The following is a 288,358-nucleotide window of genomic DNA, read 5'->3' on the forward strand; positions in this document are numbered from 1 at the left end:
ATTAAACAGTTGTTATCCACAAATTTCAATTATTCTTAAGAACAATAACAAGTGTGTCATCTCGGTAGATACATGGTGAACAAAATTAATACAAAGAAAACATGTGTCACATGTGGTCATCAAATATAAGTCTAAGAACAGCGGAAATTTTAATAAAATAAAAACATAAGGGCAACACGTTACAATAAATATAGAAAATCTATCAAATAAATTGTTTGCAAGGTCAACTTTGAAATTATACTCATGGCATGTAAAAGATAGTGAGAATACATTGTAAATATCCAGACCTAGTGACTGTGACCTGTCAAAATCATCCCCACAGTTCACTTTGCATGTCACTTTCACTTAAACGAAGTGATGAATCGGAGCTGGAGCTGTTGGGCAGAAGCATTGTTCAGGGCTCATGGGCAGTGGCAAGTACCTCCTTGCAGTAGTCTCTTGGGTATGGTACAACTGTGTGCAGTATTGGACATCCTTGCTTCCTGTCAATGGCGGCATGGAGTAGAGCAAAAGGCTCTCGTCGATGAATGGCAGTGTAACATCTAGGAGTTAGAGTTATAACAGTTTTGGCAGACAGGCGGGTTGGCTCCAGATAACAGTTCTTTGACAGTAACCCATCTCAGATGATGCTCTTGAAGCTGAACTTCTTGTATATAATTAGCTCACAAGATTGACAGCAAGGTATTCATAGTTCTATGTTGGGCAAAGTGCATACAGGAAAGTGGATTAGCACAACAGGATGTGTTGTTACTATCCAAGAGCCAATTGATAGTTAGTTAGACCTGATCGGTTTCGTTTTCATGATCAGTAGGAGGTGGAAAAAGAGATGTATATTATAGATTATCTTGTAGCACAGAACTGCATTAAATACAGTCTGATTGGCTAGATGAGTCACAGGAACTCAATCATGAAGAAGAAATTGGTGTGGATTGTAGGATGTCACTACAGTAACTTTCGCTGTAGTGGGTCTTGGTAAGGTCTGCCAAAGAGATGGTAATCCTTTTGGGAATCCTCCAGATATAGTTGAGCCCAACGGGAAACACTCTGGATTCTCGCCACCCCAGGCGATGTGCTGTCTGGTACCTCTGGGACAAATGCCATCATTCATGTTCTCCTTCATTGCAACCGCTCAGGTAGCCAAGACCTCGTACCTCGGAAGTCCTGCAGCTCCAAAGGCAGTCATCAGTTGCCCAGAATGTCGGTCAGCTGTCCACCATCAACTGCATTGCCTTTTGCTCCCACTGCCCAGTTGCCGAAGTGCCTTCCCAGCTACGCCAGGCTGATTCAGTATGTCACATGTCCGTAAAGTAGTGGGCTAGGTCGAAGTCTGCATATACCTCATACGTGCCATCAGTGACTGTGTTATAACAAATTTTTTACACAACATTTTACACAAAGAACAATGAATATGACAATACAGAGTAAACGAAATCCCTAAGATCTAGTAATAAAAATGTACGTCAATACAAGTGCTTATCGACTGCTCATCATCTGTAAGCAATGAGACACAGATATAAAATATGGATTCATGTGGGTAAGGTATGTGTGACTGTTAGTAGGTATTGTGTGACTGTTAGTAATGTAGTATTCATATACAAACCGACCAAACCGCGTTGTTGACCATGCAGCAACATGCACATACAATTAATGTTCTTCACCCACAAAGTTACTATCACCCCTTAAGACTAAGTTTAACAGTTCTCTTCACCACTAATATACACCCTAATTATTGTAACATGCAACTTAACAACAGACTGTAAGATGCAATTATAAAACTACAATATATCTGCACAAATATGTTACTAAACTATTCAAAACCCGTTGTTATCCATACGTCCCCTGTGGTGGTGTACACTATCTGATATCAGCTGCTCAACCTGCGAACATTTTTTCACACAAACAGACAACAAAGCAACTATAGGACAAAATTACAGACTTACGTTAGACCTGCGTAAGCAGATAAAGTATGTTCCTAGCCACACCAAGGTACTGATATATACTAAAACTCATAATTAATAAGAATGTGATCACATTCCTTCGAATAATATATACTCATGACTTCCATAGGGCTGGAATACCTTGGTGAGGATTCCCTTAATTTGTGTATCAGATGTCCTGGCTCAATATGGTTGTGGTAAAATAGCATAAATGTATTTCAGTATTATCCTCCACACATCTCCTGCTTCTTGAGACTCATGGTTTGCATTAATGACACTGTTCAGAGTTTCTCGAATACGAAAATTTTAATATGGTGTGCTCAGGTCTCCACTGTCAGTTGGTACATTAATAAGAAAAATTCCTGTCGTTCACAGTGTATGGTCTGTAAGCTCCCTACTGTTGGTCTACTAATTCGTTTGATGCTACATGGTGAGACGCCATTCAGAATTACTCCCATTGTCTGTGCTATCAATTAATCCTGCTCCAAAAAAGAAATCAACCACCTCGCACACGTACTGGGACAAGAAATATTCAACGAAGTGGTCCCTATGCTACATTAACGTGGACCAGAGTCAACAGCTAAGATCGTGTCAGACACACATTCATGGCATGTGAACAATACAAACACCAGCTAAAATACCACTTGGGCAAACACACAGGTTGGGTGTGGCCAATCACAGCAACGCGAACGAACATTAATAACCCTAACAACAAAAGAAAAGACGATGAAGTCTAGGAAAGACAACCATGTGCTCTCCGAATTTAGAGTAAGGCACAAAATACACTCTAAGACAAAAAAAAAAAACCGTCGTACCACGAAGTAGTTATCTGAATGGGGCGGAAATCGGTAAGTGTGACGCACATGTAAAGATAAACAAATGATTACAATTACGTAAGAAATGGATAATTTATTCTAGAGAAAGAGTTTCACAAATTGAGCAAGTCAATAACGCAGTTATTGACCTCTGGCCCTTGTACAAGCAGTTATTTGATTTGGAATTGATTAACGGAGATGCTGGTGTTCTGAGGGATATCGTGCCAAATTCTGTCCAACTGGTGCTTTATATCGTCAAAATCCCAAGCTGGTTGGAGAGCCCTACCCATAATACTCCAAACGTTCTCAACTAGGGAGAGATCCGGCAACCTTGCTGGCCAAGGTAGCGTTTGGAAAGCACGAAGGCAGGCAGTAGAAACTCTCGCCGTGTACGGGCAGGCATTATCTTGCTGAAATGTAAGCCCAGGATGGCTTGCCATGAAGGTCAACAAAACGGGGCGTGGAATGCAGCCGATTTACCGCTGTGCTGTAAGATTGCTGCGGCTGACAACCAAAGGGGTCCTGCTCTGAAATGAAATGGCACCGCAGACCATCCTTCCCGGTTATCAGGCTGTATGGCTGCCGACAGTCAGGCTGGTAATCCACAGCCACTCGGTACATCTCCCGAAACGTCTTCACTGGTCATCTGGGCTCATTTCGAAGCGAGGCTAATCACTGATGACAATTCTACTCCAGTCATTGAGATTCCAGGCTGAAGACGTGTCTGGTCATGCGATGGACAGTGGTGGAATACCAACCTGACTGAATACTAAATCCAAATGATTCCAGGTCCTGACACATCACATTTTCTTGTTTTATTTTGTATGCAGTCCAAGGCTTAAGTTGCAATGTATTAGCACTGTCTCGATAGTTCTAAGAATTCTGAACTGGGATGAAATGCTTATTGTCAAATCCCATGTCATTACTTGTACCCTGTCTTTCCCTTGCTTCTAATATGCATATTTCTTTCATATGATGGGTCATTATCCAAGTGGCTAATACATCTCCAGCACTAATAAGTGATACACATCTCCTGAGTGGCACACAGCAGAGTGACGGTTCAGAACTCTGGGTCAAGACTTACAACTGGCAGCGCACTCACTTGTGGTAGATACACAGCAGCTGATCGATATACTAGTGATTCTGCCCAATGTACCGGTTATCTTAGATTTTTTCATGTGTCAACTTTCCACAAGCTTTACGCTGTCCCATCTCTCCTTGACATCTTTAATAATTTCGGCTTGGTGTGCACTAATCCATGAGAGATGTTCCCGATATTCTGTCGTCTATCCTCTGCGAATTTTTCTATATTTCTTCCTTATTTTCTGTTACTATTTTCTTGCCCTGTTCCTCTAATGTAGTCAGCACCTTCTCCGTTTGACCTACTGCATTTTTTGTTTGTTTCATGTGTTCTTCGCTACTAGTGCCGCTTCATAATGCTTCAATCCTAGCTACTCTAGCGTCTTTCTTTGTGTCGATTGCTATATGTTTCGACGTAGTTGCCATCGTCAGAATGTCCGTCACTTCGTCTTTGATTCCGTCAATGTTTTTATGTTTTTCTTCTATTCTTTCTCGAATTCATGTCTTTCCTTCTGTCTTATCTACTTGTTTTAAAATTGCTTTACTTTCTTCCTGCCTTTTCCCTTCTGACTGCTTTAAAAATTCTAGGACTACGTTCATATGTGTATTCTTCCTCTTCACTAATTCTGACATAGGCGCACGTGAACTCATTGTGCTACATCGCTCTTATGGCGAAACCGACCTAGCACTACTTCTTGCTGAAGCATTTCTAATCGTGAATACAGCATCTACGTGTTGGGAATGTACTCCTCCATCATCGTCACTGTCGTCTAAAACACCATTCAGTTCCCTACAGTCTTACACTGCTTTATATATACATACTCCGGAAGCCACCTTATGATGCGTGGCAGAGGGTACCCTGTACCACTGCAGCTCAATTTCTTTCCTGTTCCACTCGCAAATAGGCCGAGGGAAAAACGACTTTCTATATGCCCCCGTATGAGCCCTAATTTCTCATATCTTATCTTCGCGGTCTTTACGCGGAAGGTATATTGGCGACAGTAGAATCATTCTGCAGTCAGCTTCAAATGCTGGTTCTCCAATGTTCTCAGTAGCGTTCCTCACGCACGCACGCACTCCGCTGCTCGACTCGCTGCGGCTCGCTTCGTTACCGTCGCTCGCGCACGCCAACGCCACTAGCCCAACGCCATGCCGAGAAGCAGGAATGGAGGAAGAGGCAATATTACTGCTGCTGTTGAGCTCCTGATAAACGCAGTCGGGAGCAACGGTTGCGGCAACAAGAAGAAGAAGCGGAAGCCTGTGGCACAATTACAGTGCTATATGCGCCAAAAGCTGGGACATATAGCCAGGAAATGCGACGGCGTGGTTGCGTGTGTTAAGTGCGGGAAACCGCACGACACACGGAACTGCACCAAACCGAAGGGTACTGCAGCGGCGTGCGTCAATTGCGGTGGCTCGCATGCCGCAAACGCGCGCAGCTGCAGCTATCTGAAGACGTGGAAGCAGCGGAAGTTGGCCACCACACACGAAGAGGTGGCACAAGAAGAAGAAAAGGTGGTCACCCCGCCCTCCTACCTCAGTCGGGGAAGCGGGCTGTGCCACCAAGACGACCTGGACGCCTTCCGCCAAGCACTGCGCGAAGCCAACGGGGACGCAATCACCGCGTTCAAATCCGCCATGGCGGAGGAGAGTGCGGCCCTGAGAGCGGAACTCGAAGAGACGCGTCAGGAGGTGACTCAACTAAGGGTCGCCTTGTACCTCGCGTTACGCACGACGCCGGACGTGGCACCAACCCCCACCAGTACGGGGGTAGACGCAGCAACACAAACGACCGCCTCCCTGGCCGACGCGGCAACGCAGGTTGCTAGGGAGGTGGTCATGCAGCGGGGGAAAACCGCCGACAGCAAGGAGACGGCCCCCTCGGAAGCAGTCGACACTCCTGTCTCTGCGGAAACGCAGACGACACAGGAAATGCCGATGGAAACCGAGGGAGAAGAAGAAGAAGACGAGCCGTTCGAGTGCCTCCCCCTCCCCAATAAGAACTGTGTGAGGGAGGTGCTCACCAAGATCGCAGATTCCCTGCGCGACGGTAGCTACCCCCATCATGGCCATCCTTACCCTTTCACAGTAGACAACATCCCTCCCATACCTCACAAACCTTATCCATTCCACTGGGGGTGCGAACCCTTGAACCAGAAGCTTCACGGGAGGGAACTCGTCAGGTGTGCAGATCTGGAGCTCATAAACAAGCACCCGATCTTCACGGACGAGGACTGGCGGTACATGACTGACCAAGCAGTCATGTACATCTAGCAACAGATGCCGCCAGTGGACTTCTCCCGCCTGAAGAAAATAGAATTCGGGCAGCCAGGAAGCAGTAAGAAACAGAAGAACAAGAAGCCGCCGGAATCATCTGGCAGATAAATTCCTTCATCCACGGAAACCAGAGGCCAATCCATCACGAGAAGAAAAACATTCCCAACAGAGAGGATTTCAGGAGGAACAGCTCAACCAGCTTAAACTCCTTCACGTCGGGCCAAGGCAGGCCCGTCAATATAGTGAGTGAGTGAGTGAGTGAGTAACGTTCCTCGAAAAGAACGTGCCTTCCCAATCCCATTTGAGTTCCGAAAGCATTTCCGTAATATTTGCATGTTCTTCGATGCTTCCAATAACATATCTATGAGCCTGCTTCTGAATCGTTTCGATGTCTTCCTTTAATCCGACCTGGCAGGGACCCCAAACTTTTGAGCACCACTGAAAACTAGGTCGCACTAGCATCCTATGTGAGGTCTCTTTTATGGATGAACCACACTTTCCCGGCGGCCGGAGTGGCCGAGCGGGTCTAGGCGCTAGAGTGTGGAACAGAGCGACCGCTACGGTCGCAGGTTCGAATCCTGCCTCGGGAATGGATTTGTGTGATGTCCTTAGGTTAGTTAGGTTTAAGTAGTTCTAAGTTCTAGGGGACTGATGACCTCATCAGTTAAGTCCCATAGTGCTCAGAGCCATTTTGAACCACACTTCCCCAAAATTCTCCCAATAAACCGAAGCCTTCCCTACCACAATCCTCAAATACTCGTTCCATTTCATGTCGCTTGGCCCATATAATTAGACGACTTGACTGTGTCAAACGAGACACTACTAATGCTGTTTCCAAACATTACAGACTTGTTTTTCCTACTCATCCTCATTAATTTACATTTTTCTACATTTAGCGCAAACTACCACTCATCACATCAACAGGAATTTTAGTCTAACTCATCTTGTATCCTTCTACATTCACTCAAGTTCGACACCTTCCCGTACATCATAGCATCATCAGCAGAAAACAGCAGATTACTGCCCACCTCTTCTGCCAGATCATTTATGTATACAGAAAATAATAGCGCTCCCACCACATTTCCCCGGGTGAATTCCTGACGATACACTTGTCCCTGATGAACACTCGTTGTTGAGGACGACGTGCTGGGTTCTGTTACTTAAGAAGTCTTTGAGCCAATCGTATATCTGGTATCCTGTTCTACATGCTCGTACCTTCGTTAAAATCTGCAGTGGGGCACCATGTCAAATCCATTCCGGAAATCTAGAAACATGGACTCTGCCTGTTGCCCTTAATACACAGTTCGCGATATATCATGTGAGAAAAGTGCGAGCTGAGTTTCGCACGAGCGACACTTATTAAAACCGTGCTGATTTTTAGACATCAAGTACTCTGTCTCAAGAAAATTTATTATATTTGAACTGAGAATATGTTCAAGGTTTCTGCAGCAACCTATGTTAGGGATAGTGGTCTTTAAGTTTGCTAGTCTGTTGTTTTACCCCTCTGTCACCTGTGCCTCTTCCCAGTCTCTTGGGACTTTGCGCTAGCTGAGAGATTCGCGATAAATACAAGCTAAGTAAGGGGCCAATGTCGTGGAGAAATCTTTGTAAAACCGAACTGGGATTTCATCCGGACTTGGCAACTTATTTGTTTTCAAATCTTCCAGTTTTTTTCTATTACTATATCGTCGGTACAGGAGTCTCTCGATGGTCAACTAGTAGAATGTTTGTACGGTTCTCCTGCTTGAACAATTTCTTTTACGCGAAATTTAAATCTTCGGCTTCCGTTTTGCTGTCTTCATCTGCAGTTCCAGACTGATCAACGAATGACTGGATGGAAGTCGTAGACCCACTTAGCGATTTTACTTAGGTCCAGGATTTTCTTGGGTTCTCGGCCAGATCTTTTGTTAAGGTATGGCGGTGATTGTTGTTGTATGCTTCACGCAAAGATCTTTCCACAGACACACGGATCTCTACAAACCTTAGCCTGTCGTCATTTGCGCGTTCTGTTTTGAACCCAGAGTGTAACAGCCTTTGCTTCCTCGGGATTTCCGAATTTCGTTGTTAAACTATGGTTGGTCTTTTGCGTTCTTAATCCACTTACTAGGCACATATTTCTCTAGACCAAGAGCTACAAGCTATTTAAACTTTACCTGGCAGTCCTCTGTGTCCATCTTGGTAGAACTAAGGAACTGGAACATGAGCATAACAATACGAAGATGAGGATAACACAACGCCCAGTCTCCGAGTGCCGGGAATCGATCTTGGGCCCCTTCGGTTAGTAATCTGTCGCGCCACCCTCGCATCTACCTAGGCAGACAGAAACTGAAGTTGACATAATGTAACTGGAAGGTAATTCCCATTATTTTATAAATGAGCAAAGGAATACTGTCTGCTGGAATGACAGATGACATTCAAAATAACGACAGATTTATTACCCAAAATATGAGTGAAATTGGGCATGGATTAACATAAACAACATTAATTACATTCATGCCCCTGCTGAATAAAAATTAAGGATATACAGATGTGTAATTGACAAAGTTATGGAGAGGGTGAAAATTATGGATAACGTGATCTGATTGTAACTATGCTCTTCGTTTAACAGTGATTGTGAATTGCAGAGATGCAGGCTATCACAACATGCCTAAACCGGACAGCTATTGTTTTGAAATAGAACGCTGTAGGAGCTGACAATTCACATTAAATGTGCCTAATGCGCTGGAGTTGGCGAAATGCTCACCATACACCGGTAGGGGCCTGCAGTGCGGCGATCAGTGCACCTCTGCATCGTTCGATTGGTGGAACACGCTCGAATGCTAAAATCCCCAATCAAATGCCGTGCGGGGTAGCCGTGTGGTCTAGGGGCGCTGTGTCACGGTTAGCGCGGTTTCCCCCGTCGGAAGTTCGAGTCCTCCCTCGGGCATGGCTGCGTGTGTTGTATCTAGCGCAAGTTAGTTTAAGTTACATTAAGTAGTGAGTTAGTCTAGGGACTGATGACCTCAGCAGTTTGGTCCCATAGAAGCTTGCCACAAATTTCCAAATTTCCCCAATCAAAAACGGCAGTACTTTCATGTGACGATCGCATAATTCTCTGTGAACAGTACAGCCTCCCTCCAGAAGATGGGCAATAACCTTTCCTCCAATGGTATCACATTTCGTGAATAGAACAGGCACTGACTAGAACGCTTCCTGAAACCACTGCCGGTGTCACTATCAAGTTACTGTTTTTTTCGCGCGTGCGGAAATGGCGCTGCTTGGCTGCCTAAAGGAGTCAAAAAACGCAACAGCTATCCTAGCGACATTGTTTTTGGCGCCCTGCCAAGCCAGTTCATTTCAGGCATCGCGGCGAAATGTTTTCAAGAAATTAACAGATACTTATCTCCCAGTTCGTTCCACAGGAATCGTCAGGTGGAGACCTGTGGGCTCGGAGGAATGCGTTCCCCTCGACAGAGAACAATCATCAGGGCACCGGTCCGTTGCGAATCAGAAAAGTTCTTGGGACGATGTACTGAGGTCCACTACAAGATGTCCTCTGCCTGTGGCTAGGGGACCCGTGTGACTCAGTCACTGGGGTGTTCGTCACTGCACTTCCCTCTGCATGAATGCGACGACCTGAGGCTCTCCACGACCGGCCAATACCTACTTCTGCGTCCCTCGTTGTTCTCCGAACTGGCACTATCAAAGCGCATTTTGCAATCTACATCTGTCTAGTTTCTCTTCGCCCACTTGCAGCCATAACTGTCTGACAGAACATAAGCTCTGTCCCATCACCATAAATTACGATGCAATGAACTACCAATGTATTCAGTACCCAGTCACTGTCAGCATTCTTTAATAAACATAAGACCGGAGCTCGTGGTCGTGCGGTAGCGTTCTCGCTTCCCACGCCCGGGTTCCCGCGTTCGATTCGCGGCGGGTTCAGGGACTTTCTCTGCCTCATGATGACTGGGTGTTGTGTGCTGTCCTTAGGTTAGTTAGGTTTAAGTAGTTCTAAGTTCTACGGGACTGATGACCAAAGATGTTAAGTCCCATAGTGCTCAGAGCCATTTGAACCATTTAATAAACATAATATTGATCACATTGCCTTTATAACTCAATGCGAAAGCCCTAATTGGATGTGTCCACATGACTGAATAAATATAGTGAAAGAAAGGCCGAGCCCAAAAGGCGCCATCTTTCAATGTTAGTTTCTGAAATGAAGTGCAGTTGTTTGACTAAGGCAGGTGGGTTCGATATCCACTTTCATCTCTGCAAAACATGATGTCATGGTACACATGCCATTTCTACTGCATTTAGAACGACTCTGTGACAGTGATTTGAGGAGATATAAAATAATATTACACAACAAATAAACTTTATGGATATGTGCATTAAAAAAACGAGATGGGAATGCTATATCTGAACTTATGAGTAAAGTGTTATAGACCTCACAGTGTTTAAGCACTGTGTAGAAATCCTCATTATGTATAAAGCAGAAAGTAATGGCATACATGGTGTGCCATGTGATCAGTCCGTCATCAGAGAACAATGAGTTTTTTAGCATATAGTACAGCCAAAGTAAAAATGAATACAATACAGAGCTTACTACAGAAAAATATCCCAGCCTGATAGAATGTTAACAGCATCCCATGTCTGGAAATAACTCCAATGTCTAATTATGAGTTACATAAAATTATTAGAGTGCACATATTAAGACTGGTGGCTTGCTGACTCCCTGTGGTCACCTGCATGAAGGACTCTAGAGAGAGGCCTACGGTTCTCGCAGTTATGAGATGAGTGTTGATTGTTTATATAGCCATTTGCCCAAGTAGCACAGTGATGAGTCAGTGGCTGCTATGCAGCCATTCGCCTGTGTCCATTACATAAGAAGCGGTAGCAGGCATCCAGCATACATCATAGTAGAGAATGGTGCAGTGGAATAGTATTTGTAAGAGGGTTCTGGTGCACTGAGCATATTTTTTAAAAATTCTCAGATTTAAAAATAAGATTTTAGTTTTGTTGTTTCCCTCATTTAAGACTTTATCTATATACAACAAACGAAATTTTCTTTTAATTAAAAAATAAATTTATTCAATTAAACTTTAATGTTCAAAAAAATTAAAATTAAAAAATACAAAAATTCAAAAAGTATTCAAATTCATTAACATGAACTGATTTATCTTTATTTTATTTTATACCTTGATTAATTTAATCCAATAATTTTCTGTAATTTATTTTCATCTTCTGAAAAGATTTTTGTAAAACGATCTGGAGGAGTAATTTTAAATTTATCATCTAGAAGTAATAAACCTTTTTGACAATATTTAGTTACCAAAATTTTTTCATTTGAAAATTTCAAAGATTTATTTTTTTCAGCTCTGATATTTTAGTGAATACATTGGCATAACCATTAGTATAACTGTTAAACTCACTTACTAGATTTTCAATGAAACCAATCATGTTCATTTTGTTTTTCATTTACTTGTATAGAAAAAATTAAGATTACTCGAAAATTAAAATGTTTAACAAATGTTTTAATATTTTAAAATCTAAATTTTCAAGGTTTTATTTCCTCTATCTTTCTGAAAATATTTCAAAAGGAGAGGTATATGTGACATTACCACTTCTAAAACTTTTCTAATTTTTAAAATAAATTAATTACAAATTTTCAGTTAAAATTCTATGTTGTGAATCATAAGTTAAATTCTTGTTACCACACATAATTATGCATGAAATTGTATCATTAAGAATATTTTCATTAAAAATACACATAATTTCATTGTTGTTTCCTGAGTAGTTAAACCATTCGATCTTCTAGAAATATTTATTATTTAGACAAGGTCATTTAGAATAAAACTGAATAGATTTACATTTAAAACGGTATCTAATTGTATTATTATTTTAAAATCTCTAAAATCATTGTGAGCTTTAAAAAAATTAATTGGTGGATCAAGATTCCATAGTTCTTGAGGAAAAACTTCATTGCTTCCATTTTTCCAAAAGTATTTTGCAATTTAACATGATCTAATAAAGAAGTATCATTGAACTGACTATTTTTCGATTAGTTTGGAAAACAATGTAAAGAAGTAAGACATATCAAATTCAGTAGAATTATAATAATAAGTAATATCTAGCTCAAAATGTTTTTCCATTTAATCCAGTAATTTCAAATGTTCGTAGTTAAAAAAAGAAATTGGAATGTTTCGAATATATATTTTTCCTTGTTCTAGTTCAAGTGAATATTCTGGTTCATATTCAACAACAGGAACACGAATTTCCATACTTTATATAACAATTTTACCTTCCTTTAGAAGTGTATTATTATCATTATTAGCAGTTTGTCGAAGAAGAGAATCTTGTTGACTTTTCTTGAAGTCCAAATGAAAATTACTATTAACTCTCCTTACCAAATTATTTATTTAAAATCTTGAAAACAACCAAATAATTCTAATGGATAAAGTACTTCATCTTTGTTAAGAATATTGCCTTCCACAGTTAATTCATTTAATAGAGATAAAGTTATTTGAATAGGAATTGACGAAGAAATTAATGGATGCTCTATTTTAGATATAATATTGTTTTCTTTTTTAATTGTAATAGCAACAAACAATTATTAATTAGTTTGATAATCGATTTACCATCATATGCAGAAAAATCTGTTACATCTGTTTGAATAACATCAAATGCCAAATAAAGTTGTGAATTATTAGGATGAATCCTACCATCACCATTAATGTTAATTTCTGTTAACTCGTTAGGAAGATTTAATTTTTTTTGTTTCCTCATTAACAGAAAATGAGCAAAATTGTTAACTCTCGATTTTGTTCATGACTTATATGGAAAAATTTATTTATCCATTTTTAAAATTTCTGATACCATATCCCCACTGAAGACAGTCAAATTGTCCTTTTCATGATAGTAATTATTAAATTTTGAATAGTATCAAAAATTCTAATGTTTATACGATAATTTGGTTAATAAATTATTGATCCTTCAAATTCAAAATTTGGTTTAAATGAAGAAATAATATTAGTTTCACTATGAAAATGATCATTATGTTTTATGAGTGTTCCATAAACTAAATTAAAATTAATATTTATTAACTCAAATGGAATAATTTTGGGGACATTATTAGCAAATGCTTTTCCATTAGCTTCAATAATTTAATTATTAAATGCTAAAATTTACGAAGAAAATCTTCTTTATATGTAAATAATTTAATATCACTTTAAGTAACAACTCAGAATTCAAAATTAAATTTTTTTATTCTTTTATGTGTATATTAGGTTCTTGTGATTAAATATTTTTTTTCAAATTTTTTAAACGATATAGACCAACAGGAATTTCTATCGCTTCTTTGTTAGTGTATAACTTATTATATTTCATTCAAATTTTTGGAGTTAAAAAAGTTGAATAAAAACCAACTAGTAAAACATTTTTTTAAGTTTCTTTTATTGGAGCAGTTAATCTTATGTTCATAACAGCTGAATGAAATTGAAAAATTTACTCATTCACATTAATAAAATTGATGTAACTATATGACAGATCAATAGCCAAAATTGAAAATTGCAGGAAAGAAATAAAAAATAAATATGGCAAACTTTTGCCAAATTCTTCAGTGTTCTGTAATAGGGCCAAGTGGTTGTGGTTAAAACAGCACTAAAGATTGATAATTATATTTTAGAACCTGGATGGTTAAAATAGAAATAAATTAATCTTATATATAGTTGTTCTAAAAGCTTACATCTATCTAAATATCAGAATTTATGAAGAGATGTGAAGAAATAGAAGATAAAATTAATGAAAAAATTTCTACTTTTATTGTAAATAATGATGAAATTATTCTGTTAGATGAATGTCAAAATAATTCAGTTGCAGTTTTTGATGACTTCATTCTTGAAAATCTGGATATAAATATAAAATAATTTACTACATGCAGACATTAAGGTCAGAATGTTTTAGTTAGCTCAAACTTATTCAAAAATACCAAAACAATTACTTGGAGATAATCTAATTTTTTAAATATTTACAAAGAAGATGACACAAATTTAAATCATATTTACCATGAATTTGTTGTTGGTGATTAGTTTAAGATAAGGAAATTTATAGTAAACATTGGAAAAAGATGAATTTGGTTTTATTACAATAGATATGACAAGAAAAATTAATAATAGCAAAAACAGAGAAAAGATTAACAATTTTTGAATAATTGAACATAAATGTTGAGCATAGATGATGAATACAAAGATGCTGAAAGTAAACATTGAACATAAAAATGTGGAACATAAAAATGTTGAATATAAGATAACAATGATTACTGTACTTTAACCATAATAAATGTTTCCAAAAAACGATCCAGAAGTTCTTAAAAAAGCTATACGAAATAGTAAAGTAAAAGAACAATTAAAAGAAGACTTTAAAAATGGAGGAAAAAATTTATAAAATTATGATAGAATTTTGTCGACTCAAATGCTGTATATTCTGACAATAATCCAAATAAAATAAAATCAAGTAAAGGAAATAATATAATAATTTGATAATAGCACTTGTTAAACTAAGTTTTCCTTTTTTTCGGAATGAAATCTTAAGGGTTCATTTCAAGAAGTTGCTGAAGTTTTAGTAAAAAAATATTTAGAAAAACCAGTTGAATATATTTGGATGAACGGTGTTCCTCAGTTAATTGATAGACTGACTGTTATCTATGGTGAAGAATTTGCTGGAAATAATAATTATTATAGTGAACAAGTTGGAAAAAATGTTTACTAATAAATTTACTGATTTTAAAATTTATAATCCAATAGGAATATCATATTTTATTGGAATTTTGAATAATTTACCACATACATTTTGGGAAAGTGAACATGGAAAAGGATTAGTTAATACTTTAATTAATAATTTACCATTTGAAATGGATTTACTTGGCTATAATTGCTGTATCCCTGGGACTAAAGTAAATGAAATATTAGCACATGGAGTTAAAAGAATAAATCGACTAGATAAAGCATATAAAGAACGTGATGACATGAAGATGATAAAAACTACATTTAGCTGCAAAAGAAAGATTATACGCAGAACGAATTTTTCACTCTTCTGTGGAGTGTGCAGTGATATGAAACTTCTTGGCAGATTAAAACTGTGTGCCAGTCCGAGACTCAAACTTGGAAGCTTTGCCTTCCACAGGCATGTGCTCTACCACCTGAGCTACCCAAGCACAACTCACACCCTGTCCTCACAGCTTCAGTTCTGCCAGTATCCCATTTCTTACCTTCCAAAATTCACAGAGCTTCTGCCAGAGGCATTCTGCCCATACCTCTCCTACTTTCCAGAGATTCTGTGAAGTTTGGCAGGTAGAAGACGTGGTACTGGCAGAATTCAAGCTGTGAAGATGGGGCGTGAGGCATGTTTGGGTAGCTCAGATGGTAGGGTACTTGCGCACAAAAGCAAAGATACTGAGATAAGAGTCCTGGTCTGGCACACAGTTATAATCTGAAAGGAACTTTCAAAGAATGCATGCTGCAGATGCTTCAATTGGTGAAAAATTAGCTTCAGGTGCTGTTAGAGGAATAATGTATGGAAAACGAAAATTAGGTCTTGGATTGGATGTTGATCATATTGAATGGGGTTTATAAAAAAATTATTTATTGATTTTTAATCTACACTATATGATCCAAAGTATGTGGACACCTGGTTGAAAATACCCATTCTGCACAGAGTGCTGCACTGAGGAGTGGTATGAATATCAGTTGGTGAGGTATGGGACGAAGTCAGAGTTCCAAAATATCCCAAAGTTGTTCTATATGATCCAGGTCAGGACTCTGTGCAGGCCAGTCCACTACAGGGATGTCATTGTGGTGTAGCCGCTCCACCACATGCTGTTCATTATGAACAGGTGCTCAGTCGTGTTGTAAGACGCAATCGACATCCCTAAATTGCTCAACAACAGTGGGAAGCGAGAAGGTGTTTAAAACATCAATGTATGCCTGTGCTGCGAGAGTGGCACGCAAAACAACAAGAGGTGAAAGCCCCGTCCATGAAAAACTCGACCGCACCCAAACACAACCACCTCCGAAGTTTACTGTTGGCATTACACACGCTGGCAGATGACATCCACTGGGCATTCGCCATACTCTTACCCTGCCATCGGATCGCCACATGGTGTACTGTGAATCCTTATTGCACACAACATTTATGCACTGTACAAAACCGGGAATGAGCATATTGCATGGCTGGTCAGGACGCCCGAATTGTGAAGTTGGGCCACCAAGTGCAAGTCTTGTTTCATTCGACGTCACATTGGGCGACTTGCTCGCCGTTGTTGAGGATGAACTGATGAGTACAACACAACACCCAACCCAGAAGCGCAGAAAATCTCCAACCCAGCCGGGAATGTAACCCAGGCTCACTTGTATGGGAGGTGAGCAAGTTACCACCCAGATAAGCAGGCGGACTGCACTGTACAATCGTCGAAGTGAAGTGTCGTTTGGCATTTACCAGCGTGATGTGTGGCGCATGAGTAAGCTGCTTGAACATGAAATTCAAGTTTTCTCACCTCCCGCTTAACTGTCATAGTACTTGCAATAGATACTGATTCCTGCGTGATTGTCCATATAGATGTCTGCATGTTACATATTACGACCCTCTTCAGCTGTCAGTGGTCTGTAAGTCAACAGATGCTGTTGGCCTGTACGCATTGGCACTGTACGCGTCCCCTTCATGTTTCCACTCCACTATCACATTGGAAACAGTGGACTAGGGATGTTTAGGATTGTGGAAATCTCATGTACAGGTGTATGACACAAGTGACACCTAACCACCTGACCAGGTTCGAGGTCGATGAGTTCTGCGGAGCCCCATTCTCCTCTCTCACGATGTCTAATGACTACTGAGGTCGCTGATATGGAGAACCTGGTAGTAGGTGCCAGCACAGTGCTCCAAGTATGAAAAACGTACCTTTTTGGGGGTGTCCGGCAATTTTACTCATATAGTGTATATAAATGAAAAGCTTCAGTACTGATGATACTAAACTTCCAAATGGTGAAATTAAATCAAAATCTATTAAAGTTACATTAAATAATGAACAATTAAATAGTATTGAATAATTTCAACTCATACACAAAAAGGAAAAAGAGATTAAAAAACGTGTGGAAATTTGCTTATTACATTAATTATTCATTTTGTGAAAAAAATTATTTCACATTTAATGAACAAAAAAAAAGAAAATATGCCTGTCAATTTTTACCATTACTATTATTAGTTTTACTATTTTTATTTGCTGCTACGTCAGTGGCGGCATCAATTGCAAATGCAGTTATAAAGAAGAAAAAAGCTGATAAACAGTTATAAGAACAAAAAACACATAATCAAACAACATAAGATAAAGGAAAAGGTAAAATAAATCAAAGAAACACTCACAAAATTAAATAATCCGTTATCTAATTTTGACATAGAAAAATAAGTTAAACAACTACAAATTAATTAGTACATGGTATTTTTACGGTTGATGAATTATCGGATAAACGAAAACATTTAGAATGTGAAATAGTAAATTTACATACGTCTGATCATGTTTGTACCCATTGGATTTGTTATTATAAGAATACAGATATATCATTATTTGATTTGTATCGAGGAAATAAACAAAAATAACTTGTAAATTATTTAAGAATAAATTTTATATAAAAATATCGAAAAGATAAAAAATTATAATGAATTAATTTGTTGTCAATTGTGTCTATTTTTTAATACAATTATGTATGAACTATATGTTTAATGATATAACTATTTTAATAAGTAGACATTTTTAAATGAGATTATAAACAAAGAAAAGGAGAATTAATAAATTTAATAAAAGAATCAATTAGTGTCACCTGAAACAGTTAATGTAATTATAGATCAAAAAATTGAAAATACACTTAAACTATTTCATAAAAAATTATGCAACATATTTAAGGCAACTAAAGGATATATTGATTTTAAATGTATGTAAAAGAATCTGTAAAACGTTATGCTACTGCTACTATACAATACTTAGAAAAATGATATGTTACAAAACCTGAATATACAAGTACTTTAACACAGCTGAATAGTTATGTTTAAAAACAAATTTTAATGCAAAGATGAATCTATTTAATAAAATTTATCTATCATATAACTTTACAAAAAAGGAAATAGAAAAATCTTTCTCAGATTCTTTCTCAAAAACAGAGGTAATCAATGTTTAAATGTGTTAAGTAATCTTAAAGACAGGGTATATGGTAAACAAATAACTGGATTTACTTTTATTGCTAGAGGCAAAGAAAAACTGTATAATTTCGAGTATAAGTTTATTTTTAAATAGATCGTTATTACCGGTCAAAATATAGATGGAATTGTCATTGAATGATTTTTATATTTCAAATAGTGTTTATGATAATCTTTATTAAATAACTTATACTATTAACACAAAAATAAAAATGACTCAAGTTTTCTACCTGGAAGATTAAAAGATTTTGGTAAATCAGTTCCACTTGATGTAAAATTAATTGTATTTAATGCAAGAATAAGAAGTTTAATTAATTTTTATTCTATATGAAAGGAGAGTCATAATCACATCTACTACTTGAAGTGTAAAAAATTTATTGAAATATATAATTGTCAAACATTAACAACTTTTAACAAATGGAAAAGAATTAATAGAAGATATTTCTTCAATTTTTAAATCCAAATAAATAAAATTTATGAAAAATTGGTAGGTAATGGTTTAAATATTCGTGAAAAACCTGTTAATGGCTTACATAAAACAATGAGAAAAAAATTTTAAAAGAAGAAATTTAATTTACTTGACAATAGATCACTTGTGGCATGTTGATTTAGTTGGAATAACTCTGGGAACATAAAAGGAATATAAAAAATATATAAAAGAAAGTCATTTTTAACTGTAATTCATGTTTTTTCAAAAATATCTTGGGCTATTGCAGTTAAAGATGAAGCAGCTAAAAATATAGATCATTCTTTTGAAAAAAGATACAAGATAGGAGAACAAAGAAATTTACAAACAATTGCTGTACAGAATTTCATAATCAAGAATATTAAGAACTAATGAAAAAATATAATATTAATCTTTATTCAATTTTTAGTCATTTAAAGGATCTGTTGTAGAAAGATTCAATAGCAAATTAAAAGAAAACAATGTGGAAAGAATTTCACTTACAGGGAAATTACCAATTGATTGATTTAGTTTCTAAATTAATTTATGATTAATAACACCAAACAATAAACAATAAAAATGTAACCAAAATATCTAAAAAAAGAAAATGAAAAAAATTTTTTGAAAACTGTTTATATAAGAAATTTGTTAGATACTAAGCCTACATAAAAAAATTGACAATAAAGTAAGAATAAGTAAACTGAAAGGTATTTTCCAAAAAGGTTATAGAGAAAATTGCTCAACATAAAGTTTTCAAACTGACATATTATTCATTCTAAACTAATGACATAAAAATTGAAGGATTTAAATGATGGAGAAATATAAGATAATGTTTTAAAAAATATATTGGAAACAAATTTTTCCGCATGTTTATCTTGTTGAATTAGTTAAAAATAAGAAAGGTGATGAAGTGTATGTTAAATTGTTGGGTAAGAAAAAGGAAAGTCATTCTTCAATTGTTTAAAAAAATTGTATTTAAATGTTGTTATTGAACCATTAACATATCTGATATTGAATAAAATGTTGATTATCCTATTTGTTTTTTAAAGAAGATAGTGTTATTTTGATATTCAAATAATGGTAAACAAAAATGAGTAAGTGTTGGCATTATTTTCATTTTTAATTTTTGAATTAAAAGAATGAATTGGTTTCAATGAATTTTGTTTATTCGATCCAAATATAAAAATAGTTATGTATTTACTAAAAATTTAATTATGAAAAAAGTGATTGGAAATTTATTTCTATATGCTAAGAAATATTTGCTAGATTAGTTATATCATCACATAAATATTATCATCCATAATTATTCAAGGGACTGAAACAATTTCGAGAGCAAATAGATCTTACAATTTCTTTCACTTGCTGATATAAACTTACTGAATTTGGTACATAATTAATTCTTGAAAATCCCTTACAACTTGAACATCTATTTATAATAATATATATTTGTTTTTGAAAACTTTTAAATTATATTAGACTAAAGTCATAATCATAGTTATAATCAATTATCATTAAATCAAAAAAAGATGTCTTAAACTTAAATCACTTGTTTGAGGGCAACACGTGGTAAAAAATTATTTATTCGTTCATTTTTTCACGAAAAATTTATATCGTTATAAAATAGATTCCTTCTGATTTTTTAAAAGTAATTATCGTTGAATTTATTTCGATAATTTATATGTCATATTTGACTTTCATAGAGTTGTTATACATTAATCTTTATTCTACAATCGCCATGTTTTCGAATTTATTGTGAAAGATCATTAGTTGCGAAATTTTTTTTTAAATTTTGTTTCTTCCTTTCTAAATCTAAATAATAAAGCATATAACCCATATTCGTTAATAAATGTTGAAGATCTTTTGTTTCTATTTAAGTGTGTCTCCATACAACTTTTAAATTCTCTAATATAATAGGAATTGTCTTTGTTAATGGTTTCTCTAATATGTTTTTGAGTCTTTATATTCTACCATTTCTGCTATATCTTTGCCTTTAAACCATGGATTATTATTTTCTTCAGATTTGACGCATTTTTATTGTTATATATAAGTTTGTTAATTAACAGATCTAAAAACGACTTCATACGTATAAAAAAGGACTTACTGGATTTTAATTTTTTAAATACTAGTAATTTTTATTATTATAAATGAAATAAAAATAAAATGATTTGTCTATTGTGCAATCGTGAAAAAGAAATAAACAGGAGTAAAAATTAAAAAAGAAAACAAACCCTCCAATAATCACTTGTACAGTTTGTCTAAAAAAGAAACAAAAGGCAGATAGAGAAAATAATTCATAACAAGCTTATTAAGGACTAGAACAAAAATAATTTACTTTTGAAAATTGTAAAAACTGGCAATGAAATTTCTCCAAAATATAATCATACCTGTAACTATAATCACACAAAAAGGTGAAAAACCTTTTGATTTTCAAAATCGAAAAAAAGCTATTATCAAAAAGTTTAATTTTCTGTGGAAAATTTGCTTGTATGACGAATTTGAGTATTAATACAAAATTAACAAAACAAGTAAAATATAAAGAACTGAACAGACATCAAATAAATTTTTATTATCTATTTATATCTTCTGTATTCTTTATTTAAATTTTTACATTTTTTATTTTATTTTTACATTTTATATTTTTTTGAGTGTTTATGTTTAATTCTCATATTTTATTATATCCATATGGTAATGTGTTGATTTCAAATCATAATACAAGATGTTAACACTAGTAAGAACTTGAAACAATTTAATTACATTCAATTGTATACAATTCGTGTTTAAATGATTTAATTCAATTTATTTTTCTATTTTTTTAGATTGTCAACTAAACAACTTTTATAATAATCAAAAGGATTTCATACCCAAATTTTATAATTCCGTCATTTCTTACTTTTTCTATCTTCTACTTTATAATCATCCATTTTCAATCTCAAAGTAATATACATTAAATTATTTTTCACACAATTTTCATGTTTCCTAAAATTTTCTGGTTTTCTTGTTGAATACCATAAATACTATCTTTTGAATAAACGCTTGCATTAAATGCTTTTATCATGTATTTCATAAGATTACAAAAATCTTGAATTCTTAAATAATAAATAAACTGAATCTGTTCAATATAAGAAAGTCAATATTTTCGAAATATTTTCGTTTCATTAGATTATAAAGAAGATCATACATGTTTCTATTCGAAATATCAAAATTATTGTTACTGTGTAAATTGGTTAATTGAATTTTTGTATTATTTTATATAAACTACAACTAGATTTTCTGAAAATACGGTAATAACTTCATAATTTGTTTTCAGTATATCGTTTCGTCCACTTTTAATTTTGTCATCTTTTCATTTCAAAATCAGAATTATTCATTATTTTTCAGAAATATATCTTAAATTAGTTAGCATCATTTTTTCTCATTTCTGTATTAAAATCAATGTATTTGTCGAACCAAGCTGATTGTTTATATGCCACAAAATTCTATGAATTTTCCTTAATTTTAAACCATCTTTTAAGTATTGCTTAAAATTTCTGTAATTTAAAACATAATTATATTTAATGTTGTTAATAATTTATTTCCTTTATGTTGTCCTAATGGCAAATTTTTGTGTAAATCATTAATTTTTTTGGATTTTCTAACTCAACTTCCACAATGTAACTATATTCATTATCGTATGCTCTTCAAGTATTTTTCAGACTTAAAAACTTTTGGTTCTGGCAGTCTGAATTCCTTAATTGGAAAAAAAATTGAGAAATTGCATAACTGTATAAATTATATGCCTCTATGAAATTACATGAAATTTCATTGTTTTTCTGGATCTAAATTTTTCAAGTATTTATTATTTGATTAGAGATATATTTAATACGTTGAGAAATTTCACCTGGAATTCCTTTTTCAATAATATCCTAATTATCTAATAAATATAATTCAATTTTCCTTATTTTTAACCTAGAATCTCATGATAAACCGGGAGCTGTAAAATACAAAGGTGGTTGGAGTTTATATGATTTAATACGTGTATCTATATAATATTAAGAAATTTCTGCTAGCATTAAAGCACAGGATTTATTATATAACTTGGTATATTCATCTACATTTTTAATATTAATTTTTTTCCGAACTTGTTTAGATCGATTATAATATTCGTCAGAAGTGTTTAGTTTATTAATTCTAGATTAAAAATATTGTTTATTAGATAATTTTGTTTCTATTAATTTTTCTTCACATTTCATGTATTAATAAGGATAAACTTCTTATTTTATTATTTAATCTAATTGTCTGCCTTTAAAGTTTTTGCTGTGTCCTTAAATTATCTCTTTTTAGATTTAGAATATAATTTAGCAATACTTGAAGCCATAAAGTTAAACCAACATAAAAACCTTAATGTTAATCCATCTTCAGCTCCATTATCAAAAGAAACATACTTTTGTACATTACTTGGAATTGCAAGAATATCATGACTCTATTGCTAATTCTTAGTTTACAAAAATACATGGCAATTTGTAAATTATGAATAGATACTAGTCTAAAATTGGAATTTTGATTATTAAGATAACACTCATCATTCGTACTTCATCGCCTTTTCCTGTTAAATCATAATGATCTCTTACTTTTTTCTCCTTTAGTAAACTCTTTTTCAGAAGTGAAACAATTTTTTGAGATTTTTAAATTAATATTATATTCAGTTGCCATTATTATTTAAATATTTTGGTCATATATTTCAGGAATTTCTCTATATTTTTGTTTTAACATTTCAATTAAGTTTTTTCTTCATATTTGCTAGTATACATAATGGGATTTTATGAACACCTTAGAATATTATCATAATAAATAACTGTAAATGAAATATATTTCTGATATTTATTAGCATACATTTTTTCACGAGTGGTTGACAAGTTGATAAGTATTAACATATTTTACAAAATATGCAAAATCTATATAAATTACAAAAGGAACACTTGATGAATGTTCATAATTTTCAAATTCAATTTTTTTGCCTTATTCTGGCATATCTATTTCTTCTACTTTATGATATTTACAATCATTTCTGCAACTTTTAAATTTTTTGTCAGTGAAAATCTCTTAAACATCTAACACAAGGATAAATTATGTCATTGCGTTCACTTGCTTGTGAACTAATTAATCTAAAGAAATTTTTTATCCTACAATTATAAAAATCTACACAAAAGTCCAAATCCTTCAGCTTGGAAGAAGAGAGTAAAAGAGGATCACAATGAATGAAGAAATACTGTGCCCTAAGAAAAGAACAATGCACAAAGAAATGATTGAGTTAGCATACCCCAACTATGGTGAAACGAAAGAAGAAGGATGAGAATTTCTTTCTTCTCAAATCAAAAGAAGAGTAATCTGGTTTTCTTGTTTATTTCCAATATGGTAAATTCTATATACATCGAATTTTACATCTTGAGCATAAATATTAATTGAAATATTTGACTTCTTTTCAGATTCTGGTATATCTGTTAATTGAACACGATAATTAATTTTCCTTTTTCAAAAATTCCGTGTAATTTTAATATAATATTCTTATATTCACTAACTCTTTCTCGATTATGAGGTACTTGATATAAACATGATTTTATTGAGTAAAGAAAACATTTTTGATGTGAATCTTTCATATTTATTACAGTTTTTTAATCTTCAATTTCTTTTGGACATTAGATATAAGAAGAACTAGAAATTAATTGGTGTCTGTTAAAAGTAAATTTGTAACTATTTACATAAAATGAAGACCAACTAGATTTTTTCCTTTGCATTTCCTCCATTTCAAGTAACAGATTATCTGTTGAATTTTCATGAAAGTCTTCCAGATTAGTTGCTCTTAATAAAAGTTCATTACTTGTTTTAAAATTAAATTCCTGTATTTTGTCTTGTCTTAAAATTTCAACAAAATTTTATTTTAATTTTAAACGTTCTTCTTTGTATTAAAATGTTCTTAAATTTAGTGGTTACTTCTTTAATTTGTATCAAAAATTCACCATTATTAATTTCAAAACTTATTATTCTCGATTTACAAGCAGAAGAATTTCTATTTCTAAAAGCAGAATTTCTATTACTTTGTTTATTAATTTTAACTTTAAATAATTATCATCTAGAAAATTGTAACCTGAAAACTTTTTAAGATAGTTTTTTGTTAAATTTCTTGGTATTTCTCTACTAGTACCTTTTGAAAACAATTCTCATTATCTATATTAATAATATTAACATCAGACCTATGGATAAGATCGATTAATTATTGTTCATTAAATTTTGGAACATTGTTTAATTTATTGTTTTACGCACTTTACTAAGACCATTTAAAGATTTTTTATTCAAATCATTAACGTTAATATAAATATTGTTCTTTGACTTCTATAAGAGCGATTAGTTGTTTTTATTGAATTATAAATAATTATAAATAATTTTTTAAATTTTTTGTTTTACAGATCTGATAAATATGAAAGATTTTTTATTCAGTTCATTATCATCATTATTATTATTGTCAACAGTATTTAGAATAAGATCGATTAATTTTTAAATTTTTTTTATAAATTGTTTGCAGTTCTATATTTTTATATCTAAGTTCTCCCTTCTTCATTTCTTTTATATGAGAATAATCAATGAATTTGAATAGATATTCTATAGTTATTTTTGAATGACCTTTTTCTTTACAATAATTCCCTAAATCAGCATATCTTAATCCACATTTCTCTTTACAATAATTTTCAGAGTTTTGAAGGCGCTCAGCGTTGAGTACATTTGGTTTTGCTTTTATTTATACAAATATTTATATTTTATGTATTAAAACGGTTACAGCTGAAATGTACATTTGATTTTGTAAATTAAAATTTCAATCGATGGTATAGATAGACGAGGTTTAACAGATTTTGTTTATAAAGAGAGAAATATGTTAGATGTTTATTTGTAAGTAAAATGTGAATTTAGTTTGTGGGTATAAAAAAACACGATTTTGGAGACCTTATTTGTAAAGAAAACAATTTATTACGTTTTTTATTTTCCTGAATAAAATGGAAATATCGTTTATTGGTTGTGAGAAACAATATCTCGGAGAACTTATTTATAAAGAGAATGATTTATTACGTCTTTAATCTTTTAAATATATGAAAATTTTGTTCATGGATATATAAATAAAGAAAATTTCAGAGAACTTGGTTATAAAGAAAAAATTACCTTAATTTTAATTTTTAAATAAATGAAAGTATCATTCCCAGATGCAAATGAATTTTTAAGTAGGGAAACAACAAAACTAGAATCTTGGTTTTAAATCTGAAAATTAAAAAAAATATATACTCTTTGTGCCAGAACTCTCATACATATACTACTCAGTGGCAACTAGTGATGTGGTAGATATCAGCACAGGTGTGCAAGACCTGGAAACAATGATGCAAAGACTCCTCCTATCTTTTTTATTTTGTCTTAGTATCACAGTGGTGGTGGTAGCAGTGTTAGTGTGTAATATTAGTTTAATTTGGCGATGTCTTATGGTACAGGCACATGTCTGTAGAAACGTTTCTACCAGGATTTTTAGTTTTTCCGTCATTGTTTACAAGTCTACTATAATCGTAGAGTGCCTCTAAGCAGCCTAATAAGAATTTCATAGTGTGTAGGTAATTGTTTTTAACACACTAATAATGCATGGTTAAGTTCCTTACAGAGAAACATTTATTGATAAATAGGCTTGGTACATAGTGGTTGTGTATTTCTTTAAATAATCCACTGTGGTTATTTGATAAACATTTAAAGTTTATGATAATCTACATGAGTCTTTGAATGTTGATCTTCGAAAGTGGGTGGTTTGGAATACTGGAAGAAAATCAACAAGTTTTCATGAAACTTGTAGTACATAGCCCCAAAACTGTACAAATTGCTGCTAAACTAAAAACAGAAGTGGAAGGCGGTCATATGTTCGAGTGCTTGCAGAAAATGCAATAGGATAATGCACAACATTTTTCACACATTAACAGTAATGTCACAGCGTCTAACGTCATTTTTAGGTTATAAATCATAGTAATTCAGCTCATACAATTGGGGTAGAGGAGTGGTGGAGGGGAGAGGAGTGACTGAGGGAGGTGGCAACTTGAAAAGGATCAGAGGATATACAGCCAGTGGCCATGTTTGACTTAAATAGGTGTGGAGTTATAGAGGAGGATCATGTCACCTTGAAAGGGGTCAGAAAGAGGAACATCTGTAACTTAAATAAATAACTAACAAGAACATTGGTGCACAGTTTGCTCACATTAGAACCATAAATTAGATTAACTAAACATAACTTAAGAGCCCAAGTCAGCGGTTTGTTTACATTAGAAAGAGTGTAAGTGGGCACTGAGGGTAGGGTATGAGTTGAGGCGAACTTGAAAGTGACATGTGATGTTTGTTTGCATAAGGGTCATAAATCAGTAGGATAGAGCTGGATAAGGTACAGTACTTGTACTGGTTATAAGAATTGGAACATCTTGAGGACTGTATGGTTGCCCCTGCTGTAAAGTTGCTCTTAGTTTGTAGTACAGGTTGCCTATCTACAATGCCCCTGGTCTCATACCCTGCTAGCTATACTACTTACACTGATCAGGCAAAACATTATGACCGCTCCCCACTGTGACATTTTATGATGCCTGGTGGCACTGCCAGCACATGAAGCAGTAAACAAAAAGTATGTACGTGGAGCAGGCATGGATGGGGGATCACCATAGTGAAGATATGGGCCGTAAAAGGGGAAGTACATTGATATGCGTTACTTTCAACGAGGGCAGTATAAGGGGGTTAGTCTGTGATGTTGCCCCAGATGATGATTACACGAATATCTTGTCATTTGTAAGCGGTGGGTCCTTGAGGGACGGCAATACATGAACACGAGAAGTAAGTCTAAACATTTTTATTAACAAAGGCGGATTATAAAATACGCAAGCTACGCGCACCCATCAGCACTGTGTCTGACATCCTACCACTGACAAATTACGGTCGTATAGAAAGGGTCCATGGTGAGCTAAGAAAAAGAGGCATATTCGCGCCCGAGGCCGCGCTAGTTAATACTGCCCGCTGCGGACGGCGGCGAGTCGCGTACTCCCAATGGCAGTGCGGCCGGACGCGCGTCTACTGACCAAGCAAATTGTCATCATTCCAGACAGGTCGGCTGGCGAGCGCGTGTTATCGCACCGCACGGCTGCGCGCAATCCGTAGAGCCTTACAGCAGACTATTATTACGCATAAACTGTGAACGAGCATCTGAAAACGGCGAAGCTGGTCGGATGTTCACGTGCTGCTGTCGTGAAAAAAATGGATCAAATGGCTCTGAGCACTATGGGATTTAACTGCTGTGGTCATCAGTCCCCTAGAACTTAGAACTACTTAAACCTAACTAACCTAAGGACATCACACACATCCATGCCTGAGGCAGGATTCGAACCTGCGACCGTAGCGGTCGCGCGGTTCCAGACTGTAGCGCCTAGAACCGCTCGGCCGCTCCGGCCGGCGCTGTCGTGAACATCTATAGAAAGAGGTAGAAGGACAGTGAAAATACCACTAGGAGCTACATAGTTGGACTTCCACGAGTCTTCACAGAATGTAGGATTCAGAGGCTTGCTCATTGTTGAAGATGGGGCTCTGCAGCAGATCACCCCTATGTGTTCACGTGTTCACATGTTCACACAACGATATCGTCAGTTACGACTGCAATTGGCACGGGATTATTGGCATTCAACCGTCGATCAATGGAAACCTGTCTGCTGTTCGGCTGAATCACATTTTTACTGTAGTAGGTCGTCTCCACAAACTCCGTTATCGAAGTGAACGGCGGCTCGAAACGTGTTGTGTGCCATGGGCGCAGGCTTATGTAGTATTATGCTGAGGAAGACATTCTCCTGCGCTTGCGTGTGGCTTGTGTTAGTAATCAAAGACTCGCTGACAGCTGCTAACCACATGCTTCCCTTCGTGCTTGATGTCTTCCATGACGGTGATATCATCTTTCAGCAGTATACTTGTCCGTGTCTCGGGGCCAGAACCGTGCTAATGTGGTTTGAGAAGCATTATAGTGAACTCACGTTGATACCTCGGCGACCAAATTAGCCTGATGTAAATCCTACGAAACCCATCTGGGTTGCCATCTGGCACTATCACCGCGTATCCAAATCAGTAGCCCGTTATTTATGCGGATCGCATGATCTACACGTAGACATCTAATGCCATATACCGCCACAAAGCTACCAACAAACTGTCGGATCCCTGATATGTATAATCAGTGATGTATTTCGTTCCAAAGACGGACAAACAAGCTATTCAGTGAGAGATCATGATGTTTTGGCTCATCTAACTTCAACTTACCCATCTCAGTTTTTAAATACTCTGATCTACCTACCCAGTTAAGGGATGTAACATTCCATGCTTACACCCATAGAGCGCGAGTATACCAGCTTCTTTGTTCTTGATGTTGCCGTCCTGTTGTGTGGTGTCAGTATCGTCTATAATTATCAGAAATTTTACAATTTTAGAGCAGTTTCCACGAACATGTAAGTTAATAAATGAGTGACGATATTCTGTTTCTTCATAAATCTGAAAATACAGCTATGTAACAATTTGTTTGTATGACATGTATTAAAATGTTACTAAATGTCACAGCAGCAAAGAACCTCCCTACTGTATTTTGCGGATTCAGGAACAATTACAGCAATGTCTTGTTTTCAAACACCGAACTAGTATCTCAGTCATTGATATGAATCATCAGTACCCAGGTTACGAAACATTATCGACAATCTTATCTCTGCAGAAATGTCACAGCGCATAAACACCTCTTCCTAGAGGTATCCTTGTCAAAAAAGGGAAGTAAGGAAGATTAGGGTTTAGCATCCCATTCACATCGAGGGCATTAGAGGTGGAACACATGTTGGGATTGTTGTTTAAAGGATGGGGAAGGAAATCAGCTGTGCCATTTCAAAGAAACCATCCCGCCTTTTGCCTGAAATGATTTAGGGAAATCATGGCAAACCTAAATCTGGATGGTTGGACATGGATTTTGAACTATCGTCTTCCTGACTGCGAGTCCAGTGTGTTAAGCATTGTGCCACCTCACTCTGTGTACATTTGTCAGTTTTTTGAAGCAGAATTCCATGATCAGCAGTGACATTTGAGGTGGTTTTCAAGAAAGCTGAGGAAATGTGTGGTTCACTGCACGTGTTCATCCAGTTTTGACGAATGAACTTTTATTTTCTTACATTTGCACTTTCATACAAGAGAAGAGATATCGTGTAAATGTACCATTATGACACATAGATGATGGAACACTCAATATAAATTGTTTCGTTATGCACTGTTTTACTCTCCTTAGAAGGAACACAACCAATTAGCTACAAGACGCTCTCCCGTCTTCTCAGGCACCTAAGGCGCTCTGTCAGTCTGCATTTCTCTCCTCCCAGTCCAGTGATGCCCCTCCTGTGTCACTACTCGATGGCAAAAATTGCCATTAGCATTATGTGTGAGCATCTCGTAATTTATAACCGTTTGTGGGGCGTCCAACGCCGTAAATATATTGCCTGACAAAAATAGTGAAGCACCCAGAAGGGGAGGAGGAAATGAAATTGAACTTCATGGGCTGAGAGGGCATGTGATGTTAAGGTGATTCAAAAATCCAGTCAAACGTACAAATAACTTGACAGTATGAGCCCACTTATTAGTATGACATTCCATTGCCACTGTCCTTGAGGCAGGCACTAATTGGGTTTGAGAGGATGTCATAAAGTAGGTGTTCCCTCTGCTGAGGCAAGTTGATCCAAACTGTTGTACCTGGACCTCGATATCCTGGACATTGTCATTGGGATGGAGTCAGCATCAGAGCTAATCCCACACACTTTCTATTGGAGACAGAACTGCGGATCTTACTGGCCAAGAGAGTACCTCAAACTCATTCCAACAGCTCACAGAGGCATGTGCCGTGTTTGGATGAACTTTTTCGTGTTGAAAAATGGCACCATGATACTGTACCATGAGAGGCAACACATGAGGACACAGAATGCCTGTGATGTACTGCTATGCCATCAGAGTTCTCTCAATCACTACCAAAACATTTTAATAATGGGATCTCTTTACAGATCGCCGCCACTCGCACTGGTGGTCATTCAGGGTAGTGCAGAACAGTGATTCATCACTAAACACAATCTCGACACCATTCATCAGCAGTCCATACTTGCCTGTCACTGCACCACTCCAATTGCAGTCGTTGGTGTTGTGGTCTTAATAGCAGCCTACGCATGGGATGATAATTTGCTTGTCTGGCTTCTACTAGTTTCTGACCCGTTGTGCGGTATGACACAGAATGTTGCAGGGAGTCCATTACATGTTCTCTGATGGGAGGTGCAAATATGAAGGGGTTACGATGTGCTCGTGTACAATATAGCGACCACCCTTTATGGTGGTCAGGTGTTGTCGACCAGAACCTCGATGACGAGTATGCTGCCCATGCAGTCCAACATCGAGCCACTGTCACATCTGAATGCCTCAAAAATCTGGATATCACACGATTTGGCCAGCTGACCAAGTGCAGACCCAGAATGAGGCACCTTTCAAAGTCTGAAATATTCTGACAATGCTGTCTCACAAGAATTCACGTCATCCCTACGTCCTTCACAGTAATTACTCAACATCTGACATTGTTCCTAACCCATATGTATCCTACTAGGCCTGGTAACAACACTAAACATGAACAACACTAATGCACTCTGGTACCTGTTCTGTTGCAGGGAACTGCAACTCCTGTGATTGACATACCTGGTGACTGTGTGTATATTTACAAAATTACGTTGACATCTGACCATATCTTCTGGGTGCTTCACTTTTTTTATCAGGCAGTGTAAGTGCCAGTTTGCCGATGGAAATGTGTCACTAGTCGTTCTGTAGACTGCTAACTGATCTTGTTTTAACTGCCCCGCCTGCACAACGTTTATGCACGCACAATACAGTCGAATCAGCTTAGTGTCACATGTCCTACCTCAGTATTATGAAATATATTTTTTTAAATTTCATGTAACAAGATCATTTAGTTTCCACTTGAGCCTACCAGTGACCAGTCAAATTCTTCATGCAGTATCATATCTCCCATCTCTTCATCATTTATACCCTCTTCTCTCTGTAATATTGTCTTCCAGTTTGTTTCACTAATATAGACCATCTATATACTCCTTCCACCTTTCAAGCTCGTCTTCTATATTTAGCTTGCCATCTGAGCTACCCAGACAGGTACTTCCCTTTTCTCCAAAGGTCTGTTCAGTTTCCGACAGGCGGCGTGTATCTTTCTCATATTCATGCATGGGTCTGTAGCTTTATTACTCTTGTCTATCCATTACTGCTTTGCCATTTTGCACTTTCTCTCAACTTCGTTTTTAGGCATCTGTATTCTCTTTTTTCTGCTTCATTTGTTGCATTTTCATATTTCCTCCTTCAGTTTCTCGTATGTTACCCAAGGACTCCTACTAGACCGTCTCTTTTTGCCTATTTGACCCTCTGCTGCCTTCACTGTTTCATCTCTCAGTTCTACCCATTCGTCTTCTACTGTATTCCTTTCCTGTGTTTCACTCAACCGTTGCCTGATGTTAACTTTGAAACTATCTATTCTTTCTGTTTGTCCAGGTCCCAACTCCTTAATTTCTACCTTTCTGGAATTTCTTTAGTTTTATTCTGTAGTTCATACCCAATAAATTGTGCTCAGAGCCCACATCTGCCCCTAAGATCATGGCTCTCTGTCCCAAAGGTATAAAGAAGTCTGAGGACTGTCGTCTGCTCCACGTGCCCAAGACATTGGAGGGAAATGCTTATATCTCACTGAGTGTGAACTGCTACATTGTCGTGTTGTAAGCATATCTCATTGCTAATATTTCCACCTTCCCCCATGAACCATGGACCTTGCCGTTGGTGGGGAGGCTTGCGTGCCTCAGCGATACAGATGGCCGTACCGTAGGTGCAACCACAACGGAGGGGTATCTGTTGAGAGGCCAGACAAACATGTGGTTCCTGAAGAGGGGCAGCAGCCTTTTCAGTAGTTGCAGGGGCAACAGTCTGGATGATTGACTGATCTGGCCGTGTAACATTAACCAAAACGGCCTTGCTGTGCTGGTACTGCGAACGGCTGAAAGCAAGGGGAAACTACAGCCGTAATTTTTCCCGAGGACATGCAGCTTTACTGTATGATAAAATGATGATGGCGTCCTCTTGGGTAAAATATTCCGGAGGTAAAATAGTCCCCCATTCGGATCTCCGGGCGGGGACTACTCAAGAGGACGTCATTATCAGGAGAAAGAAAACTGGCATTCTACGGATCGGAGCGTGGAATGTCAGATCCCTTAATCGGGCAGGTAGGTTAGAAAATTTAAAAAGGGAAATGGATAGGTTAAAGTTAGATATAGTGGGAATTAGTGAAGTCCGGTGGCAGGAGGAACAAGACTTATGGTCAGGTGATTACAGGGTTATAAATACAAAATCAAGTAGGGGGAATGCAGGAGTAGGTTTAATAATGAATAAAAAAATAGGAGTGCGGGTTAGCTACTATAAACAGCATAGTGAACGCATTATTGTGGCCAAGATAGACACAAAGCCCATGCCTACTACAGTAGTACAAGTTTATATGCCAACTAGCTCTGCAGATGATGAAGAAATTGATGAAATGTATGACGAGATAAAAGAAATTATTCAGGTAGTGAAGGGAGACGAAAATTTAATAGTCATGGGTGACTGGAATTCGTCAGTAGGAAAAGGGAGAGAAGGAAACATAGTAGATGAATATGGATTGGGGGGAAGAAATGAAAGAGGAAGCCGCCTTGTAGAATTTTGCACAGAGCATAACTTAATCATAGCTAACACTTGGTTCAAGAATCATAAAAGAAGGTTGTATACCTGGAAGAATCCTGGAGATACTAATAGGTATCAGATAGATTACATAATGGTAAGACAGAGATTTAGGAACCAGGTTTTAAATTGTAAGACATTTCCAGGGGCAGATGTGGATTCTGACCACAATCTATTGGTTATGAACTGCAGATTGAAACTGAAGAAACTGCAAAAAGGTGGGAATTTAAGGAGATGGGACCTGGATAAACTGAAAGAACCAGAGGTTGTAGAGAGTTTCAGGGAGAGCATAAGGGAACAATTGACAGGAATGGGGGAAAGAAATACAGTAGAAGAAGAATGGGTAGCTCTGAGGGATGAAGTAGTGAAGGCAGCAGAGGATCAAGTAGGTAAAAAGACGAGGGCTAATAGAAATCCTTGGGTAACAGAAGAAATATTGAATTTAATTGATGAAAGGAGAAAATATAAAAATGCAGTAAATGAAGCAGGCAAAAAGGAATACAAACGTCTCAAAAATGAGATCGACAGGAAGTGCAAAATGGCTAAGCAGGGATGGCTAGAGGACAAATGTAAGGATGTAGAGGCTTGTCTCACTAGGGGTAAGATAGATAGTGCCTACAGGAAAATTAAAGAGACCATTGGAGAGAAGAGAACCACTTGTATGAATTTCAAGGGCTCAGATGGCAACCCAGTTCTAAGCAAAGAAGGGAAGGCAGAAAGGTGGAAGGAGTATATAGAGGGTTTATACAAGGGCGATGTACTTGAGGACAGTATTATGGCAATGGAAGAGGATGTAGATGAAAATGAAATGGGAGATAAGATACTGCGTGAAGAGTTTGACAGAGCACTGAAAGACCTGAGTCGAAACAAGGCCCCGGGAGTAGACAACATTCCATTAGAACTACTGATGGCCTTGGGAGAGCCAGTCATGACAAAACTCTACCATCTGGTGAGCAAGATGTATGAGACAGGCGAAATACCCACAGACTTCAAGAAGAATATAATAATTCCAATACCAAAGAAAGCAGGTGTTGACAGATGTGAAAATTACCGAACTATCAGTTTAATATGTCACAGCTGCAAAATACTAACGCGAATTCTTTACAGACGAATGGAAAAACTGGTAGAAGCGGACCTCGGGGAAGATCAGTTTGGATTCCGTAGAAATGTTGGAACACGTGAGGCAATATTAACCTTACGACTTATCTTAGAAGAAAGATTAAGAAAAGGCAAACCTACGTTTCTAGCATTTGTAGACTTAGAGAAAGCTTTTGACAACGTTAACTGGAATACTCTCTTTCAAATTCTGAAGGTGGCAGGGGTAAAATACAGGGAGCGAAAGGCTATTTACAATTTGTACAGAAACCAGATGGCAGTTATAAGAGTCGAGGGGCATGAAAGGGAAGCAGTGGTTGGGAAAGGAGTGAGACAGGGTTGTAGCCTCTCCCCGATGTTATTCAATCTGTATATTGAACAAGCAGTAAAGGAAACAAAAGAAAAATTCGGAGTAGGTATTAAAATTCATGGAGAAGAAGTAAAAACTTTGAGGTTCGCCGATGACATTGTAATTCTGTCAGAGACAGCAAAGGACTTGGAAGAGCAGTTGAACGGAATGGACAGTGTCTTGAAAGGAGGATATAAGATGAACATCAACAAAAGCAAAACGAGGATAATGGAATGTAGTCAAATTAAATCGGGTGATGCTGAGGGAATTAGATTAGGAAATGAGACACTCAAAGTAGTAAAGGAGTTTTGCTATTTAGGGAGTAAAATAACTAATGATGGTCGAAGTAGAGAGGATATAAAATATAGACTGGCAATGGCAAGGAAAGCGTTTCTGAAGAAGAGAAATTTGTTAACATCGAGTATAGATTTAAGTGTCAGGAAGTCGTTTCTGAAAGTATTTGTATGGAGTGTAGCCATGTATGGAAGTGAAACATGGACGATAACCAGTTTGGACAAGAAGAGAATAGAAGCTTTCGAAATGTGGTGCTACAGAAGAATGCTGAAGATAAGGTGGGTAGATCACGTAACTAATGAGGAGGTATTGAATAGGATTGGGGAGAAGAGAAGTTTGTGGCACAACTTGACTAGAAGAAGGGATCGGTTGGTAGGACATGTTTTGAGGCATCAAGGGATCACAAATTTAGCATTGGAGGTCAGCGTGGAGGGTAAAAATCGTAGAGGGAGACCAAGAGATCAATACACTAAGCAGATTCAGAAGGATGTAGGTTGCAGTAGGTACTGGGAGATGAAGAAGCTTGCACAGGATAGAGTAGCATGGAGAGCTGCATCAAACCAGTCTCAGGACAGAAGACCACAACAACAACAACAACAATATTTCCACTAAGAAAAGTAGTACAAAATATTATTTCCATATTTTAGGTCAGGTGAGCAAAATATATTGTTGTAGAATCCCCCTGTCGGTCTGGATCTGAGACCAATACTCATGGTACCAATTGCACCTGTGTGGCTAGATGAAATAATTATCTACCACACGGTCGCCAGATCACTGTGACTCGCCGATTCTTGTGAATGCGCAACCAGTCACATTCATAGGAACAGAAACACTAGATCAAAGAGTATCGGTTCATGTTGTGTCTGTGGATCGATTCCAGAGCCAAAGACCGAGCGAGGTGGCGCAGTGGTTAGCACACTGGACTCGCATTCGGGATGACGACGATTCAGTCCCGTGACCGGCCATCCTGATTTAGGTTTTCCGTTATTTCCCTAAATCTCTCAAGGCAAATGCCGGGATGGTTCCTTTGAAAGGGCACGGCCGGCTTCCTTCCCCGTCCTTCCCTAATCCGATGAGACCGATGACCTCGCTGTCTGGACTCCTCCCCCAAAACAACCCAACCCAACCCAACCCAGAGCCTAAATATTAGTGGGAGTAGCGTCACAGGATCTATTATTTTGGCTGGTCATGTGAAAGGATTTATAGTCACAAGAAACCTGATAAAAACTGCTTATATTCTTAATGCATTCAGCGCTCAATTTATAATCGTACAGTGGGCAGAAATCTGATAATCATGAGGAAAAACAGAGGAACAATAGTGTAAATGTTTTGCCATGTATGGTGTGTTTGTCTTCATAGTGTAGCGTGGGGTGCTGAAATCAACTGACAGGATAGTCACTGTAGTCACTGAGACTTCAGTGATGTACAAACACAGACGACAAACAAGGAGATCGACTGTTTTTCAATGAATCCTGTGATGGAGCGTACCAGCATGGACGAAATCTCAGAGATCACTGTATTAAATGACACTGCTGCTGAACAGAGGCAACAGCCAGACATGCTGAAAAACATAGAAGCCTTGAAGAATGAGGAACCAACCAAAGGAGAATTCCAGTTATAAGAGTATATAAGAGAAACTATGATCCGATGGACTGGAAATGGTTGTTCATCATCCTCGCTCACCTATGGCCAGTTATGGTGAAGTTATTCCACGATGCTCCTACATCTGATCACCTGTGATTCGTGAATATTCTATGCAGAATCAGAAACAGGTATCATTGACTAAGTCTCTACCAGTTCATTATGCACTATGTGAACCACTGTAAGGAATTCAAGTGATGTAAGCACATGCCCTGATTACCTCCATGGCATCTACCACCAGTAATTGTGTCTGTATCAGCACCATTCAATCAAACTTGAAGTGACCTCTTAGGGAGGTTCCAAAAGTCAATGGAAAATAATAGACGACAGTTTGCACTGACTACCTTACCTGCTGGGCTGTCACCAAAACCGTGCCAACTGCTAAGGCTCCAGAATTTGAAGCTTCTTTGTAGAAGACATTATTCTGAAGCATGGAGCACCCTGTGTAATGATATATGATCTTGGACAAGCTTTCCAGTCAAGATTAGTATTGGAGGCAATTTCATGTTGCGACATCACTCACATGAAGGCAATTGCCAACGACCCACAGATGATGGTCTCACAGAAAGCTTTATTGAGACATTGACAGATATGCTGTCGATGTGTGTCATTGGAGACACTGTTCTCGTTCCATTTGGACAATACTGAGGATGACCATGAGCAACACCTTACCACCAGGGCTGAATAAGCAGGAAACTGGACGCCCAAGATAAAACCGAGAGCGCTATAAAGCCAATCACTGGTCAGCAACATACAGGCCAGGAGACTGGGAATGGATTTTGACACCTATATGGAAAGTGGTACTATCAGAAAAATTGCTAAAGCGCTAATTGAGCGATATTGTATCATTTGTCGCTTGTAGGACGTCGCATAGAAACTCGAGGATGATGGTCCTTCATCCAGAAGTGAAAAGTGCACAGACGTCGTCCATTTTCTCCGTATCAAACCTTAACTACGGTCCTGAGGTGCAGATTGAGGATGGGAGCTTCTCGTTCAGAATAACTGAAGACCTGCTCAACGATCGTAAATCTCCGATGGAAGGGGCTACCTCTGATGAACGTCACAGTGAAGAGCATGTGACAACATGGCCAGAAAACAGGTATCTTCTGGTACTCCCATTCAGAGGACCACTGACAAGATCTAGATCAAGGGTGCTGTAGTCGTTCCAATGAGAACTTCTGAAACGGCAACCAGAGAGGGAACAATGCAGTACACCATGCAAAGTAGCATAATGATTAGTGTTTTTGGTTGGCATGCAGTGGGTCGCCAATTGAAATCCAACACTAGCAATTATTTGTTATTTAGCACTTATCATTTCTGGAATGGTCTCGTAATTTCTTACATTTGTAATGTTTCTAGATTCGATGTTTGTATAAATAACAGCACTATCCATCCAGGAGTTCAGTTCTTCCCGTTCTGGCCATACGTTGATGTTCACAATAACCATGTTTCCAGTGCTAAGTGTTGTACTTCACTGCCAAGTCAGTTTTCGTATTTGGACTTGATTCTGGTTACAATGCGACAATACTGCGCTCTTCAATTATAACTATATACAATTTTACAAAACTTACGCGTGCTTGTTATTTTAGAATCAGTTTGTGTGATATGAACTTGACATAATCCAATCAAACTACCAGTTGACTTGAAGACGATATATAATTTCTTTCGACGGCAATTTTTGCAACAGTATATTTGACAGATAAATCATATTGTCCTGACAACTTATTCTTTCTGAGCCACATCTACACCTACATCTACATGGTTACTCTAAAATTCACACTTAAGTGCCTGGCAGAGGGTTCATCGAACCATTTTCGTACTACTTCTCTACAATTCCACTCTCGAATGGCGCGTGGCCATACGTTGATGTTCACAATAACCATGTTTCCAGTGCTAAGTGTTGTACTTCACTGCCAAGTCAGTTTTCGTATTTGGACTTGATTCTGGTTACAATGCGACAATACTGCGCTCTTCAATTATAACTATATACAATTTTACAAAACTTATGCGTGCTTGTTATTTTAGAATCAGTTTGTGTGATATGAACTTGACATAATCCAATCAAACTACCAGTTGACTTGAAGACGATATATAATTTCTTTCGACGGCATTTTTTGCAACAGTATATTTGACAGATAAATCATATTGTCCTGACAACTTATTCTTTCTGAGCCACATCTACACCTACATCTACATGGTTACTCTAAAATTCACACTTAAGTGCCTGGCAGAGGGTTCATCGAACCATTTTCGTACTACTTCTCTACAATTCCACTCTCGAATGGCGCGTGGGAAAAAAGAACACCTGAATCTTTCCGTTCGAGCTCTGATTTCTCTTATTTTATTATGATGATCATTTCTCCTTACGTAGGTGTATATCAACAAAATATTTACGCATTCGGAACAGAAAGTTGGTGATTGAAATTTCGTAAATGGATCTCGCAGCAAAGAAAACCGCCTTTGATTCAGTGCCTGCCACCCCAACTCGCGTATCATATAAGTGACACTCTCACCCCTATTGCGCGATAACACGGAACGAGCTGCCCTTCTTTGCACTTTTTCGATGTCCTCCGTCAGTCCTACCTGGTAAGGATCCCATACCGTGCAGCAATATTCCAGCAGAGGACGGACAAGTAGGCTGTCTCTTTAGTGGGTTTGTCACATCTTCTAGATGTTCTGCCAACAAAGCGCAGTCTTTGGTTCGCCTTCTCCACAATATTATCTATGTTGTCTTTCCAAGTTAAGTTGCTCTTAATTGTAATTCATAGGTATTTAAACGAATTGACAGCCCTTAGATTTGTGCGATTTATCGTATACCCAAAATTTATCGGATTGCTTTTAGTACCCATGTGGATGACCCCGCACTTTTCTTTGTTTAGTGCTTATTGCCACTTTTCGCTCCATACAGAAATTCTCTCTAGATCATTTTGTAATTGGAATTCATCGTCTGATTATTTTACTAGACGGTAAATTACAGCGTCATCTGCAAACAATCTAAGGGGGCTGCTCAGATTATCACCTAGATCATTTACATAAATTAGGAACAACGCAGGGCCTATGACACTACCTTGCGGAACGCCAGATATCACTTCCGTTCTACTCGATGATTTACCGTCTATCACTACGAACTGTTACCTCCTTGAGAGGAAATCACGAATCCAGTTACACAACTGAGACGATACTCCATATGCACGCAATTTGATTAATAGTCGCTTGTGAGGAACGGTATCCAAAGTCTTCTGGAAATCTAGGAATATGGAATCGATCTGAGATCCCTTGTCGACAGCACTCATTACTTCATGGGAATAAAGAGCTAGCTGTGTTGCACAAGAACGTTTTTTTCTGAATCCGTGTTGGTTATTTATCAAAAAGCAATTTTCTTCAAGGTGATTCATAATGTTCAAGTACAGTAAATGCTCCAAAATCCTACTACAAACTGAGGTCAGAGATATGGGTCTGTAATTCAATGGGTTACTCTTATTTCCTTTCTTGAATATTGGTGTGACCTGTGCTACTTTCCAGTCTTTAGGAACAGACCTTTCGTCCAGTGAGTGGTGTATATGATTGCTAAGAAAGGCGCTATTGTGTCTCTACACTATGAGAGGAACCTGATTGGTATACCATCTGGACCGGAAGACTTGCCTTTCATAAGTGATTTGAGTTGTTTCGCAACACCTAAGATATCTACTTTTGTGTCACTCATGCTAACGGCTGTTCTGGTTTCGAATTCTGGAATATTTTCTTCGTCTTCTTTCGTGAAGGAATTACGGAAAACTGTATTTAGTAACTCTGCTTTAGTGGCACCATCATCAGTAACATTTCCATCGTTATTGCACAGTGACGCTATTGACTGTTTTTTGCAACTAGTGTACTTTACATACGACCAGAATCTTTTTGGGTTTTCTAGCATATTTTGAGACAGTATTTCATTGTGGAAACCATTAAAAGCATCTCGCATCGACGCCCACACTAAATTTCGAGCTTTTGTGAAACTTAGTCAGTCTTGGGGATTTTGAGTTCTTCTGAATTTGGCATGCTTTTTTCGTTGCTTCTGCAACAGTGTTCTGACGTGTCTTGTTTACCATGGTGGATCAGTCCCATCTCTTATTAACTTATGCGATATGAATCTATCTGTTGCTGTCGATACTCTATCTTTGAATTTGGGCCATATCTGGTCTACACTTACATAATTAGGTTGGAAGGAATGGAGACTCTCTCTTAGGAAGGCATCAAGTGAATGTTTATCTGCTGTTTTAAATATATATATTTTGCGATTATTTTTAGTGGCTTTGGTTGATATGGTTTTGAGCCTCATTACAATGACCTTGTGTTCACGAACCCCTGTGTCCGTCATGACGCTCTCTATTAGATCAGGATTATTTGTGGCTAAGAGGTCAAGGGTGTTTTGGCAACCATTTAAAATTGTGTGGGCTCATGAACTAATTGTTCAAAGTGATTCTCAGAGAAAGCATTTAGTACAATTTCAGAAGCTGTTTTCTGTCTACCACCGGCATTGAATATGTATTTTCGCCAACAAATCGAGGGTAGATTGAAGTCTCCACCAATTATAACTATATGAGTGGGGTACTTATTTGTAATGAGATTCAAGTTTTCTTTGAAGTGCTCAGCTATTATATCATCTGAGTCGGGGGGTCGGTAGAAGGAGCCAATTATTATTTTGGTATGGCCGTTGAGTATAACCTCTACACATAGTAATTCGCAGGAACTATCTATTTCAACTTCACTACAAGTTAAACTACTACCAACGGACACAAACACACCACCACCTACTTTATTTAATCTATTCTTTCTGAACACGATTTGCGCCTCTGTAAAAATTTCGACAGAATTTATCTCCGGCTTTAGCCAGCTTTCTGTTCCTTTAACGATTTCAGCTTCAGTGCTTTCTATCAGCGCTTGAAGCTCTGGTACTTTTACAAAACAGCTACGACAATTTACAACTACAATACCGACAGTTGCTTGGTCGATTCTCGTCGTTTCTTTGCCCTGTACCCTCTGAAACTGGAGCCCTTTTTGATCTTTCCCAAGACTGTCTAGCCTAAAAAACCGCCCAGTCCACGCCTCACAGCCCCTGCTACCCGTGTAGCCGCCTCCTGTGTATAGTGGACACCTGACCTATTTAGCAGAACCCCGAAACCCCACCACCCTATTGCGCAAGTCAAGGAATCTGCAGCCTACACGGTCGCAGAACCGTCTGAGCCTCTGATTCAGACCCTCCACTCGGCTCTGTACCAAAGGTCCACAATCGGTCCTGTCGACGATGCTGCAGATGGTGAGCTCTGCCTTCATCTCACTAGCAAGACTGGCAGTCTTCACCAACTCAGATAGTCACCGGAAACCAGAGAGAATCTCTTCCGATCCATAGAGACACACATCATTAGTGCCGCCATGAGTTACCACCTGCAGTTAGCTGCACCCTGTACCCTTCATGGCATCCAGAAGGACCCTTCCCACATCTTGGACGACTCCCCCCAGTATGCACACGGAGTGCACATTGGCTTTCTTCCCGTCCTTGCTCCCATATCCCTAAGGGGCTCCATCATCCGCCTTACACTGGAGCTCCCAATGACAGAATTTATCTCCGGCTTTAGCCAGCTTTCTGTTCCTTTAACGATTTCAGCTTCAGTGCTTTCTATCAGCGCTTGAAGCTCTGCACTTGTCCGAACCTCTCAGGAAGACCGTACACTGCCGCAACAGGCGAGGCCGCCCTTGCTGGCTCAGAAGTACTTTCAGCAGTGGGCAGCACCTTAAACTCGTTACAGAGGCGTAAGGGTACAGCCTTGCGGCCAGCACCAACTTTCGCCCTCTGTCCAGGGTTTCGTGACCCTGCCACGGTTCGCCAATCACCATCAGGCAATTGTCGACCGACAGGGACGTCCGAATCTAGGGGGCGCAGTAGCATTAGAGATCCCAGGAGATGCTACAGGGTCCAGAGGCGCCAAAGCGCTCGCCTCAGGTGTCCCAATGTTACCGCGGTCCAGGGCAACAGCTTGGAGCCTGTCGACCACGACCAACACAGCTTCCAACAGTTTATGGACGGTGACCAATTCCCCATGAATCCGTCCAAAACAGGTGCAGTCTCTATCCATCCCTAACAATTTTTTTCTTCTCTTTTATCTCACAAGCCGTTCAAAACAAACAGATGACTGATGACTACGTGAATTTACACTATACAGGTACTAAAACGCGATCCTACAACTCTCAAATACTGTAATACCCCCGAAATTTATGAATTAAACTATGCAAGTACCCAAAAACACGTAAAGAAATTAAGTATTAAACTATGAAACAAATAAGTGAGCTAAGAGTACGACTTTTGCTGCTGGCTACTGCTTTTCCAACGGCGGCAGGGAGCTCACCTGCTGTTACAATATCTGGGCTGTTAGTTATATGACAGAGCGCAGGAATCTGGTATGTTAATCTGCAGAGTTTGTGGATGTACTGGTAGGAAGAAAGATAAATGTAAAAAAATGGTTCAAATGGCTCTGAGCACTATGGGACTTAACATCTGAGGTCATTAGTCGCCTAGAACTTAGAACTACTTAAACCTAACTAACCTAAGGACATCACACACATCCATGCCTGAGGCAGGATTCGAACCTGCGACCGTAGCAGTCGTGCGGTTCCGGACTGAAGCGCCTAGAACCGCTCGGCCACCGCGGCCGGCGGATAAATGTAATTGTGTATGATATCGCCATGCGACATCACTGATGAAACAATTTCAAATCAATTAATGATCATAGCTATCACTTCATCGTCTCTGAAATCATTTTTTGTACTCTATGCATGTAAAAAAAACTTAAGAAATCATTTAAATGGCCAGCATGTTATCATAGTTTCGTTGGAGAAGATGTTCTATTATTGTAAAACTGAATCATTCCGTATCATAGCGAGAGGTCACTGTTATGATCCACAGAACTTACAGACAAATAACCATCTTCATGTGCACTTTTGACAATATCAGAGCGCAAAGCGGCTTCATATTTAAAACTGTCGAGATCTGCAAATACTGGTATTTATAAGGTGAAAGTTCCGTAGCCTGGTAGTATGCGACTGTTTCTTATAGGTCATAAATGCACATATTTTCTTTTACTCTTTTTGGTATTTACCCTAATTACAATCTGTTGTATTAGTCAGATCTGCAGTCATATACATTTACACCCACACCCTGCTAAATGTAATATGACATGGAGTATCTTGTCTCAGTATCAGTTACCACCTTACACACTGTACTAATTGTTCTTGTATAGATACAATTACTGCATGTGTACTTCCACATGTGCCTGAATTTACCTGTGATCTTTGTGTACTCTTCTGAGAGAAGGTAGATTTTCAGAATAGGCTGTCTTGTAATGCATTATGGGTCACCTGCAAAGATTCTCATTGTAGCTTTTGAACATTTATATAAAACCTTCTTCAGATCAGGTGAATCAGTCACAGGTTGCTTAGACATATTCATCAATAAATTAGAGTATCTACTGAGCATAATGTTTACTGTTTATCTGTGGGGACAACGATAAGAATCACATAAGGATAACAAATACATCAGAAAACCTTACAGACAACATATTTTCAAGTGTGGACACCGCAAAGTTGAATATGATTTATACTGGTTTATGGATATTTTATCACAATGCCCTTATCCTTACAATTCCGGCTATAACTGTGAAAGAAAGGGATGTACATCTTACTTACAGGAGTCATTTCTCTGAATAAAACTGCATAGGTTTTATGAATAGTCTAAGTAATAAATCCTGGTTAGAAGTGCTTCAACAATTAGGTACTAGCAATGCTTTCTCTTTAGTATTCATGACCAGTTTTGAAATGAGATTTCCAAATAGGCCATTATATCTAGTTCCTGGATCACAACAGCATTAGAAATTCCTATAGGATTCTAAAATGTCACAGTTCTCAAATGAAAAGATCCATAGATCCACGATCTATAGAATATTTACAGTTCTAAAGCCTATGAAGAAAATATATCGAAAAGTAATAGTAAAGGCAAAATTTCTGAGAAATAAAGGGTTAATAAGACTTTCAGGCAATAAATTAAAATCTGTATAGGAAACTGTAAAAAGGAACAGGGGAAGACATATGATGACCAGGAACTCGTACTTACAAACACTGATAACGTTAATATTGAGAAAAAAGAACTACTAAATTATACACTCCTGGAAATGGAAAAAAGAACACATTGACACCGGTGTGTCAGACCCACCATACTTGCTCCGGACACTGCAAGAGGACTGTACAAGCAATGATCACACGCACGGCACAGCGGACACACCAGGAACCGCGGTGTTGGCCGTCGAATGGCGCTAGCTGCGCAGCATTTGTGCACCGCCGCCGTCAGTGTCAGCCAGTTTGCCGTGGCATACGGAGCTCCATAGCAGTCTTTAACACTGGTAGCATGCCGCGACAGCGTGGACGTGAACCGTATATGCAGTTGACGGACTTTGAGCGAGGGCGTATAGTGGGCATGCGGGAGGCCGGGTGGACGTACCGCCGAATTGCTCAACACGTGGGGCGTGAGGTCTCCACAGTACATCGATGTTGTCGCCAGTGGTCGGCGGAAGGTGCACTTGCCCGTCGACCTGGGACCGGACCGCAGCGACGCACGGATGCACGCCAAGACCGTAGGATCCTACGCAGTGCCGTAGGGGACCGCACCGCCACTTCCCAGCAAATTAGGGACACTGTTGCTCCTGGGGTATCGGCGAGGACCATTCGCAACCGTCTCCATGAAGCTGGGCTACGGTCCCGCACACCGTTAGGCCGTCTTCCGCTCACGCCCCAACATCGTGCAGCCCGCCTCCAGTGGTGTCGCGACAGGCGTGAATGGAGGGACGAATGGAGACGTGTCGTCTTCAGCGATGAGAGTCGCTTCTGCCTTGGTGCCAATGATGGTCGTATGCGTGTTTGGCGCCGTGCAGGTGAGCGCCACAATCAGGACTGCATACGACCGAGGCACACAGGGCCAACACCCGGCATCATGGTGTGGGGAGCGATCTCCTACACTGGCCGTACACCACTGGTGATCGTCGAGGGGACACTGAATAGTGCACGGTACATCCAAACCGTCATCGAACCCATCGTTCTACCATTCCTAGACCGGCAAGGGAACTTGCTGTTCCAACAGGACAATGCACGTCCGCATGTATCCCGTGCCACCCAACGTGCTCTAGAAGGTGTAAGTCAACTACCCTGGCCAGCAAGATCTCCGGATCTGTCCCCCATTGAGCATGTTTGGGACTGGATGAAGCGTCGTCTCACGCGGTCTGCACGTCCAGCACGAACGCTGGTCCAACTGAGGCGCCAGGTGGAAATGGCATGGCAAGCCGTTCCACAGGACTACATCCAGCATCTGTACGATCGTCTCCTTGGGAGAATAGCAGCCTGCATTGCTGCGAAAGGTGGATATACACTGTACTAGTGCCGACATTGTGCATGCTCTGTTGCCTGTGTCTATGTGCCTGTGGTTCTGTCAGTGTGATCATGTGATGTATCTGACCCCAGGAATGTGTCAATAAAGTTTCCCCTTCCTGGGACAATGAATTCACGGTGTTCTTATTTCAATTTCCAGGAGTGTATAAATGATTGCTTTATAAATGCTTACCAAATAGTAGACCTCAACTTCAGAAATTAGGATGAACTTAAATATTGTATACCTGCATATAACATGAACTTAGTTCCAGTTACTAAGCATGAATTAGTAAAGAGGACTAAGAGCCACAAATACAAAATATTAGAAGGCGTAGATGAAATGTTAGGGCCACTTGTAAAGCAAAGCAAACTGCTTCATCATTTGCAAAGTCCCAGGCACATATTGTTAATTTATCATTAACTGAGTGAGTGCAAATTTTGAAAGTGATACCTTTATTCAAAAGTGGTAACTGGTATAAATTTGAAAACTATCAACCCACATCCTTCCTCAGATTTCTGTAAACTATACCAGAGGTTAATGATACATCAAATCACATAATACTTAAATGACCAAAAACTACTAAACAGTAATTAACATGGCTTTCAAAGAGTCAGAAATACAGAAACAGCAATTATAGATTGCATATTAGAAGTACAGAAAGAGCAGTTATGGATTACACAAATGAAATAGTTAGGAATCTAAAAAGTAATAATAGTGTTATAGCACTTAATTATGTTTTTCTAAAGTTTTTTGATACTGGTAGTCATGAAATTCTTTTAGATGAGGTAGAAGCAATCAGGATTAAAGGGGTGGAAAACAAGTGCTTCAAATCAACTCTGGATAACAAAAAACAAGTTGTGGAAATCACACCACCTCATTCTAATCATAAAGTCAGATAGGTACCCAGTGCAAAAAAAGTTGAGACAGGTCTACCGTAATATAGTCTGTTAGGTCCTCTATTGTTTTTTTATTTATATAAATGACATACAGGTCTTACAGTTGCAGCTGATATCACATTGTTTGCAGATACTACTTGTGTAATAGTGAGTGATGCTAAGGAATTTTTTTTGCAACAACTGATCAAGTTGCATTCATAGTTAGGCTGACCCTTAATATAAAGAAAACAAATTACATTCAATTTGGGAAAACATTAATTGCAACTGAATCTTTAACTTGTACCTGATGGTAATGAATGGGAAAGAATATGATGTACAAAACTAATAGGAAGATATGTTAACCAAGATTTAAATTGTGAAAACAAGGTATTGAAACTCTTCCAGAGATTCAATTTGGGATACTTTGCTCTAACAATCATTTCAAAAGTTTGCTCCTCAGGAGGTACTAGAATTACTTAATTTGGTTATTTCCAGTACCTTGTAGCTCATGGAATAGTATTTTGGGGTGAAAGTAATAGTTGATTAAATGAAATTTTTACATTGCAGAAAAGGGGTACTGGGATTCTGATGGACTGCACAACAAGGGCCACTGCAAGCCCCTATTTTAAAAGTTGCAAATGTGTGTTGATGGTCAAAGCCAAATGTGGAGACCTATAAATCAAAAGTGATTACCAAAGTTACAATACATGCAACTCCAGGTTCCTCAGTGCAGAGTGAACAAGAACAAATTGTACTCAAAGCCATTCCTTTCCCATGGTCCATATTCCCTTATTATTTTTCTATCTCTTCTCTTTCCTACTATCGAATTCCAGTCTTCCACCATTTCAACTCTCCATACATTCTTTCAATCTCTTCATCATCTGTGGAGCTAGTTGGCGTATAAACTTGTACTATTGTGGTGGGTATTGGTTTCATGTCTATTGCTTCTATGATAATGCATTCGCTCTGCTGTTCATAGTAGCTTATCTGCAATCTTGTTTTCTTATTCATTATTAGATCTACTCCTCATTATCCCTATTTGATTTTGTAGTTATAAACCTGTACTCACGTGATCACAAGTCCTGTTCTTTCCACAACTAAACTTCACTAATTCCCACTATATCTAACTTCAATTTATCCATTTTTAATTTCTACAGGACTCCTGCCTGATTTAAGGATACAGCGATTCACGCTATGTTCTGTAAGATGTCAATTTTGTTCTCCCTGATAACAGTATCCTCCCGAGTAGTCTTCACCTGGAGATCTGAATGAGGAACAATTTTATGTACAGAATATTTTATCAAAGACAATGTCATCACCATTTAACTATGCAGAATACTCAATGCAAAAAATATTCAAGCATTCATGGCATACTAGCATTGTGTTACTTACCGTTGTTATTATATTTATTCATACAAGGACCATCTCACAGTGATACAGAAATTCAGGAATTGTTAAGGTAATGGAGTACAAATCAATAATTACCCCTGTAGCTCAAATTATGCAACACACAGAATACATAACATTCTTTATGAGGATAGGACAGATGGCGTCGAAGGATAAGACACATGCTTGGCTGTGATCGTGATTAAGGAACCGTACTAGCATATGTCTTAGTGATTTAGAAAGAAAGCAGAAATCCCAAATAAGGATAGCAGGATAGACCAACCCCATCCTCCAGATTATGAGGTCTGTGTCTTACGAAAACAACGCAGATTAATGAAATGAAGAATAAAAGAACTCAACAGCACAGAATCCACTACCTTAAAAGGAGCGAGCGCAGAGAAAAATTCCTTAACTTTCGATGGTAGTAGACGATGACACAATCACCCACATCAGTGTCCATACAGGCTTCCAGAATAACGTTGACTCTGACATTCCGTTCCGTCCCGTTCCGTTCAGGTGATGGTCTGCGTGAATGCCCAAAGTCGCCATTTGAAATGCATTGTGGAACTTTTTGACATTCCGTTCCGTCAACCTACTGCTAAGGCAAATGCCGGGGTGGTTCCTTAATCAAGCTGACAGGTGGCCACCTTTCCCATCCCCATAGGTTACCTGTTCTATCCTCTTAAAGCATGTTATGTATTCCATACGTTACATTTTGGCCAATTGGTTGGCAGTATATTACCTTGACAGATCCTACATAATTGTGAGATGATCCTTGGGTAAATAAATAAATAAGTGTAAGAATCTTTGTTGTTCTGGTTTACGATTTACACTCACACATGTATTCTCAACGACAAGGATATCCTGGATTCTCGGCAACACATATACTTACAGTCTTTACCGACACCGTGATGTTGGTAAAATGCTGTATGAGTTATATCATTGGTTGTATATCAACTGTTGACCAGTTTGTTGATCTTTGGCGTTGTGTTTTGAGTCATGTTATGGTGTCTGCAGGGTGAAGTTATTGTTGTGTTCTTGTCCAGTCGTACTCGAAAGATTTTTTAAGTGTTATTTACTAACAAATAAGATGAACATCCTGGAATCAATAGCCTATCATTTAGGTGCCCCGGAACCAGCGTTAAGGCTGGTTATATCGTTACTTGCAGGTTTGTTGATTTGGTGCTTAGCGCGCTGATAATGTTTACGTTTTGTTGACGAAGGAAAATGCTCCATGAAGTAAATAATTCTCCTTTTTTTTAGGGTACCCAGTTGCTGCCTTTTATCACCATTATGTTCGCAGTATGTCTGAGACTCTGCGTCACGTATTCTTTGTTGTCGTCGGATTAATTATTGCATATTTCAATTATGGCAAGTATTTGCTTATAATCTGCTTGTTCATTAATAATATGAAGTATTTTAATGGACCTTGTATGCGTTACTGTTGTCGTTAGTGAAGCCTAATTGTGGCGTTTAGCATATTCTAATCCAGATACTTTCATAAGAAGCTGTGAATCTGCCTATGTTTCTTCTCACATACTTTTAAAAACGCAGAAGTGTCGATCATGCGTTGTCAAGCAGGAAAAGAACTAGTGGTCTTGCGACAACGTTAATTTCGATGTTTCTGATCTCCAAATATCAAAGAAGAAAATGGTGCTGCAAACTTACAGAATACTGGTTTGTAACTGCATTCGGGATTACCAAACGCTGTCCTTGAAAAATGTAGACCCCGGAAAATTATTTACGCATTTATTGTTGAAGTCCTAGTTCAGTCCACACCTTTCTCTGTTTGCAGTCACAAAATCGTCGGCGTTATTGTTAGGTTACAGGTAAATAACTGTCAGACTCCAAATCTGAAGGTCTTTTTCATTCCTGGACTGTTTTAGGATATTTTTGCAGTCAGTACGGAGTAAATGAACTGACACTATTGTTTGGTTATCGCACTAAACTGAATAAAATGTGCATAATAATCCTTTACGCCTCCCAAGCCATGTTGAGTGTTGTATTGTTAGCCCGGGAACACTTGCTTTTGTGACAAACTGATATGTAATGCAGTCCACAGTCTAGATTAGTTGGAGGGGACAATTTTATTTTGAGCTGACAAAGCAAACGAATGAGAATACAAAAGAATGGTTATAGTACTAGCTGACTTGCAGCATAGCCTGAGGCCTTCATTCACTCTGTATGTTTATAATAGATAGTGAAAGCAACAAGGTAAATTCAAAAACATCTATTATATTATGTAGGGTCTTGTAGACAAATATATGGCATGTACTTTGATTCGTGTAATTTACATTATGTATAACGTCCATCAACCATGGAGAGGGGCACTTCATTATTATTACTACCCAAACTTTTGGATTTATGAGTGCCCTACTTTACTCAAAGATACTTCTGCAGGCCTTAATTGAAATGATTTCCAGAAATATTTTGTCGTGATTAGTTTTCATAGAACTGCTGAGAAAAGTGTAAGTATGTCAAAAAGAGTACATGCATCATGTATATATATTGCTCTTATGTAAAATGTGAGGGTTGAACGAATCATATGGAGAATGTAGAATTTTGATACCCTGATGACAGTTGTTTGAAATGATATTAGGGAAAGTGTTATTCTTCAATTTTAGTTGTTTTTTGTACTGTTTACATAGTCTGTGTAAGTTGTGTAATTGGATGTTCGAAGTAACAAATTTTGTAAGTACAATAGAATGTTTAGTAAGTTGCTCATTAGACTGGCTGTATCTTTATTTCCCCTCGTCTTCATACAAATTCATCAGTGGCACAGCTGTTCCTTATTGTAGATTCTAAACAGAAAATTGTGGAATATTTTATTCACTCTTCATTATAACTTATTTTCAATTTAATTGCCAAATATTTGTACTAGAATATTGGTATTTTGGTGCTAATGATTTATCTGAACTATACTTTGAATTTTGTGTACTTCTAACATTGGATGTGCTGTCTCTAAATAAACAACATGCTATAACTTTCTTAAAATGTTTCGTTAGTGAGATTTTGGTATCAATTTTCAGGTGAGGATGTCATGCATTCTATGATGGCCGTCTTCGGAACTTATATTTTCCTGCAGATCTTTGGTGCATCCAAGGAATCTGTGTGCAGTATTTTTACATTTACTATGCTGTATCTTCTTGCAGGTAAATTAGGATTTGTGAAGTTCTATGTTTAAGAGTTTTAAGTATATCTATTTGCAATAATGAAAAATAAGTTTCAGGGAAAGAATACATAATGTAGTTGGAGGAAATCTGTTTGTAATGTATTGTCATTGGTTGAGAAGGGGATACAGGGTAGGGTCACAGCAAGATATCTTGTGCCTTTGGCAGAAATACCAAAGCTGCAACCCTACCTGTTTATATGCTAGATTTTTGTTACTTTTTTTTATCATCCCTGTGAACCCTTGCCCTTGTAAAACTAACTAACAGTGCAGTGTTGCCAACTTGGAGCATCCTCATTTTGTCTAGTACACACCAGCAGGATGAAGTGAAGTTACTTATGTTTAGACACAACAAATAACTTCTGTTATATATTTTTTCAGCCACCTGTCATAGGTCAGCAAATCTTACTCCTAAGCTGTAATCAAGGGAAACTAATTAGAGCTACTTCTAGAAGTGGTTGAGAGCATTCTTTCGTGAGACTCCAGACATGGCAACTCTAGGTATGCCACCTGAAAGACAGGAGCAAAACTCAGCATCCTTTGATTTCTTAGCAACAATATTCCATCACATTTCCAAAAACCCATGTCACACAGCCCTGTTTCAAAACCATCAGCTCTGACTCGACATGTACTGCCACATTATTGGCAGACCAATTCGAGATTTTGAGAAATTTTATTCATCTTCTTTTGCTCAACTGCTTGCATAGCTATCGTCCTTGCACAGCTCCTCAGTGAATAGCCTGCCCTTTGATATGCCTTATCCTACATAATGACTCCAAAGAGAGGACAGGTTCCACAACTCCCAAACTTACCAAGAATTGTTTATCTCCATTCTCCATGATTATCCCAGCTCAGAAATTTTCTAAACCTACATAAAGTCAGTGATCAAGTGCATTGTGTGTTCTTGCATGATGGAGGCCATAAACAACAATCCCAGCCAAGTGTTTGCAGTATGTTTACTGCTGAGCAAATAGCAAATATCCAAACTTTGCTATATCGTAAACAGTGTGATGTAATGATCTGCCTACAACTTATTGTACAGTACAGCCCATGGAATATATTGTGATCCAAAATTAAAGACTGGTGCAGATGTCTCTGTATGTCCATCTTTATACAGATGGTTGCAGGACCTCGGCTGATCAGTACAGAATGTCGAATCAAAACATCTTTTAGCCATTTAACTTTCCAATTGTTGTTTTGTTAAGCAACCAGTTTCAGTGATATGTTATGCTATCTTGAGGCTCTCTGACCGACATGTAGGAAGATTCTCGCCTCTGGCCCAGTCAAAATAGCAGCCAGGATTCAATGAGTGCTATCCATAGATTTTTGACACAGTGATCCCTGTTTGCACAAATTCCAATTCAATATTGCCTTTGCGGAGTAAGAAAACCAGTACAGAACCTCCTGTGTATAGGATCATTGGCTAGTTTGAATCACAATATCCAGTTATTTCTGTGAAGTCTGCTTTAGTGAAACAGTTGCAAATCCTTGGTTCCCTGTAGATACCTGAGATCTTGTTTCATACTGAGCCATTGTTGCTTTTGCAGATCATTGCACTATTAACTTAATTTGTTTATAGCATGTGAAATATCTGAGCTTGTCACTTGTGCAAGACACGGTGAATATTCTATTGTATGTCTGTATATTGCATGTTGTCTCTTCTTTCAGTTGGATTTTTACCAAATTTTGCCATTCTCTTCAGTGCGAGTTCAAACAGGCCTACAATTTGACAATACAAAAAGATTAAATATTTCATTGACATACTTCTTTTTATCTAACTTCATCACTCCTGTTTCATAATTCTTACCTCACCTTTCATGCAAAAAAAAAAAATTTTAGTTGTTCTTTGTTATACTGATGGCCACTAAAAGTTAGTATATCATTAGTATATCATGTACGCACACTGTAAGGAAGTACATTATTGATTTCCTATCAGAACAATACATGCAGGAATCCATTCTTAATGTTTCAAGTCCTATTTCAAGCCGTATATTATTCAACTTCAGATTCCACTGCCAGCTAGCTTGCTCCAAACAACACAGAGACTTTATACTTTGGTACCTTCTGAGTATATCGCTGGTTGTGATTCACAAATTTCAGTATGAGTGTCTTCCTACAGAAATGCACTTACTGCACTCTTCTGACCCGTGCCTGTGTTGTATTTAGGAGTCAACACAAGTAGGTAACATACTGAAGTGTACCTTACAACTGGCAAGTAGAGTTCATCATAAGCAGTACTTTTTCCCTCAGTGCATCCATTAACCCTAATCGTACCTTGTACTGAGTTATTTCTCCTGTGTCATTTACCTTTGTTTTAAATATCCACATAAAAGGTAAAACCCTTTTCCTTTGAGGAAGGACTACTTATGACCACATTTTATTTTTATGAGGAAGTCATATTCTCCATCCATTGTTTTCTTTCACTGATCACCGTGAGTAGATGTTAAATTTCTTCAACAATATGGGAATCACTCAGCCATGGAACTTGACCAAATAAACTAAGACCACCCTCTTCTTTCTCTCTTCATCAAATAATCTTTTTATGGATGTAAGCTGTAATTGTGCATAAGAGAATCCACTGATATCCTCCCATAAGGTGTGTTGGCGTCATTGTCGTCATCATCTGATTGACATTCAGCATCATCATTTATACTCACAGTGTAAGTATCATCTGTAGAATTATGAACTGTCTATGCTTTTTCTATGATATATTCTCTTCTGGTTTCTGCAGATGGTACAGCACATCTCTCAGATGAGGAACAACTATATTTTATCACAGTTTACTGCATTTTCTAATAATACCTCATTTCTGCTCTTAATGATATGTCATGATCAACCAGGCGATACCATTTGGTAGCGTTGTGCACCAAGCAAGAGTTACATAACAGATACTGTGAAAGGCCACCAACACACAGGCCCAACCACTTGCCTGGCATCTCTGTTGTGCAAAAGCATCCAGATGGCACTCACAAACCCAGGCCACCTCCTGCTTTTGTGCCACTTCCTTCAGCTCGTTGTATGTGTCTGCCGATAGTGTGGTCAGCCAGTAGGGAACTCTGTCAACTGCGGAGCACATTGCTTCTGTCTTGTACTGGCAGACTTGGAAATCTTTTACTGACAGGTACCAAAACATGCCATGCTGCAGGCACTCAGACAGTTAAAAGCCAGCAATTAGACAGTTCAGTTCAGTGCCTGCAGTCAGCCCAGTATAGTACTCTGAAGACTACCTTCTGACTTAGCAGCCACTGTTTATAGAGAACTAGAACCATTAACAGAGTGTCTGCAAATTACTAACAGTTATAGAACAATATCGTAGATTTCCAAAAGACAGCAAAGTTATTTAGGTATAATTCTATTAAGTAAGGACATTAAGTGCCAAACTGTGCCAAAGTACCATTTTGTAACATACTCATAATAAGCATTATTTGTTATTTCTTTTTGTGTTGCCACATTTCTGTTATAGTGTGTCCACAAAACCACCTGTTGACCACCCTTAAGGAACTACAGTGATCAGTTAAAACAGTATGACCACTGCCCACTGTGACGTTGGATGACGCCTGGTGGCATTGTGGGCATTTAACAGAGTAATAAAAGTATGTAAATGGAGCAGACACAGATGGTGGATCCCCTTAGTGAAGATATGAGCCGTAAATGGGAAAATCCATTGAGATAAACAATTCTATTGGAGGAACATCCGCAACTGAGCATTATACCAGAGGTTGAAAATACCGTTTCAGTTGTAAAGTTCTTTTATCATCACACAACCAGTTTCGGGCTCTTATAAGCCCATCTTCAGGTGTTGTAACTTGGTGCTGTGGACCCTGAGCGCCCCAGTGGACGTGTACTAGGTGTGGTATGCTACTTATGAGCACAGAATAGGGAGTCCCTGTTCTGATAGGTAGCACACCACGCCTCTGCACTCATAGGGAGCACACCACACCTAGTACATGTCCACTGGGGCGCTTGGGGTCCACAGCACCAAGTTACGACACCTGAAGATGGGCTTATAAGAGCCCAAAACTGGTCTTGTGATAATAAAAAACTTTACAACTGAAGCGGTATTTTCAGCCTCTGCCATTGCGATAAGCAACTTTGACAAAGGGCATATTATTATTATTATCCAGAGTCTGTGTACGAGTATCTCGAAAACGGTGACGCTGGTCAAATGTTCACGTGCTACTGTCATGAGAAGCTACAGAAAGAGGTAGGAGGACACTGAAACTACTAAAAGGCACTAAATCGTTGGGATGTCCATGAGTCTTCACAGAACGTGGGGTTCAGAGGCTTGTCAGCTCTTTAAAGTAGGATAGATGGTGATCTATGGATTCTCTGCTGAAAGAGCACAACACTGATGCATGCACAAGTGTTTCAGAGCACACCGTTCATTGTTGAACATGGGGCTCTGCAGCAGATCACCCCTATGTGTTCACATGTTGACCCAGTGATACCATCAGTTACGACTGCAGTTGGCATGGGACTATGGGCATTGAACTGTCGATCAATGGAAACATGTCCGCTCTACAGTTGAATCACATTTTTTTGCTGCACTAGGTTGATTGTCATCTCCACCAACACTGTCATTGAGGTGAACGGTGGCTCGAAACGTGCAGCATGCCATGGGCACAGGCTGGTGGAGCAGTATTAGGCTAAGTGAGATAATCTCCTGCACTTGCATGGGACCTGTTGTAGTAATCAAAGACATATTGACAGTTGCAAACCACCTCGTCCCTTCATGCTGATGTCTTCCCTGACGGTGATATCGCCTTTCAGCAGTGTAATTGCCTGTCTCTCGGAGCCAGAACCATGTTACAGTGGTTTTAGAAGCATTATAGTGAACTCACATTGATACCTCAGCGACCAAATTAGCCCAGTGTAAATCCTGCAGAACCCAACTGGATCGCTATTGGGTGCCATCACCACATACGCAAATCAGCGGCCCCTTATTTACGTGAATTACATGACCTGTGTGTAGACATCCAGTGCCACATACCTTCACAAACATACCAACAAACTGTTAGATCCCTGACACACAGTATCAGTGATGTACTTTGTTCCAAAGACAGACAAACAAGCTATTAAGCAGGTGGTCACAATATTTTGGCTCACCAGTGTATAGCAGGGAAAAATTTTTCTGCTACTGTGGATGTTTGAGCTTAATTAATAGTAGCATTCAGTTACTACATTCACAACAGGTATACTCACAATAGCCGACAAATATGAGCTTTCTGGTCTTGGATTCCCATTTTTTCTGTTCTTCCTTAGGAATTAGTCATAACTTCTGAGCCAAAAATTTGCATATGTGATAAATCAGGTTTCCTGCCTGACCATATCTCCAAAGGTGTTTTTACCCCCATCACTTTGGCAGGTGATCTGTTAATAATACAAGCAGCTGTCACTGTTGTCTTGGTCCAGTATTCTTTAAGTGAATCAACATCAAATAACATTCATTTAGCTCTTTCTGGCAGTGTTTTGTTTGTACACTCTTCAAGCCCATTCTGCTGGGGACAATAAGGAGTAGTCATCTGTTGCTTAGTTCCATATTTATTTAAGAAGTTTTCAAAATCTTTTTTGCGGTACTTTTCACCAGTGACTAAGCAAATGTTTTTCATTTCCTTCTTCAGTTCTTTTTCCATTAGGTTACATTACATTGTAATCCTTGAAAGCTCCGAATACACTGAGTTTGTCCTTTACAAAATACATATGCATAAATATTTCACACGTTGTAGTGATGCAGTTTCCATGGGACCCAGTACATCAACGTGAATCAACTGTAGTGGTTGTGAAGCTCATGAACTAGCATTATTTAATGGTGGTCTAGTTTACTTCACTTAGACATACCATGCATGTGGCAGGCTCTTTACTACCAGCAGAAGGCAAACTTATGTCCTTGGTACCATCTAATATTTATTTACATCTATAAAATTCAAATATGCCAGTGTCACAGGATAATAGAATTTAAATCATGAGAACACATTGGATTTGCAATCACTTCTCTGTTTGTGTTTAGTAAATACAAAATATTTATCAGTGTCGCTCAACCTGCTAATGCTCCCTCTCTTTTGTATACGTCGCAGCCAGTATGTCTAAAATTTATGTGGCATTGGTTTTTTACTATTACATTAATTGAAAAAAGATTAGCAGCAAGTTTTGGTACATGTAATACATCTCTTCCCTGAATTCTTCAGTTTTTGTCACCATTCAGTCTCAATTGGACATTTTCCAGACTTTCTACAGGAAGCGATATCTTATTGCCAACAGTTATGGTAGATATTGATTGGCTTCATACATCATACATCCGGTCACAATTGTGAGAATATGCATTGCAGTGCATGAGTATATATACCATATGTTCAAATTAATTGAATGTGAAGAAACTGTAAAACCTGCGATGAAAGTTTTATGTTCAAATATGCGGCACTGTCTGACAGTGTGCCCGTATTTGTTGCAATTGAAGCACTGTGACTGTTTATTGCCTTTCCTTGTGTTTTGCTTTTGACCTGTTTCCCTTTAACATGCCATTTTCCTCTGAAGAATGCCGAATTCTACACATCTGTTACTTCTCATAAAAGCTTTGTTTTTATAAGGTCCGCACTGATTTTGATTCCTGAGCTTTCAGTTCCCATTACCATAGGTTTGTGTGTTTCAGGCAACCCATCCAACATTAATGTTCCAAGTCACTCATCAGTGACATGAAATTTAATATTTCTGATTTTACAAGTTGTTGACATGATTTTGTTCACATATATTAAACATTTTTAGATGATACCAAAATAGTGGTAATAAGGTCTCTCAATAATACCACTTGCTTGTTTAAACCACTGTCATCAAAAGCTTGTTCCAGTTTTTTCCAGACCCGCTCAGCTGTAGATGCATCTTACATATTCATGTAACTGATTGGATGTAATAATAAAATGAGCTTTGATCTTGTCTTGACTTCTTCTTATTTTTAATTTGTGTTGGTAACACACACACACACACACACACACACACACACACACACACACCATTATATTATCTCGCAGTCTCATGAAGTTACTAAAATCTAACACATCTACACCTATATTTGACAAGCCTCCCTATGGTATGTGATGGAGAGTAAAGTGTGTACAATTGTCATTTACCCCATTGTGTGTTCCAATTGTGTATGGTGCACTAGAAGAACAATTGTAGGTAAGCCTTGATGCGAGCTCAGATAATTTTCCCTTAATGGTCTTTCTGTGAGATATACATACGAGCAAGCAATATTTTGGTTGACTCTTCTGGGAACGTGTTTTCTCAGAATTTTAATAGTAAGTGGCACCATAATGCACACTGCAACTCTTGAGCTTCTGCCACTGGGGTTCTGCCATCTCAGGGAGGCATTCACACGTACAAAACAAATCTGTAACAGAACATGCCACTCTTCCATGGATCTTCTCTGTTTCCTTTACCAGTCACATATGGTGCAGTTTGTTGATGACTAATTAGAACTTTCAAAGAATCAATCAAAAAAGGTTTTTGTAAGCCACCTCCTCTGTGGGTTTACTGCATTTCCTGTGGTTTCTTTCAATGAATCTGGCTGGCATCTGCCTGACCTGCAATTAGTTTTAGGAGGTCATTCCACTTTCAATTGCTTTGTACACACACACACACACACACACACACACACACACTGATATTTAATAGAAGTGACTGATTCCAGTGATTGGTTGGACTAGATGATTCAGATCTTCCATGACACCTTACAACAGATCCAACATCAAGGCACAGAAGTGGTCTTTATGTGGGTACTTGAGCAGCTCATAATACAGAGTAATTGTGCAACAAACACAGAAGCCAAAGAAGCATGTAGGGATGGTGTTCTACTTTGATGTTCTGTTCACTTGCATGCCATCATCTCATCTGACACAGTCCCCTGTCGGTCCGAGGGTTAGAATAGGTCTGAGGTATTCCTGCCTGTCGTAAGAGGTGACTAAAAGGAGTCCCTATGTGATGGTCCCCTGTAAGGTATGACCTCTATTTTTCAAAATTTTCCCAAAGAGCAAGGCAATTGGGCAAGGGCACCTTTCATGGTACATAATGTCCATCGTGCACTGAGACCTCGCATCCTTCGTTGATGTGGACCTGCACTTCCGCTCGTTCTCCAGCTGTTGGGTAAGGTCACCCTCCTGGGTGCATATTCCTCCATCCTCTGTGCAGTATTGCTTCCTGCGCTGTCGATGATGATGGACTTCTTAGCTCATTTGCGCCTGATGTCCAGCATGGTAGCCAGTCCGTTGTGATGGGGCCACCATGTGCCTTGTTGGTTGTAGGGATCATTCTGCTGATGCCTGCACTGTTAACTCCCCATGTATGCCAAGGAGTAGATACTCGTCACCCTGGGGCATCGGGACTCCCCTCAATGGCCATCCTGCCTTTGCTGCGGCTGGGTGGCGCCCATGGGGAGGGCCCCTGGTCAGAGTGGGTGGCATCAGGGCAGATGACGCGCCATGAAGCGTAGTACATCATCTCTTGCTGGTGGTCAAACACCAGCAATCTGTAAGCGGTCAAGGTCTAACTTCAATGCTAAGAAATACGACTCCAAGTTGTCCCCCCTCCCCCCTTCCCCCTGGCCTCATCATGGGAGGAACACCAGGCTAAGGATGGCAACGAAGCTTATTCATCCCGGTACCTCGTATGTATGAGATTTGATGGGGCGTCTTTCTTGTCAATGAAGTCTCAGTTTTTTGTGGAACATTTAGAGAACAATTTTGGGGAGGTGGATGGCTTGTCAAAAATGTGGTCAGGGTCAGTATTCATCAAAACAGCATCCTCTGTCCAGTCATGGGCACTACTCCCCTGTGACAAGTTGGGGGATGTTTCTGTTTCCATCACACCCCATAAGAGCTTAATATGGTCCAGGGTATCATATTACACAGGGACCTTCTTTTGCAGTCTGACAATGGGCTACACGCCAATTTAGAACAGCGAGGTGTCCATTTCATCTGGCGTGTCCACCGGGGCCCGAGAGATAATCAGGTTGCCACCAGTGCCTTCATCTTGGCCTTCGAGGGTGACATATTACCCGAGAAGGTCAAGGTGATGGTCTACTGCTGTGACGTAAAGCCACATATCCCTCCTGCCGATGCGGTGCTTTAAGTGCTGGAAGTTCCTCCATATGTCTTCCTGCCACGGCTTTGCCTGGACCTTTCACACGGCCCAAAGGACTCATTTCATCCTACGGCTCTCCACTGTCACTTCATCTCGATTCTTGACATGTGTCGAGGCCACGAAGTGGTTTACACTGATGGGTCAAGGGCTGATGATCACATTGGCTTCGCGTATCTCCGTGGCTTCGCGTATCTCCATGGAAATTGAACAGCATTCCTTGCCCTATGGCTGCTGTGTTTTCACTGCAGAGCTGGTGGCCATATTTCGTGCTCTTGAACACATCCGTTCATGCCCTGGGAGTCGTTTCTTCTGTGTACTGGCTCCTTGAGTAGCCTACAAGCTATTGACCAGTGCTACCCTCGTCATCCTTTGGTAGTGACCATCCATGAGTCACAGTCCGGTCATTCAGTGGTGTTTGTGTAGATCCCAGGACACGTCAGAATCCCAGGGAACGAACTTGCTGACAGGCTGGCCAAACAGGCTACATGGAAACCGCTTATGGAGATTCCAATAACTGACATGCGTTCATTTTTATGTCACCAGGTTTTGGGAGACAGAATGGCTTAATCTCAGTACACACAACAAACTGTGTGCCATTATGGAGATTATTAATGTGTGGCATTCCTCCATGCGGGCCTCTCGCGAAGACTCTGTGATTCTCTGCTGGCTCCGCATTGGCCACGCTTGGGCGACCCACTGCAACCTTCTGCGCCGTGAAGACTTGCCTCGGTGTCGATGCGGCGCCCAGTTGACAGTGGCCTGTATTCTGGTGCACTGTCCCACTTTGACAGCCCGGCGACGAAATCTTCAGTTACTGGACTCGTTGCTGCTAATTTTATCTGACAATGCCTCATCGGCTGAGTTAGTTTTATGTTTTATTCGTGAGGGTGTGATTTATTGTTTGATCTAAATTTTAGCGCACGTCCTTTGTCCGTCTGTGTCCTCCACCCTGGAGGTTTTAATGTGTTGTAGAGTGGCTGGCTTCTCCCTTTTCTTCTCATGGTCTGCCAGTCATGGTAAACTGCTCTCTTGTTTTGACCTCTTCTCCAAGTTTCTTGCGTCTCTCTGGTTTTCTTGCCGGATTTTGTCCATTTTAGTGTTTGTTGCCATTCTTGTGGTTTTCTCCTTTCTCCCAACTGTGTTTCGTATGTCTCAATTATTTTACTCCCATCCTTATGGAATTATTTTAATCGGAATGAGGGATCAATAACCTATCAGTTTGGTCCCTCCCCCCCCCCTCCCCTCTTTTAAACCAACCAATCAATCAATCATCTGACACAGCACCATGCATCAATTGGAAACCGAATAGTTGGAAGTGGTGAACACCAAACTGTGAGCAATTAAACCAACCACACAGGTATGGCGGACTTTGTGCCAACCACTCAAATGGAAGGAAATGCTGCTCACCAAACTGTGAATAGGACACAGCCCATTAACAAATAGTTTCATCCTCCAGCGGGAATATCCACCACACCGTGAAGTTTGTAATTTAACACTTTCGATCCAGTATGTTTTAACTACTACGTTATTTATACTGACATAGGGGCAACCCTTAGTTTGATGGGAGATCTGCCCACCATCCTTGCTGAAGCCAAGCCAGTGTAGCATGGGTTTTCAAATTCTGTTAAATTTTGGGTCTCATACGTAAATTCCATGGGAGGGGAGTTTAGTATGCTTTGAGTGGGTAGCTCGTCCAGGCAGTTTAGCATTTTTGTTAATGGATTTTCTGTGTCATAGTTCAGTGCATCATGACAGCGGCTTTTACAATTGATAAGTCAATTTTAATGCATTATAAGCAACTTTGCCAGCCATCAACCACTCAATCCTCACCCCAACCTCCCCGATGAGATTGGCATGCTGACGTCTTATAAGGGTGTTGATGACCATGCTGTAGAGTATCCCGTATACAGTGCTGTGTTGTTTCACCTGTTTATGTGGAGTACCTTATATTCGTTTATGTTTAGATCAACTGCCAATCCCTGTACCGAACTTCAATCCCGTGCCAATCTTCTTGCATTTTTCTACAATTGTCTAATGTTGTGACTTCTCTACGTACAATAGCATCATATGCAAACAGCCTCATCAAGTCTCTGATGTTATCCACTTGGTCATTCTTGTATATTGTGAAAATTAATAGTCCTATAACACTCCATTTGGATTCACTAAATTACCATCTGAAGATTTTTCTGCATTGAGGATAGCTTACTGTGTTCTGTTTGGTAGGACCTCTTCAGTCCCATCACAAAGCTGGAATGATGTTCTGTATGCTTGTAAACTGTACTGGGCAGCTTCAGGAAGTCAAGGAACACAATATCAACCCCTGTGCACTCCCTTTTGGGTCTCATTGACAAACAGAGTGAGCTGGGTTTTACATGACATTTGTTTGCAGAATCTATGTTTGTTCCTAAGCTGCTTCATTTGGCTTGCTGTGGCCCAGCCTGTCTACATGCACAGTATGAATGCAACCTTACAGTTAATTTAATAAATAAGTCTCCTTTCTTCGTGTAACTTTTTATTATGATAATAAGAACTGCTGTGGTATGTCATCGACTGTGCCAGATTGGTTAAGCAAGTGGTTGCCTTCTTCCCTCTAATTTAATATGCAGATTTTGCAGTTCATGTGTTAGTAAATGTCTGTATTGTTTGTAATTTGTTTCAGGGTACTATTTGACTGGAACAGAAACGTATGATATTAAATGGACAATGGCTCAGTGTGTCCTAACCTTAAGATTGATTGGCTTGGTCTTCGATATTTATGATGGGGCCAAGCCTGATGTAAGTAATGCTTAAATTAGAATTATCTTTCTATTATGGAAAGTGTTGTATTGTATTAGGGCTATGGATGTCACAACGGAGAAAAATTTTCTTAAAAAATTAATAATCAGCCATATTGACTGCGTTTAGAAATTTTAACTTTCTCTACCTTATTACAGTTCTTGAAGTGAAAGGTAGAAATACTCCTAACAAAAAAAAAAAAAAAAGATGAGCGTGAAATGATACCTTATATAGATAAGAATGTGCTTTAAGTGTCCTCTTTTAGGAGAAGGCTAGATTCTTTGTTATGTTTCCAGGTGCAAATTAGTGTTCCACACCAATTACATTAAAAAGTAGAATTGGGAGTACTGACTGTCCGATTGAGACCAGTGTTCTTTTGCTGTGAGACACTTATATGTGTCTTAAGAAGATATAACTTACAAACAGATCATAGAAAACATAGTGTCATTTGCCAATTAATTTATGTGTTAAAAACTAATATCAAGGAAGTCCATATTAGTGTTTAAACCAGGAACAACAATAGTTGAAAATCTTTCCAGAAATAATTAAGAATTGATAATGCATCAGCATATATATTTTTGAATTGCAAGTCTCCTGAAGGTAAAAGTAAAATAATGATTGATGGATAAACTGATAAATCACTTGGAAGGTGTAATGAAGAGATCAACATTTCTCCTCTGAAAGACACCATATTAAAATAAATGTTGATGAGTCATCATACTTCAGGATGCACTATTTCCGTCCTTACTGTGTCCATGGTTATGATCACATGATCATGTCCATAGTGTCCCATGAGCCTCTTGCCACTGTGTCTCCATGGGTAATATGGTGAACACCATAGGGAGCTGCACCAGAAATCTCCAGGTTCAGGTTTGACAAATCCAGTCATTGCTGAGTTGCTGGCTGGTCGCTGCTACCAATTTTCTGTTAACCATTTAAGCACAAGCCATGGACCTATGAGAGCATACAATAATGAAAAGGCCAATCATATGACAGACCAGTGAAAGTATGTTCTCACTACAATACAAAACAAAATTTTTAAGCAGTTTGATATTATATTTGATACAGTTCCACACAGTCCTTTAATGATTACAGTAAGAGCATATGAACTATCAGACCAATTGTGTGATTGGATTGAAGAGTTCCTAGATAACAGAACGCAGCATGTCATTCTCAGTGGAGAGAAGTCTTCGAAGTAAGAGTGATTTCAGGTGTGCCACAGGGGAGTGTTGGAGGACCGTTGCTATTCACAATATATATAAATGACCACCTTGTGGATAACATTGGAAGTTCACTGAGGCTTTTTGCGGATGATGCTGTAGTATATCCAGAGGTTGTAACATTGGAAGAGTGTACTGAAATGCAGGAGGATCTGCAACGAATTGACACATGGTGCAGGGAGCGGCAATTGAATCTCAATGTAGACAAGTGCAATGTGCTGCGAATACATAGAAAGAAAGATCCTTTATCATTTAGGTACAATAGAGCAGATCAGCAACTGGAAGCAGTTAATTCCATAAATTATCTGGGAGTAGGCATTAGGAGTGATTTAAAATGGAATGACCATATAAAATTAATCGTTAGTAAAGCCGATGCCAGACTGAGATTCATTGGAAGAATCCTTAGGAAATGCAGTGCGAAAACAAAGGAAGTAGGTTACAGTACACTTGTTCACCCACTGCTTGAATACTGCTCACCGGTGTGGGATCTGTACCAGATAGGGTTGATAGAAGAGATAGAGAAGATACAACAGAGAGCAGCACGCTTCGTTACAGGATCATTTAGTAATCGCGGAAGCGTTACGGAAATGATAGATAATCTCCAATGGAAGACGCTGCAAGTGAGACGCTCAGTAGCTCGGTACGGGCATTTGTTGAAGTTTCGAGAACATACCTTCACCAAGGAGTCAGGCAGTATGTCACTCCCTCCTACGTGTATCTCGCAAAGAGACCATGGGGATAAAATCAGAGAGGTTAGAACCCACACAGAGGCATACCGACAGTCTTTCTTTCAACGAACAATACGAGACTGGAATAGAAGGGAGAACCGATAGAGGTACTCAAGATACCCTCCACCACACACCGTCAGGTGGCTTGCAGAGTATGGATGTAGATGTAGAATATAAAGTTATAAAGTGTAATCTAGCCAATCAAAGTTTCAATTTTTTCTTTTATTTCTTCATTTGCTGACAATATGTTTATAATACATGAAAACAGTTCCGGTCATATTACTGTTTATTTTTCTTCTGTGTCTAGACTGTAGATTGATAATGTAATGAAATAATAAAATTATAGTAACAGTAAATCATACAGTAAGAATAATATGTACGAAATAAAACTGAACACCAATAATCGTGCATAAAAAATAGTAACTCACTCACCCATCACACAATATGGGATGCATTTTTTTATTGTTGAGCAGTTATTCAGAATGGAAATGTAGTTACGTGAACTCACCTTCATTACACAAAATTAATTATACATGTAGTATGAAAAATAATAATATGCAGTAATTTATGAGTTAAAACATAACAACCAACAAAATATGTGCTTCTAATGTAGCCCACACCAGTCAAAATTCCCGATCCTAAAGAAGTATGGGAAAAATGTACTTTATCTCATCACACATAGTCTTGTGTCATGCGTCCGTTCGCTGACACATTATTTCTCTGTACAGTGGAGCTCGCTCACACAGACGATTCAATACTACATGAGGCCACACCATACAGCAATGACCAGCATTAAAGGGTTAACATAAATGCTATGGGTTCTTCAGCTATGACTGTTTGATGGGACAGTGCAATATGCATTTAAAAGAGTGTGGTTCTTGGCTCAGATACCTGGATCATAAGGAGTGTAGAAACATGAATAAAATTCCCAATTTTAAGGTGAGCTATGCATCCCTGTTATTAGGTTTTACCTTCTTTGTAGAGAATTCTTGTAGTTCTTGGGACTCTCCAGTTGTGCTGAGCTTTCTCAAGAATGTAAGACTCCATATAATCTTGTTGCTTTAGCCTGTTGTGGGGATTTATCTGGATCTTACTAATATTCATAAAAACTCCCCGTGGTTACAGGTGGGCTTTTGGGTAGTACTAACACCTTATCTGCTAAAAGTAGTCATGATTTTGATCCCCAAAACACTAGCCATCAAAAGACATTGGTGATTTTACTAACACAGCTCAGATGAAAAATCAAAATATGTTTCTAATTGGTCAGGAAGGAGGAGGGGGGCAGGGGGTGGTAATTTCGGAGAAATCTGTCATGTTCCTATGTTCCTAAGACTCTGCATGTTGTTGCAAATTCAGTCATAAGACTGAGAATTAGACTCCTCCTTAGATACTTTTCACCAAGCCACATCAATAATAATAATAATAATAAAAAGCCTCAGATACTATCCAGTTACTGCACTACCCACTCAACTGTAGGAAACATGCTACGACCTACAAAAGTGCCCCCCCAGGGGGGCTCGCCACTTTTTGGCGGGGTCGTGCTTGGCTACCACGGGGCTCCAGCCTTTGCAGCACTTTTTCTCTTCCATTCTGTATGTCTATCCTCTTGCTATTCTTTTTCCTCTCCCTTGGTGAACATGTCTGGGAAATTATTGGGAATGTTCTGCATTCTGTCGCTGACCTGCAAACAGTCTCAACATTCTTTTTGGCTCCCTTTTCCTTTCTTAGTTTCCCTTCTCCTCTCATTCCTCCACTTTGCCGTTTGAGGGTCCTCTTTTTTCTTCTTCCTCCCTGTGTTCTCCTGAAGGCCGGCCCACGCATCTGACGCGTAATAGGTGACTGGGTAATGCGTAATTCCCAGCCCCGGGTCGACAGGTAGGGTTCGCATGTACCTCCTGGTACAAGCCATTCCCAGGGAGGGGTGATTGCCTGAGTGGTAACCTTCCCATATTTCCTATTGGTCGCTCCATCGGGTGTTCGGGAGGTGTGACCTGAGGTGTGAACAATCACATAAGGTAGGTGCACCCCCCTGTGAAGGGGGCCCCCAGTTGGAAGGAGCGTGCCATCAGAGACACTGGCAATCATGGGGGTTTCCTCGCGGTGAGTCAATCATCATATCCATCAACGTCAACGAAACGTAAACGTAATGATGTTACTGATTCGAAGATCCTTCCCACTACCCCACAGTTCCTTGTGGTATCACGTACTGAAGACGGTCAGTCCTTTGCCATGCTCAATCCATTTATTATTCAGAAAGGTGTTGATGCCATTGCTGGTCCTGTGAAATCCTGCTCTCGTTTACAGAATGGCACTGTGCTTTTAGAGACGGCTTCCGATTCTCAAGCACAACTACTACTTGCTGCCTCGCTTCTCCACGGCTACCTTGCTCGTGTCAAGGCACATAGAACTTTGAATTCTTCCTGTGCTGTAATTTACACCAGGCTGCTTGACGGTCTAACCATGGCTGAAATACAATCTTACCTCTCTGATGAGGGTGTCATTGCTATCCATCGTGTAACGAAAAAGGTTGATTCTTCCTTGGTGCCGACCCACACTCTTTTCCTCACCTTTGATAGGGTAGTGTTGGTGTCCAAGATTAAAGCAGGCTATGAAATCATCACAGTCCGGCCATACATTCCGAATTCAATACGCTGCTACCAGTGTCGTCGGTTGAATCACACTAGAATGTCTTGTCGATACCCAGCCACATACATAACCTAGGGCAGGGATGCATACGAGGGTGAATGTCCGCCTCTTTCTCCCCGCTGTATCAACTGCAATGGCGGCCATGCCGCCGCCTCCTGGGCTGTTTGAGAGATTCAGGTAAAGGAAAAAGTGCATTACCCAGTAGCTCGCAGTTCTTGTTACCCCTCGCTCCATGAAGGACATGGCCACGCAGATATTCGACCTCAAATTTGGCTCTGAGGTTGTGAAGTGTCAAGGTAGCATCGCCGTCCCCCTGTCCCCGTGTGAAACAAATGGTCATACTCTCGCCTAAAGGGGCGAAGCTACCCATTACGCAACCGGCAGGCAGGAAAGGACAGAAGGAGTACTCCCGAGAAGACTTCCTCCATCCCTCCAGCCAAGTATTGCCCAAGTCTTCCTCTAACCAGAAGGGCTTGAAGAAGTCCGCTAAAGACAAACGGTCTTCTCCTTCACCACCTCAAAGATCCTGCCCAGTTTTTCTGTGTTGGACTCCACAGACAGACCACACAAGTATGCCGATGCTTCTGTGGACCACATGGAGTAGGATCCTCCTGCTTCTGTGCCCTGTAGTAGCGACTCTCCACCGGCTGTCCCTTGGCGGCCACCGAGTTGACACCCCTACATCTCTTACACCTTATGACTGTCCTCCAATGGAACATTCACGGCCTTCAGTCACACAAAGAGGATTTACAGCTGCTTCTAGCATCACAGCATCCCCTTGTACTCTGCCTTCAGGAAACGAAATTGCAGCCTCAAGACCGCTTTGAGCTTTCACATTATTACCAATTGTTTTTGACCTTCCCCCTGAGATTGGCATCCCTTCTCATGGGGGCATTATGCTGCTCGTACGGGATGACCTTCATAGTCAGCCCATCTCCCTGACTACCTGTCTTCAAGCTGTTGCCATTCAGCCTTTTCCTTCCCCACCTGACTTTCTCCTTCTGTACCATTTATGTCCCTCTGTCTTTTGATGTCACTATGGCAAACTTCCTTCAGCTTATTAGGCAGCTACCTCCACAGGTTTTGCTACTCGGTGACTAATGCGCATAATAAACCTCTTCTGCCTCAACTCTGGAGCACCCACTTTCCTTTCTGACTCCTCCCACACCTATTCCCATTTGGACCTATCCTTTTGCACTGCCCAGCTTGCCCATCGTGTTGAGTGGCTGGCGTGTTCTTACTGATGCCTACTCGAGCGACCATTTCCCGTGTACTCTCCGTCTGCTGACACCTACCCCATCCACATGCATGCCCAAGCGGCAGCTTACTAAGGCTGACTGGCAGCTTTATTCCTCCCTGGCAACCTTCACAGAACAAGATTTCTCTAGCTGTGATGACCAGGCAGACTATCTCACCAATGTTATCCTTCCTGCTGCAGAATGTTCCATTCCTCGCATTTCCTCTTTACCATGTCATGTCCCAGTCCCTTGGTGGACTGAGGCATGCCGCGACGCAATTCGCACACGGAAACATGCTCTCCACATTTTAACCGCCACCCTATGCTGGAAAACTGTATTCACTATAAACAGATGTGTTGAAAGTGTCGTCGAGTTCTTCGGGATAGCAAAAGAGCTAGTTGGATTTCATTCACTAGTCCATTTAACAGTTCCACACCTTCCTCTGTCATGTGGGCCAACCTTCGACGGCTCTCTGGAACCAAGATCCATTCCCCCATTTCTAGTCTGACAGTCTCTGACGATGTCATCGTACATCCTGTTACTATCTCCAACACCTTGGGCCGCCATTTTGCAGAAGTTTTGAGCTCTTCCCACTATCACGCTGCCTTCATCCATCGGAAACGAGTGGAGGAGGCTCGAGCTATACACTTCTCTTATCCAAATCATTAGTGCTACAATGCCGCCTTTACTATCGGGAGCTAGCTTGTGCTCTCAGTTCATCCCAGTCCTCCGCGCCAGGGCCTGATGCTATCCACATTCAGATGTTGCAGCACCTCTCTCTTGCGGGCAAGCACTTTCTGCTTAACACATACAACCGCATCTGGGCTGAGGGCACATTTCCTGGATGCTGGCGTGAAGCCACCGTCATACCCATACCTAAGCCCGGTAAGGACAGAAACTTTCCTTCTAGCTACCGTCCCATCCCTCTTTCCAGCTACGTTTGTAAGGTGATGGAACGTAATGATTCATGCCCAGCTGGTGTGGTGGCTCGAGTCACGCCATTTACTCACGAATGCACAGTGTGGATTTTGAGTGTGGCGTTCTGCAGTTGACCATCTCGTTACCTTGTCCATCCATGTCATGAATGGTTTTCTGTGGAAATCCCAGACTGTGGCCGTGTTTTTTGATTTGGAGAAGGCTTACGACACCTGCTGGAGAAAGGGTATCCGCTGTACTCTTTACATGTGGGTCTTCTGTGGGCGCCTGCCCTGTTTTCTTCGGGCATTTTTACAAGATTGAGTTTTCAGGGTGCGTGTGGGTTTGGCCTTATCGGACACCTTTATTCAGGAAAATGGTGTGTGTCAGGGTTCCCTCCTGAGCGTCATCCTCTTTGCTATCGCCATTAACCTATAATGGCCTGTCTCCCGCTGATCATCTCCGGCTCCCGTTTTGTCGATGATTTTGTCATCTATTGCAGTTCTCTACAGACCTGTTTCACTGAGCGGCATCTTCAGCGCTGTCTTGATCGTCTTCACTCCTGGAGCATTGCCAATTGCTTTCAATTTTCTACTGACAAAACTGTCTGTATGAATTTCTGGCGGCGCAAATGATTTCTCCCACCATCTCTACGCCTTGGGCCTGTTGCCGTTCCATTCGTTGACACTAGAAAATTCTTGGGGCTCGTGCTCGATAGGAAATTCTTCTGGTCTACCCATGTCTCTTACCGGGCAGCCTGCGGAATGCAGTCACTCAGTGTCCTACATGTCCTCAATGGTACTTTTTGGGGTGCTGATCGAACCACCCTCCTCCATTTGTACCAGTCCATTCGAAGCTTGACTATGGGTGCTTTGTTTATGCGTCTGCATGCCCATCCCTTTTATGCCGCCTCAACACTGTCCATCATCATGGCATCGTTTGGCCACGGGCGCCTTTTACACCAGCCCGGTTGAGAGTGTGTATGCTGAACTACCACTGTCCTACTGCCGTGACTTTCTCCTCAGCAGGTATGCATGCCGTTTGTCTGCCATGTGTGGCCACTCCTTCTATGCCTCCTTCTTTGATGATTCCTTAGACCATCAGTATGGGGCTCGTCCCTCTTCTCTGTTACCTCCTGGAGTCTGCTTTTGCCACTTGCTACGGCGGCTTAACTTCACGCTACCTGCAACTTTCCCAGTGGCTGTGAACCCATCACCACCTTGGTTTCATGAAGCGGCTCAAGTTAACCTTGGCCTTCATTTGCTTCCCAAGGACACTGCTCCTGTCTCGGTCTATTGCCTTCAGTTTCACGACCTTTGTGTGGAACTTAGCGATAGTTCCTTTGTATACACTGATGGCTCTCGGACTGACCATGGGGTTGGGTATGCCTTTGTCATTGGCACCCGTATCTTTCGATATCGACTTCCGGCGCACTCCTCAGTATTTACAGCCGAGCTTTTTGCCTTGTATCAGGCCACAGAGTACATCCGGTGACACAGCCTTCCCACTTGTATCCTCTGCTCAGACTCACTCAGCGCCCTGCAAAGTCTATTTGCGCTGTACGCTGCTCATCACTTAGTGCAGCAGCTCCAAGAAAACTGTCACTTGCTCACTCTTGGTGGAGCCAATGTCATGGTTCTGTGGGTCTCTGGTGATGTCAGTCTGCCAGGAAACGAGGCTGCTGATGCTGCTGCCAAGGCTGCAGTCCTCGTACCTCAGCCCACAAGTACCTCTATTCCCTCCAGTGATCTCTGCGCTGCCATCTGCCGGGAGGTGGTGTCTCTTTGGCTTTGCCAGTGGTCCTCCCGTCATGGGAATAAGCTTTGGCTTATAAAGCCTCTCCTGGCACCTTGGTTGACCTTCTCTCAGCCCTCCCGCCGGGAGGAGATTATTTTAACTCGGCTGCATATTGGGCACTGCCTTTTTAGCCATCGCCGCTGAAGGTATATGGTGAAGGCCATTTAATTTTTAGTTTTGGACCTCCATTTTTGAATGGTGTTTTCTTTTTTTCTCTCCCCTCCCCCCCCCTCCCCCCCCCTCCCCCCTTCGTGCCTTATATAGCTGTTTCCTTTTCTGTCCATTGGGACTGACATATAGTCGTTTCCCTCGTCTCTGTGTTTGCATTCTCTAGTTTTGACTTGGGCGCATATGACCCCAGTTGTTTTTGTGCCCTAAAACCAAACAAAACAAAACAATACAAAGGTGCAATAAATTGTGAAGAGGAGAATGGATGTTGTCAGGGGTGAAAAAAATTATGAAGAAAGTTGATGGCAAGCTTTAGAAAACAGCAGTGTTTGTATTGCCTTCTAACAAACTTGCACTTCTGGGGTACATTAGGTAGGCTTTCTGTCTTAATCTAAAGAAGGTCCTACAGTCTAAATCATGTGAAAGATCAAAAGTTCTAACAGCATGATGAAATTTAAGCACCATACAGCATGTGAATATTGTGAAAGTTGTACTAAAGATAAGTGCAATCGAATGTTAATTATTCTCTCATCCATGAATAGTCCAGTGTATGTGGAAAAGTAAAAGAATCAGAAATTTGAAATTACAACATGTGTATTGTTTTGTTCACATTGGCAGAAGAACTTTCAGAAAGACTTGACAAATGATGCAAGCACAAACACCAGCGATTGCCAGTGCACTTCTCAAAATATTCCAATCTGAAAACTTATAAACCCAACCAAACACCAAACACTAAACAGTGGGCATTGGAAGAGATGTTACACAGGACAGAATGCCATCCCATAAGGCCAAAAGACAGATTCAGGAAATAATATAAAAGAACATGAATTTATGCTTTTCTGTACTAAAGGTCAAGCATACAGTTAAAAATAACTATAGATTTAAGCAAATATAAAGTCACCAGATCACTCCATCATAGTCTTATAATATTTCTGATTCTGAATGTCCTACACAGTCTGTGGGCATTGCAGTCTTCGTCAAAGAACCATCAAGCCACTACACAGATATCTCAGCAGTTGCATATTTCCCCCTGGTTAGTAAGAAAAGGAAAAGGGTGAAGTGCAAGTTATCTCAGTGAATATTGACCACCTACCTGAATACTATATTTACACTGCCAGAGGTTTACTCAAGTGAATGTATATTACAGGTGTCTACACATGGAAAGCATACAGTCTATACACATTCTCAAGTCAATGTTGTGCTGGGTTTCACCATTTCCATAAACAGAATTACTTTGTTTTGTATCTGCAAAAGATAGTTCAACTTAGAATGAAATTTAACAAAAATGTGACTTGGGTAATTGCAGTTAGCTTTTCTTCATTCAGGATCAGGATATCGCTGAAATCTGAAGGACTTTCTTATATCTTGGAACTGACACTGACAGTAATTTTTAACAAAACTAAATACACCGTTTTATCATAATCTGTGGCTTTATAATTGACTACAACAAACTGCATCATCTCCAATGTAAATACATTACAAAGTGTGCTGCCAAGGAAGTGTGGCTTTGCCTATACTTGAGTGCTAACTTAAATGGTCCAGCACATCAAATCTTGCTAGGATTTAATTCGCCACCCTCACCTGTGTCTAACTATCTTAGAATGTGTTTAATTTACTCCTTTGTTGTATCATTCTGATACAATAGCTAATAAGAAATTTATCAAAATATAACTCTTTTATCCAGAAGCTTTCCCCCTTGCTTCCCATAAGTGACTGTTTTCATTTTTCATTAACATTTCTCTACAAACATAAAAAGTCCTTGACATCTAATCTTAGATTCATCTTCTTGCTGTATTTAATTTTGCTAGCTATTTCTTGTGTGGAACTTGATTTTTTCTAGGCAGGCTACTGCTCCAATATTGCAGGACCAGCTGTGGCCCTTTCCATTGCTTCGCTCTATTGAACTATGGGGTAGTGGGTAAAACCTGTCTCACACATGCACCCACAACAACACACACACACACAGAGCAACTTGCAAAACCACATACCATATTTACCTGAGTATAAGATCACCCTGAATTTAAAACAACCTCCCTCCCCCCCCCTCCCCCATTTTTTTTAAAGAGGCTCATCGAGAACAATTTATTTTTAACATATTCTGACTAATCAAATTTATAAACTGTTTTATTGACAAAGTATCTGCCAGAAAGTTAACATCATACTTATTATTCTAAGCTAATGCTATTTATTGATTGTCTACATTTTGATAGTACTAGGGGAAATAAAATAAACAAAAAGAAATGGTTTACATGAATTTTTGGACCATGTTCTTTTACTTACTAACCTTGTAGTCTGTGGTATCACTATTTTTAATCGTAATCACCACCATCCTAATAGCACAGATGTGAAATTTATATCTTCAGTGCCACAAACATTTAGCTGTTTTTTTCTGAATATGTTGCTATATCTGAGGTTGTCATTATGGTGGGATCTGAGAACACAGCTGCCTTTTTTCCAAATATATACCAGATTTAACTTCTGTACGAATGTGAGAAAGTTACAATGTCTATTCCTTCCAAACATATTGTGTACCTTCCCCTCTCTCATCAACTGTGTGGAACCAACTGACATGCCCTCTTTCATTCCTGTCATACGTCATGGCAAGCATTGACAACTCTGGAGCAGGAAACACGTAAGTACGCCACTGGTACCTATCTAGACTTTTACCGACTTCTGCAAAAATGAGTATTTGCCAATTTAAAATCAGTTCAATTCCGACTACATATCGATTGAGGCAAACTGTTGTGTAGACATGGTCGATGTTGATAAAAAGCCAAAAGTATGTGGTATAAATTCTCATGGTTGCCAACAAAATGAAATTTGTTGCTCACTCACCGCTTCCCTCCCCGCAATCATCATAGCTCTCAGCCAAACTGATGTCACTGTATCCCTTCCAACCCTTGCGTAGTGCTGAGCTTGAGCAGCTGTGAAAACTGCATTATCTTCTAGTGAGCAGATCAATGTAACGGCACAAACTGCTACATAATTAAAAGCTTGTTATTACAATTCAGTCTCATTATCAAACTTTTGCTTGTCCCACAATCTAGTGTCGTCTGTGAGTACTATCTCCATGACGGGTAATGCCACTGTAATTTATTCTTGCGATAATAATTACAGTCAGTTTAATATGATTTATTTCCTTTGTTAATCATTTCATTGTGGATTAATTTTCCTTTTTGTTTCATCTTATGTCACCATCATGTTTTAAAGCTGATTAAAAGCAGGTAACATTTTTACCCAGTATACTAATACGTGAACAGCGACTCAGTCTTTCATGTGGAATCCACTTAGTAAATCATTACAGCCCCTCATTACCAAATAAAATATTGATCTGGGTTCTGAATCAACTAATGTTTTAGGAGAACAACGTTTCCATGTTTGAATGTTACCTTTACTTGAAAATCAGCATTAATATTTGTATATGCTATCAATACATTTATGAAAATGTTTACTGCAAGCCTGTTCAGATACAATGAAAATTATTAAGATGATAGAATTTAATGATATTTCCTCCTGCGTTTCACAAACTTGTGAAAATTTTAATCTGAGTGGACTGTTGTAGTTGCTAGTTCATAGTTTCTCGTGTATCTCTTGCAAAAACGCCGTGTTGGTCAATGTCACGTGATTGATTGAGCAATGTCAGTACTGTATCAAGTGCTTCGATGTATCAGGAAATCTAGAGCTGTTAGAATGTGAGTATCGTTTGCTGAGCCCTGCTCTCCTGAATTCTTCAAAATAAATCTCCATGTGACCTCAATAGCCAAAGCTTTATCTCCAAATGTAAGACAACCCCTATAAATGTAAGACTACCCCTTTATAATCTAATAAACAATACTCTAATAAACAATGTGAAAATGGTGACCTCAGCAGCAGTAGTTTATTCTGCGATTATAAGATGACCCTGTATTTTTCAAATGACGAATTTGGGAAAAAAACCTTGTCTTATAATCTGGTAAATATGGTATGTTATTTAGCAGCTAACTAGTGTCCAGAGCACAGCGTTTTATATGGGAATGACCACCATTAAATTTACTTAGTGCGTAATTAGACGTAGAGCAACTATTTGTCTTGGGAATGGCCAGTACCCAGTTGCTGAACATCGTTTGCAGCGTGACACGAAAAACCTAATTGCCTGCTACACTGCACAGACCGTTTGGATCCTCTGACCTGATGCTACTAGCTCTGAACTCTAGAGATGGGAACTTTCTTTCCAACACATGCTCCTGGACGTAACCTCCATTAATACATCCCCCCTTTCATTTACATAAATGTTGCTTTTACTTTTTTGTCTTTGTTCTACCCCCATTGTTGTGTTTCCTCCCCTTGATGTTATCCTTTTTCTGCCTCATAATTCCATCCTCTTCCTCATAATCAGTCTTTACTTCTCACTCTGTCCCCATCATCTCTAGAACAAAGCTGTACTATCTTTAACTTTCTACTCTGTCTGATGGCTCCCCCTTCATCTTTTTCTGCCCTCATCTCCACTCCAAGTGGATCTCTCCCATCGTAATGTCCTTTCTTTTGAATCTTTCCCAATCTATACCTCTTTCCTCCACAAAGAAGGAACTAATAGTTCCAAAATGTAGCTTAGTGTCATGTTCTTTTATATGTGTATATGCACAGTACTGAATTATTCACCTCGTTAAGACAGGTACAGGCCAGCAATATTTTTACATTGAATCGTAAGCTGTTGCAGTTTTGGCATTATGTTATTTATGAGCACAATCAATTTGTGCCAGTCCACATTATAAATTAAGTGATACATGATGGTAACTATGGTGTATTACTTCCAACTTTACAGAATCAGAAGAAACAACAAGCAAAACCAACGAGGTAACAGAGATAATTATACCATTTGTAGTCTCTCACATACATACCGAGAGCAGAGTAGTTTTTTCTGTTTTGTTACTGGTTTTGCTTGTTGCTTCTTTTTGTAAAGTTGGACATAATATACCATAATTTCTATCTTGTGTAACTTAAATTTATACTGTACATTAGCACATAATAAACATAGACATTCGTAAGCGCACTTGACTGTTCAGAAATATTGCAAGTCATACCAGAAATTTTCTGGTCTTCTGTAAAATTACTTAGCAGTGTGAAAGCTTCCATCAGATCTCTTATTGATCAGCCCAGCAATGAACAGAAAACAGAGGTAGGAATATTGAAATCTGTATTCCCTAATTTCAAAGTAAATTACACAGAACCTCCATACTGTGCTACCACCAGTTGAATTCTGCAAAAAGTGTCAAGTTGTGTTTTATAGAAATCAAATTCAATGTCACAGAGAAATATTTTGAAATGTGACAAAACTTATTTTTTAATTGAATATCCTGCTTTCTTCATTTATGTCAGTCTGCTGCACACAGTCGTAAGTGGCTGTTAAGTTGTGCGAGTGACTGCTGTTTATATGAAAAACAAAAAGAACAGATGCCCAATATATAGACCAATATTTCTAATATTATTACTTCAGGATTCTATAACACATTCAAAGCCTGAATACGATGATGACCTGAGAAGGAAAAGCACACATTCAAAGCCTGAATACGATGATGACCTGAGAAAAGGGAAAGCACAAATTCAAACCCTGACTATGATGATGACCTGAGAAAAGGAAAAGCATCTTTCCAAAACAGTTTGGGTCAGTCAGTATCTCTCATCTGAAATGTACACACAATATATTACAAAATGTAAGATGAAATGAAAAGGTAAATTCCATCTTAACATATTTCCAAAAGGCATTTTTCATTATACTTCATTGTTGCCCAGTAATAAAGATTTTCTAGTAAATAAGATCTCAAAAATTGTGTGATTGGCATGGAGAAGGAGAATCGCGCTCGCGCGCACACACACACAGATATATATTTACATGTGAGCACATATCTCATTTCATTTAGTTTTTAGCCCCATTTTTATTTGTATTGCAATGAAAACATCTGCACAACAGTGCAAACTGTTGATGATGGTATGTAAAGTGTTCCATTAACTCAAACAACTTTCTGTTAATGACAGTAATGCCAGCATTACTTGTTCCCCTCATCCTTGCATTCGGTACGCTTGGTTATGTCTCATGTTTGGTTTTCTATCAGTGTTAGTTCATTAACAGTGGTACACAGCAGTATGGGTAGCTTTACTGATGAAGAGATTACACACCTTGTTAATGGATTCACTAAGTGCAGTAGAAGAAAAGCACAATAACACTGTGGTGAACTGTTCCTGTGATGACAGCAGCCACATCACTGATGGCAGCAGCCTCATCACAGCACTTCTGTATCTGTTTTGTCTGGAGATGTTGCAATACTCTACATATTGTGTTATATGTTTCAGTGATTGCATATTACAAGTTTTTTTTCTGCTTTGATGGTATCTATGCGGAAACAAAAGTAACTGACATAATTTCATCTATAAATAAAACAAATCCTACTGACTTACCCATCCGTTTGTTTTACTCTAGATGTAAGTTTTGCTATGACATATTTTTAAATGACGCTTTCATATTTGATTAAGAATGGATAGATAAGTTGGTTTTTTATGTAGTGAAGAATGTGTTGTAACATTTAGTGCATTGTCTCAGCTCCTTTCAATATTTATTACAAAGGAGTTTGAATATGTTTCTGATTGCTGTTTCATTTGTTTTATCTGTTTCAGTGAAATTATCTAATTTTCTGTGAGTACCATAATCGTACAGCATTAACACCCTGAGAGTGTGTAACAACAGTGCACAAGTTTTTATTCAACACTTAATGTAACAGTGTGTGAAACACCGAGTAATAAGTTTTCAAATGGCGTATATATATGCTGCATGAAGTATCTTGATTTGCACTCTGTTCTTTCTTGTTTTCTTGTAGAAGTGATAAAGAAATCTCTCTCTCTCTCTCTCTCTCTCTCTGTGTGTGTGTGTGTGTGTGTGTGTGTGTGTGTTTTGAATAAATAATGAGCAGTGTGAATAACTTTCGTGATTGCTAAATACATGCTCAAAAAATTGAACTGTCTGGATCTAAAATGTACAAAAATCTTTAAGAGTTGAAAATATTAATTGCAGTTGTTGAGAGCAATGTAATTACTGTACTGAATGTAGAACATTTGCTGAACTGCCCACACAGCATAGTAGACAGATAACATTTGTATATCTCTAAGGATGTCCGCAGGGGATGATGTGTACAGGAAGGTAATGTCATTAGAATGTTGTTTTGAAATTGACGAAAACTTGCATATGAAAAGCACTTGCTGCAAAGACTGACAGTTGATCCCAAACATAAATAATTGATAAAGTAATTTGCATAAATAAATAAAAAGTCTCAATGCTGTTTGACTAATTGCTCAGTGACTAGTCTCACCCTTCCTGTAATTAGGAATGTGTGCCATAAACATAGTGTAGAAATTCCTGGTAGAATGTGGTACCAGAGCCGGTGAGTTGCATCACACGATGATGATGACATGAAGGTGTGGATTAGGAGGGGGTGATTAGACAGGGGGAGGGGAAACTTAGGTAGAGGGTGTGGAGCAGTGGGTTTGCGGAGATTGAGGCCAGGAGGATTACCAGAGTGAAGAATGTGTTGCAAAGATAACTCCCATGTATGTAGTTCTGAAAAGCTGGTATTGGAGTGAAGGATCTTTGTGGCACATGTTGTGAACCCATCTAGCTGACACAATGTAGTGTGTGTGTGTGTGTGTGTGTGTGTTTGTTTTGTACTGTAGTTCATCAAATGATTTATTCCAAAAGCTAGCAAGTATCATTCTCTTTTGTGTGTGCCTTTTGATGTCTCAAGACTTCTCCTATTAGAGAGTGGTCTCCTTTACTCGTACATTATTTAAAGTTTGCCTTAAGTGATTTAATTTGTAAACACCACGGAAATCTACAAATGACAAAGGGGGAGATGCCAGACTGAGATTTGTGAGAAGAATGCTTTACACACAACAAGATCACTTAAAAACCTTCGTTTGTCCAGTTGGTTAACAGTCTAGGATATTTATAAAATTGTGTTAATAGAGGAGATAGAAAAGATGTAAGGAAGAGCTGCACATTTTGTCATGGATTCATGTAGTCGGCATAAAAGTCACAGGAATCATCAAAAAATTGCAGTGGGAGGCTTTACAAGAAAGGTGGCATATTTTTCTAAGAGTTTTATTCAGAAGCTTATAAGAGCCTACGCTCCAAAACAAGTAAAGCAACATGTGACTCTCTGCAATATATGTCTTGTGTAATGGACATGAGATTGAAATTAGGGAAATTTGAGTGTGTGCAGAAGGGCACTGTTGATCTTCCCACCTGCTTACTAATTGTGGTGGAACAGGTGGAGAGAAAATGAGTCCTATACATTATGTACCTTATACCAAATTCATAATGTTGGCTAATAGAGTATAAATGTGCACAAAGAAGAGCTGCATAATCTCGTTGGTGAATGTGTTTGCAATAATGTAATAATCAAAGTGTATTACCAAAGAACTCAAATACTGCAACTGTATGATACCTCTTCTCACATTACATCATTCACCTTAGTTGTTGTCAATCCCTCTTTCCTCTTTCTTATTTCCAGTATTTGTATTAACAAATGTTATTGGATGATGTCAGCTACATTAGTGAACTGAGCATTGCTTAATGTCATCTAAACGATACTTTCATTTCTAGATGTCCACATTGTTAGGTTTTCTCTTGAACATGTTGGAGTTCATTGTTTCTATGAAGAATGAAGAATAATTGTATTGTGACTATTAATACTGAAGTTATATCAACTACTGAAATACTGATGCAAAATAAATGGAAAAAACTAATACTTCCTTAGAAAAGTATTTCTTAATTACTCGGTAAATTGAAATGAAATTAATATTTTGAAAAAGAACACTACCAAAAACTGAATTGATTTCATCTTCAGTTATGTTGATTCAGAAATCTTCCAGAACACATATGTAGTCAACACATTACTTTTTAAGGTGAGTGCAAGGCAGATGGTACATTTTGGGGGTAATGTTCGCTTTGTCCATTGTGTTTCTGATAAAGCCACATGTGCCCCGGTCATTCTAGATGGCAGCACACTAGAGAGCTCAGCCTTTGTTTGCTGGTCATGGTCATGGCAGAACAGAGTTTCCTGAACAGGGGCTGGTAAGTGCTGCCAGTCCTCTGTAACCATAAGCGCTGGGCTCGCTTCAGCTTCAGCATCCACTGTGCAGCATGGCTGTGGAACGTTTCATGTCACTGTGAATGGGGATCTTGGTTTAACTGCCTGGATTCATTCATTAAAAAAAAAAAAAAAAAAAAAAAAAAAAAAAAAAGTCTCAATGTCAAGATGTGCTGCGTGCTGCATGCCAGTGAGATGCATGGCTGTTGATGTGGAACAGTGATTAGCAGGCAACCACTTAAGCACCTGCTGCACCTCAGTTGTATAAGACTTATCTAGGCAAGCAGGGCTGTTTGGATTGTGGGTGGACTCTTTCTTTCCTCTGTCTCTGATGACCTTAAACACTAATCTCCATTCCTTCCTTCCTTCCTTCCTTCCTTCCTTCCTTCCTTCCATGTTTCTGTAGCTGCTTGTGGTGCTGAGATGGATCCATAGAACTTTTGCAAATCACCTCTCAGTAGAATGAGTGTACTGCTGGTTGGTATCAACAACCAAGCAAACGAGATGGTCCATGTAGCCAGTCCTCCTGATAAGGGAATTGCTCCAAATACTTTAATTTATAGTAATGGAACACAGGTAGCTAGAGAGAATATGTTTCTAATAGTGAAAATAAGAATACGGCAGCTTTGAGGAAGTTTCACCTTGCTACATTCAAAAGGGTTTAGAGGACATTGGCAGTACCTTAAAAATCTATAAAGCTGTTGAGTAATGGTACACTGTTGGTTGAAACATGTAGTTCCCAACAAGCAACAAGCCTCTAGGCAGCTAAATGCCTTGGGGAACACACCATCACAACAGAGCTATATACGTTGAATATAGGGATATTATAGACATTCTCAAAGAAGAGCTGAAAGAGGTCTGTGCTCAAGAAGATGTGATTAATGTGCAAAATAAAATGAAAAGGGCAGATAAGGAACTGGTGAATTTCGATTGCAAAGTCCCAGTAAGCACTGGATATCTTAAAGCGCATTAGCCACAGGTCTTGGAAAGCAGACATGGTGTGTCTGCTCCAGTCTTATAGGGCTTTCAAGATCACAGCAAGACTATGGGTGCACAGTGTATGGATCAGTGAGGCCTTACCTGAAGATTATTGATGTTATCCACTACGATGGGAACAAGCTGACCCAAGTTCTTGCAGGACCAACCCTATATCTAGTTTCTGTACTGAGGCTGGGGAACCATCACTCACCATAAGGTGGCAGTCCTTTCTTAAATCATGCGCTAGCAACAAGACTGTTTTGGAGCTGCATGAAGCATGTACTGGAGTCACTTGGTGTGGGGCAAGTACAAACGCAAATCTAGATTCGGAACTGACTGCCACCTTGGTTACTGCAGAAGCCTAGAGTAATTTTAGATTTAGTGCAGTACTGAAGAGGTTGCACCCATACATCCATTTCCTACTGCAATATTTTACGACATGTTAAATGAGCACTGAAGCTATGTAGTTGTATTCACGGATGGGCCGAAACAGGACACCTCTGTTGGCTGCTCTGTCATTTTCACTGATTGTGTCCTCAAGATCCAGCTACCTCAAGAATTAAGTGTGTTCAATGCTGAATTGTAACACACTCTTGAGGGTACTTGAGCAGATGAGATGTGTTGTGATTGCTAAATTCCTCATCTATTCTGACTCCGTTAATGCCCTTACCTTAAAAACTTGTACCCAGCAGATAAAATAGTGCAGCATATCCAGGACACTTACTCCACCTTTAAAGGCAGGGCACATGGATATGAAGGGAAACAAAATGGCAGATATAGCAGTCAAGGAGGCATGTTGTGATAATCAGATAGGTCATTGTGCCATCCCACTACATAGTATTACCTCACTGCTGAGATACAGAGCCATGCACGGATGGGAAGAAGAATGGCTGGAAGTGATAGACAATAGGTTGTGCCTAGCAAACAGCTTGTTCGTGGCACATACCTCCTCACTCGTCTCCATGTAATACACAACCCTATGACGCATGGCTTCTTGCCTAGTAGATTGCGTTTTATGTTCACAAGAGAGCAACAGCTGATTTACGAACATATTTGTACCAACAGGTTTGCCTTCTATTTTAATTGATAATGAAACAAATGTGGTAGAATTTGTAAGGTTCTGTGCATTGCCGGACTCGTTCCTTAAAATTTTGGGGCGTAGCTTTGAACATGTTACCAGGTTGGCTGGCTCATCAGAGTTTTTTTTTTAAGTTATCAGCTATCCATATATTCCTGAATCATTATTTTAGTTTTCCTCTTCTGTTGTTTGTGTTTTAATTGACAGTTTTAGAACTTCCATCCATATTTGCCTTATCTTGAAGGATCTGAGGTATTGTGATTGTCTGGGTGATTGTGAGGGAGATAGGGAGAGAGTTAATGTAATTATGTAAGACTGACTTGTTTTATAACATTTTTAACTGCATTTGCTTCTGTTCTATTCTTAAGGGCACTGATAAGCTTGCTGTTGACTGCCCATAAACTGTAAAACACACCCACCCACCCACCCACCCACCCACACACACACACACACACACACACACACACACACACACACGTTATTTATACCAATATTAGTGTGTTTTGTCCTATTCCATTCCTACATGGAGCTAAGAAAGAATGACCAGATAACCATCAGTGCCTCAGTGTGTTCTGTAATCTGAATTAATGTGTCTCATGACAAGTATAAGATACCATTATACCAGGTATATGGCCAGAAAAGGACACCACCTCTTGGAGCCAGAGTAGCCAGTGGCAAGGGGATGAAGGGAGTTGAGTATGTACTGAAAAACACTACAATTTAAAGTAGGATATACTGATTTTGTGGCACTGTGCACAATGTTGTATCCACTTATAGATTATTGTGTGAACTACCTTCCTCCCCCCACATCCCTCAATTTTTGTTTTAAAATAATCAGACATTAATGTGTTCTTTTAAAAGTACTGTGTTACACTGTTGACTGAAAACTTTGCACCTTGTGCACCATATCAAACTTGATTCGTGTAAGTAAAATACTAATGACAAGTGCCTTAATCACATGCTGAGGACAGTGCTTGCTGCATCTTTGTAATTCCATAAATACATATTCCACTTGGATAGCACTGAATAGTAAGTAAGTCAGGGAACTCATTCAGAAATTACATGTTGGAAGTTTGACATTGTTGCAGTTCTCAACCTGTGGGCTAGTAACCATTTCCAACCCTGTTACTGAAAAGTGTTGTCACACTTCAGCAAACATTCTGTGTTTGAGCATGAAGATCTCAGCTGCCTGGAATATGAGAGTGACACAAATCTGATAGTACCAAAGTGTTGAAAGCATGTTGATGTGAAACATTGCTTAATGTTCAAGCTTTCCAATGCCTGCCAGGCTTCATTAGTTCAAGGAGTAGTCGGACTGTATCTATTATGACTTTTAGTTCACTTTTTAGTTTTGTGAGATCCAGAAAGGTACTTTGAACTATTTTAAAAATATTAGTCAACGAAGTGTACTACAAGCATTCACTAACCCCCTCCCCCCAAACTAACAAGATAATTTTTAGCATGTGAAATTGTTTTTGGTCATTAGAAAGGGGGGGGGGGGGGGCAGGGGCAAACTGGGTATTGAAAAGTTATGTTCTTTGTACATTCAAAAAGTTCTAGAAATAATTAAAGTATTTTCTTATGTTCTACAGTTAAAAAACTGCTATAAGTTACATGGTATGCAATTCGCCAAGACAAATAGAACAGTTATATACAAATTTATCAATTGTTGCAATGCCTTTTTAAAAAATAAAAAAAAACCACTCTGACCATTCTTTTCTTGATGGAAGCAAATTTATTGACCAAGTCAGATTGATCCTACACCTTATCATATGATTCCGTCAGAACAGTCTCATAATAAAGCTGTGTTTAATATCACCTGTAACATCGCTGCTGACATATCAAGATGAAAATTAAATTGCAGTAGAGACAGTCCTTTGGATTCTTCTGTCTCGTGTTGTGATGCACACTGAAACTTTTCCAGCAGCCTTACCTTCAGTGACCCATCAGACTGTTGACTTTATTATTATTATTATTATTATTATTATTATTATTACTATTTCTTTTCTCAGATGTTATGTCTGGTCAAAAATGGAAAGTGACGCGGACCTTGATCAAGCGTGACTGTACGGTATATGTTACATTGCATTTAGGAACTTTCGGGTAATTGAACATGTATCAATAATTACAGATTTCTGTAGTTGTATATATAAGTTTGGATGTAGCTGTATTGCGTTATCCTGTTCAAGCTTCATATTCTCTTTGTAACTACTGAAACCTACATACACTTGAACCTGCTTACTGTATTTGAACCTTGGTCTCCCTCCCTCTCTTAGTCAAGTTGTGTCATACATTTCTTTTCTTCTCAGTTAGATACTGTACTTCCATCAGTAGTTATTTCTTGGTCAATACGTCTTATCTTCAGCATTCTTGTGTAACACCACATTAAAAAAATCAAGACAGATACCTTCAGAGAAGTTTTCCCCAACACTTAATTTTATATTCAGTGTTAACAACTTTTGCTTTTTCTGGAATACATTTCATGTTGTTGCCAGTCAGTACTTTTTATCCTCTCTACATCTGCTGTCATCAGTCATTTTGCTGCCCAAATAGCAAAACTCATCTACTGCTTTCACTGTCTTGTACCCTAATCTGATTTCCTCAGCATTGACTACATTCAATTACCTTTATTCCACTTTATAACCTCCTTACAAGACACTATCTATTCTGTTCAAATGCTACTTCAAGTCCTGTTACCATCTCTGAAAGAATTACAATATCTTTGGCAAACCATGTAGTTATTAGCTTTTCCCTGAACTTTAATTTCTTTTCCAAATTTCTTCTTTGTTTCCTTCACTGCTTCCTCAGTGTACAGATTGAATGACATTGAGTACGGGCTACATCCCCATCTGACTTCCCTTTCATGTCCTTTTACTCTTACAAATAAAGATTAGTTTCTGTACAAACTCCCTGTATTTTACTCCTGTTACCTTCAGAATTTCAAAGAGTATATTCCACTCAACATTGTCAAAAGCTGTCTCTATATCTACACTTGCTGTAAATGTATATTTTCCTTTTTTCAACCTATCTTCTGAGATAAGTCAAAGGGTCAGTATTGCCTCGCAGATTCCTATATTTCTCCTGAACTCAAACTGATGACTGCTGAGGTTGGCTTCTTTCAGGTTTTCCAGTCTTCTGTAAAAAAATTTTACAACCGTGACTTACTAAACTTGTAGTTTGGTGATAATGCTCACCTGTCAGCACCTGCCTTCTTTGGAATGGAACTACTCATTATATTCACAGTGTCTACGGGGATTTTACTTGCCACATATATCTTGCACACATGGTATAGTAGTTTTACTGTGGCTGGCTCTTCCCACGCTCTCAATAATTCGGAGGGCAAGTCATGTGTTCTGGGGTCCTTGTTTCAACTCAGATTTTTCAGTACTCTTTCAGATTCATCTCAAAGTTCCTCCTCCTTTTCTATAGAATTGCCTTCAAGTTCATTTTCCTTGTATAGCCATTTTCCACCTTTCAGCTTTCCTCTTTCTGCTTAGTACTTACTGGCTTGATACACAAGCTCTTGATATTCATACAACTGCTTCTCTTCTCTCCAAAGGTTGCATTAGTTCTCCTGTATGTGACATTGAACTTTCCCCTAGTCATCCATACTGCTTAGCCATTTTGCACTTTGTCAGTCTCATATTTTAGATTGTCTGTATTCCATTTCTTGCTTCACTAGCTGCATTTTTATATTTCCTTCCTGTGTCAATTAGAGTCTGTATCTCGTGAGTTATCCAAATATAGTCTGTATCTTGTGTGTGTTCCAAACATATGTACCAGGACTTTCTTTTTGCCTATTTGATTCTGTGCTCTTTTCACTATTTCATCTCACAAAGTTACACATTTATCTTCAATTGTATTCTTTTTCCCTTTTTCAGTCAGCTGTTGTCTAATCCTTCATGTCCTCAGCAACCTGTGGTTCTTTCAATTTATCCATGTCCCACTTCCTTAACTTCCCAACTTTTGCAATTTCTTCAGTTTTAATCTGCAGTCTGTAACCAGTAAGTTTTTCCCAGAGGCTACACCTGCCCCTGGAAATGTTTGGAATTTAAAATCTGCTTTCAAAATATTTGTCTTTCCATTGCGTAATCTAACTGAATTAATCATCTTGAGGTTGAAACTCTTCTGTCTGTGTTTGCTTTACCAGTAGATTCTTGTTTGGAGAGGGCCCGCCTTAAGCCTGAAACTTTCCAGTGTCCCCTCTTTACCCAAGTAAGTGCTAGCAATATTAGACAATGTTCTGTACAAAATTCTACAGGTGGCTCCCTCTTCCTCCAGTCCATATTCTCCTACGATTTTTCCTTCTTTTTGTTTTTCTGTTATTTAATCCCAGTCTGCATGACAATTAAATTTTTGTCTCCATTGCCTATAGGAATAATTTCTTTTATATCATCATACATTTTTTTCAATTGTGTCATATGCAGAGCAAGTAGGCATATAAACTTTTACTACTTTGTTGGGTGTTGACTTTATTTTTATCTTGACTGGTGTGTGTTCACCATGTTGTTCATAGTAGGTTACCCACATTTGTACTTTCTTATTCATTATTAGACCTACTTCTGCAGTACCTCTCTTTTATTTTGTATTTATAACCCACTACTCATCTGACCAGAGGTCTTGTTTTTCATGCCAGCACACTTCACTAATTTGCATTGTATCTAAGTCGAGAGGATGCCATTCCCGACCTCCCTACCTCAGAATAAATCTGAGGAGGTGCCAGGAATTGAATTGTTCCTTAAATAAGATCATAGTTGGTACCTTCCTTCACTTTTGGCAAAAATATCATTGATGAGACTGTCTCCCATAAAAAATTGGACATCTGGCTCCAATACTTAGCCTGTGACATCTAAATAGGGGTGAGCATGGTGTTAGGCACTTGTAAATATAAATACTTAAATCATGAATTTACTATCCTATTTGACATTGGTAGCAAAAAATTCAGTATCGCTTGGCACACTGTGACACTATGGTACAAATGACAGTTCAGAATGTTCGATAGCAACTAAGTTCATGTAGTGAATGACTGGCTAAAAGCAGAGTCCAAAACACAACACAGTCATCATAAGAGTACAAAATCAGTCCAGAGTGAATACGGAAACAGCGAAAACTGTAAAACATCATATGAAAGACAGTCTGAAGGCTTCAGGTGATAAGAGACAAGTGGCAGTATGTGACTTTGCTTGCGTAATTAAGTGCAGAACTCCACCAGATGGCACAAGCTGAGAGTACAATAGGCACACCATCTGTGGAGCCATGTGGGACTGCCTCTACTTGTCTCTACTTGCCGGCCACATTATGTAGGCTCCGTATTGATACTGTGGTTTGGTGGGGAATCCGAATCACTGTGAGATACAAGAGTGAGCTCATTGGTGCACATTAGAACAGATACATTAAGTACTTAAAAATATGTTTTCTCAGCAATTCTGCATTATCCACAAATCACCTGACTGCTCTGTAGAATGCACTTCCATTTACACCCCCAGTGTACACACTGAGTGAGGTGGTGCAGTAGTTAGCTCACTGAACTCGCATTCAGGGGCATGATGGTTCAAATCCACATCCGGACTTCCTGATTTAGGTTTCCTGTGATTTCCCTAAATCGCTACAGGCAAATGATGGGATGGTTCCTTTGATAAGGGGATAGCCAATTTCCTTCCCCATATTTTCATACTCCAAGTTTCTGCTCCTTCTCAAATGATATCATTGTCGACAGGATGTTAATCTCTCTAATCTTCCTTCCATCCTTCCTTCGTTACATATCTTGTCTCTTATCAGTGCAGAAGCATTTAGAGTTCATCCACATTTGCTGGTGTATGAAGTCATATTTTAACTGTTTGTGGTACTGTTTGCAGTCCTATTGGAGAGCTAATTGTATGTGCTGAGTGCATATGTTACAGAGATTAGCAGCACTTCACTTTATCCCGATAGTTTTACATGTAAGACATTTAGTTTTTCAGTCATCTCAGTGCAATTTGCAGATAGCTTTCCACTTCTGTCGCAAAGAATTTATTTACTTTTTCCACTTAAATTTGTGGTGTTTTTAATTTTAACTTTCTTACAAGCATCCTTCTTTTCATTAAAATTACTTCAGTTGGTGAATGTCAACTGAGTATAGGTGGAAGTTTTAGGTGTGGTTGGTTAAAAGTGAATCAGAAAGTAGGTTCTTCACTGTAGTGAGAAATAAAGAGGCCCTTTTCCATCCAGATATTGCTGATGACTCAAAAGCTAAGTGAATAATACTGCCAGAATAGTTAAAGTATTGTGTGCAAAATAGAATTGTCAACTTAGCTAGAAAACTTATCTTCAAGTAATATCACTGAAGAAATTGTGGATATTGCAGTATAGATACCGATGCTGGCGTATTTCAGAAAAATAGCTGTTAAAATGTAATATATCATGAGCTAGAATGGTTGCCTTTCTAATTGATCATGACTGTGAAAAGACAAATAAATATTGATTTAATAATACTACATTTCAAAATGTGTTGGTAAACATTGGGCTTGTAGTGAACAAAAGTGTCTTGAAAGAACTTTTTATAAAAATTTGATCCTCCCAGAAGTAGCAATATCACTTTGATAGTTTTTCTCGTTGCATGTTTGTTCAAGATAATTACTAAATGCTCAGGATATAAATGTGTGAACGTACAGATAGGAACATGGGTGATCATAACTAATACTTAAATGTATTTACAAAATTTATAAGAATAAAATTGAAGAGAGTGCAGAATTCACAGCTCAGTGTTATTACAACACTGCAAAGGACACAACATATATGCATTTTGTCTGATGTTAGGAGTGTGGCAGCTCATACCATTCACTACTTCCCTACCTTTGCTAAAGAAAATAATCTGTATTAGTATATGCCTTCCAATGAGTCAGATATTCAGCACACCTACATTAAAAAGTTTATTGTCATCCAAAATAGGTATTGGGTAAAATATTTTCAAACACTGTATGACTCACAGCAGTTGTAAGTTTGGCCACTACGACAAGCACAATGCGCACAGACATTTAAACGACACACCTGCAACTACCCAAGGCAGCTGGCCAGGAGCAGCCCAGTCTCTGACCGCCATCACGAGGTCCGTCGTGCACATGCAGCAATACACCCGTGACATTTGATGTAGATAGCATCTTTATAAGGGCATGTACTGGCCTCCTGGCCCTCAGATGTTAAAGGTGTTAGAGACATGTAAACGACTTTCATTGTATTCATGTTGAGACCACTCTGTGAACAAATAAATTGTATCTCTTTTATGGCTGTGCAGTTCCTTGTGTTCCTAGTTATAATAGAAGTGACAATATCAACAGTCAAAAGGCTTTACTCCAGTCACTTCTGCAACAACAGCAATGGCCATGTTGGAACGGTTGTTGGTTATGTTGGCCCAGGCTCAGCCACCAGTTGTTCACCTGCTGCTGTTCCCCTCCTTTGATGAATCCATGGAAGACTGGGACATTTATGAGAAGCAGCTTTGCCAAAATTTCCTGGTGTTCCTGGTGCTCGACATGGAGGTCTGTCATGCTTCTTATTGTGGATACCCCTCACTCACTGTGCCAATTAGCTCCTCTGCAAGAACCAGCATCACTTTCTTTTGACAATATGTGTAGTTTGCTGTCCCCCCATCGTTGCAAGCATTGCTGCATGTGTTGTATTCTACAAATGTCGCAAACAGGCGCAGCAATCATATATCAATTTTGGGCAGCCAAGTTTCATGACCGCAGTTGTAAGTGTCGATTCATCACAGCTAAGTCTCAGGAGGCTTATGCAGACACAGTGGTCAGAGACGCAGTAATATGTCCTTCAGTTTGAAGACCCCACGTTAGAAGAGGTTTCGAATATTGCACAGTCATTCAAGGTCTCCTGTGCCATGGAGCACCAGTTAGAGGCTTGGAGTGATGTCGTTTTTGACAGCACGCATCTCTGGCGCATGGAGCCTAGCATGCTGGGGAAAGAGGAGGTAGCCACAGTACAAACAAGCCATCCGGACTGCCGCAGACAAACACATCATATGCAGGAACAGCAAATGCCACTTCTTATGTTGTGCCCCTCTTGTTTCATACAGCATGAGTGGGTGGCCACTTGTCATTAAAAAAAAAAAGTTTGGGGAAATGCCTTTGATACTTTTAGTTTTTCTATTGCAGATGTGGTGTTCTACAAAGTGGCTTATCACAAACTAGATTTCTTGTTGTATGAATTTTTGGCTCTGTTTGACCCAGGATTAGGTTGTGCAAACAATTTAACACCACATATCACTCTCAAACTCAAACCCTCTTTCCACTCTCGCTTTTTTCAGGAGAGGCCATTGCCGGTAGCTTTATGCGATCATATTAAGACAGAGCTGGATCACTTAACATCATTGGGATGATTAGGCCTATTTCCTCATGTGAATGGGCTATATCCTTAGTGATTGTAAAGAAACCGCCTGGTCAGCTTCAGATCTGTGAACTTCAAAGTTACTATTAGTGTACAGTCAGTCATAGACACTTATCCCCGTGTAGCCCAGAGGAGTTGCCCATGAAGTTGGCTGGTGATCAGTTCTTTTCAAAAATCCACTTCGCCGAAGCCTGCCTTCAGATTCTGTTGGACAAGGCATCGAAACAGTTGCCTGTGTTTAATACGTCTTTTGGCCTCTATCGGTGTCAACAACTAATGTTTGGGGTCATTTGTGTGCTTGCCACCTTTCAGTGTTTTTTAGAACAGGTTATGATGGTTGTCCGTCATTGCATTAACTATCTTGATGATGTAATTGTGACAGATTCTACCACAGAGGATCACCAATGTAACTTCTGTCCTTTTTTTGCTGTTCTAAAGGCTGTGGGGTTGTCAAATGTAATCTCCCTAAGTCTCACTTTTTCCCGCCTACCATTGTTTATTTGGGTCATGAAATTTCCCAGCAGGGCATACACCACATGGAACAACATTTCGCCGGGATTACAGCTGTGCGCTGTCGGTCTAATCTATGAGAGCGTCAAGCATTCCTCAACAAAGTGGCATGCTATTACAAGTTTATTTCCAGAGTGGCTACTATCACCCATCCCTTGCAGCTGTTGCTTTGGAAAAGTGCTCCATTTGTTTGGTCTGCAGCCTATGATCTTGCTTTTGTGCAGCTTAAAGATAGTCTTCGCTCCACGCCTTGTCTTGCATCATTTCGACCCAGCAAGCATCTGGTCCTGACCATGGTTCTGCCTCAGTACAGAGTGAGAGCAGTCCTATCCCATCACCATGCAAATGATTGCAAACAGCCTATTGCCTTTGCACCGAAAATGCTCAACTCGGTTCAGCAAAATTGTTATCAGGGGAAAAAGAAGCTCTTGTTATTGTCTATGCCTCAAAAAATTTCATGTGCTCTTGCATGGTACAGAATTTTATTTAATTACCGGCTATAAGCCTTTGTTTTCCCTAACCGGCATCCTTACCGGACAAAGCCACACTTTGTTTTCAGTGTTGGGCTCTGTTCTTGTCTCAGTACATTTATGAGATCCATTTTTGTCCTGTGTCACAACATACGAATGCGGATGCTCTTTCCAAGGTCCCCATGGGCCCTGACCCCTCATTTGACCAGGAGAAACTGCTTTATTTTCAACTGAATATGGAGGTAAGGCATGTGTTATAAGGTGTACAACTTTGCTTCTGCCGTTTTTTCCCCAAAATTTGAGGCTATAATGAAACAAAATGGTTACACGTGTATCATTCAAAGTATTTCCATCGCTGGCTACTACTTTCTCCCATCTTTCGGGCAGTGTATGAATCTTGCATCAAAAAAATTGTTCATCTTTTGAAGCAATCCACGAATCGGTCCAATTTGTGACGTCTTCATGAGATCGGAAGTGATGGTCAGCCAGGCCATGTGCCATTGATCTAAACGGGTGATAGAGGGAGCAATGTCAGGTGAGGTAGGACTTCCCATTTTAATGTTTCCAAGTACTTTTTGACCTCTTTTGCAACGTGGGGTCGAGCGTTGTCGTGCTGCAAAATCACTTTATCGTGCCTCTCACTGTATTGTGGCCGTTTGTCTTTTAATGCCATGCCCAAACGCATTAATTGCATTCGATAATGATCACCTGTGATTGTTTCACTTGGTTTTAACACCTCATAGTACACGACGCTGAGCTGGTCTCACCAAATGCAGAGTGTGATCTTGGAGCCATGAATATTCGGTTTGGCCATTGATCTGGAACCATGGCCTGGATATCCCCATGATTTATTGCATTTAGGGTTATCATAATGAACCCATTTTTTGTCCCCGGTCACAATGTGATGCAGAAATCCCTTCCGTTTTTGCCTCTGAAGCAACTGTTCACAAACACACAAACGCTGTTCAACGTCTCTTGCTTTCAGCTCACACGGGACACAAGTTCCTTCTTTCTGAATCATGCCCATAGCCTTGAGACGTTTTAAAATGGCTTGCTGTGTCACTCCCACTAGTCATGCCAGTTCTTCTTGTGTTTGATGCGAGTCTTCTCCCAGAAATGTCTCCAATTCTCCATCTTTGAAAACATTCTCTCTTCCACCACTATGCCCATCTACGATGTTAAAATCACCATCCTTGAAGGGTTGAAACCACTCACGATACATTCTTTCACCAATAGTGACCTTACCATACGTACTTGAGAGCTTTCGATGAGACTCAGCCGCTGTTTTGTTCATATTAAAACAAAACAGTAACACCTCCCGCAAATGATGATAATTAGGCTCGTAAACTGACATTTTCAATCAATAACAACTTAATGATGCAGACACAAACTGAATAATGTTTGAATGAGGGTATGTTGACCGAGGTCCAAGCTAACTGCCTGACGTCTGCGATCTGTTTCTTTTGCCCGCTACTTACTGTTGTCGCCACTTATCGCCAAACGGTGGAGGCAGAGTTGTACATCTTGTAGATGGCTTTCCCACCACCAGTTTCTCTGCTGTGGAGACAGATTCAGTACTCGAGCAGGTCATACGCATGATACGAGGCATGTTGAGGAAATAAGTGTATTAGATTTTTATATCTTTTTTTGGAAAATGTGTGTTTGAAAAAAAATACAGGATACTATTGATACACTTGACTATTTTTCCACATAATTGCCATCCCGTTCAGTTCATATAGTGAGCTGTGGCATAAACTTCTTATGCCCTCCTAGAAGAACTCTCCCTCCATCTCCTTCCCCCACTTCAGAGCAGCTGTGTCAGTTGAAAATTTAATTCCATTCATGTGCCTTAGGGAGGAGAGATGATATGGGGGTGATTCTGAACATCCCAGCCAAATGAGTCCAAGGGCACCTTGGTGGTCAAGGCTGTGAGAGGATGGGTGTTATCATACAACAAGCTCACTGCTCTCATGAACATTCCCCTCCTTTTGTTTTGAATGCCCCTTTTGAGTTTTTTAGGGTCTCACAATATTGTTGGGAATTGATCTCCCCCCCCCTCCCCCCTTTCCCTCCCCAAAAGCAGAAATTCAACCGAAATGATGCCTTTTCTGTTTGAACGTTCTGGCAGATGGGGAATTGGTGTGATGCCACTGTGATGATTGTCTTCTTGTCTCTGGTGAGTAATGAGCCACCTACATTTCATCTCTAGTCACAGTAGAGCTCAGAAAATCCTTACTTTCTAATTCAATTCACTCAAGAAACCACCGGGCATTATTGGCCCAATTTTTCTTGTGCTGCTCTTTCAGCTGTTTTGGGACCATCTTGCGCACAGTTTCCAGTACCCCAACACTTCTGTGAGAGTCTTGTATAAGGGACTCCTAATGAGTTGTGGAAACATTGCAGAAATTTTATCCACTGTCAGTCAGCAGTCCTCACAAACGGTTTCCATGATTTTTTTGTGTTTCAACTCATCAGTCGAAATGGAAGGTATTCAACTCCTCTGTTTGTCATGATTGTTCATTGTGCCTCCACTAAAATTCCTGCAACACTTAAACACACTCATTCTGTTCATAACACGTTCACCATATACTTTTTATTCACAGAAAAATTTGGTAGGATTTCTTACCGACATCTTTCGTGCAACCTTACACTACAGTGTGAATTTACATACTACTATGTTCATGCAATGCTCACTCTTGTCAGGGGATCCCCTTCTACCACTCTGGGTCACCAACCCTCAAAAAAAAAAAACACCAGAGCCCCTCTCAGTATACTTATTTTCTGAACGTGCCTCATACAACATGGATTGTCCGACCTTCTGCCTGACCAGGCATTAGACCCGCTTCAGAATTTGGATGACATTATTCTCTTTTCTATAGAAGGGTTTACTTCCTGCGTTGGGATTCCAGTGGCTCTATGGCTGGAGGTCCTCTGCTTATTACATCAGGGTCACTGGAAGATTTCTTGCACAAAACCACTGGCATTCCACCATGTGTTTTGGCTGAGCATTGTAGAAGAGTGGAACACCTTGTCATGGCCTGCTACAAGTGTTTGGAGAAGCAGGTGATGCGACACACTGCGTTTTTTCTATGGCCAGCCCCTACACAGCCTTGGAAAAGAGTCCACATTGATTTCACTGGTCCATTTTAAACATTTTCTGGTTATTGGCAAATGATGCTTTTTCTCGTTTCTCCTATGTCGTTTGTTGTCTGTCTGTGACTGTCAGCGAACTATTGAAAGTATTCTCTATAGAAGGTTTACTTTACCCCACGGTTTTGGACAATGGTCCTCAGTTTGTGGCAGAATTTTTCAGACTTTTGTACGCACAAGTGGCATTCGCCACATCGTGGTACCTCCTTTCCATACTGTTCCACACACAGTTGAATGGCAAGGCAGAAAATTTTGTCCAAACGATTAAAATATAGGTGTGCAAGTATGTAAAAGGTTTCCCAGCCGAGGAGGCTGTCACTGTTTTTATTTTGGGGAAAAAAAGCTCTTACAGGACTATGGCAATTGAGGCCAAGAGCCCTGCTGAGCTGCTGTGCAGGCACCACTGGTTTTGTTGACATTGCACCTAGCACACCAGTTTGGGCCAGGATGTTTAGACAGTGCCCTAACTGGATTCCGACTGTTTCCACAGCAGGTACGCCCATCACATCTTCACGGTTTGCACCAAAGATCGACTTGTGGTGTGCCACCGGAACCAGTTCCCTCCCAGGATGGGCACAGGGTCCCCTCCTTTGCCCACGGGTCCAACACCTTGTTCTTTGTCGGCCCTGCCCACTCCAGGGTCAAGCATGCCTGGTCGTACCCACGTACCTTGTCAGTGTGGGCTTCGTCAGAACTGACAGCAGGTTTGCCTCCTGTGGTCGGTGGCATTGCCTCCCACTGTGCTGAGCAAGCACTGCCATCAGTGGGGTGGAAGCCACATCTCCAATGCCAGAACCTTCCCTCTCCAGTACACCATCATTGATGCCCATGCCAGCACCCCTTGTTATAGACTCTTGATGTCCAGATAGTCCCCACCCCCTTATCACCAGTCCTGTTCACTGGGCTCGGCAGGCATTGAGGGTGCACTTGTTTCACTCACTTTTGTCCATACGCACCAGTCCAGATGGATTCGGACTTTCTCACACTTTTGGCTGCTGCACCTGGCACCGCACTGGACATCTCTTCAGTCACAGAATCATGGACGGTGACGCTCCCCCCCCCCCCCCCTCCAGCCCCCTCCACAAGGAAGGAGGTTACCATACCTACCACCCAGATCAGTCATAAGTTGGGCCACTATGGCAAGCGTAGTGTGTGCTGACATTCAAACAGTGTGCCCACAACTACCCGAGGCGGCCGCCAGGGACAGCCTGGTCACCCACAATCATCACCAGGTCTGCCGTGTGTGCACAACACTATGACAGCGACACTTGATGCCGATAGCATCTTTATGATGGCATGCACAGGTCTCTGGGTCTTCAGTTTTCAAATTTATTTGAGACACGTAAACTACTTTCATTCTATCCTATTTGGTGTTACTCCATCACCAAATAAGTTGTATCTCTTCTATGACCACATGTTTCTTTATGTTCCTAATTAGAATAACACGTTCGTGTACTCTGTGTTGTTTAATTATCTGTTTGCTATGTAGTGTGTTTCAGATTTATTTTAAAATTTTAAATATTTGGTAAGTTGTTTCAGATCTCTATTTTTCTTCTTCTTCTTCTTCTTCTTCTTTCTTTTAATTAAAAATTATGTCTAGGTCTGTAAGTTTCTTTTCAAATTTAGAACGTTTTATGTAATAATTGCTATTGTTTTTGTTAATGTTGTTATACCAATTGATGGATACTCTTAAAAGGTGCAGCTAGAATCACTACATTTACTAATTTAAAATAAATCTGATTACTGTTTTTATTTATTATTCTTGTAGTGGTTTCTATAGTTTGGAATTTATATCTATAAATCAAGCACATGCTTCTCAGAAAAGAATTTCATTGCTAAGAATTTAGCTCATATATGAATAGCAAGTAACTACAAGGAGCGGACAGTTACACACTTTATAGAGTTCCGTGTTTTGTATGCCTGTCATTCTCCATCTATCAGCTGTAGTTCAGACCATTAGTTTACTTTTTTCAGTGTTACTGTATTGGGTATTGTTCATTTGCAAACATATCATCACCGTCACCACCACCACCACCACCAGACACATTTCTCCTTTAGACTTCAGTCTTTACATTACACTGAAATAAACACTGGTATTAAGTCAACTGTAAAGTTAAGTAATATTGAAGTTTTGTATGTGGTAATATTGTATTAGTTCATAATTTGAGAAAATTTTAGATACATTTACATTGTGTTTTCTTACAAGGGAAACGCCCCATCACAACCCCCACAGATTTAATGGTAATAAGGCCCAGTGTATAGCCCGTCAAAAACTGAACACAGATCAAGCATGAAAACAGGAAGAAGGAGTATTGAACTGTGGGAAAAAAAGCAAAATAGAAACAGTGAATGGTCCAAAAACAAGAAGTGTAATAAAAATCAGCCTGAAATGGCAATGATGTCTTGGATAAGTGGTCATTATATAAATGTAATGAATAGTGAGAGCAGGCAGGGTACCACATAGACATCTCACAGAAGTGAAAACAACAAATAAACAGGTGTGAAGTATGTTACAACAAAAGAATTCAGCTCTCAAAACCTCCAAAAGGAACACAACTTCAAAAATAGTAAAAACTTATATTTTGACAGAGCACAGAGAAACTGTGTGGTGGGTGAAACTGTTGCGTTCGTTTGTTGCAGCTTATGTGACAAACTATTATGTTTTCATCATTTCCTTGGGAGTGATCACATTCACATTCATACAAACACCTATATTGAGCAAGAAGGTATATCTCACACCTTCCTGTTTTCATGCTCGATCTGTATTCAGTTTTTGACGGGCTCTCCCCTGGGCCCTCTTACCACAAAATCTGAGTGGTGTGCGATAGGGAGATCCCTTGTTAGAACAGTTGGAGGTACTTTTCAGACTGACTGGGGGAAAAAAAAAATTAACAAGAGAATCCATTTTTCTCAATGCTGCACAATTTTATTTTGATTACTGTAGCTGTTTTATTTTCATTTCAGTTAAATTGTGGTTATAAGTTAGCTTCTTGAAAATCACTTATTTACATATGCAGGAGTGGACAAAAATATGGGAACACCAAAAATGCAACACATTACCGTGCCTAATACAATGTAGGAAAATCATTGGCATTCAAAACAGCTTCCCATTTCCTTGGAGTGGATAAATACAGCTCATGTATTATTTTCAAAGGAATCTTCTACCAGTCTTCCTGTAAATTAGTGGAAAGTTTGTATGAAACTATAGGCTCCATTATATAATAATACTGAGATCTGGTGACTGCGGTGACGATGGGAGTTGCAACACTTCATCCTCGTGCTCACAAAACCAGACCTGGACGATGTGAGCCGTTTGAACAACTTTTCTTGATACATAGTATCCCTATTGGGGAACAAATGTTGTACCACGGATAGGACCTGATCAGACAAAATTTACACATAATCTTTGACAGTAATGCCACTTTGCAGAGTAACCATGGGACCCTTAGAATATCATGATATGGCTGCTCAAATCATCACCAAACCTCCACCACATTTAACTCGTGGGACATTAACTCGGCCAGAAGTTGGGGACAGTGTGAAACGAGACTCGTCTGACAAAATGACTTTTTTCCATTGCTCTGTTGTCCAGGTAATACCTGGCTTTGGCAACACATTTTCCTGTATTCACATTTGCCCGAGTGATGTGTGGTTTTGGAATTTCAGCTCACTCTGCAATTCCAAGCTTATGGAGTTCCCGTGATGTTTTGGTGCTGACAGAGTTCACAAGTGCAAATTCAGTTCTGCAGTGACTTTTGCAGCTGTCGTCCTCTTATTTTTCATCAAAGTCCTCTTTGACAACCACCTTGTCATGACCATTTAACACACACTTCCATACACATCGTGATTTAGTGGGCAATATTTTTCTGTTGCCCCTGTAGACTGTGTAAATCTTCGATATGGTCCCTCTTGAAACACCAAACACTTTGGTGCCCTTGGTTATGGAAGCACTGAAAATCATGTATTAAGCATTGAGCGTATGCTTTTCAGATGTAGAAATGTTCTTTGTCACTGAACCATCTGCCTGAAGATAGAGCTTGATTCCAAAACTATTTCCAAACCAAAATTGAGCAGAGTGAAACAAGAGCATCACATTACTAGCAATTTCAAAGCAACAATTATGTTATGTTTTCTAGGAGCTCGTGCCAAAGAATCAGAGGGAGACTGCACTACAACATGTGCCATCACTCCTGGAAATTGCAGCACATGCCTACTTCCCAGGGAGTTTCCTTGTTGGACCACAGTTTCCAATGAGGAGATATTTGAATTTTGTGAAAGGGAAGTATGATCAGGTAAAAATAAATATGCTGTTTTGAAAATTTACTTCTCAACTTTGGTGGCAGATTAAGTAGCAAAGTGATATGTCTGTGTGTTGCTAAAAATATACAATTATGCATTTATCATGGTTATAGTTTATTTCTACTTACCACCTCTCCTCCCTCCTTCATGTGAATTGTTGTTAGTCCTTTTATTTATTTAGTATAATGAAAGTCCATAAATGTAGGATAATTTAGCATTTTTTAATCTTCATACTGACCAAGTAGGATTATGTAACAACTTCAGTTCTTCTTCTTTCGTTGTTTCCTATTTTTCCAGTAGTCCTTCATCTTCTCCCCATGTTGTCATTTTCTTTCTCCTGTCCATCTTGTTCCTAATTTTGTATTTCTTCTGCCTTGGAAATTTAGTATTTTATTGTTAGAAAGGTTTCTTTCTGTTATCTTCAATTCTATGAGTTATCTTCAATTCTCTGATATTGTTTCTTTTCAGTTCTTTTTTTACTTCTGTGATTCATGGTATTGTCTCTTTCTTTTCCATAAATACAGTTTTCATAGAGGATTTATCTTCGCTTTGTCATTACTTCCGATATTTTTTTTATTTTTATAGATTTCTTCATTACTTCTCATTTTCCAACAATCTGTAGTTTGCATTGCACCCATTATTTTTCTAATGATCCGTCTTTCAAATACCCCTATTCTGTGCAGCTTATAGTTCATCATTAAGCATTCACACAAACATTCGGGTTACCACTGTGGTATAGTCTTTTAGTTTTGTTTTTCTAGACTTGCAATTCCTGTTATGTATATTTTTTTATCAAACCATACATACTCTTTTCCTTATTATTAGCTCTTACAGCCATCGCAAATTTTTCTAGTCCATTCCGCTTTACAGTTTCTCTAAGATATTTAAATTTACTAACGTGCTCTGTTTTACATATTTGCGTGTCTAGGTGTTTTTTTGCATTTTTTAAATATTTGTCATGAATTTTGTTTTTCATCTGAAATTTTGAGTCCAGTTCTATTCACTATTTTTTTCAAAAGATGTATTTCAATAACTACTTCCATCAGATTTTGTGAAAGTATTGCAAAATCATCTGCAAAAGCCAGACAGTTTACTTTAATTTCATTTGATTGGCTTCCCAGAATTATTGGTTCAGTTTTGAGATTTTGTAGCTCCAAATTCCAGATTCTTACAATTTTTCTCCCAAAACACAGTTAACAGTGAAGGTGACAGGCTGTACTTTCGTCTAAAACCCATTTTTATTTCAGACGGTGTGGGGCCTAGCTCTCAGGGAATGAGAAAAATATAGTGTAGTCAGGTGCTTTTCTTACAATAAAATTGTTTTAAAGTCAGTATTACACAGGTTTTTAACAGGGTCAGAATTGGAACATTGGTATAGCTACCAACAAGTCGTCATTATCTTCCAAAATATTAAAAATACTCCATACCCCGTGTCTAGCCAGCACCCCCCTCCCCAACTATCATACAGGTGCCCTTGACCCAAATTTAACTTTAGATAGAATTCACTAATGATGATATCCAGTGTTTCTTTGTCTCCAGAATCAAATGCTTTCTTGAACCCGATACACGATATTGTTAAAGTTTTCCGGTTAACATTTTTTGATGAATTATTGATTTTAAGTTAAAAATCTGGTCTGTGCAGGATCTTACCTTTCAAAAACCACACTGATATTCTCCCAGTAGTTTGTCTAAAGTTTCTTCAACTCTGTTGAGAAGAATTTTTGATAATATCTTGCGTGCCACTGGCAGAAGTGATAGTCCTCTGTAATTGTCAACATTTTGTTTGCCTTCTTTTTTATATAATGGGAGGATTAATGCCATTTTCCACTCTTCCGGAATCTTTTCAGTTTTCGAAATGTTTTCAAAAAGAGAGTGTAGATCACTTGTAATCTTTGGTTTTGACCATCTCAATAATCCTCCTGTAATGGAGTCTTCACCACTTGGTGGGAAATATTCCTCAGTATTTTATGGTATTGCTGAAAATTCTAAGTTAACTTTACTCAACCATATGAAATGCTACAAAGTACAATAAGACTCTTATTGTTTGGGGGTGGAGGGTGAGAGAGACAGAGAGAGAGAGCCTATACTTCTTCATGCTATTCACATTTGGTGTACCAGTTAGCATGGGAAATGTGTTAATGTCAATATTTCCACTCCACAGCACACAATTGTGTGCTAAATGATTCTAAGTTCTAATTAATTGCTCCTTTTTCTGCTGAGGAGAGACGTTTGATTTTATGTTTTAGGGTGTTGTATTTTAAGTGTGATGTTTAAAAGTACATGACCAATAATGTGATGATAATAATGATTTTTATGCTACATTGCTTTTGTTATTTACAGCAAAAAAACTACTTGTATAAAGGGTATTATCATTGTATGCATTCAGTTTTTAGTATTAAAAGCTGCTGCTCAAGTCTGTGATATTCTTATAAAGGACATTATCATTATCTGCATTCAGTTTTTAGTATTAAAAGCTGCTGCTCAAGTCTATGGTATTCTGACTACTGCAAATAGTAAATAACTAAGTTTTTGAAAACAGCTACAAGTTGAAAAAATACAAATTGCGACTTGTGGCTGTTTTCAAAAACTTGGTTTTATTGGTCGCTTAATAAATAACTTTTTGTACATTTATACACATTAATAGTATAAGGGGCGATCAAAATGTTTTCGTTTGAGGGCCTTGCTGCAGCATATATGCTGTTATGACTTGAGAAAACACAGTCATCTGCTCATAACTGTGGGATCTTTGATTGCTCTGGGAGGTGGTTGATCAGAACTACGATATGTGAAATATTAGTTCACTTTATTAAAAGAATGATAAAAATATTTACTCAACTTTATGCAATCTATAGCCACAAGAATATGCTGAATATTTAAAGCTGTCTTTGAATATTAAAGCATCACTTTATGCACCGAGTTACTAAACTCGTCTCTCGAAGTATAGAGGTACAAAGTTTGAAAATACAGTTCCATCTGTAACATGAATAACACATGTGTTCTAACTAGAGTATGTTATCTCCTTGATCAGAGGTCATTATCTCCTTGCTCAGAGGACACGGACTGGGAAAGCCTTCCTCTGCTCGGATGTATATTGATCTCGGTGCAGTGGCACTGCAGCACTGGGAGACAGGGCATGGCTTCACCAGCGCCTCCCAATGGTCTTTGTGGAATGCAGCAAGACATCGTTAACTTCTGTGGTATTGATGTGAGGTGCTGTCCTTGTTACATCACTGCAATCTCTGTATGATACCACATGTGCAACGTAGATCGACTCCGATGTGGATATATAAGCAAATACATGTAGACAAGGGTTTAATGCGGTGTTGGTGTCTTTCCGACGTGCATGTGGTAAATGCAGAAATGTAAGCTATGGCAAAGTTATTACCAAATGCGTCCAAACAGGACCAGTGTGGTGGTGTTATTTTCTTGACTGCCAAAGGACAAACACCAATAGACATCCATATGGGAATGAAGTATGTGTATGAGGCAGCATGTCTGTCAATAACCGCCATTGTAGAATGGTGCTGCTGCTTCAGGATAATGCATGTCTCCAGATCACAAATGTTGTAATGCAGAAGTTATGACAATTCAAGTGGGAGATACTTGAGCAACCACCCTATAGTACTGATATCTCTCTATGTGATGGTCATGCCTTTGGTTCCTTAGAAAAAGCTTTGAAGTGTCAACAATTCCTGTCTGACAAGGATGTGTAAAGCAGGCAGTTAGAGACTTCTTCATGCAGCAGGACACAGTGTTTTACAAAATGGGTAGCTCCAACCTCGTGCATCTGGGGGATGATTGCTTCACTGCTCAGATTTTGCCTGATGGACATACGGATTCTGGACTATATAGCCTTCAAACGGAAATCTTTTTATCACCCCTTATATTAAACATTGGCTTATGACGAAAGCCTCAGTTACTTCAGAAGATGGACCATGTTTGAATTATACAGGGTGTTCCACTCAAAAGAGGCTCCACAAACGTGTAGCAATTCTGCTCAAAGTGCACCGTGATGTATGACGTGGCAACACTGCACTCTGCAACATTGTTTGACGCATTGCTGTGGCTGGAGCTCAATGTTTAGGGACAATGTATTGCTACTGTGTCGAAGAGTGTGTGTTTCTTGTGAAACAGTATTGGATTACTAGTTCCATTAAGACATGTTAGTGAATGTTTGTTGAGCGGTGTGGTGACAAGCATTTACAGTCTAAGTGCTGCATACAAAAGTTAGTGAATAAGATGGAGAGCAGTGGAACGGCGTTGGATCTTCACAGCGGGGGACGGTTGCCACTATTGGAAGAAAAGTAACTGATGTAAAGTTTGTTCGACATTTATCTCAGAAATATCGAATGTCACAGAGCTACGAAGAAAGCCGTCACGTATCCATACAGGTTTACAGTTGTTTGGGAACTGAATGTCAATGACAAAGACAAACTCATTACATTTTGCTGTTGGTCTCAGCAGTTTATTGGTCAGGGGCCAGGAATATTGCAGTACCCATGGTTCAGTGATGAGGCATGGTTCCACCTCTCTGGCTATGTGAACTCTCAGAATACACATTTGTAGTGTAATGAAAATCCACTTGGACTGGTCGAGCAACCCCTGCATTCACAAAAGATTGGCGTGTTTTGTGCAATATCATAGTTTCGCATTATCAGACCAAATTTTTTCAAGGCTACTGTGACAAGTGCAGTTTACGTTGAAATGTTTTGGGAATTTGTGAACTAGTTGGACAATGTACCTCAGCATGTACCAACAGGATGGTGCCACAAGCCACACATCTCTAGTAACCATGGCTGAGGTCCAATAATTTTTCTGCGGCAGAGTGATTTCGAAAAGACTATGGCCCCCAAGATCACCTGATTTAACACCACCTGACTTTTTCCTCTAGAGTGGCCTAAAAGTCACGGTCTACAGCAACAAACCACACAACTTGGAAGATATACAAGAGAACATCATCTGTGAAATCCAGGCAGCAGAGGTTCTGGCAGCAACCTTTGAGAATCTGCAGCATCATGTTCAACTGTGTTTACAAGTTGAGGACAGTAACTATTAGCACCTTTTGTGATTCACCTTTATTTCCCCCTGAACATGGTATAACATGTTCATTTAATTTCCCAATTTTTATGCAAAGCATTTAAGTGTAATTCAAGCAAATGTTTGTTTGTGGGGCCTATTTTGAGCGGGACATCATGTATTAGATCTATTGGAAACAAGTATGACTATTTTCAGCAAGTTGAAAGACTGGAATTGTTGATTGCGATATAGTTGTTGCAAAAGAATGCTGAAAAATCATAAAAGTATGCATGTTCAGCGAATTAGACAAGCATAGTGTTGCATCATATTTCAAACATTTAATTGTGACAACACACACACAGCAAAATTGTAACTTAAATGAATATTTGATAAAGTTGTTAAAACAAGGTGTTTAGTGGGATAACTAATGATGACAGAGTGTATGTTTGGCATAATATTAAAAAATTAGTAGATAAAAAGCAATAGGCTACTTTCCTATGTTAAAAATATGGTTCAGACTTATTATTCTGAGTGATTATAACATTCAATTAGCATATACTGTCAATATTCTCACAAAAGACTTGTTATTTTTATGTAATTAAAGCTTAAAAATCATTAACTATCAATATTTGGTCACATCATCGAAAATGCTCAGCTATTGGCTGAAGCATTGGTAACATCACAGGCTAGGAGTAAGACAAAGCTAACTTAGTAGTTTTTTACATAGATTTCTGGAAACAGCTTGGCTATTTAGTGATGGGAAAACACAATTACAAGTTTTAAGTAACAATAGAAAGGCATTTTGTGAGTGCTGATATTGGAAACTGTTGTGTTGGCAGAAGAGCCAACACCGTGTTACTAGTGGAGGCCGAAATGCTCGCGTTTTAGCTCATGCAGGCTGGCGTGAGGAGGGAAGGACTATACTGACGTGAGGTCTGGAACATGCCAAGGAATTAGAATTCAGAAAGCGGACGTAATTAGTTTGATACTTAACTTTGATCCATTAATAATGAACGTCGCTCTTGACGGTACATGATTCACAATATTATCTGTTCAGAATACATTCGTAGTAACTGAATATGGCGCCTTGCTAGGTCGTAGCAAATGACGTAGCTGAAGGCTATGCTAAACTGTCATCTCTGCAAATGAGAGCGTATGTAGTCAGTGAACCATCGCTAGCAAAGTTGGCTGTATAACTGGGCGAGTGCTAGAGAGTCTCTCTAGACGAGACGTGCCGTGTGCCGGCGCTCGGTCTGCAATCACTGATAGTAGCGACATGCGGGTCCGACGTATACTAACAGACCGTGGCCGATTTAAAGGCTACCACCTAGCAAGTGTGGTGTCTGGCGGTGACACCACAGAAACATTCCGAAAGATAATGTGTTATGGTCCACCCAATTTGAGCGGCAATATGTGCAACAATGGACATTCTTTTCCCTGCTCCGTGCAACATCAATAAACCTGCTCAAAACTAAGATATTGTAGAAATTTTGCAAATAGATGTGTATCTTATAAGTACTCTGAAGAGCCAAAGAAACTGGTACACCTGCCTAGCATTGCGTAGGGTCCACACGATCATGCAGAAGTGCTGCAACACAATGTGGCATGAACTCTACTAATTTCTGAAGTAGTGCTGGAGGGAAATGACACCATGAATTGTGCAGGACTGTCCATAAATCCGTAAGAGTACGAGAGGGTGGAGAACTCTTCTGAACACCACGTTGCAAGACACCCTAGATATGTTCAATAATGTTCATGTCTGGGGAGTTTGGTGGCCATTGGAAGTGTTTAAACTCAGAAGTGTAGATTGACGACTGTTAGTCATGAACTATGACCCAAAACACAATGAAATTATTTTTGGCAAATCTTGGTGCTGATTTCCTTTATATAAGACACTCAGCAGGGGAAACAACTGTTATCAAAGTATTCTTGGCGCAACGGATAGGGCATGTAATTGAAAGTGAAGAGGATACAGGGTCGAATCTTGGAACAGTAGCTTATTTTAAAAATTTTACATGAAATACATAAATAGCATTAGCATGAACTCATTGTAGGAGTTGTTTAAATGGTGGGATGTATTAAGTATAGTTTCAAATTCATCTTAATCTGAGCAGTGGACAACTGAGGATAAATGTATTTACTTTTTGTATAAACTATTCACTTTTTTGAAAGCATTGCTAGTAGTATGCCCACAGTACAAAGAGGTGTAGGATGATGAGGATTTGTATACAGAGAGATATAAAGTATGTACAACATGCAGGTAACACAAACGTAAGAGCTGTGATGTTTGTGAGTGTAAACTAATATCAGTGTCTGAAGCAGACTTACTTCATCTTTATGTAAGATGATGAAACTTCAAAAGTTCAAACAATAGCAATCCTTGCTGGACATTGTGATGATAAAAAAAGAAACATTGTTTCTAATAAAGTAAAAAGTGTGTGGTTACATTAACTAGGAAATATCTTTTTGAACATGATGTTTGTGAACAGCAATTGCAAGTGTAAGCACTTGTAAACGGCATGAAAACAAAATAATGCTCTTTCTCTGATCAGTGTAGTGAAGTTTTGTAATTGTTATTTGGTTTTCATATGACGGGACTGTCGATTCATTTAACAAATAACTTAAAATATTATTTTGAGCTGGATTCGAACCAGCAATCTTCGAATATTGTCTTATGTTATTCGAAGTAGGGTGAAAGTATAATTTTCGTCAAGAGTTTAATTTCATTGAATCATGCTATCCTTCCTTGTAACAGTGGTAAAATGTATCTCAGAGGTAAATTAATGTTAACTTCAGAGTGCTAGACATTTTTAATTAAGTTGGAGAACTTGTGCATCAACATGGTGTCATTTTGCATCCACATTTTACGCATCTTCTCGTTCTTTGGAACACTCAAAAACAAGTTCTCAGGATGAGATTTTCACTCTGCAGCGGAGTGTGCGCTGATATGAAACTTCCTGGCAGATTAAAATTGTGTGCCGGATCGAGACTCGAACTCGGGACCTTTGCCTTTCGCGGGCAAGTGCTCTACCAACTGAGCTACCCAAGCACGACTCACTCCCCGTTGTCACAGCTTTACTTCTGCCAGTACCTCGTCTCCTACCTTCCAAACTTTGCAGAAGCTCTCCTGCGAACCTTGCAGAACTAGCACTCCTGAAAGAAAGGATATTGCAGAGACATGGCCTAGCCACAGCCTGGGGGATGTTTCCAGAATGAGATTTTCACTCTGCAGCGGAGTGTGCGCTGATGTGAAACTTCCTGGCAGATTAAAACTGTGTACCGGACCGAGACTCGAACTCAGGACCTTTGCCTTTCGCTGGCAAGTGCTCTACCAACTGAGCTACCCAAGCACGACTCATGCCCCGTCCTCACAGCTTTACTTCTGCCAGTACCTCGTCTCCTACCTTCCAAACTTTGCAGAAGCTCTCCTGCGAACCTTGCGGAACTAGTTCTCATTCTGGAAACATCCTCCAGGCTGTGGCTAAGCCATGTCTCTGCAATATCCTTTCTTTCAGGAGTGCTAGTTCTGCAAAGTTTGGAAGGTAGGAGATGAGGTGCTGGCAGAAGTAAAGCTGTGAGGACGGGGCGTAGGTTGTGCTTGGGTAGCTCAGTTGGTAGAGCACTTGCCCGCGAAAGGCAAAGGTCCCGAGTTAGAGTCTTGGTCCGGCACACAGTTTTAATCTGCCAGTAAGTTTCAAGTTCTGAGGAGTTTTTACAGCTGTATGTGTACAGTGAAGTACTACACACCATTTCTAACCCATTTTCTTAAATATAAATTCCAAAACAAGGCATCAATGTGAATGAGCATTATGACAGTAGGAGCAACTAGCTAGCCAGTGACATCACAGGCATCACACGACTCAAATGAAGCGTTTGAGGGGGCTTTCAAATTATTTGAATGTCATTTCCGTTTTTATAAAAGAGTACTGGCATTAGAGAGGAAAAAAGCATGTTGTGAGCATAAAATTACATAATTAACCATTTAAGATGATTTGTATAAAACAGTCACACTATTGCTATATAATAAATCTGTAGAAAGCAGTGGAGCTGCAAGCAAACAGTTTAATTAAAACATACATATTTTGATCATTTGTTAAGACTGACCATGGCACAGGTTTAGTTCCTGAACAGTTACTGACAACACAGGTACTAAAAATGAATGCAGAAAATGAACCACTTCAAATGTTCTCTTTTCAAAGGGGGAAACAGGAGATGATATTGTAATTACGAGGGTGAGTCAAATGAAAACCTTAAATTTGTAATAACAAATCGAAATTTCACGCTGTTATCCTGTAAGTTGGTAAGCATGCTACAAACAGTGTGCAGAATCGCCTGTTGGTGCCAGCATAGTGCAGATGCACACATACTGTCGCAGTATCAGTATAAAGATGGCCGCCCCACTTGCGACTTGCACCAGGGAAGAACAGCGTTCTGTTATTTGGTTTTTGTGTAGTGAAGGTGTGAAACCTATTGAAATTCATCGATGAATGAAGGTTCAGTACGGTGATGCATGTTTGTCACAGCAGCAATTCTATGAATGGAGTAGGAAGTTCGAAAATGGTGTGACTTCAGTGGAAAATGCTCCTTGTCCAGGTCAGGCACAATGAGTTGTGACTCCACAGAACATTGCAGCAGTTGAAGCCATAGTGATGGAAAACTGCTGAGTGACACTGAATGACATTGCAGCATGTTTACAGATTTGTCATGGGTCAGCACAGCACATTGTGCATGACGTGCTCCAGTTTCACAAAGTGTCTGCAAGTTGGGTGCCACGGCAGCTGACTCCTGACATGAGAGAATGATGTGTTGATGCTTGTGAAGAACTTCTTTGGCACTCTGAACGAGAAGGTGATGGCTTCCTTGCAAGAATCATTACTGGGGATGAAACCTGGGTTCACTTCCATCAACCGGAAATGAAGAGAGCGAGCAAGGAATGGCACCATTCCTCATCACGAAAACCAAAGACGTTTCGAACAGAACCATCAGCAGGAAAGGTTATGCTGACTCTCTTTTGGAATGAAAAAGGCGTCATTTTAGAGCATTACATGCCTAGAGGGACCACTGTCACCAGTGCATCATACACAGATCTCCTAAAAAATCATCGGCGGCTTGTAATCAAATCAAAGTGACGTGGGTTGCTCTCAGCAGGTGTCCTTTTGCAACATGACAATGAAAGGCCCCACACTGCCCGTACAACATTTGCAACAATCACAGACCTGCATTTTGAGTGTCTTCCTCATCCACCATACTCACCAGACCTTGCCCCAAGTGATTTCCATATGTTTGGACCACTCAAAGGAAAGAAGTTCCGTTCTGATGGAGAGGTACACCACGCGGTACATGAGTGGTTGGGCGAACTACCAAAAGAATTTTTTTCTATAAGAATTTATGCACTTTGTAAGCGCTGGAGGACTTGCATTGAGTGTGGGGGAGATTATGTTGAAAAGTGATACAGCTTTGTACCACTTCTGCGCAATAAATATTATATTTAAAAAAATATTTCATTTGATTCACCCTCGTAGTTGTACAACTACAGAGATGAGTAACATAGATCTCCTTATCTCCTGGAAGAATTGAAATCACTTAACTTCTTTTTCAGGTTCTGTACAGGATTAGCAACTAAAGTTGGTTTGCTCTTACTCACAGTTTACTCCAGTGTCTAAAACATGGCATGTGTTATATGCATTTGCAATAAGAACAGCAGATTGGGCCCCTCAAAACTATTGCCCTAAATCACTGATGTACTCCATCTATCCAGAAAGTTACAAGATGGATTAAATAAAAAAAATAGACTACACTGTTAAGATGGTGGTTTTAATGCTTTGCATGTTCTACATAGCCTTCCCTATTTGAGTAAAATGCACAGAATGTTCATACAACAACGTGAAACTGTCAGAAAAGTACTTTTTTGGGATGTTGTTGAGCTTGCATGTGACATTGGCTTAAATGTTGGTTACATTGTCAAAGCATTGATCCTCTGGGTGAATTTCTACACTTTGTAATTTTATGGTAGGTTTTGAAGTATCTGTGCTAGCAGAATAGAAATGGACTCACCAAAACGAAACAATAATATGATCTTGAAAAGAGCAACAGACTTAATCCCAACTGCAGATTGACACATATATAAAATAACAAATAATAATAGAAAAGACCTGACTCTTAACAGGGAATGATCACAATAAACAATTCTACGATGTCAAGATGTTTGTTGACTATACCAAGTCCATCTGCAACAGATCGGCCAGCTGGAAGAGATGTCTGGCCTTGGCTTCCAGGGTGGCAGGTCTGTATACTTCCAAGCAGTGCGTTGAACTGCCTTTTGCCGGCAGTGCACCGCCCTATAAAGCCTGTTTGGTGGATGTATCTGCGATCAAATGCCTGTCATATCAGAGTAGTTCCTGGTGAATATCTGCCCTGTGATGCAGACATCCTGTGTTGGTTGGACGTGAAGTGGGATGCCGGTGCAGTAGGCGCTATGGTGTATGAAGTGGGCAGCCACAAAAGGTTTTATTTGGTAATACCAGGTCTTGATACCAAGTTTTGTCATCTGTGATGGCTTTTTCCAGGAAAGAATTGTCCACATTTTGCATTTCAGTCAAGTCACAGCAGGCACCCATGGGCCAGTTTTTTTATCCTAGAGAATGTCTTGAACTTGTGAAATAGAGATGTTGCTCCATTGAAATTTATGATATAGCAACACTGATACACTGTGGTCACTGCCAAGTACTTAACACTGCCTGCTCACACAACTGACTGGTTGAATGCAAATCTGTTGTTTAAAGTTGATAATTCAAGCTGTGACCTTAGTTACTGCTTTGTCATCGTTTATATGCCAGGAATAAAATCTTGGAACTTTTTTGAATGGCAGTGTATATCTGCTGTAGAACTTGAAAAACATATTCTGAGTTCAAATAGTAATCCAGAAACAACAATCAGTCAAGACCCAACCTACATCTTTCATACAGTTTAGATTTCTCTTCTCTTTAAGTCCAAGTTGTCACTCTTTGGTTGGTATTTTATGCAGATCTGACTGGTTATTACCACAATTGTGACTGGTTAACCATTCTTCATATGTAAGCATGCCACCTGTGAAAAGTCAGAGATTGCATATAGTTCTGCCTCCTAAGTCATCAATGTATAACTTCAGTATTAATGTATGAAAAAGCAAAATTTTATTTGCATATTCCTCAGAAGTCATACAGAGACAAAAACGTTAATCAGAATACATGCTGGGCCCGCATCTCGTGGTCGTGCGGTTGCGTTCTCGCTTCCCACGCCCGGGGTCCCGGGTTCGATTCCCGGCGGGGTCAGGGATTTTCTCTGCCTCGTGATGGCTGGGTGTTGTGTGCTGTCCTTAGGTTAGTTAGGTTTAAGTAGTTCTAAGTTCTAGGGGACTTATGACCGCAGCAGTTGAGTCCCATAGTGCTCAGAGCCATTTTTAGAATACATGCTGAGGACTAGCAATTCCCAGTACAGCTGATAAATTAATCTAAAAATAAATAATGTACTGCTAGCTTTCAAAGCAAATTGTACCCTCCCCCAAATTTCAACCTCTTCCCTGAAGAAGGACACTGTGGCCCCAAAAGATAAGAATACTATTATTTATTTTCATGTATGCCTATTATCTGCACTTAAAGCGATGTCTCCAGAAGGTAAATAATGGTTCGCAAAGATCCTGTTGCACTACTGTGGAATCACACTAGATGTTTATTTTTATGGTTCTGTGAATGATGCTTCATCCATAATAGTGTGCTACATTCTTTCTACCAAAAAGTCTTCAGTCAATTCTCAAACCAGGCTAGGTATCCCGCAGAGATGTATTTTCATTGGTAGGCCATTCACTGGTACACCATCAGTGTATTCCTGAGAATATTTAGATTGCAGCTCATTTGCTGACAGTAAATTACAAAGATAGCGTAGTAATGCTAGAGAATATGAAAATAAGGAGGTTGGCAGGAACTCCAATAATGGCCCAGGGTGTCAATGATATCTGAACAATTCTCAACCTGACGAAGAAAGAACTGGCTGCCACTACAGCCTTGGACATTTCCAAAGGGCTGAACTTCGCTGCTGTTCCAAACACAGTAGTGGAACAGAACATTATTAGCAGTGTTGATTAGGTAATTTGTGGTCTGCCAGTGGAAGGGTGGAGGGAATTATGCAGGAAACATGCAGGATCTTCAACAAATCCTAATCTCCAAAACCAGATACGGCAACAGAAGAACGGGGAGTACTAAGATTGCCAAGAGAAGATGAAAACATGGTTGTTCTATGTGACAACAAAGGAAATGTGACAGTTCTATTGCGAGCTACCACCAGAAAATAACACTGTTCGACATGGGTTCTATTTCTGATATTAAAGTTTGTGCTTCTAGACCATTTTACCATGGGAAATTCAAATATGTAAACAAAATATCGTTGTCAGGGATACTTTTTATGTAATATGTATATATATGTATATTCACAATTTAAGGCATACACAGAGACGTTGTAGAGAAATACGGGTATGTTGCCGTATCCAATAGTGATAAAACGTGATAATTTCTTGTGCAACAGCAGGTGGGAAGAATCAGACATCATTACGTTATCCCCCGCCACACCTATGTCATTAAGACAACCTGAAACATCTCATTAACTCGAACGGCGACAGCCGGTCGCTGCCTCGGCAGTAAAGCTTCACGCCTCCTAGGGGCAGGTGCATCGAGTTTACAACAGTGGTGTTAGCCGCAATTTGTGTCAGTCTTAACGCGTGGGTGTTTTGGCTGACAAGTAACTGTGTGTCATATTTCCAAGCACTGTTGAATCTTTTAGTTCCTGTGTGTAAACTGATTGAGCCTGGTGCTGAAGGTAAAACGACTGCTTGTTTTTACACATCAGCGTTCCTCTAGTTCCCTACTATTAATTTAATACAGGTGTATTACCAGAGTGGTATTTTTAAATTTGCACAAATGCCACGTCGTCGTGGATGTTGATATAAACCGGACTACTTCTGCTACATCTGTGGGAAGTTCACTTTTGCCAGAAATAGGAAGAAAATTTCTTCAATCATAAAGAAAGCATACAAACATTACTTTGGAGTAGAGGTAGGAGACCAAGATAAAGAATGGGCACCACATTTCTGTTGTGCTACATGTTACTGCAAACTAATTCAGTGGTGGAAAGGTAAAGAGAATGTGGCATTGTTTGCTGTTCCCAAGGTGTGGAGGGAGCCTAAGGACCATGTTACTGATTGTTATTTCTGTCTAACAAAAATTCAGGGTTTTACAAACAAAAAGTCGAAGAGGCACATTGTTTACCCAGATCTGCCTTCAGCGAGAATGCCAGTGCAGCATTCCGACAACCTTCCAGTAACTTCAAGAGCCCGAGGTCAAATTCCGAGTGACAGTGAAATAAGTAGTACTGAAGAAATCACAGATGATGATTCTTTATATCACTGCACAAGTGAGTCATCGCCACATTTGTTAACACAGGCAGATTTAAATGATTTAGTACGTGATCTAGGACTAAGTAAACAAAAGGCGCAGCTGCTTGGTTCAAGATTACAAGAGTATAATCTACTGCACCAAAGTACCAAAATCAGTGTGTTCAGGCACAGAGAACATGCCTTTATTTCTTATTTTTCAACTGACGAAGCACTGACATTTTGCAAAGACGTTGCTGGCCTGATGAAAGTGCTGAACTTCACTTATATTTCACAGGAGTGGAGACTTTTCATAGATGCACCGAAAACAAGTCTGAAGGGTGTTTTGCTCCACAACGGAAATAAAATACCCTCTGTTCCAGTAGCTTACGCTAGTTTGACAAAAGAGAATTACGAATTCGTACAAAGGAGCTAAATTCATTAAAATACAATGAACACAAATGGAAAATATGTGCAGATTTCAAGGTAATTGCTATGGTACTGGGAATGCAACAAGGCTACACAAAGTATGCCTGTTTTCTTTGCGAGTGAGATAGTCGAGACCGAAATTCTGACTACGTGAAAACGAAATGGCCTAGGCGAAGATGGAAAGTTGGCGAAAAGAATGTACAACGTCAAAGTCTGGTAGCTCCTGAATATATACTACTTCCACCACTTCACATCAAACTTCGCCTGATGAAACAATTCGTGAAGGCCATGGATCCAACAGGCTGTGGGTTTGCATATCTAGCTACCAAATTCCCCCATCTTTCAGCTGCAAAAATAAAGGAAGATGTATGTGTGGGCCCACAAATCAGGGAGCTGCAGAAAGATGCAAATTTTGAAGCATGTTTAACTGATAAAGAAAACACCGTATGGGACTGTTTCAAGATGGTGTGGGAAAACTTCCTTGGAAGAAGAAGAGCTACTAACTACAAAGCAATGGTGAAGGATATGATCAAAGCATATCAGGATTTGGGGTGCAATATGTCTTTGAAGGTACATATGATGGACTCTCATCTGGACTACTTCACAGAGAGTTGTAGTGACGTATCGGATGAACATGGGGAAAAATTCCATAAAGACATTTCTACCGTAGAAAGGCACTATGAAGGGAAGTGGGTACCTTCTATGTTAGCAGATTATTGCTGGAATATCATTCGAGAGAAGAAAGATTCACAATACAAGAGAAAAAAGTGATGTGCATTACAATGCAGTGGCTCATTGTTTGTCAATTTTCTGTAATTTCTCATGTCAAATAAATGCTTTAATGTGTATACACAAAGGTTACTGTGTTATATGTTAGATCCCACCCTCCATTAATGTGATGAACTTATAACATCATAAAGATGTGCATTTGTTTGTCGAATTTCACCTCACATTTGCTGCACTATATCAGGAACTGAAAAGAGAAATAAAATTGCGATTACTCATAAACTATCCCTGACAGAAAAAAACCAAAAACAGTTTTCAATTCAGCACTCAAAATACAACTAGGATCACAATATTTTTTATCAGAAATAGAAAAAAGGTTTTTTTTTTGTAGAACAGTGTAATCACTGTGGGGCAGTATCTGGGCTACATGAAGCTGAAGGAGGAAGCAACACTGAGGATGCCAAGAAAAGTAATAGCTTTGCTTCACCAGTCAGTTCTAATGAAAGAAGACATGAAGTGGCTCTATCAAAAGAGTCAAGCACCATCATGCTTGTATGGACTGTCTAAAACTCATAAAGAAAGTGTCTCACTGTGACGTGTATTCAATACCATTAATGTACTCATATATGGCGTGGCCAGGGATCTAACGTCAACTTCTGAAATGAGCTTCAATGTAACATCACTTTTCACATGAGTACTACTTCAAGATGCATTAATACTCTTAGCAGATCATTTTGGGTTCCAAACAGTAAACCTATTTGAACGTGTACTCTCCTCAACCTACTTCAGTTGTGGACTATGAACAAGTTGGTGGAGTAGCCATGGGCTCGCCACTGGCCCTTGGGACTGCCAGTCTCTGTATGGGGCACTTTGAGGAGAAGGCACTAAAAAGTGCATGGCTCAAACCTAAACATTTCTTCCACCATGGGGATGGCCCTTTCATTGCGTGGGAACATGGCACAGAGTCCCTGAACGAGTTCCCGTACCACCTGAATGGCATCCATCTAAACACAGTTCATGATGGAGCTTGAGAAGAATAGTGTCTTCCATTTTTGGACATTCTAAGAAGAAGAAAATCAGACAGTACTGTAGAACATGCAGTCTATGGAAAGAAGACAACACAGATCTCTACCTTCATGCAACAAGCTGTCATTATCAGGTGAAGCAGTACACTGTTCTAATGACTCTAGTTCACAAGGCATGTGGCACTTGGGATGAAGACAACCTCCCAGCTGAGCTGCAACGCTTTACAGATGTGTTTCGCCATAGTGGATACAGAAAAGAACAGATTAAACGTATATTGAAGAAAATAAGTGATACAGCCACTCACAAAGAAGAGAGAGATGGAGAAAGAAGAAAAGGAGCTCATCTTTATCCCAAATATTGGGACTCCTTCAGCAAAAATTATTGAAATCGTGGGTGGGGTGTCAAGGCCATCTTTGAGCCACCAAAAGAAAAATGAAAGATATGCTTGAATCTGTAAAGGACAAACTACAACTACCATATGTATACATAGCATCCCTTTTGAGTATGGTCTCCAGGCAAATACAGCACTGCATCTCCCAATGCTGCATGTAACATATTATATGCATGTTTCTGCTGCATAAAGACACAGCAGCAGTGGCAGAACACACCCTCAGTGAGTGACATGCTTTGAATTTGAGAAAACAAAGATGTTGTGCCAATCTGATGGGTTTTGAGAGAGCATTATTAAAGAATCAATTGATATAAGGCTCCATAACAACATTGTCAATGGGGGTGTGAGCCAACAGCTTACCAGCTAAGTTCAGCATGTATTCCTGCACTAGCAGCAATATGCCAAGACTGTGCCCAGCAGTTGACACTTCATGAGTCAGATCGGGATTGAATGCACCAAAAGTTGAACAGGAGTCTACGGCTCCCACCACAGGTCACCAGCGCTGCACTAGGGGGTAGGGGGAAGGGGTATGGAGATACCGCCATCACTCGGCAAGGGGGGGGGGGGAGGCAGGTGCAGGTGCCTGCAACATCTTTACATTTCTCCAGAAGAAGATGAGAGTAATACTCATCAAAACTTCACAGAGTTTCAGTACAGTCACCCTTATGGAAGCCCGAAAAGATTTCGCCATTATCGTATTGTCTCTGAAATGGAGTTTAACATAAATAAAATCAAAACATCGAAATTTTTCTTTTAAAATTATTTCATTTTAGATCATCATAATACAGGTCCTCCTTTGAATTGTTACAAAACCCAAAGTAATTGATACTAAAATAAGTGATGATGAGCTACAAAATCTCCCAAACAATTGGAAGAAGGTGCAGGTCTAACTCATTTTCAAGAAAGGGTGTAGGACAGATTCAAACAACTATAGACCTGTTTCGTCAATATCATTCTGTTTCAGAATGATGAAACAAACTTTATGCTTACTTATTATTATGTTTTAGTGAAGCCCAAAAATCTCCATGTAGGTTTCAAACTGAATGTCAACACGAATTCTGCAGTCAAAGATTTTGTGAAACTTGGTTTCCTCATTTTGGTTATGTGATCTAGAAGGCAGTAGGTAGTGAAGCCCAGGTTAATGCTGTGTTTCTTGCATTCTGGTTGACATTCTGTGCAGTTCTGCATTGTCACTTATTTGAATAACATATGATCATAAAGAATATCAAATCCGTTTTGTGATGGGATTGAAATTGTACCTAATACAACTATAAAAGCTGCTACATAAGTAATTCATTGATGTGTTATAGGACTGCTACAGTTCACAATACATGTAAAGAATCAGGTGAATAACGTTGTAGGCTCCATGAGCCTGTTCACAGGTAAGGCTGTTATATGTTGCAAAGTTGCTGTGCCAGGAAATTGTAAGGAAATGGAGAAAGACCTACAGATAATGACTGTTTGCTCTCAGTATCAACAAATGTAACATAAACAGGGGAACACCTGTTGATGTGTCATTACATAATTAATAATTTGTCACTGGAAACAACTGCAATTGTTAAATGTGTAAGACTAAAATTTCTCATATTTCGCGATAAGAAGAAGCAGTTAGTAACTGCTTTGCTTGGCTATTAAATTTTCTTCAAATGTGTAGGAGTGTGTATCTAGAGCAATTTAAAGTAGAACAACTACATTAGGCTAGTTGCCAGACTGGATGTCATTGGAAGAAATTTAAGGAACTGTAACTCACCTGTGAAGGAGTATTCTTTAGTATTTTTTGACAGTTTGTTATCTTTATCAGAGTGAATTAACAGAAGAGAAAGAGAAGATCCAAAGAAGAACACACTGAGTGAAGTGACGCTGTGGTTTGCACACTGGACTCGCATTCAGGATGACGACAGTTCAAACCCGTGTCTGTCCATCCTGATTTAGGTTTTCCATGATTTCCCTAAATCACTTCAAGCAAATGCTGGCATGGTTCCTTGGAAAGTGCATGGCTGGCTTCCTTCCCCATCCTTCCCTAATCCAATGGGATCAATGACCTCACTGTTTGTTCCCCTCCCCCAAATCGACCAACCATCCGAACAAGAACAGTGTGATTCATCGCAGGCTCTTTTAAGCATGAAAGCCTCACAGTGGTATATGCTCCAAGAGGCTTTATGCACCACAGAACAAGGTTACAGGTAAAATCCCGAAAGTGGGCATCTTAAGATGAGTCAAACAACGTATTACTGCCTCCTACAGATATCTTAGGAAAAGTCCACAACTGTAAAATTGGAGAAATTGAAGCTCGTAAAAGGCTTACCATTAACAAAATTGTTTTATTTGGTATAATTTGTTGTCCTGGAAGTGATTGTATGTTTGAGGGAAATTCTTGAACATGATAAATTTGAATGTACATTGACTTTACTGTTTTTAGGCAGAGGCTAAGACTACTGTTTTTAGGCAGAGGCTCTCTAACAAAGTACAGCATCCTTCTCCCCCCACCCCTAAGTTGAGGGGTAGGGGTCTTTCAGGAGCATTGGAAAAGACTGAGGCATTTATGAAATTCGTATTTATAATTCTTCTTCAAGGGTTCATAAAAGCAGTTGCAGTAATATGATTACCTTAAACCTACTAATACCAGATGTCAGTTTTGTTCCGTGACATAATGATGTGGCATGCGATGTAATATGTGCACATATAGAAGGAGAATAGAACACTTACAAGGGAACCTCCCCATCGCACCCCCCTCAGATTTAGTTATAAGTTGGCACAGTGAATAGGCCTTGAAAAACTGAACACAGATCAATCGAGAAAACAGGAAGAAGTTGTGTGGAACTATGAAAAAATAAGCAAAATATACAAACTGAGTAGTCCATGCGCAAGATAGGCAACATCAAGGTGAGTGTGAGTTCAGAAGCCCCATGGTCCTGTGGTTAGCGTGAGCAGCTGCGGAACGAGAGGTCCTTGCTTCAAGTCTTCCCTCCAGTGAAAAGTTTAATTTTTTATTTTCAGACAATTATTTTGCGTAGCTGCACAGGTACACAGAGCAGTATTGTTTACGTGATCGTGTGTCAATTATCAAAGTTCAGGCACTCACACATAATCAACTTCACTCTCCAAAATTCCAGGACATGTTCAGATTTGCTTGGACATATGCAGGAATTGACGGTCTACACACGGAAAAATTTGAAAACGTTAAAAACAAATGTTTTGACAGAGAACAGGGAAAACTGTGCGACTGTGAAACTGTTGCATTCATTTGTTGCTGTTTATGTGACAAACTCTTATGTTTTCATCATTTTTTTTGGGAGGGATTATCACATCCACAAGAAAACCTAAATCGGGCAAGGTAGAAGAATCTTTTTACCCATTCGCCAAGTGTACAAGTTAGGTGGGTCGACAACATATTCCTGTCATGTGACGCACATGCCGTCACCAGTGTCGTATAGAATATATCAGACGTGTTTTCCTGTGGAGGAATCGGTTGACCTATGACCTTGCGATCAAATGTTTTCGTTTACCATTAGAGAGGCACTTCCTTTCGTCGCAAAACACAGACACTAAACTTATTATAGTGAACAGAGACATCAATGAACGAACGGACAGATCATAACTTCGCATAAATAAACTTTTCACTCAAGGGAAGACTTGAACCAAGGACCTCTTGTTCCACAGCTGCTCACACTAACCACGGGACCATAGCACTCATGAGCTCATACTATCCTTGATGTTGCCTAGCTTGTGCATGGACTACTCAGTTTGTATATTTTGCTTATTTTTTTCATAGTTCCACACAACTTCTTCCTGTTTTCTCGATTGATCTGTGTTCAGTTTTTCAAGGCCTATCCACTGTGCCAACTTATAACTAAATCTGAGGGGGGTCCGATGGGGAGGTTCCCTTGTTAGAATAATTGTTTTGTGAGGTGTTTTTTTTGTGTGTGTGTGTGTGTGTGTGTGTGTGTAGGTTTTGATGACAGACTGGTCTGTGATGTAACCCAATGTCTAGATTTGGTGGAAGGGTGACAGATTTGTTGAGAGTTGGCAAAATGATATCAAAGGTTTCAGTTAGTCCTTTATCTTTCTTTTCCCTGTATTTGCTGGCAAATCTGGTGAAGAGTACAGAAGACCTTCCCAAACTACTTCTAGTAAAAGAACCATTTGGAAATTTCCTTGTGGTTCTAACTTTATAAATGCAGACTTCACTCACTTCAAAGAAAAAAAAATAGTTTATACAGCCTCGTTTGAATCATATAATCATGAAGAAAAAAGCCCTTGACACACAGATCTTAATATTCGAATAAGTTGATCAGAAAATACAGGGTGATTCAAAAAGAATATCACAACTTTAAAAATGTGTATTTAATGAAAGAAACATAATATAACCTTCTGTTATACATCATTACAAAGAGTATTTAAAAAGGTTTTTTTTCACTAAAAAACAAGTTCAGAGATGTTCAATATGGCCCCCTCCAGACACACGAGCAATATCAACCCGATACTCCAACCGTTCCACACTCTCTGTAGCATATCAGGCGTAACAGTTTGGATAGCTGCTATTATTTCTCGTTTCAAATCATCAATGGTGGCTGGGAGAGGTGGCCGAAACACCATATCCTTAACATACCCCCATAAGAAATATTGCAGGGGGTAAGATCAGGGCTTCTTGGAGGCCAGTGATGAAGTGCTCTGTCACGGGCTGCCTGGCGGCCGATCCATCGCCTCGGGTAGTTGACGTTCAGGTTTCATAACTAACCTTTTTCGTAGGACTCTCCATACAGTTGACAGTTGATTGTGGAATTTGCAGCTCTCTGCTAGCTCTGCGAGTCGATTTTCCTGGGCTGCGAACAAATGCTTGCTGGATGCGTGCTACATTTTCATCACTCATTCTCGGCCGTCCAGAACTTTTCCCTTTGCACAAACACCCATTCTCTGTAAACTGTTTATACCAACGTTTAATACACCACCTATCAGGAGGTTTAACACCATACTTCGTTCGAAATGCACGCTGAACAACTGTCGTCGATTCACTTCTGCCGTACTCAATAACACAAAAAGCTTTCTGTTGAGCGGTCGCCATCTTAGCATCAACTGACGCTGATGCCTAGTCAACAGCGCTTCAAGCGAACAAATGTACAACTAAATGAAACTTTATAGCTCCCTTAATTCGCCGACAGATAGTGCTTAGCTCTGCCTTTTGTCGTTGCAGAGTTTTAAATTCCTAAAGTTGTGGTACTCTTTTTGAATCACCCTGTATTATGTATCAACGTATCACAAAACAATTTCAACGTTTAAGAGCTTAACAACAGCACAATAAAGTAATGAATGGTCATTCATAAAGTTCAGATTTTCTCAGCCTAAATCAGAACTATGATGAACAGTTGTTATATAGTGCTATTGAAGGTTTATAATTGCCAGGTGCGTGATAACAATAACAATTTTCAAGCCTTGAGATGTAATATTAAATTAAAATCAGTCCATGTCCTGATCTGTATTTGTGATATACAAAAGTTTCATAGCTGATACATCGATGAAAATTTAGAGTCCCAAATGTGCTTATAGCAAATTTTTATTCGAAATTCTTGGTCTGCACAACACTTTATCCGAGGCAGACCTAAGCACTACATGGGTCTCACCTCAAGTTAAACTGAACTGTAATATTCATAATGTAATGTTTCAATGGGATAGTTCATTGCAAAGAAATGAAGCAAATTTTCTTTAAAGTAACACTATGGAGACACTTATAAGAAAATTAGATTTATGGAAAAAATTATACAATGTGACATTTTGGACATGTTCCATCTCTTGTGTCAATATTACTGACACTGACATGAAATGATATCAGTTCACATCATTCAGATATGCTGAACCTGCAGTATGATGAATATGCAGTGACAGTTGAAAATTTGTGCCAGTCTAAGACTTTAAAATGGATTTCCTGATAATCGGAAGCAGTGGCCTTTGCTTATTCTCAAAATCATGAAATTTGTAATTATGCTAACTATTTTTTTTTAAAAAATTGATAAACCAAATGGAGACCAAAAAATGAAAATTTGGGAGTAAACATTAAAATGTGGCCTATGATGATAAAATCATTTATGATTTCAGTTTGTCTCAACACTCTTGTTTTACACAAGACCTAATGCCAAACTGTTTAAAAAAAGAATTTATTTTGAAATGCTAAGGAATTACTGCTCTTTCAGATGTTGCTTTTGAGTAAAATTGTGAAATAGTGTAGCTTGTACAGTTATCTACCATTTTGGAGCTGCCTTCTTAAATTTATGTAAAAGTGTAATGTAATATTGTACAGTTATCAATTTGATCTGTACATACATACATACATACATACATACATACATACATACATACAGAATTGAACCAGATAGCAGGTAGTGAAGGGATTGATTAAAAACTTTGAAATGCAAAGACATATTTGTGGAAATGTAACAGCTAATAAAAATTGGAAAGGGTCTCAATGACTTTCCATGAAGTCAAGGGGAAGCAGGATGAAAGGTTATGTTAAAATTTTTGATTCCTCCCCCCTTTTTTTTATCATGGCGTATGTTATTGTCGAAACCTAATTTTTATGTCCATTCACCTAGTTCAGTATTTGTTGCAGTTGACCCAGTTTAGTACTTTCCCTTTTCTATTGTTGTTTACTAGTGTTTAACATTTGTTTCTTATTTTCTCATGTTAGATGTGTATGATTGTTGGTAACAGTTCATAACAATGACCAAATATCTTTTTAGACTGTCTTTTACTGGTTTTTTGTGTTTTTTATTTGTATTTGTATTTTTCTTTTTGTAAAGTAATGATAATAACTTGGCAATCGTAATAAATAGCACCACCAAAGGCTTGAACAGTGAGCTGCTGAATGTTCTGAATATTGTGGTCACTAGTAACAATAACAAAAACAATTTAGTATCAATTTATGAATTATCTACATAATCACTGTTAGATTCACTATATTTTTGTAATTTGAATGCTTGTATGTCAGTTTCTATCAGGACACTTGCGATTCAGAAATTATAGTTACTTTCAGGTCTGTAGAAACTATTTACCCTCATGTTTCATTGATTGCAACATACAGTAAAAAGCAGTGACAATTTTTCTAAGTGATAGTACTTGCTGTATGATGGCTTTGCACAATTTTCTGTGCATTTCATTTCTGTTATTTATGCTGTACATTGTTCAAGTATCTTTTGTCACTCATTTGTGCTTTTGTTTGTTTTATTTATGTTGTGAAATGAATTAGTGCCATCTTCATATTGTCTGTATTGTTCATTAATGCTTACCGTGACTGATTCCTTCACTTTTCTTTCATACATTTTCATGTGCATGCAGCCTCTACAGTGACCCCAATATTTTTGAAAAAATTTACATAAAAAATTATTTTAGTTACATTCCCACACAAATTCTGCTGTGAGCTGATCAGTACATTTTGTGAATTGTTCTCAGTAGAAAATAATATGTCTTTCCTTGCATGAAATGCAGTGTTTTGTTAGCTAACACCTTTGTGATAGTAGTTTAAGTACCACCAATTACGAATTCGTCAACTGACATAAATGTGTCTTACATGACCTTTTGAAATTTAACAACACAAACTTCAGTCAAGTGTGTACTGCGTAGATTAGTTTATATACAATGAAGGCAACAGATATACATTTACATGTTACCAAATAACCGTCATTGAGAGTACTTTGTACCTGTTCAAATTACAGCAGTTCAATCACACAACACAAGTAACTTCTCATTTATAAGCTATGCAGTTCTGTGGACAATGGGGAGTAACAATTCACATTACAGTGGAAAAACTGAAATGATAGATATTTTTTTGTACTAAATGCCCCATAAAGCATAAACACTTGTGATGTAAACAACAATAATCATTACAGTTATGCCACTTCATATATAAAGCAATACATGTTTTAATAACTACCTCTGACTGTAAGTGTGTTACCAATTAACTGTGAAGAAAGCCACTGTTTTTTTTTTTAGTTTCAAGTATTATGGGATTGGTGTGCATGTGAATCATTTGCAGATACCTTAGTTAGATCATGTAGTAGTAACGCTCCAACTTCCACATATTTCTCTGCAGATACATGTGTAAAATTACTGAGATTGTACAATCATCCAACAGCATCCAGTATCTATGAGAGAGAAACTCCATCATGATTGATACCTAGTACACAGCGATTTGGCCACTGTGATGATGTCCATATCATGAGTCATGAGAAAATTCATTTTTTCCTCTGGCTGCTGGTGCTTGATGTACTCTGGTTTTAAATAGTGTGTCTCATGCAGAAGATTCTCCTGAATCCAAAATTCTGATGAGGAGTGAATGGTAAATCATAATGTGTCATGTTAGTGGTGATTCTTCTGCATGTTCTTGCACATACTACATTCACTGAGATTGTTAAGCAAAACTGGGGTGAGGTGCTGCCGCTGTTATTTGTAAAATGTGTTAGTTTTGTATGTAGTTGAATAATCTAAAATTAAAAAGGGAACAGATGTACATCTGTATGAAAATAATCGTATCACATTATTCATACAAAGTTGATAGTGCATATTATCATTTAATGCTAGGATTTTTTAAATTGAAGTATTATTATACAGTTTTCCCAGTAACAAAAAGAAATCTGAACCCTTCGTGAGTGCCACTGAAATGCTTATGAGTTTCTTTAAAATGTTTGAATAATTCGGAATGTGAACTCTATGAACGTTTTGTTCTATTTAGTATCTACATTTATCTTCTGGTTTTGAGGGGATTCTCACAGCATTGTAATCATATATTAATCATTGTAATTTACCAATTTTGGTACAGTTTTCATATCTTTGTTTTGTGATAATGGTGTTTTATGATGACACAGAACTTGGTGTTATCAAACTGTTCATTAAGCTATGGAAATGGCACAGACTAATTTGCATATCAGTCAAAATCTCACTCATGGCAAATAGTATTAAGGGATATGAGGCACTCAAGTTATTCAGTGGTCACATAGAATATTCCCTTCTTGTGTCATACGATATATTTAGATATAGAGAAGTTACAGTTGTCTTATGACTTGGTGATACACTCCTACTTACTATCCACAGTAGTGGTTTGCAAATGCACTTTTTTTAATGCATTAAAAGTGAAGAACTTGTCAACTTGAAGAGTGTTTTGATTGCTGTACTGCTTTCCTGGGCATGATTCTATAGTAGCTAGTATACATTGCCTTTCCCTGGCCTGTGAATTTCATTATTAGTCAGTTATGGAGGACTTACAGATTCAGCAGGAAAGTTTATTGTACATTTACAGAGTGCCAAATAAATAATGTTCCAAATATCAACAGCTCCTTCTCAGAACAAGAAGAGTATAACATTGTATATAATTGATCTTTCATATTCTGAACATAGCTCTTAATATACAAAATTGTTAAGGCTTTTGTGGGCATTTGTTGACTGTTTCAGGTTCTTCATCCGATGTTTGTTTGGTGATTTTTCTGATGTTTCACCAGCATGAATGGTTGGCATTGTTAATGCTTCACCACCAGCAGTGGAGGGTGCAGCTATGACAATGCCAGCCACTCATGCTGGCGAAACATCAGAAAAATCATTAAACAAACATTGGCTGAAGAACCCGAGACAGAAGCCAACAGGCAGTTTGTCAGCCCTTAATATGTTAGAAATGTCCTATTTCTATACTTCATTCACTTGTATGTTATCAAAGCATCTGTTTGAAATGAATTCCATCTCTTTCAATGGAAGATACAAAGTAGCACTGCATTAAGAACCTTCTGTTACTAGCTTTTCACATGCATCAGAAAACATCATAAATCCAGTTTGACATGTTGTTCACTTATTTAGTTTCTCTTTCTGTTGGTTTATTATAGTCAGCCACTTTGAATACTCTCACAAGAATAAAATAACTGTTTGACATCTGATGTATAATATGACTGTGACACAGATTACACATACAGTGTCTGTTGATCACACTGGCTGTCTTTTCACTGATTGTGTACAATCTGGCTTATTTTCTCTCAGGCTGACATAACAATACTGACTAAGATGTACATATTGACATCATTTCTCTGAATAAACCTCACTACCTTGACCTAAAACACTCTCTCTCTCTCTCTCTCTCTCTCTCTCTCTCTCTCTCTTCCGTGACACTGGACTCCCATTCAGGAGGACGACGGTTCAATCCTGCGTCCGGCCATCCTGATTTAGGTTTTCCGTGGTTTCCATAAATCGCCCCAGGCAAATGCCGGGATGGTTCCTTTGAAAGGGCATGGCCGACTTCCTTCCCCATCCTTCCCTAATCCAATGAGACCGATGACCTCACTCTCTGGTCTCCTTCCCCAAAACAACCCAACCCCCCTCTCTTCCATGCATCTTAGTGCTGTGTCTCACAGTACCAGAGGCCTATTACCTTGAAATATGAGTGTTTTGGGCTGAGCTTATTATCTTATCCTTGCCAAAAAGTGCTTATTCAAAATTTTTACCATTCTATATTTCATACCCTATATACGTTCATAAATTGTTTTCGTGGCATAGTAATTCAAATTGTAGCGTGCAGTAGTGCCTTACACCAAAGGAGAATATAAAGTACTTGTACCAGAACTCAAAACAACAAATATATTGCTTGATGTGCTTTTAAAAATACTAATAATTGCTGTAATTTTAGAGCAGTCTCAACGCGTCATTTATTGACAATAGAGCATATATTACATTTCTTCAGAATTTGCTTACTTGAAATTTCCCTAGTGTCACTGTATTTATCATACACGTTTGCACACCACCACTCATTTCCTCCTGCATTGCTGTGGCCACTGCTTCCACCGATGTTGAATCAATTCGTTTCCTCCCTCTATCAGGTTGCACACCAAAAGAACCCATCTTTTCGAATTTCTGAATCGTTTTCTCCAGACCCATGGCAGTCATTGGACCAACGACTTTTTTCAAACCGTTCAGTGTCCAGAACTTCTGCTGAGTGACGTGTGCACTGTCATCATTCTTGTAATACATCTTTACAAGCAGAGTGTGATCCTGCATTGACAGAGTCATGGCGAATGTCGCAGACACAAAAAGAGGAAAAGACATGTACCCGGCGTGTTTATACCAACTTCTATGGATCATGCGCATGACAGGTGTTTTCATTTATGTGACACATACAGCGCATCTATTGATCAATTTTTACACAATTTTTTTTTCTTCTGCCATACTTTTACCCCTTCTCCAATAATATTCCGTTGCAATTTGACATCATTCTGACCAGTGGTATTATTTCTACGGCATTTTGAAAGTTTAACTTTAATTATGACCACCCTGTATATCAGGCATTGTTCTGTGATGTGTTGTTCTCTTAAATCATTTCTGTATTTAAAGACTTTATCTAGTTCTGGTTTGTGGTATGCTTTCTGTAGTTATGTTGATGCCAAATTTTTCCTTGTCTATCATGTCATCTGACATGCATTGTAACATTGGTACAGAATCTTAAAAATTCCAAATTTTCCTTATTATGTCCTTGTTATATCCTGTCAGCCCCCATATAATTTCCATAATTTGAAGATTCTGCAATTTCAGTCAAAAAGTGTAGTATTACACATTATTGTCAACATTTATAGTTTCTATTTGGCACCTTTTTATGGAGAATTTTGACAATGAATCCATAAATGGTGATTCTTTTATTCTCATTTTTCCTAACAGAAAAAGCAGCACACTTAAATGTAAATAATGAAATTCGAAAGATACAGGAACTTGTTGTTTAATTCCTCTATTATTTTAATATTTACAAATATACGCATATAAAAATATCTGTCCATACAAGTCAAGATGACGATTGCTTAATTAGTCACCTTGGAAGATCAAGATACAAGACAGAGGTTTATTGCTTACTGTCGGTTCCTGTTAGGTTGAATGTTGGAACTTATTGAAATCCCTTGTAAAGGACTGTATTGCAGCTAGTCAGATGACATATTAAGCTCCTCTCATAGCCAGCTTCTGGCCATCTCTTGAGTGCTGTCATTTTATATGAAGTGTCACAATATGCATTACTGTATATTTTCAACCAAAGTATTTTGTGTCACTTATGCTTAATATTATAAAAGCAAGCCACTGTAATGCTGTGAGGTATCTTATGTCTTCCGGATATCACTATTCATTCCTTGACTGTAAATAACATATATCCATTCAGATTATGGAGCAGTGCATAGGTTTCATTATGGTAGGATTCATTGTGACTGTACGTTTCCTGTTAATACTACTTTCTTAAAGTAACTACTATCTTTTATAGAAGCTTCCTTAATTAGTTAGGTGTCATAGTTCTTTCATTTTTGTGAATTGTGCAAATACAGAACTAACTATAATACATGAACTCTCCCATTTTAAATACTGATAGTTACTGCAGGATATCAGCTTGCACTTTCCAGTTTCCTTCCATTAAAATGGAAGTTGAACAGTGAATATACCAAGTGAATCTATGTTCAGTAAGTTTGAATTGTAATACTGTAGTGCAAGCAACCGTATTAAGATGGCCCAGGAATATATTCAAATTCTGGGGACAAATCAGATATCAGTTGTCTGACTGTGGCAGCAAGTGACTGCCTTTTTGTATGATTAGGACCACAGTGTTTTATCTAATAAGAGCTTCATTGTAAGTAGATAGCAACACTGATTTAACAGCAGTTGAGGCTTGGTATTTTATAATCATTCTGTAACAAAGGAAAAACTGTAGTTACTATCAAAGAAGACGTAAATTACCTAAACTTGTGATCCTGTGCATGCCCAAATACCAGTAAACATGTTAAGACCATCAGTAATGGCAGGCACTCAATTTTAAATCTACTGTGTTTATTTGTGATAATTCAGTTGCTTATTGTTACGCTATTGGAAAATGAAAAATGAGCCCCTAGAGCCAGCATGATGTAGAAATACAATGTTTGCTTGGAGCAGTAAAGATAATGTTTCAGATTGCCATGCTGTTGACATAGTAGGAACTGCATACTGAGCATGAAAGCACAGAACCAATAAAAACTGTATTTCATTTGTTGAAGTGTTTTTGTTGTTTTGAGTCTTATACTTTGTTAGGGAACACTATAGACATTTCCGGATGGCACCCACAATCAAAATTTGTGCATTTAACTGAGTATCTGCAAAGTTTTATTGTGGGCCAGCTGTTGGCTGCATAGTCATTCCAGGAAATTGTGCTCCACATTGAATGCAAAGTGCCAGAGGTGTATCATTTATTGCTACTAGTGGTGCAAAAAAGATTTCCAAGCTTGTGATTGTGGTTCTGGCTGATAGTGCCATGCAGATTCACACGTGGGTAACTGCATCGGATAAACAGCTATTGCTGTTTATACAGTAACTGCAGCATAAAGTGGTGAAATGTCTCTTACAGAGTGCTACCTATAGTCATTGGGAATTTCCAGGAAGTTGGGCTACAAATGAATGTGGTCCCTCATAAGCCCTCTCTCACATTTAATCATTTTACAATGTACCTTTGATGTTGTAAGAGAGGCAGTTGGTGGAATGTTTAGTGATGAGAGCATTCTCTATCTTGACATGACAGACAGTAATTTGTGATAGTAGCATGGTACTGATCAGAAGAGAGGCAGCTACTGAAATACATGAGGCAGTGGCTCATCATCATTTCTGTACACTTTAGGGTGTATCAGAACACCATCCACCTCATTGTGTTGCTGATATCACAGTGTCAGAGACATGTTTTCTTCCAATAGGACAACTACGATTCACACATTTCTTGCATGTGACTCATATTTCCAGCATTTCCTCCATTTTGTCTGTTTTAGCAACAAAGGGAACTAAGGTGGAAACCTGTCTGTCAGAGTGGTATATGCACCACTATTATAACTTATGTGATTGAGAGGAGGACTGCATTGTAGCTAGAAGGGGCATTACAAGTTGACATTGTTGTCCAAGACACACTCTCCATGTGTGTATGTGGTCAAGTGATGTATAATATGCAGGGCCATTGCTTGAAGGTGATCATTGTTTTCTGAAAATGGGCTATGTTTATTTTATTTTTAATTGTTTTGTGTATTATATGATTTACTTTGTGCAAACTATTTACATTTGTAGTGCCCACTTTTCTTTGGCTACAAACTGTATTCATGTGTTATCTTTGAATTTTGTATTTTCTGTCGCTGTGCTTGTATGCAAACATATCGATAACTGTAAAAAATCGGTTGCTTGGCTTCAAATTGCAGCTAAATTCAGTATGCTTTTACATCCATCCTGCATCTGATTTATAATGTGCGACTGTAACTTTTGCTCATTAAAGCAATTTTGGTAGTGTTTTTTGAGGTTACATAACAGTATTATTTGTTGCATAACTGTTGTGCATGTTGCTGTCATGACTAATTATTTGTAGACTCAGTGTATTTCCAGGGTGGCAACTATATTAGTTTCCAGCACCTTTGTTTGTCAAATGCCAAGTGGATAGTCTGTGTAGTTCCTTCAGTAATATTTAATATAAATGAAATGTACAGTCTGGATAGCTACCATCTCTCTTTGGCTCCAGAGTAAAGTGGCATACCCAACAGGAATTATAATTGGGAATAATGTGGTTTCAATTCTTGTACACATGTGCAAATTTAGTTTTTTCTGTGGTGTCCTTTAAACCACTCAAATGTTTAAGGATCATTTCTTGCCTAGCACCATCTGTCATTTTAACTATGATCCATCTCTCCACCTTGAATTAGTTAACTAGTGATGAATTTAAATAGATAAGAAATCAAAACCTAATGTATATTATTTTTTTCAGTTTTGTGGTATTATCTGATCTCTAAATAATGCCTACATTCTAGTGCAGTAAAGAACGTAATTATGGAGCATGACAGTGCGTAACCTATTCTTTAGTGAAATGTGATACAAGTGTGTAGAAATTAATAGCTTTTATTTTGCAAATTGGGAATGTTGTTGCATGGTTAAAATAGAAAGTAAATTCATGTACTTCAGCATGTGATGCATTACTCATGCCACATAATTGTAGCAAATTATGAAGAGTTCAAACTTTTCATTCTCTCTCATGCACTATTTTGTATTGCACTCTTTGACCCTTTCTGTACAATCTTCTTAGAAATCATTGTTCATTCTGACTTAGATTGGAGTAACATGATTGTTCATTAGTGACATATTGTTTTCTTTTCTTTAATAGGAGACCGGAGATTTATCAAGCTGCTGGGCTGCGGGGCGTAAGAGATGTGCTCTGGGATTTTTGTATCTTGCAATCTATCAGCTTGGCTCTACATACCTGCCAGATAGCTATCTGATGAGTCAGACATTTCTTGTAAGAATCAGTTTACTTTTTTAAGTATTCATTTTACACATGCATGTTGGCATAATTTAGTTGATTCTTTATTTTATATACCAGATGTTGCAATAGGTTGATGTTGTTTGTGACAGACCAGTTGTGACGTAATGGAAAATTGAGCCTGCCTAAATATCATTAATGCAAATTTCAAACCTGCATGTATGTTAGAAAAACAACAAGCAGAACGTGGCCATATGCTTCTCAATTGTAAAAATGTTACTGTAAGTAGTGTAAACTTTTTACTTGATGAAACATTGTGGCAAAAAGTCCCATATTGAAATTTTGTTGGCCATAAGCAAGAGATACTGTTTACTGTCAATGCAAAACCAATCCACTTAACCTGGAGAGTGGCAATTTAGGAACTCGCAGACCTTCTGAAACAATTGGCTGGACCTGCATACTGATATCTTGCTATCCAAATACCTGTCAGTCTTAAAACTGTATTACACCTTTTGACATATTCAAGGACACACCAGCTGCGATCAGTTGATAATGTACCATAATTTCCAAGGACAACAATAACGTACATGTTTCATGTTGATCACACATGCAATCAAATATCAAAATTAAAATTTTGAACTTCCCTAGAAAGTGGTATAAGTGGCCATTTATGTTCAATAATAGGAAAATTATAGCTCTATGAAATTGTCCTATAATTTTCTCTGTGTATTTTTTTGTCATTCTGCAGCTCTTCTTAATACAAGACACTGTTTTGTGTAACATCTACAAAAAGACCATGTTATTAGAGAAAAAAATCAGTTTCATTTAATTGATATTTGCTCATCTGTAGATTACAGAATTGAAGATTTAATTTTTATTATGTTACTCAAAATACTTTAGTGGAGGGGTGGACTGTGCTGCACTCGAAGTGACTCCTGTCAAAAACGTTGTCACGTACACCACAGAGGCTCAGAGATTGGAGAATATGGCAGCAAATATGACATTTTATTTCAATTAAAAGTCACTAAATGTGAACAAAAAGACAGGCAGGCAGGCAGGCAGGCGCGCGCGCGCGCGCACACACACACACACACACACACACACACACACACACACACACAGAGAGAGAGAGAGAGAGAGAGAGAGAGAGAGAGAGAGAGGGGGGGGGGGGGGGAATGAGTGAGTGATCAACATCATATGGGTCAGTATGTATACGCTGAAGATGACCAATATAATGACACTGCCATGTTGTTACGTCCTAACCACAATCAACTCTAAAATTAAAAGTGAGGTTTTAAGTGAAGTAGATCACTTAGCACTGAAAGTGCATTTATTACAAACACAACGAAATATTGAGTCGCAGGCAGCCACAACAAAAAGACTGCTAAACAAGTAAACATTCAGCCAAAAGGCCTTCTTCTGAATGAGACCCCCCCCCCCTCCACACACACACACACACACACACACACACACACAAATGCAACTCTTACTCATGTGACCATTGTCTTGGCAGCCAGAGGCAGTGTTCATATCTGTTAAAGTTGAGAGTTGCATTTGTCTGTCTGTGTGTGTGTGTGTGTGTGTGTGTGTGTGTGTTTAGAAGTCTTTTTGTTGTGCCTATCTGTAATTCAACATTTCCACTATATGGTGAGCAGCAATCTATCCTTTTCATAATATTTTCGTTATTCCAACCTGGATTTTCCATTGTTACTAACAGAAGTAGTTTTGAGAACCTTACAGAAATGATTAATACTAAACAGCAAATATTTTATGGTGATGCAGTTTGAACTGTCGACCCACAGCACATCAACCAGTAATGTTAACCACTCCCCTTAAGGTTTGTTGCACACTTTGTGGCATTGCTATTTCAGGAGTTCTTTCTCATTGGAGCCAACAACAGCACCTTAGATCTAGATGTTGTCAAGGGTCCTCTGTACTGCAGGAGGATACTCGTCACATCCTCTGCTCTATGATGAGCATTGAAGGTAGCCCCTCCCATTGAACCTCTGGGATCGTCGAACGGGTCATTAGTTTCCTTGAACAAGAAGCTCCCATCATAGATCTGCACCTCAGTACTGTAATAGGGTTACATACAGAGTACATTGTCCACGTCTCTGTGCTTTTATCGTCTTGATGAAGGATCATAATCCTCAACATTGTGTGTGAGATCTGATAAGAGACAAAGTACATGGCCCAAAGTAGCACTTAAGTAACATTTCTGATAGTTCCGTTTTCTGCACAGGCGTAAAAATCCTTATCAAGTCTCCTGATCTGTATCTCACTGACCAGTGCTTGGCATTATAGTGTTCTTGTTCCATCTCTTGGGCACCCAGGGTCCGTATGCGAGCCAACTGTCTTGCTTCTTCAGTCCTGGTGATGAGGTGTTTTGTGTAGTCATCCAGAGTATCTTCTGGTTGTAACGGGAACAATGTATCCATTGTCATTTTGGTTTCGCAAGGAGCAGAAAGAACAGTGTGAATCCTGTAGTGTCTAGCTTTGCTGTGTTGTATACAATTGTCTCAACAGGCAGTGTAGTATCCTAGTCTCTTTGTTCGACATCAAGGTATATCGAGATCATATTTGCTCGTGTCTTATTAAAGTGTTCTGTGAGGTCATTTGTCTGTGGGTAGTAGGCAGCTATTCTGTGGTTGATGGCACAATGTACAATTACCGGAAAACTTGTCCACGATCAGAGATCATCCCACAGGGTGTTTCGTCCTTCAGAATGATGTCTCTTGCAAGGAACTGTGATAAGTATCAACTTTGGATAATGATTAAAATTGTATATGTTATTCTTCTACTGACCTAACTTTGCTGATGTTATATTTTCTTTTTGTTTTTTTAGTTTCTGGCAGTTTCTTGTTTCATAATCATAAGAATAAAATCAGTTTATTAGGTTACATGTGCATTATGAAATTATTACCGCTTGTTTTAGGGAAGAATCCTATAAATTGGTGACCTGTGGAATACAAAGGAACGTAAAATGACAGTCAATGTCCAAAGTCAAACAGTGACTTCACATCTCAACTTTAAATGGATTAAAATGAAAAAAGGAACGTAAAATGACAGTCAATGTCCAAAGTCAAACAGTGACTTCACATCTCAACTTTAAATGGATTAAAATGAAAAAACGGCTTTTATAATCATAGGAAGACCTGAAAAATCAGATTAGTGATCACCAAACTTAGATTGCAACATAAGTTGACATTAAGTTGTTCCAGCAAGCAGTGAGACAGACTGCAAATATGACAAACAATTTGCGTGCCAAAAACCAGATGTGTTATTTGCAATGTTAGACTTTGCGTTCACACCAACAATGTTACTAGTGCTCACACAAAATTCACTATGGTAGTTAACAACTTAGATGCCCAAGCAGTGACAGTGGTTTCGGACATTATATTAAACCCACCCTCGCAACATCAATTTCCTCCACTTGAGGGACACCTTAGTCAACCAGATGTGCAAAACAATGGACTAACACACACAGCAAGTATTCCAGTTTGAACTTATCAGCGATAGAACACTGTCAGAATTCTGGCGCCACCTAAGAAACATTATCAAGAAAGAAGCAATGTTGGATGCAACACCATGTCGTGTTTGGCTAAGACAGCTATCATAACCAGTTAGGACAGCCATGGCAACATTTCAGAAAAGTTATATTAATTCTTTATTGTCAGTAGCAGACGAACTTCATACTTTGATGGAACAGGTAAACAACTCAGTGGTGATGCAAGCAATTAATGACATCAGCTCAGGTGAGACTGCTGCTATATGACATGAGCAGCAAACGAACATTATCAAACAGCTCCAATGCATGCAGCGTCAGGTGAACACACTTCAGAAGTAGTTATTGGCACTGGCAGTCAAGAAGCAGACTCACACCAGGCAAAGTGTTGAAGTAGTCACTCATTCTGCCAGCAGAACCAAACGGGTGGCCAAGCAACACGGGGTAAACAACAGTACCCAGCGTGCTGGTACCACAGGCATTTTGGTGGTCACAGGCCACAAGGTGGACAACTCCATGTGCATCCCAAATGTTATCAGTGGTCTGCTGTAGGCCACTCTATTCCACAGTAGTGCCGAATCACAAATGGAGCCATCAAGTTGTGGATCCACAGTTGATGACATAACCAAAATTAACTAAGAGGCAGCGCTCAATATTGGCCCAGTGATCAGTGACAAATCGACAATGGCCACGCACACAGTGAATCAAGCATGTTTGTTCACACTGTATATGTTGCATAGGCAAGTGAACCGTAGTTGCCTTATTGATTCAAATACAACTACACTATCATACAGACAGAATGAACTGTGTCAGTGGGTGTGCCTCTCCACCTTACTGTAGCCAACAACTTGCCCATTACAACATATGATGAATGTGAAGTAATAGTTGACTTGGGTCTCAATCGAAGGTTGAAATGGAGATTCATGTTAGCTAATGTCATTGAGTCAATTTTGGGAGTGGGTTTCAGTCACCATCAATGACTGAAAATAAACCTGTGTGTGGCACAGATCAAGATGGGTAGTGACGTGGTCACAGGTGATAAAGGCAAAAGTACTACTAACACCATCACCTCACCCTGTAATTTTGTTATGTGAGAGGCCAGACAGAAAGTTATCACCCATGTAGGTAAAGTAGTGCATACCACATTGCATCATATTAAGACAACACCCGGCCAACCAGTCTCTCAACAGCCACAGAGATTGTCACTTTTTGTGGAATTTGAGGAAATGTTACAAAGAGGTTTCATATGCAGATCATACAGCCTGAGGGGATCATCATTATTTCTGGTAAAAAGAAAGGCAGCACCTGGAGGTCCTACCGAGATTACCATCCTTTAAATGTGCTATCCTGTCCCTAACATTAGGGATTTCATGACTGTATTATTTGGAACCACAATTTTTAGTGTGATTGACTCTAAAGAGGCTTATAACCAGATTCCTGTGGTAGAAGAAGACATCCTTAAGACCACAGTGATAACCCCTTTTGGATTTCTTGATTATCTACACATGCCTCTTTGTCTAAAATAGGCTGCCTAGTCCATGCAGCGTTTTGTAGATGAAGCGCTACAGTGACGTAATTTCTGTTTCATCTATTTAGATGATATTTTGATGTTTTCCAAGACAGCTGCATTGCACAAGAGACACCTCCGTGCAGTGTTTGACACCCAACGAATTTTCAGCAGATTCCTGGGGATCATTAACTTCTACTGCTGACACCTGCTGGGAGCAGCAGAGATACAGGCACCACTGACAACAGCGGTGACAGGTAACAACACCACAAGACAAGACCTCCTGTTGTGGACACCAGAGATGCAGTACACCCACTTACAAAAAGCAGTTCTCGTTTCTCACCCAGTCTGTAATGCACCGTTAGCAGTAGTGGTAGATGCTAGCCAGCAGGCTATTGGGGCAGCCCTCCATCAGTAAGTTGAGAAGTGTTGGAAACCTTTAGATTTCTCCTCCCAGAAACTTGATGTAGACACAAACCAATTGGAGAGCATACAACCGAGAGCTGCTGGTCATCCATGAAGCTGTGCAGCAATTCCATTCATATGTAGAAGCCAGACCATTTGTAGTCTATCTGGACCATAAACCAAGTACGGTCACTTTTTAAGAAACTCAAGGAATGTTGCTCTCCCCGACAATTTCACCAACTAGAGCCCATTAGTCAGTTTACACACATAAGACAGATAAGAGAAGCAAAAAATGTAGTCACGGATAATCCCCACCCCCATCCCGGGATTGATGACATATCTTGTACAGTAAATTACGATCAGCTCAGTACAGCACAAGCCACAGGCAAACAGCTAGAGAGCCGGCCGGAGTGGCCGAGCGGTTCTAGGCGCTACAGTCTGGAGCCGCATGATCGCTACAGTCACTGGTTCAAATCCTGCCTCGAGCATGGATGTGTGTGTTGTCCTTAGGTTAGTTAGGTTTAAGTAGTTCTAAGTTATAGGGGACTGATGACCCATAGTGCTCAGAGCCATTTGATCCATTTGAAACAGCTAAAGGAGGCTTTGCGAAACAATTAAACTGCCCTGGAGCACCAAGAAATGCGATCAATGGGTACCAAAGACCTTATTTCTTGTGAAGCGTCTCGACCCCCACACAGTGTATTTGTTCTTGAAATGCAATATCTATCAGTATTTGATGGTATCCCAGTCCTGAACTTCCATGAAGATAATAACAGAGAAATTTGTTGTATTTATTTTATCTTACACATCTAGTTCCATTGGACCAAATTGAGGCCAAAGTCTCGAAGGCTGTGGAATGAGTCAGTACATGAAATTACAACATAAATGTAATAAAAGATAAAATAAAATGTTTATGGACCCAAAAAAAAGACAAGCCATAAGTTTATATAAACACAATCAGCAATAGAACAAGGAATCAGCTTCATTTTTCAAGGAACCCCTTGACAGAATACAAGCAGTGACTCATGAGGAAACTCCTCAGTTTTGATTTGAAAGTGCTTGGATTACTGCTAAGATATTTTAATTCTTGTGGTAGCTAATAGATAATGGATGCAGCAGTATACTCAGCACCAGATCTATGATATTTCATGCCTCCTCCTCAAGTATTTGGGATAGAACGTCAAATTTTTGTTTAAAAATCGATTTTTCAAAAATACGTTCATTTTGTATTGCACATATTTCTGGAGAGTTTGATGTATAAAACATATGTGTTTGGGGAAATGTAAGACATTCACACAACATTCTTCTATCGCACATCACTCTATTTCGCTCTGTGGAATTCAGACCTGTACATTTTGTAATCGTAGCCATCAAACCTATATTCAGGACAGTGGAATATAAAGTCTCGTATGGTGCCTCTCCTGCTCCCAGTTGACCTGTTTCACATCCTACCACCCTTAAAACCTGTCAATTAATACTGGGTGAGATTATTTGTGACCAGCAGAATAAGAACTCTTCAGTAAATTTGCACTCTTTATTGCCTATTAGCTAATAACTTTGTCTTTTGTGTGACATAAAATTAAATATTGGAAACATAAAACCAGTAAAGATGAGAGACAAGCAACACAGTACACATTTCTTCAATCCTTAGGTCTCAACTTTTTTTTCTCTCTTAATTTTGCTGCAGCTTTACACGGAGTGCTTTCCTTTCTGCAAAAGAATCTATTACCTCATCAGAGTTCGTCAAACATTTTGCTGCACGAAAAATCAAAATGTCATTGTCCAATACTGAAAAAGCCGTTAATACAAATAGTATCCAAGACTGGTGTGGTTTCTTGATTTGATTGTGTGTATTTTGTCACTTGTCTGCAAGATAAAACTAAATAGGCCTTTCTGATACTGCAGCAATTGTAACACATGCCAAATAAGCAAAATTGTTTTGGCACAAATGGTCATTTTTACGTACCTCATTTACATAAACAATACAACTGATTATAATTCACGAAGTACCAGTATCAAATGGCTATTAGGCCTACTATAAACAAAAAGTTTTATGTTAGGAAATTGTTTAATGTCTCATTCTTCTGCTCCAGTTTCTCAAGCATGAGATTGAAAAGTAGTAGAACGAAATTCTTATATAAACTTGGAATTGTTATATTCTTCCATATATAGCTTGTGTGATGTCCCTGTTTCTTCCCCTTCCTCATTCTAAGAAAAAATCTTGTCATCATGAGTTCTGTAACTATTCCTGCCATTAGCAAAACTTATTCTCTGGTTACTTTCACTAACCCTGCCAGAATCACCAGTTCAGGTATGCACCATTTATTCTCCAGTTAGGCATTATTATGTGTTCGTACCACGTGTTTTCTGCACTGTTCTGAGACTAGAACTTAAGCAGCTGCTGACCGGGAGCTGTACAATGGGCTAGTGATCTGGCAAAAATTTTCTGTCAAAATTTCATTTTCTCAGATACACTGAGAAGATAATATGTGATCTTTCTTACCTGTTATTCCTGTTAGCCGTTTCTCTCCACTCTGGTAGTCTGAATCTATGAATTTTGCTAATAATTATAACAACACTGATCATTTGCACACCCAATAAAGCATATTAACAAACAGCAACTGGCAGTCACCAGTTCAGGTTCATTCAACTCAGTTTGTATAACCGCATCCCCTTTTGTCTGCAGGGAAGTCTTTTATTTCTATATGTGATGGGGATTCCCCTGGCAGAGACATCATGACACTATGCACTTACTCAAAAATCAACTTATGATTCATTCAGAACTCAACTTAGAATGTGCTCAAAAACCAGTTGGGGTGCATTGCAAAATCATGTGAATTATCGATAGATGCTGCATGCTAGGCGATTTGTGATATTCTCTCCCTCCCCTCCCCCCCCCCCCCTTTTTCAAGAATATTAATTTGGCACCCCTGAAATTGCTGCCTGGGGCAGATACCTCAGTCCCCCCCCCCCCCCCTCCCTTCTCTACATAGAGTGTAATTATGTATAACATTTGTTTGAGTATGGAAATCTTCTTGTGTTAAAATTTGTGCATCATGGTCCAAATGGCCATTGACCTTTTTACTAACAGAATGCCCATCTAGTAATGAAGAATGAATAAAAATATTGTCTGTGGCTGTGCCACTCCTCCCCTACACCCTGGTTGGAAAAAACACAATCTGCATCTGATCATATGAATTTAGGAGATCTGCCAACATCCTTTTTCTTGCACAGTCACATACTAAATTAATATTGAAGTCACCATATATAACTAATTTTTGGTACTTCCTATACAGTGAACCAAGAACCGTCTCTAGCTTGAGCAGAAATACTCTGAAGTCAGAGTTAAGGGACCTATAAATAACAACAATAGTTTCAGTAAATTCAACTGTCCCTGCACATCATTCAAATACCTGTTCACTGCAGTGCCATAATACGTCTATGGACTCAAATGGAATACTATTTTTTACGTACATGGCTACTCCCCCCACTCCACAAAGAACTCCTTTAAAAAACGGCCAGCTGGTCTGTATCCTGTTAAAGAAAGCCTCTGAATTGTCAAATTATTTAACTGGTGCTCTGATATACTAATAAACTCAGAGTCAACATCTATAAAGAGTTCAGTAACTTTATCTCTAATACCTCTTCTATTTTGATGAAATATACTAATTCCTTCACTACTTGGACACTTTGAAGGTGATTCTTTTGTTAGAGGTACTTCCTTTAAGCAGGGATACCTGTCAGCTAACTTCAATCTAAAAAAAAAGGGTGGCCTGGCATTAGACATATACAAAAGCCAGTGGGAAAATTTTCAGAAGCAACAGGTCATTTCTTCCATACAAACACAGATTTTGTAGGCCCACTTCCACCTTCAGAGGTATATCAATATATGTTTACCATTATTTATAGATACACTCCTTGGGCCAAGGCAACACCAATCAGTGACATCTCAGTTCAAACAACAGCAAGAACCTTTTCATTGACATGGATTTCCCATATTGGCTGTCCAGCTCATGTCACTACAGATCAATGGGACAATTTGAGTTGACATTACTCCTTGAACTGCCCAAGTTTGATAGGTTCAAACACCATCATACTACCAGCTACCATCCCACAAGCAACATGATAGTAGAGTACTGGCATAGGATGTTAAAAGCCATGAGAACAGTTGGATCATTGTGCTGCCACTGGTCTTATCGGGTGCCCGCACAGCTTTCAAACCAGGCATTGGAACGTTTATAGTGGAATGGTTTATGGCGAGACATTTTGCTTGCCATCAAGTTTTTTTCAGCACAACAGCTGTCAGTTGAATTAGTGTCTATTTTTTACTGCAACAAGTCAAGATCAAAATCTCTAAGCTGCACCTTTCACCAGCATCCCGCCACTGAAACCAGAAAGTTTTTGTCCATAAAAATCTTAAAACCTGATGCTAAGGACAGAAGCAGTAGTACACCATTACAACAACCACACTCCAGACTTTTCCAAGTACTCAAACACATAACATATGGTGCAAATAATATGCAGTGGTAAGGCACAGATGGTATCACTGGAACAGGTCAAACTAGCATATTTGGTGACACCAGATGCCTCCGCGCAATGACAGGAAACATCGGGCTTCAGATCAACGAATTCGAACCAACCCTGTAGTTGAACTGGTCACACAACCGCAGTGTCACCCTTGCCTCAGCTAATGCACACAGAAAGCACCAGAGACACCAGCAGTTTTCGCTAGAGCAGGCTGACAATTGCATTATCAATACCCACACATTCTAGCTCTGCTCTACCATTCGAGGGGGAGTGTGGTGGTAGGCATAGACTTTGGACAATGATGAAAAGTGTGTATATTGTTCTTTGGATTACGAACCTAATTTTGCTGATGTTATGTTTTACCTTGTTTTTGTGTCTGACGATTCCTCATTTATTTTCTATTGTTAAGGTGTGTTTTCTTACTCATAAGAATAAAATAAGTTTATTTTGTTATGTGTGTATTTGAAGCCCACTGCTAACAGTTTAATAAAAGAGAAACTAACATTCAGAATGCCTGAAGCCAGAGTCGTTATGTACAAAAAATAAAAATAAAATAAAAAATAAAAACATAAAAACAAAGTAGTGCCAACTACAAAGTCAAAACAACATACTTTTCCTCTCCGATCATTGTTGAAGTGAAAAAAACTAACATAGACAGTTTCAAGTACATTGATCAGTCAGCTACAATGAAACCTAGAGACCATTTGAGTGTCAAAAGAGCTCAATAGGTTAAAATAAACTAGAAAATTATGCCTACAAAATAATTAATCAGTAGATGGTGTTTTGGAAAAGATTAATGATTTTTACTTTTTTTTTTATTTCTAACTGAAAAGCCATAGAAATGTTTTTCCGCCATTATATTATGTATCTAAAGTTTATTTGTGAAATTCAATTTTGTAAGATATCTACAATATATACGGTGCAAGTAATTCAATAAAACATGTTCCCTGGAAATTTTGTTTTTTGTCGATGTTGACTTTTGTGAGAACGGTCCTCAGTTGCTATCTCATGTTCAGAGTTAACTGTGGCACATGCTTCCATCAAGGCATTCCTTACAGTGGCTTATATGATGTCTTTGCAGATCAATAAAGACCTGGCCAGTGATACCTGCGTTGGATTCTGTCTAGAGCCTTCATGGATACCATGTGACCATCTTTTGGAGCATCATGTAGAAACTTAGAATTACCTAGCCGTAGATGAGCTGGGATGAAGAGCAACCATTTCCACTTCACCAGATCATACTCTCTTTTATACAAATACAAGGCACTCTTTTTCAGTTGTAGAATACTTCATCATGAATTTGGATAGTGTACTATGGAAGCATAAGCTCTTATCTTATCAGCAACTTCCTGAATTTGTACTAGAACTGCACCTATCCTGTACCGGGTAGTGTTGGTGTGAACTAGCCCCCGGACAGGTTGGCCAGCAATAATGATGTCAATGAGACTTTCTGACATTGGAGTAACTGTTGTAGTCCATGGAGGATTTTCATCTGTGGTAGCCTCACCTTCATAGATTGTCACCACACATAGTTTCCCTTAATTCAGCAGCTAGGAGTGTGGCTGGTACATCTATACAATACGGGAACAGCTGTGGTGTGTTGTGGAGTGACCTCATCCAAGGCCCGATGATGGGCTTCATCCCGCTGATTGATTTTTAATCATCTGCAGTTGACTGCCACAACTGCCTGTTGTGATGTTTGACATTTTGGGGTGTAATAGCTGCTGAAAACTCTTTCTTTCACTGGTGGCTGAGATTGGTGCTAAAGATCAAGACACCTCTTCTTCTACATTCTCTGTTACCTCCTGATGTATAGGATTGACATTGTTCTGTCACTTATGGCTGCCATAAATGGCAGTATTTCTTCTTGTACTACTTGGCATATGAGAGAGATGAGGTCATTGTGGTCTGTCACGACTGCCATAGGGACCACAGTCAGGAGTCGGTGATACCGCTTTCATCCGACTCTCTTCTGTTGCATTTCCTCAATGTGCTGGCACCATTTAATGAATGCTGCTGCTGTTTTCACATCCTTTAAAAAAGACAGAACAACTTGATGCATGTTTTCTGTGTCTCCTTTCATCAAATGTGAGATTTTGTTGGCTCCTATCATATTCATACTCGCAATGTTGCATAGAGCCAAAACATCCTGTACATACAACTGTGTTGTAACACCAAGACACTGGTTCCTGTTCTTCAATTTTTCTTCCACTAAACAGACTTGCAATCAATTGTCACCAAATGTTTTCTTCAGTTTGGTTTGGAATTTGCTCCATCTGTTGAGGTTATCTTCCTTGTTTCCACACCATTGCTGGACTGTGATGTTAAAGTGGAAGTACACATTTTCTAAACACGTCATAGTGCCCTGCCTGTTGTATTTGGCAACTCGGTCAAATCCTTTCAGGCGTTTCATTGGGTCCAGACCAGCCATTCAGGAAAACACTGATGGATGTCTGGTGTACAGCTGACACACTGTTTGCTTGTGATCCATTGGTTTTCTGAATATACAGACCTTTGTAACAATGATTCCAATTCTTGTGTGTGTAGGTGTGAGCTCTTATGTCACCCTGTTAGATCCATGGTGATGTAGATGTTTAGGAGTACCCAGTGTTTCCACCAAGTAGTGTCATCTCATAACCACAGTCAAGTCCAAATTGGAAATTAGGGTCATAAAGGAAGTACAACACTTAGCTCTGAATGCAAATGTATTACAGAAACTAAAGCAAAGTCAGAACAGAACTGAACTCTTGGATGGAGTGGGATGCTATTTGTACAATCATAGAATATTCCAGAATAGGCAGACGTTACAAACAGAAGTTTTGAGAATCTTCCAGGAATAATAAATACTATACAACAAATACTTGGTGGTGTTGGGTTTGAACCGTCGACCCACAGCACAGCAGCAAGTGATACTAATGACTACTCCATAAAGGCAAGCAGCACAGCTTCAGAAATATGCTTGGTGCATATGACCACTCGGGACTCACTTGGCTGTACCTGCTTACATGTAAGTTGCAGTCACGGATAGGATGTGCTACCTTTACTCACCACTACACCTCACTCTGCATTGTGACATAGATAACCACCATGTTTCCTTAGCCACATACAGTAGTCCACATGTCTGTTGGGTTAACAGTCCACAAGTGCTCACTCACGTCAAGGCAAATGAGACAACTGCTGGCCAAGTGCACCTGAGCCACATCAGAAGTGAGTGATGGGGAATGAGTGTCTTTTACACAACTTCACTACATGAATGTAGTGCTCAAAGATGTAATATACAAGTACCAAAATAAAAAGTAATGTGCTTTGCAGTACATACAGAGAAACACATGTTTTTCATAGCAAGTGTTTCCCATTGCTGATTCTGCAGGTATTGAACCTGTAATAAAGTTCTCACACACATTGTAACATGTTCACAATAGTCTGTTGACCAGACATTGTATGAGGGTCACTCCAAAAATCCACACAACTTTTTTTAAAATCCATCTTTTATTCTCCATGTTTGAAAGTTTTACAGTGTGTAGATACATCCTTTAGGAACAGTATTTTCATTTCTCTGCATAATTTCCATCCCTCTCAACTGCCTTACGCCATCTTGGGACCAGTTCCTGTATACCCGCACAGTAAAATTCCAGCGTGCACAAGGGAGTCATCATCTTCAAACCTTGTTCCACGAAGAGATTCTTTCAGTTTCCAAAAGAGATGATAGTCACATGGAGCCAGGTCAGGATCGCTTCCATGGTTTTTTGACTGACATGTGGCCGTGCATTGTCGTGCAACAGCAAAACATCCTACTTTTGCCGATGTGGTCGAACATGACTCAGTTGAGCTTGAAGTTTCTTCAGTGTCGTCACATATGCATCAGAATTTATGGTGGTTCCATTTGGCATGATGTCCACAAGCAAGAGTCCTCTGGAATCAAAAAACACCGTAGCCATAACTTTTCCAGCAGAAGGTGTGGTGTTTTTTTGCCCCCCCGCCCCCTTGGGTGAATTTGCATGATGCCACTCCATTGATTGCCACTTTGTGTTGAAAAATGATGGAGCCATGTTTCATCACCTGGTACAATTCTTCCAAGAAATTCATCTCCACCATTCTCGTACTGTTCCAAAAGTTCGCTGCATATTGTTTTTCTTGTTTCTTTGTGAGCCACTGTCAACATCCTGGGAACCCACCTGGCACAAACCTTTTTTAACGCCAACACTTTCAGTATTCTGCAAACACTTCCTTTCCCTATCCCAACATAGCATGACAATTCGTTCATTGTGATGCAGTCACCAATTCGTTAACTCTCTGCACATTGTCTGGAGTGTGTGCGGTATGAGGCCTGCCGCTGTGAGGACAATCCTCAACATTGCTGTGCCCGCTTTCATCACGTAACCTGCTTGCCCACTGACTAACTGTACTGAAATCAACAGCAGCATCTCCATACACCTTTTTCAACCTCTTGTGGATGTTTCCCACTGTCCCGTTTTCACAGCACAGGAATTCTATGACAGCATGTTGCTTCTGACAAATGTCAAATAGCAGCCATCTTGAAGACATGCTGTGACGGCGCCACTCTTGGGAACAGGTTGAACCAAGTTTGAAAACAAGCAGGAAGGATGTATCTACACACTGTAAAACTTTCACACATGCAGAATGAAAACTGTATTTTTACAAAAATAGTGTACATTTCTTTTGGAGTGACCCTCGTAGTTCTAGTAGGTATGCTGGTACCTCAGTACCTGCCACATGCGAGGAGGGCAGGAAATGGAGATACAAGAAATACTGGGACCATACTGTTAATTACTAATAACAATTGGTAGATCAATGTTAAAACCGACTAGTCATACTGCCTAAAGTGATCACAAATTGCTTATGTAGGCAGTGCAATTCGCCTCTCTTCTAATGTCATCTAATGACTACTTTCTAAGATGTTGAAACCAGTTATGATACTATTTGTATGACCTGAGAATTCAGTTCTGTGTTTATTGGCTAGCCGATGTTATAATGTGGTATCTGCATCTTCATCTACATTTATACCCTGCAAATCATGCTTAAGTGCCTGGCATATGGTTTATCGACCCACCTTCACAATAATACTCTATTATTCCAATCTCAAATAGCACACAGAAAAAATGAAAACCTATATCTTTCTGTGAAAGCTCTGATTTCCCATATTTTATTATGATGATCATTTTTCCCCATGTAATTTGGTGTCAACAAAATATTTTTGCATTTGGAGGAGAAAATTGATGATTCAAATTTCGCAAGAAAATTCCACTGCAGCAAAAAACACCTTTGTTTCAATGATGTCCGCCCCATATCCTGTATCATGTTGGTGACAGTCTCCCCTATTTCTCAATAATACAAAACTTGCTGCACTTTGAACTTCCTCAATGTACTCCATTAATCCTATCTGATAAGGGTCCCACACCTTGCAGCAGTACTTCTAAAGAGGACCGACAAGCATTGTGTAGGCAGTCTCTTTATTAGATCTGTTGCATCTTCTAAGTGTTCTGCCAGTAAAACGCAGTCTTTGCTTCAATTGCCCACAACATTTTCTTTGTGTTCTTTCTAATTTTTGTTCATAATTGTGATCCATAGGTCTGTAATTGACTTTACAGACTTTAGATTTGACTGATTTATTGTGTAACTGAAGTTTAACAGATTCTTTTTAGCACTCATGTGGATGACATCACACTTTTCATTGTTTAGGGGCAATTGCCAATTTTTGCACCATACAGATCTTATTTCAAAATAATTTTGCAATTTGTTTTGGTCTTTTTATGACTTTACTAGACGATAAACAACAGCATCATCTGCAAACAACATAACATGGCTACTCACATTGTCTCCTAAATTGTTTATATAAAGAACAGCAGAGGACCTATAACTCTACCTTGGGGAATGTCAGAAATTACTTCCATTTTCCTCAATGACTTTCCACCACTTACTTCAAACTGTGAGATCTTTGATAGGAAACCATGAATCCAGTCGCATAACTGAGACGATATTCCATAAGCACGCAATTTGACTACTAGCCGCTTGTGGGGTAGAGTGTCAAAAGCCTTCTGGAAATGTTGTTGTTGTTGTTGTTGTGGTCTTCAGTCCTGAGACTGGTTTGATGCAGCTCTCCATCCTACTCTATCCTGTGCAAGCTTCTTCATCTCCCAGTACCTACTGCAACCTACATCCTTCTGAATCTGCTTAGTGTATTCATCTCTTGGTCTCCCCCTACGATTTTTACCCTCCACGCTGCCCTCCAATACTAAATTGGTGATCCCTTGATGCCTCAGAACATGTCCTACCAACCCATCCCTTCTTCTGGTCAAGTTGTGCCACAAACTCCTCTTCTTCCCAATCCTATTCAGTACCTCCTCATTAGTTATGTGATCTACCCATCTAATCTTCAGCATTCTTCTGTAGCACCACATTTCGAAAGCTTCTAATCTCTTCTTGTCCAAACTATTTACCGTGCATGTTTCACTTCCGTACATGGCTACACTCCATACAAATACTTTCAGAAATGACTTCCTGACACTTAAATCTATACTCGATGTTAACAAATTTCTCTTCTTCAGAAACGCTTTCCTTGCCATTGCCAGTCTACATTTTATATCCTCTCTACTTCGACCATCATCAGTTATTTTGCTCCCCAAATAGCAAAACTCCTTTACTACTTTAAGTGTCTCGTTTCCTAATCTAATAGCCTCAACATCACCCAACTTAATTCGACTACATTCCATTATCCTCGTTTTGCTTTTGTTGATGTTCATCTTATATCCTCCCTTCAAGACACCATCCATTCCGTTCAACTGCTCTTCCAAGTCCTTTGTTGTCTCTGACAGAATTACAATGTCATCGGCAAACCTCAAAGTTTTTATTTCTTCTCCATGGATTTTAATTCCTACTCCGAATTTTTCTTTTGTTTCCTTTACTGCTTGCTCAATATACAGATTGAATAACATCGGGGAGAGGCTACAACCCTGTCTTACTCCCTTCCCAACCACTGCTTCCCTTTCATGCCCCTCGACTCTTATAACTGCCATCTGGTTTCTGTACAAACTGTAAAAAGCCTTTCGCTCCCTGTATTTTACCCCTGCCACCTTTAGAATTTGGAAGAGAGTATTCCAGTCAACATTGTCAAAAGCTTTCTCTAAGTCTACAAATGCTAGAAATGTAGGTTTGCCTTTCCTTAATCTTTCTTCTAAGATAAGTCGTAAGGTCAGTATTGCCTCACGTGTTCCAGTATTTCTACGGAATCCAAACTAATCGTCCCCGAGGTCGGCTTCTACTAGTTTTTCCATTCGTCTGTAAAGAATTCGTGTTAGTATTTTGCAGCTGTGGCTTATTAAACTGATTGTTCGGTAATTCTCACATCTGTCAACACCTGCTTTCTTTGGGATTGGAATTATTATATTCTTCTTGAAGTCTGAGGGTATTTCGCCTGTTTCATACATCTTGCTCACCAGATGGTAGAGTTTTGTCAGTACTGGCTCTCCCAAGGCCGTCAGTAGTTCCAATGGAATGTTGTCTACTCCGGGAGCCTTGTTTCGACTCAGGTCTTTCAGTGCTCTGTCAAACTCTTCACGCAGTATCGTATCTCCCATTTCATCTTCATCTACATCCTCTTCCATTTCCATAATATTGTCCTCAAGTACATCGCCCTTGTATATACCCTCTATATACTCCTTCCACCTTTCTGCTTTCCCTTCTTTGCTTAGAACTGGGTTTCCATCTGAGCTCTTGATGTTCATACAAGTGGTTCTCTTATCTCCAAAGGTCTCTTTAATTTTCCTGTAGGCAGTATCTATCTTACCCCTAGTGAGATAAGCTTCTACATCCTTACATTTGTCCTTTAGCCATCCCTGCTTAGCCATTTTGCACTTCCTGTCGATCTCATTTTTGAGACGTTTGTATTCCTTTTTGCCTGCTTCATTTACTGCATTTTTATATTTTCTCCTTTCATCAATTACATTCAATATTTCAATACTGGAAATGTAGAAATATGAAATCTTTTGTCAGTAACACTCAGCACTTTGTGTGAGTAGAGAGCTAGTTGTGTTTCACAAGGAACGGTATGTTCTAAATCTGTGTTGACTGTTGTCAATAGACCATTCTCTTTGAGGTAATTCATAATGTTCAAACACAGTATATGTTCCAAAATCCAGCTGCATATCAGTGTTATTGATATGGACATGTAATTTATTGGGTTACTCCTACTGCATTTCTTGAATGTTGATGTGATCTATAAAACTTTCCAGTCTTTGGTTACAGATCTTTTGTCGAGCGAGCAGTTGTATATGATTCAAAGAAAGCATATTACTGTGTGCGGTGAGACTGTAATGCCTTTGCCGATGATCAGATGGGAATAAAATATGTTTGCAGGAAGGCAGAGTAGGTATGTGTGACCAAATTTGATCCAGTCCATCTTCAACTACAACTAATGCTGACTCTGCTATCTGAATGGATGAAGATATCCACAAGACCAGAAGATTTGAGACTGATTAAATGTTCATAATAATAGAAATCCTCACTGTGATGCAATTCTCAAAATTAAATGATAACTTCAAACCACTAAGTTTGGGCATCTTGGTTACCTTGTCAGCTCACCCTTGGGACAAAACTGAGTGTGATGCTTTAATTTTAAATCAGAAAGATGAACATTATATGTATTTTGGCAGTATAGGTATTTTATTCATCACTTAATAAATCTAAGAGAACATTAATTAACATGTTATCTTTAAAGATGGCACTTGGTTCCACTTCCACATTTACTCTGCAAATCACTGTGAAGTGCTCTCCATTGTACCACATTTTAAGGTCCTTCTCGTTCCATTTGTGGATGGAATGTGCGAAGAATGACTGCTTAAATGCTAAATCTGCGTGGCCTCAAAGGGAGCAGTACACTGAGGGTTGTGGCACATTTGTAGATTCCTTACATAATACTGGTTCTCGAAAACTTGCAAGTAGGCTTTTGTGGATTACTTGGCATTTATGTTCAAATGTTGGCAAGTTCAGATTTTTCTGCATCTCTATGACAAACCTGACACCATCCATGCTGTCCTTCTTTATATATGATTGCTATCACCTGTATATGCTGTTTAGAAAGGGTACAAACACTAGAGAAATATTCTAAGATGGCTCACAATAGTGTTTTGTAACCAGCCTCCTTGACAGACCGATTTCATTTTGACTGTAGCCTTCCAGTCTTCCTGCTTTACCTATGTCTGAGCCTGTATGATCATTCTCTTTCAAATTGTTAGAATGCGCACAAAATGTCTTAGCCCATACCTGCGCAGACAGTGCGGGAGGGGAGGAGACAACAGTAGTGCTGGGATTTCCACTGTGGGCAGTCACCACATTTTACAAGAGGTACAGCTAAGCAGCCAAAAGGTACTCTCAATCAGAACTTGTAAGCTACACATAGTGAGTCTGCATTGTAGTAACAGGTTGTACCAGTATGACCAATAATTCAACAAGTTGATAATTTATTATTAAAAATTCGATGAAAAATGAAATTGCATCAGAAGGAGCAATTTATTTTTGCTTGACGTATAAACTCTCTTTCTTTCTGTCCTTTCTCTTGTTACCATGTTAAAATTAGCTTCTTTTGCCAAAACACAGTGGGATTCACACAATTTCACCTCACTAACATGCTAATTCAGTTGCAATTGTGACAAAATCCTGAAACAGTCTATTATTAAACAAACAATTGAGGACTAGTCAAGTCAGTAGCTTGTGATAAGCTCATGCCCAGTATAAAAGTAATATGTAATTGGTATAAAAATAGATGTGTAATTTTCTCACTATGTTATTGCAAACCCATACTACTAATTCCCGTTTCAACAGCTACTGGTGGCCCTTAAAATAACTACATTATATCATTGAAAAAAATCTGGCAGTTACTCATGTATTGTGGTAGATAAGAAAGTTTCACATGTTAACTGTATGGCAAAATAGTCTCCACTTTGCATGCTATCGTTTGCCAAAAACTCATTTCAAACTCTCAAACCACTTGTGAAATATGAGGGGTGTTCTAAATATTTCACTTTCACTCTACTGATTTTACACATGAGCAGAAGAGAGTGCACTATATATGATCCATTTTCTTGAGATTATAGATAGATTTAGATCTCGTCTCAAGTTTAAAAACAAATTCAGTGTGCTTTCTACATTTTGTACACAGCAATGTATGACCTAATGTGCACCAAATGAAAACTTATAGCACCCCCTATTTTTCATTGCAAACTATTCAAATTTCATGCTGTAGATTACTTAATGTCAAAATGTCACAGTAACTGTGACCATTAATGACATCATAGACAGTTCATCATTCATGAAGCTGATGATTGAAGCTACGAGATGCAAGATAATCAGCTTTTTTTTATTATTATTATTAAATACGAGGGCGGTTCAGAAAGTAACCTCCGATTGGTCACAGTGCGGGTTGTGGGGTCGGCATCAAGCCGTGGTCGAGTGAACGTCGTACCTGCGCTAGTTTAGTTTTTGTGGCAGTTTGAAATGTGTGCTGCAATAGAAAACCCCGCCAAATGTGAAGTGCATGCTGTCATAAGGTTTTTTACAGCCAAAGGATATTCTGCAGCAGCTATTCATCGTGAGCTTTGTGCCGTGTACGGACCAAGAGTTATGAGTGAAGGAGTTGTCCGTGAATGGGTACGTTTATTTAAAAGTGGACGAGAAAACGTTCATGATGAAGAGAGGAGTGGTAGACCATCATTGGTGACTGACGAACTCATTTTGATGCAAAAGTTCGTGAAAATCGACGTTTCTCAATGTTGGAGTTGTCTACTGGTTTTCCACAGATTTCTAAGACTCTCTTGTACGAGATAGTGACAGCAAGATTGGGTTACCGTAAGTTCTGTGCACGATGGGTGCCCAAAATTCTTACCGACCACCACAAAACTCAAAGAATGGCCTCTGCATTAGACTTTCTGTCACGTTATGAGGACGAAGGAGAACCATTGTTAAACAGAATCGTGACCGGTGACGAAACCTGGATTAAGTACGTGAACCCTGAGACAAAAGAACAATCAAAGATGTGGGCACATTCAAATTCGCCTACCAAACCAAGAAAAGCCTCGCAAGATTTTTCTGCCAGAAAACTGATGGCAACGGTGTTTTGGGATGCCAAAGGGGTGTTGTTGGTTGAATTCATGGAACGTGGTACGACCATTAATCAAGACGTGTACTGTGAAACAATAAAAAAGTTACGACGGGCTATACAGAACAAACGCCGTGGTATGCTGACTTCCGGTATCGTTTTTTTGCACGATAACGCCCGTCCTCACTCTGCTCGCAGAACAACGGCCCTTCTTGAGTCCTTCAAGTGGGACGTTATCAACCATCCACCTTACAGCCCAGACCTGGCGCCAAGTGATTATCACCTCTTCATGCATTTGAAGAAATGGCTCGGGTCACAGCGGTTTGATGACGACGAAGAGCTCAAAGATGCGGTCACAGGCTGGCTCCAGGCACAAGCGGGTGATTTTTATGCAGAAGGAATTTCAAAGCTTGTGAAGAGATACGAGAAGTGCCTCAATCGCTATGGAGACTATGTAGAAAAATAGTGCAAAGATGTAGTTGTAAGATGTATATATTAAAATATTTTTATTTAACTTGGTGTATTTTTTTAAATCAACCAGAGGTTACTTTCTGAACGGCCCTCGTAGTTTCCACCTCCATTCCTACAGTGTAGCAAATCGGCTACCAGCCACACATAAGCAGGTGCAGATTGTTTTGTTCATAATGGATGAAACACACAGCTCACTAGGCTACAGCAAATTGACGTGGCTGGCTGTCCCTTCAGACCAGAGGGGTGGATTTGCCCTGCATTGAGAACAATAATGCATTTCTGCACAAGAGCTAAGTTATCTCACACGAGTTCTACACACAGGTATTTGTGTGAATTGACTGATTCTAACTGGGACTAATTGATATTGTACTCACAGGATACTACATTTTTTTTTTAGTTTTGTGAAATGCACAGTTTTACATCTCTGAACATTTAAAGCAAGTTGCCAATCTTTGGACCACTTTGAAATCTTATCAAGAACTGCATGGATACTTATACAGCTTTTTTTAGATGGCACTTCATTATGGATAACTGAATCGTGCAAAAAGCCTTGGATTACTATTGTCTGCCAGGTCATTAATGTATAGCATTGACGGCAAGGGTCCCGACACAACTTCCATGGAGCATGCCTGAAGTTACTTCCACATCTGTCAGTGACACTCCATCCGAGATAAGATACTGCATCCTCCCTACCAAGAAATCCTCAATCCAATCACAAACAGTATGATACCTCATATAATCATACTTTTGTCAACATGTGTTGGTGTGATACTGGGTCAAATGCTTTTCAGAAGCCAAGAAAGACTGCAACTCCCATTGTGGCTTTCAGAATGTCATATAAAAAGACTGGGAGTCAGAATCCATGCTAGTTGGCATGGAGAATGTCATTCTCTTGAAAATAATTCATTACAGTTGCATATGTTCTAAAGTCCTACAACAGATAGCTATCAAAAAGATAGGACAATACTTTAAGTGTAAAACAGACCACTCACCAAATAGTATAGGCACTGACTCATCAACAAGCATACAAAAAAGAATGAAAATTTGCTAGCTTGATAATGCTACACTTCTAGTAGTTGGTGAGTGGTCTCCTTCTTACCGTCAGTTTCACTGCCTGTATCATCCATGAGTCTGAACACAAACTTTTGTGCAACTGAGAACCTTCACTTATAACCTTTTGTGTGTAATGCAAAAATGTACGTATCATGTGCATAGCTGATGCCAAGGATATCACTAAAAACAAAGCACGGAGTTGCTTAACATGGATAAAAAACTTAGACGCTAATAAATCTCAGAACACAAATAGTAACAACGTTACCTCATTGATATAACTTAATAACCAATTTGTGGATCAGCAAGGAGGTATGAAAAATGAATTTTGAAATGAAACTTGCAGATATTTGGTGCATCTAATCTGGTAATTGTGCACTTTGTTTGGAAAATGTAGAATAGTGGATACAAGTAAACTAGACAGACTCCTCCATACAAAACCTAGGAACTAACCTAAATTATGAAGGCAAAAATAGTTTGTGTGGTAAGACAAGCAAGACTGACACAGAAAAAGATGAATTAAACAAAATTCTCCATCACAAAGACAATACAGATACTTTTTTAAAGTAAAATGTGGCAGATTAACGCATATAGGTGATTGTGGTACTCTTGGAAACAAAGTTAACAATAACTTAGCAACATGTTCAAAATGTAATGAATAAGGCAGAGCATTTGAATGCATATCTAAATGAAACTAAAACTTTTCCTCATAGCAAGTGAATTGGGCTGCAAGGAACCTAAAACATATAAATACAGGCTAAATAAAACATCATAAACTTCTTGCGTAGAAAGACACAAAGGTAGGGGGTTGGCGTTTACTAGGGAAAAACTGCCTCATTTCACCAGCCCTGTATAGGTCACCTGGAAGCAAGACTGAAGAATTATTTTAACTTTTAGAGGACTTAAAGGAAAAGGTATCATACAAAAAACCTTTGTTGTTTGTTGGAGACATCACCATAGTCTCATTAAATTAGTTATGTGTGGTATACTGACTTATTACAGTGCTGTAACTATAATTACATAAGAACAGAACTTGTAAGAATTACTATGGATATACAGACATGCAATGATCATGTTCTCACAAACATAACAGAGGCAACAGTACACATAAGCACCTTAGTAAACTATGTATTGTCATCTTAATTCCATGGTGTCTTAACAAATATCCTATCCCTCTTATTTGTCAGCGTTTTACGTATATTCCTTTCCTCACTGATTCTGCGGAGAACCTCTTTGCTCCTTACCTTATCAGTCCCTCTAATTTTCGACAGTCTTCTGTAACATAACAACTGAAATGCTTCTATTCTCTCCTGTTCTGGTTTTGCCACAGTCCATGTCTCACTGCCATACAATGCTGTGCTCCAAACATATGTTCTCAGAAACTTCTTCCTCAAATTAAGACCTATGTTTGGAACTAGTAGACTACTCTTGACGAGAATAACAGCTAGATAGCTGTTATTGAAAAATACTCACTGTAAACACAGTATTGGAACTAGTTCTGAAATGATATGCTCATTCAGTGTGAAAAGGTCAGTACTTCAGGTTTTTTTCTGATTTTTCTTTCAGCATTGGTTTCTGTTTACTAAAAAAAGGAGATACTTATTTCTTGTGCTGGTCCAGATGAGTTATCTATTTGCAATTTTCAAAATAAACCAACTGCTACCTATCATAAACATATTTGTTTGCAAAGTAATTTTGAGATATGTAAGAATTCTTTTCATCATACACTACAATTTCGAATCTTCTGAAATACGTTGCTATTCATTCACCTTCAGACATATCACAAAATTTCAAAAACAGTAGCCATTCTCAGAATTCATTCACTGCATCTTATTATTATTATTATTATTATTATTCACAGCATTCTGGATATCCGTGATGTAGTAGGTTTTAGTGAGATGGCCAATACTCCGATCATAGTGCAAGGAAGCACTGACTTGAAAAGGCATATAAAATCTTTGTAGTTTTCCTTTTTTACAGATGTATACAAAGATTTGGTGTCTGACAATGATGTTGATTTTACTTATTTTCTTGTTACAGTACAGAGCTCTAAAGTCCTGGTCAAAGTTTTCTTTAAACTCGCATAGCAAATGGGTGCTGTTTTGTGAAGTTTACCCGGCACATCCTCTGCCATCTGACTCCCTTCCCATTCACATCATCTATCCTAATAGTCATGCAGTGATTCAGATGATACTTCTAATCAATAATTATTTCATGGACTATTTCATAGACAACATGAAGTTTGTCACCCTTTCTTCTTGCACTTCTGGCAGAAGTCTTCCATTCAGCAGAGTAGTTCATTTTTCTGACTCTTTTTTTTTTTTTGTTCCGTAGTGAGTGCCAAATGAATCAAGTCGCATTCCATTTCACTATGACCAACAACCATGAATTGTAAATCAATGGTATTTCCTAAACAGTGGTCAAGCACATCGCAGCAACTTTCTTTCCTTCCCCCCACCCCCCCCCCACCCCCTCCATAGCCAAAACAAGAAATGTGGGTTACCACTGCAGGGAGGGATTTGAAATACCGTATTTACTCGAATCTAAGCCACACTTTTTTTCCGGTTTTTGTAATCCAAAAAACCGCCTGCGGCTTAGAATCGAGTGCAAAGTAAGCAGAAGTTCTGAAAAATGTTGGTAGGTGCCGCCACAACTAACTTCTGCTGTCGAATATATGTAGCGCTACACAGGCTTGCTTTGCAGGCACAAAGATAAATATTGGAGCCAAAACCTCTGCGTCAGTAAATAAATTTTAAAAAAAGGTGGAAGACGAGCTTTTTTCTCCGCCCCGAGTTTCATACATTATCCAGCGAAGTAAATACAAATTCCGTATTGTTCATCTTCAAATGTAGCAGCATTTCAGTGTACTACGAAAATCTGACTGGCAAGACTGTTTGGGGTTTTTGTCAATATGGCCAACTCTACAGTCTGAATTTTTTCCTACCTGTGAGAAGAGATGTTTGCTAATAGGAACTTCTATGAATTGTGAATCACATGCAGTATTCTCTTCACCATAAGAATAATACGAATATAAACATTTTGCCATGTATTCTTTCCTGTTTGCTGCTATCTCTTTTAAATCCTGTCTGCCTAATAAACTACGAAACTAGAGTGAGACAACAGCAAACGCGGAAGAATATACATATCATGTCATGTTTATATTCATATTATTCTTACGCCTAATAGCGATACAGTCAGAAATGAAGCACGGCAATTGACTAGATTTTTGAATCTAAGATGACTCAAATTTCTATGCAGAATGTTGCCATTGTTTTGCTAATGAGACAATTCCTCTCTCTCTCTCTTCTCTCTCTCTCTTGCCCCCCCCCCTCCCCCCCCCCCCCATTGTAAGCGGCGGTGGCGCGCACAAAAGCAAGCCATGCTGCGAGCGGTGACAGGCCGTAAACACTCATTATCAGAATGTGAGAAACAATGCATGACACAGTACAGTAATGCATTTTCAGCTTAGAGTGACGTAAACACCTATAACAAAGAAAACATCACTTATGAGATCAAAGAAAAATGAGCAATCAATTCAAACCAGACGAAGCACGTGAAAAAGGAAGGGTACCCGTATAAATACGGTCGGAGCGCCTGACACATAGCAATGGCTACCTGGTAAAGCTTAACTGCTAAGCTTACGACTCAAACCAAACTACTGTAGTTGTATCGTAATTCATTCGACCAAAAATGTGTCTCATATTAAAATGGACCAACTTTGTTTCGATTTGGGGGTGCGGCCTAAAACTTTTCTCTCCCCTTGAATTTCGAGTCTCAAATTTCAGGTGCGGCTTAGATTCGGAAATTTTTTTTTTCCTTGATTTCGAGTCTCATTTTTCAGGTGCGGCTCAGACTCGAGTGTGGCTTAGATTCGAGTAAATATGGTATTCATACAAACAGCTTGCTACCTCAGGGATTATTAATTTTCCATCTATTTTCGACCACATGGAACAATCTCCTTGTTTTGATTTTATGTCATACATCATAAAATTAAGATTTCAGTTGTTGCTTATAAAACAAAACATTCAACATCTACATCTACATTTATACTCCACAAGCCACCCAACGGTTTGTGGCGGAGGGCACTTTACGTGCCACTGTCATTACCTCCCTTTCCTGTTCCAGTCGCATATGGTTCGTGGGAAGAACGACTGCTGGAAAGCCTCTGTTCGTGCTCAAATCTCTCTAATTTTACATTCGTGATCTCCTCGGGAGGTATAAGTAGGGGGAAGCAATATATTCGATACCTCATCCAGAAACGCACCCTCTGAAAACCTGGACAGCAAGCTACACCGCAATGCAGAGCGCCTCTCTTGCAGAGTCTGCCACTTGAGTTTGCTAAACATCTCCGTAATGCTATAGTGCTTACTAAATAACCCTGTGACAAAACGTGCCGCTCTTCTTTGGATTTTCTCTATCTACTCTGTCAATCTGGCCTGGTACAGATCCCACACTGATGAGCAATACTCAAGTATAGGTCGAACAAGTGTTTTGTAAGCCACCTCATTTATATATATATATTGTGAAAAGCAATGGTCCCATAACACTCCCCTGTGGCACACCAGAGTTTACTTTAATGTCTGTAGACCTCTCTCCATAGAGAACAACATACTGTGTTCTGTTTGCTAAAAACTCTTCAATCCAGCCACACTGCTGGTCTGATATTCCGTAGGCTCTTACTTTGTTTATCAGGCGACAGTGCGGAACTGTATCGAACACCTTCTGGAAGTCAAGGAAAATGGCATCTACCTGGGAGCCTGTATCTAATATTTACTGGGTCTCATGAACAAATAAAGCGAGTTGGGTCTCACACGATCGCTGTTTCCGGAATCCATGTTGATTCCTACAGAGTAGATTCTGGGTTTCCAGAAATGACATGATACGCGAGCAAAAAACATGTTCTAAAATTCTACAACAGATCGATGTCAGAGATATAGGCCTATAGCTTTGTGCATCTGCCCAACGACCCTTCTTGAAAACTGGAACTACCTGTGATCTTTTCCAATCATTTGGAACCTTCCGTTTCTCTAGAGACTTGCAATACATGGCTGTTAGAAGGGGGGCAAGTTCTTTCACGTACTCTGTGTAGAATCAAATTGGTATCCCATGGTGAATTGGTATCCTGGTGGTGTCAGTTTTTGCCAGCAAAACATGCTCAAGATCAAAGTTGAGACTTACAAAAGTTCTATCTAAGTTTTGTGCTCGCTTCGTGTCTTGTTTATTCTCGTCTCAAGCCCTGTCTTTTGCTAAAATTTGAGCCTTATAATTAGGCTTAAGTTCATCTTCATAGACCACAGAGGTAGTGTAGGCTGTGCGTAGATGGCACTTGTCTTTTTTGGGGTGATTCAAACTAAGGTTGTACTTGTATGAAAATATTTTCCCATAAAAATGGGGTTTGGCTGCTTTAAGCCCATTTTCTGTATGTGCCGAATTGTACCATACATGAGTGTGATATTAAGTGGTGAACTTAAGAATTTTCTTTTTGTCCCAGAATGACAATAGTGGGATTCAGCTACTGTAAAGCTTTCACTGCGATTCCTCACACTATCCAAGAGTTCTAGAGAAGTGACTTTTGACATAATGGCCTCTTTTGTCTTCTTCATATGTGTTTTTGGATGTTCTTTCCTTCATCATTGTATATGTAGCACATTTACAGATTCCAAGTGTATTCAAAAACATGGTCTTACTGAATTGAATTCATTGTGTTCTTCATTGTAAGTAGAAGGTAACAGTGAAGTAACTTTTTGAATTCGCTTGTGTTTATGTCTTTTTAAAGATTATTTCTGTATTGCTGTGGGAAAGGCTCTCTTTCTCTCATATGTCTCTGTATTTCAAAAATGCTCAGCCTTTCTGCATGTGTGAACTTTTTCTAACACTTCATTCTTCAGTCATTTTGACATGGCTCTTTCATGTGTATTACAGGAACATGCGCTTTCCTGGATGAAGTATATGATTCTCTGTTCTGCCGTCTGATTTTGGAAACATTTCTAGACCACTGTTCCTGATGTTTTAATTTTTTTCTATTCCAGCTTGTTCTTTAAGGTTTACCTTTTATGCTTTCTAAATTCTGTTCTTTAAAAGGCTGCAGACCAATAATGTTGTCTTCAATTGCTCTTTTCAATGGCTCGTGTTCTACTTTGTTAGCATCAGTTGGCTTTAAATGCTTCAAACTAACACTCGCTCATCTTTGTGGTTCATCATCTGATTCATCATCAGATGACAGTTGTTATTCTGAAATAGGAGGGGAAATGTGGTGAATCTGAATTAAGACTGTTGTCACTGGCAAGCAAAGTAGAAGGAAAAGTGGCTGATTGGGTGGTTTCCCCCTCAGGACATGCAAAGAACCATTGCTACCTACAGAAGAACAGAAATATGTCTTAATATATTGTCTATTTTATATTTAAAACATTCCTTACTATTCAGTTTAACAAACATCACAATAAATTAAAAGCATAATTTTTATTGTTTCCACTTAGTATCTACAGAATATCAAACACAGAGAGAGAGAGAGAGTAGAAATATGATTTCAATATCAAGGTACTTCAGAAGAAATTACATGCAGTATGAGACTCTAAATTCCTTTTAGAAGAGCTTCCAACATTGTCTGCCCTCTGGAACTCATAACTAAAAATTAACACTATAAGAGAGCTCCAAAATCAAACAAAGGTGACTGATTTCTTCACTCTTTAAAACGCAAACTTAAAAAACATTTAAAGAATGGGGGAAAACAGTGCTCAGTAAACATTGTAACCTTTCATTGACATATAGGCTACATAAATATCTCAGTGTTGTACACTGGTTAAGTATTACAACTAGATAGCTCATGATCTAGCATTATAGTTCTTTCATCATTGGCATTTTGTTTTAAGGCAAAATTGGCCAACCCAAGATGTCTATTTGTAGCACAGAAATACTCACTGGTTTAACACTTACCTATTTGTTGAAATGCATTGTGTCCCAACAGTAAATCCTATCACTGGTTTAACACTTACCTATTTGTTGAAATGCATTGTGTCCCAACAGTAAATCCTATGGTATATCCATTTGTAGCATTGAATAGAGCACATCAAGTAGTCAAGTGTCCTGTAGGTAACTCAGAAGTGCAAAAAACCGAGTGACCTAGTTGTACTAAGGTGGTAATAACTGGCCACAGAGCCCTTGCTGTAGTATATAAATTAATGTAGGGAATGCACAGACAAGAAAAAGTGATTTGTTTATATGTAAAAGAAAAATATAATCTTGATAAACTTAAGAGTGCATTAGCGGATGAAAAATGAGAAACAGTCTACAGTGCAACTGAATGTTAAATGGAAGTAGTTCTGTAAGCTGTTAAATAAAACTAAATGAAGGATTTGTTGTTGTAAAAGAACTAAAGAAAGCTATAAATTATAAAGGTGAGAAGTTCCCTCCTGAAATCACTGAGCAGAGAAAGAACATGAAAGATACTTCATGTGTAATGAATTACAGTTTTTTGACCAAATAAAAACTACTGGGGGAAATGAAGGGACCCTTTGACTAATCTTAAAACTCAGAAATGTGCATCTCAATCAATCATCTCCAGTTATGTTCATCCATGGCATTACTGAGAGCAGTCATCTCAAAACTTTTGTGTGTCTTTGCCTTTACAAATGTCTGCTTGTGTCTGTGTATGTGTAGTTGGATATGGGTGTGTGTGCGAGTGTATACCCGTCCTTTTTTCCCCCTAAGGTAAGTCTTTCCGCTCCCGGGATTGGAATGACTCCTTACCCTCTCCCTTAAAACCCACATCCTTTCGTCTTTCCCTCTCCTTTCTCTTTCCTGACGAAGCAACCGTTGGTTGCGAAAGCTAGAATTTTGTGTGTATGTTTGTGTTTGTTTGTGTGTCTATCGACCTGCCAGCGCTTTTGTTTGGTAAGTCACATCATCTTTGTTTTTAGATATATTTTTCCCCGCGTGGAATGTTTCCCTATAGAATTATCTGACCTGTTGAAATATTTATATGAGATGCTATTGCTGTATTAAAAAGTAATAAAAACTGACAAAAAAACTATAGACCAATATCATTAATTACATAAACTGGAAAATTTGTACAGGTGCTTACCCTGATATTGGCAAAGCTTTCGATTCTGTGAACATATCACTTTACTGCATAAACTACAAGAATAGGGGGCGAGAGAGTAGCCTTAAAACTACTTAGTCCCATTTCACAGACAAAAAGTAATGTGTTAACTCATAAAATGAATGAATAGGTGTTAACAACTAAATCAGTCTACCGTTTACATCAGTGTGGGATACATCAAGGAAGTATATTAAGTCCCTTTTTATTTCTTGGATATTAGTGATTTAATGGATCCCCAAAATTCCAACATCATAAGCTATGCGGCTGAAACATACTTTATCAGCTGGGGCAATGACACACAAAATGCTGCCGACAGTAGTGAAATCAGTTACAGTATTCCGTCTACTTACCTCACTCCAAATAAACTACATGTAAATAAGGAGAAGACAGTGACAATGCAAGCCATGCTTAACTATAATCTAAATATAAATATTACTCAATTTACACTTCCTTGACACTCAACTATACAAATAAACATTTTTTGTAACAATTGTGGACAAACACCTGTCATGAAAGGAGCATATAGATCATGTTTGTAAGAAAGTTAGTGCAAATATGTGCTTACTAAAATGGGTGTGAGCTATCCTAAACCTTGAAACCTTAAGGCAAGTACACTCTCTGACAAAAAGAAGTTAACGGTACAGAAGGGGAGTAAAACATGAAATCAATGAAATTAAACTTCAAGGGTTGAGAGTGTATGTGATAGTATTAGAGTGATTACATAATCGAGTCAATTTTTACAAAGAACTTGGCAGTATGAGTGCACTTATCAGTATGCTGATGCACCTCCTCTGATCTGGATGCATGCACTTGCAGTTGGGAAGGGTATTATAAAATTGTTGTATCCTCTCCTGAGGCAAGCTGGCCCACAGTTGTTGTAACTGGTCTTTGATATCCTGGATACTGACACTGGGACAGAGTTGACATCCAAGCTGTCCCAAAACGTGTTCTGTCGGGGACAGATCTAGTGATGTTGCTGGCAATACCTCTAAATCACATAGACCATTCACAGAGACATGTGCCTATGTGGGCAAGCATTTTCCTATTTAAAAAATGGCATTACGATACCGTCTTATGAGAGGTAACACATGCTGACACAGGATATTCGTGACATCCTGTTGTATCGTTTGAGCTTCCTCAATCACTATCAGCCAGTACCTGAAGTCATATGTGATGGCTGTAAACACCATGATTCTAGGAGTAACACCACTGTGCATCTTCCAAAATTTTGGAAGAAGGGGATCTCTCCCCAGGTCTTTGCTACACTTACAGATGATCATCATCTTGAGTAGTGCAGAACTATGCTCATATCACTGAACACAAGACGACTCCCTTCATCAGCTGTTCATGCTTCCTCATCATGGCACCTCTTCAAACGCAGCCATTTGTTGTGTGGTGTTAATGGCAGCCTATGCGTGGGACAGTAATTACCTAGCCTGGCTGCTGCTGGTCTGTGACTTCTTCAGTATTGTCAAATCAATGTCCTTTCATGCCCCTTTTCAAGTGTGTTGTTGCGGTGGAAGAACCAGTCTCCTGCCTGCCACAAATCAGATCTTCTTTGATGAACAGTGTTGGGCAATCTTCTTAAAACTTCAAAATAAAAGGTTTGATTGGTGGTCTGACCTGGAGGAAAAAACTCTGAATGTTTCAGGCAGTTGATGGACATCCAGAACGAGGTTTGCCATCAATCGATGATCGCTATTTTTAAATGGAGCAAACCACTTGTACACTTGATTTTTCCCCATAGCTTCATCTTGGTAAGCTGTTTCCAACATTAAAACAGTTTCAGCAGCATTTTTATCAAGTAGAAAACAAAATTTCACAGCTGCACATTGTTCCCTTAAACTTGCCATCATAAAAAATGAAACAAGAACAAAACAGTGTCAGCAAAAACAATCGCTACAGATGAACAGAACAAGTCATGTCAACAACGCAGCTGGCACTGAACTGGGAACGAATTTTGCTATACACGCCTAGTGGCAGAAATGTGTACTACACAAGCTCCGCCCACAGCTATGTTATTCCTGTTTTTTTGGGTATCACCTCGTACATACCAACTGATGGTGTATACATGTGTACATGTACAAGCTACATTGACATCTGACTATGCCTTCTGGATACTCCACTTTCTTGTCAGGCAGTGTATATTACAGTGATAAATCCACATTTACAGTATGATATTGAGATGTGGTGTGGGACACCACCACTCTATACGGACAGGTTGTTTAGACTGCAAAAAAGGCAATAAGGATGGTAGTTATGGTAAACAAGAGAAAGCCTTGCAGAGATATTTTCAGAAAGTATAATATGCTTACCATCTACTCTATGTACATCCCACAAGCAATAATGTTTCTGAAACTAAGTCTAGAACATAACTGTAATAAAAAGGCTGCAGACTGCAGTCCACATACAATAGGGGCATTCACTTTTTTTAAACAATAGACTACCATCTGATTTTAAGAGAGCTAATTTAAATGCCTTAAAGAATAAAATAAAGCATTCAATAATAAAGAAATACTTGTTTTCAGTAGAAGATTTCGGATTGTAATGTTCTCTTGTAAAACTATTAGTGTATGTAGCCATAAGCTTGCTTTTATAACAGACACCTGATTATATTCAATCTTCTCATTTTGTATCAGTGTATACTTTTATGCTGTACTGGTAAGAGAAGTACAGATAGCAGAGCCTTGCATCTCATCATAGATTTAAACTAAAGCTATGATAATGTCCAAGAACTGATTAAAAAACTAAAAATTCTGTTACAGTAATAATTGAAGAGTTCACACGTTGCCCTTTTGACAGCCAAACATGTTTCATTTAGCATCTCTCTGTCTATGGTCCTTTGCTTCATTTACAAGTATTGTGCAGTAGTTGCTGTTTCTATAGATTTTTCTTTAGAGAGACTGCTGCCACTACTCATGATGATGATAGGTAACATTCCCAAGGCATTCACCAAACCCAAACCCTTCTACTGGATTGCCGCAGGATGTAGCATGATTCATCACTCGTTTCCAGTCATCCACTGTTCAGTGGAATTATACCCTATCGTTTCTAAGTTCTTATGCACAGCCATTGTGCTGGTTGGAGTGCTGCTAGCACTAGGGAACTCATATGTGATTCCTTCCACTGATTGCAATTGATTCTTTTAAAACCAGCCTCTGTGATGCTAGATAGTCCCTGTCCATCAGTCCATGAGGTCTGCCTGGTCTTGGTTTACCTGTGGCTGTTCCTTCCCATTTCCACTTCACTATCACATTGCCAACAGTTGACTTGGGCTGCTTTAGAACGGTTGGAATGTCCCTGATGGACTTGTTATTGAGCAGATATCTGTTATAGCCACAAATAACACAATAAATATATCACCATTCTGTGGTTTATTGACACAACGTCGGTACAGATAATTCTGTTACCAAGCACCAAGTTGTAGATGAACACTTCATGGAAAATTATATAAATTGATAGTGATTATACCAATATGTCCAGGAAGCACAAGTGAAGTGCAGAATTCCGGTGGAATTCACAAGTTCGTTGACATAATAAGCCTAGTGAACGGTGAAGTCCAAGTTCCAGTATAGCATTCGGGTTCTAAGTCCAGACAGCAGCCAGATCAACATCGAATAGCAGGTCCACCACAGCATAGCACTTTCGAGCTGCGGAGTAGGACATAGCACGGTGGGAACTGGCTTGTAGACGTCAGTAGCAGTGTTAAATAAGGCTCCATAGTTAATGGAGTCAGTGGCTGGGTTCTCTGCGATGTTATCAGTAGCCCATGGAGAAGTGCAGCCAACAATGCGTTTCTCAGCTGCACATGATGGAGAGCGCCACTTCTCAGTGCGGGGATTTAATAGTGGTCGATACCGCACCCCTTCCCCCTTGGGGAAACGGGGAAGCATCTGCTGTGAATAAGCGCCATATGCATGGGGTTCTCCTCCAAGTCCTCAGCGGTGTTGGTGGCTCAGGGCACAGGAGCACATGGACAAAAACGCCCTGGTGTGTGTGTGGGGGGGGGGGGGGTCGAAGATGGGTGGAGTGGACCTGGCAGCAGAGCAGGTGGAGCCAGTGGCATGTCTTCATCTCCATCTAGAATTACCCGTGGTTGCTGACCAGGGGACATCTTGTAGTCTGGGAAGGGTAGCCTCTGGTGCTGGGCGATGTCGGGGGTAAATCGCTCTTATTGGGGTGTGGTTTTGGTCAGGTGGCTGTGGGCAGAAACCATGTATATGTCTAGTGTTGCACTAGCTGGGTGGCCTGGGGTAGGATGGGAACTAGTTGACTGGCAATGATGGTGCAGAGAGGGGAACGGAAGAAACTGTTGGGAAACTAGTCTGGGATGAAGTTGATTGGCATGTAGCAGGCCCTCCCGGTCCGGAAGCGGCACCCCGAAAACCTTCCGGCCCTGGTGCTGGTTGATTGTTCCCAGAATCCAGGCTGGTTGCTGGCCAAATCCTTTCGTCCACACCAAGGTCTAACGGCGGAACTTTTGCAGGACTTTTGTCTCCGATGCGTGTGGACCTGGAAAAAAAAAAAAAAAAAAAAAAAAAGGTTAGCAATGCGTCAGTGGAGTGATCCTGGAGATATTTCTTCATCTGGGTTTTGAAAGTGCTATGTTGGGCACAGAAACCATGAGACTCCTCACTACAGAATTGGGGACCATTGTCAATTAGAAGCACTTCTGGCGAACCTTCAATCTCAAAAATTTTTTCTTAGGCTGTGATGGTGTTGGTGGTCGATGTAGCATTGCATGTACTATGTATGGAAATTGGGAGTAAGCATCAACCAATATCAAGAACATTGCGTTAAACACTGGCCCAGCAAAATCAATTTGTGCCCGCTCCCAAGGACGAGCACATGGTGACCAAGAAGTAAATGAATGTCATGGGGCTGCTTGCTTGCTGGCTCTAGCAGGATGGATGTGTTTAGGTGAGTCATTCAATCTCCTGGTTCATGCCTGGCCAATAAGTGAATCTGCGACCCAGAAATTTAGTTTGGGATACCCCTCAGTGACCTTAGTGCAACAGTTGCAGGACATGCTGATGTAAAGAATAAGGAATGACTACTCGTGGGTGTCCCTCATCAGAAACGAGTAGAATTACTACATTGATCAACATGAGCTGAAGGCAGGTATTAAAGAACTGACAGAATACCGTGAAAGCCATGGGAGGTTGCATTCGGGCCATCCATGAAGTATGTGACTTCGGACTTGGAGTATTTTGTCATTACCATTGCAACTGCAACCCTGGAGCTGGTAATGGGAAAAGAATCTATGACAGCTTCTGCTTCTTCATCAATGTAAAAGTGCAGAATTTCTTCTTTGTCGAACTCTGGGTTAGGTCCCCATGGGAGGTGGGAGATGACACCAGCATTGACATGCTCAGTCATGTTGCAGAAGTGAATCTCATACTGGTAGTGCATCAAAAATAAAGCACGGTGTCTGGAATCTTTGTTGTTGGACTGAATAAGGAGATCAGTGGTTTATGGTCCATGGCAAGGTGAAACTTTATGCCATAAACAAAAATGTGAAATTTTTTAATGCGAAGATGATGGCCAGCGCGTTGGGTGTCAGTCACTGTTTTCTATGCATAGGCCACAGGGTGCTCAAAGCCATCTGCCTTACAATGGTACTGGGCACTATGCACTGTAAAAATTTGCTGAAAATATTTATATGGTTGATGTTGGTGCTGTTCTCTGATTTTTGCTAAAAAAGTTAGTTTAGATTGAATAGTTGGATCGAGCCCCCACAAGCTATGGTACGAAAATCTATATATTTGTTAAACTCAACACTCAGCTTAATTGAGCGGCCCCTGAGATGTGGCTATTCTCAATGTTTGGCTACATTTTTCCTCATACAGTGCCAGCACACATCTGTTGTAAACTCAGTTTTCAAGCTGAAATAAAATAAAATTAAAAAAATGCAGACAGTTATTGCAGTGAAATTTTAAATATTGAGGAACTCACATTGATTTATAATTTGAACAAGTAGTTTATTTCTATTTTGCCATGAATAGTCTTCAGTATATTGATCAAACAGTTAAAAATGCAGTCTGAGGGGCTTTTACGTAAGCGCAGCCATTAATAACTGATGCTACAACACTTCACTATAAAATTCATATGTCACGATTACAGCACTTGACAGTCTGTTCACAGTTCACAAAATACTCCATTGTCTGCTGTCCTAAACCACTATATTGCACTCAACTTGATTGTTTTTGAACATTGCTACATACATACTTGTTTCCGATTTGCTAACCCCAGATGGGCAGCACATCCTGCTCTTAGCATTGCTCAAACTCAACTGCCCCAAAGATGGCTGTCCTCAAAACAACTGCCTAACTCAAAACGATGTTTGACAAAAAAAATTATGAATATTATAAAACTAAACACAAAAATGCATATGATAAATTGAAAAATATGGAAATTTTCTGGGCCATAACAATTTAAAGTCCAATTTTTTGTATCTGCCACCGTTTTTTCACAAATAATGTTCTTGTTGCGTGATTTTGCTTTTCCTGGATTTTTGATACTAAACATAAATAAACAAGTAAAAATACATTCTTAATTGCTCACCTATCTCTTTAAACTTTAGAATGCTGCTGCCAGCTTCGTCTCTTTAAATCGGCTATGATTGCTCAATGCAGCTCTACAAGCTGCACCCGTAAACAGTTTGTTCATATTAATCGGCTAAAGCATTGCTGAGATATTAGCTTTTGACCTTTCATAAATTTACAAGTTTTAAGACAACAGTAACTTTTAAACTATTATATATTTTTGTGGTGTGTGTAGATAATTTAGCTTTACATGTTTTCCTGTTCATGAGTGCCAACTCACACCTCTGTGTCACTCTTAGTTCTGTTTTTTATCAATTTTTTTCTGGCATGTAAATTCCTCCAAGTGCACAAACGTGGCCATACACTCCCCCACCAAGCTTCCACTCGGGATTTTCCAAGGCCGCGTGATCGCCAGCCGCTCACCACGACCCCCTGTGGCGGAGAACTGCCGCTCTTATCTCCCCACACAGCTTGTATGCTCACAGCCTCCCTGTGTGCCAGGACTGCTCCAACGCCTGTATGAGATGCAGCCACTGCATTAACTGCCTGCTTTGTTGGATCAATACGTGCAGGGCACAGGGCCATTAACAATTGGGATTTCAACCTGTAGAAGGTGCACTCGCAAGCTGGTGTCCACTTTTTTGCATAACTGAGACAAGGGGGCAGTTTCTGTTGCTGCTGCGGGTAAGGACTTTCAATAATACAATATATTTCCCAGAAAGGAACGAAGTTGCATAAGCATTGTTGGTCTGGGAAGTTTGATTATGGCTTCGACATGTTTATCCAGAGAACAAATGCCCAAGCTGGAAATGATGTGGCCGACTTACTGAATGTCAGGCTGAAAAAAACAACATTTTTCTTTTCTGCATTTTAGGCCAGCCTCCTTTAACATGCTGAATAAAGATTTCAGACTGCGAAGGTATTGCCCATTGTTCTCCCTGTTACAATGATGTTATGTAAATAGTTAATGCATCCATCCACTTTTCGTACTAATAGTTGCAAAAACTATTGGAAAATAGCAGGTGCACTTGCTGTACCAAACATTAGGCATTTCAAATAATAAAGCCTGTGCAGCATTTTAAGTGTAAGCAGTTGTTGAGATTCTGCATCAAGGGGATGTTGGAGATATGCATCTGCTAGGTCTATTTTAGAGAAGAAGTTTCCACTTTTTAATTTCAACAGTAATTCTTCTGGCTTCAGAATAGGATATGTCTCAGTCTCTGATTGGGCGTTGAAACTTACTTTGAAATTGTCACACCGGCAGATCGTCTCTGATGGTTTTCACACTTTGACTAATGAGGTAGCCCATTGACTAGAAAGAATAGGTTCCAGAACTCCAATTGCAGTTAGGCGATCCAATTCTTCCTTTACTTGGTCTCTGAGAGCTAAAGGAATGGTGTGTGCTCAGAAGTATCGAGGCTGTCTATTGTGCTTCAGTGTTATATGAATGTCAAAATCCTTTGCGCTATCTAATTCTGGGGTGAACATGTCCTGAGAATCCCGGCAAACTGTCTCTAGCTCTGCGTACAGTTCGAAAAGCTTATTGGAGGTCTCTTGATGGTCGACAGTGACCACCAGTTAACATCCATCTGTTGTGCAGGAGGCTGTCTTGCCTAACAGGACTTAGGACATACAGAAGCTAAATGACAGTTGATAGAACAGTTTTGGCAGTAGGCCCATCTGTCAGGACAGCCTTCATGTTGATGTTTCTTAAAACAATCCAGACATGATGGCAGTTGTTTCGGTACCAAAGACCAGTTTGATCAGCTTGAGTGGGGTGGAGGACGTTTTTGGTTAATAGTACAGCATCCCACCTGTACTGTTGCTACGTCCAAATCCACACTAGTGTGGCCTTTGGCTGCTGTCGTGGATATTAAGAGCTGCTATGTTGATCCTCGACTCCAGTTTCTCTTGCCTGTTGCTTTGGTCACTTCAAAGCTTTGTGCTAAGTCCTAATGATGGTTCTTCGAGTTGAAGTGCCTCCTGCTGGAAATCCCTGATGGAGTATCCCAGATCATCATGTCCCTGATCATTTCTTCTACAACTTTTTCTTCTGAATGCGAAAATATTTTGTTGAGCCCAACCTATATAGGTAGGAATGATCATCAAAATAAAATAAGAGAAATCATAGCTCGAACAGAAAGGTTTAGGTGTTCGTTTTTCCCGCGCGCTGTTCGGGAGTGGAATGGTAGAGAGATAGTATGATTGTGTTTCGATGAACCCTCTGCCAAGCACTTAAATGTGAATTGCAGAGTAATCATGTAGATGTAGACATGATTCCTTACTTTAGGGGTAACAAAATAACGTTTTCACCCTAAGCCTTCCAAGTCTGAGGCCCATTCTTGATGAGTCTGGTTTGGCTGTTTCTTGCATGGGTAAAATGCTACCCAGGAGGAAATTACGTGGATATGCCACTGGTAATATTTAGTCAGCAACAAACGAATATTTGAAAAGGTGAGCTCTGAAGGCTTAGATAAGGGGTCCAATTTGCTCAGTAGTCTGTAAATGTCATTTTTTGATGAAGACAAAAACAAAGATTTTATGAGGCTGGCATTAGTTACCTTGAATGTGTGTAAATGCCTCAGTAGTCTTGATTCATTGGCTTCTCAATCCTCTACAGCATCATCCAAGGAAGGAAAAACTGGCAATTACTGTGTTGCTTGTGTCTGTAGTAAGCCTTGAAGAAGTGGTTGGAGGGTGTTGAGTAGCAGCTTCTGGTTCTCATCCTGCTGATGAATAAGTTGTGACCTGCCCCGACTTCACAATGGGAGCACTAATTAACTATGGCCAGACGACTCCTCTCGTTTAGCGGTAATAAATTACCTATGCAAACCTTCCTCATGAATAAGTCTGTTTGTTGGTGAAAACTGTATCAAAATCCATGCAGTAGTTCTTGAGATTAGCCTTTGCATAGAGACAGAAAATGTGGCAGGGGACTTTAATTAATAACATGTTTGTATGCTCACCATTGATAGTGTTACCGAGTCAATTTCTCTATCTGTGTATTCAGGTTGAAGCAGGGATTAGACACAACATGCCTACTGTCATAGAGCATGGTGACAATTCCTGTATCTCACAGCGATAAGCATCAAAATTCCTCAGTAGGTCCAGGAATGACTGTTCCGCCCATTTTACAGCCCTGATTTTGTGTCAAGCATTTTTGTTCCCAAACATAAAGCATGGTATACAGTTACTGAAAGAATCAGCCTGGCTGTGCATTGTTGCATCCCAGGCAGTGAATCAAATCAAAAGGCAGGCTTGTACAGCACATGACTTTTGTAGCATGGGTATGACAGACCAATAAACAGTGCTTACGCTGTACTGGGCTTAGCATACCTTTTTATAGTTAAGAACGTTTTATTTTTTTGCCAAGAACTAAGAACTCAGTTTTTTTTGTGCTTTTGCTATTGTTTTAGCTAATGGCAAGTTAGGTGTTTTATGCTTACTGTAAAGCAGGGTTTGATCTGCAAACATCTCCATGAATTATTAAGGAAGGTGTTTTAAGTAGGTCAGCACTCGCATGTCTTTTGAAGAATTGGCTAAACATACACTGCTGGCCACCGTAAATGCAACACCGTGAAGGAAGCATCCGAATCAAGTGAAATTTACACCATGGGTTTGCAGCGATGAGATATGCAACTGATTAGAATTTCAGCGCAGACGCACATCACGCGCGCCTGTGGCGCCACCTCATAGCGCCATTTAAGGCTTGGCGATTTCGACGAGTGTACGTTCGGCACGTGTGTTTACCTTGTGGTTGTTTCACAAGACGATCAGTTATGCCTCGTAGACAACAGCGAACATCGTTTGATCAAGTATCCGAGTTCGACAGAGGAAGGATAGTGGCTTACCGAGATTGTGGATTATCATACAGAGAAATCGCTAGTCGTGTTGGACGAAACCAAACAACTGTAATGCGGATATGTGACCGTTGGATGCAGGAGGGTACGACGGACTGACGTGGTCGATCGCATTCACCTCGGTGCACCACTGTATGTGCTGATAGGCAAATTGTGCGCATGGCAGTGACGGATCGCTCAGTGACATCCCGAACCATAGCACAGCACATTGCGTCTGTAACGCATCATCCAGTGTCTGCACGTACCATTCGACGCCGTTTACAGCAGAGTGGTCTGTCCGCAATACGTCCATTGCTTCGTCTACCATTGACGCAGAACCACAGACGTCTCCGTCGCCAATGGTGTGATGACAGACGGATGTGGACGGCAGAATGGAATGACATTGTCTTTACTGATGAGGCATGCTTCTGTCTGCAGCAACACGATGGTCGGATTCGAGTGTGGAGACACCGTGGAGAGAGGATGCTGGACAGCTTCATTATGCACCGCCACACTGGTCTTGCACCGGGTATTATGGTATGGGGCGGTATTGGATATTACTCTCGCACGCCTCTAGTACGCATTGCCGGTACTTTAAATAGCCGGCGCTACATACCCGAGGTGTTGGAGCCAGTTGTCCTTCCTTACCTTCAGGGCTCGGCCACAGCCATATTTCAACAGGATAATGCGCGACCACACGTGGCACGCATTGTCCAAAGGTTCTTCGTCAATAACCAGATTGAATTGCTTCCCTGGCCGGCTCGCTCTCCGGATCTTTCGCCGATAGAAAACATGTGGTCCATGGTTGCTCAACGAGTGACCCAGATTACATCCCCAGCTGTCACACCAGATGATCTTTGGCAACGTGTGGAAGCTGCTTGGGCTGCTGTACCCCAGGAACACATCCAACGTCTCTTTGACTCAATGCCGAGACGTGTGGCAGCGGTGATCTCCAACAATGGCGGCTACTCTGGCTACTGATTCTGGCAGGAGCCACACGTCACAGACGTCTGTAAACGTAATCATTTGATACTTGGTCAACATGTTATCTACAAAATAAATTTTGTTGTGCTACCTCTTGTCGTTCTTGGTGTTACATTTACGGTGGCCAGCAGTGTATATATCAAATAAATTAACATTTTGGCTTCACAACTGGGGCAGAAAGAAAGTGATGGGGATAGTAACTGATTTTATCATATTCTTCTAAATACATACTCTGGAAGACACTGTACAGTGTGTGGTAGATCATTCCTTGTACCACCATTAGTCATTTCCTGTACTGTTCCACTCGCAAATATAGTGAGGGAAAATTTTATGTCTATATGCCTCCACAAAAGGGGCCTAATTTCTCTTATGTTATCTTCATGGTCCTTACACAAAATGTACGTTGGCAACAGTAGAATCATTGTGCAGTCAGATTCCTATGTTAGTTCTCCAAACTTTATGAATAATGTTCCTCAAAGCAAACATCGTCTTCCCTCTAGGGATTCCCATTTGAGTTCCTGAAGCACCTACATAATAGTTGTGTGTTGATCAAACCTACTGGTAACAGATCTACCAGTCCACTCTGAATTTTTTCGATGTCTTCCTCTAATTGGACTTTGTGCAAAACCCCCAACATTCGAGCAGTACTCGAGAATGTCTTGCACTAGTGTTCTATATGCGGTCTCCTTTATGGATGAACCACACCTGCCTAAAATTCTCCCGGTAAATTGAAGTTTACCATTCACCTTCAACAGACATCAACCATTTCCCTTCTCTATTACAATTCATACGTGCTCGTTCAATTTCATATCACTTTGCAGTGTTACGCCTAAATATGTAATCAACACGACTGCATCTAGCACCACACTACTAATGCTGTATTCAAACATTATGGCATTGTTTTTCTGTCTCATTTGTATTAACTTAATTTTGCTACATCTAGAGCAAGCTGCTAGTCATCACACCAACTAGAAATTTTGTGTAGGTTATCTTGTATCCTCTTACAGTCACTCATCTTCAACACCTTCCCATACACCACAATATCATCAGCAAACAACCGTAGGTTGCTGCTCACCCTGTTCATCAGATCATTTATGTATCTAGAGAATAATGGCAGTCCTGTGATACTTCCCTGGGGCACTCCTGATGATACCCATGTCTCTGATGAACTCTCACCGTTGAGGACACGTACTGACTTCTATTACGTAAGAAGTTTTTGAACCACTTACGTATCTGGGAGCCTATCCCTAATGCTCATACCTCTGATAACAGTCTGTTATGGGTACCATGTCAAATGCTTTTTGGAAATCTAGGAATATGGAATCTGCCTCTAAAACTGTGCTGATTTGTGAACAGAAGTTTAACCGTCACAAGTAAATTACTTATCTTCAAACTGAGGGTATGTTCAAGTATTCTGCTGCAAACCAGTGTAAAGGATATTGGTCTGTAACTTTGTGGATCTGCCCTGTTATCCTTCTTGTATACATGAGTCACCTGTGCTTTTTCCATTCGCTTGTGCTGGGTGAGAGATAAGTGATAAATCCAAGCTAATTAAGGGGCCAGTGCCATATAGTTCTCTTTGTGAAACTGAATTGGGATTCCATCAGGACCTGGTGACTTATTTGTTTCCAACACTTTCAGTTGCATCTGTATGCCAAGGTTGCCTATTACCATGTCCTCCATATACAGGAGTATGTGTGATGGTCAAATGAAGGTATGTTTGTATGATCCTCCTGTGTGAGTGATTTCTTCAATCCAAAATGTAAAACTTCAGCTTTTCTTTTGCTCTCCTCTGTTGCTGCACCAGACTGGTCAGTGAGTGACTGTATAGAAGCCTTTGACCTGCTAAGTGATTTTAGATAGGGTTCTCAGGAAGATCTTTTGCTAAGGTATGATGGTGGTAGATCTTTAATGCTTCCTGCATTGATCTTTTTACAGACACATGAGTCTCCACTAACTTTTGCCTGTCATCACTTGCACATTCTCTTTTGAACTGAGATTGCAACAGTCTTCACTTCATGATTTTCCAAATTTGATTATTAAACCACAATGGGTGTTTTTGGTCCTTAATCAACTTACTCGGTACATACTTCTCCACAGCACTATTTGCAATCCGTCAACATTGTCTAAGTGAATTTCTAGTAACTGTTTACCTGCTGTGTCTAGTGAAAATGCTCTTGATACAGAGAATTTTACGCCACCATTTGTCAAATGTGTGATATTTTTACCCAACATGTTTCAGATCTACATTATTCCATTGTCAGGTGCTTAAAACTTCTATGCTATTAGGCACCATCAAAAGTAAAGTACTAGCAGCAAACACACCCATTCGACGATTGTACCTTGAGAGTATAACATGCTAACAAGAGATGTTCTAGGAAGAGTTTTGTGTTTGACAGTGGTTTTTTGCTGCTGGGGTTTTACTTCTGGTGGCGCCAGATGGCATAGAAGCTTTAAGCACATGATAATGGGATAATGTAATCCTGAGACATGTTGTGGTAAAAATACCATACATTTGACAACTGAGAGTGTAACATTCTATGTGCCAATCCACAAAACAGTTGTATTTTGGCTTCACAACAGACAACAGAAATACTTTCCTAGCCTTCTTGACTGATTTATTAACTTTAGTAACCATCATCACTTTAATATCATGATCGGTAATACCTGCCTTTATACTGACACCGTCGATATGGTCAGGCCTGTTTTTAGCTGCAAGGTCTAAAGTATTTCCATTGTGTGTGCATTCTCAAACTAGCTGCGCAAGACATTTTTCGGGAAACATACTCAAAAGTACTTCACAAGATGGCCTGTCCTTACCCCTGTAATGAATTCGTAGATGACCCCCCCCCCCCCACTCCTCCTCATGCCACCCCTTCTAAACACACACACACACACACACACACACACACACACACACCTTCAGAAAAGTTATAAAATCCAGTGTTCCCTGTGTTGATTGCATTTATTGTAAATCTGTTGTAATTTACACCATTAAGAGAAGAAAGGTAATGATCAATAAATAAAATAATAGATATTGTGTTTTTTTGTATCTGATAAAACATGTCCATGTGCCTGCAGGGTCACACATTTTGGAAGAAATGTGTAATCATTGGAATATGGGGAAAAATACTGCTTTGTAAATATATCTGCTGTTGGTTGATATCAGAAGGTGTCTGCATTTCATTCGGTGAGTAAAGCTCAGGATTTATTAGTTGCTTTATAGAAGTAGGTAATATTTAATTTAAACATTGAGGAGCACCGTAATTTGCTGTTGAGCAATGTTTCAAGAAGGTTTTACTAGACAGCAATGATAAGAAACCAAATGCCCTTACATTTTATAGTAGTACCTAACATTATCTATTTTTGTGTTTACATCAGAATCCAACTGCCTTTTATGAGTAAGATTATAAGGATGCATTATATGTCTAATATTTATTACAGTTTGCTGTATCTAAAACAAGGTTTGTAATAGGCCTATATTCATCGATGAGATTTGATATTATTGCAGGTGGGGTAGAGAGAAGGTGGGACATAAAGTTATCAGAGCTATCGAATCAGTATTGGACAATCTGATTTGTGGTGGATTATAGGGGAGGAATGTTACAGAGCCAATGTATAGGTTTTTATTTAATTTTCTTCATTGTCTGTGACAGTGATGAGCGAGTTAAATATTGTGTGTAGGTGTGTCTCACAAATGAGAACAACTTACATAATAGCGTATAATGTATTGCAAATGATCTCAACTTGTCCAGATAAAGTTACATGCCAATCTCATAAGCTATGAAAATGAATATACACTCTTACATGCATGATAAACAGGATCCCTAATGGAATGTAACCAATTGAAAATTGAAACACTGGATTTAGTTCCAGCAGGAGTATCATTCAAACTCCTGCCTGAATATCTAGGTATAATTTTCCATGGTTTGTCTAAATCATGTGATGACCTAGATCTTTCTTTTGAATAGGCGCCACTGATTTTCCATACCCATCCTTGTCCTACTCAATTTCTAATGACCCCCATATCAGTAGAATGTGAAACACTCTTAACATTTTTCCCTTCCCTCTTTACTTCTAGTGTCACTGCAGATATGTACATGCAAGAATTGCAAAACACTTTCCTTGCCAAAGAAACTGTATTGTGTAAATGTTTTTGGATTGAGAAAAGCAAAATTGTCAGTACTGTCTTAATATAATAGTCATATCACAACATAGTTTTGTAAACAGAGTCTGTTATATGAAAACTGAGAAATCCCTGCATGGAAATTGATATTAGATTAATATGTTGCAGTTGCTTTTCAAACTTTTGTTATAATTTTAAATTTGATGAGCTGTAATTTTGGTTTCAATAACATCAAGTCACTTCTAGGAATTCTTATTTATGCTGACCATATTATTGCACTGAAGATGGACAGGAGTTTAAAATTTCATAGCACAAGCATAGTGTCATGTCATTAATACACACACCCATTAATTATGCTAAAAATGGTCTGTGATGCCATGATAATGTAATATAATTTGCTAAAAAGAATGTTATGATTCGCGCATTCAAATGCTTTTGACAGTCATGGAAAATACTACTTCTTCCTGAAACGTTTCTGCTTATGCATAAACATTTCTGCTTATGCTCGTCTCTCACAAAGCCTCTTCCAAGCTTCTCTTTTCTCCTACAGTCTGCCGTTCATCATTTCCTCCCATTGCCATCCTCTTGAGTTCACATCACCCTTCACCTGGTCTCTCTCTCTCTTGTTTGTGGTCTTGCAGTTGGTCTTCTTCCAGGTTCTGTCCATTCCAGAGCTCTTGTTGGTACTCTTTCTTTTCCCATTCTTTTATCATGGCTGAATCCTTGCATCCTATTTCTGTGCATATTTTCTTTTAAAGGACCGATCTGAGGCATATTTCATATTGTTTTATTTCTTATCTTGTCCCTTATTATCATACCCAGGCTCCCTTATAGAAAGCACATCTCTGTTGCTTGTACTCTACTCGTATATTTCTGTCTCCAGGTCCAACATTCTGATTCATATGTCAAAATTGGTCAATAACATGATTTCTGTGTTATGGTCTTTTCTGTGGTAGGTATTTTCCAATTTCAGTTATGTTTGAAACAATAAAATTTTGAGCAATTTTCTATCCTCTCCGAAATTTCTTCTTTGCTGTCCCCTTTCCTGGATATTAGAAGGATATACTTCTTTAATAATTTTGTCATTAAAACTTACAGCCTCCGTTTATTTATTTTCCATGTTGATTTTCACTATCTCACTTTTTGTGAAGCATATTTCCTTGACTGATTCTTCGATCATGCTGTGCCACGTATTTAGTTGTTCCTCTGGTTTCTGCTCATTGTCTTCTGATATTATCACACCATCTTCATTCACTGAGATTCTCATATCGTCCACTGTTGACTGTCAGTGAACTTCCCTTATAGTGTTGTCCATGACTATATTGAAAGAAAAAATACTATTAGGTGCAGATGACCTCGTCACTATCAGAAATCCAACCTGTGACTTTAATAATGTAATATTCATGGGAAAATGGTTAAGAAGCCATTTATACATAATATTTACTAAAATTTTGTCTAAGATGAAGTTGGACTAAACTTTATTGGTATTTCTTTTGCCACATGTTTAATACACTCACTACAGCACTTCTCGAACACCCGACAAGTCATGCAGTTTCCGAAACGCTCGTGCCAAGCCTCCAGGCTATCACAATATGCCCTTGTTTAAACTCAAACAGATTGCATGCCTTCCCCATTCTACACATGGACAGCACACTCACTGATAGTACATGCACCATGCGTGTGTGTGACTTGTGAGTCATTCCTCACCAGGTGATGCTGCTATTGCCTGGATGGGCTTATGTGGATAATAAGCCTGTTGTAGTAATGTTCTGACTGATCATTATAGATGTTCAGCACAAAACATAGATATAAGTACCATGACTGTGTAAGAAAGGCAGAAATTACTCCCACTGCACTTCAACACTCTGCACACCTCAGTAATATCAGCCAAGGAAAAGTGTGCACACAGTTTTTTCCAGTTTAATGCCACAATTTTTCAGTCTCTTTCATTCATCTCTGTTCCACAATACGAAGTGTATGTAATCCATGCTATCCTGCATCTGTGCTGCATTGCAGAAATCTAACTGCCACACACACACACACAGTAAATACTATTGTCACCTTTGAAAACTACAGCTCTAGACAGAGCAAACATCTTAAGACTGACTATTCTCCTCCAGAAGACAGATTGAGTAGTGTGTACGCAATACATAACAAAATTCTCATACTGCATTAACTTTTATCTTAAGGAATTAGTTTTATTTGAAGAAACCAGAAAATATTTTAACTCTTCCAAGTATTCTTCACAATTCTCCATCATTATGGAAAATGGGAGGAAAAGAGAAGCATTTCTGGTAATGGAAAATAGAAGCAATCCTGTAATGTGGCTTCGTGCACAGCTGGTACACTTGCCACTGTACCTCGTCGACAAATGATACAATTATCTGCTTGTGGATTGTGTACAAGTATTTCATTTGTTCAGTCTGGAGACCTGTATGTTCAGCAGACCAAAATACCACTATGTCATCTCCAGATTTGTGTCAAGAATGGTTTTCATGAACACTACAAGAAAGGAAACCTAGTCCTGAGATTATTCATCCTCGTTGTTGTTGAACTCATCTTTAATTCCACCTAGAAGGATATGCACTTACCATCTTCTATTAATTGTAGCTGGCACTTAGTTATGAAGCACTTTGCCCTGATTACAGTGTATGCCACGATTAGTCACCTTCGCCGAGGCTCAAGTGAGCACTATACTCAATTAGCAAGGTGTCTCTAATTCAGTAACTCATTACTGTAAGAATGTTGAGTCTCACAAATGTAATACTTTTAGCAATGGTTAAGCATGTGTACACATGTCTCCATGAAACACAATTTACATAATGTGATGACTTCGTTTGTGAAGATGTTAAAGAGCCGGTTAAGGCCATATGTCATTTGCAAGTGTAATTCTCACCACTGGTTCCTGTCAAAATATTGGAAGTTCTGTAGGCACACAGTTTGTGTTGAGAATAAACTCGTCTTGCTTAGTAGGAAGTGTATTTATTGATGTCTGTAAGATAGGATTCAAGAATTATCACATTTCATTGCCTTTCTTAGCAAATTTTGTGTGAATAATGTGATGTGACTTCTGCCGCAAGATGAATGAAAGTGTGTTAGTGGGGAAACATCTGAATAACATTACACCTCTTAACACATTGCAAGTAACCCTTCACTAACTCTATCCATTCACTCTCCAATGAAAAATAAACAGATCTCACAAAAGTAACTAGTTTACGTACTGGATACATCTATCATGTTAAGCAGAATCCGAATGGGGTTAACTGTTGCAGTTAGGTTTACACATTTAAACATTGGAGCAGGGTGAAATGAACAACACCACAGGAGAAATCTGTCAGCACTACGATTGTTCAAGTGTAGACTGGTCACAAACGATTGTACGGCTTTTCAACTTTGGAGGGAAAACTATCATTTTATTGTAAATGAGATCAAGAACAATCACAGTAAAATTGCCTAAATGTTCGTAAATGATATTATTAATCTTGCAAACTTGTGGAGAACCTTAACCAGAGTGTTTTGCAACAATTGGCTCCATATTGCAATATTCATGTCACCAACAGTGAAATGCAGTTGCCCTTTTCACAAGTGATTGTTAGATTCATTGCTTTCAAGATTGAAATAAGTAATGCAGTGTATGGATTCCATGAGTCAAAGAAAAGAAATATTCGGATCCTGTTTAATAAAATTTAGATGATAGGGTGCTTTTCCATTTCACATAGTGTGATTATCTTGACCTACAGTCTGGAACCGGATTAGGATATTATTTGGTTATTTAGTCATAAACTGCATTGGAGAGGTCTAGGAACAAGTAGTGACACCCTACCTATCTTATAGTAGTGTGTATATAGGAAAGTTGATGGTGGGGTGATGTGCAGTGGCAAGGCGAGTGTACCAAGTGATGCCTCAGCCAATAATGACAGTCTGCCATGTCTGTCTGCAAGCATAGGACATTTAGCATTGATTTTAATAGTAGTTTAGGTATGGTGATGTTACTTAGCCACTATAGTGTTCATTATGGCATAAAGCAGACAAGACCAATATTATATTAATAAGTAACAGCAATAGTTTACCAAGCATATAAATTCTGCTAAATAGAGTCAGAAGTGAAAACAATGGCCCGGCGTAGCACTCATAATAGCATTATGAGATACCAGGTTAGACAATGGAATGTGGGACAGGGACAGAGGGCACACTGCCAATGCCACAAAGTATTCTCTCTGTCTCTCTACGCAGAGTGTTTCACGCTGCAGCTTCTTTATGTGCATGCCACTCTAGTTTTGAACTATCCTTCCTAGCGTTGCAATTTTAGGGGCAAGCAATGTGTGTGTGTGTGTGTGGGGGGGGGGGGGGATGCATGCATGTATGGACGGACGGACACGTGCGCGCGCACACGCGCGTGCGCACACAAACACACACATGCACGCACGCATGCGCGCACACACACACACACACACACACACACACACACACACACACACACACACACGCACACACACACACAATGTAACCTAGGAAGAAATGGAAATTCCAGCTTGATCTGCAAAACAAGAAACCCAAATCACAGTGAAAGTGACTATGGAACACCCTAATCCAAAACTAAGATTGGCAGTGTGCCACTACTTACTCTGAGACCTCTCAAATGCATTGCACCATTAACTTAGCAAAATGATTCTAATCTGGTTCCAGATTTAGGTCAGGGTAATTGTATTACGTGAAATGGAAAAGCACTCCATCATCTAAATTTTATTAAATATGACTGGAAATTTTTTATTTTATTTTATTTTATTTATTTATTTTTCCTTTCCAATGAAAAGGAATTAAGACAATACTGTCAGAGTTGTCTTTATGTAGTATATGAATATCCTAGTTGTCCATAAAGTAAAGGAAAGACTGACATGCAGTAGTTAATTTATGTCTGCCATGTACAGAAAGCTAGTTGTGGTTTATACTGACAAATCTTTTGCTGCTTTATGAGTATTCTAAATCTTTTATTATTATTATTCTCTTCTCTCCTTCCCACTCTCCCCTTCTCCCCCCCTCTCAAATGATAAGTGCATCACAAACACAGGAAGTAGTAGCTAGGTTTAATGTACTCTACATTCTGTAAATAAGGTAAGATTGCCCCCCCCCCCCACCCCCCCCCCCCTTACACACACACACACACACACACACACACACACACACACGGCCAGTAAGTTGCGGAGTGCAAAATTAAGTATGCACAACTGCCACCTCTGGCAGTAACAGTGGCTGGGCATCAAGTCAAACTGAGCTTGGATGACAGTTTTGGGTATGTCATTCCATACAACTTCAACTGTATGCCAGAGTTCATCCATTGTAGTTGCTGGTGAGTGTTAGTGTGCCAGTCTGTTGATAACCCAATTTTTCAGTCAGTGATAGATATGGAAATTGTGCTATACGGGGCAACAGTCTTAAAGCTGTCTGTACTGAGGTAGTTCATAACAGCACAAGCAACATGCAGTATTGCATTATCTTGTCGAGAGGTAGCATGATTCAGACCTCGAGCCTAGGGTTAGGCATCAGCCTTAACACATCAGAAATGTGATGCCTGCTGTCCAATTCAGGGGACTATGCAAACCAGAGAAAACATGCTGTGTATCCAATGACCCTCCATACCAACACACCAGATGCTGGCCCCATGTGGTGATGCTGAATGCTATGTGGCAGTGTTCGCCTCCACACGTTGATACATCCACCATGATGATGTATGCAGTACCAGCACTCATCTGAAAAGACGTTGTGGTGCCACTTCTATGCCCAGTATTGTCATTGGGTGCACCACTGTTGGCACACATCTCTCTCTGCTGTTACAATGGCTACTGTGCTGACAGTCTGTGGTACTTAGATGTCTTCATACTGTCCATATGGATACTTGTCTCACTATAAAGAAGTCCATTTCCAGGCTCTAGGGTGCCTCGTGATGACTGGGTGTTGTGTGCTGTCCTTAGATTAGTTAGGTTTAAGTAGTTCTAAGTTCTAGGGGACTGATGACCATAGATGTTAAGTCCCATAGTGCTCAGAGCCATTTGAACCAAGCTGTAGGTATGTGATGCGGCTGAACAATCATGCACAGCTGAACAAAAAATATTTCTGTCCTCTCGGGCACTAATCAGTTGGAGTTATTGAGACCCTGTTTGGCTTTGAGTGTAACCCTCATGAATCTGTGGTTAACAGTTGTGGTATGCTAATCAATGCAGGCAGCAATATCGATAAACTGCAGTGTCAATGACACAAAATTTTGCTGCTGTCAAATTATGACCTGGCAGATATGTCTCCTTTTAGATGAGGAATAACTTGATCTTCCCCCAATGAACCATAGACCTTCCAGGTTGAGGTGGCTTGCATCCCTCACCAATACAGGTAGCCATACTATAGGTGCAAGCGCAGTGTTGCAGATGAGTGAGAGATGTGGGGAGACCAGACTAACCTGTGGTTCCTTTAGAGGGTAGCAAAGTAGGTCTGAATGGCAGGTATTTTTTGGTATTTGTTTGGTCTAAGTTATAACATTGTTTTATTTTTTTGCTGATAATGGGTATAAAACCAGTATAGCAATTTGCCATATTAGTAGTGCTAATTTTTTTTAAACTTTTAATGAGTTTGGTTGGGCATTCCGTGGCTTCTGAAAGATCGGTGTCGTCTTTTGGGATTGGTGTCGTCTTTGGATGATATTGTTTCTGATGAAAGGACTCAATTTCCAGATCAGCACATTATAAAACAAATATTTATGGACATATTGGACAATTATTATTGAGAAATGGGTGAATTCATTATTGAAATTTTAACTTTTGTCATGTAATGTTTCTTGGTAAATGTTATTTTTGCCTACTATCTAAATTGTTCACTTGAATTTTTTGAAAGAACATTTTTGGTTTTTGTCAGCAAAAAAATCTATTGTATTCAAAGTCCCATTAAAAAGTAAAAACATATGTTTGACTAAAAAACTGGTTTTTAATTCAAAATAATAAAAGAAATAGAACACAATAAATTTAACACTTAATCTTGTTATTTGACTTCCATTTCTATGAAATAGTAAAAGAGAAGGTAGCTAGGGCAACAATAATAGATTAAAAACTTAACAATTCAACCATAGTTTTCAATAAAAATAGAAAGTAGCTGATCTGTTGCCTGTGTATAGATAATCTGCTTTTATCTGCTTATCTTAATACAAAAAAATAGAGTTCTCCAACCTCAGTTTTCACCCGTTAGCACTGTCTATTTGTAATGCCCAATTAGTTGTACGATATTTGCTTACAAACAGAGATTTAAAAATTTAAAATCAGTTGGAGAATACTGGTGAATTTTTTGTAGTATTCAAGCCCTCACTATTTTTTGAAAACAGCTGAGAACAATGGATGGACTAAGTTTTTTATTTACCTATTTTATATGATATTTTAGGTCTTTGTACCTTGAAAAGTATGGTGCAAAAGTCTGAGGGAGTCTTAGAATTTTTCAGTCGTTGTTCAAAGCCTACATTTTGTTGCTGGAAATAATAACAATTAAAAATCTGGAAATTGGTTATTTTAGAAACCAGTTATTTTGAGTGGTTTTTATGGTCAAGTGAAACTAGAGATGGAAAAACTGGTATAACTGAAAACCAGTTGCAGGGGCAACAGTCTGGATGATTGACTGATCTGGCCTTGTAACATTAGCAAACATGGCCTTGCTGTGCTTCTACTGCAAACAGCTGCAAGCAAAGAAAAACTAAAGCCCTTATTTTTTCCCTCAGGCTATACAGCTCTACTATGTGGCTTATTGATGATGGTGTCGTCTTGGGTAAAATATTTCACAGGTAAAATATCTCCCCCTATTTGACAGTAGGAAAAGGGAGAGAAGGAAAAATAGTAGGGAAGGAAAGAGGAAGCCAAATGGTTGAATTTTGCACAGAACATAATTTAATCATTGCTAATACTTGGTTTAAGAATCATAAAAGAAGACTGTATACCTGAAAGGGACTTGGGAGCACTAAGTGGTTTCAGATTGATTATATAATGGTGAGATAGAGATTAAAAAAATTTTAGACTGTAAGACACTTCCTGTAGCAGATTTTGATTCTGATCATGATGTACTGATCATGAACTTCAGATTAAAAACTGAAAGAATTGCAGAAAGGTAGGAAATTAAAGAGATAGGACCTGGATAAATTGAAAGAATCAGAGGTTGTTTCTGAGGGAGTGTGGGGCAATACTGGACTGAAACAGGGGAAAGAAATGCAATAGAAGAATAGCTTTGAGAGATGAAGTAGTGGAGGCAGAATAGGTCAAGAGACAAGGCCTAGTAGAAATTCTTGCTTAACATAGGAGGTATTGAATTTAATTGATGAAAGAAGAAAATATAAAAATGAAGCGGATGAAAGTGAATACGAACATTTAAAATATGAGATTGACAGAAGCTTCAAAATGGGTGAGCAGAAATGATTAGATGACAAACGCAAAGCTGTAGAAACGGGCATGTCTAGGGGAAAAATAAGGCCACCTACAAGCAAATGAAAGAAACCTTCGGAGAAAAGAGAAGCAGCTGTATGAATGTCAAGGACTCAGATGACAAGCCAGTTCTAAACAGAGAAGGGAAACACATTTACAGGGTGTCCCAGAAGTGTTGCGACAAACTTTGAGGGCTTGTAGTGGGGGTCTTGAGGGTCAAATTGAGGATAGGAACCCGTGTCTGGAAATGTCACCCAATGATGCTACAGAGATTCAAAGTCATAGGTGCTGACGTTTGCCACTAAGCCACACCTTCAGCAGCAACCATGACTTTGTTCACTGACGAACTGTACGTGGAACATCTTGCAATGTTGTTTATTTTTCAGTGTTCACGAGTGATTGCCGCAATTGCCAGTGGAGAAAATGGAGCTAGATACTTTTAGACAGGTCTTGTCGCCTATGAATGTGATGCTCTGTTGCCTCGATGGATGATGGTTTTAGATGTGGGTTTACATCTACAGTTTATTTTTCTCCTGTATACCATAATAAAAATGGAGGTTGTAGAGGGTTCCAGGAGAAAAATAAACTGTATACCATAATAAAACTGGAGGTTGTAGAGGGTTCCAGGAGAAAAATAAACTGTTGATGCAAACCTGTGTCTCAAACCAACATCCACCAAGGCAACAGATCATCACATTCATAGGAGACAAGGCCTCTATGCAGCAGCTAGTTCCATCTTCTCCACTGGTGATCGTGCCAATCGGTCACAATCACTTAATAACAAACAGAATTATAAGATGTTCCAACTATAGTCTGTCATTGTTCAAAGTCACATTTGCTGACAAAGGGATAGCTTTGTTTGAGGCACCAGTGCCTATAACTTCGACATTCTATAGCGTCATTGGATGACAATTCTGGACACAGATTCAGCCAGTTTGTTCCTCAAGACACTCTCTACAGCCCCTCAAAATTTGTCACAACATTTCTGTGACACCTTGTGTAGAGTGCTTGTATAAACGAAACAAACTTGAGGGCAACATTTAGAAAGAGAAGAGGAAGTAGGCGAAGATGAGAGGTAAGATATAATACTGTGACAGAGCACTGAAAGATGAAGTGGAAACAAGACCCTTGGGAGTAGACAGCATTGCCTCAGATTTATTGCGATCCGTGGGAGGGCCCGCCATAACCAAGCTTTTCCACCTGGTGTGCAGGATATATAAGACAGGGGAAGTATCCTCGGACTTCAGGAAGAATTTAATATTCCAATTACAAAGAAAGTATGTGCTGACAGGTGTGAATACTACTAAATTATCTTTTAATAAGTCATGATTACAAAATATTGACTCAAATTATTACATAGAAGAATGGAAAACCTGATAGAAGCTGAGCTCAGCAATCATGAGTTTGGGTTCCGTAGAAATATAGAAACACACAAGGCAATGTTTGACCCTGTGTCTCATCTTTGAATATAGGTTGGAGAAAGGCAAACCAACATTTGTAGCATTAGTGGATTTAGAGAAAGCCTTTGAAATGATTGATGGGACTACACTCTTCAAAAGTTTGAAGGTAGCAGCAATAAAATGCAGGGAATGAAAAATTATTTGCAACACATACATAAACCAGATTCCATTCGTAAGAGTTGAAGAAGGTTAGGAAATGAGAAAGTAGTAGATGATTTTTGGTATTTGGACAGAAAAATATCTGATGAAGTACAAAGTAGAGAGGGTATAAAATAAAGGGTGGCAATAGTAAGAAAAGCAGTTTTGAAGAATAGAAAATTTTTAAATCTCTTGTAAATGTAAGTCTTAGCATGTCTTTCCTGAGGTTATTTGTGCAGAGGGTAGCCTTATATCGATATGAAATGAAATGTGGATAAGAAGCAGTTCAAATGGGAAGAGAATACAAACTTTTGAAATGTGTTGCTGTAGAACAGTGGTGGTCAGCCTGGCTCCAACCACCCACTAGTGGGCATTCCAGCTTTCATGGTGATCAGTATGTGGCTGGGGTTTTAAAAGTATTTTCATTAGGTTTTCATAAGAATTTGACCTAAAGTATTTGATAACTAACATTATTATATACTTTAACTAGCTGTAATTCTTTTTATAACCTTTATGAAATAGTCACTTCCCTACTTTATAAATCGCAATTACTATGGAGCTAGTGGGCAGTTAGAAAATTTTGTTATTAACAGAGACATAAAAGTGAGCAGTAGGTAAGAAAGGTTGACTACTCCTGCTGTAGAAGAGTGCTGAAGATTAGATGGGTAGATTGAATAATTATTGAGGAGATACTGACCTGAATTGGGGAGAAAAGAAATTTATGGCGCAACTTGACTAAAAGAAAGGATTGTCTGATGTGACATGTCCTGAGGCATCTCAGAATGGTCAGCTTGGTAATGGAAGGAACTGTGAGATTTAAAAATTGTGAAACACATGAATACAGTTAGCAGTTTCAAAGGGATGTGGGTTGCAGTAGTTATTCGAGATGAAGAGGCTTACAAAGCATAGACTAGCTGGCAGAGCTGCATCATATCGGTCTTTGGACTGCAGACCACAACAACTACAACAACATGATCTTCGTACAAACAACAGTCAAATGCAATTTCTGATTGAGAATCAGGTAATCTTCACTCATATAGACACTGAGCGAGGTGGCGCAGTGGTTAGCACACTGGACTCGCATTCGGGAGGATGACGGTTCAATCCCGCGTCTGGCCATCCTGATTTAGGTTTTCCGTGATTTCCCTAAATCACTTCAGGCAAATGCCGGGATGGTTCCTTAGAAAGGGCACGGCCAATTTCCTTCCCCATCCTTCCCTAATCCAAGTTTGTGCTCCGTCTCTAATGACCTTGTTGTCGACGGGATGTTAAACACTAATCTCCTCCTCCACTCATATAGACAATGTAGATGCCATTACTCATAAATACTTTGTGTGGTTGCCCTAAAGTGCTAATCATTTGACAGAGAGAATATTTACAGTGAACTGTAGAAGCAAAAGATTGCTCAGCATAAATCACAACCAGAGAGTATGGCAAGGAGAAGCCTGCATATAGTCCTTGTTGCCAAATGGGTAAGGTCCTAGCATCCATGCAGAGAATCTCAAATCCTGCTTCAGGTCATATTGGGGTTTTGTTCTCGTAAGAAACATTTTCTTTTGGTTGGAGAAGTGAATGTGTGATATGCCCCTTCACATAACTGCACGATATTACGTGAAATATCTTCCTCCATTATGGCAATGTATATGGTATGATGATGTGGCTGGAAGGGCCTAGTGTAGTAGCAGTCTTTTTTTCTTTCTTTTTTATGTGCGTGTCAACAACAGCAGTAATGAATGTGGAATAAAGCAGAGTGTTGCAATCAAAATAACAGTTCATTAGCAGCGTCTGTATCATTCTGTGCTGAAAACACATTAGTTGCATAATGTAAAATATCCTTTCATTTACATGAAACACTGTGAAATTATGCTGCCATAATAGCATGTAGTAGATCTGCATGAACAAAGGCTGAAACATGGAGGTGTTTGACTTGTTTGTGGAGTCACCTCAGCTGAACTGTAACACCTTGTGTCGTTCATTTATAAAATAATTGTGGTGATACAGTGTAAACATACAGGCATGTGTGCCTGCATATGTGTGTGTGTGTATGTGTGTGTGTGTGTGTGTGTGTGTGTGTGTGTGTTTTCTGGTGGCTGGTAGCACACACGTGTGCATGTTTGTGTTTGTAGGTGTACTTGATAGCTTCTGGAATTTAGCAGAGTTTTTAATCTCATCTATCTGCTTTTCAACAACTCAACACTTTTACTGTGTGGTGAATTATTGCCAACACTCCTTAAAATACTTCAGTTCTCCATCTTTTCCCTAAATTGCTTATAGGCAAATACCAAGGTATCACCATTTAAAAAAAAAAAAAAAAACAGCTAATCTCCTTTTCCAATCTTCCCCCCTTTTCTATTGCAGACTGGATGAGCTGGGTTGGATGGCAGCAATGGTATTTCACTTGCAGTAGAACCACATCTAGTACAATATTCTGGTGCTCAAACTATAACAGAACAGACGTGTCAGTATGAGCTGCTTAAGCAAAGGGTCAGTTATGTGAGCTGGAGCTATGTGGGATTCTTCTCACTCCATGTGGCATGATGAAGTTATATTTGTCTCACCTCCATAGAGTTCAGTATCATTATGTGTAGCTTTCTCCATATTTGGAGGTATACCACCACATGGAGTTTGTGCAGTACTGATTCCATGGTGCCATGTGCAGCACTGATTCCATGGTGCCACATATTTATGGATACATGTGGGGTACATTTCAGTCCTGTTTTATTTGTGAGTGTGTCCCTATATTTGTGAGAGAAAACATAAGTATTAAAATGTAGATTTCCATGTCATCTTTTTTTAATGGAGATCAGCAAGTGACATTGAAGAAGTTTTATTTGTAGACCTTTTATTATCTTTGCAGTTTTCTCTCTTTTGGTATATAGACTTAAATACGTTGTGATTGGGGGAGGGGGGGGGGGGCAGCATGTGTGCTTGTGTGTAAAGCATAGGTTGGAAGCAAAAACTGGTGTTTGCAATTGGTGGATTAACACTCCTGAAGTGGAGATATTGTGGATAAATGGTTTAACCACAGCCTGCAGTTTGTTTCTAGAAGTAATACTTCACTCTGCAGTAGAGTGTGTGCTCTTTTAAAATCTTTGTGGCAGATTAAAATTGTGTGCTGGACAGTTGTAATCTTGCCTATCACAGGCAACTGTGCTACTGAGCTACCTTGTACAACCCATGTGGTTTGGAAAGTAGGAGAGAGCTATTGGCAAAATTGAAGCTGTGGGGACCGATCACCAACTATTCTCGGTCGGTACGAGCATTGCCCGTAAAAGGCAAGGTTTGGTTTTGTTTCCCAGTTTACCACACAGTTTTAATTTGTCAGGCAGTTTTGTGTGTTGGAGTATTGTACTGCACAGAGTGTTTTGCATTATTGCCTACAATGTAAACCTTCAAGTGAGAACACATCTACATTGGAGGTGGCAAAAAATTATAGTCCCAGTATGACCTCAAACTGAGACTTTGCCGGTGATAGAGCTGCACACTTGACAGTGCCAGCTGCACTGTTGAATGGGAAAGAATCTCAATGAATGATTGTGTCTGGCTTCACATTTTATCTGTCATTTTTAATGTATCTTAAAAAATTTATCATGAAGGTTTCTCTTTAATTCAGGTTGTAGATATGCAAGAATTGTACTAGTTTTTGTTATATTTCAGTTTTAGAAACAAGTCATCCAGCTACTTTATCTGTATTTTTAAAAAAGGGCAAGAAAAGATGTTTTCATTGTATTAAAAGTTTTTCACTGTCTTTTATTTCCACCCATTTTGCTTTGTTTTAGGACTGACTTTCAATGGTAAAACTCCAGAAGGTATAATAAAATGGGATGGATGTCAAAATGTTAGCTTGAGTGTGTATGAAAACGCAACTAAATTCGGTGATTTCATAGCCTCTTTCAACATTAACACAAATTTATGGGTTGGAACGTGAGTAAATTTTAAGTAGGTATTTTAGTTTTAATTGTTGGTCAGTATAACAGTTGTGTAATTAGTATCAGTAGATTACATTTTTGACACCTTTTATTTAATGAGGTCATGTAGTGTGTTTCACTGAGCTGAAATATAAATTACTTGTTATTTGTACTTCTTACACATACTAGAAAATAGTCAGCATTTTTTTATTTCATATTCTTTTGCTTTTCTAAAACATTTTTCCTTTTTGCTTTTTGTGCTCAGGTACATATTTAGGCGCCTGAAGTTCCTTGGCAGCCGTGCAATTTCTTACGCCATAACGCTTACATTCCTAGCTGTTTGGCATGGTTTGCACTCAGGATATTATGCCTGCTTCTTTATGGAATTTGTCATCATGCAGTTTGAAAGAGAAGTAAGACACTTTGCAAGCACTTGCGCTCTCACTCACTTACTTACTTAAACACACACACACACACACACACACACACACACACACACACACATACGTATGTGTACATGTACTGTATGTTTATATGGTGTTGTTTTAAAACTGTGTTCTCATTTTATCTGTAGGATCAAGTCATGACTAAGAGAATTACTTTGATTTATTTGTAATATGGTTTCAGAAGTCAATAAGTTTAGACTTTGATGAACCTCTTGTTCTTCATAAAATTAATAGGAATTCTGTAACTTATGTTCCATAATCTCCCCTTTAAATTTATAAATCTGATACTACAGCATGTTTATCTGATTTCATATACTCTGTTGTGTGCACAAATAACTCACCTATAATTTAACAATAAAAATAATCAGTGTTTGAAAATAAAATATAATTTGATAGATGAAAAATCTACTTGCAAAGCAGCAGCAGGAGAAAACATACATAAAAGATTTGGAAATAAACAGGCTTTCAGAGCCAGTGGCTCCTCCTCCTGATGGAAGGGTTGAGGGAAAGGAAGAGGTATGAAGGAAAAGGACTGGTGAGGCTTAGGAAATAGACTCCTCTAACTCAGCGTTTTTTCTTTTTCCCCAACTTTCTGTAACTCCTCCCATTTCATAAACCTCACCAATCCTTTTCCTTCATCCCTCTTCCTTTCCTTTCAGCCCCTCTGCCAGGAGAAGGACCCACTAGCTCTGTAAGTTTGCAAATTTCCATAAACTTTGTAGGTGTGTGTCCCCCTGTGGCCAGTTGGTGAGTAGATTTTTTACCTTTCCAGTTACATTATGTTTTCATTGATATACATCTATAATTTAATGATTTTATATTCTTGCTGTCTTGGAAGATGTCAGTGGTTAAGATGTAATATGGAAATGGTAATTCTTGTATGAGCTTCCTATTAAGCACTTCAAGCTATGTGGTAATCATTACTGAAAAGAATCTAAGAAAATAAATAAAAATTGACTTACTGCTTGATACTGACAAGTCATAACCAAAATCTTTAATGTATTACTATTACTCTGTTTGACTAAAACATTTGCATGTGACTTTCCTCTTGATTGTGCACAAATATAGTAATAGTTTTCAGTGCACTTTTAAATAGCTTCCGTAAATGAGCGACTCAGCATTAGCGTGCCTTTTTAAAAGTTATTGTGTCTTATAATATACATCACAAATCTTGCTTTTTCACATTTCTATTTAAAAGAACATGCATTTTATTAGCAGCTGAAATGTTAATTACTAAATAATGTACAGTGTTTTGAATCCTACGGAATTCTTCAGTTGTTAGTCATGTGTGTGACGGAAGAGGGCAGCTGTGCTGCAATCAATCACAAACCAGTATAGGAAAGAGTGTCAAGAGAGAGAAAAAATGTTCCAAACATTTTGTGACTCAACACAATCAGAAATTAAGGCCAAAGTTCTTCATGCGCTTGAAAATAAGTCTTATTATAAACAAAGAGAAATGCAAAATTATAGCAGGTAGGGCTGTACACAGGTTGTAACTAAAGCCATCATAAAGAGTGAATAGACTGTCACTTGCTGCACTGTCTGCTTCATTGTGCATATTGGGCAGGAATGCATTCCAAGGAAAATACACCCACTTGAAGGTGGATATAAAAGATCCTTGACATTGTAGGTTCAGTGATTTAGAGCACACATGAGACCATACCAGGCAAGTGGGAATCTTCTACCTGTAGTAATGTTTTAGCTCCACACTCAATAGGTGGTCATGAATAATCACATTGGGGCTAAACTGGTGCCACTATTTTGTGTGGATTCTCTGTTGCCCACTGGTGGGTGTCGTGAAAGATGACAATACCATTCCTTGTAAAAATAGCTTCATCTGTGAATACTGTGGATAACAGAAATCCCTACACCATGATGGCCTATGAACTGGCAACAAAACTATCTTCACAGAGGCAAGTCCATTGATGAAAAGGCTTGCACAAGTTGTAAGTGATAGTGGCAGTTGTCCTGAAGAATGTCCCACATGATCATCTGCCTTACCTCTTGCTGGCAGGCCACCTGCCTGGTGCTAATAGCGAAGGCATATTCTGCGGTGTTCAACACCTTCCAATGAGTGTACCTTCTGTGGAACACATTTCTGGTCTCATGTCTATATGAGCTTTTTTACTCCTTATCATCTCAGGGATCATTTCCAGAAGTTTGTCCCCAATAAACAAAATCGTCCTGTATAGCTGCAACTGATTATGGTGATGGGTCAGGTGATTATAGTTAGCTGTGATTTCATACATATGAGATCCTTGAGAAACCATGACCCTATGCCTGCTCTGGTTTCTCGTCAAATATGAGTCTAAACAATAATACATGCATTGTGTTGTTGTCTGGGCTAGCTGGATCAGGTGCAGCAACTTGAAACAAGAACAATGCTTTTACCTATGCAGCAGCTCTGCAGGTCTGTGACATTTACTGGAGATTGACTGATACAATACAAGGAAGCTTGTCAGAGTTCCACAGCTGTTTTCAGTAACAGCATATTGCTTATTTGGACTCTGAATGTTTTGGTCAGGTACTGAAGGCTATATCATATGTACAGAATTTTTCAGTCTGAAAAGGTGAAGTGCAGCTCATAATCAGAAACTGTTGTGTGGGAGATTCCCCAGTGGTAAAAATGTTGATTAGGAACCATCTTGTAGGATGTGTGGTGGTACAGCCACATTGTCACACATACAGAAAATTGAGAAGTGTGTCAACCATCAACAGCCACTCTGTTTTTGCAAATGGATGTGTGAAGTCTATAGGCACCTGCTTCTGAGGCTGTTCGAGTTTGGTCAGAGGGAAAAAATACTTCCCCGAGGCAGCGTGATTCAGAGCACATGAATTGAAGGCCTACACTGTTATTTCATTTTTACCGTCAACTTCTGGCCAATAAACTTGATGATGAGCAAGTGCACTTTTCCGCTGCAGCAATGAAGGGGACCAAGCGATTGGAAAAAACCACAAGTCATTCTGTGGTGTGTGTACTGTAAGACCTTCGGTACACACACCATCAGATTATTTGACTTGTCGCTCTAACGAAGTAGGCGAGTGTCAGCAATATGTCTCGTGGTCTTATGGTGGCGTGTTTATCTTCTGCCGTTAGGTCAGACGATAGAAATGCCACTTGCACGCTTAGAGTAGCAGATTGACGGTGACCAACTTTAAACAGAACTTGATTAATTTTCACACATATTTATTAAAATATTAACAAGCATAAAATGACTTAACTTGATTCTGGATGCTATTTACAATTGACAATCTGAAGTTCCTTTGGTCTTTGTACGTTAATCTTATTCTCACATATCTCTGATACTTGACAAAGTGTCTATACATTTATCTTCATGGCTATATACAGGAATATGATAATCTTATTAGGCGCAGACTGAAATTTGACTTTAGACTGGTACAGACTTATGCAGACTGACTAATCGGAGGTCTGTACACTCGTTATAATACCTTGCGCGTTCAGGTATCACTGCGCGAGTGTGATCCATGAGGAGAAAAGGTTCTACGTTAGCAGCAATCTCATTAGCTGCGTTACATATTAATATGCGGATTGGCAGAAGCAGAATTTGGTCCGTCACTATGTCAGCGCCATCTTGTAGTGCGGAGATAGATGAGCGCTGCGCCTGCGCTGTTGTGCTTAGCGGGGCACATTCTAGTGGGAAAATTGTGTATGCGCTGACTACGCGGAACTATGTACACAACACATTCCTGTTTTCAAGAGCAGTCATTGAAATGATGCACATAATTATAGGCCTGTATCAGTGACGTCAGTCTGTTGTAGAATTGTTTAACATGTTCTGTGATCACACATCATAACATTTCTGGAGAACGAAAATCTCCTTTATGAAACCCAACACTGATTTCATATACAGAGATCTTGCAAATCACAGCTCGCTCTGTTTGTCTGTGAAATTCAGAATGCCGTAGATAAAGATGCCTAGGTCGATGTGGTGTTCCTTGGATCTGTTCAGTACAGTTTTGCACTGTCATTTAGTGAATGAAGTATGAGCTTAACAGCTTATAGTACCAGATTTGTGACTGGATTCAGGACTTTCTAGGAGATAAAACGTGTTATGTTATTCTGAATGGGACAAAATCAACAGATTTAAAGGTAATATAGAGAAGATCCAATGAAGTGTGGCACACTTCATCATAGGATCATTTAGATAGCACGAAACCATTACAGATTTCAACAAATTCTAGTGGCAGCCACTACGAGAGATTTGTTAAAGGTCTGAGAGTGTACATTTGAGGAAACGTCTGGCAGCACATTAATTCATCCCACATGTGTCTTGCAAAATAACCATGACAAGAAAATCAGAGAAATTAGAACTCATATGGAAGTTTACAATAATCGTTCTTCTTGTGCATTATTTACAAATGGAACAGGGAAGGGTGAAAATGATAGATGATGTACGCTGATCAGCCAGAACGTGATGACCACCAACCTACCATCGATATAAATCCATCCATTGATAGCAGCATCACCTGGCAAGAAATGACTGCTAGTCAGACACACACACACACACACACACACACACACACACACACACACACACCAGTGACCAAGCAGTTTGCCTCCCCCCCCCCCCGACCTAAAAAACAAACAAACCAACCAACCAACCAACCCACCCACACGCACACCCTAAGCACGCCCCCCGCCCCCCCACACACACACACACACGTAGAGGGCAAGTAGTATCAGTAAGCGTACCTTCCATGTGTAGAATGAGGAAGGCGTGCAATGTATGTGAGTTTGGCTGAGGGGAGATTGTGATGGCCCGGAAGCTCAGCACAAGCACATCAGAAACTGCATGATTTGTCATGTGTTCAAATAGTGCTTTGATGAGTGTCTTCAACATTTGGTGAAACCATGTCCAGACATTGTGGGGTTGGGCGGCCACCACTCATTAAAGATGTCGGACATAGGCTGGGCAGACCGGTAAAATAGGATAGGCAGCGAACTGTGGTCTAACTAACATCATACTTTAATGCTGGGCAGAGTGCAAGTGTGTCTCAACTCACAGTGCACTGAAGACTTCTAACAATGGGCCTCCGCAGCTGACAATCAGTGCATGTGCCAATGTTAACACCATGACATTGGCAACTATGGCTGAAATAGGCACACGTCCATTGGGACTGGACATTGGCCGAGTGGCAGAGCATTGCATGATCTGATGAATCTCAATACCTTCATCATCATGCCGATGGGATGGCACGAATCTGTCATCCTGCAGGAGAACAGCTCTTTGACGCATGTACTGTGGAACGTAGACAAGCTGCCAGCAGCTACATTATTCTCTGGGGGAACATTCACGTGGACATCCATGGATCCAGTGGAGTTCGTGCAAGGGACCATGATGGCCAAGAAGTGTTGTACACTGGTTGCAGACCACGTACAACCCTTCGCGATGATCATGTTTCCCAATGGCAATGGCATTTTCTGGCAAGATAATGCACCATGTCACAAGTGTGTGATGGAGTGGTTTGAGGAACACATTGGCGAATTCCATTTGATCTGCTGGCCCCCCAATTCACCAGATCTGAACCCAGTTGAATGTGACATTAGAGCTCATCACCCCCGTCCCAGGAATTTATGAGAATTAGGTGACTTGTGTGCACAGTGCCAACTCCCTCCAGCGAACTACCAAGGCCTCATTGCCTCCGTGCCACATTGCATCGTCATTGTTATCTGTGCCAAAGGTGGACATGCGAGCTATTATGTAGGTGGTCATAATGTTCTGACTGACCAGTGTAGATGTAATTGTAGATACCTCAATGTGACCTCTGCAATCACTGAAGGATCTGTGCCCGAAGTGGTTGTAGGATGACAATCTTGTGTTCCTCATACTTCATAGGCAATAACAGGATGCCTGCATTGAGCCTTCAGTACAGTGAAAAGTATGTTTCAAAACTTGGCTTTGATCTCTTTGGTAGCTGCTCCAGGCACCCATACTTAACAGGCAGTAGTACATTGCAGTGTAGCGGGTCTCACTCTGTAGACTAGGCTACTTTTTGAGCAGTAATAGAGAATTCTCCTATAGTACACCATATGCTGATGTCTGTTAAAGACAGACTACCAGCTGCTTGCCAGACTCACTATTGGGGCCATAGGATATACAGTCCAGTCAATATCTCCATGTTGAGAGGTGGTCTTGGAATGGATGTTCTACTGGAGGTTGCTCAAGAATAAAGTCTATCTATTGAACCATTGTGCTATCTTTACCAAAAGCATAGGCTGTAGCCTGAAGAGAGAATGAGCAGCTTGTGATCCATAATTATTTGAAATTTCATTCTATAGAGATACAGTATATGTGAAATTTCTTAACCCTCTTATCATCCTGATGCCTTCTTCTCTAAAATTAATTTGAGTCAGTAGTAACGTATTTTAATCGAAAGTAGTTGACTAGCATGTGCCATCAGCATTTTTATATGATAGTCAGCACTGAAGTCGTGCTGTGAGTTACCAGAAGGAATTGTGACCCATTGATCAGGTGCAAGTGTGGCCTGCCAGGAAGAAGATTTGAGACTTTTATTTGTAATAAATTTATTGTAATAATTGATCTTGACTGAGGAGAATTTGAATTTCTTTTAAGTTCTTGGTTGCTGATAAGTTGTCTATTGCTGTAACATGCTAGGGTATGGGCGTAAGCCTCTCCTTGCTTTATATGTGCCCTATGTGTTTAACACTCAGCTTAAAGAAACTGCATTTATCCAGCTTGCAGTATAAGCCACTGTTTTACAGTAATGTTGTCAAGGTAGTCAGCACAGTAAATGGTATCCCTTATTAATTGCTCCAGATAATTTTAAAATATGTTGAGAGGAGTTATTGCAGTCCAAAATGCAAATGATTACACCTATACATTTGAGATGGTTTATTTTGTATTTGCTTTACCTTCACATCAGGGGGAAGTTGTAAATATGGATCAGTCCAATTGATTTGTTTGGAAATTCTTTCATGCAAGGTGTCAGTTGCAGATCAGTGTTGGACTGGTTGTCTATAGCAGCTTTGAAATCACCACAAATTCTTGTTGCACTGTTTAGTCTTTTATTACCACCAGCACAACCCACTGGCTGCAATAAATATGTGGCATATTTGTATATATCATTCCACATTTCTTTTTTCAGGAAATGCCTGAGGTATTCTAAGTTTTGCTTTCTAAAAATTTCCACCTTTTATTGTTATTTGTGATTCAGTATTGCCAGTGGTCTCTATTGGAAATTCAGTAAATTGTTCATAATGATCAGTGAAACCAGTATTCATTTTTCCAGTTTTGTGTAAATATTTATCTTTATTAGTACCTGATCTATAGTACTGCTGGATAATTTGATGACCCTGGTAGCAGCTTTAATGGTTGTGTGTATGTTTTTAATAAGGCCTCAGTGTTTACTTTGTCTTTTGATTTCCTGTAGAATCAATTGCCTGGCAGAGCTCTGCTCAAGTCTATTGATTTGATATCAGATCACACACACACACACACACACACACACACACACACACAGAGAGAGAGAGAGAGAGAGAGAGGGAGAGAGAGAGAGAGAGAGAGAGAGGGGGGGGGGGGGGGGGGGGGGGGAGAGAAACAGAATCTTTAGCTGTACAGAATCATCCTTAGTGTTAGACACATCATTACTCAAAATGTGTTAAATTTTTTCCTTTCTTGACCGACTTTGATTTTTTTCCTATCTTACTATCTTAGAATGAAGGTTATAACTATTGAAAAGTGCCTTACGTAAGTGTACTCCTTTCACCTTTGATAATTCCAGAAGTCATCTTTACAACCTTCCTGCCTATTTCTTCAGTATTAGCAGCTCTAATTTCAGTCATTCATTAGAAATGATCAGCATGATCAACATACACTTATAAATTCTCCCATGTTTCCAACAGTTTAGTTGTGATGCAACTATTGTACTACAGGAATAGGTTATTGATCATGTTGTTAATAACAGCTATGAGTAGAAAACTTGCAGAAGACCTTCAGAGGTTTTAACCTTGCTCTCTTTTTGATGGTAATGTAAATTGTCAACACCAGATAAAGAAAATTTGTCACAGGTATCTTCCCGCAGCATTCTCTTTGTGCCCGCTGAGCTTTGTGGTATTTTGTAGAATTTATGTGAATATGTATGGAACCAGGGAAATACAGTTATCTATATGCCTGCATATGAGCCGTTATTTCTCTTATCTTATGTTTGTGGCCCGTAGATGAAATGTACATTGGCGGCAGTAGAATTGTTGTGCACTCAGTTGCGTATCCGTAATCTCTAAATTTTCTCATTAGTCTTTTGCAAAAAGAACTTTGTCTTTCTCCAGTGACTCCCATTTAAGTTGTTCATGTATCTTTGTATTACTCATGTGTTGATTGTACCTAATGATAACAAATTTAGCAGCATGCCTCTGAATTGCTTCGATGTCATCCCTTAATCCAACCTGGTGAGGATCCTGAACATTCCAGCCGTTCTCAAGAATGGGTCGCACTAGTGTTCTATATCTGGTCTCATTTATAGATGAGGTGCACTTTCCTAAAATTCTCCCAATAAACCGAAGTCAACCATTCGCCTTCCCTATTACCATCCTTATGTGCTTGTTCAATTTCATAATGCTTTGCAATGTTACACCCAGATGTTTAGTCGATGTGACTGTGTCAAGCAGCACACCACTAATACGGTATTCAAACACTACACAGTTGTTTTTCCTACTCATCTACATTAACATACATTTTTCTACATTTAGAGCAAATTATCATTCATCACAATAAATAGAAATTATGTCTTAAGTCATTCTGTTTCCTCCTATAGTCACCCAATTGTGACTCTTTCCTGTACACTACAGTGTCATCAGCAAACATTCGCAGATTGTTGCTCACCCTGTCCATCAGATCATTTATGTATGCGGAGAAGATGTCTCTGATGAGCACTCACCCTCAAGGACAACGTACTGGGTTGTATTACTTAAGAAGTCTGTGAGCCACTCACGTATCTGGGAAACTAATCCATATTCTTTGATCTTTGTAAAAATTCTGCAGTGAGATACTGTGTCAAATGCTTTCAAGAAATCTAGAAATATGCAACCTGCCTATTGCCATTCATCCTTGGTTTAACATTATGTTACGAGTGAAAAGGGCAAGCTGATTTAGCACAAGTGATACTTTCCAAATCTGTGCTGATTTATGGATGAAAGATTTACTGTTTCCAGGAAATTTATTATATCTGTACTTAGAGTATATTCAAGAATTCTGCAGCAAATGTGAATGTTAAGCTTATTGGTCTGTAATTTTGAGGGTCCATCCTTTTGTCCTCATATACAGGAGTCACGTGCGCTTTATTCCAATCCCTTGCAACTTTGCAATAGGCAAGAGACTCACAATAAATGCGACCTAAGTAAATGGCCAGTGATGTGTAGTGCTGTCTCTAAAACCAAATTGGGAATCCTTTCAGACTTGATAACTTATTTGTTTTCAACTCTTTGAGTTGCTTCTCGATGCCAGGAATCCCCATTACTGTGTCCTCCATACAGGAGTCTGTGTGACAGTCAAATGAGTGTATGTCTGTATGATCCTCCTGCATGAATTGATTTCTTAAATGTGAAATTTAAAACTTCAGCTTTTCTTTTGCTGTCTTCTGTTGCCATACAAGACTGGTTGACAAGTGACTGGATGGTATCCCTCGCACTGCTTAGTGACTTTACATAGGGCCTGAATTTTCTCTTGTTCTCAGTAATACCCTTCACAAAAGTATGATGGTGGAAGTTATTGTACACTTTGAGCTTTGATTTTCATGTAGGTGCACAAATTGCTATTAACTTTTGTCTTGTCAGCATGTCTGCATTCTTTTTTGAATCAAGAATGCAACAGTGTGCATCCTCAACATTTTCTGACTTTGGTTATTAAACCATGATGGGTCTGTTTTGTACTTAATCCATTTACTCGGCACTTGCTTCTCAGGACTGTGATTTACAATCATTTTAAACTTTGCCCATAATTCCTCTGCATCGACCATGTTAGGACTAAATGATGTCTGTGCATTTTCTATATAGAATGCGATTCCCAGCATACATACTCTCCCAGCATTCTTGCTGGATATAAAACTTTAGTAATCATCTTTGCTGTGGTATCATATCACTAAGTCCTGTCTCTTTACTGACACTGTCAATAAAATAGGGCTGTTTGTAGTTACAAAGTTTAAAATATTTTCATTGCTTGTCGGTTGCCAAACTAGTTGCTTAAGTCAGTTTTCAGAAAACATGCCGAGAACTGCTTCACAAGACTGCCTATCTATATCAGTGGCAATGAATCCATAGACATCAGGGTCTATACATGGTATGTTAAAGTTGCCTTCAACTAATAATGCATAATCAAGTGTTTCTGCACTATTCAGCATACATATCCCTTGAATGATTCTACAATTGTTACGGTGTAATTGGGTGGCAGTAGAAACATCCAGAGATTAACTTGAGTTCACCTAGACCGGTTACTCATGTCCAGATAACTTCACAGTCAGACTAAGTTTCAACAATGACAGACAAAATTTTTTTCAACTACAATGAACTCTCCCCCTCCTGTGACATCGAATCTATGTTTGCAGTATATTTTCCATGCCTCGTTAAATATTTCAGATCTTTCTACTTTGGGTTTCATCCGTATCTCAGTTCCAAGAATAATTTGAGCGTGACAACTTTCCTGAAGGGCAGTACATCCAGAACGTTGTTACAAATGCTTCAGCAGTTTACTGTTAAAATTTTGACAGTGAAAGTGTTTTTACTTCGTACACGGTCTGATTTTGCTGTCTGTGGATTGTCTGGTGGAGTCCATCAAATAATCTTAAACTATCACCTAGCCTAAAAAAAGGGAAAAAAATCATGTGCATGCCACAGCTGCTTTGCTAATTGAGTAGCTGCTTCCTGTGGGTAGTTTACCCTTAACCTATCAAGAGGAGTCCTACAATTTTCCACCCTACAGTGTGCGCCCAGAAATCTGCATCCTTTCTTGACAGTCTTTTTCTGAAAAGCTACATTTGTTCAGTATTTTCCATTACTGGTGTCCAAAGGAAAGATGGATATGATAATGAAAATATTAGAAATGCAGTTTTTGATCATTTATTGCAATTTAACAAGTAGATATGGGATAGCTTCTGATTCCAGTTTTGCTTTGTATTTTGTAGTTTGCTGTCAGATTATTTTCCTACCCATTTCAGAAGTTTGTAACTCCTAGATTGGAATGTTTTTTTTCTTGCTGAAATAATTCCTTTTGAAGTTATTGCTTAAGATGCAATATGAATAATTATTGATTCGCTTGTAAAATACGTCTCATATTTATGAACACCAAATGGTGGTGACCTGGCATGTGTTCATTCTCCTGGTGCTGTGATGGATGTTGGTGAATTTTGTAACTTATTAGCAAGTTTTTTTTTTTATTTATTTATTTATTTATTTATCTGTAATTAATTTTTTCACTAGTCTTTATTTAAACTATTTGTCCCTCATATGGAATAACAAATGTGGTTCTGCCTTGAGTAGACACAGTTTTCTTCTTCTTCTAGTACCTACACATATTTTGAAGGGTTTCTCCATCTTCAGTGGGTTTTATTTATTCTCTGTTGAACAACATACAAAGAATATATGCATTATGATATTTACCAGCTTTTGAGATTGTATCATTTACAACAAGAGAAGTACTGACACAAAATGTTAACAGGAAAAATAAATATAGACCTCCGTGTTATGAATTAATTCTCACAAGCCTGGTATTGATTCTTACAAGTCTGTCTGGTATTTGCAGCACAACTGTAATTATTGCCTCTCAGTGTAGTTAACTTTTTGTAGTTCTCGTGTTTTCATGCTTTTACAGGATGTTTGAGTGGTGCTTCCTCACACACACTGTTTGTGTGATATTCACTTCTTCTGCGATCTTGTTCTCAGTATTCTGGGAGGGAATTTTGAATTCTGCAGTGACATGCACGCGCACACCTGTGTGTGTGTGTGTGTGTGTGTGTGTGTGTGTTTCGGTCTTCTGAGAGTTGTGTATTCATTCATTGCTGCTTTTCCTTCGTCTATGGATTTTTGTATATCATAATTTTCTTCTATTATAAGTTTCTGTGGAGAGCTATTGCTGTAGTTAAGAATTTTTAAGTCTGTGTTTATGTCTGTTGGTCTGTGCTTCTTGTCCAAGAGATGACCTGCAAATGTCGAATGACTGCTGTTGCTTTTAACTGCCCTTTTGTGATCAGTGTATCTGATTTTGAAATTTCTACTTGTTTGTCCCATATAAACTGAATTGCAATCATGACACATGAATTGGTAGATCCCAGGTGGGGTTCTTTTGTTTTAATCATTTTACTTTCTGTTTTATGAGTATGTGTGAGATGTTTTTTAGAGGTGTCTGTGTATCTTTGTGATATCTCTGTGTTGTGCCTCTAGTTAGTTTTATTATGTTGTTCTCTCCTATAAATTTTGGGCTTAAATTTTTGTGCTCCTATTTTCTTACTGCCTTGGTGGTGCCCTTGACTGGTTTTGTGACAAGAGCTCTGTTGTGTTTAAGTTTATGTGTTATTTTAACTGGATGTTCTTTGTTCCTCTGGTTTTCAGTACATTATTTTTGGTTTTCTGTATTATGTACCTGATTTCCTGTGCTATTAGCTCTCTTGTTAGTCCTGCACTGAAATTAGTGTTGTTGTTCCTCTTTTGTTCCATTTTGTACCCCCTTTGTGTTGCTAGATTTTCCACTGTCTTGTGTGTAACATGCATGTTGACATTGTATTTAGGTCCTCTTTCTAGCAGATTTAGTTCTTGTGTTGTGACTTGCATGTCAGTGAGGTTGATGAGTCATGATACGGAATGTCTCTCTCTCTCTCTCTCTCTCTCTCTCTCTCTCTCTCTCTCTCTCGCATAAAGTAATACCTAAATATGTACATGTCACTGTAAACAGTATGTCACCTGCAACACAACATGCTAAGCTTAGAGCAGAAGTGGGCTGGCTAAAACATGACATTAAATATTTATTTTTCATGATCGACATGCTCATCCTTGAACTATCGTCTTGAACTAGCGAATGATATAAATATCTCAGAAATATTTATAGACATCATTAATAGAATCCAACGCCACACAGAAACTCTAATGGAAATAAAGCAGGGAAAATAACAACAAAAACTACTCCCACTTATAGAAAATAACACACCAGCTAATGTTAGAAATGGTAGGCAAACAAACCACACATTCCAGATATGACTGGTCAACCACACTGACGTACAAGTCAGAAAACAAGAACTAAAGCTGCTAGAAAGAGTACCTAAATACACTGTCAACACACAAGTTGCATGCAAGCAGTGGAGAATCTGATAACAGGAAATGAGTACATAATGAAACTACAAGAGAGGAACCACAGCTCTAATTTCAATGCAGGACTAACAACAGAGCTAACAGCAGAGGAAATCAGATGTCTAATAGAGGAAAACAAAAATAACATGTTGACAGGAATAAAAAGTGAGAAAGAAAAAACATCCAGTTAAATAATAAATAGACTTAGATGTAACAGAGCTTTCATCACAAAATTGGGCAATAGCAACATCATTCTTCCTGCACACCGTTCGTGGAAGGAACAGGAAAGGGGGTAAATAAATGTTGTGCAGGAAATACCCTCTATTACACACTGTAAGGTGACTTGTGAGGTACAGATGTCAACACATTTATTAACTCTTTCTCTGCAAAATCTTTAAAATGTAATGCAGTGTTTTACTTAATTTTATGCAGCACAGAAACTATGGTGTATAATAAAAAGAAATTCAGTCCTTTATCAAGCAAAGAAATCAGACTGTAAGATGTGCAAAATCAAATTTTTCATCTAATAGGTTTTTAAAATCAGATTATAAGTATTTCATAGTAGCCAGTAAGTTCGTATGGACAGAACTGAGCATGTCACGGGTGACAAACCATCGAATATAAAAACCAATAATTCGAGAACAAAATGAGATATCATTCTGCTCTCTGTTTTAAATGAAATTTCGATATATCTACATTTCATTCCCTGCAATGTATGAGCTAAGATCAACCATACACAGATTCTATGCAATACATTTTCACATCTGCAAAACCTTTAAAACTTCACACAATGTTTACTTAATTTAATTCAGCACAGTAGCTATGATGGATAACAAAAAGAAATCGGTTCTTTGTCAAGGGAAGATATAAGGCTGTAAGATGTGCAAAAATCAAATTTCTTCACTTAACAATTTTAGAAAAATCAGGTCTTAAGTATTTCATATCAGCCGGAACGTCATCTCTCAGCTCAGGCACCAGTATTCTGTGAGCTGTACAGCCATAACAAAAGATGCCTCAGTGCAGAATGCAGAGAGCACATCTGTAGCACCAAAATGGGTGATCAGTAAATACAACACTTATTAAAATTACATGTCCCACAACTTTTTCTACACAGCCTGTAAAAATACCATTTTTGAGAGAAGTTCCCCCTGCAGTCTATGTAGCCTTGTTGCAAGAAAGCATGTTTAGATTTTGTAAACAGTATTTCAGAAGCTGTCATTATAGCTATACATCTCAAGCACTACACTGAATTTTTTTGTAGCTTCGAATAGGTAGCACTGATGAGGGGATTGGGATTTCCTACATCTAATATATCATATTTAAGATGTAGAAAGTGCTCCTATCAGATAATAACTGAACTGTGATGGTACGTTCATTTTTGCTGTAGTTTGCAAATTATTGTTTTCTTGTGCTATTTTATAATGTTCACTCCATAAATCAACTTTGGTATCATTGTTTTCCTATAATGTAACAGTGTGTTGCCCATCCTCACCAACATACACTGAAGCACCAAAGAAATTGGCACAGGCACACATATTCAAATACAGAGATATGTAAACAGGCAGAATATGGCACTGCAGTCGGCAGTGCCTACACAAGGCAACAAGTGTCTGGTGCAGTTGTTACATCGGTTACTGCTGCTGCAATTGCAGGTTATCGAGATTTAAGTGAGTTTGAACATGGTGTTATAGTCGGCACACAAGCAATGGGGCACAGCATCTCTGAGGTAGCGATGAAGTGAGGATTTTCCCTTACGACCATTTCACGAGAGTACCATGAATATCAGAAATCCGGTAAAATCAAATCTCTGACATCACTACGGCTAGATAAAAATCCTGCAAGAATGGGACCAACGGCAACTGAAGTGAATTGTTCAGCGTGACAGAAGAGCAATCCTTCCACAAATAGCTGCAGATTTCAATGCTCGGCTATCAACAAGTGTCAGTGTGTGAACCAGTCAACAAAACATTATTGAAATGGGCTTTCGGAGCCGAAGGCATACTCGTGTACCCTTGATGACTGCATGACACAAAGCTTAACGCCTCGCCTGGGCCTGTCAACACCGACATTGGACTGTTGCTGACTGGAAACATGTTGCCTGGTCGGACAAGTCTCGTTTCAAATTGTATCAAGCTGATAGATGTGCACAGGTATGGAGACAACCTCTTGAATCCATGGACTGAGCAAGTCAGCAGGGGACTATTCAAGCTGGTGGAGGCTCTGTAATGATGTGGGGCGTGTGCAGTTGGAATGATATGGAACCCCTGATACATTTAGATACGACTCTGACAGGTGACACATACGTAAGCATCCTGTCTGATCACCTGCATCCATTCATGTCCATTGTGCATTCTGATGAACTTGGGCAATTCCAACAGGACAGTGTGACATCCCACACATTCAGAATTGCTACAGAGTGGCTCCATGAACACACCTCTGAGTTTAAACACTTCCACTGGCCGCCAAACTCCCCAGACATGAACATTATTGAGCATATCTGGGATGCCTTGCCACATGCTGTTCAGAAGATATCTCAACCCTCTCATACTATTAAGGATTTAGGCACAGCCCTGCAGGATTCATGGTGTCAATTCCCTCCAGCACTACTTCAGACATTAGTTGAGTCCATTCCAAGTTGTGTTGTGGCACTTCTGGGTGCTTGCAGGGACCCTACATGATATTAGGCAGGTGTACCAGTTCCTTTGGCTCTTCAGTGTATGTTTCAGCAACTGTCGGCAATTCCTTGATTGTTTTGATTTCCTTCAAACATGCTAAAGCATATTGAAGGTGTATGTTCTTCAATTTAGGATTGAACAACAGGTCCCTTCCCTACACCTCACTCTTGCAAACAGATGTTACACCCAGGACGCAGACACAAATTTGAATAATGCGAAGAGGGGGGGCCATTGGCATGAGGAAAGTTTGAACACAGTTTGCCAACTTGCCATCATGTGGAAACAGAGAGATAAGGTCAGAAGGATTTATCTCCATATGTCATGTTTCATACTCTTTCAATCACATATATCATATGATCTACTCATATAGGTAGATTCTCCTCATATCAGTAAGATTTTAAAAGAAAAAAAAAAAAAAACTGTCCTTGTAATATGCAAGACTGATCCTCAAGAGCACTGTTGCTAGCTTTGTATCAGGCTTAGCATACTAACAGTGGTGAATCTGTACATCTGTGAGTCTTCACTCTTTGTCAAGAACAACATTAAAGAATTTGTTATCAGGGAAAAAATTCACAAACATAACACTAGAAATAAGTCATGCATTGACATCCCAAGGCACAGCCTAGCAATAACAGGAAACTCCTGTAAAGTGAACAGTCTCAAAATTTTTAACAGATTTTCTATCACTGCTCAATCCTTACCATATAAAAAATTAAAATTAAAATTTTGAGACTGGCTAACAAAAAATCTGTGTTACAGTATAAAAGAGTTCTATGATATGGACAAAAGATACTTCATTTGTACATGTAATATGAACATTAATTTTAATACTTTGATTGCAACTGTAACTAGGTATTGCAGAGGAATCCCATTCTGCTGTATGTGGTCAGTGGCAAATAAAAAATCTGAATTTGTGCTTTTCTTCTTAGTTTGCTGTGAATGTGTCACTTATTGATTGACTGTTTATGTAGCATTGTAAGGCATATTTTTCTGTGGTTGTGTGCTCAAAATTAAAACAGTCCTATTTATTTTCAGGTGACAAGTTTGCTTCGGCGACATGAAAAAGTAAAAACGGTACTTCTGTCACCGACAGTGTATCCCTTTGTGTGGGTTATACTTAAATTATATACATCCGTTTTTATGGGTTACTCCTTAGTGCCATTCGCCCTACTTTCATTTGGTCGGTGGTTTGATGTGTACACATCTCTATATTTTTGTGGTCATATTGGCTTCCTTTCATTGATACTTCTGTGCAGGCTTCTACAGTTGATCCACATTTAGCACAGGTAACACACTTTGTATTTCTTTATATTTAAGAGTGCCAGGCTAATTGTTCTCAGTTCTCTTAGAAGTACTGAAATGTTATTGTGAATTTCATGCGTGTGTACTGGATATATTTATATGCCATATGAGATCTTGTTGTGGTATGAAAACAAATTTAAAAAGGAGGGATAACTGCCTGTATTAAATGCATTGCACTTTGCGATAGACTTGAATTTTTGACAGGGAAAGAGTTTTTTGTTAAAATTTCTGTATGCATCAGTTTTCAGGCATTCAAAATATACTGTTCCATTTAAGTAAGCTGTTTAAACTACGCAAGTTTGAAATGTGAAACTGTTGATAACAGGGTGCATAGAATGTAAACACATTCTTTGTTGCACACTTCCTCAGTTCCACTATTCTTTACCCACTATGGCATATTGTTTCTCATAATCTTCAGTGGGAGATAAAGTGTGTCTGTTATGTATCCATGGACTGTAGGAAACTCTGTATTAATGTCACTTGTTCCTGAATTGGGAATGGCTTTTAACATACTAGCTTTCAATTTGACATTTGAACATTAATTGTTGTTCAGCCATTTTGAAGAACAATTGTTAATGAGACTAGATCTGTCTACTCTCAGGTAAAGAATTGCCAAAGCACAATTAAACAAGTGTTTAGTATACACCGAGTAACAGATAAGAAATTGCCTTTGAAGTGTTTAAATTTAATGATGAATTTAAGTTTGAAACATGAGTTTCTTCGGAATGGGAAAGTAAATTTCTTGTTTTCTTTCATAACGTAATCCCAAAAAGTTATAGAAACCTCTCAAACTGTTTATTAATTATTTTTCAGAATGTCTTAATTTACCTTCAAGAAAGATTAAATTCTTTTAGTTTATGTCTGTCTGGAGTAACACTCCACATTCTCTGTATGGCTACTGATATGCTCCACCTTTCTGTCAAGCTTTTTGCAAGAAAACATATTTGCTGCATATATTCAGTTCTTTAATTCTAATTACACTTTAGCATTAGATCATTTCAATCTTATTAGTCATTATCACCAAAAATAATTATATACACTGCTTAACAAGTTCAGAAGTATTTTATAAATCTGGACAAGAAAAAGTAAACAGGTAAATGGTGGCATCCCATTGTCTCGGCAAACTGTGACAAGATATTTTCAGTGGGTGACTTTTGTAGGACATGCTGGCCACAATAACAGTTGCACACCCTTTGTATGAAAGCAGATCGGATAGCGAGGACAATATTCTGTCTTGCATTATCTTTTTGAAAGATAATGTAACAGAGACATTGAAGATAGAGCAAGACCTCTGGCATTAACTCATCAGAAATGTTATGGATGCTGTCCAACTTAAAGGGCTATTCAAAAGGAGGTGATAGTATTGTGTACCCAGTGGTACCCCATACCATCATGTCAAGTGTTGGCTTCAAATGATGATGACAGATGCAGTCTGGCAACATTAGTTCTCCTCGGAGCCACCGAACATGGATATGTCCATCGTGTTGCTGTAGATAGCATTGGGACTCATCTGAAAACTTTGCTGCCAATCCTGTATCCATTGTTGTTGTTTTTGGCAAACACCCCCCCCCCCCTCTTCCTCTCCCCTGCCGCCATGTTTGCAGTCCACTGTGTTCCGGATGTAGTCACACTGTCCAACCAGATATTTGTCTCGCTGCAAACAATCACATTTCCTTCAACAGCTGTACAGTCCGTAATAGCCGAGTGAACATTGTCATTTTTTGCGGTCCCTCCTGAATCCATAGACTCCATTGTTACATGACAGTCTTAGATGTCAAGCAGTGCAAGCAGCAATATCATGGAACTAAAAGCTGCGCTCTTAATATGCTGTAATACTGCTGCTGTTGAATTCTGACGTATGTTGGTCGAAGTTTGTTTGTCTTACACAGATGATAAAATGGTGTTCCTAACAAACAGCCAACATTCAAATGTGATTTCTGACTTGAAAACTCACTGTTTAATCATTCCTTATACACAGAATATAGACGCCACAACTCTTACTTAACCTCATGCGGTTGCACTGAAATCCTAATAATTTGCTTGTCTGAGCACGAAGTACTTCATGCCAATTTGACATTTGTTGCATGCCACCTTCACAGTGTCACAATTCTAATAGCCAGTGGTACATGATTATCTTAGACACAGTGTACTCATTCTGACCAGTGAAGTAGAAATCAGTTAATTTCAAAACTTTTTTATACCATGGATCTCAATCTGCAAAGCACAATTTCTGTCAGATGCTGAAAAATTGCTGTTTTATGATTTCTTTTTTTTTTTACCATACTCTTTCGCTTTTAAATTTGCATTGCAAAACTCATTTGTAGATCTGAGAATGAGTATGGAAATAAATTATGTCCTCCCAGTTTTCATGCATATGCTTTGATAAAATGACCTGTTTTTGAAGCATTTCTGCTGTAGCAAAGAAACTGCAACCTACCTTCCAGATGCAACTTGTTATTGCAATCTGAACAGCATGTACTTCCTCTTTTCCATGTGTTGTACTTTTGGGGTCTGTAATCTCTCAGTCCCCAAAGTCAGCAACTTTTGAAAGTTCTTCTTGTTTTATTTTAATGTTGATGGCACCTGCCTATTCCAAAACATAGTAGCAGCTCCAGAAATATCTATCTGAAGTATGTATTTTATGCATTTAGAATGTGTTCATCTCCTGATTTGCTGGAGTTGTTGATGAATATATTAATTCATTTATTGACAGAATATCTGATGTTAACTGGGACTTTGTATACAACACACAACCTGAGGAGGGTGCTGGTGAAATGGTGTTTAACATCTTCCTGGAAATAATCATAGAGTTATGGTACTCCTGCTCACCATTAATCAAAAGTAGCCCTAAGCATAAACAGAAAAACAAACAGCTAAAATGGTATACTGATGAGCTAGCTCTCACTAGGGAGGAGATGCTCAGACTGTACAGAATATATAAAAATTCTTGTAAACAAGGACCTGAGTTAGATAATACTTCTTATAGAGCTTATTTAAAATGTAAAAAAAATCTACAAAGACAAGCTGTCCTTGGCCAAAAAACAAGCATGTGAACATTACATTGAAAGTGCTCCCAACAAATGTAAAGCAGCATGGGATATCATCAACCAATATAATTCACAAACCCATACACAAGATGCAATGCTGGTCCCAGAAGAAGTAAATAATTACTTCCTAACCTCAGTGAGCGAGCTGAAAAACAAAATCAAGCAAAATGGCACTTGTGCACTAGATCATCTTGGTGCTGTGCTCCATAGGATGTATACTTTCCACTGGAATGTTGTCACCCCAGAGGATATTGTAAAAGCTGTGGCAAGGTTCACCAACTCCAAAAGTATGGACTGTTATTGGTTTTCTAACTATGTAATGAAAAAAAAATAATACACCTTATCTGTCAACCTCTTTCTTTCATTTTTAATATGTGTTTAGAATCTGGAGTTTTCCCAGATGCGCTCAAAACTGCTAAAGTGATACCAGTCTTTAAAAAGGGAGATAAGCATCTGCCCCAAAACTATCGACCAGTTTCTATTGTCCCAATTTTCTCTAAAGTTTTTGAATATGTAATGTACAGTCAACTAAATAACTATTTTGATAAGCATGATCTCCTCTCCAACAGACAGTTTGCATATCAACATGGTAAAAATACCACTACTGCTGCCACTGAAGTTGTTAACCAGGTGTTTAACTGCATTCGAAAATAAGGATCTAATATCAGCCGTACTTTGTGATCTTAGCAAAGCCTTCGACTGCATACCATCTAACACCCTACTTGCAAAACTGGAATTTTATGGCATACAAAAACCATCTTTGGATGTAATCGAATCATACTTAAGTAACAGGAGACAGTTTGTATCAATTAAAAATAGATGCTCCTCACTGAAGGGGGTCCAGACTGGAGTGCCTCAGGGCTCGGTCCTAGGTCCTTTTCTGTTCATCATTGCAATTAATGACTTACCTTACCATGTAGGAGCAAATTCAATTGTGTGTTATGCAGATGATACAACATTGCTCAATACACACCATGACACAACAGAACTGCATCAGGCAACACAGGAAAAACTAGAACTAGTAATGGATTGGTTTTCTTCTAATGAACTCCTGTGTAATCCTGATAAAACACAAGAAATAATTCTGGGTTTAACTACAGCTGTTGAAAGCAAATCAATAAAATTGTTAGTATTCCAAATTGATTCAAAATTAAACTGGGAGGAACACATTAGCCATATCTGCAAGAGAATAGCAAGAGTGTGTTATCTCATCTGGAGACTGACAGATGTAGTCACTGATGAGTATCTAAAGGTGGTATATTTTGGCCTCTTTCAGTCACACATTTCCTACGGCATATTTTTATGGGGACATTCTTGCTTTGTCAGTGAAATTCTGAAAATTCAAAAAAAAGTAATCAGAATAATGAGCAAAGTTAAGCCCAAGGAACACTGCCGCCCCCTCTTTATCAAGCACATGATATTAGCTGTTGTGAATCTATACATCTACACAGCACTGCTTTATGTCAAAAGCAACTTAAATGAGTTATCGAGATGAGAGAGAACATACATCCCCACAACACCAGAGGCAAACTGGACTTTGACATACCAAGACACAGACTCACAAAGACTGCAAACTCACACAAAATAATGAGTTTAAAACTCTTCAACAAACTTCCAGCATCTGCTTGGTCACTGACCAGTAATATTTTCAAACGTAAGGTTTATGACTGGTTACTCAAACACCCATTTTATAAGATAACAGAATATTTTGAAGTAATCATTGACATTAGTATATAAGAATATTCCTAAAAGAAAAGGAATTAAATTGTAAAAACTTTACTGTAAAGTTATTGTTAATTGTATATTTAATGTTCAGACCTATTCCGCTGTAAGTGGTCAATGGTGAATAAACTGAATACTGAACAGGATGCTGCAAGTCAAGTGACTTTTGAGAGTTTTGCAGATGATAGATCATATCCAGGCTAACAAAAGTAAAGAAGTGATTGAAGGTAACTATGGTTGGGATATTTCCAGCCTATCAAATTTAGGCTATCTCTGAATGATTCTGTGACTGATGTGTTTTGGTTAAGTGGCCATTAGAAACATTGGAGTATTAATCTAAGTCCACCACTGCCATTTTCTGTTGTCCATATTAGTTTTCAGCCAAATTCATGTTGGACATAAGTAAACTTAATTTTTCTGCTTCTTACCATAAATACTCCATCTTCAGGGCAATCTAATCTAATTTGAAAGTTCCACATGTCATTAAAATTTTCCCTGCATGCTAATGTGAGTTTTAACCCTGTATCAGCTTCTAATGTTACATGAGGACGGCTGTTTTCTCGGAGACAGTTGGTATAGTGTTGTGCTCTCAGAGTTCCCTCACTCACTGCCAGCCACAACCTGAAGTCTTACTCAATTGTTCCCCACACAACAACACCAGAAGTAACATCACAGTGCCTCTCCAAAACATTGGGAGAATCGGACCTCGGGTCGACACTATACTCACCAATAAGGGTCATCTGGAATATTGCAGAACCACAATTCATCACAGAATACAATGCGACACCATTTGCAGCAGTTCATGCTTCCCGGTCATGGCATCAGTCCAGACACAGCCATTTGTGTTGTGTTGTTAATGGAAACCTACATATGGATCAGTAATTTCTTAGTCTGGCTGGTGCTAGTCTCTGACCAATGGTGCAGGAAGTTCATTACTTGTTTTCAGGTGACAGTTGCAGATGTGAAGGGGTTACAATGTGTTTGGTGCACAATACGGTGATTCTGCCTTGTGGTGGTAAGATGTGGTTGACCGGGTAGGTTTATGAACTTGCATTGACATCTGGTCACATCTCCTGTGTGTTTCAGCTTTTTTTTGTCAGGCAGTGCTATTACTATCTGAGATGTTGGGTTTTCATCAGGAAATCATGAGTTTCACCTAACCTTAAAAAGTCTCCTCCATTTGCATTCAACAGGTAATATGCTTTTTGAGCAGTTGCATCTGATGTTAAATGATACAGGGCTGATTTCTACAGCTGATCTACATCTACATATACATTTAGATATAGCAGGGCTGTTTTATTCTTAACAACTCTACAAGATTCCACCATGTACTGCAGGTCTGTGAGGCGGCAGGCAAACTTGTCACATAACTGATAAAGCCTCAAGTTTTGACCTCTATTCAGCTCAAGACAAGAGACCTCATTTCTGGAAACAGTTTTACAATTTCAACATAAAAATTATACATATATGTGTTTGTTAAATTATGTTTCAGTTATACATGTAAAATAATGCAAAATATTTCATCATGTAATAGGTTATTCTGCTGCAACTACAGGCTTCTGTTGTAGCTCCATTGCCATCTTTATGCATACAGGGATCTGCTGCTAAATATGACAGATGTTTCAAAAACTTTCTTATTTGCAGATGACGTAAACACCATTGTGAAATGTGATGAGTGTGGTGTAAACAACTTAGGAAATGGGTAGTACAGAACATGGGGTTATGGTGTACAGGAAATAGAGTATTGTTTAATAGTAACAAAATGCAGTGCGTGCAGTTTCTGATACAGATGTCCAGTGAAAGTAAACATTTGTCACAGGCTGATCAGATATTGATTTATTCTGTATGAGAACCACAGCCGCGGTTAGTCCAAAGAAAGACATTACCTACACCAGGCTGCATGGTAAAATAAGTACCTCATGACATAATAAAGGTGATGATTGTTATTATGAATGAATTTGCACTTGCTCTCAATGTCTATTCCTGGAGATGGTACTTTTGGATTGCCCTCTATGTGCACTTTAAATTAAAAATAGATAAATAAATTTGCACCCAATACTATTAACCAGCAAGACAATTGTAACTAGGTTGTAATGTAGGTGGAAAATATGTAAAATAACTATCCACAATGTAATATTTAAATTTTCAGTAAATAATGTTTACTGTCGTAGTCTGTGAATTCACAGACTGGTGAAACCAAGTACTCCGTTAAGTGCTTTAGAAAGTCGCTTGTGCCCGTAATGTAGCATTTAGTTAACTTGTTATATAAATATTAAATTAAAACTGCTGGAAGAAACACACTGTGTTATGAGCCAAACGTTAAACGAAAATAAATCATGTACCAACTCATACCTAAATTCAGTCTAAACAAAATATTCTGAATCCGACTCAGGCAAACTGTGTCAAAGTCCAAGCTCAGTGCACCCAGCATTTCTGTGATGCCCTTGGACCTTCTCAGCCAGACCATTCTCTACCAAAGAACCCAACACATCCCACGAGCTATCCAATCCTGAAATCTAAACACATCCCAATAGGTGAGGTTATGAAAACCCATCCTTGGCAGACCAATCTCACACAACAGAAAACTAATCAGGACAGAGACAAACACATGTGCAGCTGCCCCCTCCCTCCCCCCTCCCCACTCCCCCCCCCCTCTCTCTCTCTCTCTCTCTCTCTCTCTCTCTCTCTCTCTCTCTCTCTCTCTCTCTCTCTCAATTACAATAAAATCACATTTACAATAAACATACATACAAAATAAAAGACCGAAAAACTTAACTTCTGTCTATGTACAAACTGGCTACCAACTTTTCACCAGCATGTGAACCTTGGAAACAAATGTGCTTTCAATTGGTGCCAGCATTAAATCACTACATCTGTGTTGGTAATTGATGTTACCAGCATATTTGGCAAGCAAGTCTGACCCCAACAAAATATTTATACACAGATTTAGCACCAAAAAAATCTGTGCACCTATTTGACTCCGCCAACTTTTACCTCTTAGATAGCTTCATTTTGATCAACCTATTGTGCCCTCCAGTAGCCGTCTTAATTTTTACACCCCTAACCAAATATGCAACGACATTGTCATTATTTAAATGATAAAAAATGACTCTGAAACACAACTTGCATCTCCCTTTGTAGACCAGACAGTTAATTACTGCATCATTAACCACAACATTTATAATAAGCTGCACCTTTTCTACATATTCTTTCCGTAGTTTTATCTGTACCAACGGATCACTCACAGTCTGTACCAACAGATCACTCACAGTCTCTGTATTGATTTATATTGTGTCGACTGTTATAGTGCTTGGAAGTGCAACATCATCATCATCATTATATATCTCATCGAAAGCAGCAAAAAACTCTTGCTGACTTTTGCTCAATCCACAGTTTTCTTGCTACTTTAAATTTTTAGTTTCCCACCTATTTGGTAACATCCTACTTTCAAATCTGGCCTGTGCAATATAATCACTCATTTGGATCTTGCACTCTTCTTTACTGAGCCAATCAGAACACAAATCATCAATAATAACTTATTTTAACCTCATCCTGGCTGTCTGCAGTGCTTAAATTACTATTAAATTTGCACTCAGCAGACCCCATTGTGCTGCTCACTCTGTCTGTAATAATAGTTACTGCAGCTCCTTGCTGTTCAGCAAATAAAACATCAGCACACGCAAGGCTCTTTGCAATCTTGACCACTGCTGCCTTTGCCAAGACAGGTTCCTTTAACTGTATGCTGGCAGCACAAACATCTAACAGCAGAACTGTTTCAGCCCAGTACACAAACAAATTAACATTGTCTTTACTGTTTGTTGCTGTTAATGTTTCCTCGCTCTTACTGTCCAGCTCTAGTGCTGCTGAACTGACATGATCATCATCACCATCATCATCATCATCATCCTCTCAAGATTCCCAGTTCAATGAAACATTTGAATCAACATGTACAGATTCAGTTCTCCGCCTCCATCTCTTTCTAAATTTACAATTGTGCTGCCTCCAGTGTCTCCACAATACATGTTGAACACTGATTTCCCTATGATCATTAATATCATTGAGCCTTCTCATAAACTCATCTTTGATCCTGTTTCTGTCATATCAAGTCCTCCCTTCATGGACCACAATCTAGTTTCCTGGCTGCTGCCACTGATTATTCCCATTTTGCTGCCCATTATTGCATTTTCTATTATTTTCTGGCCCTCTATGCTTGGCTGATTTCCACGGTTGTGGGAATTCAGCTGGAAATTATTAATACCATGTTGGAAGTGCTCGTGGTCAGCATACCGCCAGTTCTTGTCTCTCCAGCTGTTCCCATTAATCCTTGCATTACAGGTCCCAGTGTTCTGGTAATACATTGCACTGTCCATCCACTCCGCAGATTCAAGAATGCTGTCTATAATTTTCGTAGGGCTGTGGACCAAATCCCCCTGCAAATAATCTGACAGGTTCCTTTTCAGAGTTGAAATCTCTGTGAACGTGCCCAACAATATGTGTAAGTGCACTAATTTCAGCAGCTCACACTCGTAAAAGTCGCGCATGCTCCATTGGTTTCTGCTGTAACACCTCAAAGGCGACGTAACTAATAAATGCTGTTCACCTCATCAAACATTCCTTTGACAAAACAGTTGTTACAGGAGACTAAAAAATCCACCACATGGTATTTACCTTCCCCACTAAAATACTTCAGTTCGGAGCTAACAATGAAGTGTGTAACCTCTCCCTGACTCATAGCAATAATACTCAGCATGACCTTAATGGGCACGAGCTCCCTCTCTCTTTTCTCTGCCTCGTTAAGCACAGCACTATGCAGACCACTTGTCTCACATTTCGCTGAGTCTAGCTCTGCTTTTGCCCCTGTCTAGCACCGAACCACACAGCCTATGCTGTCAGACATTAATTTCACCACAGACTCCATTTCTTTTGCCTTATTCATACACTCTGTCTGCACAGAATGTGTTCTCTGTCCCAAATCATTCTCCACAGCAGTAAGTAAATCTGCCAGCTTTTTTTCCACATTGCTAACCTGCATACTAATTCCCTCCAATTTGCGATTAATTTCCCCATTTTGATTTTTTTAATACCTCATTTTTAGCTTTAATTTCCTCAAATACTCCTAGTTTCTGCATAATACGTAGCATGTGCTCCTGCCAATTTCCTGCTCCCAAGTTAACATTTTCCACCAAGCATTTACATTCTTTTCCCACAGACCTAGTAGGGTTTCCCATGCTACCTACTCAATTGCAGTCACACTCTCTGGGTGATTACTGGATACTGTCTGCCATGGCTAACAAATTGCAAACCATAAAGTAAGTACAGAAGCAAATGCTGCCCACACTTAACTTTTGTCTGCCATCTTCGTGCTGCTGCTGGTGTGACGTTGATGGCTGTGCGCATCGTGCAGGGTGCTACACTGGATCTGCGTGAAGCTGATGAATGAATGTTGCACAGGAGATGGGCCCTCAGTGCATGAGCTGCACTGCACTGGTCCGATGTGGAGCTGGTGACCTCGTGGCATCACGTTGTGTTGTAGCGCACTGGAGCCACGACCCTCAGAGCATGGACTGCATTGTGTTGCCACAAACATCCCGGTGCTATTTACCAGTGTTGGATGTGTGTTCCTGATAAAAACAAAGTGAACTCACTATCCTAACTCTTTACTTGCGGTTTGCACCTAGTCAACGTAGCCTTCAGCTCTAGTTTCCTAGCAGACTGAATTTCAGATGGGCCCCTAATTGTCCCAGATGAGCCCCTAATTGTGACGCAAGAAGGGTGATGGCTGTTATTACGAATGAATTTACACTGGCTCTCATTGTCTATTCCTGGAGGTGATATTTGTGTTGCCCTCTATGTGCAATTTAATTTAAAAATAGATAAATAAATTTACACCTGATGTTATTAATGAGCAAGACAAATGTAACTAGATTTTATCAAGGTACAAAACCTCCAAAATAACTATCTACAACATAATATTTAAATTTTCAGTAAATAATGTTTATTGTCTTAGAAATATTCTTTAATTCGCATACTGGTGAAACCAACTACTATGTCAAGTGTTTTAGACAGTGGCTTGAGCCCCCAATATTGCATTTAGTTAAATTGCTATGTAAAATTAAATGAATTAAAACAGCTGGAAAAACCACTCTGTGTCCTCAGCTAAACGTTAAATGAAAATAAATCGTGTACCAACTCATACCTAAACTGGGTCTAATTGAGATATTCTAGGTCCAGTTTAGGCAAACTGAGTCAAAGTCCAAGCTCAGTGTACAGAATCAGAGTCTTTACACAAAAATCACAAGTTCTGCCAATCTGCTAGCAGAAATATATCCAAAATCCAGTATGGTGCTGAACTGTTCTAAGTTCCACTACTGACAACCCAAAAAACTTCTATCTTTTGAAACGAACGTGGCTAGCTCAGTCTCACATGAACTTATTTTGAACACTCTCCTGACCATCACAGGTCCTGTCTCAACCAGATTTCACCACTCTCCTAAGGCAAGATGGCTGCCAGCATAAATAGTGTCGCTCCACACCTCCACTGAAAATCTCAAATGTACTTTACTTAATGAATTTTGCAGTTTTACCAGCCTACATACATAGGTAACATTGTGATTTGGTATGTGCCATTAGATGCATGCTAAAATTCTATTCCAAATCAATATATTGTATGTAATTCTAAGTGCAATAGTTCACCAAACATTTAAGATTTAACAATTCCAAAACTTCATTGCAGTGCTTGAAAACAGTTAATACTCTTTCTGCCATTAAATATTACAACAATGTTCGATGTGGCAACACTTCCTGATTCAATTTTTACTCCACTTTCCAATGCACTGTTCAGAAGTAAGATATCTGTGATAGTTCACGAGTTATGGGCAAAACTGTGCAAATTTATAAACAAATAATTAAAACACACAATAAAAAAAGTAAATCTTAAAAGCTAAAAGTTGACTATTGTGTGTAATGCTCTCTGACAATGCATACTGCCTTGCTGGATGTATATTCATCTTCTGTGATAATTTATATTAATTTTCAATGAAAATCCAATTAAACTGTGTCTCACAGTTGAATTAGTCATGCTACAAATCATGTGAATCTATCAATCAAAGCACCACGCCAAGAGCTACAGTATGAGTGCTTAGTCTCCATTGTATATTAAATAACAAAAAATTATTAAACATTTGCTGATGTATCTTTTTACATATTCGGATTACAATAAATCTCTGCACACCAACAGAATTTTAGTGCTCCCCTCTTGTAATGTGATATACTGTCCTTCATTGTACCAATTATGGTTTGCACTGTATGAGCGCAAACATGAACAAAATGTGAGAAGCTGTCGTGTACTACGCAAGTGGCAGATCTGACATTATGTCTACCTGTCTCAAATTTTGACAATGCCCCATGTCTCGTCCAGCCAGTGGTCAGCTGTGCCATACTGCCAAGTGGCACTGGGCCCACCACCTCTCAGTACATGGAGCTGTCGCTACCCAACAGCTGATGTGCCCCCATGCCTCAGCTTGGACCATCTCAAACACTGATCGTGAACAATTCCAAACCTCCAGCTCAAGTAATAGTCCATCACATCACAACTCCAAATAGCACTTCTAGCCAGTTTCAAGTCTTAGGTAATTTTGAAGTGCACAAATGGATGTGGACACATTCTGCCAGTAGTAAGTGTATATCAAAAATCATATACCATGTCATGTGTAAATGTACATGATGTGTGATTTGAGTGGCTTTTATACGGGGTGGTCCAAAAAGTGTCAACAAACTGACAAGGCACACAGGGAATATAAAAAGGATCAGTACTCACACAGGAACACAGGTTTGCAAAGGCCATCTGAGGCTACTAAATGGCATTGCAGTTATTTAGTCACAGGTTGCAAATGGATGCCCATTACAGGAGTTGCCCAAAGTTTTATCCAGATGCATTGAAACACACCTGACATCGATGCTGCATTGCACGGTGGACTCCCAAAAGGTATCTGGTGTATCTCGAAGACATCCTGCTGCCACAACAGTCGTGCCAACTGCGTCCTCTGGCATTGTAACAGGTGTTTCATACACAAGGCCCTTCACATATCCCACAGAAAAAGTTAATTGGGGACAGATCAGGCGATCGTGGTGGCCCTGCGTCTGGCCCACTGGAGCTAATCTAGCAGGCAGGAAAGGTTGCCTGTAGATGTGGCCCTACCAATCAGCTGAAATGCACAGAGGCTCCATCATGCTGAAATCAAATGTGGCAACAAACAGGCTTGGGAATATCATTCAGTATGTCCAGCAAAACCTCTGACAGGAATATGAGATACATGCAAGCATCAAGTTAGTCGAGGAACTTGTAAGGCCCATACAAACAGTCTCTGGCGATGCGAGCCCATACATGACCATAGCGCCCTCTTGTGGCATTTGCCGTCTTTACAAATGTCTGCTTGTGTCTGTGTATGTGCGGATGGATATGTGTGTGTGTGCGAGTGTATACCTGTCCTTTTTTCCCCCTAAGGTAAGTCTTTCCGCTCCCGGGATTGGAATGACTCCTTACCCTCTCCCTTAAAACCCACATCCTTTCGTCTTTCCCTCTCCTTCCCTCTTTCCTGATGAGGCAACAGTTTGTTGCGAAAGCTTGAATTTTGTGTGTATATTTGTGGTTGTTTGTGTGTCTATCGACCTGCCAGCGCTTTTGTTTGGTAAGTCTCATCATCTTTCTTTTTAGATATATTTTTTCCACGTGGAATGTTTCCCTCTGTTTTTTTGCAAATGGCTGGTTTTCATCTGAGAAACAAATGGTTTAGTCCTCTCAAGTTTGATAGCACAAACTGTGAGCCAACTGAGTTTGTTTCCCTCAGGGTCCATCTGCATAGTGACAATATTTTTTCAAAGTTGAAGTTGTGCTTCTGCATTTTTGTCATGACAGATTTCCTCCTTTTTTTGATTTTGTGTGTCACATTAATGTAATCCTCCAAAGTGTATAGTCATTATTAGTTTTTGAGGGCAAGTTCAACATCTCTGAGGTTGGAATTGTTTGGAAGATAACTGTGTCTTAAAATGAGGTACTTTAATCTCACACAATTCAGCATATGTACATCATCAAACAGTGTATTCAAAATAGTAAATTTTTGACGTTTCAGTTCTATCCTCGATACAAGTCAGACTATAAAATTAAATGTCACCTTCCTCACAACATGATCGAGGATGTGCTTTTGCAAGCAGGAACCCACTTCCGGAGCACCTCATGTGAAGTGCCTTCTACCCCAGCATAAAAGAAACTTTTGTTTTCTTTTCCAGAGTGGATACCCTTATTTGCCTCTTGTAAAAAATAATGTTTGTTTGGGATTCTTGGTAGGAGCAATGTTTTGTGCATGTCATAATATAAAGTTTCCACATGTTTACTTTCTTTTGCAGTTTAAGTGTCATCATTCATTGCTTCTCTTTCTTCTTTTGCCTGTAACTGGTGCAAATTTAAAACACTCTCAGTTTCTTTCCTATCAACAATGTTGCTACTGCTCTGTCTCTTTGCATGAAAACTGTCACACTTATTGCAAATATCTTGTCCAGCTTCTTTCTTTTTATATTAAAAAGTTTGTGAACTATCTTCCTATAGCAACTAAAACTTATTTTGCCGTTTCCTGAATTCTCTTCCCAGTATAGGTCATATCTTTTGTATTCTGTTAGTTCTGTGGACAGGTGTTCTGTATCGCTATTCTCTCTTCAACAGTAGTGGAAACTTATTAATCTGATCTTTTACTTTCTGAATTTCATCTGTAGAAAAACAAGATACACCTTTCCTGTGAGTCCCTCTCTTGTCAGTTACATAGTCAGATTGCATTTTGTTGTGAGGTGTATGCACTTGTTTTATTATTTTCACACACATTTATTAACAAACAAAGTTTTATGTAACCAGATCCAACCACCAAACATTACTTGGTTCTGTCTAAAGTAAATAAGATGATTAACATTTTACTTGGTAGTTGTTTCAAGCATCCGTAGGTGCCAGCACAGCCCAGGTATCACTTGGTTCTATTTAATAAAATATTGTGTGTGTTTTAAGAGATCACATATTAGTATATCTCAGAAATGTTAAACTGAAACATGGTTCATTTTATATCAAAGTCGTCCAGTTTTTGTATATACTTAGTAGGGGGATTTGTCCACATTCATTTGTGAGCTTAAAAATGAGTTAAAACTTGAAACTGGCAGTAGTGCTTGGTAATGTTCTTATTTTAACCAAACTGTTTGATAGAAATGTCTTTCATTGATGATCAAATAATTGCTGAAATATAAAATTTAAAATTCTTAGACCGCAAGATAGATAAAACACTTTTTGAAACTATAACACTTAGGATCATTTGCAGAAATTGTGTTCACTATAGAAATAAGTTCCAATTTTAACTCAAAATCAAAAGTTTTGCTTTTCTATTATCACAATGGATTTCATATTAACAGACAACTCTAAAAAGCAGTCAGCACAGATGCCAACAAAATGCAGTCACATGTCAGAAAAAGCAACTAGTGGAAAAAAGTGGTAAACTACATCCTGTAGAGCCTTGGTCAGGACAGCAGTATGCTATAAATCTGCCATTTCCAACACTTATTATAGAGCACAGAATCCACACAAGTAGTAGTGTGCTGCTCGACAGTCACATCAATTAAATATCTAGACGTAACATATGAAATGGAATAAGCACATCTGGTTGGTAGTAGGGAAGGCAAATTCAAAACTTCATTTTACTGGGAGAATTTTGGAAAAGTGTAGCTCATCCATAAAGGATATGACGAATAGAACACTAGTGGAACCCATTCTTGAGTGCTGCTGTTGTGGATTTGGACTTTCTCTCAGTTCAAAATGACTATTTTACCATCTTTCATTTTAAATTGGTTGATTGTCCTTCACATTGTGTACTGCTAAAGTGTTTGAGATCTCCACCAGGTTGAATTAAAGCAAGGCATCAAAGCCATTCAGAAGTGTGCTGCTACATTTGTTACCGGTACATTCAGTCAGCACCCAAGTATTACAGAGATGCTTTGTGAACTAAATGGGTATCCCTGTCTCCTTTCTACAGCATCACAATGTGTGACGACTCCATTACACAACTAATTCCAAAGTGCCAACAAGTAGTAGTACAATAATTTAGTACAACTTAGTAAAAAAAAAAAAGTTTATGGAATTTCATGTTAAAGCTTCAAAATTATTATATAAAATTTAAATAGTTATGCAAGACATAATGAATTTTAGAGAATCTTATTTTAGACAAACTTTTCTATGATAATATTTACACGGAGTTATTACAAGACGTAACTGTATAGCTCATTACTGGAAACTACTTAATCTCTCATGACTCACATTACTGATGTATCCATTGTCCAAATGTGTTGGTTTTAGTGACAGCTTTCTTCTCTTCAGTGTGTCTGGGTCTGTAGTATTTTAATCAAAGGATATGAACTGGGTTTTGCCTCCCACATTTCATGAAACTTTCTTTGCATGAGATGTCATGACCAAATGTGTCACTGATAAATAAATATGATTATTATTCAGAAGTCACCTTCCACATATATACATTCCTTATGTTGATAGCCAGGTCAACAACAGTCTTCTTTCTGGAGACAAAAGCTTCTTTCAGGTGTCTTATTTGAATGAAATTCCTCCTACTTTCTCCAAAAATATAAGAGGACAGTGGCAGTCAGGTCTTACATCCTTTTTATCTACAGTTTTTCCACAATAAGATACATATTCTTCACCTGTATTGTGACTCTTCCGTTTAAACTTCAATTGTAAGATGCATCTCAGTCTTTGGAGAAGATATTCACCTGTTCTGCCCTCTCATGAGAGGCGTCTGAGACAGTGACAGACTGCTCAATGTTAAGGTCAGTTCAATCTCCTTCATTGTTGTTACTATTATCACTGGTACAAATATAAATGATAAAATATGCATATACACAATCCATCAAGCCTTCCACAGCACCCATTTAATAATAACTGTGTATTTCATGCATTTCAGGAACACAGTGGTATGTACATGCGCTTGCTATTTTGTTCAACGGATTTGCAAATTTACATACACTATGTGATCAAAAGTATGTGGACACCTGGCTGAAAATGACTAACAAATTCGTGGTACCCTCCATCGGTAATGCTGGAATTCAATATGGTGTTGGCCCAACCTTAGTCTTGATGACAGCTTCCACTCTTGCAGGCACACGTTCAATCAGGTTCTGGAAGGTTTCTTGGGGAATGGCAGTCCATTCTTCATGGAGTGCTGCACGGAGGAGAGGTATCGATGTCAGTCAGTGAGACCTGGCATGAAGTCGGCGTTCCAAACATCCCAAAGGTGTTCTGTAGGATTCAGCACAGGACTCTGTGCAGGCCAGTCCATTACAGGGATGTTATTGTCGTGTAACCACTCCGCCACAGGCTGTGCATTATGAACAGGTGCTTGATCATGTTGAAAGATGCAGTCACCATCCCTGAATTGCTCATCATTAGTGGGAAGCAAGAAGGTGCTTAAAACCTCAATTTAGGCCTGTGCTGTGATAGTGCCATGCAAAACAACAAGGGGTGCAAGCCCCCTACATGAAAAACACAACCACACCATAACACCATCGCCTACAAATTTTACTGGTAGCACTACACACGCTGGCAGATGACGTTCACTGGTCATTTGCCATACCCACACCCTGCCATCGGATTGCCACATTGTGTACCGTGATTCGTCACTTCCCACAACATTTTTCCACTGCTCAGTCGTCCAATGTTTACGCTTCTTACACCAAGCGAGGCTTCGTTTGGCATTTAGCGACCTGATATGTGGCTTATGAGCAGCCACTCAACCACGAAATCCGAGTTTTCTCACCTCCAACCTAACTGTCATAGTACTTGCAGTGGATCCTGATGTGGTTTGGAATTCCTGTGTGATGGTCTGGATAGATGTCTGCCTATTACACATTATAACCCTCTTCAACTGTCAGCAGTCTCTGTCAATCAACAGACGAGGTCGGCCTGTACACTTTTGTACTGTATGTGTCCCTTCACATTTCCACTTCACTATCACATTGGAAACAGTGGTCCTAGGGATGTTTAGGAGTGTGGAAATCTTCGCGTACAGACATATGACACAAGTGACATCCAATCACCTGACCACATTCGAAGTCCTTGAGTTCCGCGTAGCGCCTCATTCTGCTCTCTCACGATGTCTAATGACTACTGAGGTCGCTGAAATGGAGTACCTGGCAGTAAGTGGCAGCACAATGCACCTAATATGAAAAATGTATGTTTTGGGGGGTGTCTGGATACTTTCGATCACATTGTGTACCTATGAGGCATCTGAGTCATGGGGAATGTACTCAGGATCCTCATTGGAGATATCAGGATCACTAAGAACATCTTCGTTTCCTTGTAACTCATCAAATGTGGCTATAATCGAGAAGACATACACATGTCCCTCTTAGCACCAGCAATTTTACCTGTTGCGTAGCGTCATGTTCCCACGGCAGGCAGCCACTGGCATTAAAACTGTTTCCTTGTATATTAAATTCTGCTGCTCATAGGTAGTGCTGATTGCCTTACAACACAAAACACGTAGCAGTGGAATTTACCACTGTGTTCCCGTGAGCCGCTCAATTATCAAGACCTATTGGTATTGTAGGCTGCAAAATGTGTATCAGGCTTGAATACATCACAGTAATCACCACTGTAATATCAGCTTCTCATAACGCTGAACAAATTTTTGTATTACCTCATTGTATTTACTCTTTCTTTATGATTCTCACTCAAAATTTTTAGCATGCATTCAAACTGTCCTGAATGAAATGTCTGTCCTTGCAATTTTATTACCAAGACAATGTGACTAGAATGTACTCAATTATGCATGTACGATGCAGCATCGAACATTATGCCCAGTTCCTAATAAGTATTTAACCTTTTTGATGATCACTACATCTTTTCTGTATGAATTTTGAAATTATGGAACTTTACACTGTCAGAAGCTTAACTTAAGAGGTGTGTAAGAAAAAGCTAGACAGTTGTGCTCCTTTTTCCTCCTGCTCCACTTCACTTGCATTGAGATAGTTAAGTGGTGCAGGATAAGACAACATAATAGTAATATTGGTGAGAGATATGAGGAGAGCCTGCATTTTTAACTAGGCAAAATGTTCTAGTGCCGTCTGGACAGCAGTCTAACCTTTACTGTAAACTTTGTGTTCCATTTTACACTTACAACAACCTTTAAAGTGTGCATTTCAGCACTTTATAAATTAAAGTATCCATGTGCATTAAACTGGGCAGTCTTCTCCAACCATTCAGCATTTTCAGTTTCCCCGTCTGTGCTCTCATCATTATTTAATTCAGCTATCATATCTGTATTTCACTGATAATCAGTCCAGTAACATTGTAGTCGAGTTCATTCATTTGGTGAGCATCAGTCCTTGGCAGTTGCCTCCTCTTCTCCTGCCCAGTAATGTAAAACAATGTTTAAGCTGCTGAACTTGTGCCCAGGTGAAGCATGGTTGAAATATCCATACATCACTGATTTAGATTTTCCCTGATGCCCCTAAACCATTACCACTGATGATTTACAAGTTCACTGGATTTTCACAGTTTGTTCTAGTTTTACCATATATACCTTCTTTGTGTGACTGTTCTATTAACAGATGACTAAGGAGCAGTTTCATTTTTGATTTAAGGTTGCCATACTGTTTACATTCATATCTGTTTCAGGTAATGGGTTCAGTGACCACCAAAATGTGGTGTAATATTGTGTTTATGCGGATAAACATGATGGCCTTAAAGTGTGCTCATTAATGTGTAAGGTGAAGGAATGAAGAAAGATGCCTAGTCGTTGTTATTGGTGGTACGGAGAAGAGAAACGGAATGAAGAAAGATAATTCAAAGACTTTGTGCAGACAGATAAAACAAACTTTTTTAAATTTATCTTTGTTGTGGCTGCTAGTTTTACTATTAATACCATTATTTTTACTGTTGTGTCTGGGGTCTACGGATATCCAACTTTTTTTTTTTTTTCTGACAAGGTGCTAATTAAGGGGGAATATAAGCTTTAACATTTCTTTTCTCCTAAAATTGTACCCATCTCTCTCTCTCTCTCTCTCTCTCTCTCTCTCTCTCTCTCTCGTCTTATGTGATTTAAGCAGTTACTTAACAGTATTACATTGTGGCTATTCATCAAAGTATAAAAGGTTTATGATTTGTTGTAATTTTTATTGTTGCTGTTGTACTGCTGCTACTAATGTATCATATCTTGTATTTTATTTTGTTATTTTTCGTGAGAAATTACCTCGAATATAAAGGAGAAGTCGTACTTACAAATCAAGCCATAAAACATTAATATAGTTTTCATTCTCATTTAACTTGGCTGGTGACGCATATTTTTAATGCTCAGTGTCAGATGTGTGGAATCAGTTTCAGTGTAGTTGTGTACTCAATTTTTGTGCCCTTTTCTTGGATACAATAAACAGTTGCTTCATAACAAATTAATCTTGCAAAGAACAATACACAAATGTGTGAGAATATGGCTCTGTTGTCATAAATTTTCATGTAGTAATTATCAGTTGTGCTCCCAAGATTTACTGGAAGTGTGCAAAAATATTGAGCTTACTGCTTGTGATATATTAGGGTCAACAGTCCACTTTACATGGTGCTGCCTGCACGATAATGACCTGACTACTTTTGTTGCATCTTTACATTTCTTTTACTCAGATTCTGAAATTTCTGTACACTGAGTGAAAATATGCTTGTGAATCAATAGAAACGCACATCACTGTGTTAAGCACTGAAAGGATTGTGTAACTTCAAATCGCGAAGAGATGATATATTGTTTGTAAATTACAAATGTGTGTGGAAGTAGTTATTTTCTGAATGAATATGTTTTCTGTATTTGTACTGCATTTGTTTCCTTAGTAAATTACAAAAGCATGTACTCACAATTTAATGAGTAATTGTCCTTTTTTTCCCCCCTTCTAAATTCTCCTGAATTCTTAAATTGTGGGCTTAAAACCCATTATTATATTATTGTGATTATTACTATTATTATTATTATTAACATTGTTGTTGTTATTGTTATTATTATTATTATTATTATTATTATTATTATTGATACTTCTACTTAGGTTATGATATTAAAGCCAGTCCCTTAATATATTTCTTGGGACAAAATTATATTTCTGATACTGATTAAACTGAATATGTAGTTTATGCATACCTGTTACTTGAGATATTTAAAGGTTCCACATGAAGTGAATCTTCTTGCATTTCGCAAATATTTTGGCTGTATCAGACTTAATACTGCATTAAATATGTTGACTATGTAGGCATATGTACATGTTTTACATGAATGCTGCATTAATATTATATTGCTGGAAAAAAAGAGTACATATACATGTCAGAGTCATAAATTACATATTTTCATTAGTTTGATATGAATTATACAACATGTACAACAGCCTCCTCCCCCCCCCCCCCCCCACACACACACACCCTTTTTACTCAGTAGACAGTAATTTCAACCTCTTTTTGTTTCTTAAACCATTTATTAATTGCACATATGTATAATAATGTCTTCATAGTTCAAAGTTTTTACTCAGTATTTCCACCATTTCCTGTTATTTGATGAAACTGACATTTTGTTTGCATGCATGAAATTCACGTGTGTGTTGTACTACACTTTTATACAACAACCATTTAAGATGGCAATTCCCAAATGTAGGACAAACTCTATGTTTTCTGCCTTGATTTGTTACAAAGTTAACATCTGAATATTTTGAGAACAACAGATCACAAAAAAATCAAAAATTAAAAGATATAAGCATATTTTACTATAAAAAAATGAATTACGAGGTTGCTTTTTAAGATTTGCTTTAATCACTTCACTTAGAGTTGTATAGAAACAGTTTTATAATGTAGAGGACAACTAAAAACATTACAAACATTTGACAATATTATTAAAAGTATAGATTACTACTCACCATATAGTGGAGATGTTGAGTTGCACACAGGCATAACAAAAAGCCTGTTAAACAAACAAGCTTTCAGCCAAAAGGCCTTCTTGTGGAGTAGGGGTCAGGAGGAGGGAGGACGCCTGTGAGCGCGCGCCTACACACACACACACACACACACACACACACACACACACACGACCACGACCACTGTCTCTGGCTGCCAAGGCCAGACTGCCTCGCCTTGCCAGCCAGAGACAGTGGTCATGTGCGTTTGTGAGTTGTGTTTGTGTAAATGTGTTTTTTCTACTGCAGAAGACTGAAGGCTTGTTTGTTTAGCAGTCTTTATGTTGTGCCTGTCTGCGACTAAACATCTCCACCATATGGTGAATAGCAATCGGTCCTTTTCATAATATTGTCATTATTGCATACTGGATTTTCCATTGTTTGTTACTACAAACATTTTATTGGCAGTTCAGTTCTCAACTGTAAAACAAATATATATGAGAATGGAATGATGATAAGTCATTTAAATCTTCAGAATGAGATTTTCATTCTGCAGCGGAGTGTGCGCTGATATGGAACTTCCTGGCAGATTAAAACTGTGTGCCGGGCTGAGACTTGAACTCGGGACCTTTGCCTTTCGCGGGCAAGTGCTCTACCAACTGAGCTACCCAAGCACGACTCACGCCCCGTCCTCACAGCTTTACTTCTGCCAGTACCTCGTCTCCTATCTTCCAAACTTTACAGAAGCTCTCCTGCGAACCTTGCAGAACTAGCACACCTGAAAGAAAGGATATTGCGGAGACATGGCTTAGCCACAGCCTGGGAGATGTTTCCAGAATGAGATTTTCACTCTGCAGTGGAGTGTGCGCTGATATGAAACTTCCTGGCAGATTAAAACTGTGTGCCGGGCCGAGACCCGAACGCGGGACCTTTGCCTTTCGCAGGCAACTGCTCTACCAACTGAGCTACCCAAGCACGACTCACGCCCCGTCCTCACAGCTTTACTTCTGCCAGTACCACGTCTCCTACCTTCCAAACTTTATAGAAGCTCTCCTTCTGTTTCATTTAAATATTTTTTATTGTATTGCGAAATCATATCCAAAAAGAGTTTAGCAAAATATGGTATGATACACTAAATAATTACACTTAGTAATCTCCCTGTATTTAACTGTGACCATTAATTTCATTTAATAGTAGCCAAGACAGAGTACCATTTATCTTATGAGTACGATGTTACAAAACTAATTAGAATATTTGTAACCTTTTGTCTCAAAGATGAGAATTTTATACATATCAAAGGCAATCCATTAAATTTATTTGTCACGAAAGTGTCAATGGTTAAATAGGTCAGCAGTTCATCCGATTATATTAAGAGATGAGGCTATGAAGGAGGTACCTTATAAAGCCCTTGCTCACCTGATATGTAAGTATGGCTCGTCAGTCTGGACCCTTACAAGAGAGGTGAGTAGTGGCAAAGTTCTTCAGATGATTCTGAGGCTAAGCCTAAACAAAAATTTGAAGGAAACTTACTGTTAGAGTTAGATCATAACAATCCACTGAAAACAGTGTAAGTTTGTTTTGTATGTTATCCATCAGATCAGAATTTCCTGTGTTATGCATGCTATCCAGTTTAACAGTTCACTTGGAGGCTTCTAGAAATAGACTTTCATTCCTATGCGGCAGCTGACAGGGCGGCATGCAGTCACATATTTCATAAGGGCGTGGTATTTAAGCTTGCCTCAGCTCTATGTTATTTCGCACACTGTTCAGTTCTGGTTTAACAAAATTTGTTTTAGTAATTCATAAGTGAATGTAAGTGATTATATTATGGCTTGTTCAGGGAAAACACTTGTGTCTCTATTTCATGAATTAGATGACAAACCATTTTCAAGCTGGAATTACAAAACAAAATGTGCTTATAAAGACAAGCAATTCGCACCACATTTAGACACTTGACGGGAAGCAAAACAGAAAATTTCAATTTTCTGGGAATAAAAAGTATCTTTGGTTTACAGGTTGCTCTAACAAATAAATTGTATTGCCGCACATGTATTTTGTTAGGTGGGTCCGGGGTTAAAAAAGAATTGATGTCAGCTTCTTTCTGAATATGCATAAAAAAAAATTGACAGAAAATACAAGGAACACCAAAACTGGAGAAGGCACCTTCAGAATCAAGAAAGTTTTCAGTTGTCGGGTCATGGGCAAATTGAAAATTCAATTTCTGAAGGGGCCAAACTTCTAGCCATGAAACATAATGTGACTCAGACAAAATAGGTTCATAATCAAGATATTTATTGATGTTTGCTTCTTGGGAAAGCAAGAGCTTGCATTTGGAGGACACTTTGAAGATAATCCCGACAACAAAGGGAATTACCTTTAATTATTAGAACTTATGCCTACACAGGAACAGTTCATTCATGGTCACTTGCAGAGTGCTTCTCTGTCAAAAAAGCATCAAGCATAATTCAAAACGAACACCGATGTCATTAATGGTCACATTAAAGAAGACTTACAGTCGTGAGTTTGTTGGAGTGCAAGTAGATGAAACACCCAATGTTCGTTGTAAGTCACAAATGAGTATTACTCTCAGGTTTTGTACATAAGGTGACCACAATTATGGTTTATTGGTTTCCACAATGTTTCTGGTAACAAAATTGCTCAGGGTTTTATCAGAAATTGCACTCAATGCACCTGATGTGTGGGGAGTTATTGATAAAATAGCGAGCCAAACATATGATGGAGCCTGAGTAATTTTGTCAAACAGAAACATCCATGAGATGGATTTTTGTGTGGTTATACTTATAAACTTAATCTGGCACTGTTACATTGTTCTAAAAGTATCAAAGCAGTTAGAAAGTCCTCAAAGACAACACAACTCAGAAAATAAAGGATTCAGGTTGCCTCAAACATGTACTACACCTTGGAATTTAAATTCATGAACTGTTCAGACAATATATCTTAAATGTGACAAGTTGAAAGACATTTTCCAGATTATCACCACAGATGATGAAGATCGATATGCACAGTTGTTCAACAGTGCTTCTGGGTTGCTTAGCATTCTTAATAAAACTCAGTTCCTTTTCTTGTTTTGTTTACAATAAAAAGTCGAGATTTTGTAAATCTAAGAGAAAGAACACATGCTCTGCAATAGCCTATATTTGAAAGACATCTGACATCAGTGTAAAATGCAGTATTCATATCCATTTCCACTTAAGAGTTGCTATTTTGATTACATGCATAATTTGTCTTACAATCTTAGTTTCCAGTTTTCAATCTTAGTTTCAATTACACCTACTGATTTTATAAAAGAATATAAAGGAGAATTGAATAGTGGTGTACATGTTCAGCTTTTAACCCGCCCATGCTTGCCCGGTGGCCAGGCGGGCAGGCCGCCGCGCGTTGTCAACAGAACGGGCAGGCTGCTTCACTCCCAGCCAAGCCAAGCAGAACCCAACCCGGGCAGGTTGCGGGAAACTTGCTTGCCTGCCCATATTACTGCTGAGCTGCGTTACGCAGCCGTTTAGTCTGCGCGCGTCAGTGTCGTATTATGAACGTTAATTAAAAGTTCTTATTTTACCTGACCACCAAAATACAAACCCCAACATTATATATATAATCAGGTCAAAAAATATTGGCTTTTATTTGTACATTCTTCCTTTCGCGTATATTTCGGGCTTATTATCTATATAAATAAAAATGAATTGCCAAATGTGTTGATAAGCGTAAAATTCGAGAACGGCTAGACTAATTCGGCTAATTTTTTTTGCTGTGTTCGTAATTCAAAGGACAAGGTTTTTATGAAAAAAATTTTTGGAAAATCGACCGAAAAATTGGAAAATTTTAGAAAAACTGAAAGTGAGTTTTCATTGTGTCCGTGTGTTTGTATTGCATACAATCTTGATGAAATTGTGCACACTATACCTTGAAATCAAGGTCACAGTCTACATAAAATTTCATAGGGTGCATGACAGAGGTTACTTTACCAAACGGAATTAGACAAATTGTACGTTTTTATTCCGATCTTGATGGAATTTGGCACACTTGATATTCAAAGCAGGATGAAGAGCGATGTCTGCTTAAAATTGTGAATGGTGCATAGCGGAGGGTACTTTACTTACACACTTCTACACCAACCTACAGTCTTATTCCGATCTTGAAGAAATTTTGCACACTTGACCATCAAGAGGAACATCACTGTCTAGATAATATTTCGGACAGTGCATGGAATAGAGTACCTTACAAAAGATTTTGACATCGTTTGCGGGTTACCATGAAAGTTGGCTCGTACGCTTGTTTCCATGGAGAAGGTTTTTGAATGTTTGCATATGTATATATACATACATTTTTTTAAACGAAATGTCTATGATCTTTTTGAAATTTGAGAGATGTCTGACACATTCACAGTCATCTTGTTTGACAATTCGCGCACAGCGAATCTCGTTTAACAGTTGCAAACCATTTTTGGTTGAGCGAATGTGTTATATTGGCTGCAAAAAACCTTAATGTTAACGAAATTAATTTTCAGATTCAAAATATGATACCTGGCGAACTGATGACATACAATTCGGTTTATTCCGTTACTAACCAAGATGATGTAGTCAACTATCCTACGATATTTTTAAATTCGCTAGATTTGCCCTGATTACCGCCTCCCAATCTGCAATTAAGTCGGATCGGCAATCATTATGTTGCGAAAGGTAAACCAGCCACGTCTTTGTAATGGCACCCGGCTTGCGGTGAAGAAATTAAAGAAAAACGTAATCGAAGCCACAATTTTAAAAGGAAAGTACAAAGGTGAAGATAGTTTGATTCCAAGGATCACTATGATTCCGACCGACATGCCATTCGACTTTAAACGGTTATAATTTCCAGTGCAGCTTGCATTTGCAATGTCGATAGATAAATCGCAAGGGCAGTCGTTATATGTTTGTGGCATCTATCTTGAAAATCATGTTTTTCACATGGTCAATTGTATGTCGCATATTCCGCTGCCGGGACACCTTCAACATCATTTGTTTACGCACCAGAAAACAAAACTATCAATGCTGCGTATCAAAAAGTATTACAATAAATGCCACCTAGCAATAAACTTTGACACTGCTTCACTGATCACCACAAAAGTTGACAGATATATATGAGTTTTCATAAATAGGTGAATAGGAGATGAACTGAGGTGGAAGAGTTCAACAGAGAGAGGACGAGGTGAAGGATAGAGGGTGGGGAGCGACGGCCCAAGGGATGAGGAGGGCGGGGAAGTGAACTCTGATAGTGGAAGAGGAATAAATGGATAGAGAGAAAATAGGGGAGGGAAGATGAACTACGAGATTATGGAATAAATAAATGCCCAGGCAACGCCGGGTTTTCAGCTAGTTGTCAAATATAAAAGGATTTCTTCGAGACTTCACAATCTTTCAATACTGGATATTCTCAATTCGAACCACCATCAGATCACATCTCAAACAGGTTTGTGTAGCAAGCAGAACAATCACTGAAAATGGAGCTCCTTTGTACACTAAAAGCTACAGATAACCACCATTGGCGTAGATAACGGGGAGGGGTGGGGCAGCGGTCCCCCCCCCCCCTCCCCGAGCCCATGAACATAGTGTTTTTTGTTTTAGTGGAACGCAATGCAGTATGTGTTGCAGTTTTCAACACTGAAACGGATGGATATTTGTACTAAAGAAGTGAACCTCCACCCCCCCAAAAAGAAGATTGGCCCCTACTCCCCAGAAGAATAAATTATCTACGCCCCTGATAACCACTGTACTGCAATGAGAACCAAAATTAAGATTTTGGAAGTCTAGATTCTTTAATTTTAGTATGTTTCAGCCAAGTATGACACCAGTTATACAAATATTTAACTACTTTTCCAGGATGTATTTTACTGGTTCTGTGAATTCATCGGAAGTTGGCAAAATCATTCTAAATTGCCAAAATGCATTTTAACAAAATCGAAGCACTTGTTTCGTATCCAGTTCGTCTAAAAACTATAGTACTGGGAATACAATGGCGACTCTGAGCCACTTTTTGGGGCGTCTACGTTTGGGTCATGAGAGCCACACTTGTAGTCTAGATCTGCGTCATGATGCAGACTTAGACGACGAGTGTTTACTTGCATGATGCAAACCTAAACGACGACTGTAGACCCTCATAAACAGACCTAAACGACGAATCTGAAAACTCATGACGCAGACGTAGACGCTGTGGAGAGTGACTCAGACTTTCCATTATATTCCTACTACAATACATTCGTGGAAAAAGACGCTCTTCATTTCAAAAGCATTTGTAGTGTCTAGGTTTTCAGGATCTTGACCCTGCTTGTGGGATTCCCCTTAATATAGAAATACAGGAATAAAATTACATTTCGCAATGTGTGTGGTACTCAACAAAATAAATTGTAATTTAAACTCATAATGTGTATTACCTTAATCCACAAATGTATATTTCATTTTGCAGAACACTTTTTAATATAAAATATTTACAAATTTTCCTTCAGTTCCCCTGAAAGCATTATTTAGGCCAAACCAGATACTCCTAAAAATATTTGGCTACTTTTGCAAACACAAGTAACAGAAAATGGTTTACAAACAATAATAAATGTCACTTGGGAGGATTGAAATCAAAAAGTTTAGTCTAAAATAAAAATGAACTGTATCCATTACAAAATTTCTATCTCAGAAATTGACGCCCAGAAAGCACAAGAAAGAAAACTACACTCTTAGTTAGTAAATTTGCACTCAAACTCATAGTTTCCTGTTTAATGTTGTACTGTATTCTTAATGCATCTGCTGATTAGTGTTTGAATTAATTATGACGAGATCATTAAGTCTGTTTGCATTACGACGTGATCGTTTTTCGTTATTTAGGTTTCCAGAGCAACTAAAAATTCTCTCACTAGAGGAACTAGTGGCTGGTACATTTAATATTTTTCTTGCCACACACGCAAGTCGAGGAAGTCGTTGGGAGTTATTTTTCCAACACTGTAGAATACCCCCCCCCCCCCCTTGCTCACACAGTGTTCTTGCAAGTATCTGCTGACTTCATCATGTAGGAGAGGAGACTCCTCTGGCCAGTCCTCAAATTTTGCTATTTTGTACGGTCCTGGATTTGTTTCTTGGGTGCTGTGATTAGGCACTTGTACTGAAACTATACAGGTTCCAATTAATATTTGCAGAATAATGTGAAGATCGTACTACATATAGTTGAAATTATAATAATATTTAGATGATGCTATCATTTATCGTCCAGTAAAGTCACCAGAAGATCAAAACAAACTGCAGGACGATTTAAATAAGATATATATTTTTGTTGTGAAAATTAGCAGTTGGCAATAAATAATGAAAAGAGCGAGGTTATCCGTGTGTATACTAAACTAAGGCCGCCCGAAGTGGCCGTGCGGTTAAAGGCGCTGCAGTCTGGAACCGCAAGACCGCTACGGTCGCAGGTTCGAATCCTGCCTCGGGCATGGATGTTTGTGATGTCCTTAGGTTAGTTAGGTTTAACTAGTTCTAAGTTCTAGGGGACTAATGACCTCAGCAGTTGAGTCCCATAGTGCTCAGAGCCATTTACTAAACTAAGTCCGTTAAACGTCGTTTACAAGATCAACCAGTCAAATCTAAAGGCTGTAGATTCTAGTTAATACCTCTGATTACAATTACGACCTACTTAAATAGGAATGGACACACAGAAAATGTTGTAGGCGTTTTAATGACAAAACACTCTTTTGGAGCATTGCTACGCAGTTGGGGAGCCTTTTCTGGTACGATTGATGGAGGACGTCAAAAGAGTCTAAAGAAGGGCAGCTCGTTTGGTATTATCGTGAAACAGGGGAAAGAGTGTCGCGGAAATTATACGGGAGTTGGGGTGGGAATCATTACAACAATGGCGTTTTTTGACGTGGCGCGATCTATATATGAAATTTCGATCACCAACTTACACCTCCGAATTCGAAGATATATTGTTGAGTCCCATCTACATTGGAAGAAATGATAATCAGAATAAAATACAAAAAAACTGCGCTCAGACGCAGAGATGTAGGTGTTTTATCCCGCGTGAAATTCGAGAATAGGAGACAAATAAGTTGAAAGTGGTTCGATGAACCCTCAACCAAGCACTTGCGTGTGACGCAGAGTACCCATGTACATGTAGATGAAGAATATATGCACTATCTTAGGAGGTTATCTCCTCACACATCTGTCGTGCTGCTTGGTAAACATCAATTTTTTCATCCTGGGTTAACTTTCTTAACGTGCTGTAGTTAGGCAACATAAACGTTGCAATTTTATGCAACATACTAACGCATATTTTCTGTTCTCGGAAGGCATCGGCGGCTTGTTTCAAAGGTTTCATGTTTTGAAAATACATTTTATCAACATACATATTTCACAAGTAGTTCTATAATATTCAGATGGAATAAAATTACAAACCTCTTCATCGTTATCCCGTACAGTACAGTGTGCTTTTAAGGCATAAAACCACGGTAGAACTAAATGTAGGGTTGGCTCCTTGTCACCCTCTAGATCAATTATGGCTTCTTTAAACTGCTTAAGAAATGCTATAAGCTGGCCAGTTATATGGTGGTCATAACCCAGCATCTTATCAGAGGCACCTTAGTTATGCAAGACAGCCTTCACTGAATCAATCTGAGAATGGACTATTACAAGCATGTCAAAATAACTATTCCAACTAGTTGAAACCCACTGCTTTGAAGATGAGTTCAGTCTTACACAGAGACCTCTTCTCTTGAAAGCAGGAGACCGAAGCCCACACTGCATCAAGAATGGCTAATATATTTGGAACATTTTCTTTCAAAAACTGTTCGCTCAGAACATGTTTCAAGACTGTGTTTATACTATGAGCCATGCATGAAAGACGCTGATATATTTCGAGAGCTTTGACAATGTTACTGCCATGGTCTGTGACAAACGTAATTTTGGCAATGTCTTCACGAGAAACACCCATAGTTTCTAAGCGATCTTCCAACTCGTTCCGAATATTCGAGCCAGTTGCATTGAGACACACCTACCGATTTATTTGAAGCGGCCTCATAAACACACGAAAACGTTCCTCATGCGGCACTTGTGCTCTGTTTCGTTACCAGTATGTACTCGCCAGTTGTCAATTTTTTTTTTCAACCTCACTAACGTTCGACCTATTCATTGTGCTGCCCCCACCGTTGCGATAAATGAACTGCGGGCTAACTACCTGGCTACTCTAGTCACGGTAGCTTGACAGCGCAACCTTTTGTCAGGCGCAGCAAGCTGAGCGGGTCCCGTGAAGCTTGGCAGGCCTCCGGGAACCCAGGTAGCCCGGGCTTGCGGGAGCCCAAGTCGGCCGCATTACCCACTATGCCTAAGTGCACGCGCACTCTTGTGTTTACGTCGCGGCAGACTGATCTGCATGAATGGTTGCAAAGGAGCTAGTGGCCAGCAGGCTGCAAGGGGAATTTGTACATCTCTAGAATTGATGTCTTCATTAACATATTTCATGATAACTATTCACAAGCTATTGAGCATCATAGCATTAACAAGTCAATAACACTATACACAAAACAAAACTAATAACAGAACTAAAAATGTAAAAGTATGTAAACACACATATGACATAGGAAAGTGCAACAAACAACTGCCTTTTCTCAAGCTATTGCTGTTGTAGTTGATGATGATGATGATAATGATGTAAAATAACTAATGTGTGTGCTTAAACATAACCAAAGAATTGAGAATAGATGTATTTAATAGCAGAGCATATTTTATAACAACATTCTCAAAAATCTGCATATCCATTGTTTTAATATTTGTATGACAATATATAGCTTTCATTCGTAAATCTAACAATCAACATTACATTCACTTAGTTGTTACAGCTACTGCCAAATTACACTCATTATCTCATCTCACAATTAGGGAGGCTTCTCTTTATTCTCTGAATCTGTTACATTTACAAACTCATTGCAGTTTAAATGTACTCATTTCTTATATTGTTGCAAATTTTAAAACTCAAACCAGACCATCACACCATGGCTAGAGCTAATACCTGTTCTGCATAAAAGTACTATTTTTAGTATTCCAATATTATTAAATGCATGATTAATATTTTGAGTTATATTAATGCCACCCATGCCTCACAGTTTGAAAACAATTGGTATTCTAGGTTGTTTTGTGGGTACATACCTGCAAACAAGTTGCTAACATGCTAATGATATACTGTTCATGAATACTAAATGACTAATCACTACACACACACACACATTTTTGAATAAAATAAAGATAATGACGAAATGGCTTTGTTTCCAATACATTTTTGATACTATCCCATTTATCTGTCTTACAAATTGGGTGAAACACCCCACCATAATGAGTGAGAGAAAGAGCTCAGATGTTTAAGATGAGTTAGTATCACCCATCACATAATTTTGTTGTGAAAATTTCCATCAAGATGCTTTATACTCTGGAACTGCATTATAAAATGTTACACGTGTTTTATTATGAATTTGTTGCATTATGATCAACTCCTGCTGTGTGTGTTGTCTAAATAATTATTGACTGTGTATTATTTGAAAGGTACACTTCAATTGTGATTTTAAATGTGCTGGTTTCATTTAATGTAAGTTGAGTCTTCTGCTTGTTATGTGAGTGCTGATATAGCAGTTAGTTTAATAATTACTAGTGTTTTTCTTAACATTCCTGATCAGTATCTTGGTATTCTCATAGTGTGTGTATTTAAACAGACCTCTGAAGTGAGACAATTATTTGTAGTTTTTCTACTCATGTCCCTTCCCTGCAGTTTGAAAATTATGTCCATATTTTGATGACATTCTCTTTGTCAGTATACTTGTACATTCATTCCTCTTCATACTGTCAATATTCATCTCAAAGTAGTTTGTGATTGTTATACTGTCTATTTCATTATCATTTAAATTTAATGTGACAATATTATTGTCCATTTTTAAGCTGAAATTCATTCTTTCTGTTACTTTTTCTTCAGTGTTAGTTTATTGAATATTAACCAATTTAATTCATCCTTGATAGTTTCATTTGATTTCTCCATCTTTGATTATAGTGTTTTTTATCATCAGCAAAGATAATTTTGTTCCCCATAGCCTCTAATGTCTGGAAAGTTATTTTTGTGATTCAGAAACAATGTTAGCCCTCAGAATCTACCCATAAGAACTTGCAGATTGATATATTTTCAGTCTGATAAATCTTACAACAAAGTTTCACTAGTAATCTTCATCCACTGTTTTCCAGATAAGATCAGAACCTATCATTAACCTCCCCGCTCCGTCCTTATGATTCTAGCTCATTTAGTACAATTTTATAATAATCACTAAAAATCATTAGGTAGACCCAAAAACTGCCTGTTACACAGTCGTCTTAGATTAGTGGATTAAGTACAACTTTTGTGAACTCTACTGTAGCTGATACTTTTAGTACTTTTGGAACGCAGTTGTGCTTTACTCTGGACTTTTATTATTTGGCCGAAATTATCTGAGACTCTGAAGTCCATCTAGAAGACATGTCATAGTGTTCCAAATGCCAAAATAGTAAATGATAGCAGTCAGTTGGCCAATGTATTTAATATCATTTCCTCGAAGTAGCACATAAGATTGGCAGGGACAGTTCAGGGATAAAGCAACAGATTACATGCAAGAAATGCTACCTCATACATAGAGGCAAATTACAATTACTCCATTCTCAACCAAAAAATTAAAAACTTAATTGTCTCCATCAAAACTGAAAACTCTAATGGCACTGACAATATCTCAAGTAAAGTAAAATCCTGTTCTTTTAATATATGCAGTATATTCAGTCCCGTATACAACACATAATTATCAAAGGAGATATTTCCAGACAGATTGAAATATACTACTGTCAGACCCCTCTACAAGAAATGTAGTAAAGATGCTTTGTATCAATATGGATTTCAGAATGATCTCTCCACAGTATATGCCATGCCATTTCCCAATTCACAAATCAGTTTATACAAAATTTAAATGACTAAATACTACCAATTGGTATTTTCTGACACATGTCAGAAGCATTTGGTCATGCGGTAAACGGCATTCTCCCAGTAAAGTTAAAATACAGGGTGATTCAAAAAGAATACCACAACTTCAGGAATTTAAAACTCTGCAACTACAAAAGGCAGAGCTAAGCAGTATCTGTCGGCGAATTAAGGGAGCTATAAAGTTTCATTTAGTTGTACATTTGTTCGCTTGAGGCGCTGTTGACTAGGCGTCAGCGTCAGTTGATGCTAAGATGGCGACCGCTCAACAGAAAGCTTTTTGTGTTATTGAGTACGGCAGAAGTGAATCGACGACAGTTGTTCAGCGTGCATTTCGAACGAAGTATGGTGTTAAACCTCCTGATAGGTGGTGTATTAAACGTTGGTATAAACAGTTTACAGAGGATGTGTGTTTGTGCAAAGGGAAAAGTTCTGGACGGCCGAGAACGAGTGATGAAAATGTAGCACGCCTCCAAGAAGCCCTGATCTTACCCCCTGCGATTTTTTCTTACGGGGGTATGTTAAGGATATGGTGTTTCGGCCACCTCTCCCAGCCACCATTGATGATTTGAAACGAGAAATAACAGCAGCTATCCAAACTGTTACGCCTGATATGCTACAGAGAGTGTGGAACGAGTTGGAGTATCGGGTTGATATTGCTCGTGTGTCTGGAGGGGGCCATATTGTACATCTCTGAACTTGTTTTTGAGTGAAAAAAAACCTTTTTAAATACTCTTTGTAATGATGTATAACAGAAGGTTATATTATGTTTCTTTCGTTAAATACACATTTTTAAAGTTGTGGTATTCTTTTTGAATCACCCTGTATTATGGGAGTAGATATCTTGCTGATAACTAATTTTCATCCTATCTAACTAAAAGCATGCATATTTGCATTAAGAAAAACAGGGAGCTTACGCAATGAAACAGCATCTTCAGAATGGGGAACAATCACCACAGGTGTACCACAAGTATCAATGTTGGTTCTGCTACTACTCTTGTTATACATAGGATGACCCTCCTAAGAGTCATGAGGCACATTTTCTGTTTTAGTTTGGCAGGTATTTGCAATTTGTTTTTGAAATGTGTAGCTGTTGTGACTCCAAACAAGTACTGCTCATCACGTCTTTCATGCAGTGCCCAGTGTGGACGGAAAGCATTGGTTTGTTCCTGTTGTGAATAAAATTATTTTTAAAGTGGAATTTTACATGTCCATTCAATAGAATGGTCTCAGATTAGTCTAATGCAATATTCATGTCATTGGTATGTATTAACAGGGACATTTACACATGAAGAATAACCAGTACTTCAGCAGCAACTGAGCAGTGCTGCTGCCTGGTGGTAACAGTCACTGCGGGCCAGGGTGGTGCTGTCGTTTCTGGAGTACTGGTTTTCCTACGTGTTTTAATGTCTGTGTTAAAACATATAGATAAATTTGGGACCACTTCATCAAATGGGCATGTAAAATTCTGCTTTAAAAATAATTTTTTTGTAACTGGACATGAAATGACTCTTTCTGTCAACACTGGGGATTGTATGAAAGATGTGATGAGCAATTTTTTTTTTTTGTGATTTCAACTACCTATTGCGGGAAGAAAATTGCAAATATCTGCCAAAACAGCAGCGAAAAGGTACCTGACGCTCTTAGGAGGGACCTGCAGTTTAATAATCTTCCAAAAAATGACTCATCACAAAGGAATTGTCTGGATGGGACAGAAATCAGAAGATGTGACGTACATATGTAGACAAACAATTGTTTACAATTTCAGAAATATTGGATGATTTATTGAAGAGAATGAGCTTCACAAATTGAGCAAGTTACTTATGTATTGGTCCACCTCTGGACTTTATGCAAGCATTTATTCAGCTCGGCATTGACAGAGTTGTTGGATGTTTGCCTGTCCATAATGCTCCAAATGTTCTCAACTGGGGAGAGATCCAGGAACCTTAGTGGCCAAGTTAGGATTTGTCAAGCATATGGCATTATCTTGCTGGAATATAAGCCCAGGTTGCCTTGCCATGAACGGCAACAAAATGGAGCGTGGCATATTGTTGACATACTACAGTGCTGTAAGGTTGTCACAGATGACAACCAAAGGTGTCCCGCTATAGAAATAAATGGCACCCCAGTCCATCATTTATGGTTGTCGGACTGTACTGCTGGTGACAGTCAGGCTGGTGTCCCACCACTGATCGGGGCATTCCCACACACATCTTCACTGGTCATTGGGACTCAATTCGAAGCTGAACTCTTCACTAAAGACAATTATGCTCCAGTCCATGATATTCCAGGCCAACGACTGTCTGGAGATGGCCTGGACAGCAGTAGGATATGAGCTTGACTGTTGCCCACCATATAGCCCAACAACTTGGAATGATGGTCTGGGGTGCCTTTCATTTCATAACAGGACCTCTTTAGTTGTCATCCACGTCACCTTTACAGCACAGCGGCATGTCGACGATATTCTATGACTCTTTTGTTGCCTTTCATGGCAAGCCAAGCAAGGTAATGCCTGCCCGCACACAGCGAGAGTTTCTACTGCCTGTCTCCATATTTTCCAAACCATACATTGGCCAGCAAGAAGGTTGCTGGATCTCTCTCCAACTGAGAACGTTTAGAGTATTATGGGCAGAGCCATCCAAACATCTCAGGATTTTGACAATTTAATGTGCCAGTTGGACATAGGCACAATATCCCTCAGGAGGACATTTAACAATTCTGACAATCAGTGTCAAGCCTAATAACAGCTTGCATAAGGGCCAGAGGTGGACCAATGTGTTACTGGCATGCTCAATGTGTGAAACTCTTTCTCTTGAGTAAATAATCTAATTTTTCTGAATTAGAAATAATGTGTGAGGGCAAATCAATAAATGAAACAGAATATTCTGAATTCTTAGGTACCTATATTAATAAGAACCTGAACTGGAAGTCACATCTTACTGATCGTCTTAAACATCTGAGCTCTGTAAATTTTGCTTCATGGATAATATAAGATTTTGGAGATGAAAATGTCAAAGTTAACTTACTTTTCCTATTTCCATTCATTAATTTCTTATGACGTCATACTCTGAGGTAACTGACTGAAGAATAAAGTGCATTGCACAGTGGCATATAGCAAAGATAATATGTGATGTGAAATTTAGGACATCTAGCCCCACAGTATATTTAATCCCTTGTAAAGTTTGTTGTCAACAATCAATCATAGCTTGAAAACAACATCAACATTCATAAATATAATACTAGAAGGAGATATAACTTACTCTAGCATGTTAACAGCATCCAAGATACAAATGGAAAATAAAAAACATTCATTAATAAAGTTAGCACCTTATTTAAAAATTGTTTTCCCCTGAAGGTAACTCAAATTAAGCAGACATCTAATAAGAAACCATGGATCACACAAGGGATAAAGATATCATGTGAGACAAAAAGGAAACACCATCTGATATGTAGGAACACCTTTGATACTGGCATTGTAGCTCATTACAAAAATTACTACAAAATATTGAAGAAGGTTATCTAGAAATCTAAACACTTGCATTAAGAGAAAAAGATAAATACACCCAGCAATAAAATAAAAACAATATGGGTTATAGTTAAGTCAGACACAGGTAGGACCAGAAATGAGGAGGAAAAAATAGCTCTAAAAATAAATGAAACGCTGGTAACAAACGCATGTTGTGTTGCAAACCATTTAAACAAGTATTTTGTCTCTGTTACTGATAGCATGGGGTTGTCAGGTTCAGTAAATAATGCAATGGAATATCTGAGACCAGTGCACACAAGCAGCCTCAGTAAAATGGAATTAATTCTTACTTCACCCAAAGAAATAGAATCCATCATAATGTCCTTGAAATCAAAGCATTCTAGTGCTTATGATAACATATCAACAAAGTTAATAAAAGAGTGTTCATGTGAGCTTAGTCATATCTTAAGTTATTTGTGTAAGCAATCACAGGAATATTCCCGGACTGGCTCAAATATGCTGAAGTTATACCTCTCCACAAGAAAGGCGACAAAGAAATGCCCTCAAATTACCGACCGATCTCAATTTTGCCAACTTTTTCAAAAATCTTTGAAAAGGTTATGTTCAAGCGTCTACTTAAGCACCATAGTGAAAATAACATAATATCAAAGTCACAGTTTGGGTTTCTTAAGGGTTCTAATATTGAGAAGTGAAAAAGTCCTTAATTCAATAGACAACAAATTAGAGGCAACTGGCATATTCTGTGACCTGTCAAAGGCTTTTGACTGTGTGAATCACAGCATTCTTTTAAGTAAATTAAAATATTATGGTATCACTAGTAGTGCTGCAAAGTGGTTTCTCTCGTATCTTACTAATAAAAAACAAAGGGTGTCATTACGTAACACTTCAGCAATAGGCAATTAGACATCATCTGACTGGGAAGAAATTACATGTGGTGTTCTCCAAGATTCCATACTAGCTACACTACTTTTTCTTGTGTATATTAATGACCTGTCATCTGTTACATTACCAGATGCCAAGTTTGTCTTATTTGCAGGTGATTCAAACATTGAAAAACAAATAGTAAATCAAATATAAATTTAGAAAGGTGTAACACCTCGGTTCAGTTTACAGTGATAAAAGCTATAGAAAGAATAATTTAAAATTAAAAATAGAATTTTAGAGGGGTAAATAATGTAGAATCAGAGTTCGGTAATTGCAGATCAAAATTATAGTATATCAGCAAGTAGTTTAACGTCTAAGTACAGCAAAGCCACGGAAGCTCCATCATGGAGAAGGCATTGACGTTAAACTCTTGTGATGAAAAACCTATAAAAATGCCTGATCGTCATTATTGCCGCCTTTTTTCCTTGAATGGTTCGTTAAAGGGCACGGAACCTGTGTCAGTCAGCGAGACAGTAATTAGATTGGACTTTATCGTGTTAAGATTCACGATAAAATGTTAGAATATTACGGAGATTAAAAGTGATGTAGTGTACGATCTCTGACTGTTGGTAGCAACGGAGTATTAAGGGGATTTTAGGACTTTAGTGCTAGTTGAAACTTTACGGACATATAGACGACAGAAACTCAAATTATGTGCTGATACGAGTAAATTCAGAGGTACCGGTATTCAGATATTAACGTGTGGACTTCTGAAAGTATTGTTTGCCGTTAGTTGCGAATCTGGAAATAGAGTGCGTGCATATCGGCATTTGCGGACTGTTTAGATTCATCCAGGCTAGGAACCTTTTAAATAGACCATCATCCATCACCATCTTAATCCTTGAATATAGAGTGAAAGTGAAATACAGGAGTGTTGTACTTATTTCATTTACCTACTAATAATCAGTGAAGGTTTTACGGAACCAAAGCTATTCAACAGTAAGTCAGCACCATCTAGTGGAAAGCATAGGCATTAACTAACACGCTAACTGAAGTGAACGTTTACGTGTTTTATGGACTGCTTAATATGAACTTTTGCGACTCTTTGACGTCCCCACTCCCTTTGAAAGGTGGCGCAGGCTGTCTTAATCACAAATGGGGAGAGTTTTAGCCGGGCAAATTACTAAATAAAAGCGATATTTACAAGACTCGCAGTAACCCTCTCCACCCAGGTCGAAGGCCACCCCTTCACCTACCACCACCCTGACGATGTTACCCATGCCGCCTACTTTCTCCAGCAGACCTTGTCTGAGGCCATGGAGGCCCACGTCCCTACTGTCGCCATCCACCCCCACCGTCCTACCTTACCCTCATAGGCCGTCCTCCTCCTCCGTGAATCCCGCCGTCTCCACCATGCCTTCCTCCACACGCATGACCCGGACACACTACAACGCCACCAGCAACTCCAGCGACACATCCGAAACTTGCTCGCGGCTGAGAAACGCCGGGACTGGCGACAGACATGCACCCGTTTAAATGCTACCATACCTATAAACTCGTCCAAGTTCTGGTCAGCCTTCCGTCGCCTTACCGGAACTAAACCCTCCCCCTACTATCCTCTTCTCCATGATGATCACCCCTTCCCTGACACCCTTAGTAAGGCCAATCACTTTGCTTCCTACCTTTCCGATGTCTTTTCCGTCCCCGATGATCCCCAGTTCGATTACTCCCTCTTCCTGGATGTCCGCGATCGAACTGACACCTCTGCCCTTCCCCTCGCACCTGGTTTCCAGTACTTGGACAACATGGCACACACGGAACTCAATGCCCCTATCACTACACAGGATCTCATTTCTACACTCCGCACAAAACGCAACACCGCTCCTGGTCACGATCGTGTCACCTACCGCCACCTTCGTGAAGCTCCTGTCTCTTTCCTCTCCACCTTGGCCAGGCTCTACAATGTAGTCCTGTCCACCGGCTACTACCCCGAACTGTGGAAAACCTCCCGTATTCTGATGTTCCGTAAACCCGGTAAACCGCCGTCCGCCGTCTCCTCCTACCGTCCCATCAGCCTAACCTCGGTCTTCAGCAAGGTCCTGGAATCCATCCTCATCCGACGCATCCACCAGCATCTCCACCAGCACCGCCTCCTTCCCGTTACCCAGTGTGGCTTTCGGCCTTCCTGCTCTTCCGATGACCTCCTCCACCTCACTCATCTCCTATCCGAACAGCTTAATTTCCGTTGCTCCGCAATCTTCCTATCCCTGGACCTCGAACGTGCCTATGACCGCGTATGGCATTCCTGTCTCCTCTTCAAGCTCCAAACCTTCGCCTTTCCCATTAACTACGTCCGTCTGATCGGCTCCTTTCTCTCCCACCGTCCTTCCTACGTCACCATCCATAACACGGATTCCTACACCTTTTTTCCCTCCGCCAGTGTGCCCCAAGGCTCTGTCCTCTCCCCCCTTCTGTACCTTTTGTATACGGAGGACATGCAGCCGCCGTCACCCCCCGTCCACCTTCTCCAGTTTGCCGATGACACCGCCTTCCTTGCCCTCGCCCCCACTCTGCAGCATTCCCAACACCTTCTCCAATCCCATCTTGACCAGTTCACTGCTTGGTGCAACCAGTGGTTGCTCAAGGTCAATCCCTCCAAAACCCAGGCGATCATTGTAGGCAAAACCACCCCTTTCTTCCGCCTCCTTGATTTCTATCTCACCATCTGTGGCCGTCCTATCACCCTCACCCCCACCATTAAGTACCTTGGCGTCACCCTCGACCGTCGCCTCTCCCGGACCCCCCATCTGCGGACAATCCAAGCCAAGGCACGCTCCCGACTCCATCTCCTCAAGCTCCTTTCCGGCCGTACGTGGGGTCTGGACCCCTCCACCATCCTCCACACCTATAAATCCCTCATCCGCCCTATCCTCTGGTATGCCCATCCTGCCTGGATCTCCGTCGCCCCTACCTTTTACAAATCCCTTCAGATCCTTGAACACCACGCTCTCCGCCTCACCTATCGCATCCGTCTCCCCTCCCCCACGCGGATCCTGTACGACCTCATTCTGTTCCCCCACCTCCTCCTTTTCCTTGAAAGGATACAGATCCTCTACACCTCCCGTAAACTCAATCCTCCTCACCCGCTTGTCTCCCCCATCCTCTCCCACCCCCGCCCGCTGCCGCACCTGTATTCCCATGTCCTACCTGCTCTCCATCTCTCCACCCTCCTTACCCTCTCCCAAGGTGGCTTCCGCCAGCTCCCCCTCCCTGATGGTGCCCTCCTCCCCTCTATCTATCCCTCCTACCAACTTTGATCCTCCCTCCCTCTTCCTGTGTTTCTCTTTTGGGCACCCTCCCTCCCTTCTCTCCCCCTTCCCTCCCTCCTCCATTTCTCCCCACTCCTCCCCCGGGCTTCCCCTTCCCTGTCCCTCTACTCCTCCTCCCATCTCCTCAGCCATTGGCATCTTTCTTCTCCCCTCTCCCCCCCCCCCTCACCCTTATTCCCCTCTCGGCAGGTCCCCGGGTTAGCACACACTACGTGGACATTCGCGCGCCGGAGATCATCGCCATTAGTGTCTCGTGTGTGCCATAGTGTTTAGTGTTTAGTGTTCAGTGTTCAGTGTTCACCATCACACTCCATCGTTCACCTGTGCCATCGACATCTTCAGTGTTTGTGCGTCGTATCAACAGTTTGTAGTGTGGATTGTCATCGGGTGTGAACGGCTTCATGTTTTTTATGTTCATGTGTCTACTGTTTTTTTCCCCGCTGTTTTGTTCCAACTCATGTGTCTTCTCTGTTTTACCATTGTAATTTCTTGGGCTGAAGAGCGGCGTCTTGTGCTGCTGCCAGCCTACCTGTTTTTATACGGGTATTAAAATCACAATAAAGAAAAAAAAAATAAAAAGACTCGCAGTAATAGTAAAACACAAGGCTCGAACCTCATTGGAAAGTCGTCGCTGTCACGTCGGGAAGTAAAGCCGGAAAACCTACCGACGATACGTATCTTATATCTACAAGCAGACGTTGACGTGGAATACGTAAAAAGGGAACCACAAGAGAGTTGGGGTTGCTTCAAAGGGCAGAAATCAATTAAACTTTGAAAAGACCTACTATATCCAGTTCAGAACTTCCTAGAGATTTCCTTCTAGTGTGTGTATGAAATATGATGACATGAAAACAGGAGAAATGGAGAGTGTAAAATTCTTTTGATTACAAATTGATAATAAATTCAGTTGGTAGCGACATGCTAACGAACTGCTAAAGCACCTAAACAAGTCTGTGTTTGCAATGCGAATGTTGTCAGACATATGAGATATAAATATAAAAAAACTGGCATATTTTGCTTATTTTCACTCCATTATATCATATGGTATCATATTTTGGGGTAACTCCACAAACGGAGAAAAAATTTTTAGAGTGCAGAAGCATATAATAAGAGTAATGTGTAGTGTAAATCCAAGAACATCATGTTGAAGCCTATTCAAAGAATTGGGCATTAGAGGTGGGCCAAACGGTTATTCTGGAGTAACCGTTATCACAGTTCCAGTTATTCTTTGATAACCGTTATTTTTAATGGTTATTAATAACTGCCAAGTTATTTTTCGCTAGCGAATACCGAATACTCCGAGGGGCTACAGTTAAATAACGACATAGTTGGAATCCATCAGTTTAGTTATCAGTATAACTGCGAGTAGTGTGAAATGGCAGGAATGTCGTATGAATCGTGTCATAACCTTAGCTTATTAACTCCTGGTACATTTTAGTTGATGTTAGAATGATTATTAGTATTTCATATTATATGTTTGTAGGTTATCGGTCGCTATTAGAAATATTACCTTCGCAGCTGCAACAGAAAGTACGGGGAACTTCGCCACAGCACTGTTTAAGTAAAATGTTAACAACATGCGTTTTAAAGTATGAAGTAATATGTAAACTGAATACTGTAGGTTAAATTCGAAGCTTAATTTCTTGTGCTGCTCACATAATAGATAAAGTGTACAGCTTTGTAATACAACAAAAAATATACATAATGTGACAGATTCGGTTACTCCTGTGCTGTAAAAGATAGTCCTATTGGGGAAAGTATGAGTACGCTAATCCAAGTTTTATGTGAGATTTGGAAACTGCTCGATTTCTCCAGCTACAGCATGCTTATAACATATGAAAGCGTGCAGATCGAAAAGGTTGACAGTGTTACAATTCTGGGACTACAACCCGATAATAAATTCAGTTGGGAAGGGCATATCACATTTTTTCACTCTATTATTTCATAAGGGAGCATATTATATGGTAACTCATCAAACGTAGCAAAAGTTTTTTGCATGTAAAAGCGTGTAATTAAAATCGTTTGTGGTATAATTTCAAGAACATCATGTAGGGACCTGTTCAAGGAACTTTGTATTTTAACCACTGCTTCCTAGTATATTTATTCCTTAATGAAATTTGTTACAAGTATTTCCAACCAATAGCTCAATACATAATATCAGTACTAGAAATAGGAACAGGACTCCAATATTCAGGAACATGCATTTTCAATAAACTGCCAGCAAGTCAGCAACCATTGAAAACTTGGTTTCAGATAAAGCACGGTTTACAGTGTGTTTGAAAGACTTTTTGATACAGAAGTGTCTGATTCCACCCGTCATAATTAGCCGGAAATGGCTACTTTAAGTGTGTCTATGACGTCACTACATACACATGGCAACAAACACGAAGATACATATAAATAATACAATAACATCTCCCACCAAAAATACAATCAAACCAACGGGACAACTGTGGGAAGTTGGGGGTTTTAGGGTGAGGACAAGCTAGTAAACAAGAAAATACATCAACACGTACAACTATGAAAATGGGAATCGGTCATTTCCGGTGACCCATATAGGTCCATCGCAGCTACTGATGCCTAAAAACTAACACCTACAACTGCGAAAAATAAAACCACAATCCCAAAAGTCCACAAATCACTCATCCCCACATAAATTAAATCACATTCAATACTCCATAAATACACAAAACATCACAGCTAGAAAAAAAAAAAAAAATTAATTACCACCAGCAAATTCCGGCAGTGCAAACTAAATCGGCCAGCCCCCCCCCACCCCCAAACACACACACACACACACACACACACACACACACACACACACACACAAAAAACCAACTCATAAACACTGTGCCGTAATGACATTCACACACCACAACACCTTTACGTCGAAGCAGATGGGTGGAATCAGACGCTTCCATTGACCCCTCCTTCTACTCTGTAGATGAATATCGTAACAGAGACTGATAGACCAGCTTAGGTAAAAATTCTGCTATATTTCAGTTTTGACAGCACTTGGTTGCAACAGTCAAGATCAGGTATTCTGTGTATGATAAATTTATTAAAAGTGCGCAACTGTGTTTTATTCTGACAGTGTATCAATTCTGTAAATATTAGCAGTTACTGTAATGTATTCACATATTTTGACAATCTCCTGACAAATGATGAGGATAATAATTATTATATTCAACTGTATTATGTTATACTTTCTGACATATTATTTGTCATTCGCGATGGCCAGCGGCTATTTCCGAAGAAGTACGTAAATATTTGTTCGCTCCAGTAATTATCGTCTCTGAAATATCACCGGGGTCTAAGACTGGAGTCACTGTGTGAGGAACACAGACACACAGTTATTCCGTTACCAACTTCCAGGTTACCTGTAAGGGTAACCCGATAACTGCCAGAGAGCGAGAACTGTGAGCCAATAATGATAACTGCCAGAGGAAAATACCGATCTCTGACAGTTATTTCCATAGTCACTCGAATTCCTTATGGTACCTCTCTTTATACTATCCGTCCAAGCTAAATTGACATATGAGGCGATGGCTCAAGGGAAGGACCGTACTTGTTAATGCCTGTACTGCAGCTCCTATCAGCCACCGCTCGGACGTTAGCTTTATTTAATTGTTTCTGCTAAAAGTAACGAAGGCTCACGATGTAGTACACTGTTCTTATCAACAGATGGCGCGCAGTCTCACAGTTATTCCCATGGCCTATAGAACGCCTTCCAAATGGTCTACCCTCTCCTTCGTTCCTAGCCAGATCTCTGATGAGTTGACAGGAAAGCGTGGTACGATCTTCGGTCAACAGATGGCGCGAGGCACTGTTAACATTAGACAGTTATTGAAATAACTGCCTGTATCAGAGGAACGGTTATCGCAGTAACTGTTACTTCTCAGTAACCGGTTATTTCTATCAGTTACATTATTTTTTGCCACCTCTATTGGGCATACTAACCACAGCTTCTCAGTATATTTATTCTTTAATGAAGTTTGTTGTAAATGATACATCTTTTTTTCCAACTAACTGCTTAGTACACAGTATCAAAACTAGGAATAAGAACAGTATACATAAAGATTTAAAATCACTTACTCTTACCCAGAAAAGAGTCCAGTATTCAGCAACGCATATTTTCAGTAAGATACCAGCAACCATTAAGAGTTTAGTTTCAGACAAGGCACAATTTAAACATAATTTAAACGAATTTTTGATGGCCGACTCCTCCTATTCCATCCATGAATTTCTCAACAAGTGCAGTAGACCATTTTAATGAAAATTTATTATACTTCAATTTTTGACAATAATTGGTTCTAACAGCCAAGTAACTACCTACTGTGTGAATGATGTATGTATGGAAAGCAGATGTAAGTCTTAAGTCTGTAAATAGTGGAAGTTTAATTTTAAATCTTGTACATAATTTGACTGTTCTTAACTGAGGATCATTGAAATGAATAATTTAGTTTAATTTCTACAATACTTGGTTGTAATAGCCAAGTAACTAGCTACTGTGTGAATGATGGATTTAATGAAAGCAGATGTAAGTATTAAACCTGTAAATATTAGAAGTTTAATTTTAATTCATGTACATAATTTTACTGTTTATTGACTGAGGATCATTAAAATTAATGAAACTCAAGTTTTTCTAATTTCATTTTTGGAATGTGTTTATCTGACATGTTCCACACGCAGGAGGATCCCCTCTTTTGTGGGTCTATGGAATGAATAATTAATCTAATCTAGCCTTCACTATGTCTGAGCCACAGAAACCAACTTCTAAGTAATGCAAAGAATTTAGCAGGTAGTAAAATTAATTTCAAACACAAACAGAAATTTTATTGACAACTCCGCCCGCATCTTGTGGTCGTGCGGTAGCATTCTCGCTTCCCACGCCCGGGTTCCCGGGTTCGATTCCCGGCGGGGTCAGGGATTTTCTCTGCCTCGTGATGGCTGGGTGTTGTGTGCTGTCCTTAGGTTAGTTAGGTTTAAGTAGTTCTAAGTTCTAGGGGACTGATGACCATAGATGTTAAGTCACATAGTGCTCAGAGCCATTTGAACCATTGACAACTCCTATTCCACAGAATTTTGTGTGTGTGTGTGTGTGTGTGTGTTTCATCCCAGTATGTTCTTTCATCTACATAGCTTCTAAGAAACTGTGTGGTTTGTGCTTCTCTAATGCAGTTTTCTCTATTTTTGTACAGGGTGATATAATTTTTTTCACGCTGCTGTAGAAATAATACCAACGGTCAGAATGACGTCAAAATGCAGCAGAATATTATCAGAGAAGGGGGAAAACATATGGCAGAAGAAAAATAAATAGTTACCAAATGTAGAACTAGATGGCGCTGTAAGCATCACAATTTAATAGCAGTTGACTACAAATGTCAAATGTATCATACAATAATGCCTAAGGCGTACATTTGACGTTAAACCAACTGTACTACTTAGTGTGCATGGGTGTACAGGTGTGATACTGTTAGTTAATAAGCCCATGCACCATGGCAAGGTCATATCACGTTAGATGGGAAAAATCTGTTTTTAATTGCTCTGAGGCCAGAAACTGCATAAAAAGCATCACTCGCATCGGTTTTTAATTGTCCTGAGGCCAAAAATCGCATAAAAAGAATCAGTCACATTGGTTTTTAATTGTTCTGAGGCTGAAAACTGCATAAAACCATCAATCAAAATCAAATCAGATTATTAATTTTCATGTGCCTGGTGCAAAACATGTTCAATATGCTGTCCACCGCTTTCTGCAATAAGTTCAAATGAAGAAACAGCATGTTCCACAACTGATCAAAGTGTTTAGGGGGTCATGTTCAGAATGTGCTGCGCAATGCGTGTCTTCAATGCAGCTAAGTTTGCAATCGGAACACTGTACATAACATCTTTCAGATAGCCCCACAGCCAGAAGTCACACGGATTAAGATCAGGTGATCAGGATGCTGTAGGGAAATGGCGGCTGAAAATTCTAGCATTTCCAGAATGGCGCTTCAGCAGCTGCTTAACTGGATTTGCATAGTGCTTACCAGTGACAATACAGGTGACAGGACCGGAAGCACCTGTCTCTTCAAAAAAATATGGCCGTATGATAAACGATGCCATAAACCCACACCACATACTGACCTTTTTAGGATGAAGTGGTACTGGTTGATTTGCGTGTTGATTTTCCATTGTCCATATTCGACAGTTCTGTGTATTGACATATCCTGTCAGATGGAAGTGGGCTTCGTCTGTCCACAAAATCTTGCATGGCCAATCATTGTCCACTTCCATGCGAGCAAGAAATTCTAAAGCAAAAGTCTTTTTTGCTGGCAGGTCAACAGTAATTATCTCATGCACATAAGTAATTTTGGACGGATCGCAAAGAAGGATGTTTCATAGGATTTTATGCAGCATGGTCACGGGTATGTCCAATGTTCGGGCAATTCTCTGTGCCCTATACATTTGCACACCGTCACTCGTCTCCTCCTGCATTGCTGTGGTCACTGCTTCTGCTGAAATCAAATCAATTCGTTTCCTCCGTCTACCAGGTTGCACACCAAACGAATCCATCTTTTCAAATTTCCGAAAAATTTTCTCCAGACCCATGGCAGTCATCGGACTAACATCTTTTTTCAAGCTCTTCAGTGTCTGGAACTTCTGCAGAGTAATTTGTGCGCAGTCATCATTCTTGTAATACAGCTTTACAAGCAGAGCATGATCCTACATTGCGACAGTCGCGGTGAACATCGCAGATGCGAGAGGAGGAAAAGCCATGTACCCAGCATGTTTATACCGACTTCAATGAGTCGTGCACATGACAGGTATTATCATTTACCGTATTCACACTTTTTTCTTTTCTTCTGCCGTACGTTTTCCCCCTTCTCTGATAATATTCATTTGCAATTTAATATTCTGACCAGTGGTAATATTTCTACAGTGTTTTGAAAGTTTAACTTTAATTATAATCACCCTGTGTATTATTTTATATCCAGTTCCCCACACCCCTTGCCATGCTGGGATGGCTTGTATGCCTCAACCATACAGACGGATAGGTGAGACTAACAGATGTTTTCTGAAGAAGAGTGGTACTTGCATGGACAGCAGTCTGGGTGATCGACTGATCTCGGCTTGTGACATTAACCAACATTATATTACTGCATTGGTACTCCAAATGGCTGAATGCAAGTGGGAAACTAGGGCCATATATATCCTGAGGACGTGTAGGCCTTCTGCATAGTTTAGAGATGATGCTATTGCTCCTGACTAGAATATTCCGTAGGTAAAATTATCCCCCAGTCAGATCTCTAGCAAGGAACTTCTCAAGAGGATGTTGTCAGCAGGGAAAAAGAAAAATCTGGTATTGTGTGTAGGTCAGAGCAAGTAATGTTACATCCTGTAATAGAGTAAATAGATTAGAAATTTTGAAAAGGTAAGTGGATACATTGACGTAATATATAGTGAAAAATTGTGGAGTGTGGAGGCATGAGGCTGAGGACTGAGACTACCAATACAAAATAAAACAGGGGAAATGTAGGAGTAGATCTGATAATGAATAAGAAAAGAGGAATGTGGGTGAACCACTGTGAACAACATAGTGAATACATTACCAAGAGCGATATTTTATGGGGAGGGGGTGCAGGGGGGGGGGAGGAGATCATAGACTGGGAGATATGGAGTAATTGTAGTGTTTTGGAAGATGAATGGCAACTTGTAAGTAGCCATAAAAAAGTTCCCGTTACAACCAGTTAAAAAAGTTACATAATACTGATTTTAACAGTTTTCTTTGAAGAAAAACCACCTGACTGCACTACATCTTTCTTCCTTTGCCTGAGAGCCATGGGAGGGTGGTCAGGGGCACCCCCATCCCCTCCTCTGCCCTGGCCCCATGGGGCATGGGTGCTCTTGTCCATTATCACGGACGAAGTCAAGAACCACAACAGTAGTTCAAGTTTATGTACATCTACTGATTTCACACATGGTGAAGGCAAATTGTATATTGATTTGATTACGAGCATGCAAAATTTGACAAATATAGCTGTGGTTCATAGTGTTTGTTAAACTTTAGGCCTTCTATTGCTGGCTGGAATAGTTAGTTTAGAGGAAAGCAAGGACATACCATCTCCAATAGACCAGACCTACTAGGCACTATGGTATTCGCTCTAACCTTCAGGTTATGAAAAAGTTTACTTCTGCTAGCACATGAGATACTGAACTTAATTGATGAAAGGAGAAAATATAAAAGAGTAGCAATTGAAGCAGGTAAAGTGGAATACGAATGTCTTTGAAAAGAGATAGATAAACAGTGCAAAATGACAAAGCAGGAATGGTTAGAGATGAAATGCAAAGCTGTATGAGCATACATGACAACGGGAAAAATAGATACCAAGTATAGGATAACTGAAGAAACCTCTGGAGAAAAGAGAAGCAGTTGTAGGAGTAGGCTTCGATGGCAAGTCAGCAAAGAAGGGAATGCTGAAATTTGGAAATATATAGAAGGACTATATAAAGGAAAGATACTTGAAGAGAATATTATGAAGGACAGAGGAAGTAGATAGAGATGGAATCGGATATGTGATTATGTGAGAAGTTTTCTTACACAGAACTTAAATGTAGCCTAAGTCAAAACAAGACACTTGGAGTAGATGACATTGCCATAGAATTATTAACATTTTTGAAGAACAAATACTGAAATTCCAATCCCTTGCGGCGCAGTGGTACAGCAACATTGTATTGTGATTAATATTAAAAAACATTACTAGGTTGCACAGTGTTCTTTATTGGCTCAAAAACAACACATTTCACCCAGGTAAGGCACCATCAGGTTATGTGGAAGTACAATGGAAAACTGAGATAACAAATAAGTTGGTCTATCCTACCAGAACTACTGTACTCAAAAGTGAAAGTTGAAAATGTAAATATATAAGCCATAAAGGATAAGAAAGCACATATAAAATATTATAATTACTACCAAAAGCATTCATCAAATCTGCCTAAAATACCGAGTAAATGAACACAAAAAACACTGGAGAAGATTATATGAAACCACCAAGAATAAACCTACAGAATAATACTTAAAAAGTGTAACCATCGATTTACCTTGTACGATGTGCATCATCAGTCATAGCAGCTTAGAATAAGACTGTGCTCATAAACTGTAGACATGACCCTCGAACAAAGTGCCAGGGGGCCGAACCACACTTACGTAGTAATGATAGATTCAGAAGTGACTTATGGCACTAGTAAAGATAACGGGAACTAGGTAGTGCCAAATTCCAGTACAAAGCCATCAATAAACTTCATTATAGCAGAGAGAAAGAAATTGTCATAAGCAAGCTGCATATGCGTAAAATAGGAACTAAATTGAATAAACATTATTCCAGGATACTGTTTAGTAACACAGCCATGAGCTGCAAGTATGTGAATGTGGTACAATTAAACAGAAAAAATTTAAAAACAAGAAAAAGAAATGTGGCAGAGGTACACCATAGTAATTTCCATTGTACTACCAGATAATCTGATTATGCCCTACTCAGGTGAAACACGTTTTTGAACCAATAAAGAACACTATGCAACCTGAGACTGCTTTTTACTATTACTGAAAATAATAGACCAACCTGGTATGCAAAATACATGAGCCAGATGAAATTTGAGCCTGTGTACTGTAATAATCCCAATTCCAAAGATGATAAGTGCTGGCAGGTGTGACTATTACCAAACAATCAGTTTAATAAGTCATGGTTGCAAAATATTAACACTAATTATCTACATAGGGATGTAATGACTGGTAGCCAACTTTGGGAAAGATCAGTGTGGGTTCAGGGCTGTTCCATGAGAACATAGACAGAAATCATAAAAAGAGAAAAAAATCTTATTACAATCTGAGTATCAATTCCATTATGTGAAACATTTTTTATTTAATTTGAAGCTTCATTTTTCTGTTAAGAAGTGCTGGCAATAAACAAATGGCTTTGTAACTTGTCAATACTTTTGAGTTGCCAGTTACCACTGAAAACTAATTTCATACAGCAATGCAACAAAATGTTTTAATGGGATATAATAAGAAAATATCTCTGAAAAACTATACAAATACTGTAAGTCAGTACATTTCAATAGCTTTTATTAAATTTCTTTAATTGGTAAGCTCCCTGGGAAGGTCTGTGTTTTATTGCTCTCTCCTGTCATGTCATTACTAAAAAAAAAGCCTAAAAGTTTTTTTCAGTATCAATGCAATTTCAGAGAAGGCTGAAAATAGATATAAAAATACAGATTTATGAGATAAATAGAAATCTCATGGTAAGGAAAAAAGTATTCACCATACCAACATTTTATGGCGGCAACAGAATGACACACATGCAATAATGGAATGATATAAATGGTTTAATGGGATGACATAAATGGAGCAATGGAATGACATTAATTTTATAATGGAATGCCTCACAACCTTAACTCTTTAAGATGTTGCACACCAAATACAGTTATGTTGGTTGTACTGCAATTTTAGGCAGTTGTATGTTGGCTTGCCGTTAGTAACAATTGGAGGGAATATACAAGAAAAGGAGTGAAATGCCATAAACTAAGAACATATAAGGGGCGTTCAAAAAGAAATGAGCTGGAGGCATAATTACAGAAACCTGTATGTTACAAGTATTGACCTTGGCTGTTGAGACACTTGCCCCACTGTGACACAAGGCAGTGAATGGCTGTCTTATAAAATTCCAGGGGCTGCGATGTTAACCACGGGAAACACGTACTATCTGTTGGTGAGGACTTTGCAAAAATTACAAGTGAAAAATGTTGCAGCATAAACATTTTCACATCTCTCCCCTGAAAATTGCAGAGAACATAGAGGAATAGATGATATGTGGATGAGAATAGTTCCTGTAGAGCAGAACAAAATTATCCATGTTGTTACAACTATTTCTCTTTTTATTATTGAGTACCTGTATTATTCACTAAGCCCCAGAGCTCTGCTCACAGTTTCAAAAGCCAAGCTTCAGCCAAACCATATACACAGGACCTGATTACACATACTGCCTTGTTCCAAGGGTATTTTGCTCTGGTTGCCTATGGTAGGAAAAAGTTCAAGATTTTTTGTGGGGCAAGTGATGTATGTTGAAGATCGATATGGAATTTCATTTCTTACAAAGAATGATGCAGGTGGAAAGATATTTACATTTGCCTCAAAGGAAGATAAGTGTGTGTGTGTGGGGGGGGGGGGGGGGGGAGAGACTAAATTATAGAGAAACTACACTACTGGCCATTAAAATTGCTACACCAAGAAGAAATGCAGATGTTAAATGGGTATTCATTGGACAAATATATTATACTAGAACTGACATGTGATTACATTTTCACGCAATTTGGATGCATAGATCCTGAGAAATCAGTACCCATAACAACCACCTCTGGCCGTAACAACGGCCTTGATACGCCTGGGCATTGAGTCAAACAGAGCTTGGATGACGTGTACAGGTACAGCTGCCCATGCAGCTTCAACACGATACCACAGTTCATCAAGAATAGTGACTGGCATATTGTGATGAGCCAGTTGCTCGGCCACCATTGACCAGACGTTTTCAATTGGTGAGAGATTTGGAGAATGTGCTGGCCAGGGCAGTAGTTGAACATTTTCTGTATCCAGAAAGGCCCGTACAGGACCTGCAACATGCGGTCATGCATTATCCTGCTGAAATGTAGGGTTTCGCAGGGATCAAATGAAGGGTAGAGCCACGGGTCGTAACACATCTGAAATGTAACGTCCACTGTTCAAAGTGCCGTCAATTCAAACGAGAGGTGACCGAGACGTGTAACCAATGGCACCCCATAGCATCACGCCGGGTGATACGCCAGTATGGCGATGACGAATATATGCTTCCAATGTGCGTTCACCATGACGTCACCAATCACGGATGCGACCATCATGATGCTGTAAACAGAACCTGGATTCATCTGAAAAAATGACGTTTTGCCATTTGTGCACCCAGGTTCATCGTTGAGTACACCATCGCAGGCGCTCCTGTCTGTGATGCAGCGTCAAGGGTAACTGCAGCCATGGTCTCTGAGCTGGCAGTCCATGCTGCTGCAAACATCGTTGAACTGTTCGTGAAGATGGTTGTTGTCTTGCAAACGTCCCCATCTGTTGACTTAGGGATCGAGACGCGGCTGCACGATCCTTTACAGCCATGCAGATAAGATGCCTGTCATCTCGACTGCTAGTGATACAAGGCCGTTGGGATCCAGCATGGCATTCTGTATTACCCTCCTGAACCCACTGATTCCATATTCTGCTAACAGTCATTGGAGCTCGACCAATGCGAGCAGCAATGTCGCGATATGATAAACCGCAATCGCGATAGGCTACAATCCTACCTTTATCAAAGTCGGAAACATGATGGTACGCATTTCTCCTCCTTACACAAGGTATCACAACAACGTTTCACCAGGCAATGCTGGTCAATGCTATTTGTGTATGATAAATTGGTTGGAAACTTTCCTCACGTCAGCGCATTGTAGGTGTCGCCATCGGCGCTAACCTTGTGTGAATGCTCTGAAAAGCTAATCATTTGCGTATCACAACATTTTCTTCCTGTCAATTAAATTTCGTGTCTGTAGCACATCATCTTCGTGGTGTAGCAATTTTAATGGCACCTACTGTAGATCAGAGAAATAAGTACCAGTTTTCCCAAAAAACAGCAATGCAGAATGAAACTGGTAAATTTCAAGTGAAAGTGTCATTACGTTACCAGAGACTGTTTTAGTTCCATTAGTAGAATTTTTGTTTAATACATTTATCTTCTATACCATCTTGTTTTCCATTTATTCCTTTCCATAACAGAATTTTTGTGGATTTTTATAGGAAATGGAAGAGGCGCATTATTGTTGTATTATAAATGAGAACAATATGTCTGAATTATGTCAATCTGTTACCAGAAATGTTTTTTTGCACAAGTCTCATTACATGAATGAAACATAAACTGTTACAATAAGAAAATTATATATTTTTTCTTATGTAGCAAATACAGTAAAAACATTTGTCCTTCATGATTCTTGGTTCTTTTATTGCTAAGGGGCAAAACAATAAAATTAAAAAAAAGAAATCCCTGACTGTCATTCTGTTACTCATGGAACTGCCCTTCAGGAGAAAACTAGGAAAACATCAGGCAGTTCTGACCCTACAACCTATTTTTGTAAATAAACTGAAAAAGGAAAATCTACATTTATAGCTTTTATTGATTTGGAGAAAGCCTTTAGCCCTGTTGACTAGAACACACTTTTCTTTAGTCATTAAGGCTGGAATACAAGGAGTGAAAGTTTATGTACAACTAGTACAGACACCAGACAACAATATTAAGGGCCTGAAAAGGAAGCAGTAGTTGAGAAGGGAGTGAGACAGGGTTGTCCCATATGTTATTCAATTTGTACACTGAGAAAGTAATAAAGAAAACAAAGGAGAAATTTGGAGGTGGAATTAATGAAATGTAGTCTTATTAAATCAGATGATCCTGAGGGAATTAAGTAGTGAGATGCATTTTTGCTCTTTGAGCAGAAAAATAAGTGCCAGGAAGTATTTGTCAAGACTGTAGCCTTACACAGAAGTGAAATGTGAGTGATAAACATTAGAAACAAGAAGTGAATAAAAGAATTCACTTGTTATGCTACAGAAGAATGTAGAAGAATATATGGGTAACTAATGAAGAAATACAGAATAAAATTGTGCTGAAACAGATTTATTGCACAACCTGACTAACAGAAGGAATTAGTTGACACTGTGAGGTGCTGTAGGGAGAGACCAAGATTTGAATAGCAGTGACGTCTGGTTTGAGTTTGCTAATGTGCTGCAGGACACTGCAAATACTGCACCGTAATTATGCCATTTCTCTTCAAATGCAAGCCGGAAATCACACTAAAATTACGCCATTTCTCTTTGAATGTGAGGCAGAAATTGCACTAAAATATGCCATTTCTCTTCAAATGCATGCTGGTATGCAAATAAAATGGATGAAAATGTTTTGTAGTGCTCTCTCTAGGATAACATGGAAGAGTCACTTTTGAGAAATCCTAGTCAGATTAATTGTCATCTAACAACCTCTTGTGAAATAAGTAAAATCATTAAATCTTTGAAAAATAAATGTTCTCTTGGTGTACATGACATCCATAAAAAGATATTTAATCAGTCTGGAGCAGTTACAGCTGACGTTCTGAGTCATATCTCTAATGCATCACTACCTCAAGGTATTTTCCCAGACAGGTCGAAATGTGGCATTGTCAAGCCTCTCTACAAAAAAGAGGACACTACAGTTATCAATAATTACCAGTCAGTATCCTTGCTCACAGCTTTTTCAAAAATTGTTGAGAAAGTAATGTACTCAAGAGAGCCATCTCAGCAGTAATGGGTACTTAGTAAATCACAGTTTGGATTTCAAAAATGCTGTTCAACTGAGACAGCAATATACAATTTCACTGCCCACATAATAGAGTCTTTAAATAGTAAAATGTCACCAATAGGAATTTTCTGTGACTTACTCAAAGTGTTTGATTGTGTAAACCATGGCATTATGTTACAGAAATTACAATTCTATGTTATAAATGGATCAACATTAGTGGTTTAAGTCATATCTACAGCACAGGAAGCATAAAGTTCCTTTATATGGTTTAAAGTTAAACTGACACTGTTTTCTGATGATACAAGCATCATTATTAATCCAGTAAAAGAAACACCAAAATAAAATGATACAACTAATGTCTTTGGGAAAGTTATTGATTGGTTTTCTGTGAATGGGCTTGCTCTGAACTTCGAAAAAACACAGTACATCTATTTTTCTACTTCAAGGAGTACAGTTCCTTCAATAAATTTAACACATCAACAGAAGTCAATAACCTGGGTAGAGCATACTATGTTCTTGGGTGTACATATAGATGAGAAGCTTAATTGGAAAATTCATATTTTGGATCTCCTAAAGCAACTAGGTTCAGCAACTTTTGCAATCAGAATAACTGCTAATTTTGAGGATATAGAAATTAGCAAGCTAACATACTTTGCGTACTTTGATTCTCTGATGTCATACAGAATAATATTTTGGGATAACTCAACACTTAGGTAAAAAGTATTCACCACTCAAAAGAAAGTGGTTAGAATAATGTGTAAGGCTCTTTAGTCGCACATCTTGTAGGCATATTTTTAAAAGGTTAGGAGTTCTTACAACAGCCTCACAGTACATTTACTTAGTAATGAAATTTGTACTCAACAACGTGGACCAGTTCAAAAACAACAGTGACATTCATCATTATAATACCAGAAGAAAGAAAGACTTACACTATCATCTACTTAACCTGTCTTTGGCACAGAAAGAGGTAAAATATGCTGCTGTAAAATTTTTCAGTAAATTACCATATGAAATAAAATGTCTGACAGACAGCAGTAACAGTTTTAAAAATAAATTGAAATCATATCTCCTTGACTACTCCTTCTATCCCATGGATGAATGCTTGGATAAGAATAAATAAATCTATAGGTATAATATATGTATTTTGTGCCATTTACGGGCATGGGTTAGGCAACAAAAATTGTAAGGGGAAAAAAAAACACCATTCATATGTGTATTTCTTATGCACCTGACTCATTCCACATCATAACAGTTACTGTGAAATTGATCAATGGAGCTTGTAACTAACTAACTAATTATAAACCAGTGTCAAGTGCTGAAATGATGGTGAGCCACACTGATCAACTCAGGGAAGGGACGCAGCTCTGTTTTTAACTGCACATGCTCTGATACAATGTCATCTCTTCTGGTATTAGGAGTGCTATGTTCCTCACAGCCCCAGGTCACTACTTTTTTTTGGAACTGCATAGATCCCGAAGGGCTTGTGAGGAGCTGTGTGTCATAACCATGCTGTGGCTGAGTGGAAATTATAATAAACAAATAATGAATCATTAAATAATAATAATAATAATATGAATATGTGTTAACACACAGACTGGCAATTCATGAATCCGGGTCTGATTCCTGCAGTTACCAACATTTTTTTTTCTATTTTTTTTATTGGTCACAATATTAAACTATGAATTACAAAATTTAAATATATTTAAGCAGTTCAATTTTTATATATTCAATGCAGTTGTGGTTACTACCCTTGTAAGACAAAGGGCTATAGCTAGATGGGAATGAAAAAAGTGGTGTACAAGGAAATTTAATATAAAAGTATTTTCTATAGACGATCTGCTAAACAGGTCTTTTCCAGTCGGTCTTTGGGGGAGAAAGTGAAATTTAAAGTGTTAGATAAATCTACTTCAAATGTAAATCACTACAGAGAGATATGGGCTAAGGCTCACTGATCTGAATTACATAATCCTGAAAATCTGAAATACTTGCAAAGTATTTTAATCATCTTCTGAATTGTACAGAACTGATCCATAAGCTCAAATACTCAAACACTCATGCAAGGCTAAAAGATTTATCCCAACTGTCAAAGAAATTGAAGAATTTATTAAAACCTTATAAAGCTAGTGCAGAAAACTCTATTACAGCAGAAGTTATGAGCTGAAATTAATCTCTGAGAAAACCTGGAAAAAAAACACCCAGGCAAGTGGAAGGTGTTCTTGATACATCCACTACATAAGAAAGGCAACAAATAAGATATTAACAACTACAGAGGAATTTCTTTGCATCCAGTTGAACATTACATAGCTCCCAAGATTATACTAAACAGAGTAGAAACAATGCTTGATCATAATTTAGGTGAATGTCAAGGTGGTTTTAGGAATGGTAGATCATGTTCTGGATAAGTATTTAATCTGAAGTCAACCATTTGTGACAGATTATTGAATTCAAAATATGTTGGTTTAGTTCAAAAAGGCCATTTGTTCCTCTGACAGGAACTATAGATAAAATAAAACTATGTGAGTAGATGCAGGTTGATGCCCCTTTCACATACCAAGAATACTTCACATGAGTGACACATAAGAAAAGGTAAAACACTATCTAAAGATCTGTCAAATATGAGGGATTTTAACATAGTATTGCAAGTAATGGTGCAATAACTCAGTAGTTCACTCCATGTTTGGCTGCCGTGGTGTGCAGAAGTCTGCTGCAGCTGTGTGCAGCAGAGTGTTTGTTTAATGTGGAGTGCCTTTGTGCTGCAGGGAGTGTCAAGTGAACTGTGAGTACCACCTCTTCCTCAAGGAGAGAAACCTTGAAATTTAGTTTTGAATGGAACACCGAAAGATATACCCTTCTTATTATTCAGAAATGGATGATTAATGATGTAAAGTTGATTGATGTGGAAGTGTTAGGTATTCAAATTGATGTTTCTGTGAACAGTGTGTGTGTAAAATGTATAAATAGTGACATTTGTAAATGAATAGTCAGGACCACCAATGGTAGCATAAGAATTAAGCATAAATATGGGTCTATTAGCACAGTATCAATAATATTTGCAGGTCTTGGCTTGCAATCAGTAGGAGTCTGTAATTTACTGTTTGAAGTGCCCCTCGACAGGATCAGAGAAATGCTTAGTTTATATGGGATAGCTTACAGCATCAGAGAAGAAGTGTGGTCAGAAAACTTTTGATATGACACGCTCAATGGCAACAGAACAGCTAAAGTAGAATTACAAACAAACATACCCTCGTATGTGACTATATGCAGTCATAGGGTGTATGTTGTGTATGAAAACCAGCCACACACATGCTCCTTATGCAGCTCCACTGAACACCTGAGGGGAAGTTGTGACCATAGACACCCCATACAACTGCATATTGAGAAAAGTCCTCATGAAGCAGCCACGGGTCGTAACACATGTGAAATGTAACATCGACCGTTCAAAGTGCCGTCAATTCGAACAAGAGGTGACCGAGACATGTAACCAATGGCACCCCATACCATCACGCCAGGTGATACGCCAGTATGGCGATGATGAATACATGCTTCCAATGTGCGTTCACCATGATGTCGCCAATCACGGAATGGAGAGCACTAAATGTGATAACATAAGAAACTAAACCAACAAGGGTAGTAGCAGTGTCATTGATGACACACATGATGAGGAACACCAGAATACACTTATGGAAGTGGAAGAAAATGCAGAGATGGCAGCAAGCATTAGTGAAACTACTGCCACAAAGTAAGAGACTGGAATGGTGAGCAGCATAGCAAACAAGAAAAGTAAATTAGCAGAAGAAACTTCTATCATTGTCACTGCCCTTGTACGGCAAGTGGAACATCAGCATGTGCCTCTGGAAGTGCAGTGGCATATGCAATTGTTCTGTTAGGGTAGAATGACCAACTTTGGGTAAATCAGGGCCTGGCACTGGGAGAACTGCGAATAAGAAAATTACAGAATCATCTTTGAACAGCAGGAGAACTGATGCGACCATCATGATGCTGTAAACAGAACCTGGATTCATCTGAAGAAATGACGTTTTGCCATTCGTGCACCCAGGTTCATAATTTTTACAGTCACCACGTGGGCATTGAGTCAAACAGAATTTGGATGACGTGTATAGGTACAGCTGAGCATGCAGCTTCAACACAATACCACAGTTCATCAAGAGTAGTGACCGGCGTATTGTGACGAGCCAGTTGCTCGGCTACCATTGACCAGACGTTTTCAATTGGTGAGAGATCTGGAGAATATGCTCGCCAGGGCAGCAGTCAAACATTTTCTGTATCCAGAAAGGCCCGTTCAGGACCTGCAACATGCGGTCGTGCATTATCCTGCTGAAATGTAGGGTTTCGCATGGATCGAATGAAGGGTAGAGCCACGACGTTTGCAGCAGCATGGACTATCAACTTGGAGACTATGGCTGCGGTTACCCTTGACGCTGAATCACAGACAGGAGTGCCTGCGATGGTGTACTCCGATTACACATGTGGCGCCTATGAGGTTGACACCAGCATCGATATACGTTTGTCTCTAGACTCCAAGCATCATCTTTGGATGCTAAGCTAAGATTATCTTTGCTTTGTTGCCACATCCCCTGGAGGCACACTCTCCTGGAATACTACAGCAACAACAGCTTGTTTCAGAAAGTGCCCCGATGAACTCAACTCACCCTGTTCTTCCGAACATTCTACAACGCTTACCGACGCTGATGCCATTTAATCCCGACAGAGCTACAACCTGGCTCAAAATTTCAGATAGTGTTCAACCATTACAACCTCGATGAGTCAACCAGGTTTCTGTGCCTCATCACCCACCTGCACGACCAGGAGGACATGATTGCTGACCTGGTCGACGCCCTAGTCTCATCTACCCAGTACACTCCAGCCAAAGAGACAGTTCTACGTTGGCTTGCATGCTCAACTGAGGCAGAAATAAGGCAAGACCTCGATGTTGAGCAACTAGGCAACGACAAACCTTCCCAGCTCTGGAGACGGCTACGTGCCCTGGTCAGTGCTGATCTATTCTCTGACACAGCTCTCCTCGCCATCTGGTCAGATAAACTATCTCCTCACATCCGCTTTGCTCTGGCTCGAAGGCCTCCTGAACCTGTCGAGCAAAGAATGACGATTGCTGACAAGCTACACGATGCATCACTGGTCCACTTCACCAGCCACTGCCTACCTGACACGTCTCAGGTTCAGGCTCATCACCCTGCGGCCGGATGTGGCCGGGGCCGTACTGTGCTGACCGTTCTGCTTGCTCTGGTAAGCAGTAAACGAGCAACTGGGATGTCACCGGTTCAGCCCGTGGTCACGCCCCCTCCTGCAACCAAACCTGCTGTGGCCACTGAACCTTGGCCACCGCCATTGGCAACGAACTTTCCGCAGGAAATGCAACCACACTACCTGTACTGTTACTTCCACACACGGTTTGGTGAGGCGGCACGGAACTGAAGACCACCCTGCTACTTCCCAAACACCAATCGCAGGTAGGTTTGGGTGCCGCCTCCTGCTCACAACATGACAGGCACCCCCCAGTGCTCCATTCTGTCCGGGAACGACTGGATAATTGTGGACGACTTTACATTAAAGACATTTCATCGGGATACCTTTTCCTAGTGGACACAGGCGCTGATGTTTCACTGCTGCCCATGTCTTAAGCGTTGTTGAACATCCGCCTTCATCATACTTCATTGCAAGCCATGAATTCAACTAAACTACAATGTTTGGGTTCCACTTCACACGTCGTCTCACTCTCCACAAACTGCAAACTTGATTGGACTTTCTTAGTGTGCGAAATTGACAAACCTATACTAGGCATTGACTTCTTGCGACACCACAAACTATCACTGGACTTAGTGCGAAACACCGTGTTTCACCATCCGTCCAAGACTCACTTCCCTTGTGCTCCGTCGAGCAATACCCCCCCCCCCTCCCCCCCGTCTCCGTGACACATTGCTCCGGGCTCATTTCATCCATGCTTGTCTCTGTCAACGATGTTACAAGAAACCACGCATAAGTGTCTTGTCTAGCTCGAACACATCGCTCGCCTGCACAAGGAAAACTTCGAGCTCTCTCTCCGGCACCACAAAACACAGCTCCAGCTCTCCGATGCAGCAGAGGAATTACAGACACTACATCAAGGACAAAGCAAGGTCAGTAAGTGCGCCGAATCTGCTTGCAATCCGAGCAATTGAGCCTCCATGTGTTTACCTCCCACTACCCCTCGCAACTGTGCTATCAAGACTGCCATAACATGTACTGACAGCCCCACAGGGCCACACCCTCATAACACGGCAGCGTTTGACACTCGGCCGGACACAAGTATAAATGCGCGACGACCATCACGTGTTCCAGAACTGACGGTTCCTACCCCACCCCTCATGGGCAGCACCTCAAGCTATGCAACTTCGGCTCCTGCACGCCGCCATGCGACCGGCACTGACAACACAAACAGTGCACTTGTGCCACCGATGTCAGACACATAAAGGGTGCTGACAATATAGTTGTTGATTTCCTTTCACAGGTCGACGCCGTCTATTCACTGTTAGACCTCTCTGAACTGCCTAACCTCCAACCCGCTGATGAGGACACACAAAACCTGATTTCAGACTCTACCTCTTCACTAAACTTCGTCCGCACCATCTTCCCTGGCACTTCTGGTGAGATCTGGTGCAACAACAGTACGGGCATGTTACGCCCCCTCATCCCAACCATGCTCTGTCGAGCTGTCTTCAGCGCATTGCATAATTTAGCCCACCCCGGTGTATGTGCGACAGCCCACCTTGTGGCGGAGGGCTTTGCGTGGAGAAATGTCAACAAGGACTGCCAGCAATGGGCATGCTCCTGCGTCGCGTGCCAATGCTGCAAAGTACACAAGCACACTTCACCCCCCCCCTCGTTGCCTTTCCGATCCCTCCTGGACGTTTCCAGCATATTCATATTGACATTGTCGGACCTCTCCCCCCCTCTTACAGCTTTTCGTTATGTTCTCTCGTCTATCGACTGAACAACTCGCTGGGCCGAGGCTGTCCCCCTCCCCAATATCATGGCAGAAACTGTTGCTCAAGCTTTCGTCGAGTCATGGGTATCACATTTCGGATGTCCAGCTATCACCACGACTGACCAGGGCAGACAATTTGAGTCGGCACTGTTCAACAAGATTTATAACATTTGCGGCACCGGCGCATCTATACCACAGCTTATCACCCGCAAAGTAACGGGCTAGTTGAGTGCTGGCACCGCACTTTCAATGCAGCTCTTCAATGCCACGACTCTCTTTGGACAGAGGCCCTTCCCCTTGTGCTACTTGGCATTCATGCGATCTATAAGGAAGACCTCAAAGGCACAATTTCCGAGTTCGTATACGGCCAGAACATTGTTCTCCCTGGCGAACTCATGAGCCCTTCTGCTTCTCTCCTTCAGTCTGACTTACCTTCCTTCATGGACCACGTCAGACACCACTTTATCAACCTCCACATCCCTCCGCCCGCCAGCCATTCCCGCCCTAAGGTTCACATCCCGAAATCTCTGGACAATTGTGAGTACGTCATGCTCCGAGATGACACTGTCTGTGCTCCCCTCCAACCTCCATATACCGGCCCGTACCGAGTTCTCCGGTGCTCAGCCAACACCTATGACATTGAGATGAAATATTCAGCTGTCACAGTGTCTCTCAACAGACTTAAGCCCACTCATGTTGATCCTTCTTCTACCCCCCTTCAGGCCATGACCACGCTACTCACTGTTGTGGCTCATGACACTCCGACCACTCCTTCCACGTTGGACTTACAGACTCAATCGAATGACTTCCAGCTCCAATTGTCGAGCTCTCTTCTGACCTCGCTCTCTACTCCGGTCACACGCACTCCGTTGAGTGACCACATGCTCCTCACGTCAAGCTTACCTATGATCACGCCCTCACCGTCGGGCCCTTCTCTGGTCCCTTCGACCTCTCCTCCATTGCCTGCCCCGCCCTGTCAAGGTTTCTCATGCCCCCCCATCTTGAATGTGTCCTCGCTCGAGGTGTTTGTGCCTATTCTCTATAATACTAAGTGATGATACACTGTTCATCGTGTGTTTCCCTTCATCCAGTGCTCATGACACAGCCTCCGTCATTTCTTGCCACCTGGTGAAATGTGTTCCCCTCTCACCTGACGTTGACCTGGACATGGTTCGTGTGTTCGCCACGCCCACCGGAGACATCGTCATCGTCGCTCCATTCCACCCGCAAACCGCCGGCCTACCTGTCGGCGCACGACCAGCACAGCCAATACGATGCCAGGCGCGCTTCAACGACTTTGAGGTTCGGTGGCCGAACCTTCCTTCCCGACATATACCCATGCAGCTCCCCGATGACGCTGTCGAGCTGACCGTGGATCGGCTCCCGCGGACCACCCCTGCCGACACCTTAGTCAATTACCCCCCCCCCTCCCCCGGCCTCTGAAGAGTACTCCTTACTGCGAGGGGGGAGTGGGGGCTATGTGGCGCCGATGAAGTTGACACCAGCATCGATATACGTTTGTCTGTAGACTCCGAGCATCGTCTTTGGATGCTAAGCCAAGATTATCTTTGCTTTGTTCTGTCATGTCAGTTCTTTGTAAGCCTTTGATGTGTTTATGTGAATAAATGAACTACTGAAAAATGGGAGTGTTGTTTGGTGTAACTGACCCAAACTTCATCCTCACACACAAAGCGAATGCAGTGATGCATCAACATGCGATGAAGTCACCATGTTGGAAAAATCAATGCAAAATGGACATGCTACCAGTACCCCTACTACATTGTACAGTCTTCATAATATTCCTGGTGAAAGCACAAACCAATAACAGTACCTTGTCCAAAAGACATGTGGCAAGCATCGAAGAAGCAGAGAAGATAAACCCAAACTCCAGTCTCCACTATCAAGAAACATGAAAAGGAAAAGAAGGGCAATGATATTGCATCAATCTCTGTGTTACATCCCAAGGAATTTCATGAGCTACAAGAAAAAGACTGATGAGGAAAATAATGTTTCCTTAGCAGATTAACCACCAGATGAAGCCTAACTTTGACTGTTGCAATAGAAAGTAACAATACTCTATGTTTTTCGTATTCAAATGGATATTATTGTGAATAGTGTATATGCAAAATGTATAAAAATAACAGCGTTTGTGAACAGACAATCTGGATTACCAATGACAGGATGAAATTTAGGCATAGTGATGAATCTGTTAGCACAGTTTCAACAAGGCATGGGGGGTCTTGGCTTGCAGAATGATGTGGATGATATGAAATGGTTTGTGTTATTTGCTGAGAGAAATGGAACTCAAGTGAACATGTGAAATATGGACACTCATATTCTGTTTAATGTGACTACTCCAGTGGCGACTGTAAGTTTGAGTAATGAACTGTTTCAAAAATATCATACTTAATTTGGTGCCCTTTTGTGACTGAGTGGAAATAAACTTTGTTCTGTTGTTTTTGATTGCTAAACATGATTTTTCATTTTTTTTTCAATTTCTAAGAGAGTGTATTATCCTAAAAGAGGTCTTAACAATTCCAATGGCTTGCATTCTTCAGTTCATTCTAACATAAACTGAGTGTTCCCTGGTCCACATTTTGATTGCAGTAGCTTGCGAACTAGGGATGCCCCGCTGTTTAAATGTACTTCCAGAGAACAGCATGAACATTTAAAGACTAAAATATGCCATCAGTGACTTTCCTTAACAATATTTATTTGCTCAGTAGACAAACAGATATGTTAAGAGATGCTCAGATGTTTGATCATAGACCTATGGTACGTTTTTGTGGTGCTGATTCCATAAGAGGCCTAAACATAAGCACTTTACCCATCGCTGTAGGTTTTTCTGACATTTGCAAATGTTTGTTGTACACATTAATAGCTGCATGTCTCTCCTGAAATGAAAAAAAAAAGTTTTAATATGTGAAAAAAATAAGAGAAGAAGTATATGAAAGATTTTGCAATGGCTTTGTATTATACACTGAAAGGAATGGAAAGTGAGTAAATACGTGCATTACAGGTAGACTTTTTCTATTAAGCACTACAGCTACAGTAGTGACTAAGTGATAGGTAATCAAATGTTTTGAGAATATCACATTACATCTGAGGAGCCCTTTTATGACTGACTGGATGCGTTGTTTTGATGTTTCTGACTGCCAAATCTTGTTCTATTTGTGTAATTATGTAGAAGCTCTCAATGAAACATTTTTTAATGCATCTACAAATAATGGCATGAGCATTTAAAGTATTAAGACATGGTATCAACCTCTATTCTTAAAATATATTTGTTAGTTTAGTGGCCAAACAGATATGTAATGTGGGGTTTCAAATGCTTGATCATAGACCTTATGGTAGACCCTTTGTGGTCCTGTTTTCACCAGACACATATGACTCTATGGTTATCTTACACCTGTAACTTTTTATGAACTAATAGCTGTGTTTATATCCTAGAATGTAAATAAATCTTTTAATACTGAAAAAAGAAGGAAAATTGTTAAAAGCAATGACTGGTAATATGTTGGCATGGATATGATTCCCTCTGCCTCCCATTATTTTTCCCATTTTATTTTATTCCTCACAGTGTTAAATGATTAACTGTAAAATTTTAATATATTTAAACAGTTCAATTTATATATGTTAAATTAATATATTCAATTTAGTTACGATTTCTATGCGTATAAGTCAAAAGGCTGTAGGCCACCCCATTGTAGCACATTGTTCAAAGTTTTCACAAGCTGCCGCTGCTGAATACAGTAAAAACAATTTCAAATGGATGTAAGATGCAGTAGCCGTGCTGGTATTGAAAAGTTTTAACAAGATAGACTAGTGTGGAGAGTTCCATCAAACCAGTCTTTAAAGTGAAGACCACAATAACAGCATCACTCTATAATCATGTATAGTTTTGTAATTTAGGTGCTGAATTTTTGTAATTTCCTCTTGCTTCCAATAAATAATTATTTCAATATTCAAACTTAAATGAATGTTCTGTAAGTTGGCAAATACATTTCTCAATCGTTCTGTGTGTTCTTCAGTGGTTTGAGAGAACATTGTAATATTTCCTAAATAGACCAAATGGGTAGCGAGTTTCAGACCTCTTAACAGAAAATCATGGAATGTGGCAGGTGCATACTATAAGCCAGGATTTTCCAAGCCAGAAAGTAAATAAACGCTGTTTTTGGCTGGTTCTGAGGAGCTATCAGAATCTGATGATGGCCAGAGTGCATATCAAGGCTAGTGAAATCTTACAGTTCTGTAATCTGTGCAATGTTTTGTCAATACATAGCAGCAGTTATAGGTCTTTTTGAAATTGATTGATTTATTAGGTATAACTACAATTGTACTTGACCAGGGGTTGGCTGCTGGCTGAATAATTCTTGCAACAAGTTGTTGCTGGGTTGTTTCTTCCTCAACACACTTTAACTGATATGGAATTCAGTACAGTTTCTGGGAAACTGGCTCTATATTTCTAGTAGGGATTTCATGGTACACATCAATAGCTGGCAAGCATTACCTCTCTTCAAATAACAATGAATACTCTTCTAAAACTGGTTATAACAGACTTTGCTCAGACTCAGTCAAATGGAACAAACTATTCTGCAATTTCTTCATAAGGAGTGGCATGATAGTGTACACTTTTCAAGCTGGTAATAATTTTCTTCTTTTCTTAACTCCCTTTTTGGGAAAGGATTCTTCAATCTCAGTTACTTCTTGCATACTGGGCAGAATGGTTCCTCTCTGTAATGCTATGTCTTGTATCCCAAAATTGTTTAGATACACAAGAATTATTATTTTCTCTCCCAAGGTTTCTGCTCTACACAGGCCCTTTTTCACATGCACCTGTACTCTGTTAAGAATTTCATTATAGGTGGGCAGATCAACCTAAAAATAGCCCCTTTATGCCCTTTCATTATGACTCTCAGCTAGAGGGGTGGTTGACTTTGAAATCAGTATAAACACTGTATTGGAATTTTGGGGGATAGGCACCTTCCCCAGATTTTCTCATGTCCATGAAGTGGTATCACCACAACAACTATGAATTACTTCACCAAATTTTGCAGTGAGTGACCAGACATCAGTCATGTCCTGAAGTTGGTGCAGGAAATCATTTCCCAGTATGATGCCAAACTCAGGCCTTCTCTGCCTTATACATAGCTTCCATCTCTAACTTGTAAGTGATGCCATTAATTGTCAACTTAACTGTTGGTGCACCTGCAGGATTTATTATTTCAGTACCCAAACCACTAATACAACAATGGGATGATTTTAATGGCCACTTGTCGCCAGGAGAAAGAAACACTAAACATATCTGGATACCTGTATACACTAAAATTCAGGCCAGTTTTCCATGCATTTCTCCCTTCACAATTGCATTTGCCATCTCATTCAAAGCTCAGTAATTTGTAGGGTTGACTGCCGTTACTGGGGGTGGGGTTGGGTGGCTGTGCCTGCTCCCCTGCCATTTCCCTCACTAAATTGTACATTTCCTCAGCCATGGGGATGGCCACCATGACCACGACTTGACCTATTATCATTCCGTGGATAGAATGTTCCTAGATGCCCAAAAACCTGACATTTAGGACAACAAAGCACCCAAGCATTTATTGTTCATGTTACTGGCTTGCTTGCATCATCCACAAACTGATTCTTTGGTAAACACATGGAGCGTTTCGCTATTATGCTCCGTGACGGCAACAAAGCATCCAGCTTCTTCATGTAACAATGCTTCTCAAAGTGAGGTGGGATAGGCTACTTTAACCTCTCTTCCAATCTGCAGGTTGGTACCGTGAATAAGAGCATCAGTTGCACATGCTTCTGCTTCTTTTGGAAGCACATCATTATGGGTTGTGTCCCAACCAAGGACATATTTTTTGCAGGTGAGAATTCTTATGTGGTGTGAAAATTGTTCAAAATCATTCACCAACCTTTGTCTAAGGGTGGACAGTTTGTCACAGCAGTAACTAACCTCCCACTTATTGGAATACTGCTTTCAATCCCGTCTCCAGCCATCCTGATTTAGGTTTTCCGTGATTTCCCTAAATCGTTTCAGGCAAATGCCAGGATGGTTCCTTTGAAAGGGCACGGCCGATTTACTTCCCAATCCTTCCCTAACCCGAGCTTGCACTCCATCTCTAAAGACCTCGTTGTCGACAGGACGTTAAACACTAACTACCACCACCTGGAATACTGCTCTGCTAACCCTCGTGCCATGGATTAAACTCTTCCAGCACTTCTCAAAGTGTCAAACAAATACACAGGCACTTATGTCCCTGGTCAACTTCAATCATGCCACATTTAATAGAAAATCGTCAGGCCATGCACAAATGTGACCCATTTCATGGACGTTTTACAAAAATGTATCCACACTTTATGTGGGTTTTCTAAAGAAGGGAGAGAGAAAATTAACTGGAGAAAAACTACTTGCAACAATAGATGGGGCTGTTACCAAGCTGATTTTCACTCCTCTAACTTTACCAAAGGTAGCTTTAACACTGAAATCTACCTTCAGTGTGGCTACTTGTCTTCGCAAATTAGCATTCCAATCTTCTGATTCCATATTTTTGACCATTAGGTTGTTAAGTTTTCATTGCTAGGACCCAACAAGGTCTTCATCGTCTACTCTGACGCACTGTCTGCCTGAGGCAGTGTCTTTGGAGGCATGGCTACAACAAAAGGGGACCCAACAGTGAACAATAATGAATGAAAGCAAAACAGGAAATATAACAAACCTTACAGGGTGAGGATTCCCTGCCCCATTTGGCTGCCAGGTGGCACAAACATTTGCCAGCTGATCAACGGCACAATGAAAAAGCATTGGCTAGCAACACTCCCATAGAAGCATTGTGTGAACCCAGTGGTAGAGGCACACTGTGATGGCATGGACAGCATGGCCCTTATGCTGGTAGAGGAATAGACTGTAGTGACACTGAGCACAGAATGGCATCAGACAGCAGAATGGCAGCAATGGGTGATGAGCCGGAGTGGGATGGCCATGTGACAGCACAGCGGGTTGCAGCCAGCAGGAACTCAGTGCAGCTGGAGGCAGCAGCAAATGGCATAAGTGTGCTCATGCACAACATGTGTGTGGCACTGGGCATCTAACATCAGCAGACAGCATATAGAATAGGTTCCCAGTTACGTGAGTGGCTTGAGATTCTTAAGTAGTAAATGCCAGTATGCTGTCCTCGACAGCAAGTGTTCATCAGAGGCAAAGGGTATCATTAGGAGTTCACCAGGGAATAATGATAGGACCACTATTATTTTTCATACACATAAATGATCTGGCAGATGGGATGGGCAATCTGTGGCTGTTTGCTGATGATGCTGTGGTGTGTAGGAAGGTGTCAAAATTGAGTGGCTGTAGGAGGGTACAAGATGACTTAGAAAAATTTCTAGTAGGCATGATGAATGGTACCTGGCTCTAAATGTAGAATAATATCAGTTAATGCAAATGAGTATGAAAAACAAAGCCGTAATGTTTTGATACAGCATTAGTAGTGTCCTGCTTGACACAGTCAAGTCATTTAACTATCTAGTTATAACATTGCAAATTGGTAGGAAAAGGAATGAGTAGGTGTGTATTATGATAGAGAAGGCAAGTGGTTGACTTTGAGTTATTGGGAGTATTTTAGGAAAGTGCAATTCACCTGTTAAGGAGACCACATATAGGCTGCTAGTGCAACCTATTCTTGAGTACCGCTGGAGTGTTGGAATCCACACTAGGTCAGATTAAAGGAAGTTATTGAAGCAATTCAGAGGCGAGCTGCTAGATTTATTACCAGTAGGTTTGAACAAGATGCAAGTATTATGAAGATCCTTTGGGACCTCAAATGGGAATGCCTGGAGGAAAGATGATGTTCTTTTTGAGGGACACTACTGAGAAAATTTAGAGAATTGGCATTTGAAGCTGAGTGCAAAACAATTCTACTGCTGCCAACATTCATTTTGCCTAAGGTCTCCAAAGGTAAGATATGAGGAAATGACTAGTAGTGGTGAAAAGTACCCTTTGCCACTTATCGTACATTGGCTTGTGGAGTATGTATGTAGAGGCAGACGTAGGATGTATCAGTTGGTGTGAGCAAAGTCAGCACACCGCACCATGCCACACGAACACAAGCCTTAGGCAGCTAGAAGCCGCTGAGAAAGTTATCTTCTCCATGTGACCATGCTTACACAGGATAACAGTGGCAACCAGTCACTAAAAGACCACTGTACCATATCGGGTGGTGAGAACATATCCCATGCATATGACACCAGATTTGTTGTATGGGATGGTGGGACTGGGTACTAAGAGGACATCTGGATTAGGTGGTCAAGTAAATGAGAAGTCAGCCAATTTCCTAAAAAGACCCCCCCCCCCCCCCCCAGAACATTTATTCAAGAAAACAGGTAGCAATTTGAGGCTCCTAAGGAAACAACCACTACTTGGAAAGATGGCCACTTAGACCAAACTCCTGAGGATGGCTTGGGAGAATTGGAGAGGAACATGTTCACTGTTCAGGTGCTGCCATGCAAGAGAACATAGTGTAACAAAAATGCATAACAAATACTTACAAGGAAGAAATAATATGCCAATGTACCTTTCACAGATCCTGAGTTCAATGGTCCTTATGAATGTGGAGTAAGTAAAAAAAATCTTAAACATATTTTCATTTAAAAGGTAATAAATAACTTGTTACAAAACATGTAAATGTTCAATACACTGAGGTACATATGATAGTTCTCAGGCTATTGCAGCCATGCATCAAAAAATAGAAGAAGCATTTTACAGTACTTATTTATGATGATCACATTACTGTAGTGAATTTGTACAGAAGTCAGATTGTACTAATACTTCCATTATTTGACACTGTTGGTGGCACATACACATCAGTTTGTTCTACCAAGAAATTTATCAATGGAGCAGAAGGAGTTTGCCACCAACAAATCCCTTAGGCTCCTCTTAAGTTGATCTTTATTAGTAGATATACTCTTTATGGCTCCTGGCAAGTTATTGAAAATGTGTGCTCCTGAATAATGGACACCTTTATGGACAAAAGTAAGTGACTTTAAATCTTTGTATATATTACTTTTATTTCTAGTTTGATTCCATGAATGGAAGAAGTGCAGTATACTAACTTTTTTATTTTTATATCACATATGTCTGACAACATTCGTATTGCAAATACAGATTTGTTAGATGCTTCAACAGTCCTCTAGCATGCTTCTCTCAGTAGAATTTATTATCAAGCTGTAAACCAAGATCTTAATGCTGTCAACTTCATATAGCTCTTTGTTGTCATATTTTAGTCATATACTGGTGTGAAACATTTTATAGTTGCATGCAGTGTATTTTTTCACAGTTTAATGAAAAAGAGTTGGCTATGAACCATTAATTAATGTTGATGAAAATTTCATTAACCAATCTTTCTAAGACTGTACTTGATTTGTTAAGTCTTACAATGTTTTCATCATCTGCAAGCAAAACAAACTTGGCATCTGTGACGTTACAAATGAAAAGTCATTGATATACACAAGAAAATGTAGGGGCCCTAAGATGGAACCTTGTTCCAAGTTGGATAATGCGTGATAGTATAATACATGTCTCTTTAGTATTGGCATCCTTTGTTTTGTGCCAGGGACATAGGCTTTGAGCCATTTTGCAGTATTTCTGGTTACACCACACAATATTCTAATTTACTTAAGAGAATATTGTGATTTACACAGTCAAATGCCTTTTAAAGATCACAAAATATATCAGTAACCTGCAATTTATTGTCTATTGAATTAAGTATATTCTCAATGTATGTGTCGATAGCTTTGTAAATATCAGAACTGTTTAGAAATTTGAACTGTGATTTTGGCAATATATTATTTGTTGTCAGAAGGCTAAGAAATTATTGTATATTATCTTCTCTAAAATTTTTGAGAATGCTGGCATACCAGTAAGTGAAACCGGATGAAAATTTGATGGTATTTCCTTATCTGCTTTCTTAAACAAAGCCACAACTTCAGCATCTTTCAACCATTCAGGAAAAGTTCCACTGATAAATGGTTGGTTGCACTGATAACTTAATATGTTACTAACCTCAGAAGCACAATCTTTAATTAACTTTATTAAAATTTCATCATGACCACTAGAGTTTTTTGAAGTAACACCATGTGTCTTGCAACCTTCGATTAATTTTATTAGTATGCATATTGTGTTAGAATTGACAAATCACCTGTTACTACCTTTGATTGCATGAGTCATGTTATGTGATCACAAAGATTTGTTTTGATTTGATTGACTGCCTCATTATTCAGTAACTGATTCAAAATGAATCTATTCACAAATGACACACTACTGAAATTATTAATTGAAACTGTTTGTTGACAGAAATTGATGACAGAACTCCTTTACTCTTAAATTATTTACACTCAGCCAGAACATTCCTACTATATTTGTGACATTCCATTCATTCTGAACCATATGATGACATTTTCTTAGTTGCTCTATTCATTCATTCATTAATACTTGTTCCATAGATTATGAATACGACATTTTTCAATGATGTGGAACATGTTACTTTAAGATGAGTTTTCTTTACAGAAAATAATTTTTCCCATTCATGTTTTTTTTCTGAGCCTTAAACATTTTGTTTACTGCTGAATTATTGTACGTAATACATTCTCCAGCATAGAAGCATGAAGGGTTCCATTTCATTCATTACAATACATCTTTGTTTGTAATGCTATCTGTTGAGATTGTAGGCAACTGTACAATGTGATGAAAAATTTCTGATAGTTCTGACATCTAATAGACAACAAAGTTGTGTCATGTACCTCAAAACATCATTTGTTGACTTAAAAAAAATTATAGAGTGTTTCAGACTCAATCAGTATTACTGCTGTCATACTGATTACAGAATCACCTCTGACTAAGCAATAAACAAACTTGTGCCTGAAAACTTCTACAATAATTGAACACACCACAACCATTGTATAACAGGTGTATGTGAAACTAAGTCAATTGTTGGATGGTTTTACCAGCCACCCAATTCTGCTGTGACAGTTCTATAGTCATTCAAACAAAGTCTATAGTGTGTAGTATGTAAATACACAGATCATGTAATATTTGTTGGAGGTGACTTTAACCTCCTGAGTATATACTGGATTGTCTATGGATTCATTGTGAAGGGTACAGACAGACAGTCATGTGAAACACTTGTGAACACATTTTCTGAAAACTGTCTTGAACAGCTAGCTCAGCAGCCCACATGTAATAGAAATATCTTAGACCTTGTAAATAGGTCAGACCTTTTCGACAATGTCAGTATAGAAATTGGGATTAGTGATCACGTTGTCATTATTGGTGGTTAATAAATCAGTCAGTAAGGCTAGAAAAGCATTTCTACTAGATCGATCAGATAAGCAGTTATTAACATCTCACTCAGACAGTGAATTGTCATCACTTAGTTCCAGTAAGATTGGATGTAGAGTAATTATGGGCAAAGTTTAAGCAGATTGTAAATCATGGTCTGGAGAGTTATTTGCCTAGTAAGTGGATAAAGGATGGAAAAGACTCACCGTGGTTTAATAACAAAATTCAGAGGATGCTGAGGAGGCAGAGGCTGTTGCACTCTCAGTTCAAAAGGGAACACACAAATGGCGACAAGCAGAGTAGTAGCGATTCATGCGTCTGTGAAAAGATCTAAGCATGAAGCATACAACAACTATCACTGTCACACCTTAGCTAAAGATCTGACAGAGAACCTGAGGAAATTCTGGTCTTATGTAAAATCACTAAGTGGGTCTAAGGCTTCCATTCAGTCCCTTGTTGACCAGTCTGATGTGGCAGTTGGAGACAGCAAAACGAAAGCCAAAGTTTTTCATTTCACATCCAGGAAATTGTTCACACAGGAGAATTGTACAAAAATACTATCATTTGACCATCAGACAGACTCCCATATGGGCGACATAGTAACAAGCATCCCTGGCATACTGAAACAACCGAAAGATTTGAAAGCAAATAAATCACAATGTCCAGATGGAATCCCAGTTCAATTTTACAAAGAGCATTGGCCGCTTACCTACCATGCATTTATTGAGAATCTCTCACCCAGCACCAAGTCATAAGTGACTGATAAAGGCACAGGTGACTCCAGTATATGAGAAAGGTAAAACAACAGACCTGCAGAATTACAGACCAATATCCATAACTTCAATACCTTCTGTTTCCTGCAGAATCTTTGAACTTATTCTCAGTTAGAATACAATAAACTTTCTTGAGGATGAGAAGCTTATGTCCACAAATCAGCATGATTTTAGAAGGCATCACTTCTGCAAAACACAGCTTGCCCTTTTCCACATGGTATACTGCGAACTATTGATGAAGGGCAACAGGCAGATTTCATATTTCTAGATTTCCAGCAAGCATTTGCGTGAGTGTGTGTGTGGATATGGGTGTCTATTTTTGACAAAGGCCATTGGCTGAAAGCTTTAAGTGTGAAAATCTTTTTGTTGTGCCTATCTGTGACTCAGCATCTCCGCTATATGGTGAGTGGCAACTTTCCTTCTCATAATATTGTTACATTCCATCCTGGATTTTCCATTGTTTCATTTTTGCCTGACGGCTTTTTTTTTTTTATCCTATCCCAGTTCTGTTCTCCTTTGTTACTATTTTCTTTTACATCACTATACTCAATGTTCATCCTCTTTCTCGTCTTTCCTGTGTTTCTCTTGTTGTCTTACAAATAGTGCTGCAGGTCATGTGTGAGTTGTGTTTGCATTAGTGTGTGTGTGCATATGTGTGTCTGTTGTTGACAAAGGCCATTGGCCAAAAGCTTAAAGTGTGAAAATCTTTTTGTTGTGGAATAAGTTCACTCATATGTGAGTGGCTTGAAGACTTATTAAGTAATAGAACCCAGTATGTTGTCCTCAATGGCGAGTGTTCATCAGAGACAAGGTTATTGTCAGGAGTACCCCAGGGAAGTATGATAGGACCACTCTAGATACACAAATAATTTGGTGGACATGGTGGGCACCAATCTGCTGTTGTTTGCTGATGGTGCTGTGGTGTACAGTAAGGCATTAAAGTTGAGTGACTGTAGGAAGATACAATACGACTTAGACAAAATTTCCAGTTGGTATGATGAATGGCAGCTAGTCCTAAATGTGGAAAAATGAAAGTTAATTCAGATGAGTAGGAAGAACAAACCAGTAATGTTCAGATATAGTATTACTAGTGTCCTGCTTGACACTGTCAAGTCATTTAAATATCTGGGTGTAATGCTGCAAAGTGATATGAGATGGAACAACCATTTGAGAATTGTGGTAGGGCAGGTGGATGGTCGACTTCAGTTTCTTGGGAGAATTTTAGGAAAGAGTGGTTCATCTGTAAAGGAGACCGCATATAGGATGACAGTGCAACCTATTGTTAAGTACTGCTTGAGTGTTTGGGATCTGTACCAGGTCAGATTGAAGAAGACATCAAAGCAATTCAGAAGAGGGCTGCTAGATTTGTTACCAGTAGGTTTGAATGACATGTAATTGTTTCAGAACTCCTTCAGGAACTCAAATGGGAATCCCTGGAGAGGAGATGACATTCTTTTTGAGGAAAACTGTTGAAAAAATTTAGAGAATTGGCATTTGAAGCTGATTGCTAAATGATTCTACTGCCATCAATATACATGTATGTAAGAACTGCAAAGATAAGATTCAATGAATTGGGGCTCATATGGAGACACACAACAGTCACTTTTTCCTCGCTCTATTTGTGAGCGGAAACAGGAACAGGAAAGGAAATGACTAGTAGTGGTAGAGGGTACCCTCTGCCATGCACCGTATGGTGGCTTGCAGAGTATCTACGTAAATGTAAAAGTAGATTGTTTTTGTCCAACTGCTGTGCCAGTCGACTACACCATGCTTCAGTTGCTTTGTCAGTCCTCCGCAACCAAAGGGTTAATTATGTAAACAACTGCACAGGAATCAGTATCCTTTTGTACAACACATCTGACTGCTTCAAATTTCCGATACCTATTGTTTGATGATGGACATGAAAGTGATACAAACTGCTTCATGTCCAATAACTAAAATGAAAACTATGAATCTTCTATGCTGACTGTTCCATAATATTTTAACTTTTGATTAGATTATCACATTGCATACAAATACTACAGTTTGTGGTTGAAATGAGTGTTCAACAGGCCATGGCCTATAGGAATCCAAAAAAAAAAAAAAAAAAAAAAAAAAAAAAAAAAAAACCAGAATGGGACTCATATAGGAATGACCTAAACCTGCACTTATCTGAAGTTAAAAATTTACTAAGAGATCCAGCTGATTTAGAGGCATGACATCATATTTAGAAAGCTGCCTACTTCTTGGTGAAGAAGTAATCAAACAGGAATGTACCTTGACTGAACAATATCCTGGAACTGCAAATGAAGCAAGTAAGAAGATTGTTCAATGTTGCAAGAAGGAAAGGACAACAGATAAAATATCAGGAGATCCTTGCCAAATACAACTGTACAATTAAGCAAGCAAAACTACCACTTGGGAGGTATTCTGTAAGGAAGTACAAGGTACAGCTACTAGCACCAGACTCCACAATATCCTCACCAGAATACCAGCCAGTGCAGGAGGTACTCTAAGGAAAGAGGATGGTGAGTGCACAAGGACAGCATATAAAATGCTGGGTGTGCTCCTCAAGACTTGTTTCCCTCACTGCACTCTGGTAGACAACATAGACCAAGATTCAGATTCTGAGAGCACACTGGTTTATAAGTAATCAAAGGAAGAACCGCAAATCTGTGAAAGAGACTATGTTGACTCCAAGAAAATCCAATGGACAGTGGGAAAGTTTTTAACCATTCAACTCACTAGGCCCAGAAGAAATTTTTCCAGCTCTACTGCAACAAGTAGGAGAGGAGTTAAGCAGACTACTGTGCAGACAGTTTAAAGTCACTCTACCAGCAGGAGTCATTCCTAGTGCTTGAAGGACAGTGGAGGTTCTATTCATTCTGAAGCCAAGGAGGACTGATCACACCAAGACTAAGTATATGAGACCAGTTTCTCTGTCCTCCTTTATTTTAA

At 39.2% G+C, this 288,358-nt stretch overlaps 1 protein-coding gene across 1 annotated transcript; it reads left to right on the forward strand.

Annotated features, from left to right (window-relative positions):
• Positions 1-49,658: 49,658 nt before the first annotated feature.
• On the forward strand, positions 49,659-231,330 carry LOC126248949 (lysophospholipid acyltransferase 5). The gene is made up of 11 exons (XM_049950479.1): positions 49,659-49,868; positions 49,963-50,070; positions 51,729-51,851; positions 63,657-63,772; positions 100,299-100,454; positions 132,595-132,726; positions 177,813-177,921; positions 192,676-192,820; positions 193,070-193,217; positions 210,270-210,520; positions 230,016-231,330. The coding sequence occupies exons 1-10, from the start codon at positions 49,790-49,792 to the stop codon at positions 210,513-210,515; spliced, it is 1,362 nt and encodes a 453-aa protein (XP_049806436.1). The 5' UTR covers positions 49,659-49,789; the 3' UTR covers positions 210,516-210,520; positions 230,016-231,330.
• Positions 231,331-288,358: the final 57,028 nt, after the last annotated feature.

The sequence above is a fragment of the Schistocerca nitens genome, chromosome 3 (genome assembly GCF_023898315.1).
Source record: "Schistocerca nitens isolate TAMUIC-IGC-003100 chromosome 3, iqSchNite1.1, whole genome shotgun sequence".
NCBI classification, from domain to species: domain Eukaryota; kingdom Metazoa; phylum Arthropoda; class Insecta; order Orthoptera; family Acrididae; genus Schistocerca; species Schistocerca nitens.

Bases quoted from the DNA above. Each gene is read 5' to 3' on its own strand.
- LOC126248949 (XM_049950479.1), top strand. From the start codon at position 49,790: ATGAACATCCTGGAATCAATAGCCTATCATTTAGGTGCCCCGGAACCA. The intron at 50,071-51,728 runs GCAAGTATTTGC...ATCAATTTTCAG, and splicing joins TATTGCATATTTCAATTATG to GTGAGGATGTCATGCATTCT. The intron at 51,852-63,656 runs GTAAATTAGGAT...AATTTGTTTCAG, and splicing joins TATGCTGTATCTTCTTGCAG to GGTACTATTTGACTGGAACA.